The sequence below is a fragment of the Talpa europaea genome (assembly GCF_964194135.1).
Source record: "Talpa europaea genome assembly, chromosome: 9".
Lineage (NCBI taxonomy): Eukaryota > Metazoa > Chordata > Mammalia > Eulipotyphla > Talpidae > Talpa > Talpa europaea.
Window position 1 is genome coordinate 41,712,885 of NC_140076.1, and position 261,543 is coordinate 41,974,427.

The following is a 261,543-nucleotide window of genomic DNA, read 5'->3' on the forward strand; positions in this document are numbered from 1 at the left end:
GGGGGCCTCCCCGGTGGAGCAGCGGTTGAGCGCTGGGTTGCGAAGCTGCCCGCAGCCTCTGCAGCACCGGTTCGATGCCTGGCTGCTCCCCGGCCACCGGAGGAGGGTCCCACATGGCGCGCAGACCTCTCCTGCTGCCCACTGCTCCCCTCAGCAGCGTACTTCGGTCCTTCTGCCTGCTCTGCTCCTGGCTCTGGCTCTGGTGAATTCTCTCACCCTCCTGCGCTTCTGACTGTACCCAAGTGCTTGTATGTATAAATAAATAAATAAATCTTTAAAAAAAAAAAAAAGATAGAGTAGGATTTTACCCAGAATCACCACACCCCAAACTCTAGTTTGGCTTTTGTTTCGTAGATACTTTATCGCCTTTGTCATGACTTATTCTAGGGGAAACTACCTGGACCTGTGGGTGTATGTTCAACGTTTTAGCAGAGAAAAAATTCTCTTGCTTCTGTCTGTTATATGTGGACCAAACATACCTATGATTCATATATTAAATATGCATTTATTTAATCTACTCTTGTGGTAAACAGAGACATAAAACTTCTCATACCTCCAGGCAGTCTTGACTTAGGCATTGAACTTTGTTTAGGAGCTTTGTTCCCTTTTTATTTGAACAATCTTTGGGTATGTAATTATGAGGTTGCCGACTGGTCTGCATAGTTAAAAAAAAAGTTTTCAGATTAGTGAACTTGTGCATTTGATGAAAAGCATTTTTTAATGTATATTAAAGAGGTCCTGGTGGAAGCAGCATGGGTTATTTGAATTCACTGTTTTCAAATAAATTTTTTACTTTTTCTCCCTCAGACATATTAGATCAGATAAACTGGAACACATAGCATATTGATGTTTGTAATAAAATGTCCTGCTCTAGGATGATTGTTCTGTATTATCAGAGTATTATTTTAATATTACTTCTTATATCATGGAAATATTGAAAAGTGGTTTCCCAGCAATGAGGCTTCCTGTGCAGTTGAGTTCTGCTTTAATAGTTATGGTTGGTGATGTGGGGGGAGGAGTATATGTGAATTTTTTTCCCTTTGTTCTTCTGTATTTCCCAAATTACCTGTGATTTTAGAGAAAGCGTCACTTTCATCAGATTTAAAAAAAACGCTTTAGGGCCTCCCCTGGTGGCGCAGGCAGTTGAGTGCTGCTCTGTGAAGCTGTCCGCAGCTTCTGCAGCATGGGTTCGATCCCAGCTGGCTGGCGAGGGTCCCACATGGTGTGGCAGACCTCTCCTGTCTCCCCCGCTGCTCCCCTCAGCAGTGTATTTCGGTCTGTCTGCCTGTTCTTCTCCCTACTCTCTCTCTCTCTGGTGAATCCTCTCAGCCCCTGCACCTCTGGCCTACACCCCAGTTCTTGCATGCACAAATAAATAAAACTAAAAATCTTTAGGGTCTCTTCTGGTGGTGCAGGGGTTGAGCGCTGGGCTGCGAGGCTGCCCGCAGCCTCTGCAGTGCCGGTTTGTTCCCTGGCCACCGGCGAGAGTCCCACAAAAATAAATAAATAAATAAATAAATAAAATAAATAAAATAAAAATCTTTTAAAAAAGTGCTTGTAGCTTACTTTAAAAAAATTTACTTTAAAGTAAAACTATTAATAGTGGCATGTGTTCTTATGAAAGTGAGCATAGATTTTGTAGTGTAAAAAGGGTCTAGCATTCCTTCTGAATTACCTGAAATAGTTAAGAAATAAGTGCTTACCTAAAATTCCCTCTTATTATATAACTGAGTAATTGGATGATAATTTTAATCAAGAGAGAAGTTATCAGACTGCTTTTGGTTTGTGTTTTTTCCACAAACTGGTTCTCTGCTATTCCAAAATGTTAGGTAATGTGTCACTCTTTACCTTGCATCTTAGAGAAAATCCTCCAGTGGAAGAATACAAAGGCTAAAGATGTGTTTACTTACTTCTCTCTTTCAGTGTAATTATGGTTTTTCTTAGCAGTTTATTTCTTTTAAGTGTAAGTAATGTTCTCTGGTGTTGTTTACATGAGAGAACCATAAGTTTTCAGTAGGAATTGAAAGGAAGTTGTTATTTCTAAATGCTGAAAAGACTTTTATTTTTGATTGCTTGGTGGCAGTAAGAGATTGAAGGAGTCAGAAACATCTTTTTGTTTATTTAATTTTGTAAGTCTAGATTTGAATTAATTTGGTAATTGATAGAGAAAAGTAGACTTCAAGCCATTAGTATTTTTTTAAAAAAGATTTATTTATTTATGTATACAAGAGCTGGGGCACAGGCCAGAGGTGTCGGGGGTGAGAGGATTCACCAGAGACAGAGTGGGGAAGAGAACAGGCAAATCTACTGAAATACACTGCTGAGGGGAGCAAGGGGCAAGGCAGGAGAGGTCTGCTGTGCCATGTGGGTTGCTCCCTGGCCAGCTGGGGCTCGAACTCATGCTGCAGAGGCTGCGGATTGCTTCAAAGTGCATTGCTTTGCCCCTTGCGCCACCAGGGAGGCCCTAGCCATTAGTATTTGTTGGTATTTGTTTGTTGAATACACAGCACTAAAAGTTCTATTAAAAAAACAATGTATGGCCTTTTGTGCCTAACTTCACTTACTTTGCGTAATGCTTTCAAGGTTCATCTATCTATATTGACTGTTATCTCCTTAACTGAAAGCATTTCTGATTTTCGATAGCAATCACCCAGTGAAACAGCTTTCAGAAATCTACTCTTTTTTTCCCTTTTTCTTCTTTTTTTATTTTATACATTTTTTACATCATTTTTCATTTTTGTACAATGTATGTGTTTTCATATTGGTTATAGGACCCATACAATTCCCACCCCCCCTTGTTTTGATCCTACTCCCTCCTCCCGCCCTTGTAAAGTATCTCTGGTTTATAGTTGCTTGTTGATTTTGATTTTTACTTTATTATAATCAGTTTTTTTCCTGGTCCCTTATTTAGGTTTTCTAAATTCCTGCTATGAGTGAGACCATCCTCTTACTTACAATCTTCAGTTAAAGGTTTCCTTAAAACATTTTTTCATTGAGATTTTTCCAAGACTATTAGCTGAGAATATAGTTAAAGATAAAAGGGCAAGATAACAATGCTCCCTTTTTAAAAATTGAGATACATTTTTTAAAAAGATTTATTTATTTGTTTGTTTGTTTGTTTATACAAGAACCAGGGTATAGGCCAGATGTGCGGGAGGGTGAGAGGATCCATCAGAGACAGAGCAGGGAATAGACTAGGCAGACTGAGGAAATACACTGCTGAGGGGAGCAGCAGGCAAGGCAGGAGAGGTCTGCTCGCCATGTGGGACCTTCGCTGGCCAGCTGGGATCGAACCCATGCTGCAGAGGCTGCAGACAGCTTCACAGCATGGCACTTAACCATCTGCGCCACCAGGGGAGACCCTAAATTGAGATACAATTAAAATGTATAATTCAGTGGTTCCTAGTACATTTACAAGGTTTGCAACCATCACTACAATCCAATTTAGAATATTCTCACCACCCTAAAAAGAAAGCCATACACATTAGCAATCATACCTCCTTTCATATAAATGAAATCAATGTGTATGTAGCCTTTTGTGCTTAACCACTCACTTTGTGTAATGCTTTCAAGCTCCATCTATACTGACTGTTATCTTCTTTGTCCTCCTAGCAATACTCAGCAAAACAGTAAACCAATTTTAGCACAGAGGAAATAAAAACATATATTAACTTACTGAAGAAGAAGTCAGAGTTGGCATCAGTGAGGCATAAGGGGAGCTCATCAGTTATGAGGGTGCAGAGGAGGTACAGTGGGGTCATGAGGAGACAGAGTATCAAAGCACAAATAATGCTAGTTGCTAGCCTATTTGGTAGTAGAAGGATGAGGAAGATCTCCCCTGAGTGTTTTAAAGATTTATTTATCTATGCATACAAGAACTGGGGTACAGGCCAGAGGTATGGGGAGGTGGTGGTGAAAGGATTCACCAGAGACAGAGTGGGAAACAGAACATGCAGACTGACTGAGGGGAACAGCAGGCAAGTCAGGAGAGGTCTGCTGTGCCATGTGGGTAGCTCGCTGGCCGCCCGGGATCAAACTCGGACTGCAGAGGCTGTGGATTGCTTCGTAGTGCTGTGCTTAACTTCTTGTATCACGAGGGAGGCCCTACTTTTATTATTTTTTTAAGATTTTATTTATTTTTGCATAGAAGAACTGGGGTGCAGACCAGAGATGGGGGGTGGGGAGGGGAGGGGTGTGTGTGTGAGAGGATTCACAGAGACAGAATGGGGAGCAGAACAGGCAGATCTACTGAAATACACTGCTAAGGGGAGCAAGGGCAACAGGAGAGGGTGGAATGGGGTGGGGGAACTGGGGTAGCACCGAGACTTAACCCCTAGGTCACCAGGGAAGCTCAGTACTAAGATTTTTAGGGAAATTCAGGAAACTGGTAGACCAGAACATTAGATGCCCCCTATTTGTAAATAATAAAATCACCCAAAGTAATAACAAGAAAAATGTTAGAATCAGTAAGCAGATGTTAGAATTGATGAAACTGATAAATGACTGGAAGAAGCAGAGACAGGAAGTGGGATAGTTTAACCCATAAGAGTTCTGGATTTTTAGGAGGAAGGCGAAAGAATGGTTTAGAATTGACAAAGAACTCACAAGAACTCACTTCTGTGATCAGGGGTTTTTGGATATATGATTATTCAAGTTAAGATTTAAACATGTTCTGTCTGGGTCTCCCCAGTGGCACAGCAGGTTGAGTGCAGCGCTGTGAAGCTGCCCACAGCCTCTGCAGTGCGGGTTTGATTCCCAGCCGGCCAGGGAGATACCCACATGGTGTGGCAGACCTCTCCTGCCTTGCCCGCTGCTCCCCTCAGCAGTGTGTTTCAGTCCGACTGCCTGTTCTGCTCCCCACTATGTCTCTGGTGAATTCTCTCACCCTCCCGTGCCTCTTGTATGCATAAATAAATAAATCTTAAAAAAAAAACAACACATGTTTTGTCTGTTTTCAAATAATTTCTACCATACCACTTTAGTTTGGGACTAGAATTACAGTTCTTGGACCTTGATATCAATATCCTCTTATCCCCTTCAAAACTATGTTCACTAATAGTTGCCTGCATCTATTTTAAGTCTTACTCCTATTAAAATAAAAAAAAAATGGGAAATTACAAACATGTGCAGAGGTTAATTGGTAAAAAGAGTCAAAGTTACAAACTTTCATTTATAAAAGAAACAAACTGGCAATGTAATGTACAACATTGTGGCTAGAGACAGTAATACTGATTTGTGTATTTGAAAATTGCTAAGAGAGTATAGATTATCAAAGTGCTTATCAAAAGAAAAAAATTGTAACCATGTATGATGATAGATGTTACCTGGACTTTCACAATATATACAACTATCAAATCACTTATATGCATAATACTAATATATGTCAGTTATATCTCAAATAACACACACGCAAACAAATCACCCTTACCAGGAGACACAGTCCCCCAGTCAGTCAAATTTAAAATGGAACCTTCAAGAATTTTTTTTAAAAAAGAAAGGAGGGGGCCTCCCCAGTGGCACTTCAGTTGAGCGCTGGGTTGCGAAGCTGCCCGGGGCCTCTGCGGCGCCGGTTCGATCCCCAGCTGCTCCCCGGCCACCGGAGGAGGGTCCCACATGGCACGCAGACCTCTCCTGCCGCCCGCTGCTCCCCTCAGCAGTGTACCTCGCTCCTTCTGCCTGCTCTGCTCCCCGCTCTACCGCTGGTGCATTCTCTCACCCTCCCGCGCTCTGACTGTACCCAGTGCTTGTATAAATAAATAAATAATTCTTTAAAAAAAAAAAAAAGAAAGGCGGGCCTCCTCCCTGGTGGCAGAAGGGGTTAAGACACAACCTATGAAGCTATCCACAGCCATTGCAGTATGAGTTTGATCCCTGACCAGGGAGCAACCCACATGGTGCAGCAGACCTCTCCTATCTCGCCTGCTGCTCCCCTCAGCAGTATATTTCCGTCGATCTGCCTGTTCTGCTCCCCACTCTGTCTCTGGTGAATCCTCTCACCCACCACACCTCTGACCTATACCCCAGTTCTTGCATGCATAAATAAATAAATCTTTAAAAAACAAAAAGAAATAAAAAAAAAGAAAGGAAACAAAAAAGCATTATTTTCACTATCATCCCCTTAGAAAAAAATTCCAGTCCCTACTATTTCTATGGTTAAGCAGAACTCACTGTCAAGAAAACATTTTCCTAAAATATGGTACAAAATCATTGCGTTGCTGTTTGAATCAAAATGGTGTTTCATGAAATAAATATTTCCTTTTTTGGTAATGCTGTCTCATCATACAAATCAAGAAAGTTTTGCAAGCAGACATACCAACACAAAGAAAAAGTGACTACTCATGTAGCAAGCTGTTGTGTGCATGGACAACACTTTATTTCCTTGAGAACAAATTGGTAGAAGCGTGATAGTCACATGGTCTTTGAAATCCTAGCAGTGTTGATTTAATATTCTTTTAGGTAATCAAAAATAATATTCTCCTGTCCCTTTTTTTTGGGGTGGGATTAAGCATTCAATACTAGCCTAATGTGAATGTAAAAATACTGTGTGAAAAGAAAATGTGTGGAATTAGAGACACTGTTATTACAATCGCCCACGTAGATATTACTCAGTTTCTAAGTTCAAGTTCACTTTTCTACATCACCAGTGTCCTGAATTATTTTGAAACAAATCTCTAATTGCATATCATTTTACCAGTATTTTAAAACTTGCCTCTAAAAGATGAAGGACTTTAAACATTTGTTCCTGAAATTACAGTAATTTCTCAGTATCATCAAATGTTTAATCAGTGCTGAAACTTTCCTGACTGGACCTCCCTGGTGGCCAAGGGGCTCCCCCTCTATGGCCTGAGTTCTATCCCAGCCAGGGAGCTAACCCACATGTAGTTTAGCAGACCTCTCCTGTCTCACCCGTTGTTGCTCCCCTTATTAGTATATTTCAGTAGATCTGCCAGTTCTGCTCCCCACTCTGTCTCTGGTGAATCCTCTCACTGTCCCTGAACCTCTAGCATACACGCCAGTTCTTCTATTGAGGACATGCCATCTTTGATTCTCAGGGCAGCGGTAATGTGTTCAGCTTTAGAGAGAAGCACTTTTTACACAATATTGATGGAACTGCATAGCAGACCAGGCAGGTCTACACCAGAAGATCCCTGTAAAGCAGTTTAGAGAGAGAGAAGTGGACAAAACACTAGAATTAAATTTGCCTTTGTTACCACTAAGAATATAATGGAAGAATGAGTATCAGTGAGACAGAAATGAACTCTAAATTGCCTAGAAAATAACCGTAACATAAGTAGACATTTCCTTTCTATTGCTGTTAAACTTAACCTCTGCCACAACCTGCCCTGCTTTTCTCTCCCCTCTTCCCAGACTGAGTCAGTCCTATCCCATCTCTAGTTTGGCTCCCTGCCTTACTGGAACTCTGTTAGCCCATTTTGTTTCATCTTTTGTGACAGTGCTGACACATAAGTGCTAATTCATGGGGTGTCAAAATGATTTCTAAGTGAGAAACAAGTATGAACGTTGCAAATATGTTTCCCCATCCCCTAATTTTCATGGGAATCTGTCAATTAGAACTCTATGAAAATTGTGATAAGGGAAATGGAATATAAACTCTTAAAATACAAAAAGGATTTTACAAATAATAGCTTATGTTCCTGTCTTAATTATAATATATATTATATAAGTTCTATGGACACTGTCCTCTTAAGGTTATATTTTTGTTAAGATTTTATAATCTTTTTATTGAAGCTTAATGCACGTGCAGAAAAATAGGATTTGGGGTTTGTTTTTTAAAGATTTATCTATGCATACTAGAACTGGGGTACAGGAAGTATAGGGGGTAAGAGGATTGCCCAGAGACAGATTGGGGAGTAAAACAGGCAGACTGACTGTTCTGCTATATTTCAGAGATAGAGCAGCGGGCAAGACAGGAGAGGTCTGCTATGCCATATGGGTAGCTCCCTGTCTGGGGATTGAACTTGTGCTGCAGAGGCTTTGGATAGCTTAATAGTGCTGTGCTTAAGCCCTTGCGCGACCAGGGAGGCCCGGATTTGAGTTTTTACGGTTATTTTAAGTAGTGTCATATATCCATAACTGCCATGATAATTTCTCTTGTGACCCAACTAAATATGTCTTTTAAATTCTGAATTTATGCAATAGAACATTCCCTACTCTATAGTTGCATTAAGTTGAGTTGTTCTATGCAATATTAGACTTGGTTCTGAGAAACACTTAAAACAATGCACAGTATTTTATCTTGGGTAACGTGTTTTACAAGCCCTCAACTCGTTGACAAGTTGAATTAGGGATGAATTGAGACCTTCAAGGTTATATTTTTCTATTCATTTTTTCATATGTATGTAAGTGATGGTATTCTTAGCAGCTATGTAAACTACAAAGAATAAGATGATTGTGTAACCTAGAGTTTGGAATGGAAACAATTTCTGAGATAGAGATCAAATTGTGTTTATAGAGACTATTATTGGCAGCTTTACTATCAGTCATTTCCTGTGGGAATATTTCACTGGGACATAATTTTATGCCTTGACTATTCACTAAATGGCCTTGTTCCAAGGGAAAAATATTATAGAACTATAAATACTAATGTATGTAAATTATAGTGTAGCACTTCATAGCATTTTCTGAGATTAAAATTAAGATTATTTAACAAACTCTGTTTTTTATTCATTACTGAAAGGATGTTAAACAACACAATATCATGGTCTAGTGGAGAGCTAGGTAATAGAGTGAAAATTAAAGTCATTTGTTTCCTCTAAATTAAAACTGATGTTAATTAAAAAATACTTATTCATCACAAAAAGTATACAAAATGCTATACTTATAAATACTCTGTGGAGTATAAAAGTCAATTATAAATTATCTCTGCCCTTAAGGAATTCATGAATTTTCTTGTAAGGGAGATAGGGCATGCTTTGTATAAAACAAAAAACAATAAATATACTATGAGAGGGTATGAATAAAATACTAATAGGGTTTGAAAGAATGGGAGATCATGTCCATCTGGGAGACCAGCCATGGGTTCAGAGAAAAGGGAGTTGAGTGGTGTCTTAAAGGATGGGTAAACTTTCTACAGAAAGAGATGCAGGTAAAATTATTAGAGGGGGCAGAGACTAGGTACTAACAAAGATAATAAAGATCAAAGCGCCTTTAGAGATCTGAACCTTTGAATGGTGGACAAAAAAGAACTTACTTTAAGAAATATAGTTAGAAATAGGGCAAGTCAGGGCTAACTTGTATCAGTGTTCAGTTTTGCAAGCATTCATTTATTCAAGAAATAGTTCTTGAGCATTTAATAGTGCAGGTACTGTGTGAGGAATTAAATTGCTGCTCAAAGCTCCTTTCTAATATCTAAACATTAAAAAAAATGTAACTGAAACCAATCACTGGATAGCTCGTTTGATCTCTAGCAACAGGAAATACTTTCCTCCTATATAAAACACGGGATTTAATATTTTTAAGAGCGTTGTTTCAAACAATATGGTTCCTCAATTTCAGTGCAATTGTTTCTGAACTCATGTTTTAACTAAAACGAAGTCCGGCGCAGTGATGTTGGGGAGATGGAGACACTGTGATATTTGCAGCTCCATTTTACAAGTTTTGGTGATGTCAGAATTTCGTGTAGGCACGAATTAAACGGGGGAGGGGGGGAGTTAAAAAAAAAAAAAAAAAAGACAAGAGACCCAGGGATGACTTTTTGGACGAAAGGCTCCTTACTGATAAGGCCTCGCTGAAAATTTCCTTTGCAGAGGTAATCCCCCCGTGCAAAGAGAGCGCCTCAGAACGTTTCCAGCACACATTGCACTAAGTGAGATACACCTGTACTAACACTTTGTCCGTCAAAACAATCTTTGTTTTCTCTCAAGCCAGGACTTGCAGCCTTAGACACGCCTCCTGCAATGGTGGCCAGGGGGAAGGTGGTGGGGTGGCAGCCAGGGGGGCAAATTCCCTTTCTCCGTCTCCCTAACGCAAACTTTGCAGGCGCCTGTCCCGAGCCCACACGTTCTTTTCCTCGTTTGGATTCTCACTGCACCCCGACGGGGGGCGCACGCACCCTCGCCCACCTCCCTCGCTGCGCCCCCGCCTCGCCCGCGCCGCGCACCGCGCGCCCACGGAAGGACCCGAGCTCCGCGGCTCGCACCCCGCTCGCCCCGTCGCGGCCCGGGGCTCCGGGGCATGCGCTCTGCGGCGGCGCCGCCCTCCCCCACCCTTCCGCGGCTGAGTTATGCCAAGTATGTGAGGAGCCCGCGAGGGCCAGCGCCGGTCATGGGGAGCCGCCTCCGCGAGCGCGGCTTTCTCCGGAACGGGGCTCGGACCTCTCCGCGCGCCCGGGGCGAGCCTGGCTGCTGAGGCGCAGGGCATGGCGGACCCTCTGCGGAGGACCCTGTCCAGGCTCCGGGGCAGGCGGGGTCCCCGCGCCACCGGGGCGCTCGGGCTCCGGGCGGCCGCGGCAGCCACGGTGGCGGCCTCCTCGGCTGCTGAGGGCGACGCCGGGGGTGCTCCGGGCGCCCCCCTACGCGAGCACGCGGGCGGAGCCGGGCTGAGCCTGCAGCCGCCCCCGCCGGCGCGGGTCCCGGGAGAGCGTCCGGAGCCGGCTGGGGCGCTGGGGCCCGGGCAGCGCGGCGGGAAGGAGGCCGCCCCCCTCGGCCGCGGGCTCACGCGCGCCCCTCCGCGCGCCCCGCCGGGCCCCGAGGCCGGCGAGCGGGAGGACGACGACGCCGACTACTACGAGAACCTGCCCGGCGGCGACCCGCGCGCGCCCCAGCCCGAGGGGGCGGAGGCGGAGCGGTGGCCCCCGCCTCCCCCGGCGGCGGGCTCCTCCCCGGGGGCGGAGGGCGGCCGCCTGGAGACGGGCAGGCTGCAGACCCAGTTGCGAGAGGCCTATTATCTGCTGATCCAGGCCATGCACGACCTGCCCCCTGACTCGGGCGCGCGGCGGGGCGGCCGGGGCTGGGCGGACAGCGGCTGCCCTGCTGGAGCCCGGGCTCCGCGCCAGCAGCCTTCCCCCCGCGGCGCCCCGGACCGCCGAGCCTGCCCCCTCGCCTGGGAGCGGGGAGGCGGCCGCCGTCCTTGGCAGCAGGTGTCCCCGCCCAGGTCGCCTCCGAGGGAGTCGAGGGGAGGCCGCCGGCGGACTCCTCGGATGCGGCTGCCCTACAGCCGAAGCCTCGACAGCCTCCGAGCGGGTGCCCAGCAGCCTCCCCTGCAGCGGTGGGTGAGCGACAGCTGGATCAGGGGCGGCCGGCGTGGGGACCCTGAAGAGCCCCCGCCACGTGGAGGCAGGATGGACGGCTGGAGCGCAGGCAGAGCCGGGGCCACGGCGCCCTCTGGCCTCTTGACCCCCAGCTCCAAGGACGCGGGCTGCTCCTCCCGAAGCTCCTTCGGGGGGCCTGCGGGGTCCCCTGTGATCCGCAGCTGCAAAGGAGACGGCCAGGAGGGGCTCCCCTTCCTCAGGCCTCCCGCGGTGACAGTCAAGAAGCTGCAGAAGTGGATGTACAAAGGACGCCTGCTGTCCCTGGGAATGAAGGGTCGCGCCCGGGAGACACCCCCCAAAGTCACGGGAGAGCGGGCAACCTCCCCCAGTCTGGCCGCTTGGAAAATGCGTGAAAACCGAGTGCTCTCGGTTGCTCCAGATCAAAGAATTACGCTGACAGGTAGGCTGCTCTGCAATCGGAATGCTAACATTTGGAGCTTTGGTGTTGATCAGCTAGGCTTCTGTCTTAAGAGCGAAGAATAAGATAGGTTTTTGCAGACAGCCACGAGCTGGTGCCAAAGTAAGTGTCATATAAGTGGCAGCTTAATGCGATTTCGAGGTTCTCAGGCATACAACACGTGTGTGTGTGTGTGTGTGTGTGTGTGTGTGTGTGTGTGTACACACAGGCTTGAGGAACTTGGGGCTTGGGGCTTTGTTTTTTCTTCTTTAAGAACCCGTGCGCCTGCTCCTAAGCGCCACTTTGAGTAAAGGTTAAGTTCACCACACGCTTTTAGTAGGTTTAGAGATGGGCGGTGCTGCCTTGATTTTTTATTCTTTGTAGCTCTAGGCAAATCCGTGGAGACTTTTGTGGAGTTTGTGAGTTTGAGTTTGATCCAAGGTAGACTTTACGGGCTTCATAAACAGTCATCTTGCTCATTACAACTTTTTCCCCCTTCTCTTTCCCAGGCACGCGCTTGCACACACACACACACACACACACACAGGCACATACACACAACCAAAAACCAAAACCAAACCATAACCAAAACTTCCTTAAGTAAAATTTCTCTTTACTCAGGTAGGACATCCCATACTTCTCTCCGGTTTTCCTTCTCTCTCCCTCGCACAAAAAAACCTCTGCAAAGTAAGGTTTTTATTGTGGAAAATCAAGGACACTTGTGTGTTATAATCAAAAGGAAAACGTCAAAAATCAGAAGCAAAATAAGAGTGCAGACATTTAAAAGTCATTTGTAAACTTAAGTATATTTGTCCTGAAAATAGGAGTTTGCTCCTTATTTTTCATGTGCATGATTTTTAATTTTTAAGGAAGCCTTAGGTCACGACCAGTTCTAGAAATCTCTTAATTACGTTGTAAATAGCAAAACTTCTTTTCTGAAAGAAGTTTACTTTCAAATTGAGCCAAAACCAACTTGATCTTTTGAATTACACTCTTTAATATAAAGACTTTCAGTGAACATATAAAGACTGAATGCTTAAATGTAAGGTAGTCACAGTACTTGGCAGTTTCTCTGGTTAGAATTACAGGTCCTACAGGACTGGGTTTATATATATTAGCTTTGTTTAACCAATAAAATACAATACAGTAGGGAGAAACAAAGTTCACAAAACTAATCACAAGGTGGGGACAAAACAAATGTTTCATTTACAGTGTATACAAACTTGAGAAGTTTAAAAAAAAAATCTATAAATTGCTAATCCACACCTGCCGAATTTTCCCCTCAATTTTATTCCATTTTCTTTAAGAAAAGGATAGTGGAATGTACATTTGTTGTCAAGGGAGCTGTATTCTATGCTTAATTCCTATTAAAATGTGTTTCCAGGAGTAGAGTATCATAATCAGTCATGTGTCCTACTTTATTGCCATTATACCTTTACTTCCTCTGATCTTGACTTAAATTACCTCTGTAAAGATAGTTAAATTTCACCCATAACAAAAATGTGTATAAAACTTTCGTCAAATATTTTTTTGCCCTTTTGTTGCAAAGGTTAAACATTTACCATTTGATGGCTTTTAATATCCTCAGTTGTAGTGTAAACATTAAAGGATTTTTTAAGTACAATAAATGTTGAAACAATGAATTCTTTGATTTTTTTCCATTAAGAAGTGAATCAAATAAAACTAACTTTAAGGGAAATTAAAATGAAATACTAGAAATACTATTTGATAGGACTTTCAATATTTTATAAGAAATCTAAAAGCTTGGCTAATCTCTGGTTAAACAACTTTTTCAGATGTTATTTCCTTTCAGTTTGTTTTTTAGGAAAGATATAATTTGTGTAATGCTTATGTATCTAGTATAGATTTGGAAAGTTTTTTTTAAACTATTTTTCATGAAGGTGAGTTGAACTTATTAAAACCATTCTGGCTTTATACTTTATACATTATGTGGTTGTCATGTAATCTTTATCACTACTCTCTGACTCCCCAGTGGAAGAATGACAACTGTCATTTAACAACATCAACAACAACCAAAAAGACAGAGGGGTAAGTAGTGACTAGTTGTTAGTCAAACTAGTATATGGTTTGTATATACTCCTATATGGATTCTAACTATTAAGTGAACTCAAACACAGGTTTCTATGACTCCAAAACTCCTATTTATATAGGTTAAAGAGATTCAAAGTTCTTTAGAGGTTTGATCCAATTAGTTGTATTAAGTTGCTTGGATTGAGGAAAATGACTGGAATTTCAACAAGGTATAGAAAGGAAAATTATTCAAAGTTGCAAAGAAGATGGGAGAATCCTAGCATAGGTTTTAGATGGGAGAATACTAGCATAGTACATTTTTTAAATCATTGTGATATCCATTTTAAACTTTTGCCTTAAAATATTTAGTTCAAATTGCTGTTTCTTGGATTCTAATAAATAATATTTTGTAAAACACATGAAGCAGTGCATTCTTGATTATATTGAAAGATGTTTAGTAGCCTAAAATGCTTATATTACATTTTTCTATACAATATCATTTATGAGAACATCATTTATATTTAGGATTTATTACAGAACAACTAATAATGAGCTAGGGATATCTAATCCGCATAGGTATTTTGGAAAATTCTGAGGACATGTGGCCAATGGAAGCCAAAATAATTACCTGTTTTTTTTTTTTTAATATTTATTTATTTATTTTTTAAGATTTATTTATTTATGCATACAAGAACTGGGGTACAGGTCAAAGGTAGGGGGTGAAAGGATTCACCAGAGACAGAGTGGGGAGCAGAAATACACTGCTGAGGGGAGCAATGGGCAAGACAGAGGAAGTCTGCTTTTCCATGTGGGTTAGCTCCCTGGCTGGGGATGAAGTCCCTGCAGATAGCTTGATAGTGCTGAGACTTAATCCCTTGCGCCACAAGGGAGACCCCCTGATTTCTTGTTTTGATTTCTGAGTCCTACTAAGAACCACTAAAATTTTTGATAATATAATAATGTCAGTGATTCGATGCAGTTGGGTATGTATGTTCATAGGTTGGCTAATTTGTTCCTAATTGAGATGACTATTTAAGAAATCTAAAGTCATTACACGTAGTAAATATTGTCAAGTTTCTGCAAGCCTTAAGATTAGGAAAGAATTTTCATATTTGCCAACTGTACTTCTTAATAAGTTTTCATAAATGTTTTAATTAGCATGTAGTACTCAAATTCAAAAGCACTAAGTTGAACTATTTTTGGTCTGTTACTGCTTTAAAAATAATTAGCTTAGTTGTCTTCTACTTTTTTCTGCCACATGATCTGTGAAAGAAAAAATTTAAAGTATGTACCTTAGTAAAATTTTGCCTAAAGTCTTTTGATAATTTTAAAAAAAGTATTAACTGTATTTTCTTGTACATTATATCTTAAAGTGATGCTGACTCTAATAATGCAGATTCCCTTCTATTGTTTTCTCAGTATTTTGTAGCTCTAACTTCTTACCTTTATGAGATATAAAAGTTCTTCTCTTTATGAGATATAATTTTATGAGAAAAATTTTGAGAAAAAAATTCAATATTCTTCTGAATTTTTCCAACAAATTTCTTTGTGCATTAACTGTAGTAATGGTAGGCATATAAGTTTGGACTGTCTTCTAACTTTAAATCTCTCTCTGAAAATTCTGCATACTGATCCTAGAAGTGAATTTTTTTTTTAGTTCTGTGAATTCTGCTTTTGCTTGCCTTTGGAGTTGTTGGTGGCAGGAAAACACTGAGAATTACAAATTCATCAGAAAGTGGTATGCTGATTTGAAAGCCCTACATTTCTAAGTGGAGTTTATTTCTTGAGAATCAGTAAGGCTGTTTTTTAGATTTTTGTCATTCAAAAAGTATGGTTCACAATTATAGAGCCATGGTTTTCAAACTTATTGTTCATAGGAGCGCCCTGAGAATCTTGTTAAAATGTAGACTAGTAAGTTTGAGAGCTGAAATTCTGCATTTTAACAAACTCCCAGTGTAGGTGCTGCTCTTTGGTACATACTTTGTGTAGTAAGTGTCTAGACTTCTTAGTGCTCCCCGTCTTCTATTTTCAGACATTTGTTAATGTTTTTTCAAAACATTCTACTACTCTGATTCTTGATACTTAAACTCATTACTGTTAGAGTAAAGCAACGGAGGTCTTTCTGCATCAGTTTTTAAAGTATGAATTTAGACTTACTACTTCATTGTGACAACTTTAAGTACTTCCCTCCATACTGATCTTATCATCTCTCAATAAAAATGAGATTTTTGGGATCCGCAAGAGAGGAGGCCATATAGTATAGCTGTTAACAGAATACAGAGTCTGAGTTTCTGATTAGACTCTACCACTTACCAGACTTGTAACCCTGGATAAGTAACTCAAGCCCTCATAGCCTCAGTCTCAGGATGCTGTGAGGATGAAAAAGGATAATCCACTTGGTACCATGCCTGGCACTTAGCTTTTAACCAAGAGAAAGGCAAGCAGGCATTGTGAGAATTGCCTTACCCTCATCATTAGGGTTCTAGAGGGAAAGTGAAATGTTGGGAGTACTGACTTGGGGAGCTTTGAGAATTGAGCTAGAGGTTTACCCTTTAGTGACACTTACCCTGCTCATTTTTCTTTTATGTTTTTTCCCCTCTTGCTCTTTCTGTTTTCTTTTATGGAACTGAAAAAGTTTCAGTGCATTCTCTACTTTCTGTATAGCTCTCTTTCTTTCTTTCTTTCTTTTTTCTTTCTTTCTTTCTTTCTTTCTTTCTTTCTTTCTTTCTTTCTTTCTTTCTTTCTTTCTTTCTTTCTTTCTTTCTTTCTTTCTTTCTTTCTTTCTCTCTTTCTCTCTTTCTCTCTTTCTCTCTCTTTCTCTTTCTCTCTTTCTTTCTCTCTTTCTTTCTCTCTCTCTTTCTCTCTCTCTCTCTCTCTCTTTCTCTCTTCTCTCTTTCTCTCTTTCTCTTTCTCTCTCTCTTTCTTTCTTTCTTTCTTTCTCTTTCTTTCTCTCTTTCTCTCTCTCTCTCTCTCTCTCTCTCTCTTTCTCTCTCTCTCTCTCTCTCTCTCTCTCTCTCTCTCTCTCTCTCTCTCTCTCTTTCTTTCTTTCAGCACTGGGTACAGTCAGAAGCGCAGGAGGGTGAGGGAATTCACCAGAGCCAGAGTGGGGAACAGAACAGGCAGATGTACCAAATAAACTGCTGAAGGGAGCAGCGGGCGGGCAGGAGAGGTCTGTTGTGCCATGTGGGACTCACCGTGGAGGCCAGGGATCAAACCAGCACTGCAGAGGCTGCGGGCAGCTTCGCAGCCCGGTGCTCAACTGCTGCGCCACCAGGGGAGGCCCTGCATAGCTTTTTCTTGAAGAGTTTTTATTGCTGGACATCAGTGAAGAAAAATAAAAGAGAAAAAAAATACTTGTTTTCATTGTACCCACTCTCCCCGTTTAGGCTTACTGGGGAAGTCAATCTGTCTTCCTGTCTACCTACCTACCTACCTACCTACCTATATACCTAAGGCTTAAGTTTATTCTAGCATTCATCTGGGCTGCCAGGTTTGACTCTGTAAGGAGGGCTCCTTGTATATACCTAAACTTAATATATTGTTCATAAGAATACTTTGCTTTAGGCCATGGTCTCAATGTGGGGCGGGAGCTGCCTCTGACCTAGGCTGTGTTGGGGAACCATGGTCCATTTCTTCCATTGTGTCTTTATTTATCTGAGAATAGTTTTATTTGTTTATACTTTTATTTAAAGAGAGTGAGCAAAAAAAGAGTTTATTTCTGTAAAAATTCTAAAGTTATGGAAAGATGTATGTACACTTTCAGTAAAGGTTGAAGTACTAATTTCTCAGAAAGTTTGTTGATGATTTTGAGCTGGGGTGCTAAATGTTCAGTAAATAGTAAGTTATCTAGATTTATTATGAAACAGTAGTTGAGAACACAAGATTGGCTTGATTATTTCACCACTATATAGAATATTTTTCTGAGTGGAAACATTTTTAATGCCACTTCTGTATACTTTTACATATTTTCAAAGTAAAATAACTTAATTAGATTCTGTTAATTGTATCATGTGATGTATACTTGCAAGAGAATAAAGAGTTTTTTGTCTTGCAACTTTGCACACTTGCTTTTATACATTTTTATTTGTGTCTTCTTTCAGTACATATGTACATTCTGAAAATAACGGTAATTTTAAATTTCTGCCAGTAGGGTTTGATGTTAATTTTAGCATAAAAAGGGTAGGAAAGGAAAATTGCAAATAGTTTTCCATTTCTGTGAAATTTACATTTCATCTAATTAACTGAGATAAAAATTAAATTCTTTAAATGATTTATAAAGAATTGCTCAAGTAAGATATACTGCCCCCAAATAAAGTGTTGCTTATGTTTATCTTTAATAACTGAATATATTTGGCCTTTATTGGAAATTACAATAATGTACCTATTTATCTCTAACTTTATTTTTTTAAAAGATTTATTTTATTTATGCATACAAGAACTGGGGTACAGGCCAGAGGTGTTAGGGGTGAGAGGATTCACCAGAGACAGAGTGGGCAGCAGAACAGGCAGACTGACTGAAATACACTGCTAAGGAGAGCAGTGGGCGAGACAGGAGAGGTCTACTGTGCCATATGGGTCACCTCCTTGGCCGGGGATCTAACTCGTGCTGCAGTGGCTGCGGAGAGCTTCATAGGTTGTGTCTTAACCCCTTGTGCCACCAGGGAGGCCCCTCTCTCTCTAACTTTAAACGTTAGTCTCCTGTACTTTGAAATATCCTGAGAGAGCAACCAGACTATTTGGTTTCAAGTGTTTGTAGTTCCATGAAAATTGTAGCATTGTATTTCACAGTGTAATTAGTCTTTCTATAATTACATATTCATTAAGTGCTTATATCAAGAAAAATATCCAATTCGCTTAAATATAGTGTGCTAGTAGCTTTATTTTACACATTGTAGTTCCTTGGAATGTAGTGCAAGTAGAAGCATGTTTATTGTGTATGTCAAAAACTTCGATAGGGCTCAATGTGTCAATATAAAATTTTGAGACATGTGAGAAAAAGATGTGGCTTGTAGTCATTGTGAGTTGTATTATCTTATACTTTTGCTTCAAAGTTATAATTGTGTCAAAACTACACATAAAATCCTGTTAATGTCTAAAATGCTATTAAATAATAGGACATTTGGGCTTAAATGTGAAATAGATTTTTACTTCAATATACCTGGCAAGTGGATATAATCGATTAAAACCCAAAAGCCCTAGTGATTCCTGATATGTTTTGATTTTCAGTTCTTAATTTTTTTAAAGGTTTATTTATTTATGCATACAAGAGCTGGGGTATAGGTCAGAAGTGTATGGGGCGGGGGTGAGAGGATTCACCAGAGACAGAATGGGGAGTAGAACAGGAAGATCTACTGAAATACACTGCCGAGGGAAACAAGTGGTGAGACAGAAGAGGTCTGCTGCACTATGTGGATTAGCTCCCTGGCTGGGGATTGAACTCATGCTGCAGTGTCTGATGATAGCTTGGTAGTGCTGAGACTTAACCCCTGTGCCACCACCAGGGAGACCCAAGTAATGCCGCTTTTATTTGCCATCCAGATTTATTATGAAATAGTAGTTGAGAACATAAGATCAGCTTGAGTACTTCACCACTATGTGGGCAAGTTATTTTCTGAGTAGTACTATGTAGTTTTCAAAGTGTTTAGAACTTTATCTAACTTAATCCTTACCAGCAATCACCCTATTATAAGGTTAACTAGGTTGATATTGCTAAATTCAGAGAGGATTATTTGTGTATTACTTTCAGTGGGTAGTATGGTGTGGGGGAGGTAGGTAAGAACATGGATTTTAAGGTTAGTCAGGCTTAAACTTAAAGCCTAGGGCTAACATCTTGACCATATTCTTCATATTTTTGAGGCTCATATAACTAATCTTACTTAACCTCTCTCAGGATTATTGTGGAGGTTAAGTGAGGTTAAGGGTTTCTTAACTGCTTTATCTCTCATTCCTGGCACATAACAGGCACTCACTAACTATTTGTTGAGAAAATAAATGTCTGGCATAGTGGCTGTTTGTTCATTGGAGCGTCCTTCCCTTCTGAGTCTTGGTTGAGGTTGTTTTTTTATATTAATTTTTTTATTAATCTGCTTAGTTAAATTATGTTTAGGATTTTAAAAAACACAAATTTATGTTTTTTAAGAGATTTTTTTTCAGTAGAAGGGAGGTTGCTGAAAGCCTTGATAATTCATGAACCTAATTTGTTATTTGTCATTAATCTCCTGATAGTTTAATGTGTTTTATCACCTTATTAGACTATTATATACATATATAGAGAGAGTAGCACAAGACCACAGTTCCATAATTTATAAACCTGGAATGATGTTAAATTTTTTGAAATGTTGTTTTGTTTTAATTATCTCTGTGTAATAAATTAATATTAGTGTATATATTTAGCTTATTGACTGTCATGGAAACCTGCTTTATGCAACTCTTCAGAAGCCAAAACATTTTTCCTCTTAATATGTAATAAATGATAAATACATGTATATGTGTGTGTATATATATATATATAGTATATCTAGAATGCCATATATTTATTTAGAATCCTATCACATTATATAAACACATGCTCATATTATTTGATGTCTTCCATTGCACTATGAATTTCTTCAGGGCAGTGGCTATTTTATTCACTCATTTATTCTTACTGCTTAATATTTGCCTGAACAGGCAAATAATACTTATATTGTACTTACTGTGAGACATGAGGTCCAATTCTAATCTGGGGCCTTACAGGATTTTTATTTTTATTTGTACCCTAGATATTTATAACTTAACTATATAAGATGTTACTGCACTACATGGTGAAGAAATAAAGGTTGAAATTTTAGTAATTATTAATACATTTAATAATAGGTAAGGTATACTTATTTTGAAAGTTCTATTCAGAGTTAATTTTTATGTGAAAATATAGGAATATTGGGCCTTCCTGGTAGTACAGGGGTTAAATATCAGTGCTGTCAAGCTATCACCAGCCACAGTGGCATGAGTTCATGAGTTTGAGCCCTGACCAGGGAACTAACCCACAAGGCACAGCAGACCTCTCCTGTCTCACCAGCTTCTCCCCTCAGCAGTGTTTTTCAATAGATCTGCCTGTTCTGCTCCCTACTCTGTCTCTGGTGAATCCTGTCACCCCCTTCATGTCTGGCCTACAACCCAGTTCTTGTATGCATAAATAAATAAAATGAATCTTGGGCCTCCCCGGTGGCACAGAGGTTGAGCACTGGGTTGCGAAGCTGCCTGCAGCCTCTGCAGTGCTGGTTCGATCCCCGGCTGCTCCAGGCCACCGGAGGAGGGGCCCACATGGCGCGCAGACCTCTCCTGCCGCCTGCTGCTCCCCTCAGCAGTGTACTTCGGTCCTTCTGCCTGCTCTGCTCCCCGCTCTGGCTCTGGTGATTCTCTCACCCTCCCGTGCTTCTGACTGTACCCAGTGCATGTATAAACAAAACAAACAAACAAACAAACAAACAAATAAAAACATGCCTCTATAAAAAAAATAAATCTTTAAAAAAAATAAATCAATAAAATGAATCTTATAAAAAAGAAGATATAGGAATATTACTTGTGTTTTCTAAAAACTGGTTCTTGTAGTAGCAAGTTGAAATTATTCAAATGTTAGTCATACAATATGTAACATTCTATAGTAGTTTTTTATAGAATATATTTTGCCCTTTGTTAGCCCTATCATGTTTATAAAGGCAAAATCCTGGAGTTTGTTTATCCTTTCTCTTAGGATCCTTATGGCATATATACTAGCAATCTGACTTCTAAATAATCGAAATTATTTTTAGTTAGGAATCCAAATATTTTCTGGTTCAATTTTAGTCTCTAGATGTGATTAATATTTTGTTCTTTTTATCTTTTAAAAATAGTATTTTAATAACTACTCTCAAGTGACATGTCTTTTCTGGTCTACTAGACATTATATTCTGCCTTCCTTTTTTTCTTTGAAACAGATTTATTTGAAAATGTATATGGGTCTTCAATGCAGAGAAGAGAACTTGAAGACCTGAAGGATAATATTGGATTCAGAAGTCATAAGCCACTTAATAACATCACTGTGTCAAAGAAGCGCAATTGGCTATATCAGAGTACTCTGAGATCTTTTAATTTGGAAGAAGAAAATAAGAAATGCCAAGAGCTAAGTCATTTATCCATCCCACGTGTCTCTCTTCCTAAACATCAGTTATCACAACCATTCCTCAAATCATCTGAAGAATATTGTACATATGTTGTATGTAATGCTCCAAATAATTCATTATCAAGAAATTGTCCTGTAGACTTTAATGAGGAAAATGATGCAGATGATGAAGGAGAAATATGGTACAACCCCATTCCTGAGGACGATGATTTTGGTTTATCAAATGCCTTGAGTTTTGGTGAAGCCAACTCTAGTGTTCTGAAGTTTCCTGCTGTCAGCTTGAGAGTATTGTCCGGTGGTGACCTAGTGAAAGGAGAGCATCATACTGAAGACTTGGTTTGTTTTTCTGAGCACACAGGTGATGTTCAGAACATACAGTCAAATGAAATGAGTCCTGTAGACTCCATCCATTCCACAGAGTTTATACAACAGTACAAGCAGAGGATTGGGCCTAAGACACAAGAAGGCACTGTGGAGAACAGTCCCATGTTAAAATCTCCTTTTGCAGGTAAAAATGGTCATATGTCATGTTAGATTTTTTTATTCTTTGGCAGTAGGTAAAACTAGATGTAGATGTCTATTGCAGCTATGTACTTTTCCCTACAAAGTGAATGTGTTTTCACAAAAATAAAACTAAAAAAGGTTTTAAACATTTTTATATATATACTAGTTTAATTACTCTTATCACAGACTTGGTTTTATATCTGGTGTGCCTTTTTTTAGTATTTTGATCCTTTGAGACAGTGATTTTTCTCTTAGTTGAACCATATGAAATTGCTGATATTCAATAATTTTTGATCTGCAAAAAACACTTTATACAGTTCAGCCTGATGGCTTATATTTTTCCTTAATCACCTCAGATTTTCTGATGAGATGCCTTTCAGATTTAGTCCCATACACACTACCTAGGAAACAGAACATAAGGCATGATGATTCGTTGCAAATATAAATGTTCAATAGAAAACAGTTCTATTTTATATTAAGTCGTTTTAATTTATAAAGCTTTAAATGATACAAAGCATTGAAAGATACAGAGTTTAACAAATGTTGTCACTACCTTTCCATTTCGCTTGAGTTGTTGTTACTTATTTGAATGGGGACAGCCCACTTCCAAACATCAACATCTGTATCTGTATCTGTATTTGAGGACTCTCCTGAAGTCTTAGCCGTTGTCCCTGCAGGATACTCTGGGTTTGCTCCTCAACCAGTCACTGGCAGGAGTTGATACAGGACTGTCCCATGGGTGAAATAATTCTCCGTTATTTCCTAGGATTTTCTCAGAGACAGAGTGGGGAGCATAACAGGCAGACTGACAGAAATACACTGCTGAGGGGAGCAGTGGGCGAGTCAGGAGAGGTCTGCTGCACCATGTGGGCAGCTCCCTGGCCGGGGTTGGAACTCATGCTGCAGTGGCTGTGGATAGCTTCATAGGTTGCGTTTTAACCCCTTATGCCACCAGAGAGGCCCAGTGTTACATTTTTAAAAGAAAAAAGCCAATTACAAAAGAGTGTGCATTATATGATGTTACTTTTGAAAGAAACACTTAAACACTATACTGGAAATGTTGAATTTTTTCTTCCCTGGGTTTTAGGATTGAAAGTCTTTAAAATTTGTATGTGTGTTTTTCTAATTGTAGACTGATTTTTTCAGAGTGTGTGTTTCCTTTGTAATCTGATGGGAGAGAAACAAATACTACATAAATTAGTAGTTTGGAATGCAGGTTGTGGTCAGGGTGGAGTGATAGGGAAGGCTTGTAGGAATGTGGCAGATAGTGGTGGGTGTGGAATGGGGTTGAAAAGACAAGAGGAAGAAGATAAGAGCAAAGTTAGAAAGCCAGTATCTATAAAGTGATAGACACTTTGATTTAAATTGTTGTCTTCAAACTTTAGTATTATGTTTGTGACAAATTGTGAACCTGGAAAGACTGACACTTTTTTAAACTCCAAAACTTAAAAGTATAGGACTGCCATTTATTGCCTCCTTTTTGAATGTCATTTTTCTCTTAAATATAGTGTTAAGATATAATAAGCACAATCCTAAATTGACTAAAGGAATTATCTAGACAGTTTATGTTTTTTTTTATATATATTTATCTATATATACATGTTAGTTTGATCAGGCAGGTTACTTAAAGTGATATGATTTCTTCAGTAATATTGGCAGAAAGTTGTATAGAAGTACACACAGAGAATGGTTGAATTTTATTTTATTTTTTTAAAGATTTATTTATTTATGCATACAAGAGCTGGGGTATAGGCCGGCAATGCAGGGGGTGAGAAGATTCACCAGAGACAGAGCAGGGAATAGAACAGGCAGATCGATGGAAATACACTGCTGAGAGGAGCAGCGGGAGAGTCAGGAGAGGTCTGCTGCACCATGTGGGTTGCTCCCTGGCCAGCTGGGGGATGGAACTTGTGCTGCAGAGGCTTCATTTGCCTCATAGTGCGGTGCTTAACCTCTTGCGCTACCAGGTTTGCCCCGAGAATGGTTGAATTTTAAAATAATTTTTGATCAAAAAATAGAAAAGCTTAAATTTAATATGAATGACAATTTTTAAATCATTCTAACATACTTAGTGATTTGTTTTTGGCTTATTAACTCCAAGTGTATATCTTTTGCGTAGTTGTAATCATAGTGAGCAATTTTTGTTTTTTTTGTTTTCTCTTGGTATCTTCATCTTCTATTGCTTCATGTAAGTTAATGTTATTATTTCCCAATCTTTATAGTCTTTAATTGGGGTGCCCTAATCTATTTAACTCGTACCTAGAGTTGGGTGTTAATAGACTGTTTCCACTACATTGTAGTGATCTTCATCAGAATCTGTTTTGCTTCATTAGGATCAATTATTAATATCATTACTGCCTCTTTATGGCTGGGAACTATTATAGGTAATTCCTATGTTGTATTTCCTAAAAGGTTTACCAATTTATAGGCAACTAACAACTGGCTGTTTGGTTAATTAATTTATTCAGTAAACACTGATATTCTGCTCTGTGCCAGTTGCTGTTCAATGTGCAGAAAGCCGATAGTTTGATTCTGGCTAATTTTCCTTGATTCTAGCCTAGTTCATATGTTTATGTTTGAAGATTTTTATTTTGTGCTTTCCCCATATAGCTAGTGTATCATTTAATATAAATTAATTTAAATTTATATTAATATAAATTGATTAATATAAATTGTGGCTTAGTATTACGTGATTATTGAATTGGGTAATATTTTAGCTCTTGGAGCTTATAAAAACAAAGCATTTTTGTTTTAAGAAATTCAGTCTTGTTTGCAAAAGTTGCTAGCATTCACAGTATCTAATTTTATAATTAGCTAAGGATTTTAGTAGGAAATATTTATTTCATAATGTATTAAAAAAAGTAAGAATGTTAGATTAACTCTTTAATAATCTAGTAAATCTAGAGCAACTTAATATAGATTTTTTAGACCATGACAAAATAGATTGTAGGCTAAAACATTCTAGTTACTATAGAATGGTTTAGACCAGTAAGTTAGTAGACTTGCACTACAATTTGTAGTACAAGGGAATGCTTTGTCTACTGTATCAAACTCTCTATTTCTTATTAGTAGCTTACCAGAAAAACCCACAGGCATACTTAAAATAGTCTGTTTTCAAGAAAGAAACTACTTCTTTGTCTTCAAGACACATAAAGAGGTTGGAGGGAGAACATTATGTTAATACTTTAAAGAGATGTTATTTAATCTATTGATATTTGAAATAATATTCTCATTTTAATTGTGAAATGTAGTATTATATAGAGTAGTCTCTGAATTAGGGTCATTAGGGATCTTTATAAGGAATAGTTAAAATTTAAAAACTCACTTAAATTTTAAATAATTGCGGTAATACTAGGTTGGTTTTCATTAATTGTAGTAGCATTTGTTTATGACATTATAGAGGTTTTATTTTATTTATTTTTTTAAAGGTTTTTTTTTTTTTTTTTTTTTTTTTTTTTAATTTATACAAGTGCTGGGTACAGTCAGAGGCGTGGGAGGGTGAGAGAATTCACCAGAGCCAGAGGGGAGAGCAGAGCAGGCAGACTGACGAAGTACACTGCTGAAGGGACCAGCGGGCGGCAGGAGAGGTCTGGGCTCCAAGTGGGACCCTCCTCCGTTGGCCCGGGAGCAGCCAGGGATCGAACCAGCGCTACAGAGGCTGTAGGCAGCTTCACAACCCAGCACTCAACTGCTGCGCCACCAGGGAGACCCACATTATAGAGGATTTAGGTGCACAGACTTGCGTATCAACATCTGTGTGTGTATACTACATACACACATATGCTTATCACCAAAGTATAGTTTCCTTTCATAATAATAAAACTGACCCTTTACCCAGTTTGTCCACCACTCTTTCCTAGGTTGTTTCTTCACAGGAACAATTTAAATTTATATAACGTTAGATTTTAGAAGATATTTGCATTTTGCTTTGTTAGTTTGAAACTTACTAGATACAGGTTTAAATTTCATTTTATGTTTTCTAAAATTAATTAAAATTAATTTATTTTATATATTTTTAAAAACTGGAGTAGGGAAAGCTTAAGATTAAATAGAATACTTAAACTTCTAATAACATGAGAAAAGGTCTTTAAAAAGCAATTTAATGTATATATGGGTAGAAAACTTTTTAAAGGGTTGAAGGACTGACTGAAAGCCTAGTATATAGGATCATAGGTTCTAAGCCCATGCTGAGGTTGAATCCTGCTTCTAACACCTACCAGCTATGTGATCTTAGACAAACTAGACATGTCTGTGCATGAAATTTCTTATCTGGAGAATGAGTGCTAATAGCATATTAATTTATAGGGTTATTATAAGAATTAAATGAGGGTCTGTGCATAATACACATTGAATTAATTTTTCATACTTTGTCAAGCTCAATAAAGTTGGCTGTTGTTATTTTTAATAATTAAATGTTAATTAAATAATAATAAAATACTTTTAAAATCATTTTCACCACAGTTTTTACAATAGTTAATTCCTTGGTAGTATGATTTAAGTTCTTATTTACTTTATTCATAGTTTTGTATTTAAAAATTTTTTTGTTATAAGCCTGAATAAAAATGACATTTAGGAAAAAACCATATTTGTATATTGAGAAAAATTTGAAAAGATTTTAATATACTCCTTATGAAAACTGAAAATTGTAAAAAAATTTCTGTACTGTTTAATATATTGAAATTTCAAGAGAAGAAGAAAGAAAATGTCTTACAATTTTGAAAATTATTTTTTTAGATTTATGATATTCAACAGTCAATTATTCAATTGACTAGATTTCATTCTGTATATCTTTGGTGATATAGTCTAACAGGATTTGAGAATAAGGAAAGACTTTTATCTGTCAAGATTATAAACTTTTTTTAATTCTTGTTTAAGGTTTTTTTAAACCAGCATTGCTGTTATAAAATTTAGTTTTAGGAGAACTATAAATATAGAGGAACATTCTTATGGGATTTCATCTAAACCTATTAAAATAGGAAAGATGTTAAATATTGTATAATATATTAAACATTGAATAGGAAGCCTTCCTAGTTTCTTCTGATATCCACTGTTTATACTTATAAAATAACACTCACTGAAGTATACTATAGTAAGAAAGATATAACATGAAACCTGTATTATCTTTCCTCCAAACTTTCAGAATTGAAAAATAATTGGAAGGGAGATGCTTCTTTTCATTGTAAATTGATTCTGCTTGAATGTGGTAATGATTGGCCTAAACTTATAAATACATCTCTCCATTGAGATGACAAGAGAGGAATTCTGTCCATGTGAGAGCCTAATTAGTTTATGGTTTGTAAAGTAGGAATACATGGAGATATCAAAACATATCACCTAATGTCTTTTTTTTTTTAAAGGTCCTGGGATCCTAGCTGCTACAAATAAAAATGAATTGGGACTTATAGAACCATCTTCTCCAAGCCCTAGCCCTGTGAAAAAAGGCAGTTCAATTAACTGGTCTTTCCCGGATAAAATAAAATCTCCACGAACTGTGAGGAAACTTTCCATGAAAATGAAAAGGTTGCCAGAACTTAGCCGAAAACTGAGTGTTAAAGGAACTATGAATTATGTAAATAGTCCAGATAATACTCCTTCCTTATCTAAATGTAACTGTCAAGAAATTCATCATACAGTTATTCTACCTTCTGGGAACACAACCACGGCTGCTAAGAGGAATGTTATAAGTCGGTACCATCTTGATACCAGTGTATCTTCTCAGCACAGCTTCCAGAAGAAAACTTCTGTGGGTTCTAAATATTCCTGCAAAGGTGGTTACCTCAGTGATGGAGATTCACCTGAACTTATAGCTAAATCTAGCAAACATGGACCTGAAAACAAATTTGGAAAAGGAAAAGAAATAATTCCAAATAGTTGTAGCAAGAATGAAATAGACATTGATGCTTTTAGACATTATAGTTTTTCTGATCAGCCTAAGTGTTCACAGTACATATCTGGGCTTATGAGTGTGCATTTCTATGGTGCTGAAGACTTAAAACCACCCCGAATAGATTCAAAAGATGTATTTTGTGCAATTCAAGTAGACTCAGTAAACAAAGCAAGAACAGCTTTGCTCACATGCCGGACAACATTTTTAGACATGGATCACACTTTCAACATAGAAATTGAAAATGCACAGCATTTAAAATTAGTAGTATTCAGCTGGGAACCCACTCCAAGGAAAAATCGAGTGTGTTGTCATGGAACTGTTGTTCTGCCCACCTTATTCAGAGTGACAAAGACACATCAGCTGGCTGTCAAACTTGAACCTCGAGGTCTTATTTATGTGAAAGTCACTCTTCTGGAACAGTGGGAGAATTCTCTTCATGGACTAGATATAAATCGAGAACCTGTAATATTTGGTGTTGATATTAGAAAAGTTGTAGAGAAAGAAAATATAGGATTGATGGTGCCACTCCTAATACAGAAATGTATTATGGAAATTGAAAAGAGAGGCTGTCAGGTATTATTTCACTGTGTTTCTCTACTACCTCTATCACTCTATCTTAATTGGCCTAAATTTATAATAAGTCTTAGGGGAAGGAATTCAAAGAAAGGTAAAAAAAAATCTAAAATCTAATTTCTTATTCCTATTCTTTATTTTTATTGCATTACTCTTTAGGGTTTGACTCGTACCTTATCCTGTGTTGTCAGCAATTAAAAGCATGCTGGATGGATACTCAGTTTATGTTGTGATGCAGAGCTTTCGCGGCCTTCTACTTAAATATCAAGATTGCTTTACGGTGACATTCCTGGGAAAAGCCAGAGCTGATAACATAGGCAGAGAATCATTCATTTAAGGAATATTTCAGCCTTTTTTGACATTCCTATGGTAGAAAAGTTCCAACAGTAGACCTTACAATATTACTTTACTCCTATCCTGCCTCCCACTCTTTGGAAAGCTTGCTTTTACCCATTTCTTAACTTTGAGATAGCATGGAGGGTGAGAGAGGTTCTAATGAGAACCCATATTCTCTTTTCCTTTTAAATATTAAAGAAGGTAAAAGCAGCCCATTAAAACAAACAAAAACTAGATGTTCTTTGTAACAAGAGAGGTAAATGTTATGCAGTTATTAAGTCTTAATCTTTCTTTATTTTCATTAATACATGTATACACTGACAGTGAGAAACAGTATATCTCTAAGGATATTATTCTGATGTGCAAGTAATTGTTGATAGTCATTTTTGCAACACAAATTAAATCTAAAAATCATTATTATGTCCTGAGGTATTTTTGCTTTAGTGTTAGTTATTAGAATTAATTAAAACCATCAAGGATGGATGAATATCACAAAATCTGAAATGTGATTTATGTGTAGAAATGAATTTGAAATAACTTGAATTTAACATAGAAACTGTTGTAACAGCATTAGTTAGTTGAGTTTTGTAAGAAATTTGGATTCTGGTTTCGTCTCTATTATTAACTATGTGATGTTGGGCAACTCAGTCTTTATGGATCTGGTTTGCTTATAACTATTGAAAAAGATGCAGCAGCTTCCTGAAGCTGAAAGTTTGGACATCTGGGCTTTTGAAACCATTTCCGAGATATATATTTCTATTAAGCCTAGTTTATATTGTGTCTGTGATAATGAGGCCTTTATTTTCCAGTTCAACTTTTAGTACAATTAATTTTTTAAGGGTCTGTTTTTTTCCTCCATATTTTTTTCAGGCAGTGTGTAGAGAGATCAGCGATTAGCTAGTCTTTGAAGCTAATTATTAAACAGAAATTTTTATAATTGAACATTAAAATAATTAGCTCAAATAACACTGTTTATATAGTCTGTTTGCTGAAATATTTTAGAAAGAACAGGTTATAAGGCTGTTGTGACTTATTTTGAATGCCAAGAAAACATTTTTAGGCTTGTCTTTCTTTTTTTTTTTTTACAAAATTTATTTTTTTATTATTATTTTTGATATTAATTTTTAAAATTTTTTACATCATTGTTCATTTTTAAACAATATTTGCTTCCTCCCACCCCCTAGGCTTTTATTTCTATACTTGAAGTTTAGAAAGGTTTATTTAAATAAAGAATTATTGCCTGTTAACTAAAAAGTAAATTTTACAGTTGTACATTTGGAACTATACTTTCAAGATCTTTTTTGTTTTGTCTCTTTTGCTTCCCCTGCACCTCCCCTCTGAACCACATTCACACAGAAAGAGACTTCTCCCTGCCTGCATTTTACAGACTAGCATGCTACTTAAATTTTGTTTACCTTGTTAGTAATTATTTTTGTTTTTTCATCATGGAAATTAAGTTTTGATAGTGACACAAAATTAGTTTGTGGAATGGGCCTTTGCATTTTCCAAATGCTTTGAAGGCAACTGCTGCTTCCAGTAGGGAAAATTACCTTAGAAATTGTTCTCCTGGCCCTTCCAGTACAATTCTATCTTTGATCGAGGCATCAGGCATGTCCAGTAAGGGTTTAGTTAAGAAGTCTGCCTCTAACATTAGAATTATATCCTCAAATATATTTTCCTTGAAATATCAATATCTGTTTTGATCTTCCTTCCTTTGTTTACCTTTTAGAGAAATATATTTCTAATTTCAGCTTCGGGGAATAATAACATGTTCATTAATTTATTACTATTGAGATAGTACTTTCTTTAAATTGTTTTAGGTTCCTCGCCTTCTTGAGTTCAAGGGGATATGTCCTTATTATGGGATTTTGTGACACTTAAGTGTGCTTATACCAGAGGGGCTCTATTTGTTGGTTTCTTCTAATATGGTGGCATTTTCTTTGATCTGTTTAATATTTTAGTTTCATTTTCTGGATCATATTTAGTTTTGCCATGTCTTTCTTGAGATGATATAACCAGTATAGCACATGCTATTCTTTTTTTTTTTTTTTTTTTTTTATAGAGGCATGTTTTTATTTATTTATTTATTTATTTGCTAGCTTGTTTTGTTTATACATGCACTGGGTACAGTCAGAAGTGCGGGAGGGTGAGAGAATTCACCAGAGCCAGAGCGGGGAGCAGAACAGGCAGAAGGACCGAAGCACACTGCTGAGGGGAGCAGCGGGTGGCAGAAGTCTGCGCACCATGTGGGACCCTCCTCCGGTGGCCGGGGAGCAGCCGGGGATTGAACCGGCGCCGCCGAGGCCGCGGGCAGCTTCGCAACCCAGCGCTCAACCGCTGCGCCACCGGGGAGGCCCATCACATGCTGTTCTTAATGTGAATGTGCCATAAATGTGGATAAGAGTAGGAAAATTTGAATTTTCTTCTCATTATATGCCTTGGTTTCCCATATTATGTTCATCTTTTGAATATAGTAGTGCCTTGCAGTATCTTCTCTTCGAAATAGTTGTAGGTTGTTTACTGTCTAAGAGACAGTAAAAATAATTGATGACTTATCATCTCAACTACTGCAGATAACATTTCCCTGTATTTGTTATTGACATTTTTCCATATTGAGATGTACCTTCTATATTCTTTTGTTATTGCTCAGGTGAGTTTACTGTCATAAGTAAACCTGAAAGCTTCATGTGTGTACTCCTTCTTCTGAATCATTTATAGCGTTTTAAAGTGGTCCTAGTTCAAATCCTTTGAGAGCTTCCTTGTTTTTACCTTATTTTTATATTAAAATAATTTCTTTATCCATAATTTTCCTTCATCCAAGGCAATTCAGCTCCCTAAATGGGTCTTTGATGTAAAAGAATAGGTAACAACCATTTATTTTCCTTAATTTTCTTTCAAAAAACTGATTGATTAATACATATCTTTTCTCTTTACAGATACCATGTGACTTATACATACTATACTATTATATATTCTCTTTATCAGATTATCATAATGTGGTTCTAATTTTATTTCCAGGTAGTAGGTCTGTACCGATTATGTGGTTCAGCAGCAGTCAAAAAAGAACTTCGAGAGGCTTTTGAGAGGGATAGCAAAGCTGTTGGTCTATGTGAAAACCAGTATCCAGATATAAATGTAATAACAGGTAATGCATGGATTTTATTTTATCTACTCATTTTGTAAAGACTACATCTGCAGAAAAGAGAGTTGAAATACTATTTGTATCCTAAACTTAATTTGGTCTTATTCAGAAGTTTTATTTCCCTTCTTTTACAAATACTACTGTGTTGTTTTTTGTAGGGAGGTACCAAGATATGGTCCCTGCTCCCAAATATTCAACACATTTTGGAGGGAAGTAAGACCTGCATTAAGTTGGTCATAGTAGTTAGCAGAAGAAAAAGAGTACATTTTCTTCATAGAGGCATAAGTAAAATGTCATCAGAGTTCAGCTTGAATTGAGTTTATGTAATGTTTAGGGCATTTACTGTCTGGTTAGAGAATTTAGATTTATTTACCAGGTAGAGGGGATCCTGCCTGCTAAACAGAGGCATAAAATCTTTAGAGATGGTCTCCAGCAATATTAATTAACAACTATATGTGATATATTGAAATTGAAAGGCACCAGAGGAAGGAAACCCAGTTAGGAAGCTTTGGCAATAGTCCCAGCCAAGAGACAATAAGAACTGAGGGAAGCATTTACCAGCAGAACTAAGAAGGAACAGATTTGAAAGGATATGAAGAAAAAAAGACCCAGACAAACAAAAAATTTCACTCTTAGTTTGTTTGGATTCCATTAGCAAAAATAAGAAGCTGAGCGAAGAGCTTTTCCTTTCGTCAAGAAATACAGAGGAAGATTATGAATTGGGTTTGTAGTCAAACTTGTATATTGAATTTGAAGTTCTAGGAGATACAAGTAGTTATATCAAAGTTGAAAATGATCATCTATAGCTAAGTAGAGGATGCAGCAGAATTTGAGCTGTCTTTAAGTTACCCAAGTGGAGGATGTAATCCAATATATAGCATTGAAATACACTTCTAATAGCCCTGAGAGATGTGCATGGAAAATGGCAACTTGGGGGTTATTGGCATGTAATTGTAATTAATGTCATGCAATTATTCATATAGTTTGAAAAGATAAGAACTTTGGGGGATCTCCAAACCTTGGAGGTAGCCAAAGAAAGAAGAAACACAGCTAAAGAGGTTGAGAGGGAAAGAGTCAGAAAGTTTGGAAAACAAGACACTAGAGTTTAAAGACAGTGTGATGCAGTATAGTCTGTGAGGAGATCATATGAGATGAGAACAGAAACAGAGCTTTCAATTTGGCCATTACTAGATTGTTCATAACTTACGGATTTTTACAGGGTTTTTATTCCATGTATGTTTTAATGGTTTTACTTTTTATTTACCAAAGTTGTTTAGCGTATGCTAAAGTAGGGAGAATACTATGACAAAACCCCTTTATTACTGGTTTTTGGGATAAGGATGGATAATTACATAGTGGAAATACCTCTTCTCTCTATCATTCTACAAAATCTTTTTATTATTTTATCTCTGAACTCTTTGTCTGTTTATAGAAAAGAAATTATAGCATTTACGTCATTGAACACAATATGAATTGAGCATACTTCAGTGCTTGTATTTGTTAATAGTAATTCTCCCTTATTTGCCCTCAAATTATAGTAAAATAAATAATCTTGAACTTGGATTAATTTAAAAATCCATTTATGTTAATGGTTGTTTAGTAAAGGATAATAGTACTTAAAATATATGTTTCATGAAATTATAAAGTTATCTTTTCTGGAAATCTTTTGGATTTTAATTTAATATAATTGCATTATAGGGCAAGTCTCTACCCTGCTACTTCCAGGGCATATTGAGTTTATTTGAACTAACAAGTCTTGCCTTGTCAAGGAGCAAATAATGAAATCTTTTTTTTTAATTATGCCTTGGAGGGTTGATAGTGTCTTTATTTGGCAGCTACAGAAATTGCATTTCCACTTTCTAATTGTAACTCAATTGTCCACTGAATGTTGCTATTTATTGCAGGTAGATTTACTGCAAAACTAATTCTTGTCATCTGAAATTGTTCTGCTTCTGAGAATTCGAATTCATTTCATTCTAAAGCTATAGTCTCCTTCAAATTTTTTTCATTCAGCTGTTTTTCACTTCACAAGTTATCTTTTAATTCATTTTTTCCCTGATCCGCTTCCTTCTGTAATAATTTCCTTCTCTAGTCATATATGATTTCACTGTTCATCATTTTAGCCATTTCCATTCAAATGTTCTGAATTTCCTTGCCCCATTGTCCTTCTATTCAACCTGTATAGCAAACATATACTATAGAATGCCATGATTATATTTAAGTTTAGACTGAGTTTTCAAACTAAGGGCTTAGTTTAGAGCATTTTTTAAATGAATATTGTCTATAATTACATTTTTGATGTCAGACATACTTCAGTATTTCTTTTTTTTTTATACATATAATAAATTTTATTGTTATATTCCCCATACAATTGCAGCCCCCCCATTCTGACCCCAATCCCTCCCCTCCCGCCCCCGCCCCCCTAAAAGTGTCTCTGGTTCATAGTTTTTTGTTGATTTTGATTTTCACTTTCTTATAGTTATTCATTTTCCTGGTCCCTTATTTAAGTTTTCTAGATTCCTGCTATGAGTGAGACCATCCGGTATTTTTCTTTTTCTTTTTGGCTTATTTCACTGAGCATGATCCCTTCCAGTGCCATCCATGTTGCTGCAAATTGCATGTGTTTATCTTTTTTGAATGCTGAGTAATATTCCACGGTGTATATGTACCACATCTTCTTGATCCAGTCATCTATTTTTGGGCATTTGGGCTGTTTCCAAAGCTTAGCTATTGTAAACAGTGCTGCTATAAACATAGGGGTGCAGGTGTTCTTTGGAATTGATGTTTCTGTGTCCTTTGGGTAAATACCTAGGAGTGGAATTGCTGGATCATATGGAAGCTCTATGTTTAGTAGGTCCAGAAATCTCCACACAGCTTTCCACAGTGGTTGGACCAGTTTGCACTCCCACCAACAGTGCAGAAGAGTTCCTTTTTCTCCACACCCTCGCCAGCATTTGTTGTTGCTAGTTTTTTTAATATGTGCCATTCTCACTGGTGTAAGATGGTATCTCATGGTAGTTTTGATTTGCATTTCCCTGATGGCAAGTGATGTTGAACATTTTTTCATATGCCTGTTGGCCATTTGCATTTCCTCTTCAGAGAAGTTTCTTTTTAGCTCTTCTGCCCATTTTTTGACTGGATTATTTTCTTTGTTGTTGTTGAATCTCATCAGCTCTTTGCAGATTTTTGTGATCAGTCCTTTATCATGAGTGTTGTGTGCAAAAATGTTCTCCCAGTTGGTGGGGTTTCTCTTTGTTTTTGTTATTGTCTCTTTTGCTGTGCAGAAGCTCTTTAATTTGATGTAGTCCCAGCTGTTTATCTTTGCCTTCACTATCACTGCTTTGGGTGATGTGTTTGTAAAGATGTCTTTGATGTGCAAATCACGTAGTGTTTCGCCTATATTTCCTTCTATATATTTTATGGTTTCAGGTCTTATGTCTAGTTCTTTAATCCATTTTGAGTTGATTTTTGTGTATGGTGTGAGGTAGTGGTCAAGCTTCATTCTTTTGCATGTAGCGACCCAGTTTTCCCAGCACCATTTATTGAACAAACTTTCTTTGCTCCAATGCATAGTCTTTGCTCCTTTGTCAAAGATTAGTTGACCATAAATCTGTGGGTTTATTTCTGGATTTTCTATTCGATTCCATTGGTCTGTATGTCTGTTCTTGTTCCAATACCATGCAGTTTTGATGATTATGGCTTTGTAGTATAGTTTGAAGTCTGGGAGTGTGATGCCTCCATTCCCTTCTTTTTTTTTCAGGAGAGCTTTGGCTATTCGGGGTTTTTTGTGATTCCATATGAATTTCATCAATAATTGTTCTATTTCTTTGAAGAATGACATTGAAATTTTGATTGGAATAGCATTGAATCTGTATATTGCTTTTGGAAGGATGGCCATTTTAATAATGTTTATTCTTCCAATCCACGAGCACGGGATGTCTCTCCATTTCTTTGTGTCTTCTTCTATTTCTTTTAACAGTGTTTTATAGTTTTCTTTGCATAGGTCCTTTACCTCTTTTGTTAGATTTATTCCCAAATATTTGATTTTTTTTGTTTCAATAACAAAAGGGATGGTTTTTTTGATTTCTTCTTCTTCAGATTTATTGTTTGTGTATAGGAAGGCTACTGACTTTTGCGTGTTGATTTTGTATCCTGCCACTTTACTGAACTGATTGATGAGTTGAATTAGCTTTTCTGTGGAGTTTTTGGGGTTCTCTATGTATAATATCATATCGTCTGCAAATAGTGATAGTTTGACTTCTTCTTTTCCTATTTGGATTCCTTGGATGTCTTTCTCTTGTCTTATTGCCCTGGCTAGGACTTCCAGTATTATATTGAAAAGCAGTGGTGAGAGTGGACATCCTTGTCTTGTTCCAGATCTTAATGGAATTGCTTTCAGCTTTTCACCATTGAGAATGATACTGGCTGTTGGCTTGTCATAGATGGCCTTTATGATGTTGAGGTATGTTCCTTGTATCCCAAGAATTTCAAGGGCTTTTATCATGAATGGGTGTTGCACTTTGTCGAAAGCTTTCTCAGCATCTATTGATATTATCATATGGTTTTTATATTTCTTTTTGTTGATGTGTTGGATAACGTTGATTGATTTTCGGATGTTAAACCATCCTTGTGCCCCTGGAATGAATCCTACTTGGTCGTGGTGGATTATCTTATGGAAACATTGTTGGATTCTGATGGCTAAAATTTTATTGAGGATTTTTGCATCAGTGTTCATTAGGGAGATTGGCCTGTAGTTTTCCTTTTTTGTGTTGTCCTTGTTCGGTTTTGGTATTAGTGTAATGTTGGCTTCATAGAACGTGTTTGGTATTGTCCCTTCCTTCTCAATTTTTTGGAAGAGTTTGTGAAGGATAGGCACTAATTCGTCTCTGAATGTTTGGTAGAATTCATTTGTAAATCCATCAGGTCCTGGGCTTTTGTTTTTGGGGAGGTTTTTGATTACCATTTCAATTTCGCTAATTGTAATTGGTCTGTTTAGGTGTTCTATTTCTTCTTTATCTAGCTTTGGGTGATTGTAGCGTTGTAGGAATTTGTCCATCTCCTCTAGATTGTTAAACTTGTTTCCATATAACTGTTCATAGTAGTTACTGATTATTCTTTTGATTTCTGCTGTGTCCGTTGTGATTTCTCCTCTTTCATTGATGATCCTGTTTATTTGTGCTTTCTCCCTTTTTTCCTTTGTGAGCCTGGCTAGGGGTTTGTCTATTTTATTGATTTTTTCAAAGAACCAGCTCTTGGTTTCATTGATCTTTTGGATTGTTTTTTTAGTTTCAATTTCATTTATTTCTGCTTTGGTTTTTATTATTTCTTTTCTTCTACTGGTTTTGGGGTTTTTTTGTTGTTCTTTTTCTAGATCTTTGAGCTTCGAGATTAGGTTGTTTCTTTGAGTTCTTTCTTGTTTCTTGATGTGAGCTTCTATTGCTATATATTTTCCTCTTATTACTGCTTTTGCTGCATCCCATACATTTAGGATATTGGTGTCCTCCTTGTCGTTCAGTTCAAAAAATTTTTTAATTTCTTCTTTGATCTCCTCATTAGTCCAGTGGTCTTCCAGTAGTGTGGTTTTTAATCTCCATGAGGTAGGAAAGTTCCTTGCCTTCTTTTTATGGTTTATTTCTAGTTTGATGCCTTCATGGTCAGAAAAGATGGTTGATATGATTTCAATCTTGGTGTATCTGTTGATGTTTGTCTTGTGCCCCAGTATGTGATCGATCCTGGAGAATGATCCGTGTGCACTTGAGAAAAATGTGTACTCCGATTTTTTGGGGTTTAGTGTTCTATAGATGTCTGTTAAGCCCAATTGCTCTAGGTCCTTATTTAGAGCTTTGGTTTCTTTACTTATTTTTTGTCTTGTTGATCTATCCATTGTTGATAGTGGTGTGTTGAAGTCTCCCACTACGTACGTGTTTTCTCTGATGTCTGTTTTCAGAGAGGACAATAGTTGTCTGATATATTTTGGTGCTCCTTCGTTTGGTGAGTATATGTTAATGAGTGTTATTTCTTCTTGAAGTATTGTCCCCTTGATCATAATGTAGTGACCATTGGGGTCTCTTTTTATCTTTTTGAGTTTGAAATCTGTTTTATCTGATATAAGTATAGCTGTTCCTGCTTTCTTTTTTGGTCCATTTGCTTGTAGGATTGTTTTCCATCCTTTAACTTTGAGCCTATTTTTATCTTTTGTAGCTAAATGTGTTTCCTGGAGACAGCAAAAGGTTGGGTTTTGTTTCTTAATCCAGGCTGCAACTCTGTGTCTTTTTATTGAAGAGTTTAGTCCATTTACATTTAGAGTTAATATTGATATGTTAACATCTGTATTTGCCATTGAGTTTGTCTTTCCTTTGATTTTATTTATTTATTCTTTTAATAAATAAATTTTTTTTTTGGCCTTCTTTCATTGTTATTCGTCCCTCTGAGGTTCTGGCTTTAGGACTCCTTGTAGTATTTTTTGGAGTGGGGGTTTAGTTGCAATGAAATTCCGTAGTTTCTGTTTGTCTGGGAAGGTCCATATTCTTTCTTCAAAGAGGAAGGAGAGCTTTGGGGGATAGAGTATTCTTGGTTGGCATCTGTTTTCTTGGAGTCTGTTGACTATGTCCCTCCACTCTCTCCTTGCCCGTAGTGTTTCTTCGGAGAAGTCTGATGTCAGCCTGATTGGCTTTCCTTTGAATGTTATCTGTTTCTTCCCTCTTGCCAGCTTCATTACTTTTTCCTTGTCCTGGATTCTTGGGAGCTTTACTATTATGTGTCTTGCTGTATTTTTTCTTTCGTCGTGGAAGTTTGGTGTTCTTCTTGCTTCTTGTATATCAATTTTCAGCTCCTTCTTCACATTTGGGAAGTTCTCTTCAATTATCTCTTTGAATATTTTCTCTGTTCCTACTTCTCTCTCCTCTCCTTCTGGTATTCCTATAACTCTTATATTTCCTTTCCTCATGGAGTCAGATAGTTCCCGAAGTCTTTCTTCATTCTTTTTCCTTCGTACTTCTCTTTCCTTTTCTGTTTTGGTTCTTTTTATTTCTGTGTCTTCAAGAGCACTTATTCGTTCTTCCATTTCATCAATTCTGCTTTCATTGCTTTTCCCAGAATTCTTTAGTTCTTCCACTAATTCTTTGATCTCCTGCATTTCTTTTACTTCCCTCTTTAGGGACTCAATTTCATTCTTCTGATCGTTGATTATTTTTCCCTTATCATTGTTTTCCTTTATGACTTCTGTCAGTTTTTTAATCACGGCAATTTTAAATTCTCTTTCTGGAAGGCTCAGAAGTTCTTCCAAGTTACTGTCGTTGCAATCTGGGGGCTGGTTTTCTTTTTGTGGTGTGCTTTTTCTCTGGAGAGTTGCTAGGTTGCGTGTGGTTCTTCTCCTCCCTACTGTCTGTTTTCTAATTTGCCGTATGCGTTGGGACACTGTGTAGTTGGGACTGGCCGGCATCTTGGGTGAGCTTCTCTGCTCCCCTCTGGTTCCTCCAGGAGTCATCTGTCAGTTTCAAGCAGTCTTTATTGGAGAAAGGTCCCTGTCCTAAAATGTCGATGTGGGGACACACTCCCCTGTGCGCCTGGTCTGCCCCGGCGGTGGGTTCCTGCTCCCCCTCTGGGCTTGGACTGCAGGCCAGAGGGGGTCTGGTGTGGGCGAACTTCCCCCGCTCACCTCTGGCTCCTGAGGAAGCCTTCTGTAGGTAGTCTTTACTGAAGAAATGTCCCTGTTCCAAGATGGTGATGTGGGACACACTCCCTGCGCGTCCGGTGTCAGGCACACTCTTCTGCTTGCCTGGTCTGCCCTGGCTGTGGGTGCTCGCTCTCCCTGTGGGCTCAGACTACTTGTTCGGAAGGGGCCGGGTGTGGGCTAACTCCCCAGCTGGCCTCTAGCTCCTTCAGGAGCCTCTGCTGGCTTCAAGTCGCTAGGTGGCGCCAGAGATCTCTCCTAGAGCCCTTGGGGAGCTGATTTTCCACCCCGTGGGACAGGGAGCAGAGCGGGGATGGTAGGGTACACCTCAACGTCTTTGGGGTGCTGTGTCTGCCTTGTGCCCCACCCCCACGCCCCTAATTTCGTGCCCCGGGTCTCAGTTCCAAAGCCCTCAGTTCCAGGACGCGGGCTGTAGCCCAGATCAGTGGCGCGGGAATGGCGCCTTTTGCACCGCTCCCGTGCCTGGGCGCCTGGTTCCTGCTTACTCAGGGAGGGACCTTCACCTCAGTGAGGACCTCCGCGGGTCTCCCCGCAAACCTAGGTCGTCTCCCAAGCCTAGGTCGCAGGCGCGGGGACTTGGGCAGCCACAATCCTGGTCTGCACTTGCTTTTCAAGCGCGCCGAGCGCGCCACTTTCCGCGCAAGCTTACCGGCAGCCCGGGCTGTGTGCGCGTCTCCCGGGGTCTTTGTTCTTCTCTAATGGCGCCCGGAGCCGTTCGCTCACCGCCGAGGCGAATCCTGCAGGGTTCGCCTCAGCTCCCGTTCATGGGGTGTGGTGGCTGCAATAGTTCCTTTCCACTCACAGTCCCGCTTGCTGCGTCTGTTTTTCTTGTTGGCCGTTTTGGTTTGTTGTTTCCCTCCTCTCTGCTGGTCGGAGAGTGCCGCCTCTGTGGGCGGGGGAGGGGAGCAGGGTTCTGCGCTTCCCTCCCTTCTAGTCCTCTTTTATGGCCACTTTCTTCTTCGGGTAGTTTGCTGGAGTCACCCGTTTATCTTCCGTGTCCCAGTTCTCACTGGGACCTGCCGCTTTTCCTCCCTATTAACTTTTTTTAATGGGAGATCTTACTCGCAGCTTCTCCTCGCCGCCATGTTGCTCCGCCCCCCTCTCACTTCAGTATTTCTTTATGATCACATCCCATTCTGCCTCTACTGTCTTACCTAACTTTCTTATATGTAACAATCATTAATTATTCTTTTCTTTTTCCTCTGCCATAGTAATATCTCAGTTAATAACCACTGTGTTGTGTTTGGAATTAACGTCCTCATACCTACTATACATGTTTTCTGTTCTTACCTTTGGTTTTAGGAATTGTTTTATTCTTCCATAATGTAGCATTAGAGATTTTTCCAACAATCCGGTATATATATGTTTAAGGCACATCTCTATTAAGGAGGAAATATATTTCTACAATTCATTTGTTTGCAAGGGTTTTAGATTATTGATATTCTTTCATTATCAATTAAAAGTCTAGAAATGTAATACATAGTAGGAAAAATTTACAATTAATATTAGTGTGCCCTGCCTTCTTAACTGTTGTTTTATTTTTATTTATTTATCTATTTATTTATTTAAAAAAAGATATTTATTTATTTATACAAGCACTGGGTACAGTCAGAAGCACAAGAGGGTGACAGAATTCACCAGAGCCAGAGTGGAGAGCAGAACAGGCAGACTGAGGAAACACACTGCTGAAGGGAGTAGCGGGCATGGCAAGAGAGGTCTACGCTCCATGTGGGACCCTTGCTGATGGCCGGAGATCGAACCAGCCTTGCACAGGCTGCTGGCAGCTTCGCAGCACAGTGCTCAACTGCTGCGCCACTGGGGAGGCCCTGTTTATTTATTTTTAAAGTGAGGTAACATTGGTTTACAACCAATGTTGTAAACCTGTGATTCAGTCAGGATCACACTTAGGAGAGTTTTTTTTTTTTTAAATTGAGTTAACATTAGTTTAAAACATTGTAGGTTTCAAGTGCAATTTCTCACCTTAGAGTTTTTCATAGGAGAGCAGACTTCATAGAGTATATGTATCAACAATTGCTTACTTCTGAGTAACAAATCTAATATAAAGTATGATTATTGGAAATATGTTTGTATTCTCAAATTGCTTGGATAAAAAAAGGCCAATTACCACAAAAATTTTAAGAAAACAAAATTCTAGTGTTATGCTTTCTTTTTACATAGTGTTTTCAGAATATTTAATGTTCTGTGTGTTAGTGTTAGTGTTTTCAGAATATTTAATGAAAATAATACTTAATGAAAAATTCACCACACCAATTGCCAACTCTCTCTGGTTTGTTTTCTGAAGGTGTTCTTAAGGATTATTTAAGAGAACTTCCTTCTCCTCTGATAACAAAGCAACTTTATGAGGCTGTATTAGATGCAATGGCAAAAAGTCCTTTGAAAATGTCATCAAATGGATGTGAGAATGACCCCAGTGACTCTAAGTACACAGTTGACCTGCTGGATTGTCTGCCTGATATTGAGAAGGTAAATGTAATTGTAATATGTTTTTCTTGGAAGTTCAGCTAATGATTTATATACTTAGCTCTAGGGTTACAAGTAATTTTCAGGCATTTGTCATTTGTGGCCCTTACAAGTTTAAGCTCTGCCTTTACTAAAATCTCCTTAGACAGAATAATCTAGAAAATGCTTCTTAATAGTGCATAAGTCTAGAAAAAAAATTTATTTTTTAGTCTAGGCATGAATGCTCCCTCTAAGTTTTGAAATTGTTATTTTTTTTCCTAATTTCTTTTTTTTAATTTTTTTTTTAAGATTTATGTATTTATGCATACAAGAGCTGGGGTACAGGCCAGAGATGTGGGGGTGGCGAGAGGATCCATCAGAGACAGAGTGGGGGAACAGAACAGGCAGATTGACCGAAATACACTGCCAAGGGGAGCAGCGGGCGAGACAGGAGAGGTCTGCCTTGCCATGTGGGTTTCTCCCTGGCCTGCTGGGGATTGTGCTGCAGAGGCTTCGGATTGCTTCATAGTGTGGTGCTTAACCCTTTGTGCCACCAGGGAGGCCCTAAAATTGTTATTACATAAAATAGTAAATGTTTATTTTAGAAAAATTGGGAAGATTTAGAAAAGAAAAATGGAAAATAAGTTATCAATATTCCCAAAGGCAAATGTGGTTAACATTTGATTTGTTTCCTTTTAGTATTTTAAAAATAGGGCAACTATTTTGGGGTACATGGCTTAGCTTTAAGACTTAAAACCAACCAATACCATCCCTATCTTCTCCTTCTTCCCACTTGCCCCCTTCCCTGAACCAGTATCTTCAGGTGTCCTGTAGAAGAGATGTAAGGATGACTGCAGAATCAGTCTTAGCCCAAGGTTAGTTGTTTCTAGGACAAAAGGGAAAGAGATGTGACTGGGCTTATCCAGATGCTGCTCACTTAACTATATTCCTCATCAGTGGGGTAAAAAATGCAAGAGGGGTGTTAAGCCCAATGATTTTATTCACTAGTTTACTGTGCTCCTCTGAATATCCTCTGCTCTGTACAATTAGATTAGAAATTACACTTTTGGGTGGGGGCAGGGGAACAGCTATAAAGAGATAGGAAGAAGTAAAAAGGTGGAGTAAAGAGATAAAAACATTCCTTCTTCAATGCAAGGTAAATTTATGTGTCATTTTACTTACAAGTGAAGAAATGGTTATCAGGGAATTTAATCTCATGCCCAAGGTTGTATAATTTGTGTGATCATTGTGGTCTGTGATATGAATTTAGGGTTTCTGGTCTTAAAACTCTCCAGTAACTTCATTTCTAAAAAGGCTACATAATATTCCATGAGCGAATTTGACACAAACACTATTCTTTTTTGTATAATATTTAGATTTTGAACTTATTTGTATATATTTGTACACAGAAATTTAATTTTAGTTAGAATTATTTAGTATAGAATCTCATAGTGGAAAGACTGACTTAAATGATATGAACATTATGAAGTTCTTAATACATGTTTTCTTACTACTTTCCAGAAGGGACATAAAATTACAATTTTTGGCTCTTCTTATTTAGTAGACAAAAAGACTTCTTTTTATGTTAAGCTGCATTTTTGATTTGCTGTTGAGACTGAATCTAATGCATTTAACCAGTTTGTGTGTGCGCGTGTGTGGGTGTCAGTTGTTCACAGTATACATGCTGATGATAACTTTATGAGGTCAATGTGTGTATATGTGAAATGTTTAGTGAATGGAAAAGAGGAATACATATTTATTATTTACATTGTTTTATGATTCACATGTTTAACTGATTTTGATTTTGAAATATCAGTTATAATCCCTAACTTTCCTTCTTTCTTCATTCCTTCCTCACAGCCAAACACTGAAAGAATGTTTTTTCCGACTTTCATCACTTCTTCATGACTCATTTACTACTCAACACATTGTAATCTGGCTTCTTACCCTGCTCTCTGGACTTGTTCTTGCTAAAGCTACTAATCACCTTATAATCACCAAATCCAGGTTTCACTTTTAGCTTCAGAAATAATATATCACTTTGATTTTTTTCTTTTTGAATAATTTTTTAAGTTAGTTTTTAATCAACAATCATTTCTTCAATTATGAAGATATATTCATTTTATTTGCTAATGACCAATTATAGGTTATTGCTTCAAATACTATTCTTTTTCAAAATTACTAAAACCTAAATAATCATTCTACTTCTTAAAGCAAGCTCCTTTTCATGAATTAAAAATATTTTTGAAATAAATTTTCTTTCATTTCCAGCTATACTTTTTTCCTTGTTTCCAGTTTGTCTACTTATAATATTTATGAGTTAAGAAGCTCATTGACCTTTTTTCTTTTTTTATATGTAATTTTCTTTTATTTTTTCTTTATATTTTTAAAGATTTGTATATTTATGCATACAAGAACTGGGGTGTAAGCCAGAGGTACAGGGGGTGAGAGGATTCACCAGAGTGAGTGGGGAGCAGAACACGCAGATCTAATGAAGTACACTGCTGAGGGGAGCAGTAGGCGAGACAGGAGAGGTCGCCCATGGGGGTGGCTCCCTGGCCAGCCAGAATTGAACTCACGCTGCAGTGGCTGATGGTAGCTTGACAGTGCTGTGTCTTTAACCCCTGTGCCACCGGGGAGGTCTCTGACCATTTTTTCTAGTCTGGATCATGATAGGAGCTGGCCATGCTCTGCAATTGTTAGCTCCCTAGATTTAAATATGGTAGTCCCCTACTTTTTTTACTGTTGATTTAACTGTATTTAAAAATGAACACACTTACCCTTTGCCCTTTCCATTAAGCCTTTGCTGTCATTTTAGTGGAGAGGAAAATACTGATGATACATTTTCCTAGGGACTCCAGCTGAAATTTGGAATACACTTAAGAGAATATTTTATAAAGAGTATATCCAGTATTCCCAGTGGATGTCTGAAACCATAGTACAATATGCTATGTTATTTTCCTGTACATATATAAATTAGGCACAGTAAGAGATTAACAACAGTCACTAATAATAAAATAGAACAATTATAAGAATAATATCTTATTGTGCCTAATTTTTTCAGACTGCAATGAACTGAAATCATGGAAATCAAAACTGAGAATAAGGGGGAACTGCTGTATTTTAACCATTTAATAAATCAAATTTTGATGTTAAAACTTAAGGTGTCTATGTAATGTTCCTATAAGAAAATACGTTTTAAGTTCTAAACATCCAAATTACAAGCAAATCCTTGAAACAGCCTTTCAAAAATTGACAGATGCCTATCTATATTTTTTACTATAAATTATGTCCTTGAATTCACCCCTGAATGACTGTTAAGTGAAATTTAATTTAATTTAATTTAGGCAACCCTAAAGATGTTATTGAATCATTTGAAATTGGTGGCTTCTTATCATGAAGTGAATAAGATGACCTGCCAGAATTTGGCCGTGTGCTTTGGACCAGTATTATTAAGTCAGAGGCAAGAGACTTCCACCCACAACAACAGAGTCTTTACTGATTCAGAAGAACTTGCAACTGCTTTGGATTTTAAAAAACACATTGAAGTTCTTCATTACTTACTTCAACTCTGGCCAGGTAAATGATTCTACGGAAATACTGTTTTCTTTCTGTGATAGTGTATTTGAGTTAGTTAATCATTAAATATGCCCATATGTAATTGAAGAAAATCCTTTTAAGATTTTGCTTTTTCAAATAGCTATGTTGATATTTACCCTTTATATTTCTCCATTTAAATTTCTGTTGTTAATAATATCTTAGACATAGATCTATGTATACATTTTGGATTTAGTCAGATCTGAATGTAAGGACTTGTTTTGTCATTTATTAGCAGTTTGGGCCTCATTGTCTTGTCAGTTGGATTTAATAATATATTTATATAGTTTTTAGGAGGATTAAATAAAAATATATATTCAAGTGCTGAGCAAAGTTTTTTGGCACAAAGTAGATACATAGGACAGATTAATTTCTCTTCTCATTTTTAGTTCAAATGGTTGACAGAAGTCATTTTTTCCTTAAATAGTTCTTCCTGTCATCTTTGCTCTATCATAGTCATTCTTAAAATTATATAGAGTTGAATTGGCAATTGTCTTTTATCTTTCTTATTCATGATTATATTCAGTTATCTTCCTAACATTACCTATCATATAGTTTCAGAACTAAAAGAAGTATGTACTTACTTAGGTCTCGTATGAAGACCCTGTATTTAAGTTCCAAAATTTTGTTGGGCTGTAGCAAGTCCTATGCCCCTCCCCCTCCTAAGTACCAGATGGGAAGGTGCTGAGATGCTTAGTGTGCTACACAGTGGTAAAAGTACTGGGCCTTGTTGTCAGGCTTGGTTTCAAATCTGGACTATGGTACTTGCCAGTAGTGTAGGCTCAGGCAAATACTCAAACTTCTTTAGGCCTGTATTTGCTTTTCTTTAAAGTGTATCTACTTGTTCAGGGTTGTTATGAAGAATGAGATAAAGCATCTAAGGCAATAAACAGTGTTTAGCATAACATTAGCCCCCAGTAAGTGTTCATTGTTATTCTTAAAGCTTTCAACTTTCAAATTTATAAATTTCAAATTTTTCTTTTACATTCCCACCAATGGTACATAAGAGTTCCTTTTCCCCTACATTTTCACCAACACTTGTTGTTTCTCATCTTTTACATACAGGCTTAAAATAATTTCTGATTTATATTTTAACTGAATTAACTATGTATCATTAGTTACTTTAAAATCCTGAATCTTTGGAGAAGTAGTATGATTTCTACTTTGTGCCCACCATAAGGAATCTCTCTTACAGGTTAAAATTTTGAATGTTTCCTAGCTTTTTCTAGAATGGCTTTAATTTTAAGCAGTAGGAATTGGAAGAAGAGCCCTCTTATTCTACTCACAAGTAGAAACTTGCTTGCCTGGAGGTGCATTAAGTTTACTATTAGTACCCGAGTTCTTCATCATTAATTCTATATTAGTTAACGCCTGCCTAAAATATCACATTGTCATTTTAAGTTTAGAATAAAAAACTTGCTTTACATACTCTGTTATAGAAAAAGTAGACTCAAATTTCATATGCTTTTTCCTTCAGTAACAACTAAACAACTATCAAAAATTTGTGTTGTTGGATTTTAAAATAACAGTCCCTTTTTCTATATCTTATGATTTTTTTCAGTTATAGTTTTTCAGACAAAGGACAGAACAGAAAAATTATAGTTTTGTATTCTAAGTCACTTACTTTTGGATTCAAGAGAAGGCAGAAATCAGGTAGATGGAGTGTAGTTACTGACTGAGAACTTTGAAGGTGACATAGTGAATGTGCCATAAAATATTTATGGGCATTTAGGGGAAGATTCTGGCTTTACTTGCTGTGCATATCTTACCTATTTTTCTTGGATTTTCTTCCACTCTAGAAGTAAAAAGAGTTGGTTTTCCCTCCCCTCCTGCCCTGTTTTCTTTTTACTTTCTTAACCTGTTGTTTTGTGGTGTTTTTTGTTTTTTCATATGGGACAAGAATGTAGTTTGTCTTCCAAGTAATTAGTTAGAGTCCTAACATATTGGCACTGTTGCCAGTAGTTTTGTTTTTTTTTCCTGATTGTTTTCTCCCAAGCTCTAAATTTCTTTCAAAGGAGTTTCAGGACCAGACTGGCAGCAGGTAGTAGAACAAAATGCAAACACACTTCCATTTAACCAAAACAGTTTTCATTTTTTTAATGTATGGTTCACAAAATTACTGCTTTTAAAATAGGTATTTTTTTTTAAGATCTAATTACTGATAGACACCTTTTCACTTTACAGATAAGAACATAGTTTTATAGAGAGTGTAACTCATAGACCAGCTGTTTATTGTATCACTTTTTTTTTTAAAGATTTATTTATTTATGCATACAAGAGCTGGGGTATAGGCCAGAAGTGCAGGGGGTGAGAGGATTCACCAGAGACAGAGTGGGGAGCAGAACAGGCAGGCAGACTGAAATACACTGCTGAGGGGAGCAGCGGGCAAGACAGGAGAGGTCTGCAGCTCCATGTGGGTTGCTCCCTGGCCAGGGATTGAACTTGTGCTGCAGAGGCTGCCAACAGCTTCATAGATTGCGTCCTAACCCCTTGTGCCACCAGGGAGGCCCTGTTATATCACATTTTCTATGCTAAGTGGATGGATTTGGGGCAGGGTTTGTTTTTGGGTTTTTTTTTTTGAAAATGCTAAGATTTTCCATAGTCCTTTTTGTTTTATTTTTCTCATAAGTTTAAGCTGCATGATATCAGGGACTATATTTTGCTCACCTTTATATTCCCAGGTCCCAGCAGAACAGAACGCCAATTAGACATTCAATATCATCTGTTAAGCATGATAGTTACATTATAGATAAAAGATGGGTAATGTGGTAAAAACAAGATAAAATTAAGGTTCTTAATATTTACTACATTTGGAAATTTTTTTTTGGCAACTTCATAGACTGCATTTTTAATTTTATTCTGTTGAAGATAGGTCGTCAACAGTGTTGAGAAACCCAGAAATTTTGGGATTAAAATTAGCCATTTTCTCTGCATATGTAATAGGAAATTGATTTTGCAAAAACTGAATTTTTAGTCTAAATTGATACAAGGTATCAATTTAGTTGGTTTCTTAAGTATTTAATTGGTTTCTTAAATATTTTCAAAGAAAATATCCAAAAATAATGTTGGGTAATGGTTCAACAGTTTAAACAACTGGCAGTAAAACTGAATCTGGATTTTGCTGATGAATGTCAGAAAATGCAGGTGAATGTCAGAAAATTTTGAGTTCAAAAATGTTTGACTTTGGTTGGCTCACAAACCAGATGACCTCAAGATTAATTGAGTACTGTGATAGGGAAATCAATAGGCATGGCATTTTATCACAAAGGTCAGCAATATTACAGAAAATGAAGGGAGGGAAACAAGGAGACTTAATGAAGATAAGCAGCTAAAGGAGGAAAAGGAATGTGAATAATTAAACAATGGAAAAATTCAGATATCCATTCTACAATTACATCAGTAAATAAGTTGGAACAATCTATATTGATACTGATATTAAAGATCATTCTGGAGTTTATATCATGCCTTTTCCTAAATTTTAGATCAAGAGCTTTTAACTATACTTAATGATATATAATAGCCATCACAGAATTGCAGATAAATAGACATGCTGAAAATTTACCTATTTACAATTATCAAGTATTTTAATAAGATCTAAGTGAAAAAAATATTACATGATCTCTGAAAAATGTTATCACTATAAGTGGGAGAACTGAACCATATGAATATTTTTTATTATTTTTCATTTATCTTATTTTGTACAAGGAAAAAAGCATTCATTGTAAAGTTAGTGTACTGAAGTATAAAGTTAGTATACTAAAGGTTCCCTGTAATCTAGTGAAGGGAAGTATAGAGAGGCACTTATTCACAGAGAATAACAAGTACAAAATCAAAAGTTTTTAATACTTGTACCTCAACATTTAAATTAAGTTATTTTATATGTGGAAGCTGCTTAGACAAATGTTTTGTTCAGTGTATACAAAAGAGTAAGCAGTAAAGCCTTATTTTCTTACATAGTAATATGTCTTTATGGTAAACAGTAGTGCTACTACAATAAATTCTTAGAAGAAAGCAGACTTAATATGAGGAATGTAATTTGCAACTGTTAGATTCTTAACCAGAATGGGAAAATAAAATATCTGTACTGTTTTCAGGCAATAAATGAAGACTATTAGTAACTAATGCTGTATAATCAAACTCAGGTAACAAGTGGGCAAGTCTAGTATTAATGCATTTCATCAAAGTGAAATTTGGGCTGCTTAGTAAATTATGACACTGCTGCTAATAACCACCAAGGTCAGAACTTTTAGAGTGGTCACTTGAGATGCCTTTACCTCATTTTAGATGTTTGCAGACAAAGGAACTTTGTCTTTTTTTTTTCTTTCTTTGTTTCTATACCAACATGCCTTGCCTGCTTTTGCTGTAGCTTTTAATTTAGAAGAAGCTATCAGCTTAGCTAATGTTTGAATTATAGTTAGATGATAATAATTAACTTGCACAGAAAATTAACCAACGTTCAAAATTGACTTGTTTTTGGTGATGCTATGATATAGCATGAATTAGCACCACTGAACATGTTGGCTTCTGTCCCTAATCTTAAATTTATATCTGGTGATAGAAAAAATAATTATGGAATGCTCTTTTTGATAGTGTGCATGTTTTTGTTTTAATGCATGTTTGTAGTTGATTATTAAAGAGCTTATCTTTAACTCTATTTTTTTAAGGCCAGTATTACTGTCACTAAACCAAGTGTGTTGTTTGTTTTTAGTGCAATGTGTTACTATCAAAGAATCAACAGACAATTTATTCCCAGAACAGAAGTCTTCTCTAAATTATTTGAGACAAAAGAAGGATCGACCCTACTTGTTAAATTTGAGTGGTACTGATTCATCAAGTGTTCTTAGACCAAAGCAAACCAGATTAGACAGTCCACTGAGCAATCGTTATGCTGGAGACTGGAGCAGCTGTGGAGAAAACTACTTTTTAAATACTACAAAGGAAAATTTAAATGATGTGGATTATGATGATGTCCCTTCAGAAGATAGAGAAAATTGTAGCAAAATGTATGGACCAGATATAATGATTGAACAGCCAATTCCCATGTCTAAAGAGTGCACATTTCAGACATATTTGACAATGCAGACAATTGAGTCTACAGTGGATCGAAAAGTTAATCTCAGAGATCTTCAAGAGAGTATCGATACTTTGATTGGAAATCTGGAACGTGAGCTCAACAAAAACAAGCTTAATATGAGTGTTTGAGATTAACAATTTTTATTTGCTTTTTCACAGTGACTTAAAATTTCAAATCTATTTCCTCACTTTCTTATACCTCTCACAGTGTGTTTTTGTTTTTTTACTATTGAAATACTCAGCTAATTTCTAATAAGCTCATGTGATTCAATTAAAACACTAGCCACTAATATTTTTACTTATTTCATAAGGAAATTTTTCTGGGGGTAAAGATAACTTGGACTTCTTGTGAATATTTTAATAAATTGTGCCAATTCTGTGGAGAAAATTTTTAAATGCACTTCTAAGGTTCAGTAAGTTATTAGGCCCTCAAGGTTTTTGTGCTTTACGGGAACTGCTCTTCTGCAGCTGAACCACCGTGCCTTTTAGAGGATTGGTACAGTGGCCCAGGCCCTTCTGCCGCAGTTTGTGCCTATGTCTACTGCATCATCACTTAGCCACATTTCATTTGCAATGCAAATGCTGCTATGAGAGAACTTTTTATAAATAAAAGTAAAGTTATACAAATATTAATGTATTCTGTATTAACATTCAGTAATTATTTAAGCTTAAAATTAAATATTTTTATAATCCTGAAAATATGTATATATTTATAAGTACATAGATGTATAGATTTTAGAGTGGAGGAGAGGTTGACTGCAGAATCACATGTATCTTTAAAGAATATGTGTCATGAGGCCAAAAATTATAAGCTTAAAAATGTCTTTTCAGGGAAAGAACATTTAAGTTAAAGGAGGAGTTACATAGAAACACTTGAACAAAAACTCTCTATAAGCTTTGAACAGGAATAATAGACATTTTTCAGGTTCACAGAAAATCACAATATCCCCAGTGAAAAGTCATCTTCTAAATTGAAACCCTCTCACTTCTTAAGGGATTAAATGCCCAGATTTTTGCACTGGTGATTTCGATTAAAAAAAATTTCATGTTTTCTATGCATTTTTATATTCTGCTTTTTAAAACAAAGTAATTATACTTTAAAACATATTTATTTGTAGTAGTGCATTTATAACATTGACTTTATAATTGCCCTCATTTGTTTCTTAAGAAATATTGCCAGCATACTGACATGGTATTGCTTTTTAAAAATTAAATTATTTCGGCTAAGTTTATCTACAAGGGAGTCATTATAGCAATGAACAGCAGTGTTTTAAAATGTAAATTTAGAAGCCTTTTTTAAATGAAATTGGAATGTATTTTTTTAAGTTTTATACCTACAGAATTATAATTTTAAAATTATGAATAATATTTGAATTGCCAACTTAAAGATGTAGCAGCTATTAAAAAACTGACTTCTTGATGTTTTTTAAATGTCAAGGTATTTAACTATTTCTATGCAATATGTATTAGTAATGGAACACATTGTTATTTAATTTGAAAATCCAGTTGTTAAAAAGGTGATGTCTTTTATGTGAAATTTTCATTTTTTAAAGTTTTGAATAACAATTCAAAAGCATATATAATAGGTACAACTATTGGCGAAACAGTCAAAAGAAAGGTAAATGTGTTGTAGGAGACTGTCTCAGTTGTCTTCCTTTCTTGGCTATGTCATGTATATTGTATGAATTGAGTAAGTTGTTCCAGAAATGTAAAAGTTTCATTAAAATGTGATAACCTTGGTGTCATGCTACTTATTATCATAATATTGTCAAGATCATTTATTTTGATGCCATTCTTCTTAAACAGAGATCTTTATATGTTATCTATAAACATGTTTAATAACATGTTTTGTTCCAAATTGAATTTTTTAGAATCTGAAATACTTTAAGAGCTAACTTAGCTTGTTTTATCTGAATGGGAATTGTTTTAAAATTAATCTCTGCCTACTTACATAGGAAATATTAAATAGTCTTTGTCTTATGAATTACTGAGTCATAATATAAATCTCTTTTGTTGACTGCTGTATTCAGTAGTGCTCATTTAGGGTGCTGAAATGTTTTATGTTAAAAATAAGTCAGAATTTCACAGGTGTTTACATATCAAAGTACATAAGATTTGTGTTTGCCCTTGCTATACCTTGCCTCATTTTTTAAAAAAAAAGATTTATTTTTTTATTTTTTAAAGATTTTATTTATTTTTATACAAGAACCGGGGTACAGGCCAGATGCACAGGAGGGTGAGAGGATTCACCAGAGACAGAGCGGGAAACAGAACAGACAGACTGAAGAAATACATTGCTGAGGGGAGCAGCGGGAGAGACAGGAGAGGTCTGCTTCGCCATGTGGGATTCTCGCCAGCTGGCTGGGATCGAACCTGCGCTGCAGAGGCTGCAGACAGCTTCACAGTGCACTTCTCAACCACCTGCGCCCCAGGGAGGCCCTAAAAAAGATTTATTTATTTATGCATACAAGAGCTGGAATGTAGGCCAGAGGTACAGGGGGGTAAGAGGATTCACCAGAGACAGTGGGGAGAAGAGGTGGATTGACTGAAATACACTGCTAAGGGGAGAAGCAAGTGAGACAGGAGAGGTCTGCTGCACCATGTGGGTTAGCTCCCTAGCTGGGGATTGAACTCGTGGTGTAGTGGCTGGTGATAGCTTTTGATAGCATTGAAACTTAAACCCTGTGCCACCAAGGAGGCCCAAATACATCATTTATTTCTTCATAGAAATTGTAAACAAATGTTGATCTTAATGTTGATCTGATTCAAGTATGCACTTTTTGCTAGAAATGGGAAAACCTATTTTTTATTTTATTAAAATAGAATACTTTCAGGGTCTTCCTCGTGGTGCAGGAGTTATGCCTTAGAACTATCAAGCTATGGCCAGCCACTGCAGCATGATTAGATCCAGGGCCAGGGTGCTAACCCACATGGTGCAGCAGACCTCTCCTATCTGCCTGCTGCTCCCCTCAGCAGTGTGTTTCAGTCAGTTTGCCTGTTCTGCTCTTCACTCTGTCTCTGGTGAAACCTCTTACCCCCTGCACCTCTGGCCTACACCCTAGTTCATCTATGCATAAAAAAATAAATCTTAAAAGGAACCAGAAAATACTTTCATAAAGTTGAATGAATTCCTTCGTCAAATGGAATTCTTCCTTATTAGAAAGAATAGCAAAGATCACTTTAGGCCTCAGGCACTGCAATTAATGTTTTTATTTTTCTCAATGACAAGTGTTTGTTTTAAGCCTGTGAGAAAAATACCTGAGTTGGGTTAACTTGATCCTATTTGTTTGATAAGGCTGTCAGCATGATTTTAGGTCATTTGAGTTAAACTTTCTTTTTTGTTGTTTAATGGAGATATTTATTTAGTGCAAACCTGGTGTTAACCTCAATATGCTACTTTGACTGGAAACTCTACTCTTTAGAATAAACTCTTCCAAGTAGAGTTTAAAATTTCAACTTTAGAAAAGGACAATGGATATTAAATTAAGAAAAGGGAAAATCCCTCACATTCAAGATGTTTTGTGAGAATTTGGAGACACCAAGCCCAAAGTTCACATATTTTCACAGCTTCAGATATTGAACAGTGACCCGTTGACCTTCGTTCAAGACAAGATGCAGGTAGCCAGCCTGTTTGTGTCTGTTCTTGCCCAACTTTCCCCCCGTAGCCATTATAAAACCCAAGTTTTAACTTAAGAGCAAGTCTGAATCATTAGGTAAGTGAAAATAGCTTGTCGAAACTGGCAGATAAGAAATGTCAGCGCCATCTGAAATAAAGTACTGGCTGTATAAGGTTATGAATCTGTTTGATCTGTAGTCCATGTCAAAACTCACCTGTAAATCCAACTAGCTATAAATAAAAGACATTTATTATGGATACTTTCAAATATAAAATTGAAAATTATGCAGTGAACACCCATGTAGCTACAAGTGAGATTCTAAAGCATCTTATTATATTTGCTTGATTGTATATCTATCCACCGGAGTCTGTCTCAGTTTTTGGTACATTTTAAGGTAAGTGGCAGACATCAGTATACTTCACAATAAATGTCATATTTGAAGTCCAAAAAATTGGAAATGAACTTTGTGTGAATATAATTAGCCTTTAAAAGAGTCACATAATATCTGAATTCCCTGCAAATCCTAGGTTTCATCATGGTTAGATAGATCCAGCATTGCTATTACTAGCCTCTAAAATGCAATGTGTAATTTGAGTGTCTTGGTTTCCTTTCCATGTTATTTTTAGATATCCTAGATTTCCATCATTCGCAGATAACTTTCATACTTTCTATCACATTCATGTTATATTATTTTCTCCAAACATATGGTTGAAATACATTTTATTTATTTATTTAAAAAGATTTATTTATTTATTTATTTATACAAGCACTGGGTACAGTCAGAAGCACGGGAGGGTGAGAGAATTCACCAGAGCCAGAGTGGGGAGCAGAGCAGGCAGAAGGACCGTGATACGCTGGAGAGGTCTGCACACCATGTGGGACCCTCCTCTGGAGGCTGGGGAGCAGCCAGGGATCGAACTGGCACTGCAGAGGCTGCGGGCAGCTTCGCAACCCAGCGCTCAACCGCTGCGCCACCGGGGAGGCCCTGAAATACATTTTAGAGTAAAACTTCCTATCACTACTTTAAGTGGAAACCTAGTATCACCTGTCAAAGATAATTATTTTTTTTAAAGATTTATTTTTTTTAAGTATACAAGAACTGGGATGTAAGCTAGAGGTGTGGGGGGGGGGGGTGAGAGGATTCACCAGACAAGAGTGGGGAGCAGAACAGGCCGATCACTGAAATACACTGCTGAGGGGAGCAGCAGGCGAGACAGGAGAGGTTTGCTGAGCCTTGTGGGTCACCTCCCTGGCCAGGTATTGAACTCATGCCGCAGTGGCTGGGGATAGCTTGATAGCACTGAGATTTAACTCCTGTACCTCCAGGGAGGCCCCTAATTATTTTTTTTTAATACACTAAATTTATAATGTATTCCTTGGGATGCATACTGCACTTTGGGAAATACTGAGTTATAGTCCCTGCTTTTCCCCCTTTTCCTATCATAATTATTGGAATACAATAGAAATCAAAACTGCATTAGAAGGTAGACAGATACAAAACACGGTATTCTTTGTAAGAGACCAAATCACCACATCCAGACTTAGCCAGTTCTCACTTGGAGCTGGCAAAGGAGTGAGATGAGGGGTTTCCTTCAGCAGGGCAAGGATGGGTCTGTACACAGCCTGGTCAGATTGTGTCCCAGTGGGGCCTGTGTGACCTGTGTCATCAGCCCCAGCAGCCTTGCGCTGGTAGAAACAGTGTCAAAGCCCAGTGCTTGCAGCTTGAACTCCTAGGGTGTTCTCACAGCTGTAGCCCTGACCATATTTCCTTCTTTATTTTGTTTTCCCTTATACTTTGAACCCTCTGCCAGCATATCCTCCTTCCAACTATCTCTCTGTTCACATAGGTATGGCTCTAGACCAGCAACACACCTATCTTTGGCTTCTGAAATTAGAACCAAGACACAGGAGCAAGGCACATCGAGATCAAAATAACCAGATTTACTGCTGACAAAGGTAAGCTGGAGAATGCAGCTTGGGTGTACAGCCAAGTGGGCTTCTTCCTGCACACCTGATCTGGTCTGTTCCACTCTGTCACTGGCATAGGTGTTTAAAAACAAGCCTCTCCTGGCAGGAGTAAATCCTGTCAGAGCTATAAAAAAGACATGTGTGCATTACCAACCGGCTGGCTTGGTGCGTGAGAGAACACAGAAGGCACCCAGCCAAAAGCCCTCAAGTCCCGCTCAACTCATCACTGAGTGAGTCACAATTGTGACTTGCAGAGCAGTAACCAAGGGAGTCAGAGAAGCTGGAAGTGACCCTCCCATACTCTTTCCTCTGGGAGATGAGGTTCCTCCCTTGTATGGCAATATGAGAACAGGATGTTAACCCCTAACAATTACCTTCTATTGCTTCCTCCTATAGTGACCAGATGTCACAGGATGAACTTTGGGGTCCTTCATCAAATGGAACAAGAAATGAAAATGCTGAACTAGTGTTGGCAGCCAGAAACAACTTGTAAAGATTTCCCAGGTTAATTGCTAGACAATTGCTGCCATTGAGCACCCTGGCTAATCTTTAAAGTGGCCCAAATTGGATATAGTCTCACTTCTGAGAAATCTTTTCCTCTTCAAGCCCCTGTGGCTGTGTGCCAGCTCAGGCACCCTGCGTCTCAGACATCCCAGTCGGTCTCGCCTTTCCCCCTGTGCCCAGTAGGATTCACCTTTACCCCCAGGAGAAATTTTCCTTCCTTTTTTTCTATAGTCTCACCTGGAAGTAGACAGTCAAAATATGGTCTGATTAAAATCTAGGTTTGATGGTAATGTTTATTTGTACTTTACTTTTAAATGAAAGTGTATTAAGTCTCTTTAAAGAATATGCATGAGAAAATGTCAGAGAAACTCTTCTTTCTCAGTTCTGTTAGCTGTGGACTCCCTCTATACTGCTACTGCAGTCCCATGTCATGGTCACTTCCAAAAGATTGCCAGATTTTGCATTAGCTATTTCTACTTTGTTTCTCTACTTCCATCCTTAGTCACCACCACAGAGTAGCACTTAGCTATTTCCTTCATGCATTTATACAAGTCAGAGTCACAAAGGTTACAAAAGTTGGGCTTCTAGCAAATCACTTAGTGGAAATTTTATGAAAGTCAGAACTGCATATGTAAATGTAGGCAAACATAATACATGAAAGGCCTCAACTAGCCAAAACAACTTTGGAAAAAAACAATGTTTGAGTACCAATACAATTTGATTTTAAGATGACTTGTAAAGTGATAGTAGTCAAAACAGTATGTCATTGCTATATGTCATCAGGATAGACAAATAAATACATGAAATACAATAGAGAGTTCAGTAATAGACCAACTGATTTTTGACAATGACAATTCAGTGAAGAAAGGATAGTCTTTTCAACAATGGTACTGAAACAATTGGATATTTACATGCAAAAAAAGGTATTTTGATCCGTATCTCATACTGTACATAAAAGCCAACTGAAAATGAATCGTAGATCTAAATATAAAGCCTAAAATTACATAACTTTTAGAAAAAAACCTTGGGTTATCAAAGATTTATCAGGTCATCAAAAAGATAATCCATTAAAAAAAAAACCCTGTATAACTGATGATCATCAAAAATTTAAAATGTCTGCTTTCTTTTTTTAAAAAAATATTATTTATGCATACAAGAACTGGGGTGTAAACCAGAGGTACAGGGGGTGAGAGAATTCACCAAGGAGAGTGGGGAGCAGAACAGGCAGATCTACTGCATACATTGCTAAGAGGGGCAGTGGGTGAGACAGGAGAGGTCTGTTGCGCCATGTGGGTTGCTCCCTGGCTGGCTGGAATCTGATTTGTGCTGTAGTGGCTGGTGATAGCTTGATAGCTCTGTCTTTAACCCCTGTGCCACCAGGGAGTCCCTGGTCTGCTCTTTGAAGTCACAGTTAAGAGAAAGAGAAACCAGACCACAGACTGGGAATAAATGTTTGCAGGTATCTGATAAAGAACTTGAATCCAGAATATATGAAGAAATCTCAAATATATGGCACACTTTTTATTGTTTCTTTAGAGACAGATCCTTTTATGTGTCATTTTATATTTTATCCTTTTGTTTCACATAGAGAAATTAGTGAATTTACAGATAAAATCTTTGTTGACATTTCCCTCCTCCCTTGGAATCTTTTTATGAGCTCCTGGTGGACTGACTAATGGCCCCAGAGATGTCTATGTCCTAATGCTTAGAACTTATGAATGTTACTATATATGGCAAAAAGAATTTTATAGATATGATTAAGGATTTGAGATGGGGTAATTTTCCTAAATTATCTAGATATGCCCTAAATATGACAAGTGTCCTTATAAAAAGGAGCAGAGGACCTCTCTAGTGGGGCAAGGGGTCAGGACTCAACCTATGAAACTATCTGCAGCATGAGTTCAATCTCCGGCCAGGGAGCAACCCACATGGTGCTACAGACCTCTCCTGACTCTCCCACTGCTCTCCTCAGCAGTGTATTTCAGTCAATCTGCCCATTCTGTTCTCCACTCTATCTCTGGTGAATCCTCTCACCCCCCACACCTTTGGCCTGTACCCCAGTTCTTGTATGCATAAGAAATAAATCTTTAAATAAATAAATAAAAAGGAGGCAGGGGGAGATTTGACTACAAAAGAGGAAAAAGTGGTGTGAAGATGCAAACAGAGATGGAAGTGACACAGCAATGAACCAAGGACTAGCGCAGCCATCAGAAGCTGAAAGAGGCTGGGAATGGATTCTGCAAAGGCGTCTTCAGCAGCCAGCCCCGCCCTGCCAATGCTTTGATTTTAGTTCCATTAAGACTCAGTGAAGACTTCTGACCTCCAGAATGGTTAGAAAACGAATTTCCATTGTTTTAAGCTACTGAGTTCATGGTAATTTGTTAAGAAATTAATACAGCCCCTTACTTCACAATCCTCTTTAATTTTTTTTTTTTATAGAGGCATGTTATTTATTTATTTATTTGTTTGTTTTGTTTACACATGCACTGGGTACAGTCAGAAGCGCGGGAGGGTGAGAGAATTCACCAGAGCCAGAGTGGGGAGCAGAGCAGGCAGAAGGACCGAGGTACACTGCTGAGGGGAGCAGCGGGCGGCAGGAGAGGTCTGCGCACCATGCGGGACCCTCCTCCGGTGGCCGGGGAGCAGCAGGGGATCGAACCAGCGCCGCAGAGGCCGCAGGCAGCCTCGCAACCCAGAGCTCAACCGCTGCGCCACCGGGGAGGCCCCCTCTTTAATTAATTTTTGCAGGTTATTTGTTATTGTTCTTTTTTAACTTTTTCTTTCAGTGAGTCCTTTTTAGACATTGGCGCAAAGCTATATATTTAAAATGTGATTAAAAAATGAGTTTATAATGGTCCTTCATGGTACAGGTAGGCGCTCCCTTACTCCTAAACTCTCTTCCCTACTTCTGCTCTAGCTGTAAACAACTAGGGCCTTGCATGGATATGGTCCGGCATCTTCAAAGTGTAGTTACCCTCCCAGCCCCCACTCCAGCTTTCCTTCCAACTCGGTGGTTCTTGGAGAAAATGCGTGTCAATTTTGGACACACACACATCCCTCAGCTCCACCCCCCAGGACATTTAACAATGTGTGGACACATTTTTGTTGTCACAGTTGAGGAAGTGCTACTTGTATCTAGTGAGCAGAGGCCAGGAATACTGCTAAATGTCTTACAATGCAGAGGATGTCCCTCATAACAAAGAATTATTTGACCCCAAATGATTATAGTGTCAAGGTTGAGAAATTCTGTTTTACTCTTTCATTCCCAGCTCAACTTCATCTGCCTAACTCTTCAGGCTTCTGTTCAGAAGGTGCTTCTTCAGAAGCAGGTAGGTGAGATAGCCTTTCTGCCATTGCTTGTTCTCCTGTGATTCACCTTTTAGGCAATTGATTCTTATCCCTGGCAGTGTCTCTGTCCTTTTACAGTCACCATGGGCAGTTTTTACATGCAGGCAACACTGAGAACCCCTGCTTAAATGTGGGTTCTTTAGGGGTGGGTAGCATAGATAAAGCCAGCTATGTGTTTCCCAGCTTAGAACACTGTTTTACAATTGCTTGCAAATATTCATTCCTTTCCAAGCTATATATGCTTGGGCAAGAGTTTTGATTATACAAAGTAAAATACTCAAAGGCTTCAAATATATTTCTATAATATCATTTATTCTTTTCCTTGCATGGTATTTTTTAAAACTGTTTTTTTTCTTTTTATAAAAATCGTTTGCTTTTAAAAATTCAAATAACAAAACCCTTCAAATGAAATGGAAAAGTGCAAAAACAAAAACAAAAATCATCAGAAATTGAATATCTAAAATTTGGTTGATGTTGATAATTATGTTGGTGAATATCTTTTCAGATATCTCACAGTTAAAATGAAATATATATAGAGTACATATGACATGACAATGGGATCATATATTTTCTGTTATTTACTTTTTTTTAAGATTTATTTATTTATGCATACAAGAACTGGGGTGTAGGCCAGAGGTGCAGGGGGTAAAAGCATTCACCAGAGACAGCGTGGGGAACAGAACAGGCAGGTTGACTGAAATACACTGCTGAGGGGAGCAGCAGATGAGACAGGAGAGGTTTGCTATGCCATGTGGGTAGCTCCCTGGCTGGGAATAGAACTCAGGCCATAGGGGTGATAGCACTGAGACGTAACTCCTACGCCACCAGGGAGATCCTTTATTTTCATCCTTTAGAATTATCCCTGGAAAACACAACCTACATTATTTATATTTATTGAATATATTTTCACGTCATATTTGCAAACAACAATGCATCTGGAAGCAGTGACACTTCATTTTTGTTTTAACCATTGTTTCCCCAGTACTCGGCCAAGGTTGGTTTCTTTAGTGTTTAGCATTCTACTCTGAGGGTGTGCAGTTGTTTTCCATGAGCCTCTGACCCTCAAACAGCTCATCAGACATGGAAGGAGTGAATTCATCACACAGCATTTAATTTGCTGAGATATTTGACTTCCAGGTGGGGGCCTTGCCTGGTTACCTAGTAGCTAATCTGGCAATGGCAACCTAGCAACAGATGGAAAGCTGCTGCGCCAGCGGTACCAGGGTACAGGGCACATGGAGATGTGAATTATTTACAGTGGTGGATTAGTGTGGAAGCTGTAGAAGTGTCCCCGGGGCCACTGTGTACTGCAGTCAATTGCCTTTACCTCTGAAGCAAACACATAGATATGTTTATCTAAGGAGCAGAAAATAGACTTGTTTAATTTTACAGTTTTTGGTAAAGAATCAATTTGTAAAGCTGAATGACAATTAAACTTAATCTAAATAAATAAAGTATTTAATTTCTGAGTAGCTGTAAGCATTTTAAGTTCTGCAAAAAGAAAAAAGGCTACTGTTCCCATTTTAAGTACTATATTCAACATGTTTGGTCTCATATTAAAATGATCAAAGGCTAATATTAAATTAGACATGTAGAATCACTGCTTAAGTCATATTTGAGCATGAGAGAATTCCCATTATCATTACTAATAACAGAAATATTAACATAGGAGATTAATAGTGGATTAAGAAGAAACATGATGGTTTTCTGGGGGTGGGGGTGGGGCCGTGTGTACCTGAAACTATGCAAGAAATAGAGGTAACATATACTAAGCGCCCACTATGTGCAGGAACTTTACATGCACGGTCTGTATGAGGTAGGGATAATTCTCATTTTACAGGTAATGTAAGTAGGACTTAGAGGACAGCACAGCTTGTGTAGGTGACGAAACTGAAGGTCAGAATCAGGTCTGCTAGAATCTCAAGCCCCTGTTCTTTCACTGCACTGTATGCCAGTCCAAAAGACATAAGGGCGGAAAAATAAGACTGGATTGTCCCACAGTACAATTGGGAAGGAATGGGGAATAGGGGATAAAGCTGTAGCTGTGGCGATTGGAATGCTACACACCAGTTAAATTCATTTTCATCACACCTTCTATTCCCACACCAGGCAACTCTTAAGGTAGTGGGCTTATTTTTTTTTTTTTTTTTAAGATTTATTTATTTATTTATACAAGCACTGGGTACAGTCAGAAGCCTAGGAGGGTGAGAGAGAATTCACCAGAGCCAGAGCGGGGAGCAGAACAGACAGACCGACGAAACACACTGCTAAGGGGAGCAGTGGGAGGCAGGAGAGGTCTGCGCACCATGTGGGACCCTTGCCGGTGGCCGGGGATCAAACCGGCACTGCAGAGGCTGCTGGCAGCTTCGCAGCCCAGCGCTCAACCACTGCACTACCGGGGAGGCCCTGGGCTTATTTTTTTTTTAAAGATTTACTTATTTTTATACAAGAGCTGGCCAGAGGTACAGAGGGTGAAAGGATTCACCAGAGACAGAGCGGAGAGCAGAGTAAGGCAGATGACCAAAATACACTGCTGAGGGGAGCAGCGGGCGCGACAGGAGAGGTCTACCACGACATATGGGTATCTCCCTGTCCGGCCGGGAATCGAACCAGCACTGCAGAGGCTTCACAGCTTCACAGCGCTGCGCTCAACCTACTGTGCCACCAGGGAGGCCCAGTGGGCTTATTTTTATGTGTCTCCTCCTATATCCTAGGTGCTACAGGACACACCAGGAGGTGCTTTGCAGAAGGATGAGTGCCTGATAAGCAGATGGGGCAAGAGCCCTTGAAACTTGTGCTATGACTATGACCCCATTGGTGGTCTATGCTGGAGTAAAGATAAGACCTGGAAAAACTGAGGTTAGTAACACAAAATGAAACTGCTGTACTAAGCTGATAGGAACTGATAACAGAAGTAAGATGAACCCTATGTTTACTTTCTATAGCAAGACTGTTATAATCATGTTGTATTTGTAAATCAAGTAAAGCACCATGGAAGCTTACTAAACTGCTTACACTGTGCCAGACACCATACTGAGCTCTTTCTTCACAGCCATGAGGCAGACATTATTCAATTGCCATTATCCTTTATTCTATGGTGATTAAACCCTGCTTTTGTTTGTGACCACAATGGGCCCGCCCCAGGTAAGGGCTTATGTCACGCAGGCATGATACTTCTGTTCTCTGTAGTTTATTTCTTTTGCCCTAAGGGGCCACACAGCCCACTTATGTCCAGAACTAAGCAGAAGTCTGCTGGGTGGAGTTGGGAGACTGGGAGACTGATTGTGCATCTCCTGAAGGTCAACAGGCAGAATCCCTTGCCCTTTTCAGGTCTTTGTACAAATGTCACTTTCCCTGTAAGAGTACACTAAATACCCTACTTAAAAATGTAGAGACAGAGGAGCCTTCCTAGTGGCCTAGGGGTTAAGTCTCAGCACTACCACAGCTACCACCTCCCCTGCCTTAGAAGATCCCCAGCCTGGAGCTTAACCCACAACGGGGCACAGCAGACCTTTCCCGTCTTTCCCACTGCTCCCCTCAGCAGTGTATTTCACTGGATCCGCCTCTTCTGCTCCCCACTCTGAGTCTGGTGAATCCTCTCACTCCCCCACCCCCATCTCTTACCAGTTCTTGTATGCATAAATAAGTAAAAATAAGTCTTTTAAAAATTTCAAAAATGGTTAATTGCAAGATGCACCCTGGGGCATTCCAATAATGATAACTAACATGTGCTGGCTACCTTCACTTTATGCAGTGCTCATTTACCCCTTATAAAAGTGTTTCAGGGCAAATCCTCTCAATCTGACTTGATGGAAGGGGAATCTGTCCCACAGCTACAAGTCATCTGTCCATAGGAACACAGATGAATCAGTGTTCGCATGGATCTGACTTTTGATGTAAATAAGACTTCAAGTTTTATTTCTTCTAGCAACTGAATATATAATTACCTTGGCATCATCCTTTGTTTTCCCTTCTCCATACAATCATACTTTCATTTCTATTTTCACATTGAACTGCAGAACAAGATAGTCTAATCTTTTACCTTGGACCATTACTACCGGCTCCTAATAGGATTTCCTGCCAGAGACTCTCCCTGCTCTAATCCATTCCTTATCTTCCTAAAAAAAAATGATTATGTCACCTTCCTGCTTAGCCCTTCCATTAGGACCCTATAATCTGCAAATTATAATCCAGCTTCTTTAGCTTGTATTATAAGAGTCTTCACAACCTGGATCCTAGCTGCTTTTCTACTCTCATCTGCTCCTCTCCCTGCAACCCCACTTTCCACACCACCCAATCCCCTGTGACATCGAACCTCTTCTTGAGCTACACCTCTCTCACAGTTCAGTTTCACATGCTGTTTCCCTTTTGTGCCCACACTTGTTAACCCCCCAGTAAAATATTGACTAGAAGATGTGACGGTAAATACCAAGTCTTTTTTACATCTTGGAGGCAAAATTTTCAACTTTTCACCATTAAGTATGAGATTTGTTGTAGGATTATTTTTAAATTACCTGCATTTATCTAAAAACAGAAGTAAGTTCCCTTCTTTTTACACAAAAGAAATTTTATTTCACAATTTTTTTTTACAAAGAAGAATTTATGTTTGTTTTATCATGAATGGGTATCAAATCTTGTCAAATGTTTTTCTGCATTTATTTGATATCAAATTCTCTTTTAATCAATCATTGATTTCTACTGTTTACCTTATATTCCCTGGACATGCCCAACATAATCTTCAATTGGAATAATTCTTTGAAACATTTATTTCTGGATTCATTATCCTAGTATTTTTTTTATATCATTATTGAGGAAACACTAATTTATAGCACTGTATATGATTCAGTGGTACAGGGTCATACCCTTCAGGTCTGTGTTACCACAAACACCCACTACCAAGGAACCTATAGTCCTCCACCGTAGTCCATTGGACCCACTCCCCTTTTGCCTCCCCCCCCCCATTCTGGAATTGTTGCTACTTTTTTATTTAGTATGTTTTATTTAGTATGTATTGCCCTGCAATCTGTCCAGTGACCATTGGGGAGCTCTCTTTGGAAAGGAGATCAAAAGCAACCTGATAATTAGCAACAAAGTTTGATCTTCTGTCTGGGCTCAGGGGCTCTGAATGGATGTTGAGGGCAGATGGAGAGAAAGTCTAAGGTTCTGCATTACTATAGGAAAGTGAAATTTTTATTATCAATAACTTTCATATTCAGCATAACATTTAGTACAAAAATCAAAATGGGTCTTTACAATTCCAAAGGTTTTAATAGCAGTGCAATAAAAAGCTATGTTGGGCCTCCCTGGTGGCACAGCGGTTGAGCTCTGGGTTGCGAAGCAGCCGGCAGCCTCTGCAGCGCCAGTTCGATCCCCAGCTGCCCAACATGGCACGCAGAATTCTCCTGCCACCCGCTGCTCCCCTCAGCAGTGTACCTCGTCAGTCTGCCTGTTCTGCTCTCCGCTCTGGCTCTGGTGAATTCCCTCACCCTCCCACACTTCTGACTGTACCCAGTGTATAAATAAATAAATAAATAAATCTTTAATAAATAAATAAATAAAAAGCTATGTTGATAAATAACACTATTTATTGTTTAGTTTGTGAATTCAACTTACATAATAATGACTAACTACAATGAAAAAGAAAAGAAAGTCCTATATAGCCCTGAAAACATTCCTACAGAATACTTCTCTAGATCATGTCCATATATGGCCTCACCTCTTACAACTTGAGCAGGTCAAGATTGATAAGGGTACTCCTCTCCAGGTCCAAATAACTCTCGTAGTCTAATTTCAATTCAGCCTCCATATGTTCTTTTGACTTCTGATATATTTTCTAGGAGGGAAAAAAGAAACAATCCCTCTAAAACACTGACAGCTGAAAATACTGAAGGGAGAGAAGGCTCTGTTTTTGAACTGGCTGCAGCTTTCTGGAGGGGGTTTGTGGGAGAGTGGGAAGGGATCTTTTGTGCCCTGTCAGGGAGCAGAGCTGCCAGCGCTGAAGGAGGGACAGACAGAGCCTACAAGGGTGAGCAGAGCCAAGCACCCCCTGCAGGTGGAACAAATGGAATTTGTTGGTGGGTTGGATGTGGGCTCAGAGGGGATTCCAGGCTGGCTTGCAAGCTCTGCGGCTGACTGCGGGAGGAGCATGTTGAGGGCAAAATAGCAACAGGGACCAATTATTCAGCTAATTTACCGAGTGCCACTTGCTGAATAATCTGTTCTGTTCTTTGATCTGTTCATGTTTGTATTAGCACTACTCTGACTTAATTACCGTGGAGTTTTAGTTCATTGTGATCTTTGCTGGGGAGTCATGATTCTTAAAAATTTTCCTTCTCAAATAGGTCTTCTTTCAGATGAACTTTAGAGTAATTTCACCTTGGTGTGTGTGTCGTCCTTGGGGTGCCTTTGCTTCTCCTCCTCTGTCCCCTCTTCCCATCCTATTGCTTTCCGGTGCCTTCTAATTTGTTTCAAACTCCTCTCTTCATAGAGCCATCGAGAAGACCAGTACTCTCAGTTTATTCTAGTTTCTTCAAGAGAATAATTTTTTGAAATATTTTCCTTCTTTGGGCATGGTGTTCACAATGCCTGGCATTCCCCTCCCCGTTGTCTGCTATATTCCTTCCGTGTTTGTTTTGCCCTCTGCTAATGTTCGCTTTCTCAGATTCCTGTTGTCTAATAAATATGCCTATTTCATAGCACTGTGAGGATTAAATTTATAATTAAACATGTCAAGTCCTTAGAATAGTGCCTGGCACCAGTGAGCTCTTAATATGTGTTAGCTACAACAATGCATTTACAAAAGAGCAGGACTGTGAGTAGAAAAATGTTCCTCTCTGTCCACTATCCTTTGTAACATTTGTGACAGAGTCCTTACCATTTTCTGTCACTTTTGTATATAAGAAATATTTGACGATCCAGGCCAGCTGAGAGTCAAAGTGGAGACTGTCTCTGGAGACCCCACTACAGTGTCCCCCATGTACACCTCTGCAGGAGCCACCTCCTGCTTAGAAAGTCCTGTCAGGCTTCTGACTTGAGCCTGGCTACTTTGCAAGGGTCCATCTGGCCTGAGGACAACTTATCCTCCTCACTCTGTTATCAGTAGAAGTGCATTGCCCACCCGCCTTCTCTCCGCCCTCCTGTCAGAACAGCTGAAACCAATCTCTTGCTTGAAGACATTATAGGGATCAGGCCCTCATCCCTGGGGCCCTAAACTCCCTTCTGACATTCTGCTCTGCTCCCTTGGTGACTCCTAGCCCTGGCCACTGCTGCCACGTGTCAGACACCCATTGTCCATCCAGGCCAGCTACTTATTTCTAGTGTCGTCTCTTTAAGGGTCTCCTCATAGAGTCTGGCACTTCAGAAATAAGGTATTAGGGAATATATGCTCTTTGACGCTCCCCCTCTAAATCCCCCCTTCCAGTCTTTTCCCCATAACTTGTGCCTCCCCCCTCCCTCGTGATGAAGCCTGGAAGGTGGGCTAGATGTTGCAGAATTCTTTTGAACTCCTCCCTCTTCTAAGTCCCACACAGATGGCCTAGCTCATGGGTCACATGGAAACGGCTACTTTCCAGCTGTGGTTCCTCAGCTAAAATTCCAATTAGGAAAATTCCCATTTCTCATGCTGTTAGAGATGTAATCGCTATTATTTTTCAAGAAGTGAGCTGCATCTGGACTCAGTGCTTATAAAGAGATGGGTGTATGATTTTCCTCACATTTGTGTGCACATAAAGACTTGCCTTGCTGGACAGATATGTGACCTCCCCTACTCTCTGTCCTAATACTAATAGTGCATATATACTAGCACTTCCTATGTGCCAGTTATTGGCTAAGTGTTCAAAATATTTTACTCATTTAATCCCTACTGTAATCCTCTGAGGTTGCTGTAGTTAATTCCCATTTTCCCTTATTACCAGAGGTTGCTTATAAGGAGATATTTCTGACTAACATCAGTTGTTTGTCTTTAGTGACCCTTTTCATGTTCTAAATGGAACAGAGGAGCCCTTTTAATTCATTAATGTATCCACAACTATCCAGAGAAAAATGTGAGAAGAAGCAGTTCTACTTAAAAGAGGATACCATATCAAATGGAAATGAAGTTATGAGGAGTTGGAAAAGTTTTGGAAATTTAAAGCATGATAACAAATTCAAGATATAAAAACTGTAACCTCTTCTTATCCACATGGGGTATGGTCAGGGCCCCCAGTGGGTGCCTGACACCACAGATATTCCCAAACTCTAGATATACATGTTTTTCCTATACATACATACCCATGCTAAAGTCCAAGTTATAAATTAGGCCCAGTAAAAGATAAACAAAAAATAACTAATTATAAAACAGAACAATTACAATCTATTGTCATAAAAGTATATGAATGAGTTTGTTCTCTCTTTTCCCCTGATAGTATCTCTCTTTTTTTTTTTAATATTTATTTATTTATGCATGTAAGAACTGGGGTACAGGCCAGAGGTATGGGGGGTGAAAGGATTCACCAGAGACAGAGTGGGGAACAGGACAGACTTGACTGAAACACACTGCTGAGGGGAGCAGCGGGCGAGTCAGGAGAGGTCTGCTGCACCATGTGGGTTGCTCCCTGGCTGGCCGGGGATTGAACTCATGCTGCAGTGGCTACGGATAGCTTCATAGGTTGTGTCTTAACCCCCAGGGAGGCCCGATAATATCTCTTGTATGTAATATTTTTGGATTGTGGTTGACCGCTGGTAACTGAATCCATGGAATGGAAACTGGATAAGGAGGGACTAATGTCATATAATATTCAGGTGTTTGAAAGTATTTCACATGCAAATTATTTCTGGATTATCTACAATTCTACCTGCTTTGATGAGATGTGGATAATTAGGGGCTGTTACTATGTTACTTAAACACTCATAGTGATCATGGATAATAGCTTGTGTGGGGAAGGGTGAATGATAATCTCCCACAGCAGAATTTCTTTTTTTTTTTTAAAGATTTATTTATTTATGCATATAAGAACTGGAATACAGGCCATAGGTGTGGGGGATGAGAGGATTCACCAGAGACAGAGTGGGGAACAGAACATGCAGACTGATTGAAATAACTGCTGAGGGGAGCAGCAGGGGAGTCAGGAGAGGTCTGCTTCGCCATGTAGGTTGCTCCCTGGCCGGGGATAGAACTCATGCTGCAGTGGCTGCAGATAGCTTTATAGGTTGAGTGTTAACCCCTTGCATCAGCAGGGAGGCCCTCCCACAGCAGAATTTCAAACAATGTCTGTGAGTTCACAAAAGAAGAGATTGAGACCTTTTTTTTTTTTTTGGTATCATGGGAAAGCAATTAAAAGTTAATTAATTGGTATCTTTTAAACCTTGTCATCACTCACTGACCAGTGCTTTGGTCATCTGGTTTTATTATACTAATTAGTATCTATCAATAAGTGATAATATTAATGTGCTTGCCAAAGCAGTGCATCAAAATCTCCCACATTCTTGTGTTTTTGATTGAAGCCTAGATTCTCACATACATAATTATGCTGGAGGAGGCTATGGGCTAAAAGGAAACTATAGTTGGTATCAATGAAGAAATTGTTGGTGACAAAAGGAAGGGAATGAGTAAGAGAAAAGAAGAAATATGTACTGAGATGATCTCAGGCGAGAAAGAAAGAAGAGCTGAAGTCACAGAATATTTAAAGGTCCCAGGGTTCCAGCAGGCAAAGAAAGATCAACAGAGAGACAGAATTCATATCTGAGAAAGAGGAAGCCAGGTGCTTTCAGACCTTTAGATTCCCTTTAGATGCAATTCACGGTAGATGTGGGCTGTACCAAAGTATCCTCTAGCTCAACAGTATATTGAATATATCTAGTATGCATATTATAGGATTCATGTCTCTTTGTCTATATACTAGCACCTGTTTAATGACAATCTATTTGCCAGGTTACTTAATTGAAAGCCTTACTGCAATCCTGAAAGGTAATTATTAATATTTGCACTTTAAATACCAGAGAGCAGAAGCTTGGCAACAAGGAGAGCCTTGCTCAAGATCTCGTAACTTGTCAGTGGTAGAGTTGGGATTGGAGCCCATCTGTCTTGATTCCATAGTCCATTCCTCTTGTATTATCCATTTTAATGAATTTATTCACCAGATGTTAAATGTTTATCCCAATGAAAACATTTAAAATTTGAATCATTGACTCTATAAACGGTGTATAACAAGGACATCAGAAAAAACAATCCTTTGATTCTCACGAGACCAAGAGAAAAATGTGAAAAGATGTACTTTTCCTACTAAAGCTATGGGGCAGGTCAAATAAAAATTTCCAATGGGGTTAAAGGAAAGAAATTTTCATTTCCAAAATTTAACTTACAACTTTTTTCTTCTCCATTTCCAGCTCCATTTCTTTCTTTTCTTGCTCACGAATTAGTTTGCGCTGTTCCACATATTCCAGGTGCTTGACTTCTCTTTCAAAGTAGTGGTTTATACTTGATGCCTGTTAGAAACAAAGACCCGGGAGGGAGAAGCCGACATGAAAGCCTCTGTGTTTTCTACAAGGTTCTGGAAGAATTCCTGCAGCTTGTAGGAGTACCTACTTTTGGATACTGCTCCCACAGGCACTAACTCAGACGCTAGTTTGCTAAGGTTTAGAGCACTACAAATAGAGGATTTCAGGAAGAAAGCAGCAAAAAATTTCAATTTTCTAGAAGAAATATTCAAGGATTGCTGTCCCCTCCCCTGCTTACCCCCCCTTTCATTCTATTTCTAAGTTTTACATCATCAACCAAACATGGCAAACCCACATGAGGATGTCAGCTTAGACTCTCAAGGGACTAGAAGTAGAGCTGACTTCCTGGTGTCCTGGAGGGCTTAGCTTGTAGACACAAGCAGCAAAGTCAGCAGAAACCTTGGTAAGGTGACCAGGGCAGAGCAAGCTTTCAGTCCTCTGGTTACTACGCTGATGTTCTTGGGACTTGCAGCAGATTGCAATCTTTATATTTAATTTTGGTTATGTGTATTCCTACTCATTGATTTTCCTTTTATAACCTCATGGCAAGAATTGTTTGAAACTCTTGTTGGTGGCTAGGGAGAGGCAGGATATTGCCACTGCAGACTGCTGCTTATAGTATACCAAGATGGGGCAGTGTGGGGTACAGGTGAACAGTGGAAGGATGCATGAAAATGTCAGAAGAACCCTTGGGGAAGGGTATCATAGACTAGGGTCCCATGCTTCAGTGGCAAGCTGAAAACAACATCCTTTGGTTTTGAACTCCCAGATCAATTCTTCTCTGAATCTGCACTTCAATCACTTGGCCACCCTCTTGTCATATTTGAATTTTCCTAGATTTGAACTATTTAACTCATACAATAGAAATATATATCCCCATTTTTGTGACCATATGATTCTTTTGTTCTCTCATAAAGTCAAAATGTTGTCATTTCTGAACATGCTTTTAAAACATGCCTCAGCAATATCGGGTCACATAAATCCTTAAAGCCACAAGTTACTAACCTCATTGGTGGAAGGGTGACTTAACGTCCAAGGAATTTCTAATATATGCAGGGTTCCGTAATAGTCAGCGATGGCTATAAATTGCTGCTTAGCTGAAAGATTAAAAACATGAGGGGGAAAACAACTCAGCAATTAGAAACTCATCCTAGAAGTTAAATATGAAATACGTGGTTTTGGTCTCCTGAGGGACTTGGCTGTGGTTACAAATGACCTTGGCATCTTCACAGACATTCATGACTGGGAATCATGTTAACATGTCCAAATCATTTTTTTCCAGTTGATAATATGAAAGCTGAGACCCTGAGCCTTTGTCAGCCACCCTGGCCGGCACAGGAGAAACCTACATGGTGAGGCAGACCTCTCCTGTCTCACCCCTGCTCCCCTCAGCAATGTATTTCAGTCAGTCTGCCTGTTCTGTTCCCCATATTGTCTCTGGTGGATCCTCTCACCCCCTGCATCTCTGTCCCGTACCCCAGCACTTGCATGTGTACATAAATAAATCTTAAAAAAAAAGGAAATAAATTACTTTTCTATAGATACACCCTCCTATTTCTGCTTGTTCTATTTTATTTTTTCCTTGGCAGTGTATTTCAGTAAATCTGCCTGTTCTGCTCCCCACTCTACCCAGTGAATCCTCTCCCCCTGCACTTCTGGCCTACACCCCAGTTCTTCTATGCTAAATAAATAAATATTCTTTAAAAAACACACACAAACAAAAACTAAAGTTGAAATAGCTATATGACCCAGAGTCATTTGCTCTCTTGGAGAAAATTTGCCTGAGAGTGTCCCGGGGAGAGCCTACGAGTGATAAAATAACAAAAATATGTGCTACAATGAAAAATTAAAATACAAAACTTATTCTCTTTGGAAAACAAGCAGCAAAAGATAGGAAAAATGACAACTATTCTGGAGAAGATGAAGATGGTTTTTGTTGTGTGGTTCAAAACCAGCCTCTGCTTGGCATACCAAACGTGTTTCAGAAATAATTTGTTGATGAAGAAAATAGTTAGAGCAGCTCTGGTCATATCCAAGACTTGCATGCAAGAGAGAGTGAAAGGATGGGGAAAAAAGGGGCAGTTTTCCAGATGAAAGTCAAAATGCTCCTGTGTTGCACAAAAGAGGTGAAATGACTTAGCTGGTTTGATCAGAACTGACATACCAGAAAACGTCCAGGGTTTGATGCTGGTGATCATAGTTATACAGATGTTTTGTGTCAGAGTTGGCTCATGGGTTTTCTCCAGAAGGTCCCAGATATCAATGTATCCATCTTCTCGGCCTATATAGAAGACTCCAGGCCTAGTTAGGGACCAGTGTCCTGATGTGTATCTTTTAGGTGCACAGGATGACTGAAGTAGGGGTCCACTCTTTAAGCAAAAATTTTGGAAGACAAATCACAAGCTTTTGTTATCACCTGAGGGATATTTATATCTTTAAGTACAAGTCAAAAATGGCTATGCTCGCAGAACAGCAAACTTATATCTACATGGTCATCTTTCTTTTTTTTTTGGTCGCATTTTTATATAATGCCAACTCTTTTTTATATGTTCTTATAATATCTCTCCCCCTCCCTTATATTACTGGCTTGATACAAAAGATCCATCCTTCCAACTGAGTTGTTGTTCTGATAATCTAACTGCTGCTAAAATTTATTGCTATTTCTATGGAGATTTATTGCTATTTCTATGGATATTGGAGGCTATTAGATAAAGTTACAAGGAAATTTTGCTTGTACCTATATTTTGCTGGCAGGTATAAAGTTTCCCATGTAAACAGCTTGATGGCCAGAAAATGCAAATGGGAAGTCAATTCCGTCTGTGAGCTGCAGCCAATGGCTTATAAATGTTACTTGGAAAAGACTGTAGAATAGCAAAGCATCAAAATATCATCTCTTCTTTTCTCTGCCATGGGGTAATTCACTCTTTGGGAGATTTTCATAGAGAGAGAAGATCAGAATGTTTCTCCCCACTGTCATGTTCCTTCAGGCAACCAGGTATGGGCATTTACTGGCTTGTAAGCCTGAACTAAACCCCAGTGCTCTCTCCTACCCTCCAATACAAGCCCAAGAACCTTTCCTGCAGGGAACAAAGAATGTTACAGACTCACTCTCTAGAGGTGACATTCCAAACCAGTTCCTTGGCACTTTGCCTAGCTCTTTCAGATACTAGTAACCATGTTCCTGGTCCTGCATAGTCTTTAGACAATCTTGCCTAAATTTACTTTATTTTTTTAAACATAAAGGTAATATTTGCTCATTGTAAAAAAAAAATCAGACATGCATAAGTATACTGGGATAAAGTAGAAGCCACTGTGTGGATACTTAAGTAGTTTCCAATTTTCTTAATGACAAATGTGTATGTATATTAATATACATACTATTTTTTGAGTATTTGTGCAAGTTACAGTCCCAGAAATTCAACTTTTACATTAAAAAAATTCATAATTTACTCAAAGAATATATTTATATTCCAGCAGTGAAATACATTCAGATTTTTATAATCCTAAATTACTCATCAAAGAACATATACATTTGATGGGTCAGTCCCATCAAAGGCACTGACCAACCTACACCCTTACTTCATTGAATTTGATCAATGGCCCTAGTGTTTGGAAGCTTAGCTCTATATGCCTGGCTCTTGGTACTTCCTAATCCTGACTCCCCAGGTTCCTGACACTGTCTTACTTTGGCCCACACATGTCTCTGGACTGCCTGGTAATGGCAGGTAATGCCTGGGAATGCCTTAGCTTTCTTATTCTCAATTTCTGCACCTGCTGACACAATACTGGTACAGAAACAAAAATGAATGACCCAGTGTTTCTCCTTGGACTTCAGGTAGTCATGAGCACCCCACCTTGTGAGTGTTAGGGAAAGGATAGAGGATAGACTGGGACTTTCAGTGGTGAACTTAATGTAGTATGTACACATGTAGCTTTTTTTTTTTTTTTTTGGTGGGACCCTCACCGGCGACCGGGGAATGAACCTCGCAGCCCAGTGCTCAACCGCTGCACCACCAGGGGAGGCCCCACATGTAGCTTTTAAATGAAGCACACCAGAACCATATATAATGATGTAATGCAATGTTACTTCAATTCAAAAATCCAACCAAACAATACAAGAAGTGAACTTTTACTAATAAGTACTTTCATAAGTACATGATAAAAAAAGACTCAGGTTTCCAAGAAAAGGGACTTATAAATGTTGTTTACTTCCCTCAGGACAGCAGAGCAAATTGTGTGTTTTCAAAAAGCTTACAGTGGTTCTGTGGACAGGCCATCTGTTCCAAATTTTCTGGAAAGTGTTCCAAAAGCACTGTTATGTCAGCACAGTCTGTTGTTCCTATTGTCTTTCTCAGGCTCACACACAAAGGACCACACACCCATTCCTCTGTTTTGTAGGCAACTAACCATGACACCTTCTTTCCAGATGGCCACGTTCCATCCCCCAATGGTAAGAATAATGTCTTTGTAGAAAGGTGATCTTTGAACGGTGTGGACGGCTCCATCATGGACGGTGTAGAGACTCACTGGCTTCTTTGCTGTTGGAGTAGAAAAGATCATTTTATCTTTAATAATACTGTTTACCTTTCCACCAGAAGTATGGACAGACCTGCAGGGGACAGACAGGTCCAGGAAAAGTAGATCTGGGGCTCCAGTAATGAGGTCCAAATTAGAGAGAGAACCAGAGGTGGGTTGATTGAATCGGTCAGTAGACAGCTGCTTATCTTTTTATGGAAAGTCCAGAGATTTTCCCACCAAGGTCACTTTTCAGGCTCAGAGAAACACATTAATTCACTCAGTCAACAAATATTTGCAGATTACCTGTACATGCCAGGTACAGTAGATGGCTGGGTAAACAATGGTTAACACATAAATAAAATCCTGCCCTTGTGGCACTTACAGTCTGGTGGGAATGACAAATACTCATAATAAACAAAACCCAAAATAATGAAAAATGTGAAAGTGTTATGAAGAAAAAAAATTTATAAGGAAGAACGGCAAAGGACATTCATAATTTGGACTGTGTGGTCAGAGGAGGCTTCTCTGAGGATGAGTCATTTGTGCCAGAGTGACAGTTCAAAAGGGGAAGGTTTGGATGTGAGGGAGATTTCAGACAGAGGGAGCAACATGCAGCAAAGTCCTGAGGAGAGAAGGGTTTTGCAGCTTTATAAATTTGCGGAAGTCAAGAGGGCTAGAGTTAGGTAACTCTCGTGTGAGAAACATGAAATAAACGGAAACAAAGAGGGCCCTGATCATGCAGGGCCTTGGAAGAAAGGATTTTAGATTATATTCTAGATGTAAAGTATTTTGATGAGTTCCTCAGTCCTAAAATACTATCTGATTGACATTTCTAAGATTTCCCTGCTGCTGTGGGCAGGATGAATTAGAGACAGGCAAAGGCAAAGCCGAGGGAGCACAGGAGGCTGTGGCGCTTGTCTGGCTGAGAGAGAGCAGTGGTTTGGCTGGAGGTACAGTGAAGAGGGGTAATCAGCAATTTTGTTTTTTTTTTTATATAAGCACTGGGTACAGTCAGAAGCACAGGAGGGTGAGAGAATTCACCAGAGCCAGAGCGGGGAACAGAACAGGCAGACTGACGAAATACACTGCTGAGGGGAGCAGCGGGCGCGGCAGGAGAGGTCTCCACGCCATGTGGGACCCTCGCCGGTGGCCGGTGGCCGGGGATCAAACCAGCGCTGCAAAGGCTGCAGGCATCTTCGCAGCCCAGCGCTCAACTGCTGCGCCACCAAGGGAAGCCCAGGAAATCTTATCGAGCTAGAATCCGAGTCTTTTGGAGATGACTTGCACAGGAGTGAGAGCGATGAAGTACTGAAAATGATGGCCAGGTTTCTTAAGAGCCACTGGCTCCATGGAGTTTCCACTTGTTGCAACTCTAGAGAAGCAGGTTTGTATGCTAAATCAAGAGTTCCCTTTTAGTCTCTGCCTGAGGATCCTCCCACTTCCCTGGTCTGATTCCCCCACCCTTGCTTGGGTTTCCTTTCCCCCAGGCCTGGCTGGGGGAGCTGACTAGTCTACACTCCCTGCTGCCCACACTCACATAACCTTTCCTCCCTTTTGTTCTGTGAAAGATCTTCGTGCCACTCAGCAATGAAGGGAGCTGTCTTTAAGTTAGTAAATGGTGTGCCAGAGCCCTCAGGGCAGATTATTATAAGAAAATTATAATAAACAAACAAAAAGTAGTTTCCAGAGTCATTATCTAATGTAGGATTCAGTATAATGACATGGTTAAGAGCACATACTCTGAAAAACCAAGCTCATAGATACAGATTAGTGATTTCCAGAGGCAGGGATTTGTGGGGGTAAGAGGAGGAAGGGATGGGCAAAATGGATAAAGGGGATCAAAAGGTATAAGCTTCCGGTTCCAAAATATGGGAATGTAATGTATAGCGCAGTGGCTGTAGTTAATAACACTGTGTTGCCTGTTTAAAAGTTGTTAAGAGTAGGGCCTCCCCGGTTGTGCAGCGGTTGACTGCTGGGTTGCGAAGCTGCCTGCAGCCTCTGCAGCGCCGGTTCTATCCCCGGCCACCGGTGAGGGTCCCACATGGCGCGCAGACCTCTCCTGGCCCCCACTGCTCTCCTCAGCGGTGCACTTCGTCAGTCTGCCTGTTCTGTTCTCCGCTCTGGCTCTGGTGAGTTCTCTCACCCTCCTGCGCTTCTGACTGTACCCCAGTGCTTGTATAAATAAATAAATAAACCTTTAAAAAAAGTAATTTATAAAAAAAAAACTTGTTAAGAGAAAATCTAATCATGAGTAAAAAATTGTAACGATGAATGGTGATGGATGCTAACAAGACTTATTTTGGTGATAAAGTAGCAAGATATACACACATATTAAATCACATTGTACACCTGAAACTAATGTTACTTGTCGGTACTTGAAAAACATTTTAGAAGTTACACGAGGCAAAACACTAAAAAACACTATAGATTAATCAAAATGAAATTCTAAAAAATATTCAGGTAGTCCACAGAAAGTCAGGGAAAAGACAAGGGAGAAACCAGCAAACAAACAAAAAAATATAGAACAAAGATAAAAAGACAGACTTAGCACTGTCAAAAAAAAAAGAGCACAGACTTTGGAAACAGACTGCCTGGGTTCAAGACCTGGCAATGCCACTTCTTGTAGCTACACTACAGGGTTGCAGTGAGATCACAAAATGAATGAGTTAGTCACCTGCTGCTCCCCTCAGCAATGTATTTCAGTCTGCCTGTTCTGTTCGCCACTCTGTCTCTGGTGAATCCTCTCACCCCCCACACCTCTGGCCTGTACCCCAGTTCTTGTATACATCAATAAATCTTTTTTTAAAAAGATTTATCCATTTATTCATACAAGAACTAGGGTACAGGTCAGATTCACGCGACAGGAGAGGTCTGCCACGCCATGTGGGACCCTTGCCGGCTGACTGGGATCGAACTGGCGCTGCATAGGCCGTGGACAGCTTCACAGCGTGGCGCTCAACCAACTGCGCCACCAGGGGAGGCCCCATAAATAAAAGATATGAATGAGTTAGTTAAAGGTAAGTGCTTAGAAAAGTGGCACATAACACACTCTGATTTCTGAGTCGAGTACATGAAACCAACATGTCACCTGTTGTCGGTTGCCTCTCTTGGCTTGTCACTTAGACCTCTGGGAATTTTGCTTGACTTGACCTTTTGTATCATAACACACATCCGTCAGGGTAATCTGTTTTTCAGAGGTTTCTTCTAAGAAGAGTAAATTCTCCTTGTGTAATGGCACATTTGAGGTAAGAACATGGGGTTCTCAGCAGATCAAGAGGGGCTGGGTTCAGAGAGTGTCTCATCTTCACTTGGGAATCCTGCAGGCTGTTTGTGAAAGACATTAGGCTGGTAGCTCCTAGGGAAAACCCTGCCAGTTCACAGACTCACTAAGCTAGCAGTGTACGCTTCAGAGTCTACACGTCAACATTCCCTGAACTTCAATCACCATCCAATGGGAATAGCAGTGCCATTGGGCTTTTTGCTTTACAAAATATTCGACTGATGATCTTGAAGTATTTTAAAGTATTAAAGTGGTGTGGTTTTAAATTATCTTGGAAGTAGGTGGTTGTAGTGTTAAGGCCAGACAGTTGACTTTTCCTTTTTGTAATGCAAGTGCTTGACTTAAGCTTTGATTGCCAAATCATCCACTTCAAAGAGGGCTATCTTGAATAAACACACTGCCAGTCACTAGATAAAGAGCCAGGTTCTCTCCCCTACTGAGACTCCTTTGTCTCAAAGATCTTAGTTGATATTGATAACTGACTGTTTGGAGCACTTGGTTTTATTTTTTTCCTCCCATGCTTTACATTCCTGCTCTTAGGTTTTAATTTCACCAATCAAGAGTGAATCATAGGCTCCCAACCTTGACCCCCAAAAAAGCAGAACCCTAGGCTAGAGTGTTTGAGTGTGTGCTCCTTGTGCCCTTTTCTCCACAACCTCACTGTGTGGCCCCAGGTGTGCAGGGAAATTTCCACATCCTGTGAATAATAAAACCTCCCCCACCCATCACTAGTTTCCTGATGGTAACTGCTAAAAGGTATCTTGTAATCATAAGATCCACAAGGGCTGGTCCAACCAGAACACTGGTTATTGATAGGCTGAGGTTTGCACACCATTGTGATTAAAGCTCTTCTCCATTTGTTGAGTATATCAAATGCCAAGATATTAAAAGCAACTCTTCTACTTCTTGACCAGCTACATCCCATTGGTCACAAAGTTCTGGCCTGCTGACTCCTAAGTCTCTCTCCCTCATATTCCCTCAATTCTTTATCCGTTATTATGTCTACACTTCAGTCCTCACTGTCTCTTATCTGGGCTAGATCAACCAATCATTATGCTTCCATTATAAGTCCCACCAATAAATTAACCTACCCCTACCCTTCTGCCAGAGAGATTTTCTCTTATAACTGTGGCTTTAGGATCAAGTTCAAAGATCTTAGTAGGACTTACAAAGCTCTTTGCCATCTGGACCCAGATGTCCTTCTTGGCACCACCTCTGTTGTCGCTGGCCTCTGTGTTGCTGTGATGTGGCCATGAGCCCTCCCTGTCTCCTAATTGTCTACTGCTCTTTTGAGTTTCCATGTTTTTGTAATTGTTATTTTTTCTACATGGATGTCTTTTTCCATTTGGAAAACTGCAATCCACTCTTAAGATTCAACTCAATTCTCTCCTTCTCCAATAGGTCCTTTTCTTAATAGCCTAAGAGTCCCTTTCCAGTTTGCCATCTCTTTTCGTTTGCTTTCAACTATAATTCTAATACAATTTAATGTCACCATTTTACCATTTGTTCAAGTGTTTAGCTTTTCTAATAGATCATAGAATTCTTTTGGGGAAGGATAATATCTTGGTCATCTTATATCCCCATTGCCCAGCACATAGTAGTCCTTAACTGTGATTATGAATGAAGAACAAATATCAGTGAAGTACAAATGTAAGGCTCTTGATTATTACATTTATTGTCACTGTTTGTTTTATAAATGGAATAAAATCCATTTAAATATATAAATAACTACACCAGTTTGTCATGGGTCCTCTCAGAAGCAATTTAGAAACCTGGCTCCAAGAGTCCCAGACTCTTGATTCAGATTTCTATGCAAACCTGAGTGTGACCCTCATATCTTGGCTCAGCTGCCAAGAGGATGGGCCCTGGACCAGTCCCAGCCCCAAAGAAGGGTGCTACTGTCTCTTCCCCCAAACAGTTCCGAGGTCTTCATAAATTAGTTTATAATTTGACATGGACTTATTTAGCATTGTTATTTTTAAATTAAATTACTCATTTTCTCAGCCCTTTAAGCATCAATACATCAAGTATTCCTCATTTTTTTTCAGTTAAGGTCTAAGAAAATCTGTCCTATGTATTTCTATTCCTATCTATCCATCCATCCATCCATCCACCCATCCTATTTTTCCCCAGCACCATCCCGTATATACTCTTGATCCTTCTCCCTCTTTTTCCATCTTAACCTCAGAAACCTCAGTGTGGTTATCAATGTCTGCTGGTTTATAACTATTTTGCTTTATCAGTTCATCCATTTGCTTCCTTATATTACTCATGTGTGAAGTCATCCAATATTTGTCTTTATCTTTCTGACTCACTTTTATTATAAATGAAAGGGAATAGCATTCCATTGTGTGGATGTATCATGCCGTCTTTATCCAATTTTCTATCAGTGAACACTGATGTTGATTTCATATCTTAGCTGTTTCATATCTTAGCTGTAAAAATGCTGCAATAAACATCATGGAACCTATAATTTTATGTGTTTATGCTTTCACATTCTTTGGATAGTGTGTCTCAAATATTTTGATGGGAAAACAAATTAGTGGGTAAACCTTACTGCAACCCACATGCAGATTCAGTAGACCTGGGAAAGGACCCAAGATTCTCTGCTTCTAACAAGCTCCAGGTGACAGCGGTGCTACTGTCTGAAGTCCTCACTTGAAATAACAAGTGCAGAGTCAGAGCCTCAGGTGTCTTCCCACCTGTTAGCAAAGCCAGGGCTACTAAACACTTCATAGAAAAGGAACAACTTATTCAGAATGAGGCAATCATCAGCACTTACCCACGAGTCGGCCAGTTTCAGGGTCTCTTTCCATTTTCCAATCTGTGTATATTACTTCACCTTCCTAAAAATAGAGGATCTTGATGAGTACAATAAGAGACAAAAGACCTCATATTCATGTGCTAAGACTGTAACGCAAACACAAAACAACAGGTTAATTTAATCAAACAATGATTTGGTACTTGGGGGGAGGGTGTCAAAATGATTACTTGATTTATAGTGAGTAAGAAATGAATTTGTTGAGTTTTTATTAATGCAAAGAACAAAAGCAATCCACCACACAAGTCCCAACTGCTGGATTCCCAAAGTCTTTGTTAACAGAACATTGTCCTGATGGACTGAAAGCTCCAGGAGGAAGGTATCTGGCTTGACTTACTCAGTGATTATTCTCAGTATGTTATGAAGTTAGTGCTTAATAAATATTTGTGGAATAATATAGTAATATTATAATATAGTACAGGATAGATAAGGATACCCAAAATACCATACATGGTATATCTAGTTCCACTACAGCCATTTTAAGGAGAGGGAAGGCAGAGGGACCTGGGGTGGAGAGAGGCAGAAACAGCCACACAAAGGGGAGACATAAACAAAGTCAACAACAGGCAGAGGAGGAAGAAGCTTGGAGAAAATATTTAATCCTCTGCCATCTTAATGATGCTTACAATGACTTCCCTTTATGCCAATTTTTTTTTTTTTTGCACTGGGTAGTAAGAAGAAAACAGTTATTAAGGGTATATAAAGAGCTAAGAGGTCTCGGAGCAGTGGATGGATTGGTTTGTACAGGCAAGAGAAGGGAGATGGGAATACAACTGATATGTGCAAAATGAAGGATAAAGTCTTTGGGGCATGGTTCACTCATTCACTCTTCTGTGCCTTTATGCATCCATGTTCTGTTCATTAACAAACAAGAACTGTGTTTGGTGTTGGAAATTCAGATCAGAGGCAAAGCCTTCCCTCCACTTTTGGTGCAGTCTAAGGGAAAAAACAGTCTGGTGTCTGTCTAGTTTTCAAGTCTGGTCTATAGCCTGTGACACAGTGCCCCTAATGTTGCCATTTGTGGAGCACCCAGGATTTGCCAGAGCTCCTAGGAGCTAATTGTATGTTAGCCCAGACCTCACCAACTTCCTGTATACGAGGTATTTTAGGTGTTGCCTCTCACAGCTGGTACATGGCACACTGATATCAAACCAAATCAAAGCGGAATCAGGTGAACTAGGCTAATAGCTGTGTGTAGAGTGCCCCGTATATCATCAGCCATCTAGCTGGAAGCCTTTACATTCTTCTCCATCCTGTTACCTCATTCTGAGGATGACAGTTCCTGAGACCTCTTTGTTAACATTCTTAGTCTCTTCATCTCTGGGTTGGCCACCTAAATCACCTTCAGGATGGGCCTTTCTGCTTCCAGGTCTTCACTCCCTCACACTTCAGCCCTGAGCCAGCCAGCCTGGGTCCCAGAGGGACTGTTCTTAATCTCTCTAAGCAAAGCAGAACCATCAATCGTAATCCCAGTGATAGAAGATGGTTGCAATGGAATGTCAGCCCCACAAGGGCAGGGAATTTCATGTCTTAATCACTGCTATATTTCCTGTGGCAAAACAGTGCCTGGCATCTATTAAATGCTCAATTAAATATTTGGTGACTGGTGGAGGACTTCCAACCAGACAAGGGCTTGGAAGGCAGGAAGGAGTTAGTGTAAATGAGGAAGGGAGACTGGTGCAGATGGGGCTGGAAGGAGCCAAAGTAGGCAGGTGCTGACTGGCTATGGAAAAGGAGATGGATTTTATGCATGTCATTGTGACTTTCAAGGAGAGGATGTCAAACTTTCATTTGTTTCAAGATCTGATGGCTATTTACCTTTCTAAAGTTTTGATTCACTGCCTTACTTTAAAAACTTTGGTGTGTACAGAGGCAAACACGATTCCATTTCTGTAAGGTACCGAGAATAGTCAGATTCATGGACACAGAAAGTACAATGGTGGTTGTCATGGGATGGAGCAAAGGAGAACAGGGAGTTACTGTTTTAATGGGAACAGAATTTGAACTTGGGATGTTAAAAAAAAGTTCTGGAGAGGGATGGTGGTGATGGTTGCTCAGTCATGTGAATGCACCTAATACCACTAGGCTGTACATTTAAAATGGCTAAGATACTAAGTTGTTTATAATTTGTCACAATTAAAAAAAATTAGGGCCTCCATGGTGGCCTAGGGGTAAGTCAGCACTGTCACCTCTGTGGCCTGAGTTCGATCCTAGCCAGGGAGTTGACCCACATGGCACAGCAGACCTCTCCTGTCTCACCCACTGCTGCCCTCAGCAGTGTATTTCAGGAGTTCTGCCTGTTCTGCTCCCCACTCTGTCTCTGGTGAATCCTCTCACCCCCCACACCTCTGGCCTATACCCCAGTTCTTCTGTGCAAAAAAAAAAAAATCATAAAAAATTATAAAATATTTAAACTTTGGTGTGAAGCCTTAGCTATAAATACATATCTATTTAGTAGTGTCCCCTGGTTTACCAAATGAGATTCAAATTCCCAAATGAGGGATAAAACCCCTTGGGTTGGGCCCCAACCTTGCTTTCTCGCCATAGCTTTCCCTCTGACATCAAAATATTTTGTATCTCCTGAGGAGCCTGGACTTCTATAACTCCAAAATATTGTTCACAATGTTACTTCCTTTGGGTTTATACTCTCACCCTGACCTTTCAGGTACTTTCTTGACTCTGATCCAGTCAGCTCACAGGTCACAGGTCACACCTAAAGTGTGAATGCAAATTGCACTCATTGAGACAGAGTTATAGCATTTTCTCCATGGATGTGTGGCTGGGGAGAGAGACACTTTATTTCAGGGAAATAGAGTCATGAATGAAAAGAACTTTTCTGCCTCCATATAATTGCAGCTAAAGTTCTAAGCCTTGTTTGTTCATTGATAAGATAGGAATAATATTATGAACTATCTAAGATCATTAGGAGTAAATGAGATATAATATAGAAAACATGTGGATTAGACTCTGATATATAGACAATGTTCAATAATGTGAGTTTCCTCTGGTCAATATTGTAGGTGTTAAAAAATGGCAGCTAATGTCATTAAAATATACCCAATTGTTATTTTTTAATTGAATAAGTTTTCTTACTGTTTTTCCTACTAGACTGTGCTATCTAACAAAACAATAAAATTTCTTAGTCAATCTCTAACACTTAGCTTGTTTTCTTCCATATGGTATAGGTGTTTGAAAAAAGTATACAGATTGATCAGTAAGTTATTAGCAAATAGGGCCATAACTGATTTATAGTCCATATTTGTTAAGGAACACTTAAATTATGAATCTGTATGGTATTAATGTTAAAATTTTAAATGCAACTAAGTAAATTAAAATATGAAAATGGTATTCCTATTGTAAGACCTCATGATGCAAATATGGACAATAGAAGTTGCAATCATACATCTTAATATAATTTAAACTATTGATTTTTAAAAGCATGTTATTATAACTCACCTCTGTTCCCACAAAGAACTTTGTGGAGAAGTCCTCTAATGGCTTCAGAAAATTGTTCAGCCCTGCTTCCAGATTAAGGTACGGGTTCATTTCTCCTGTCTTTGCTGCTTTAGTCTGAGTTAGTATCTTGTCTTTCAAGAGTATGGATAGAAGCCCATAGTTACAATTAAAGATCTTTTAAAAGATACTTAGTTTACACATACCTGCCCCATACCCTCTGCAATGTGGTGGTGGACATATATCTAAGCATTTTAGACTTTAATTTAGTGGTAGAACACTATTTTTTTCAAATCAAAGCTTTTAAGGAACCCCCAGCATATAAAATTGATCAAAACCCTACTGCTCTGATTCAAGTGTTTCATGGGTGAGAAGGGGAGAGTCCTCAGCCTGCTTCTTAGGGATCTAAAGTTTCCATGGTACATTGTGGTAACTGGTTGTTCTTCTCACTTCTTGTATGTCTATATTTGTCTCCTTTTTCATACTTGGGAAGTTTTCTTCAATTATCTCCTTGAATAATTTCTCAGATCCTTTGTCTCTCTCCAGTCAACTGATAAGGGACCGATCACAAAGATATACAAAGAACTCACAGAACTCAACAAAAACAAAATAAACAATCAGGTCAAGAAATGGGCAGAAGAACTTAAAAGGCATTTCTCCAAAGAGGAAACCCAAAGGCCAACAGGCATATGAAAAAATGTTCAATGTTCAACATCCCTTATTATCAGGGAAATGCAAATCAAAACCACATTGAGATACCCCCTTACACCAGTAAGAATGGTACATGTCAAAAAAAACCAAGCTACAACAAATGTTGGCGAGGATGTGGTGAAAAAGGAACCCTCCTACATTGCTGGTGGGAGTGCAAACTTGTCCGACCACTATGGGAAGTTGTCTGGAGGTTCTTCAGTCTACTAAAAATGGAGCTACCATATGACCTGGCAATTCTACTCCTAGGGATCTACCCAAAGGACACAAAAACATTCATTCAAAAGAACACCTGTACCCCTATGTTTATTGCAGCCCTATTTACAACAGGTAAAACCTGGAAACAACCCAAATGCCCAAAAATAGATGACTGGATCAGAAAGATGTGCCATATATACACAATGGAATATTATTCAGCAATCAAAAAGATAAACTCATGACATTCACAGCAATGTGGATGGAACTAGAAGGAATTATGCTCAGTGAAATAAGCCAGAAGGAAAAAGAAAAATATCAGATAGTTTCACTTATAGCAGGAATATAGGGGAACCAAATAAGACATCAGTGTAAAAAAATTACAACAGTACAAAACACAACAAAGGAAAATCAGACAATTATAAACCAGAGACATACTACAAGGGAGGAGGAGGGAGAGGGATCAGAGGGAAGGAGGGAGGAGCACAGGGGACTAAGGTGATGGTGCACGGGTGCCTTGGTGGAGAAAATCTATGGGGACTACACCGGAGGGAGTGGGGGGAAGCAGATATTGTTTAAAAATGAACAATGAAGTAAAAAATAAAAAAATAATTAATATAAAATTTAAAAATTTAAAAAATAAAATAAAGTTTCCATAGTACAGAACTTGAAAATTACTTTTATATCATGTATATCATTTCATATTTATTTACAGTAAAAAGCAGACAGAAAATATCTTCTCTGGGCTCTACCTCTCTGGATATCCTCAATAAGATTTTGTAGTGAGAAACTCATATCATCTTTATTCAACTGGCATCACGTGGAAAATTTTCAAACAATTCAAGATCAGTCTTTAATTTCTAAAAAAACCCTGTGTAAAATGTTTCCTTCTTTGACAGAAGCACAGTGTATGGGAGAGAATTTAAGTTTTTCTGATTGGCTCAAGTTTATTACCAACATCAATGATTGTGTTAAAACTAAATTTTGCATGAGAGTAAGAGCACAGCTAATCTGGGGCTGAAATTCAAAGATCACCTCTCACTTCTTTTTAAAAGTGCCATCTTATTTTAAAACAAAAGTCTTTTTATTTATGATTTAAAATGAATAAGTGTTCTTTATTGAGGTCTTGGGAAAAAGAGAAAATCATAATGAAAAAGAAAAAAAAATCATCCATTAGCATGTCTCCCGGAGATAATCACAGTTAAGATATTTCCCTTTAGTATATTTTTCTCTAGTTACTTTCCAATGAATACAAACAGACATACTTTTTTTAAATGGAGTATTTTAATAGTGTGTCCTGATATCATATCCTCTTGAAAGATATTTCTCAGGCATTTTGCCAAGTCACTCACTATTTTTTTGAAGTTTTTTTTTTTTTAGAGGAAAGATGGTGAGGAAATACATGTTCACAAAATCCTCCTCACCACAACCTTCTGGTTATATGACCCATGGGAAAATAAGTAAACATAAAAGCCAACCAACAAATATATATATATATGTGTGTGTGTGTGTGTGTGTGTGTGTGTGTGTTGTGTATATATATATATACACATATATATATATATATATATATATACACAACACACACACACACACACCCCTATATATATGGAAACCAATAAAGTAGAAGAAAAATTCAGCTATACTAAATTAGATATTGCATTTCAAAAACCATTGGCATAATTCTGGACCAAAGTAAAAAACAATTATCATGATTTAGAATGTACAGTCAACCAACACTTCCTTAGTCTGGGATCTACATATTTTGATTGTTTTCTTTCCCTACTAGGTAGGGCATGAAAAACAAGTATCAAAATAAGTCAAACTGGCAGCAGGCTTTTAAATAGCTTTATTAGGAAAAATACAGCAAGACACATAATAGTAAAGCTCCCAAGAATCCAGGACAAGGAAAAAATAATGAAGCTGGCAAGAGGGAAGAAACAGATAACATTCAAAGGAAAGCCAATCAGGCTGACATCAGACTTCTCCGAAGAAACACTACGGGCAAGGAGAGAGTGGAGGGACATAGTCAACAGACTCCAAGAAAACAGATGCCAACCAAGAATACTCTATCCCGCAAAGCTCTCCTTCCTCTTTGAAGAAAGAATATGGACCTTCCCAGACAAACAGAAACTCTGGAATTTCATTACAACTAAACCCCCACTCCAAAAAATACTACAAGGAGTCCTAAAGCCAGAACCTCAGAGGGATGAATAACAATGAAAGAAGGCCAAAAAAAAAAAAAAGTTATTAAAAGAATAAATAAATAAAATCAAAGGAAAGACAATCACAATGGCAAATACAGATGCTAACATATCAATATTAACTCTAAATGTAAATGGACTAAACTCTTCAATAAAAAGACATAGAGTTGCAGCCTGGATTAAGAAACAAAACCCAACCTTTTGCTGTCTCCAGGAAACACATTTAGCTACAAAAGATAAAAATAGGCTCAAAGTTAAAGGATGGAAAACAATCCTACAAGCAAATGGACCAAAAAAGAAAGCAGGAACAGCTATACTTATATCAGATAAAACAGATTTCAAACTCAAAAAGATAAAAAGAGACCCCAATGGTCACTACATTATGATCAAGGGGACAATACTTCAAGAAGAAATAACACTCATTAACATATACTCACCAAACGAAGGAGCACCAAAATATATCAGACAACTGTTGTCCTCTCTGAAAACAGACATCAGAGAAAACACATACGTAGTGGGAGACTTCAACACACCACTATCAACAATGGATAGATCAACAAGACAAAAAATAAGTAAAGAAACCAAAGCTCTAAATAAGGACCTAGAGCAATTGGGCTTAACAGACATCTATAGAACACTAAACCCCCCAAAAAACGGAGTACACATTTTTCTCAAGCGCACATGGATCATTCTCCAGGATCGATCACATACTGGGGCACAAGACAAACATCAACAGATACACCAAGATTAAAATCATATCAACCATCTTTTCTGACCATGAAGGCATCAAACTAGAAATAAACCATAAAAAGAAGGCAAGGAACTTTCCTACCTCGTGGAGATTAAAAACCACACTACTGGAAGACCACTGGACTAATGAGGAAATCAAAGAAGAAATTAAAAAATTTTTTGAATTGAACGACAAGGAGGACACCAATATCCTAAATGTATGGGATGCAGCAAAAGCAGTAATAAGAGGAAAATATATAGCAATAGAAGCTCACATCAAGAAACAAGAAAGAACTCAAAGAAACAACCTAATCTCGAAGCTCAAAGATCTAGAAAAAGAACAACAAAAAAACCCCAAAACCAGTAGAAGAAAAGAAATAATAAAAACCAAAGCAGAAATAAATGAAATTGAAACTAAAAAAACAATCCAAAAGATCAATGAAACCAAGAGCTGGTTCTTTGAAAAAATCAATAAAATAGACAAACCCCTAGCCAGGCTCACAAAGGAAAAAAGGGAGAAAGCACAAATAAACAGGATCATCAATGAAAGAGGAGAAATCACAACGGACACAGCAGAAATCAAAAGAATAATCAGTAACTACTATGAACAGTTATATGGAAACAAGTTTAACAATCTAGAGGAGATGGACAAATTCCTACAACTCTACAATCACCCAAAGCTAGATAAAGAAGAAATAGAACACCTAAACAGACCAATTACAATTAGCGAAATTGAAATGGTAATCAAAAACCTCCCCAAAAACAAAAGCCCAGGACCTGATGGATTTACAAATGAATTCTACCAAACATTCAGAGATGAATTAGTGCCTATCCTTCACAAACTCTTCCAAAAAATTGAGAAGGAAGGCACAATACCAAACACGTTCTATGAAGCCAACATTACACTAATACCAAAACCGAACAAGGACAACACAAAAAAGGAAAACTACAGGCCAATCTCCCTAATGAACACTGATGCAAAAATCCTCAATAAAATTTTAGCTATCAGAATCCAACAATGTATCCATAAGATAATTCACCACGACCAAGTAGGATTCATTCCAGGGACACAAGGATGGTTCAACATCCAAAAATCAATCAACGTTATCCAACACATCAACAAAAAGAAATATAAAAACCATATGATAATATCAATAGATGCTGAGAAAGCTTTCGACAAAGTGCAACACCCATTCATGATAAAAGCCCTTGAAATTCTTGGGATACAAGGAACATACCTCAACATCATAAAGGCCATCTATGACAAGCCAACAGCTAGTATCATTCTCAATGGTGAAAAGCTGAAAGCAATTCCATTAAGATCTGGAACAAGACAAGGATGTCCACTCTCACCACTGCTTTTCAATATAATACTGGAAGTCCTAGCCAGGGCAATAAGACAAGAGAAAGACATCCAAGGAATCCAAATAGGAAAAGAAGAAGTCAAACTATCACTATTTGCAGACGATATGATATTATACATAGAGAACCCCAAAAACTCCACAGAAAAACTAATTCAACTCATCAATCAGTTCAGTAAAGTGGCAGGATACAAAATCAACACGCAGAAGTCAGTAGCCTTCCTATACACAAACAATAAATCTGAAGAAGAAGAAATCAAAAAAACCATCCCTTTTGTTATTGAAACAAAAAAAAATCAAATATTTGGGAATAAATCTAACAAAAGAGGTAAAGGACCTATACAAAGAAAACTATAAAACACTGTTAAAAGAAATAGAAGAAGACACAAAGAAATGGAAAAACATCCCCTGCTCATGGATTGGAAGAATAAACATTATTAAAATGGCCATCCTTCCAAAAGCAATATACAGATTCAATGCTATTCCAATCAAAATTTCAATGTCATTCTTCAAAGAAATAGAACAATTATTGATGAAATTCATATGGAATCACAAAAAACCCCGAATAGCCAAAGCTCTCCTGAAAAAAAAAAGAAGGGAATGGAGGCATCACACTCCCAGACTTCAAACTATACTACAAAGCCATAATCATCAAAACTGCATGGTATTGGAACAAGAACAGACACACAGACCAATGGAATCGAATAGAAAATCCAGAAATAAACCCACAGGTTTATGGTCAACTAATCTTTGACAAAGGAGCAAAGACTATGCATTGGAGCAAAGAAAGTTTGTTCAATAAATGGTGCTGGGAAAATTGGGTCTCTACATGCAAAAGAATGAAGCTTGACCACTACCTCACACCATACACAAAAATCAACTCAAAATGGATTAAAGAACTAGACATAAGACCTGAAACCATAAAATATATAGAAGGAAATATAGGCGAAACACTACGTGATTTGCACATCAAAGACATCTTTACAGACACATTACCCAAAGCAGTGATAGTGAAGGCAAAGATAAACAGCTGGGACTACATCAAATTAAAGAGCTTCTGCACAGCAAAAGAGACAATAACAAAAACAAAGAGAAACCCCACCAACTGGGAGAACATTTTTGCACACAACACTAATGATAAAGGACTGATCACAAAAATCTGCAAAGAGCTGATGAGACTCAACAACAACAAAGAAAATAATCCAGTCAAAAATGGGCAGAAGAGCTAAAAAGAAACTTCTCTGAAGAGGAAATGCAAATGGCCAACAGGCATATGAAAAAATGTTCAACATCACTTGTCATCAGGGAAATGCAAATCAAAACTACCATGAGATACCATCTTACCTACCAGTGAGAATGGCACATATTAAAAAAACTAGCAACAACAAATGTTGGCGAGGGTGTGGAGAAAAAGGAACTCTCCTGCACTGTTGGTGGGAGTGCAAACTGGTCCAACCACTATGGAGAGCTGTGTGGAGATTTCTGGACCTACTAAACATAGAGCTTCCATATGATCCAGCAATTCCACTCCTAGGTATTTACCCAAAGGACACAGAAACATCAATTCCAAAGAACACCTGCACCCCTATGTTTATAGCAGCACTGTTTACAATAGCTAAGCTTTGGAAACAACCCAAATGCCCAAAAATAGATGACTGGATCAAGAAGATGTGGTACATATACACCATGGAATATTACTCAGCATTCAAAAAAGATAAACACATGCAATTTGCAGCAACATGGATGGCACTGGAAGGGATCATGCTCAGTGAAATAAGCCAAAAAGAAAAAGAAAAATACCGGATGGTCTCACTCATAGCAGGAATCTAGAAAACTTAAATAAGGGACCAGGAAAATGAATAACTATAAGAAAGTAAAAATCAAAATCAACAAAAAACTATGAACCAGAGACACTTTTAGGGGGGCGGGGGCGGGAGGGGAGGGATTGGGGTCAGAATGGGGGTCTGCAATTGTATGGGGAATATAACAATAAAATTTATTATCTAAAAAAAATAGCTTTATTACAAACTGTTTATCAACATTTCAAGAAATAACCAGCTACATTCAATCATCCTGTCCTTATTATGTTATTCATAATACAGTTAACAAGAACACAAAGACATTTTGCAATCATTTAGTATATGAAATTAAAATTACTAAAATATTTATCTTAAATTCTTATTTCAGTGGTCATTTTCCACTTTTTTAATAATATACATGAGTATATTGGAGTGGGACATGTCTATAATGTGTAAGTAAATGCACATTCAATGGGAAAATGTATTAAAAAATGTTTCCTGAGAGGGTACACGATGGAAAAGGTTGGAGTCCTCTGGAATGTGAAGGAAGAGACAATGTGAGATGCCTAATAAAGATTGACTTAATTATCCTGCGTGAGAGACTGTATTTGAGGCCTGAGGAGAGAGTCAGGGATGACTCAGGTTAGGTCTGTTTTATTCACAGGACATGGGTGGAGTAGGTTGGGTTCCATCCAACCCAAGAGACATTAAGAAGCAATGAGAGATGGAGGAGTCTCAGCGGAGATAAGAGAGTAGATTGTGTTATGAAAGGGAGCATATGTGATGTATATGATGTACATGACTAGGAAAACACACTGTTGAAGTCTGAGGCACATTCATGCTGAGAGGGCAGCAAGGTGAAATGGAGCCAGGAAAGAAAACAGGAGAAAAACTGAAGAAGCAGAAAATCACAAAAGCCAAGGAAGGTGGGAGATTCAAGAAAAGAGGCCTGGTCAACAGCGTTTAAAGTGGTAGAGTGAAGGAAGATGTGGCCAGAGAAAATACTACCAGCAACTGTTTTTATTCAGACATAACTGGAATAACTTTGAATGTTTACTACTTTCAACATCATCCTCACAGGTCATGGGTTTTTCCACTACCAGGAGTAACAATAATAGCAGCTACATTTATTGAATGTCTTACAACATGTCAGGCATTAAAAAAGGCAGCCTACACGAACATTTCATTCAGTCCCCACAATAACTCCTAAGATAGCTAAGCACTAATCCTTTTCTGAGGATGAGTAAACTGAAGTTCAGAGAGTCTAACTTGCCCAAGCTCACATACATGGTGGCTAACATTTATTGTGAGTTGATGATGCGTTATTCTTAGAGTTTTGCATGCATTAACTCATTTTATCTTCACAGGACTCCATGAGATAGCTACCTTTATTATTTATTTCCCTTATTTCTCTCTCTTTTCAAAGGGTTAAAAAGAAGTAAGGCATAGAAACAAAGTTATCCAACCTGGTCATATCAATTTTGACATCAGGATTTGAACCCAGATCACCAATTCCAGAATCCACACCTTTGACCGCTATGCCACATTGGTTAGAAGACTACAGAACAGGCTCTGAAGGTAATTCCAAAAACATTTAGAGCAAAGACTTCTTCATTCGAATAAATATAGAAATTCTTAAATTGACCACTTTAGAAGGGCACCTTTACGGATCTAACATGGCAGGCAAAGGGTGCCTCACTTATGGCCACTAGATGGCAGCAGAGCACCAGACACTGAAGCGGAGATTGGCTCTCAAGAGCATGTGCTGTAGAATAGGGTGAACTTGTGATTCACAGTCAAAGGAAGACCAGTATTGGTCAACAGAAAAAAATGTGGTCAAGAAGTGTGAAAGTGTATTCTAGGGCCTCCGTGGTGGTGCAAGGGGTTAAGTTCAGTGCTATGAAGCTATCCACAGCTTCTGCAGCACAAGTTTGATACATTGCCAGGGAGCTAACCCATATATGATGAAGCAGACCTCTCCTCTCTTCCCCGCTGCTCCCCTCAGCAGTGTATTTCAACAGATCCACCTGTTCTGCTCCCCACTCTGTCTCTGGTGAAGCCTCTTACCACCACACCTCTGACCTGTACCCCAGTTCTTGTGTGCATAAATGAATAAATCTTTAAAAAAAAAAAGAGTGTACTCCAGTTAAAAGGTCCAAGTCTGACCAGAGTAAGTGACTAGCCAGCAGTGTCTCTGAAGAAGATCCAAAATTGAGCTTTTCTAGACCCAAAAATAGCCCACTGACTCCTACCAAATAAAACATAAAGCCTAAAATAGGATTAACATATAGTGAAAGCAGGAATGATATGATAAACATATAGTGTGTATAAAGGAGGAAACTTTAAATACCTTTGTTAATAATCAGAAGTCATTACCTTGTGTTTTATACAAGTGATGGTCTTCTCCCAGGCTTATCTTGGTTGGGCAGTGATCTAAACTTGTGTCACCTTTAGACAGTTTTATCTTTTGGGAGAATATATAAGAAAGGTTATTTCCATATATCCTTAATTTATCAATGGATGATTTATTCTTGCTTTTTTCCTTCTGCTTCTGCCCCCAGATTGCCATGTCCCACTTCCTCCTCCTTCCTTAGATTTCTAGTTTCTTTTCCCCATGGAAAGCATAAACCACAGTTTCTAAAACTGTGCTGCTGAAGGGAGCTTGTCTGAGCACTTGTTTTCAAATCCCAAAATCTCACGTGCTGTTTAATTTTGAAAATGTTTTGTGTTCTATTCCATAATACACCCTTGCTAGTTTTCATATAAAGTAATGGTTCTTTCCCCTACTCCTTAAATATTTCAGCTAAATGGAGCTCCAGAACATTATGCAGGAATCTTGCATCTCCCTGGCACATACTTGGCCCCTTGGGGACCCAGGTGCCCCTAAATTCCAGAAGTAGTCATGGGTCTTCCCCAGAAGGGGAGATGGTCACAACTGACATTTTCCCCTCAAAGTTTCTGCCCCATTTTCTCCATCAGGATATTCATCCACTCTAGTTTCAGTTAATCTCAAGTGAGTTTTTGTTTGTTTTTTAACCTACTTGCCTCTCAGTAAATCTTACCCCAGAAGATTTCTAATTCTCTCATTCTAATTTATAATTTCTAGTTCCAGTTACCTCAGGAATATTATCACTTCCCTGTGCTCTCTCTTCCATTAGAAGCAAATACACAATAGGATAACTTTAGTTATAATTATCAATCAAAGTAAAGTATTAAGTTTGGAATTAGACAGTCTGAAGAAAAAGTAATCAACATCACAAGTTCACTCAAATTTTCACGCCCATCCCATTCATAGCCATATCTTTCTTAAAGTTGCTTTTCTTCGAGCTTCGCCATTCATCAATAAGTAGAAATAATCTCTCATTTAATTACTTTTCAGTTTTGTTTGTTCATAGATGTTATGTTGCTCTTTCCTACTATTGCTATGCAAAATATGCAAAATTTTGATTACAATAGAAGACCTAAAATTAGGTAACCCCCCCAACTTGAGATCCTATAATTTATAAGCAACTGATGTACAATTGAGTATTCATAATACAAATTATTTGTGTGTTTTGACTTGCTCCTACAGGAGCAAATATTAATTCCAAGGTCACAGTAATTGTAATTTCTGGTTTGATATAGGCCGGCAAGCATCATAATAACTCTCAAAGCACTTATAGGTTGAATGAATACATGAATTGTGAATTTCCGTGTTCATCTGAATTAAAAAACTTTTAAAGTATGTATTAGTACCTATGTTTATGTATATAAGTTATACAGTGTATGTAAGCAAACAGGATGGATTAAAAAAACTCCCTGTTATTTACCTTACTGAGAGGTTTCCAGGAGAGATCTAGATGTAAAAATGTAGAGGGTACATCAAAAGGAATTTCAATAACCTCTTCTTTCTTTTTCTCTGTTGTTTGGGGGGTTGAAACTTTTTGTGTTCTGATATCCCAAAAACATATTGTGCTTTAAAAAAAAGTTCAACATTTTTGAAAATTAAGAACCAGTATATAAATTATTGCAGTAATGTTAATCATGCATTCATCTTAAAATGAATAAATGATGAAAGGTAATAAAAATATTAAATGGTTTTGTGTCATCAAAGTGCAAATCTCGAAGTAAATCACAGATCACATATGACATTTTAAATTGTTTTAAATATATTTTGTAGCTGGTTTAAAACTGTTTTTCAAAATTACATAGCTCTTCTTGAATTTTATTTATAGCTTTAAATTACATCATATGTGAAGCAGTTTTGTTAAAGACAACTTCAGTTAACCTTTCCCTATAAATCACATACATTCTTTACTAATGGATCTTCATTTATTCTCATTCTATAAGATCATATTATGGCTGGAGTATAGAGGTTAGATTTGCTGAGTTTTCTCTATAATTTAATTTTTCTAAATGAATAAACTTTTTTTGGGAACTTATCAACATTGGATGGAAATATATCCAGAATATTCCAAAATATTTCCAAACTCAATGGCCATCATTATAAACAACAATCAAGGGACTGTGTCTTCAATATGGAACATGTGATTTTTTTTGTTTTTTTTAATAAATTTTATTTTTATATTCCCCATACAATTGCAACCCCCTTATTTTGACCCCAATCCCTCCCCTCCCCGCCCCTCACCCCCCACCCCCCATAGAGTGTCTCTGGTTCATAGTTTTTTGTTGATTTTGATTTTCACTTTCTTATAGTTATTCATTTTCCTGGTCCCTTATTTAAGTTTTCTAGATTCCTGCTATGAGTGAGACCATCCGGTATTTTTCTTTTTCTTTCTGGCTTATTTTGCTGAGCATGATCCCTTCCAACGCCATCCATGTTGCTGCAAATTGCATGTGTTTATCTTTTTTGAATGCTGAGTAATATTCCATGGTGTATATGTACCACATCTTCTTGATCCAGTCATCTATTTTGGGGCATTTGGGTTGTTTCCAAAGCTTAGCTATTGTAAACAGTGCTGCTATAAACATAGGGGTGCAGGTGCTCTTTGGAATTGATGTTTCTGTGTCCTTTGGGTAAATACCTAGCAGTGGAATTGCTGGATCATATGGAAGCTCTATGTTTAGTAGGTCCAGAAATCTCCACACAGCTCTCCATAGTGGTTGGACCAGTTTGCACTCCCACCAACAGTGCAGGAGAGTTCCTTTTTCTCCACAACCTCGCCAACATTTGTTGTTGCTAGTTTTTTTAATATGTGCCATTCTCACTGGTGTAAGATGGTATCTCATGGTAGTTTTGATTTGCATTTCCCTGATGACAAGTGATGTTGAACATTTTTTCATATGCCTGTTGGCCATTTGCATTTCCTCTTCAGAGAAGTTTCTTTTTAGCTCTTCTGCCCATTTTTTGACTGGATTATTTTGTTTGTGTTGAATCTCATCAGCTCTTTGCAGATTTTTGTGATCAGTCCTTTATCATGAGTGTTATGTGCAAAAATGTTCTCCCAGTTGGTGGGGTTTCTCTTTGTTTTTGTTACTGTCTCTTTTGCTGTGCAGAAGCTCTTTAATTTGATGTAGTCCCAGCTGTTTATCTTTGCCTTCACTATCACTGCTTTGGGTGATGTGTCTGTAAAGATGTCTTTGATGTGCAAATCACGTAGTGTTTCGCCTATATTTCCTTCTATATATTTTATGGTTTCAGGTCTTATGTCTAGTTCTTTAATCCATTTTGAGTTGATTTTTGTGTATGGTGTGAGGTAGTGGTCAAGCTTCATTCTTTTGCATGTAGCAACCCAGTTTTCCTAGCACCATTTCCATTTATTGAACAAACTTTCTTTGCTCCAATGCATAGTCTTTGCTCCTTTGTCAAAGATTAGTTGACCATAAATCTGTGGGTTTATTTCTGGATTTTCTATTAGATTCCATTGGTCTGTGTGTCTGTTCTTGTTCCAATACCATGCTGTTTTGATTATTATGGCTTTGTAGTATTGTTTGAAGTCTGGGAGTGTGATGCCTCCATTCTCTTCTTTTTTTTTTTTTTTCAGGAGAGCTTTGGCTATTCAGGGATTTTGGTGATTCCATATGAATTTCATCAATAATTGTTCTATTTCTTTGAAGAATGACATTGAAATTTTTATTGGAATAGCATTGAATCTGTATATTGTTTTTGGTAGGATGGACATTTTAATAATGTTTATTCTTCCAATCCATGAGCAGGGGATGTCTTTCCATTTCTTTGTGTCTTCTTCTATTTTTTTTAACAGTGTTTTATAGTTTTCTTTGTATATGTCCTTTACCTCTTTTGTTAGATTTATTCCCAAGTATTTGATTTTTTTTTGTTTCGATAATAAAAGGGATTTTTTTATTTCTTCTTCTTCAGATTTATTGTTTGTGTATAGGAAGGCTACTGACTTTTGCGTGTTGATTTTGTATCATGCCACTTTACTGAACTGATTGATGAGTTGAATTAGTTTTTCTGTGGAGTTTTTGGGGTTCTCTATATATATTATCATATCATCTGCTAATAGCGATAGTTTGACTTCTTCTTTTCCTATTTGGATTCCTTGTCTTTTTCTTGTCTTATTGCTCTGGGTAGGACTTCCAGTATTATATTGAAAAGCAGTGGTGAGAGTGGACATCCTTGTCTTGTTCTAGATCTTAATGGAAATGCTTTCAACTTTTCACCATTGAGAATGATACTAGCTGTTGGCCTGTCATATATGGTTTAATGATGTTGAGGTAGGAACATGTGATGTTTTGAGTGTCAAATTCATGGGGCTCTTTCTGAGACCTGAGTCAGCAATCCCTTTGATTCAGCAATGCCATTACTTACTAGTTATAGAATATGGTATAGAATATTGTTTTATTTATATATGTCCATGCATATATAACAAACACATATATAGTGAGTTATAGATCGATAACATGTTTTCCTTCAGAGCCTCTATTTCCTCTCTCTGTATTTTTCAAGGTTGTTGCCAACATCAAAGTAGTCAACTTATTAAAGCACCTAGTAGAATACAGGCATAAGCTCCCAATGATTTTTTTTTTTCTAATAGATTTATGTTGTTTCCTTAATCTAACCATGGTCAATTTCTATTGCTTGCAACCACAGAATTTTACCCAATACATGTCCACAGGATTAACCATGTCTTCCTGTTTCTATTGGGTCAAAGCTGTTTAGATGGTAATATTTTGGCAGTACTGGGATGCTAGATATATACTATTACTCTTCAAATCGCTTACTTCATTATGATTTATTTGTTGTATAAATAGGGAGATACAAATTTACTTAAATGAACATTATTCAACATAGTTACCAAATTGTTTATCAAAACTTTTTTATAAATATGCAATAAAAATGTAAAACTTCCATTTTAAAAAAGCTTTCCCAATTATGTCATAAGCCTGTAGTTGAGATAAAATTGAATGTTAATTAATATATACTGCAAATTTACAAAAATGAGAATATGAATAAGCAGAATAACTATGGACAATGTTACATAACATTATCAAGTATGAAATCTAGTTCATTCTTTTTACAATATTTATAGCTATAAAATATTTTTTTAAAAACCAACAAAATGTATAAATCCTATCCTTGAGTTATTTTTTTTTTTAAATTTTATTGTTATATTCCCCATACAATTGCAGCCCCCCCATTCTGACCCCAATCCCTCCCCTCCCGCCCCCGCCCCCCTAAAAGTGTCTCTGGTTCATAGTTTTTTGTTGATTTTGATTTTCTCTTTCTTATAGTTATTCATTTTCCTGGTCCCTTATTTAAGTTTTCTAGATTCCTGCTATGAGTGAGACCATCCGGTATTTTTCTTTTTCTTTTTGGCTTATTTCGCTGAGCATGATCCCTTCCAGCGCCATCCATGTTGCTGCAAATTGCATGTGTTTATCTTTTTTGAATGCTGAGTAATATTCCATGGTGTATATGTACCACATCTTCTTGATCCAGTCATCTATTTTTGGGCATTTGGGTTGTTTCCAAAGCTTAGCTATTGTAAACAGTGCTGCTATAAACATAGGGGTGCAGGTGTTCTTTGGAATTGATGTTTCTGTGTCCTTTGGGTAAATACCTAGCAGTGGAATTGCTGGATCATATGGAAGCTCTATGTTTAGTAGGTCCAGAAATCTCCACACAGCTTTCCACAGTGGTTGGACCAGTTTGCACTCCCACCAGCAATGCAGGAGAGTTCCTTTTTCTCCACACCCTCGCCAGCATTTGTTGTTGCTAGTTTTTTTAATATGTGCCATTCTCACTGGTGTAAGATGGTATCTCATGGTAGTTTTGATTTGCATTTCCCTGATGGCAAGTGATGTTGAACATTTTTTCATATGCCTGTTGGCCATTTGCATTTCCTCTTCAGAGAAGTTTCTTTTTAGCTCTTCTGCCCATTTTTTGACTGGATTATTTTCTTTGTTGTTGTTGAGTCTCATCAGCTCTTTGCAGATTTTTGTGATCAGTCCTTTATCATGAGTGTTGGGTGCAAAAATGTTCTCCCAGTTGGTGGGGTTTCTCTTTGTTTTTGTTATTGTCTCTTTTGCTGTGCAGAAGCTCTTTAATTTGATGTAGTCCCAGCTGTTTATCTTTGCCTTCACTATCACTGCTTTGGGTGATGTGTTTGTAAAGATGTCTTTGATGTGCAAATCACGTAGTGTTTCGCCTATATTTCCTTCTATATATTTTATGGTTTCAGGTCTTATGTCTAGTTCTTTAATCCATTTTGAGTTGATTTTTGTGTATGGTGTGAGGTAGTGGTCAAGCTTCATTCTTTTGCATGTAGCGACCCAGTTTTCTCAGCACCATTTATTGAACAAACTTTCTTTGCTCCAATGCATAGTCTTTGCTCCTTTGTCAAAGATTAGTTGACCATAAATCTGTGGGTTTATTTCTGGATTTTCTATTCGATTCCATTGGTCTGTATGTCTGTTCTTGTTCCAATACCATGCAGTTTTGATGATTATGGCTTTGTAGTATACTTTGAAGTCTTGGAGTGTAATGCCTCCATTCCCTTCTTTTTTTTTCAGGAGAGCTTTGGCTATTCGGGGTTTTTTGTGATTCCATATGAATTTCATCAATAATTGTTCTATTTCTTTGAAGAATGACATTGAAATTTTGATTGGAATAGCATTGAATCTGTATATTGCTTTTGGAAGGATGGCCATTTTAATAATGTTTATTCTTCCAATCCACGAGCAGGGGATGTCTCTCCATTTCTTTGTGTCTTCTTCTATTTCTTTTAACAGTGTTTTATAGTTTTCTTTGTATAGGTCCTTTACCTCTTTTGTTAGATTTATTCCCAAATATTTGATTTTTTTTGTTTCAATAACAAAAGGGATGGTTTTTTTGATTTCTTCTTCTTCAGATTTATTGTTTGTGTATAGGAAGGCTACTGACTTCTGCGTGTTGATTTTGTATCCTGCCACTTTACTGAACTGATTGATGAGTTGAATTAGCTTTTCTGTGGAGTTTTTGGGGTTCTCTATGTATAATATCATATCGTCTGCAAATAGTGATAGTTTGACTTCTTCTTTTCCTATTTGGATTCCTTGGATGTCTTTCTCTTGTCTTATTGCCCTGGCTAGGACTTCCAGTATTATATTGAAAAGCAGTGGTGAGAGTGGACATCCTTGTCTTGTTCCAGATCTTAATGGAATTGCTTTCAGCTTTTCACCATTGAGAATGATACTGGCTGTTGGCTTGTCATAGATGGCCTTTATGATGTTGAGGTATGTTCCTTGTATCCCAAGAATTTCAAGGGCTTTTATCATGAATGGGTGTTGCACTTTGTCGAAAGCTTTCTCAGCATCTATTGATATTATCATATGGTTTTTATATTTCTTTTTGTTGATGTGTTGGATAACGTTGATTGATTTTCGGATGTTAAACCATCCTTGTGCCCCTGGAATGAATCCTACTTGGTCGTGGTGAATTATCTTATGGATACATTGTTGGATTCTGATGGCTAAAATTTTATTGAGGATTTTTGCATCAGTGTTCATTAGGGAGATTGGCCTGTAGTTTTCCTTTTTTGTGTTGTCCTTGTTCGGTTTTGGTATTAATGTAATGTTGGCTTCATAGAACGTGTTTGGTATTGTCCCTTCCTTCTCAATTTTGTGGAAGAGTTTGTGAAGGATCCTATCCTTGAGTTAAATGAGGATTATTTTCATGATTTAATTATATTCTTCACAAGAATTTTAGAACACTGTTTGTGAGGGTAAATTCATTTGTGAGAGTAGCCCTTAGCTGACCAACAGCTTTGATTTTTGGCAGATTTTGGGAGCCAACAGCTGATCGACCTTGTGCGGCTCTGTAAGCTCGTGTTTCTCCTTTTCTGTGTAGAAGATCTCACTTTTCTGGCGCCAGGGCTTACTCAGCTGCTGCTTCTTGAAATAAGGTCAGTAAAGTTCTTTTGGGATTTTCACATCACTGATAATCAGTTTTGGTGGAGGTGGCGATGACCTATTTATGGTGTGTCCTAAGCTGGGGAACTCGATTGAGGGACAGAGGTCCAATCACAAGTAGCAAAACACTGCTCAGTTGCTTCCAGAAAACCACCCTCTTGCCTCTCTGGTGCCCTGAAGGATGATCAGATTGGTCCCAGGAGTGATGCAGGCTTGCAGTTTTCCCGAGTGCTGACTGGAGGGTTTTTGCCGAGACTCAATAGCTTTTCAAGTACATTTTCAGGCAGACAGATTCTAGTCATTTCCCCAAATGGTTTTATGACAGTAGCAAGAATCTTCTCCATCTTTTTCTTTACAAACCTGGATTTAGCCGCTCAATACTTCTCTTACAGAACCTTTCCGGAACACACAGCAGATTGGGAGAATCTGCCAATTCATCTGAGTAGGGCAGGGTTTCCACTGCAGTGGGGCTTCCCCATTCTTGGGGGGATTGGCCTTGGCCTTCTGAACCTCGCCACCAGCATCAGCCTGCTTGGCTGCAGTGTCCTCTCTTTAGTAGCCACCTTCTTAGCTTTTTCACCCATCATCTTGCAAGATGGGAAAGATTATATTAATTTTATACTACAATAAAGTTGGTGTAAGGTCAGGAAGGGACACGGTGCAGGTTTTCTAGGATCTAGCAGACCGGGTAAAGGAGGAGTCAGAGTCCTTAGTGGCTTTTTGCAGGTCTTTTTATTGGGATTTACCCGATACACAGCAGGCAGGGGTGCTGGGGGGCCGGGAGGATGGCAGGCCTCCCAGCCCCTAGCAAGTCTTCACTCTATCTGGGCTCTCCGGCCTTCTCTCAGCTTCTGCTTCTCTTGCTTCTCTCTCAGCTTCTCTTTCCGCTTCTGCTGGTGGCCCCGTGATGCCGCCCTTAAAAGCCCAGTCTTAGCCCAGGTGAATCCCATCTACCTATGCCCACACCCTATTCCAGGTGCCCGCCATCAGGCATGCATTCAGGACCGCAAGGATCCATCATCTATCCTGATGGCGGGAGAGCAGAAAAGCCTGACATTTTTCCTTACCCTACAGTTGGGTTTTTTGTTGGTTTTTTTTTTTTTTTTTTGGTGGGAGCAGTCACAAGTTTAGAGAGAGAAGTATACAACTCCCACAGGGGAGAGGGTCACCTGCGAGGTACCCCTAGTTACTACAATAAAGATTATTTAAGGAACAGAAGAAACATCTAAGAAAATATACACAGTGTGTGAAAACATAGTAGATATTGTTTAAAATAAGACATACCAATCAGCTGAACACGTGACAAGTTGGCAGGCTATCCCACTTCGATTTTCAAAGACAGAACCCAATCTGTTTATCTATTTTTCAAACACAAGAAGTTAGTTGTGTCCCTAGAGCAGTAATGACCTCTTAATTTTTTTTACATTTTTAATATTTTCCTTGCTTTAGATTTTATTAAAAGAGCATAACATTATCAAAGAAATTTGATAGTTTTAAAATGAGATCGAAGACATCTATTCTTTTCCAGTCTTTTTTTTTTTTCATAGTTGTTTATTGATTTTGATTTTCACTTTCTTATAGATATTCATTTTCCTGGTCCTTTATTTAAGTTTTCTAGATTCCTGCTATGAGTGAGACCATCCGGTATTTTTCTTTTTCTTTCTGGCTTATTTCGCGGAGCATGATCCCTTCCAGCGCCATCCATGTTGCTGCAAATTGCATGTGTTTATCTTTTTTGAATGCTGAGTAATATTCCATGGTGTATATTTATTTATTTATACATACAAGCACTGGGTACAGTCAGAAGCATGGGAGGGTGAGAGAATTCACAGAATTCACCATAGCAGGGAGCAGAGCAGGCAGAAGGACCGAAGTACACTGCTGAGGGGAGCAGCAGGCGGCAGGAGAGGTCTGCACGCCATGTGGGACCCACCTCCGGTGGCCAGGGAGTAGCCAGGGATTGAACCGGCACTAAAGAGACTGCTGGCAGCTTTGCAACCCAGCGCTCAACCGCTGCGCCACTGGAGAGGCCCCTTTTCCAGTCTTTTTTTTTTTACAGAAACACTTTAATATAGTTTTAATTAGTATGCATATATACTTCTATCCAGAGCTTTTTTAGTTGATTTGAACATTTACCTATATACTCATAAATCATTCCAATAATTTTAGAGCATACTTATGACATTAAACGTATTAATATATTGTATTTTCATTATCTGTTATTATTAGGAATGTAGATTCTGTTTTTCACTGTTGATTGTAAGCCTGAATAAAGGAGATTTTATGAGGTGGTTAAGCAGTTAGCATCATTAAAAAAGAGATTGTTAATTAAATTAGATCCCAACAGCGTGCGGTAAATGCTGTGGAGCCTGAATTCCTTCAGTAATTAGACCCAACTCTGGTAGCCCCGGAGGATTCGAGGGAGGGTTAATGACTCCTTAGGGTTCTCTAAGGTCCAAAATGCAAGGTTTCTTGGGAAATGAGGTGAAAGACTTTGTGGCAAGTTGTGAAGGTGCCACTCTGGGATCAATGGGGACCTGTCTTTCCCCAATTCCCTACCCTCGTGGAACTCAAGAGCAAAATAGTAAAACACAAGAGTGATAGTGGGAGCGGCAGGAGAGACCCTGCAGGCAGCAGAGGAGCTGGGACCCTGCAAATCTAGGCCAGGGCTGCAGCCTGAACCAGCTCATGTTCAGGCAAAGGCTGCAGCTTCTCCTGGGGTCTGATCAGCGCCCCCCCACCCCGAACTTACTTTGCCCCTTCCTCTAATGAGGCTTCCCACTGAATGAGGTGAGACCCCAGAGATGTGCTTGCTCTGGGGTTTTATGTTTTAATGATTTTTAAGAACTTAATAATAATACAGTATTTTGGGAAATGGAAGGCTTTGTTTAAACATTTTTTGTTTTAAAGATTTATTTATGGATACAAAACTGGGGTGCAAGCCAGAGGTACAAGGGGTGTGTGTGTGTGTGTGTGTGTGTGTGTGTGTATGTGTGTGTGTGTGTGTGTGTGTGTGTGAGAGAGAAAGAGAGAGAGAGAGAGAGAGAGAGAGAGAGAGAAAGAGAGAGAGAGGATTCACCAGAAAGAGACGAACAGGAGATATTGGGAGCAGTGGTTCCATCAGTAGAAGTCTGCTATGCCATGGGTGTTGCTCCCTGGCCGGCTGGGGATCGAACTCGGGGATCGAACTTGTGCTGCAGTGGCTGGCGACAGCTTGACAGAGCTGTCTTTAACCCCTGCAACACCAGGGAGGCCCCGGGAAATGAAAAGCTTTAAAATGCAATAAATTATTCTACCTTAGAAATCTTTTCCAATCATATTTCATGGATACACTTTGACATGATTTATTAAGGTGTACATGTAATTTAATCTTAGGACACAAATTGGGTTGTTTCTTAGTATGACACCCCAAAATTTGAATTACTGGCCAAGAGCTTGAACATTTGGATGATTTAAGAATCATATTGACTAATTACCTCACAAAGGATTTTTGTTGGAATAGCAATGTATACTGATTTCATCATTTCACCCTTTTTAACACAAGGTATGATTTGAAATTTTCATTTAAAAATTAAGTAGGACCCAAATAATACACTACTGTTGTATTATTATTTCTTTGATGTTGAAAAGGGCAAATGATTTTCATGTTTATCTACTAGTTATTTTTCAGTATAATTGTCTTTTGCTTATTTAACGAAAAATTTGTATTTACTACATTTGAGGCAATGTTTTCTTTCATTTTGTTATTTGCTCTTTGCTTTTCATTTAGAAATTAACATATATTTTTTTTCAACATTAATTAGCTTAGAAAATGATCCCCATTCCAGAAATATGACATTATATTCCAATTTGTTGTGCTTTTCCTGTGATTGGTTATCTTTATTTAAATTTATAATCATCTGCATAAATTTGTGTATATACTGTGTGTTGAAACGAGTTCCTTCTCCTGTGTTGTAACTTCATTACCATATGTTAAATATTTATAGAAAACAAACTGCATCTGGGCTATAGATTTTGGTCTGTAATAATGTTTGAAAATATTATTGCTTTGCATAATCCATTTGAATACTTAGTAGGTTTAGTTAACTTTCATAACTCTAATATTCTGACAACTTTTTATTTTAATAGCTTCATATTCTTTGATAATCTCACCTGTTAATTCTGCAATTGAGCCTTTTAATGCCTAATTAAAGTAAGCCTTTAATGCCCTGAATGAAACATTTGGAGATTTACCAGTCCCAAATTTCAAATACCAGACTCTGTCAGTCAAGTACAGAGCTATAAAATCGAACTCCACTATTCACTCATGGTACCTGTTTTCGCCTACCAGGCTCAGACACCCTCAGTTCAAGACTACCTCAACAAATTGCAGATTACTGTCTGTCACAGAGCTTCAGAGTTGCAAGTATGCTCCAAATAGCTGAAATCATAGATTTAAACCCAGAAAGCTTACAGGTGTATAATATTTGCACTCCATTTTTACTTATCAAGCCTTCTTCTTTTCCACTATTGTATTATATCAATAAACCACTGAAGCTGAAATCTTGGCCTTATTCTCTTCCCTAGATCAGACTTGGTCCGATAATAGTGACACAAGGGTTTGATGCCTCATTCCTGGTTACTTTACAATTTAAATGTAAATAAACTGTTGCCTCGAAACATTCTCTTTGAATGAAACATTCTGAAAAGTTCAGCAGGAGAACAATCTGAAGCCACTAAAACTCACCTCAAATGTTTCAGGCAGCCAGTGTATATCTGTAATTGCTTTCTTATGTCCGTTTTCTATTGAGGAGACTGCGCAGTGTCTGATGTACTCTACTTCTTTATTACTGTCTGGTTCAAGGAGAAACATAGGCTGGAAAAATGTTTAAAGAACGTTACCTGCTAATTTCAGAATGTTGATAAATGAACTCATGCTTTCCGCATTCCAATTTAAATTAATAAGAAACATCAGTTCAAAGGAAAAAACATAGTATTTCAACATATTATATATTTAGGTAATAAGATTATCCACTTTCCCCTTCAGTGTATCCTAAGTTTTTTTCTCTAAGCTTAATAAGAATATTTGACCCACTTCCCTAACTAATCAGTGAGATCCCATTTTTGAAGGATTATTTCTCTGTAAGCACAGAAGGTCACAGCTTTTATTTCTTGTTAAGAGACCTGTGGATGTTATGGTCAAAGAACTGGGGGTGAAAGAGATGTACAATATGGTGTGTAAGGACCGAGTTGGGAGCTAAATCCCCTAAGCAGACTCCATGGCTTCATAAAATCAGCATATTTTTATCTGAAAGGATTGTGGACCTTGCATTTCATCCACAAGACAAGCACTGCTTGCTTGAGCTGAAGGCATAGGCCCCAACTCACAGGTCACTTTAGGCAACTCACGCGGTCCTTTTATTTTACTTGACAACAGTATCAATAAAAAAGAACTCGTTTCTGGAAAGGACAGTGCCACTTGTTTTGTGGTGTTTTTAATCAAGGGCCTGCAGAGATGTGATTCGGAACACCCCAAAAGCAGCTGGGTGGGCTAGGGAAATAAGACTTTTCTTCCCCTATCGAGTCTCTAGCTTGGTAAACCTGTCATGCACTTTTGAATAAAATCCTCAATGGATTTTATCTTGTAAATGAAACTTGTAAGTGAAAAGTTCCACAATGCTAACCTTGAGGGTGGCCTTTTTACTTCTACCACTGCCGGTCTTACTGTTATCTATGCGCTCGGCATGTGCGGTTATATCCCATAAAACGATCTAAAACAGAAATAAATGCCATTAAGGTGTATTTTCAGGAAAGAGCTATTTGGATCTTTATTTTATTTTTTTCAAGAGAAAAGGTCAACTTTCAATAACATAAGTATGAAGTCTACAGCCAGCAGGATCTTAAAGATTTTTTTTAAACCTCTTAGTATGTACCCTGATATAGCAGTCACATCCAAGCATAATAAAATTTGGCCTACATCTTAAATAAATCAGCAACTGTTAAACCTAAGATAAAAAAGAATGATTTCTTTTCTATAAAATTGTTTTCAGTGCTTTGATTTTTGTGCTTGCGTTCGCCAATGCAGTGATTTTTTTTTTTAAAAATCTAAGATAAACATGTAAATTCTTCTGCTTTGGGTAATAGTTCTTCCTCTGTTTTTGGGAATGTGCATGATTATGGAAACAGCTGCCTCAGACCCATAACTTAACTTGAGCCCTGACATCATGTCTGATATATCTTAATACCCCAATTCCTAGCATGGTGACTGGTACAATTTGCATGCCTTCCTTCTGCTGAGTTCAAGCCTTAAGTTAAAAGAAAATTCCTGCTAATCAAATGTGTTACAGAATGTTGTCTAAATTAATAAAATCCATAGTACCTGTCCATTTATGCAGCCTCCAGCAATGATATTAGGGTTGCTTGGACAGAATTGGAAGCAGAAGATGTCATCTGGGCTTTCCAGCATTAACTTTAAAAAGACCCACAAATACAAGAGAGAGTGAGAAAACTTAAGATCATGGCTAGAAAGCAGTATGGAAACAGTCCAAACTCTTAATTTTATTACTACCTAATCTTATATGTACACAGAGTGCATTCCTGGATTCTACCTCTGGACTGAAAACTGCTTTTGCTGAATTTAATTGTGAACCTCGGCCATGCATATGAAAGCAGGTATGTTCTCAGGGGACCCATGTCTCCCCTCCCTACACTCCATGGGTCATTGCTAGGGCATGTTATAATTTTTTTTTTTATGAGCAAAGAATCTATGAGTTTAATGTTTCTGAAAGTGTGGAACGCAATCTGTGAGGACAAGATGTTTGTCCATTTTATTCCCTGCTGTATACCTAGCCTGGCAACTAGAATTAAAATTCATTAATGAGGGAAAATGAAGGTCTTACCAGTGACAATTGGAAGCAAATGTGAGTGCTTGGAAGAAGCCCTGCAAGGAATGTGCCAACGTGAGTGTGAAGGAACAGGTATGTTAACCCAGGTTAGCACCTGAGCTGCTGTTACTCTCAGACAAAAACACTTGCAGGGTTATTGTTTGTTAAACATAATGGACAAAAACCTAATGACCAAGATGTAGGCCCAGAGGCTGTTGTGTTGGACTGACAACACTGAGCCAAAGGGTTCACACTGATTTTGGAGTAAATGACCTTGGTGATTTAGTACTCTGGATTCTAGAGACATCTCACCTTTTGAAAATAAAATCTTTTAATAATTTCCTATAGTTTTGACTAGACCAAAGACACATACATTTGCATTATTTCTTTAAAAACTAATTTGCTGGGCCTCCCCGGTGGCGCAGCGGTTGAGCGCTGGGTTGCGAAGCTGCCCGCAGCCTCTGCAGCGCCGGTTCGATCTCCGGCTGCTGCCTGGCCACCGGAGGAGTGTCCCACATGGTGCGCAGACCTCTCCTGCCGCCCGCTGCTCCCCTCAGCAGTGTACTTCGGTCCTTCTGCCTGCTCTGTTCCCTGCTCTGGCTCTGGTGAATTCTCTCACTCTCCCGCACTTCTGACTGTACCCAGTGCTTGTATAAATAAATAAATAAATCTTAAAAAAATAAAATAAAAAATTAAAAAAAAAAAAAAAACTAATTTGCTAAGGGCCTCCCTGGAGGCACAGGGGTTAAATTCTCAGCACTATCAGTCTATTGCCAGCCACTGCGGCCTGAGTTTGATCTCCAACCAGGGAGCTGACCCACATGTGTCAGCGGATCTCTCCTGTCTTGTCTGCTGCTCCCCTCAGTGTATTTTAGTAGATCCACCTGCTCTGCTCCGCACTCTGTCTCTGGTGTATCTTCTCACCGCCTCCCACACCTCTGGCCTACACTCCAGTTCTTGTATGCATAAATAAATAAAAATAAATCTTAAAAAATAATAATTTGCTAATGCTTTCAAAGTTATTCTTAGATGGAGAGTTTCTTTCCTCTTCCTCTGCTGGGAAGTTCAGCCACACTTCCATGGTGTGGAGCAGAAGTTGTTCTACAAACTAGAAAATGTTAGAGAACTCCAGTAAGAGAATGTCACCACATTTATGGTAAGTAGGTAACAAGAAAAAGCAAGATATGTCATTTTGATCTCTGGATCTATAATAATGAAAGTACTTAGAATTAAACTGCCTTAATTCAGATGAATTAGGGAAGAAGGTTGATGGGGAGACTAGGGCTTACTAAGGGAAGCCTTACTTACTTTATGGAATCAAAATATTAGTATATTTGGAAAAAAATTTAATTTAAGGCAATCTGGCACTTCTCATGAGCAGAATTCTTCTTGAGCAGATAATGGAAGTAAAGCTTTGTGGAGCAAACTCAGCCTTCAGAAGTGACGACTAGCTGTCCCCACCATGGCCTGCGCATACTCTAGGGTCATACTGGCCCCACCCCACTCCATCGTCATGCATTTTTCCCCTCCCCCTCCCTTTCCTTTTCCCGCCCCCTCTTCCTCCTCCCCCTCTTCTTTGTGTAGAAGAACTGGGGTGTAGGCCAGAGCTGCAAGGGGATGAGAGGATTCACCAGAGACAGAGTGGGGAGCAGAACAGGCAGATCTACTGAAATACACTGCTGAGGGGAGCAGCGGCCGAGTCAGGAGAGGTCTGCTGTGCCTTATGTGGGTTAGCTCTGTGGCCAGGATAGAACTCAGGCCATAGAGGTGACAGTGCTGAGACTTAACCCCTAGGCCACCAGAGAGTCCCTCATTGCTTTCTTGAGGATCATCTCTACTTTTGAGCATCACCTACTAGTGATCCTTGGAATTGAGGAAATTCCTGGGAAGCTAAGATTTATTTGCATTTCAACAGTTATTATTTAAATAAAGTTCACAAAAAGCCTCTATTTTAAAATTGGTTAAACACTCTTCTTGTAATCTTTTTTTTTGAAAAAAAGATGCTGATTTGTTCAATAAATTATGTATAAACTTTAGTTTTGCTCAAATTGAATGATGGCAAATTTTGAATTGAAGCAAGCCTAACTTTCTAAACACTAAGGGTTTATAAAACACTAAGGGATTATAAAATACTTGACAATTAAATCTGGTATATTTGAACACACATGTGAAAGTAGTATTTCAAATTTTAGACTAGGTGAGCAACTCTCCCTAAGTACCTGAGGATGTATGGGATCAGAGAAACTCCAGAAAAGGATCAGTGATGGCTGCAGCAATAGTTTACCAGAAAAGTGAACTCTCTCTTCAAAGGCGAGCCGCACAGCCACAGACACAGCTATTAACCCTGATTGGAACATAAGTGCTTGTTAAAATCTGCAGCAATTGTACATGGAGATGTGTTCTAGGTTTTACTCTTCTACATTGTCACTACTCTATTTTGATGAATTTGAGCAAAAACATTCTCTGGAAGACCAAGCGTTCTCTTCGGACTCTTGTTTAATATGTAGACAGTAACCACAAGAGACTTATTTAGCATTTTAAATGTGGTTGGTCCAAACTGAGATGCTCTCTTACTATAAGATAAGCAATAAACCTCAAATATTTAATGATTTAAAAATATTTTGCTTTTTCTGTGAGTAAAGGGCAAATTTGGCAAGGGGAGGAAGTAAAAGCAAGGGTGAGGATCTCACTCTTTCCATGGTTTGCGGACCTATCTCCCTTGACTCCTGAGAGCTTTAGAGGGGGGTAAGTCTCTTATCTTCTCCAGTAATCAAAGAGGGGGGATGTCAGAGACAAGGAAGTCAGTCCTGGGAGTCCAACAGGCCCCGCTCAAATCTAGATTCCATCTTGCATCAGCTGGTGACCTCAGCCTGCCACTTCCCTAAGTTGAGTTTTGGTCCTTGTAACATGGACTTGAATGTGGACATCACAGTCCGTGTTCCACGGAGTTGGTGGGAGGTCCCAAGACTGAGAGAAGGTGCAGAATACACTGGGCAAGGGCCTGGCACTCAGCAAGTGGAAGTTGTATTAATGAAATTGAGCTGGTTTGGAATCTGACATATGAAAGCAACAGACCATTTCAAAGCTACCACGAAAGGGAAGCCCAGTCATTTCTGTCCCCATAGCTAGCCGGGGCTCACCATAAATAACTGGGTGCCAGGAGACGCAGGTGATCATTTTCTCCGTCAGGTTATGAAGGTCGGTAAAGGACTGGTATTCTTTCAGGTGGGTGTCGGTCTTGTCCCCAAAGGTGCCTTCTTCTTCTGCCAGGTTTTTCCAGTCGTCAATAAATGTGTTCATGATTTCATTTTGCTGCAGAGCTATTTCAACACTATTTTTTTGAAAAACACTGGTTTTTAGTATTCAAGGATTATGTCTTTCAGCAGCTCCTCCCATTTAACGTATACCAAAAGAAAAAAAAAATTCCCAATTAATTTGCTAACTAATGATTAACCTATGTGAAATAAATGATTTAACAGAAAAAAATATTCACAGTGTTGTGCTACTCAGAGCTTTGAAGAACTTGCTGTCTTGAGGCCAGGATGCTGTTAGCAGACAACCTCTGGCACCTACCCCATCTACCTGGGTTTCCAAGATAGGGCAGAGTCTCCCCAGGCTAGTGACTGAGCACTGATGCTGAGGGGACACCAGGGCTTGGCCTGTCCTGCATCATTCAGGACTCTTCCAAAGGGCATCTCTGCTCTGGAGCTCCCTGTGAGTTGGCTGAGATTTTGAAGCTCTTTTTTTTTTTTTAAATTTATTTTTGCATTGAAGAACTGGGATGTAGGCCAAAGCTGCGAGGGGGTGAGAGGATTCACCAGAGACAGAGTGGGGAGCAGAACAGGCAGATCTACTGAAATACACTGCTGAGGGCAGCAGTAGTCAAGACAGGTGAGGTCGGCTGCGCCATATATGAGTTAGCTCTCTGGTCAGGGATCGAACTCAGGCCATTGTGGTGATAGTGCTGAGATTTAACCCCTATGCCACCAGGAAGGCCCTGAAGCTCTTTCTGTCTGATTCTGCTCCCCTTCCTTTTTTTCAGTGTGATCCTCCATAAACCTCTGCTTTGAACTTGAGCTTACTTGCTCCATGAAAACCCCAAACTGACAGAAAAGGCAATTTTCTTAGTCATATGCAGTACCAAATTATCACCTATATTAATTATTATACCAATATATATGTAGGATTATAAATATAACAAATATATATATTTCAAAACACCAAATAAGAGATTCTCAAGGGAAGATTTGGAGTATAGAGATTTTAAGTTTAGAAGTGTGTGTGTGTGTGTGTGTATGTGTGTGTGTGTGTTGGTATTAGTTGACACAATGGCCGAAGATATGGATGTGTTTAACTCTATTTGGAAACCTTCTGCAATGCATGAGACAGTCCCTAAAATGAGGAATTAGCTAAAAGTGCTAATATTGATTTTTTAAGAAATAAGACTCTGAGTGCTAGGCTAATCCCTTAACAATTTAGAGCAGATCTAACAGACTCTATCTTAAAAGTCATTGTAACATTTATTGTCCCTTTACATGCTCAGGTGTGAAATCTCGACTCACACTCAAGGCCTTTGAGAGCTGTCCCCAGGAAGTTCATATGCTCATTAAAGTATGGATAATCCTGTACAGGTCATGTTTATATCCTGGAACTTCAAGATTTAAATCTAGTTTTACACAGAAGCACTGACTAGCATTTTCAAAATCTTCTTTCTGTTTCAGTGAGAATGCGAAAGGAATTTCCAAGAGAGGTTGCTTTGGCTTCTAGATTCTTGCCCCTCTGCCTCAGTGGGAAAGTAATTCACATGGGAAAATGAAGACAGTACCTTTTCTCTGGTTTCCTGTTTCTTAGTTTCATGGCACTCTACCACGAGTTTCCTGTGAGTGATGACTTGGAGGCTGGAAAAACTGCTGTCTGAGTTAAAGCCCATGAGTCTCATATTTATGTTTTATTTTTAAATTTAATATAAAATTTTTACCTTGTGGTCACATTATTAAGAAAATCAATCAAAGACTTTGATTGTCCAAGTGTCTCTCTTTCCTCTTCTGAAAATTCTCTTGCATAATATTGGGTAGCTGCATTTTTGGGGTATGTCCTAATATATTAGAAGAAAATTTAACCAAAAATGAGTTCAAAGACAAGCAAAATCAGGAAATGACAGGTCAGAGGTTTGTCTCTGTGACAGTATTAGGATATTATTCTGCCTTTTGATTTCTATCCCCCATTACTATCCTCCAGGTATGATTAAATAAAAATTCTATGCACCTGGTGGTTTCATCAAAGAAGCAACATCAGGAAGAATCCCTCTTAGTTTTTAAATGTGGCTTTGTTATTTCTCAGAAAATCTATTCACTATTACTTCAGATTTAATTTATGTTTCAAACTTTGAGCTTTCAAACTTTGAGTTTTCATTTGTTTCCTCTTAAAGTGCTTCTAAGAATTCCTGGTATGTGGTAAGAACTCTGTAAACATTTGCTTTCACTGCCATTACTCTTTGAACCTCATTTTTAATTTTTATTTTTTTACTTCATCCATCATAATCATATATCCCATCTTCCCCATCTGAGACTAGCTACCTTCCTAATTTCCTCATCTCGGTAAGGAGTACCAATATTGTTCTAGTCACCTAGATTTGAACCATTTGAGTTCCTTTTGATTCAGATCTTTATTTCATCTTGTGGGTCAAGACCTGCCTCATTTCTCATTTATTCACTTCATATATAAAGAAACAGCTGCCAGTTATTTTCAGTCAGTATACACTGAGAGCCTACGAAATCTAAATTCCCAGACTCAGGGGCCCTATAATTGGAAGTTCATTGTACTTTCCTAATCTACCTCCTCTGTCTGCCCTGGTTGATTCATCTGTCACTTGTTTGTATCCTGACAGTAACGAAAAGTCTCTGGCTTGCTTGGCTTAGATATTTGTCTCAAAATCTCAGGTTTCTTTGGTAATGACACATAACTTCTCTCCTTCCTGTCTTGTCCTTTCTTCTTGGTATTTCTGGATCTCTGCTATCCTAACTCTCTACCAAGACTTGAGCATCAGTTGTCTTTCTCTTCACCACCTTTCGTTCAGGCCTGTCTGTTCATCTGCCTCCCTGGTGTCTCACCCATTTCTTATCCTGGTCCCTGGTAGGACCACCTACTTTTCTGTCTGCCTCTGCTATTCCCTCCATTCTCCCCAGACTGGTCTCCTCGTGGTCCCAGGCAAATGCTCTCCTTCTCACCCCCTGGAGTTGTTGAGATAGTTTTTAAATTTGGGGCTATTTTTCCTTTCTCTGTATCTCCAAATCATATTCAACATCATGGTCTACCATCTATAAATCTAGAAGTGTTTCAAAATAAGAAGGAATCTTTTAATCTGAAAAAATGCCTGGCTTAGCTAAATATATCTTCACATTTATACAGTATGCAAGCCTAACTCAAGGGCCCAGAGCATTCCCTCCACAATCCATTTCATATCAGTTCATTCACTGGATAAATTTTAAAGAATTGCTATATGAAATATTATGGTTTATAACCGCAAAAGCCTCTGGATCTAAGACACACAGGTAAGCAGATGAGTACAATATGGCTCATCAGGCCCATCATAAAGACACCTCTAAGCTCTGGTGGGGTCTTAGAACTGGGAGTGATCAACTCAACCTGGTGCTTCGAGGAGATCACAGATGTGGGGGTACAACAGTGAAGGGCATTTTATGCAAGAAACAATGTGGGCAAAGGCAGGAATATGCAGAAAAGCAGGTATTCTGGGAACTGGAAGTGGGGCAGAGGATTAGAGCACAGAGGGCTTGTTTGGGGATAGGGTCACACAGGGAGGAGGGAGAAACTTATATGCCATCCTAAGGGCTCTGGGTGTGTCAGGGAGCCAAAGAAGAGATTTGGGCAGTAATGTAACACAATCTGATTTGATGTGTGAGAACAATCACTTGGTGGTCGAATAGACCAATTAGGAGGCACTGATAATACCCAGGAAAGAATAACCAGGGCCTCTCTGTGAAAGCACCAATGTAATTATTAATAGCATCACTCGTTTTCCCACTTCATAGTCTTTAGAGTCTTACACAACTGTATCTATTTTTCTATTAATATTTTAAAATGCATTATGGAGCATAATTAGTCTCTGGTGATCTATGACATCATTGTCAACCATTTCTATTTATTATGAAGATCTCTCAAAATAATAATGGACACTGCTAGATTTTATTGTAATTGGCTTTGAAAGTACATAAATCCATGCTTACCATCTTGTCTGAGTACTTGTGTCATTGACATTGGGGACTACTTGCATGCCAACATCTTTCTCAAGTTGCTTAATAGTAAAATTTTTGTCTGGATAGGATGTGCATTCAATATAGACATCTTTTACACTGGAAGCATTCAGATCACTGAACTTAATCTTTCTACCAAATTCCTCTCGCTTTCGAGAAATCATGTATGTAATCTGCAACACATGCAAGCAGTAGAGTTAACACAATCAAGTCGCTAGTGAAAAACAGCCATGTGGTAGGCAAGGATGGCGCTCTGATCCCCTTGGGTTCCTTTCCATATTCTCTGTCAAGCCCTCCGATCATGTGCCACCACCAGCTGACGTTCCACGGAGGACACTTTCTCCCTGGGTACAAAAAACTGGAAATGACTGGCAGCTTCTATGTTAACCGGCAATGGTCCAGTAGGAAATATATGTAAGTCCATCTCCTTTGCTACTGTTTGGGAACCACTCTGGGTGCAATTTACCCTCCAGAGTTCCCCTAGGGGTTTCAGGCTGAAATCATCCATCCCTCTGCCAGACTTTTGCTTGAGATCACACCCATGCAGGACTTACACTACGCCCCTTCCTGCTTTTCCCAGTCTCTTATGGGACAGTTTCATAATAAACTATTCTCACACAAAACTTCGTCTCGGGAGCTATGCTGAGAACATCACCACTGTGTATGTTTCCTAGGGTTGCTGTAACCAAGTACCCCAGATGAAGTGGCTTAAAATAGGAATTGATTTGCTTGCATTTGTGGAGGCAGAAGTCTGAGACCAGGATGTTGGAGAGTTGGTTCCTTCTGAGGGCTCTGAGGGAGAAACTGTTGCCTCTCTCCTGCTTCTGGGAAGAGTCAGGATTCCTTAGTGTTCCCTACTGTTGATACAGCACTGCAACTACTGCCTCCTCCTTCAGATGGTGTCCCCCTGGGTCTTTGTGTCAGGTGTCTTATAAGGACCCCAGTATATGGGGTTTGGGTCCTCTCCTAGCCCCAGTTTCAATAGGACCTCACTTGAACTAATTACATTCTGTAATGACCCTATTTAGGGTTTTGACATATCTTTTTTGGGGGGTACACAATTCAACCTATTACACCTGAGACGATGCTATAAAAAGAAAAGCCTTATCCCCATAGCATATAGCGCACCTTACAGACCCCTCAGGTCTAAGTGTTATTTAGCTATAGTGAGGTAATAAACAGAAATCAGATTCAAGCCTCTGACCTGCTTTGTAGGTTCTTTCACCGATTCTTCCTCAATTTCTTTTTCACTGCCCAAAGAAACCCATGGTTTAGAGACAGGTGGCTTATAAATATACATGTCCTCAGGAAGATGCTCTTTAAATTCTTTAAGTTCATCCTGTTCTTCTGGCACTTCTGGTGGCTAGAGTAGAATAAATAGCATTCTAAAATATATGACCAAATTTAGGTTACAGCCCCCTGTGTCTATTTTACAATAGATTTTACCTTTATATGCATTCATTAAACATTTTGTTATTTTTTTTCCTTTTCCATCATGAGGGAGAAACTAAGCTAAAAATAGCAAAAGGGGAACCAGAGGTATGGAATGAGGAGCTGCTGAGTTCTAGATCTGCTGTTTCCACTCTCACTGGGTCAATGAAGGGAAAATAAGAAGGGTATTTTGCTACCCTGGGAGGGTTGATTTAATTCACCCCACATTCACTGCTCCCCTGTTCTGGGTGCCAGAACTGGAAGTCAATCCCCTGGAGACAGGGCTGAGCAGGAATAATCATAACCGTGCTTGGGTCTCCCCTGGGGGTGCTGCTTCCTTTTGATAATCAACAAATTGCAAAGGCTTGGGTGTGCTTACATTTAAATAGTTTTCCTTGCCCTCTTCAGTTCCAATAAGATAAAAGTTAAGTCCATATTTGAAGTCTATGTCATAAACAATCAGAAGCTCATCACCAGGATAGTCCTACACGAATAGAATCAAAAGAGAAAGTCAGTGTTCAATAGTCATTGAGTTTATTCAGCCATTGACACAAAAGTGTGATTCCTATAATCAATCAATCATACAAGACAAGCATAGTGCTAATCTATGGCTAGTAATCCCAGATGGCCAAATTATTTTATTAACTTAAAAAACTTGTAAAACACATGGTTCCAGGGAAATTTGCCATGCAATTTTATTTGTAACAGGAAAACAGCATTCCTTATATTTGGTGTTGTGTTCAGTAGTATGTTTGGATCCAAAGCAGGTCCAAAATTATGAATTAAACTGCTGCACCTCCCCCTGCAGTGACCTTTAGGGCTAACCGTCCCTAGGTCCGGCTGGGCAACCAGCGCGCAGGGGGAGAACAGCAAAACCCTACCTGCTGCACCTCTCCCCGCAGTGATCTTTAGGAATGGCTTTCGCCACGGTCCCTAGATCCGGCTGGTGCCCAGCGCGGGGAGAGAACAGCCTGAAGCAGAGGAAGTGCAGCGGAAGTTCCCTGAAAAGGCAGAAGCTTATCAATAGATAACGACCACCAAGAACCACTACAAGAATGCTAAAAAATCTTATCCCAAAACTTTAATCCCTTATCTGTCTTTCTAAACTTCCTCCTTTCTTCTACAATGGTCATTGTTTGTTATGTAGATCACCTCCCTGATGGTGATAGACTGAGCCCATGAGCAAGCTAATTTCTTTGATATTCATTCCTGTGCTTTTGGAAAACATATATATACTGGTCACAAACTCAAAGAAAATTACACTCAGATTTTCACTCTTGAAGTGTGTCTGTTTGTCATTTCTTTCGCCGACTCCCTGACCACCCTGCACGCTTCTCTCAACCCTGAGGTGGCCTCATCGTCTACTGTGTTGGTCTGCGGCAGGTGGCGCCCGCACGTGGGGCCCCGACATTTCATTTCATTTCATTGTGTCTTCCACCCAAAGAAGAGGTGAGTAACGAAGAGATCGTGTTGGGTAAGCTATCTCCCTTCTTGTGTGTGAGTGTGAATGTGATTCCCTTAAAATACCCTCTTTTAAACAGTCAGGGATAGGATCCTCACTGGAGCGTCCGGAGCTCGCTGATAAAGGATGATCAGTTTGAAATAGTGAGAAGTTTTTCTAAGAGTGAATGCTCGTGGTGCTGTGTGTGTGTGAGTGTATGAATACGGCTCCACGGCCTCGTGGCTACGGAGTCTGAGTGGGCTGCACCCGCGATTCCCGTGGAGGAACGTCATATGGCATAACGGTCATCTGCTCTTCGGAGTAGCCTGGTCCGGGACTTATACGGACAGACCTTAGCTAAGATGCCTCCACAAGTTCCCGCGAGGGACACGGGCCGGACAGCACAGTTGAAAGAAATCTTTGCTTAAGTGAACAAAAGCACCACGAGACCAAAAACAAAAATCTTTTTCTATCTATATTAAAAAATATGATTGAAACACGAGGTATTAAAGTAAATAAGAAAGCTCTACTGCAACTTTATAAATTTATATTACGGGTATGCCCGTGGTTTCCAGAAGAAGGTAGTTTGTCACTGGAAACTTGGAAGAAAGTAGGAAAAGAAGTGAAAGAGTCTTATGCCCTTCATGGACCATCTCAGGTTTCGAGACAGGCTCTGTCCTTGTGGGTACAAATTAGAGATTTGTTGGTTGATGCCACTGAGGCAGAATTGTGGTAAGGCCAACAGAATGAAGTTCAGGATAATCCTAAAAACAATACTGATCCAAAAACGTCATTATTCGCTCAAGCCTCTGCTCCCGTATTAAAAGAATCCCTTTCCCAGTCAGAGGATGAGTTTATGATCATGAATATACTGAAATGCTAGATAAATTAACTTTCAAAAATGATAAACCCTCCCGCCCACCCGCTAACCTTTTTCCAGTTGTTACCAAACCTAAAATTGCATTACATAATAATCCTAAGCATATCAAAGCCCATCAAGGGCCCCTAGGTGGCATTTTAGGATCAGCAAGAAAGGCCAGTAAGGAGATTTTTCATTTACTTTTCCCGTTGCCGGACCTCCGCCTTTGTCTTGCGCTGATTAAGGCCCTGCATGGGAGGCCATCCCCATAAAACTCTTAAAAAATTACAGTTAGCTGTTCAGACAACAGGCATAACTCCCCTTATATTTATCAAATTATTGACATGTTATCAGCCACCTGGATGACCCCTTATGACTGGCATTATCTTGCCAAGGCTGTTATTCCTTCAGCAATGTATGTATGTATTATCACATGGAATATGAGGACCAAGTACATGCCTTCCTTAAGAATCATGATGAGGTTAGGGATGAGAAAATTTCCCTTTCTATGTTCATGGGAACAGACAAATATGCTTGAAAGGTCCATGCAGCAGGCCGGAATGCAGGAGCCAACCAGGAAGCCCACCTGGGGGGCAGGAATGCGGATACCTGCCTGGAGGACTCAGACAATGAGCCTCCCCCCTCCCACTACGAGTCTCATCTCAGACAAAGAACCTCTACCTGCCCTACAAACTTTTCCCGCCGTACGATCCCAACTACCCACCTGACCTCTCCTCACCCTATAAAACCCTGCTTCCCCCCTAACAACAGGGCGCGGCTTCACTGACCCCCACCTTGGGTCTGTGAGGTCCGCCCGGGGCGCAATAAACTCCCCCCCCCCCTTGAGAAATGTAGCCTGGCTCTCCTTGTCTTTACCGCGCCGGACCTTTCAATGCTGAGGTACGCAGACAAGCTGCCCTTCCAAAAGAAGCCCTATTGAAATTAATAAACTAGCAGTTGCCTCATGGAAAAATCTTCCTTCACCTGAGTACAAACCCACTAATCTCACTGATATACACCAACGCCAGGATGAAATGTACCAGGATTTTGTGGCTAGATTAGAAACTGCTCTGGATAAGTTTCTTCCATCCTCCCGGAGCACGAGATTTATTGTTTAAACAACTTGCATGTAAAATACTAATTCCCTCTGTAAAGAACTTATTAGACCTATAAGAAAAACTGGTATGCTTCCACATTACATTAAAGTTTGCTTAAATGCTCCCCCTGCGGCACTAGATCAAGGGTCTGTAAAAAATAAATAAATAAATAAATAAACAAATAAATAAATAAATTAAAAACTCAAAAACTTATGGCTGTCTGTATCCCTAAATAACATCAAAGAGGGACTCAGCTGACAGCCCCATGTTAATAAAACAATTGCCTAAACAGATAGGTCGTTTTTGCCTGGCTGGAGGCAAAATGAAATATGCAAAAGGTAAAATAAAAAATAGCCTGCAGTATTACAGAAAGTGATCAGGATTCTTGGGATAGTAAAATTGTTTTTCAAAAGCCAAAAGTTGATTCTAGAGCCAATGCTGACCTCTTTGCAGAGGCATCGGTTCCCAATTAGGAGACCATTCCAAAATCCAGCCCAAATTTCCAGCTCGGACTTGGCTAAAATTGTTGAGATAAAAATAGATAATGTGCCATAATCTTAAATAAAACAAAACAAAACAAAAATGCTCCAATCTTTTCCTGTTAATTATTTTGGGAGGAGGCTAGGTTCCCCCCCATGAAGTTTTGCCATTTGCTTCTTTAAAAATAAATAAATAAATAAGGCATTTATGAATAATAGTATTCAAAGTTCATTCACAATTGTTAAAGTAATAAAAAAAATGGTTAAATATGAATGTATGAGACTATATGACTATAATCTAAATAAAAGGTTTTTATTAAAATAGTATAAACCCACTGCAGTGGGCTGGTGGGGGCTGCCCTTGATCTCAACAAGCAGCTGCCTGGACTTTTTCTCCAGTGTTGGGATCACTGACAGGTCTCTACTACCTTCCTGCTGTGGAGGACTGAGCTTTTCTATTATCCACCTTAAATGACTTGGTTCATTCTACCATCCACCTTAAAAAGTTCCATTTCCCTGTGTTTCTCTGATTTTAAAGTTTAAATTGTCTTAGGAAGAAACTGCTGAGTTACTTTTGATGTGCTAACAAGCTATACAAAATGCTTATTGGTCTGCGGCATTAAACAATATAGGAAAATAAGGGCAGATTGTTATTTTAGTCAAAATTGGGCAAGGATGAGCTTTTCTGGCTGTGAATTAGATCCATCATTGACAGGACTGCTTTTTGCAGAGAATGGTCAGGCAGGATCCCCAAGAAGGCATGGACAAGCTGGTACAGGCCCTAGCAAGGGGGAATGCCAGATTGAACTCAGCAATCTCTCCCTCTCCGGCTTTGTTACTCTGTATCTGGAATTTTTTTGGGTAGGACTGAAGCATAAGAGGTGTGTTGTACTACCTGGACGATTTTTTTGACTGGGTAGAAATCAGACACTGCAGCTCTGTTTCGAAAGTCCTCAAGAATAGCTTCTTTTCTGATGAGTTTATAAGGTTTTTCCTCTGTGACATCTTGATCTATTCGGCATTTAAATAGTTCCTGGGTCATGGTAGTTAACACTAAAGGATAAATTTCCGGATGACCTGGGGAAGCCGAAGTGGATTTGGACATTAAATGAAACCACTTACATTATTAGCAATAGGAAATGTGCAATTGTTTGCTTTAATAATTTAAATATTTTTAAGTTCGCTGTCGATCATTGTCTCAGTTAAAATTTTGAAAAACTTAAAAGTCTAAGTTCTTATTTTTAAAGTAAGAATATCCATCATTAAAACAATCAGAAAAAAAAGAAAAAATAGTAGTTATCCATACTACTACCTCTCCAGAGAGCTGCTCTATTAATAGTTTTGCTCTGTTTCCTCCCTGCCACTCTGTATACAGGCTCTTATGTGAATTTCTAAATCCTGCTTTCATACTTACCATTATGTCACAGCTATTTTACTATGACATTCAATAATTTTCTTTTAACACATTTAAAAATGCTCTTGCCTTTTGTATGAAATAAACACAAGAACATTTAGCACATCTTAATGTAACTCAGAAGCATAATTTCAATGGTTCTGTTGTTGGTAAGCATTACATTTTTTCTCATTTGTTTCCAATGATTAGAAATGATTCTACTAATAAATATCTACTTCGTAAATATTTATCGTATTTCACATTATTTTCTTCATGACCTTTTTTTTTTTTTTTTTTTGTGGGACCCTCGCCGGCGGCTGGGGAATGAACCGGGGCTGCAGAGGCTGCTGAAGAGGCTGAGGGCACTCTCACAGCCCAGCGCTCAACCACTGTGCCACCAGGGGAGGCCCCACATTATTTTCTTAAGATAGCTTTTAAAAATGAAATTTTTGGTCTAAAGGTATGATCACCATTTAGGCTCTGTCAAAACTTTATTGCTTTCATTACCCGCTCACTTCTCCCTTACTAGGAGATCTGGTTTCCTATTTCAGAGAAAATCCTGTGCTTGTACAGCACAGAATCCTGTTGAGTCCTTCAGACCTGCCCACCAGCTGATCAGCCCTGGCATGGCTTTTCTGCCCTTCCCTCCACTGTGGAGGCCTGCCTGCCTCTCTCCACCCTAGTCAGCCATTGAGGACCCATCAACTTTCCCCTTCTCCTCACCTTTCCCTCACTCAGTGCTATTTTTCTTCACCATGCTGATTTTCTCCATGGTCTCCCATGATCCTATATGGGAACCTTGATCCTATATGGTTATCTGTTCCCTGGGGCTCCTTTTCACAGTCAAGCTTGTTACTCAACTCTCCACATTTTTAAAGCTACTAACTTCCCAATTAGGTTGTATTAGCAAACCCTTGGAAGTAGGGAAGGAAGTGGGGGTAGGGGATCACTTTTCCCTCTACTGGTTCCCCTGTCCCTGGATTGCCCTCAGAAGAAGAGGGAGGCAAGGTCAAGAGGCTTCTGTTGCTGTTTTTCATGTCCCTTACCCCCCACTTCAGGCCAAACATGGATACAGTCTGTAGCAGCAGCAAACCCTGGGACAGGAACATAAATGACAGGATATCGTTATGCCTCCAACCAGCCCTGTCTTAGCTTTCATCTCATTTTTTAAATCTTGTCAACATCGGCTCCCACACCTCCAATCTCACTACTATGATTACCCCGCAGAGCTCCCTTCCCCAAATCCAAGCTCCCAGGGTCACAGAGCCTACCCCCACCTTCTCTATCCCTACACTCCTAGATGCCCTGACACCCTCCCTCCTGATGTTCAACAGGTGTACCAGAAAAGGGGGTGGAAAGATGTGGTCTCTGAAGTTGGAATTTCGAGTTTATTTTCCCATAAAAACATTTAACTTTGACCCTAGTGGGATGATAATACAGGTAATTTTGAGGATTTTATTGAATATACACATATATGTAAAAATATATTCCAAATTGCAATCAGTTGGCATAATAAATATTTGGAATACAAGTCATTCATAGGACAAACTGCTCGTTTATATTTCTCTAAAAATACCAACCCCAACACCTAGTACATAGGAGAGGCTTAAAAAATAAATGTTGATTTGATTCACATACAAGTAATCCTCCAAAACACACTGTTCAGGGGAATTTGTATAGTGTGAAATGCAGAGTAAATGTTCTGCTGTTTTGCCTTTGAACACCACTAGGTGGAGCTGTCAGACTCATGCTGAGCTAGGGCTGAAGAGGCCGAGCAGTTCTTTAGAACAGAGCTATTTGCAGAGCCTGGAAAGCCGGAAAGCGGGCTGTCATGTGAGAAACTGGAAAGACAGTGCGCAAGGTGGTATTTGTGGCACCTGCCCCACAAAACACACTTCAAATTCTATTAGCTTTATTTTTCACAGATATGTTCATTCCACACCAACTGGAGTTTCTCAAGAAAACTTTATACAGGATCAAAATTCCTTTATTTAGAAGTTAGTAAAAGTAATTTGTCAATCTGAGGCATACAGCAGGGCGGGGGGGGGGGTCAGAACAAGGGAGGGAATAGCACAAAGGTCTATGGTGATGGATGGTGGGTGCTATGGTGGTGGAAGAACACCTTAGGGGAGACATCAAATACTGTACAAAAATGAACAGAGAGGGCCTCCCCGGTGGCGCAGCGGTTGAGCGCTGGGTTGCGAAACTGCGCGCCGCCTCTGCGGCGCCGGTTCAATCCCCGGCTGCTCCCCGGCCACCGGAGGAGGGTCCCACATGGCGCGCAGACCTCTCCTGCCGCCCGCTGCTCCCCTCAGCAGTGTACTTCGGTCCTTCTGCCTGCTCTGCTCCCCGCTCTGGCTCTGGTGAATTCTCTCACCCTCCCGCGCTTCTGACTGTACCCAGTGCATGTATAAACAAAACAAACCAGCAAACAAATAAAAAATAAAGCATGCCTCTATTAAAAAAAAAAAATGAACAGAGATATCAAGCTATTGCCAGCTACTGCAGCACAAGTTCAATCCCTGGTCAGGGAGCAACCCACATGGCGCAGCAGACCTCTCCTGTCTCACTTCCTATCTCACCAGTGTATTTCAGTAGATCTGCCTGTTCTGCTTCCTACTCTGTCTCTGAATCCTCTCACCTCACCCCCTCCCCGCACCTCTGGCTTACATCCCAGTTTTTGTATGCATAAATAAATAAATCTTTAAAAAAAAATTAAAAACACAAGTAAGACTTTTTCTAACTGCAATGAACAATCAGTAATAACTGCGGATAACCTATAGCTAATAGACCACACAATCCTTCCTACTCTAGTGCCTTCATTCCTACCCCAACAAAGTCAACACAGCAAGGCCTAGTGCTCCTGGCACCCCAAAGGATGTCTGGCTACTAGTTAGGCTTTGAGACTAACTGAGCCTCACTGAAGTCAGCACCCTGGGTCAACAATGAGGATGTAGTAATCAGCAACAAGACAGCTATGGACTCAGCTGAGTCCCCAGCAGAATGGAATGCTGGTTGCTCCAGGAGGATGAGAAAATGTTGGGCCAGAGGAGGAAGCCTACGGGGCATCCTGAAGCTTCTGGAAGTTAGGTCTATTGGCTATCAGTTACCCACAGTTATTACTGATTGCTCATTGCAGCTAGAAAAAGGCCTACTTGTTGTTTTTTAAAAAAAAAAAAATTATTAAATTTATTTGTTTATTTTCTTACCCCTCTATTCATTTTTGTACAGTATTTGATTTCTCCCCTCAGGTGTAGTCCCCTGTAGTTCTCCCACAGCCATAGAACCCACCATCCATCACCACAGTGCTTTGTGCTCTGCTACTAGGGCAAGACCTGTTGATCAGGTACTGGATTGGGGCGGTGAATGAATAATAATGCAAGTAAGTGACAGCCATGTCAGTTATAGTAATTTTTATAGAGCACTTACTGTGTGCTAGGCACTGCTCTAAGCACCTTATGTGTGTTACTAATTCATTTAGTTTTCACAACGACATTCTGAGGTGGTTACTAGAATTGTCACCATTATTTTAGCTAAGGAAACTGAGGTGTATAGTTTATGTAATGTGTTGGAGGTCAATTGCTGAGAGTTGTAGATGGGAGAGCTGGGATTCAAACCAGGGTCCCTTACTATGCAATAGTTTCTAATGTGTGAACATAGCAGAGAAGGTTCTGCTTGTTTTCAATGCATAGTTTTTGTGTGGTACATTCATTAATTCAACATATATTTGTCAGGCAGGCTCCTCTGCTCCTGTGCTACTTCTGTTAAGGGACCCTCCTCTCACTTTCTCCCCACCTCTGCCCCTCTGCTACCCTGACCAAATCAGCCTCATATCTCTTCCCTGGGTTGTTACTACAGCTTCTGACGAGAAACAGGAACAGTTTAGCCATTTGAGTAGCTAAAAAAAGAGTTTGGAGGAAAGTGAAGGTGCTCAGACACACACACCTCCTCCAGCCACAATCACCCAGGATTGCAGTGTGACCAATCACCACTAGCAGACCTCTCCACCAATCAGAACTGTTTTAATCATGGCAAACCTGACTTGCATAGAGCAGACAAGCGTGTGCATTAATCCATCCTTTTGGTTTATACAAGTGCTTCCCATCTCATCCAACTGGGGCTCATAACTCAAGGGCTGCATGTGTTCTCTAAGATGCAGTCCTAATAACACACACACACACACACACTCTTATATTTTGCTTCAAACAGATCTCCTTTCTGGGACAACACTTACTAAGCAGTGTCTGCTTCTCTGGGTGACCCTATAAAACATAAGTCAGTTAGCAGCACTGCTCCACTTCAACACTGCCCATGGCTCCTATCCCACATGATTAAAAATCAAAGTCTTTACAGGGGCCTTATGGTTTTTAAATCTTTTCCTCCACCCTCACTGTTTCTAAACATGAAGTGCATCTTCTAAGACAACTCTAACAAGAAAGTTTCAACATCAAAAACAAAAACAAAGAGTTCTGTTGGTATATGATTATTTAACTTCTAAAAATGGTAACAAAAATAGTTTGCTTTTTAAAGCTCTAATTTATTTGGTTAAGAATCAGCCTCCTTCCTTGAAATAGTGGTATCTTTTCATGATATACATATAAGTTTTGCCCATGGGCAAGAGTCTGAAAAAAATTGTTCCAAAAAAGTAAATAACTTGCAGACTTATAAGACTTTATAGTTATGAAAGGCCTCTCACTAATCATACAGAGTTGGATTTTTAAGAACTCCTTGATCTAAGTCAATTTTCTCAGTTTAAGATTCTTCCATTCTTCTTAGTCTTCCCTAAATTTATTTTATATTCTAACTGACATGATGTAATTTTACCCCATGTACATTTTGACCAATAGCATCAAGTTGTAGTATTCTTGCTGGCTTTTGCACATAAAATATTATATAGCTGAGGACATAAATTCTAAATTGTATTTCTACTTACCCATGTTTGCCATATTTAGAGCTTCTTGTTCTTCATTAACTGGAATATAATAAAATGTCAAATTTATGTTTGGAATCAAGTATAGATCTTATTATTGCAAGCTTTTATTAAGCCTTAAAACACAAAACTCATGTACAAATATATGATGAAGATTTAAGCCATTTCATGAATAATTCAGTAGACTCTAAAAAATTGCCTGTCTCACAGAATTATCTCTTAATGATATATTTGCAGGGTCGTTCATTATATGGCATTTAATTGATATTATAATGAAATGAAACAAAAATAAAAATAAATCCCCACATTTGGAATTCTACATATTTGACTTACTGACAGCAAAAATAGTTGTTTATTTGATACTTAAACCCACAATCATTTTGGCTACTAATATATTTATATTATTTCATATTACATATATATACATATATACAAATACTAACTTGATAAAAAAAAATCCCATTAATGAATAAACAATCTTACCAGGCAATGTATATTTCTCTTTTTTGCGCTTTGACTTTTTTGCCACACGTGGGCGCTTGGTTTTTGGAGATTTTGGAGCCATGGCTCTGACTTAGGGTTCACAAAAAGATAATGTCGTTAGTAAATTATGGTTTACAGTTTCATATAATAAACATCATTTTGTACACACGAGGGTACACTTTGCTCAGTTTCTCCTTGGGCTACGTCAACATATATCTTTAAAGAACAGGTGTCCTGTGACTAAGACCTATTGCAACCAGAATCTTACTGGTGAGATCTTAACCATTTCTGTGGGGCCATTCAGTAGAGACACAAGGAGAGGACACTTGAAGTTTTCTGCCACAGGCCTTGCCATGGAAGCAGGAGAGAGGACACTGGTGCTACCCCCACCCTTCCTGTAATGAGACTTTCAATAATCCATGAGAGATGATGGTAGTTTAGATCAGGGAGGTGAGATCAGGTGGGATGGAAAAAGTAATTGGATTCTGGAATATTTTGTAAGCAGAGCCAATAGGATTTACTGATTAGTTGGATGTAGGATCTGAGAGAAAGGAAGGCATCAAAGGAAGACTTCAATGAGTTTGGTGTAAGAGACTGAGCACAAGCATAGGGTTTCTGTTTATTGGGCTGCAGAGCCCGTGGAAGACCATATTGGAAAGGAAAGAGCAGGAATTCAATTTTGGACCTGAGCAATTTGACTTTGGGAGGAGGGAGTTGATGTTTTCTTGCTTATTATTGTTTCCTCTGTAAAAGGCACAGTGCACACACTTAAAAAATATTGAATTAACGATTTCTCGCCCCCCTCCTTTTTCCCGTTAACTTTCTTAGCTTATGGATTTCCAGTTTGTACAAAAGACTTTGGCCTAAGGACCTGTGGAATAACTTTTATGCATGCTGCAACAGTTTTCTTTTGTTGCTGTAACATATTACTACAAACTTAGTATCTTTAAGCATTACCAATGTATTACTTTGTAGCTCTGTAGTCAAAAGTCTGACAGGGATCTGACTAGGCTAATATCAAGGTGTCAATAAGACTGTGTCCCATCCTTTCTAGAAGTTCTAAGGAGAATCTATTTCCTTGCCTTTTCCAGTTTCTAGAGGCCACCAGTATTTCTTGATTGGTGGACTCTTCCTTCCTCTTCAATACCTGCAATAGCAGGTTAAGTTTTTCTCACAAAATATATTCTCCACCTTTCTTCTTCCTCCTTCTTTTATAGTGTTTACATGGACCCACCCATATAATGCAAAATATTCTCTCTATTTTAAGATCAGCTGATTAGCAACTTTAATTCCATCTGTATCCTTAATTTCTCTTTGCCAGGTATGTTCTCAGTTTCCAAGAATTAGGAGGTGCTGCTTTTGCATTAATCATGAACAGATAAGTCAAAATTTTACTCATGTAAGCAGATACTGTATTATCACTTCTTCCTTTGAAATGTCTCCTGACTTCCAAACTCTTCTCTCCCATAACATCTTCTGGTTCACACTTTCAACATGTTCCCCTATATCAGGAGGTCCTAACAATTTTGTGAATTCCTTTGGCATCCTGGAAAGCCCATGTTATCAAACTAAAACATGGGATTAAACTGTATGGTGACTGATGAAAACAAAACTTCTAGTGTCATCTCAGTTGCAAACATAACATAGTATATATGAATGCTTATTAATTAAGGCCATACACCAGAAACTTATATTTTTGATAACTATATTTTAATATTCTGTATCCCTTAGAATCCCATGATTTAAAAAATTTATTGAAATATTACATTGGTTTATAACATTATATAAAAATATTTTAAAAATTATGATCAATTCAAATCAAATTATAAGATAGGAATATCAAATAATAACATCTAGCAGTGGTTCTAGTTATTACCTTAATTTTGAAGAAGTGAGTAGCATAAAAATATAAATTATATCCTGTTATATGAAAAAAATTATAATTTCTTTTGTGCCAAGGTCACAGTTCCTACTAACACTACTGTTTGGTTATGAAGAGTGAACAGAGCATACATTTCAATCAATGGTTTGTAAAAATAAACAAGTAGATTTTTTTTCTATCCATGGATTCCATACCCCCACTCTCCAACTAGATCATGGACATTTAACTGACATTTCTGTCTCCATTCCAACCAGAGCTGTTACTCATGGGGCAGGTCGTCAGAGCTTCTCTTTCTAAACTGCAGATATTAGCAAGTCACTTCCCTGTATATTGAGGAACATAATGGGGGGGGGGTCTCTATTATCTAGAGTGGCATTCTCCATAGTGTAGAAAAGCAGTTCATTTGCTATCCAATTTTCCTGGACCCACTGTGATTCTGAAAGTCTGGGCAAGTCGGGGCTCTGTGTTTTTTTAAATTACCATGAGGCAGCCTTGGTGGTCTATAGACTGGACTTTGCAAAACTGGATAGAGCCATACTTGTAAGCACCACCTTCTTACACCTTTCACAGTCTTCCTGGCCACACCTACCCTTTCTGTTCTACTGGCATTTCATGGGCTTCTTATTAATTCTCCAAACAGTGAGTACCTTCTTATTTCCCTCTCAGGGCAATCTCCTCCCTCCACATCCCTCTTGCTCAATATCATTGTCTCTGCTTGCATTAATCTTACTTGTTCTTCAAGGCTTAACTCCAATACAACCCTCTCTCCAAAGACTCCCAACTTACTCACTTAGGTGAACACAATCTTCTACCTAACACTTTTTTTCTTTGTTTTTTTTTAAGGTTTATTTATTTATGAATAATTAACTAGGGTGTAGGCCAGAGGTGTGGGGAGTGAGAGGATTCACCAGAGACAGAGTGGGGAACAGAACAGGCAGACTGACTGAAATACAGTGCTGAAGGGGGCAGCAGGAGAGACAGGAGAGGTCTGCGGCGCCATGTGGGTAACTCCCTGGCTGGCTGGGGATCGAACTCGTGCTGCAGAGGCTGAAGATACCTTCACAGTACTGTGCTTAACCCCTTGCACTACCAGGGAGGCCCTACCCAACACTTTCTAATTACACTTTAGTGTGTTTAATTATGCCTGACCTCTACGATGGCAAAGGGTCTCAAATTCAGTACTGCCTGAAGATTGTTATGAATTCACTCACTATTCAGCATACACTGTGGAAAGGAAACAGAAATTATTGAGTAGCAATTAAGTTCTGGAGATCACTACAGGAATAAGGCAAGGGTCTTACTTTCAGAGAGTTAATGTTCCCCCATCACCTTCACTGTTTATTCATTACAGTCCTTTCTGAAGGTGCTGAAGACATCTCAGCCCACTTTACTTCAGCCCACATTAATCTTCTTTGAATAACCAGGATCATGCTGTTTTTATATTCGTTCATCCATCCATTCAGTATATGCTGAGCTCCTACTATGTGCAGGCAACGTGACAGACACAAAGGCTATGCCACCTCTGAATAAGATGTGGTGCCTTCCCTCAAAGTTCTTAGAGTGCCGTTAACTGCTCTCTCGTTGCTATTTTTGCCTTCCTGGTGAGGCTGGAAGTTATTTGAAAGCAGGAGGGAAAGGTTTGTACGTTTTTGTAATCTTCATTGAATGCAGCACATCGCTGACACAATGAGAGCTTGGGACCTCTTGAAAGAGCAAAATAAGAACTTAATTGTTTTTCCAACCCTCCTTTCCCGTTCAGAGATTCCCTTACCTGTTACTGCTAACCCAAAGGGAGTAGAAGCCTCTTTACAATACCCTGGAGGAAAGCTCCTTCACAAGCTGGAGTTGGGAGTTAGATTCTCTTGAAAAACAAGTCCCAAGAGCTCAAACAACAGCAACCCAGCAGGCGGTTGCTAAGACGCATCCGTTGCTTACACTGAGAAAAGAGGCGTCAGCTCTGCTGAGATTGACAAGGGCCATCACCATACAGTGTCAGCTCCCTAACAGCCCCTTTCAGTGCCGGCTTATGATTGGTTGACATGACGTTGACGTCATGCAACAGGAACAGGAGTGAGGTCCTCAGTCTTCAGCTAGGAAGGGACAACTTAAGCAGTTACGTGTGTTGCAGGCAGTGGTCCACACTGACTCCAGCTCTGACTCGGTCCAAACCCCACACCTAGTGTAACGGTACTCAAAGACAATTCGTCTAGAGTGTGGTCGTTTGCAACAAAGGGTGAAGTGAAGATTGAGGACTTGAACCCCTTGGGGCAGCTACCCTCCTTACCGGAGTTGCAGCTGGGGCCCTGCCAGGAGTTACCCTAGATTCATCTGTGAAAGAGAGAAACTCGGGTTCAACCGGATGTCCTAGAACTTCTAATGTGTTCATTTTCCAAACCGAAAGTATGAATCTCTGCGGACAAAGATGAAATCTCAGAGTAATTCCAAGGCTTATTTTATCTGTGATTATGAATCCTGTGGGACTCATATGGTGAATTTAATTTCTATGAGCACTGTTTTCCTTCTTTACTTTAAAAATAATTGTAACATCTCAATTTGTAAGCCCGCAGCATTTAATAAAGCAGTGCAATTGACTGCTGTAATTGTCTAAATTAATTTTTACACCCTATTTAATATTTAATTGAGATGAGACTTGTAGATTCATAACATGTTAGAGACTTAATGATCCTATATGAGATGATGTGGAGGAAGGTCAAATAGATTCTTTCCAATTTCTGAATAATTTGTGTCTGCAAAATGCAAGTAAATTTTACTAAATAAATCATTTTTTAAAAACTAGGAGGAGCATTTATCATTCGGACAACCTTATCTCAGGTTCTTTTGCTGACACTGACACTGAGAGAATTGTTTTCCTGGGGCTCAGTCCTTCAGACTTCTTTTCTCAGTTTTTCTCCTGGTGGCATTATATTGATTCCTTTATTCTCCATGAATCCCTCCAAAACCAGCAGTGAACTTCCATTTCTATACTCTCAGTCTTATAGTTCTCTTAAGCTCTACACCTAAATTTCCATTACCTCCTGGAAATTTCCAAATACATTTCTAGTTTAGTGTTTAATAGTTGCCGGATGAAAATAATAATGAATAAGTAAATGAATTAATGGCTGAACCATAGTCATCACAACTTAGCAGAGCTTTCAAATCAGCTCATTGTCTTTACAGACTTTTTTCCTCCTTTATTTTCTACCATAGTTAAAAAATCACTGTCTATCAGTTTGCAAAGCTAGAAATCTGTCATCCCTGACTCCACAGCCAACATAGCACTAAAACCTGTTATTTTCTTTTCCTAAAGATCTCTCCAATAATCTATCTCTTTTTTTTAATAGAGGCATGTTTATTTATTGATTTATTTATTTAATTTGTTTGTTTTGTTTATACATGCACTGGGTACAGTCAGAAGCGCAGGAGGGTGAGAGAACTCACCAGAGCCAGAGCAGGGAGCAGGGAGCAGAGCAGGCAGAAGGACCGAAGCACACTGCTGAGGGGAGCAGTGGGCGGCAGGAGAGGTCCGCACGCCATGTGGGAGCAGAGCAGGCAGAAGGACCGAAGCATACTGCTGAGGAGCCGGGGAGCAGCCGGGGATCGAACCCATGCTGCAGAGGCCGTGGGCAACTTCGCAACCCAGCGCTCAACCGCTGCGCCACCGGGGAGGCCCAATAATCTATCTCTTTTGAGCCATCTTCATGCCTCTGCCTTATTCAGGTGGGCACCATCTCTAACCTAGAGGGTAGTAAGTCTTTTGACTTGATCTGTTGTCTCTTCTCTAATTTGTCAAGTTGCAACAGCATTCTAAAAAAGAGATTGAATCCTGCTATCACCCTGCTTAGATATTCACAGTCTAGCATATGAAACCTTGTATAAGCAGGATTCTGGAAGATAATAGGTTGTATTCCTAACCTCCTGCCTCTCTGCCTGGCTAAACTTACCTTCTACTCTAGTGGTTCTCAACTGAAGCCGGTAAGAGCAGGGGAGCCTGAAACTTAGGGGGTTATGGATTAGTAATAGATTGACCACTGTGGTTATTATTTGAAATAGAATTCTGCAAGTGAGATTTGTTTCATAGAAAGAACTCATGAGATTTTTGCATTCTGTTCCACAATGTATTCATGCTATTTTCATTTTTAAAAGTGAAATCTTTCTATGAGCATATATAGCAATTATATCTCAATGAAACTGGAAAACTTGTTTTATACCACTATTAGCTAGATTTGACATGCACTTGAATAAACTCAAGGAAGCCCCAGGAAGTTGTGCCTTGCTTATTCTGTGGTTTTCCACAATCCCTGGCACACTGCTGCACAGACTCAGGAAGGACAACCAGAGAGTTCTCTGGTTATGCAGAAATCTTGACTGTTGTCCCAGAATGCCATGCACTTTCACAACTTCACCTCTCTTCACCCTTCTGCCTCTTCTACCTCTGCCTCAAATTGCAAAGCCTTTCTTGGTCTTCATTATTTGGTAAACTCCTATTTATTTTTCATTAACCACCTCATATATCACCTTCTCTCAAAAGTCATCCAGGCACCCAACAAAATATCATTCTTTTCTGATTTTCTATATCAAGCATCACATTATATTGCAGTGGTTTATTTATTATTTTTTTTTAAGATTTATTTATTTATGCATACAAGAACTGGGGTGTAGGCCAGAGATGCGGGGGAGGAGGGGTGAGAGGATTCACCAGAGACAGAGTGGGGACCAGAACAGACAGATCTACTGAAATACACTGCTTAGGGGAGCAGCGGGTGAGACAGGAAAGGTCTGCTGTGCCATGTGGACTAGCTCCCTAGCTGGTGAGGGATATAAATCATGCTGCAGTGGCTGGCAATAGCCTGATAGCACTTGTCTTTAACCCCTGTGCCACCAGGGAGGCCCTGCAATGGCTTATTTATACAATGTCTCTCCTACTGAAATTTAAGTGGGAATGGTGTCTCATTCCTTTATATCACCATTGGTTTACACAGTATTTTACATGGATATTTAATAAAATATATTTTGATTATTTAATTGACAGGCTATTCGTGAAAGCTAATCTTTTGATAGAGGACTTTCTCTAACAAAAGCTTCTTTGTATTCTTCCAAAGAATTTCCTTTTCTTGCAAAAAAATTCATAATACTTTGCAGCTGCATTTAAAGAAGTAAAGATTAGAAACTTGTGATTTCAGTGAGACACCAAGTCTCTCTGCCATCCATTCTTTAGAGATTCCCCCAAGGGCATGTCCATTTGGAGGGATGAGTCACATGTCACAACAAGAAAGTTAGAATTTGTAGCTGAAAATACTTCTCTGATTATTTAAAGACATTTTGAGAAGTAAGTTTCAAATTGGATATACAGAAGGGTAATCTAATGATTTATATATGAGGTGGTTTTTAGTGCATGATTCTCCCACCCCCCCTTTTTTTTTAAACATTTATTTATTTATTTATTTATTTATTTATTTATTTATTTATTTATTTATACAAGCACTGGGTACAGTCAGAAGCGCGGGAGGGTGAGAGAATTCACCAGAGTCAGAGCAGGGAGCAGAGCAGGCAGAAGGACCGAAGTATACTGCTGAGGGGAGCAGCAGGCGGCAGGAGAGGTCTGCGAGCCATGTGGGACCCTCCTCCAGTGGCCAGGGAGCAGCCGGGATGGAACCAGCGCTGCAGAGGCTGCGGGGCAGCTTCACAACCCAGCGCTCAACCGCTGCGCCAACGGGGAGGCCCACTCTCCCACCCCTTTTTGAGAATTAAAAAAAAAAAGACCTTCAGAAACCAGCAGATGGAGACCCTGAATAGGAGTCTTTATTCCTTTTGTTTGTATGCATCAGAATGCCTGGGAGGGAGGAGGTGGGTGGAAAGGAAGTGTCCTTGTTTGAGTTCTAAACTGCTGGAATTCTGACATGTTTTCAAAGTGCTTGGGGAAAATATCACAAGCTATACTGCAGGAGGAACTAAGGAGTACCCCAAAAGAGTCAGAAATGAGAAAACGAAAAGTCTGACCTGGGAATAAAGCTTTACCTTTTGAAGGAGCAGGCCAATTGTGACAAGTCTAGAAAATATGGGCTAAAACTTCAACAAGAAATTGGAATATGTGTGACACCAAAGTAAGGAGAAAAGCTTTTTTATAACTTCTGTACAGAATGGCTTGGGTCACATGGGGTCTAAAAAGGACAGAGCCACCCCGCTTCTCTTCCCCTCTATGTGGTCCCTACAGGTGGTCTGCAGGCAATGAGCAGTAGCTGTCTCTAGAGAGCCAGTGCAGGAGCTGAGCAAGAAATGCTACGGGTAATTTACATGCATTCTATTAATTAAAGGTCATCATTCCTTTTATTAGACTGATTATACACAGGTAGGAATAGGTGCAGAGGAGAGGGAGAGGTTAAGTAATTCCCAGAAGGCAACCAGCAAGTGGTACAGGAGGGAATGAGGACTCCCTTAGAACTCCAAAGCCTGGTTTTTCCATTCACCAGTTTACTTGATTCAGTTCCAGCTGGGGTTAAGTGAGGGTCACCATTTATGTTGCAAACCTTTTCAAAATTCAAATTATTCCTGAATAATCATGCATTTCAAATATTCACTGTCCATGATGACTTCATTTTTATCTTAAGGAGATAGTGTTATATGGATATATACAGTTGTTAGAAATTTACTTATATTTTCCAAATTGCATTTGAGAATTAAATGTGCCAAGCCAGCTTTTGAGTATCTACCTTTTGGGATTCAATTCTTATACCCCAGTGCAAGAAAAGCTATTTCTATTTATTATTATCCATGCAACTGACTTTGGACTTAAACAAGGTTTCCTATTATATCTGACATTTTCTAGGTATAATTTGCCATACTACCTGTTATGAAAATTTAGTGACCTTTACAAACTTAACTGTGGCCCAAAAAAAAAAAAAAAAAACAAAAAAAAAACCTACCAAAACAATCGAAAGTGGTTGTAATTAAAACCAAGTTTCCTGACCCATGCCTGATAAGGAATACCTTAGGGTTTCATTTTAAAAAATTTTGAAGAAGGAGGTTACGGCTGGAAGTCTACTCTTTAAAACAATTCAATGATATTTGTTAAAGATGATAATACAGAACTTACTTATAGGGAATTTTACATTGGGAGAGCTATGAGGCTTAACTTCAAATACACCACCCTCTGGGAATTTAAAACCCTGGGCTGTGGGTAAAAAGTTACTAAGAGAAAACAACAGGGGTAGGTGGCCAGGCTAAACCCACCTAACAGGATTCTAGCCGAAAACAGGCCAGGGCAATATAACCTGGGGGATGGTAGGGGAGAAGAAACCTAATCAAGTATTGAGGATGGTCAGATTTTGGGACTAGGGTTAGGTTCTGGTTAAACTGATTTAGGGTTATGACTAAAACAGGATTTTATAAGGAAGTGCACGGAGGTAGGAGCCCGACCAAAGTTTGACCAAGCAAAGAATCTTTGTCACTATCTCAAGTATTTCACATTTCTTGTAAGAGTTTTCCAGCGCTCTTTGGGTCCCAGCACCCAGTCTAGAGGAGTCTGGTCAACAGTCCACTAATTTCAGAGCAATTCTTGGAAAACGGAAAGCGTAGATGGGTAACAAGACTTAGACTGCTGGTGGGGACTGTGCAAGCACACGCACCCCAGCACTTTCCATCCAAACTCTCCTTCACCCTCCACAACGCATGAATCAAACCCACCAGGAGGCGGGGCCATGGCGCATTTAAATCCCCGAGGCCAAGCATTTGCCCCTCAAGGCACAAACCCGGGAGCAGGCTTGTGCTTCAGTTTATGGAAACTGGAAACAGGAGCGATGCGAAGGAGTGGGGGAAGCTGCTGAGAGGACAGGAACAGCGATGGGCTCATTCAGACGACCTCCTTCGCCCCACCTGTTCCCCTGAAAGGTGGCCCAGAATGAGTGTGTAAGGTGATGCTGCCCTGGGGAGGAGGGTCACGAGTTAAAGCACCGGAAGGAGCGAGGATGCCCTGGGCGGCGACTCGCGACCTCGGGAGCTGGTTGGACTGCCCTGAACTGAACTTCAGAGACTCCCAGAGCTACAAGCAGACATGCAGCGTCCACCTGCGGCCGAGAAGACTTGAGGCCTCCTGGGTCCATTGCTCTCAGGGGTCACCCCAGTTTTCCCTCGCCCGCACCCCTCGGCGCGCACCACGTCGCAGGTGAGCAGAGCTCGGCGCCGCTGGGAGGTGTCAGGTGTCGTGGGAACCGTGCCCGCGGCGCTCGGGGAGGGACAGCGATGTCACCAGCCATCGGAGACCCGCAGCGGGAGGGTCGACGCCATGGAAGGGACGCAGGTGGGCGCAGGGTGCGAGCTGCGGAGGTTTGGCACAGCGCCCGCTGGGCCGCCCACTCAAGGTCAGTGGTGGCGCACGCCGTCCCGGGCCTTCGGCAGGCAGGAGCGAGTTGTGGGTGGGGAGATCGGCGCGCCCCGCACTTGGGGTGAGTCCCGACCGTAGCTTCAGAGTCTGGGAGGCTCTGCCGCGTGTCCCCAGCCCAGGCGGTCGCCTCCCGCTTAGCCTCCAGTAGGGAGCCGAGGGCCAGTGGCCACCTGCTGTCCAGTGTCTGGTCGGGGAAGACCTAGGGAGGGTGCCCGTCTCGGAGCCGTCCGGGGCTCGAAGATGGTCTTGAAGTTGCACGGCTTGTCCTTTATTAGTGGTGTAGGGGGCTGATGGAAATAAGAGCTGAAGCTGGGGTCTCAGGAGCTCACCAGGCTCTGGCCTGGAAGGAAGACGTGCTACTGCGGGATGCACTTCAGGACAATCGGGGTGCCCCTCCACACTCTGCCCCGAAGAAATACCAGCCTGGTAAAGTCGGTTTGAGAGCTTGCCAGCCAAAAAACCCAAACAGACCAAAAACAAACAAACAAACAAACAAACAAACAAAAACCAAACCCAAAGGAAAATAGAAAAAAAGAATATGAGACCCAAGGTGTGTGTCTCGTGGAGGTTTCCTGAAGAATGGAGGTAATGTTACTCTGAAGTCAGCTATGAGGCTTTTACATTTATAGACCCCCAGCCCCAGTCTTTCTCTGATTTTCTGCAGCTCGATCCAATTAAACTAACCATCGTCATGAACAAGCAACCTCTGTGTTGGTTTGTAGATGCTAAGAATGAGACTTAACACCTCAGATTCTTCCCTGTGTCTCCACGGACCCCACATCCTGCATAGTGCTTCCTCCTGGGTGGGTGTGAGGGACTGTTTGCCAACTGTCCTTCCGTGGCTAGGGGTCTGGACAGGTGTTTTGTTTTGTTTTTTCTTAATGAGTTTTTATTGATCCTATCTTTCAATAATTTTAAATATACTAGGTTACATAAAATATTTTGTTAACATTAATTTCATCATTTGTCTAATATGGCTACTAGTTACTTAAGTGGCTTGTTAGCATAGTTCTAGAATGTTCCTCCATTATTAGAACAAACCCCAAATTTCCTCTTCCTGAACTGTACACTTTCTTTCAATTTTATGTGAGGAATAATTATGTACTTTGGTGAAACAAAATTTGCAGTTTTTAATGTGCACACCTGGAAGGGCTTTTGTGACATGATATTCTAACATTTGTAGCAAGTTCTGCATGAAAGTCTTGCTTTTGGGACTATTTGGTGCTTTGTGCTAAATATATTCATGGTGGTGGCTCATTTTCTCTTTATTCCTGTGGGTTACTGTTACACAGTGTGTGACTAGCGTGTTTAAAGTTTAATTTTCCCTGTATCGAATAGGAAGAATTTAATTACCTCTTATCTGTAATTCACCAACATACTTCATTATTAACACCGTCAATATGTTTGTGTTGATTTGTTAGTTTTGATTAACATAACACCACCTTTGTTTTAAATTCCAGAGGTAAAACATATTTAAAATATCACACCTTTTTGAAGAAATATGTTCTTGAGTGAAAATCCTAGGGATTAATAATTTCTCTCCCTTATGTCTTTACCTAAGGAGTAAAGACATAACACATTTTAACAGCATTTTAACACACATAAGCCATACTTTTGTGAGTCCAATCACAATTTCATTTTGAGGGCATTGCATATATGTTTTCTGATCAGCCATATTCTTATTAATATTTCTGTTAATCAAGAGTTTTAAAAAATTTCCCCTGGACAGTTTTCAAAGCCAGTATCTGCTGCTTAGAGTTGCTGAGCTTGCTAAGAACGCTAAAATCAGAACAAAATGTTGGATTCTAGACTTGGAAAGCAATGTGCTACCTCAACCATGACTTGTCAGATATTATATGACTGTGGTTTGAGTCCTTCCCTCCCCACTTTAATCTCTTAGTAGGAGTTATAAAAATAACAGAATCAGAATTTTTTATTCTGTGTAGATGGACTCTACTCTCTCCAATAGCTTATGGTATTTTATTTTGAATAGGTCTCCATGATATCAATATTAGTTTGAGGGAAAACCAAGATAGGTCCCAGATTCTGAATTAACTTCTTTGTCACTTTGCAAAAGCTGGCTAATAAGACAGTGAAAATGTCCCCTTGTTTTCAAAGGAACAAAGGAAATAATAGGTAGGAAATACTTTGAAATATAAAATGTGCTACATAAAAGCACTTTCAGTAAAAAGCAAATATGGAAGAAGTGGCTGATTGGGATTTGGACTAAACTGAGCTCTGCATGCCCCTTTGTACAACAGTAGGTTTTCCTGGGCTCTCATTGCTTCCTAAGAAACTTGTTGGCTATTTAAGAAGCTGATCTGTCTGCTGGGGTGGTAAGGTAAGTGGGGCTACTTGTTTAGTGTTGGACCCTATGAATGGCTTTATTTGCATTTCAATTTAATGGTCACTAGAATCCTATGAGGGTGGGTATTGTTATTCCCATTTTGCATAATAGAGAATTGAGGCTCAGAGAGACTGGCTGAGTGACTTGCCTAAGGTCTCAGAGGTGTCATATATTATTAAATACTATTATTGTCTACATTTATGTAATACTATCCATATAGTGTAGGGGCAGGAAGGACCACTGAGCAGGTTTTCTATGATCCAGCAGACCGGGAAAAGGAGGAGTCAGAGTCCTCAGTGGTTTTTTGCAGGTCTTTTATTGGGGTTCACCAGGCATGGCAGGCAGGGGTGCTGGGGGGCCGGGAGGCTGGTAGTCCTCCCAGCCCCTAGCAACGCCTCACTATCTGGGCTTTCCGGCCTTCTCTCGGCTTCTGCTTCTCTTGCTTCTCTCTCGGCTTCTATTTCGGCTTCTCCTAGGCTTCCGCTACCGGCATCCCTGTGACGCCGCCCTTAAAAGTCCAGTCTCTCAGCCCAGGTGTACCCACTTCAGGTACCTGCTATCAGGCATGCATTCAGGACCGCAGGGTTCCCTCATCTATCCTAATGGCAGGAGGGCCGAAAAGCCTGATACCTTTTACCCACCCTACAACTAGGTGTGTACATGTAATCTTAGTAATTACTAATAGGAGCAGCCCTGGTATGTGGTAACTTTCAATTGAGTGAAAATTCACTTAGTAACTGAAACAAATAGAAAAACTTCTGAAGTACAGTTTAGAACAAGGGTGCTTATTTGAAATTAGATTTGTTCTATCTCTTAACTTCTTGCAATAGCAAATATAGATTTGTGCCTTTACCTGCAGAATGGAAACAGTTTTTTTCTTTCCTGTAGAGATGGCAAATCCTGAGGTAGTAATAACTAGCTGTAGTCCTCGCGAAGATGAAAATCACTGCACTTTTAATCAGCACACATCCCCTTCTGAGGAGCTTCTATTAGAAGACCAAATGAGGCGGAAACTCAAATTTTTTTTCATGAATCCTTGTGAGAAGTTCTGGGCTCGAGGTAGAAAACCATGGAAACTTGCCATACAGATTCTAAAAATTGCAATGGTGACTATCCAGGTAAGCATCTCAGATCATAAGTTTGGCAAAAGTCTCTTTTAAGAGGACTTATGGACAATGGTTTTAACTTTTAACCACATGTATGATGGAGAACAGTAAATAAGGAGTTCTTAAACTCTTCCCTCTACAATATTTGTGAAAGAAGACCGGGGTTTTATATTTTACATTTTTCCTTTTTGTCTTTCACTAAGTTATCATTTTAGTCACATAATCCTAATTAGTTTCCAGGAAAAGAAAATTTTAATGTTTGACTTCCAATCAAGAGATTTAGCTAAAGGTTTCTAAATTGGCTATGGAAATTAGATGTTGCACAACCAGAGGATTCTTCTCCTTCCTAGTTGGTTTCCTGGGAATTTTCTCTCTGTAAACTTCAAAGGTTTCTGTTAAGGCAAGTACTTGGATTCTCACAGCCCAGTGATCATGGGAACCTTGCAGCAGAAGAATGTGGAGCTATCGAAAAAGGAATGACTCATTTTAAGAGACTTTGATTTTGCTGTCCTTGACTTAATTTTTTTTTTTTTTTTTTGGAAACCACATTGTGTGCTCCTTTATAAATACAAGTTGTGATTTGCTCTATGAAGATGTGTTTTTCTGCTGGTGAAAGTAATTATCTCTGTTAAAAGTAAAAGGGCAAAAATAAAAGTGGAATTTAATGGGAAAAAATAGATGTGATATGTTTGTTATTATCACTTTCTCTTAATTTGGGGAAAATGACATAAGTAAATATACATTGGTATCTAAGTAGAAATGTTTTTTAAAATTCTGAAATCACTAATGATTATTGCAAACAAATGCTTAAATTGTTAGAAGCTAAGGTGATTTCTTTAATTATATGAAGTTGGGAGAATTCTTGGCTAACTTTCTGATACAGGAGTTTTGTAAAGGAAACTCATATTTGAGTGACTATTCACCTATGTTGTTTTTTGTAAGTGAGGGGGAGGTACTCATATATTTGTATCAGTTGAATATGATAGGTATTCAAGTGATAGCTAGCACTTGAATATTTGTTATGTTTTGAGCTGAACATTTTATAGGCATCATCATGTTCGACTTTAAAAACAAACCTGCTGTTTAAGGTATCTCCACTTCACAGATGAGAACATTGAGACTTAGTAAAATAACTGGTCATAGTCAGGAAACAGGAAGAGTAGGACTGCAATTCAAGCTCAGATTTCATTCCCTTTTAAGATTTATGTTCTTACACTTTTTAGGGAGCTCATCCAACCTGTTTCCTAGGGTGGTCAGAGAAAAATTGACCAATGCTCTTAAGGTAGTAAGCCTGACAATAGTAAGCATGTAAAAAGCATATGGGTAAGGTTTTTTTTGTTTTTTTTTTTTTTTAAGGAATTGAGGGCTTCTAAATTGCAATGTTTCCTATACCTGAGCAATCAAGCAAGTATTGCATAAAGACAACTTTATGATTGAGTAAATAAGGATGACTTAGTGATGGAGTTCCTCTTCTTGGGAAAAAGAAGTTAGTCTGTCTGTGAAGTTGGAGATTTTGTGTCTGCATCAGCAAAAGAAAGATGTCTATAGTGATAGGAACCCTAATAAAAGCTTCTCTTCTCCCACTACTGACTCAGGCTCTGAAGTATAGCAATTCCCTCTCTGCCACTGTACTCCTGTCTGCCACCAGGTCCTTGAGGCAAGGGAACATTGTCTTCTCGTATCCTCAGTACCTAGTTCAATGCTGGCATGTGGGAGGTACTCATTTATTTGAATCAAGAACATCTTTGGAAATTCTCTGGAGTTTTTTGATTACCAATTTCAATAGATGTGAAATACCTGGAACACCAAGCTATCCTCTAATTGAGATATAAGTAGGACACTTAGCTTAAAGAGACAATTCAGAAGTGGGGGTAGAGTTAGGTGGAGAGTGGTGACGTGTGTAGTGCAGGGTATAACTCACAATGGGAGGTCAGCATGGGGCAGATCCATCTGTTCTCTATTTCCCAGTCACACCCTGGATCACGTTTTGTAGCATGGCAGGATGGATAGCGCTTGGATTTAGTCTGTTAGATGAGTTCAGATGAGTTCAGAGTTTTCACTGTGTACATGGAAGTGATGTGGCTTGAAGAAATTAACTTCTCTGAACCTTTCTGTACTCATTTCATTACTTTTTCATCTGCTGACTTGCTGACTTTTTCTTTTTTTTTTTCTTCTTTCAAGTTGGTCTTTTTTGGGCTAAGTAACCAGATGGTGGTAGCTTTCAAGGAAGAGAATACTATAGCATTCAAACACCTGTTCCTAAAAGGATATATGGACCGAACGGATGATACATATGCAGTGTATACACAAAGTGATGTGTATGATCAGATCATCTTTGCAGTGAACCAGGTAAATCAAATATGTACATTCTTTATTTGGAAGAAAGCACAGGAGTGGAAAATCGTAGTGCTGTGCTTGATAGAAACCAACATTCAAGTGTAGAAGGACAAATATTGATGTAATGACATGTATAAATGTATAAAATTTTTTTTATTTTTAAAAAAGATTTACTTATTTATGTATACAAGAACTGGGATATAGGCCAGAGGTGTGGGGGGTGAGAGGATTCACCACAGACAGAGTGGGGAACAGAACAGGCAGATTGACTGAAATACACTGCTGAGGGGAGCAGCGGGTGAGACAGGAGAGGTCTGCTGTGCCATGTGGGTAGCTCCCTGGCCGGGGATCAAACTCGTGCTTCAGTGGCTGCAGCTAGCTTCATAGGTTGCGTCTTAACCCCTTGTGCCACCAGGAAGGCCCTGAAATCACTTTAAAATTGTTATTTCAAAATATTGCCAATAAAGCTAGGAGTCAAGAAAGGTTTTTGTTTTGTAACAGAGAGACAGAAACTTCAAAGACTTAACTAAGAGAACTGGAGTTAGGATTTGGCATGGGAACCTTAAAGATTTAAAATAATTAGCCCATGACCCTGGTTGTGAGTAGTCATTAAGTCTTCAGGGTTTAATAAATATTTTGGAGTTTCCTTAACAAATAATGAGATTATTAATTTTGCAGACTCATATGATGATTTTGTAGAAAGTAGCAACCAAGACCTTAAAGTTCATTTTAAAAATAAGTAAGGCCTTTATTTGATCTGTGACAATGACTGTATTGTAATACTCACCAACTGCCCCAAAAATAGTAAGCCTGTTTTTTGACTAGTAAAATTCCTTTTCTGAGTTTCTAATCAATTTGTTTTTGCTATCAACAGTTCCTTTTGAAGAGCCTAAATATCTTATTTCAGAGGTGTCATTGAAAGTGTTCTTGAAGTCAGTTACTTCTAGACTGAATTTGTTTGCAGACTGCATTTCAGAATTATAAGTCTTCCTCAAATTATTAGCATTCTGCAATCATGCCTCTTCATTATTTAGAGATAATCTATGTACTGTAAGATGGTAAACTGCTAGGATAAAATCTGAAATTATGATACTAAGGCTTTCTGTTAGCATGTAAACAATGCTTTTGTTAAACATTTGGTTAGTTTCAATTTACATGATTGTGAACCTTTATTCACTCTTCTGTTTCTTCTTGGTTTAGTGTTGGTAAACTACAGTGTTCTAGAAATTTGTCCATTTTTTCAAGGTTATTGAATTTATTGGACTATGCCAAAATTGGTATCAGGTAAAACCACAGGGAACTACAACTAATACCAGGCAGGGGATCAAAACTGATAACTGGGCAAAACTGAAATGAATGTAACCATCTTATGAGTTCTATAAGGAAACTAGATGTGGTTAGAGGCCAGGTTGGAAGCAGGAAGACCATTTCAGAGGCTTAATTTATCCAGGTGAGAGATGCAGGTGCTGTGGACTAGGGCAGTAGCAGTGAAGACGATGAGATGTAGTCAGACTGGTAATAATTTGAAAGTAATGTGTGATTTCCTGATGGATTGGAAGTGAAGTATGAAAGAGGGGGAGGGAGTAAATGGTCATTCCTAAGTTTTGACCTGAACAGCTGATTGGCTTACAGAGTTGTTTATTGAGAAGGGAATTATTGTGAATGAAGTGGTTTCTATGTACAATTATGTTTAATGTTTTTCTTATATACCATGGTGTCATATAGAGAGATTGCTATCCAAGTTTGGAATTCAGTGCTGAGGTCAAGAAATGTAAAATTGGGACCTCCCAGGTGGTGCAAGGGGTTAAGACACAGCACAATGAAGCAATCTGCAGCCACTGCAGCATGAGTTAGATCCCGGGCCAGAGAGGTGACCCACATGGTACAGCAGATCTCTCCTGTCTCACCTGCTGCTCCCCTCAGCAGTGTAATTTAGCACATCTGCCTGTTCTGCTCCCCACTCTGTCTCTGGTGAATCCTCTCACCCCCACATCTCTGACCTGTACCCCAGTTCTTGTATGCATAAATAAGTAAATCTTTAAAAAATATTTTAAAAAAAAGAAATGTAAGTTTGGAAGTTGTCAGCATGTAGATGGTGTTTAAACATGGGCCTGAAATCAAGAGATCATTTATGGAGAGAGTATAAATAAAGAGATCCTAGACTGAATCCTAGGGCATGTGGAGATGTAGAAGTTGATGAAAAGAGGATTCAGCAAAGGGGCCTGAGAAGGAGCAGTCTGTATCTCAGAAGTCAATTATCCCATGAAGGGGAAAGCTCTCAATTGGTTCAAACACCATGGAGAAATTAAGTTAGGTGAGGAGTGAGAACTAAGCAATAGATCTGGATCAGTATGCTCACTTGCCAGTGAACTCAACAAAGCTGAGCTCAACATTGATCCCACAGACCGAGATTCTAAATGATTTCTTTCGTTTATCATAGTGTGTTTCACATGTAGCTTTTTCTTTTTAAGATTTATTTATTTATGCATACAAGAGCTGGGATACAGGCCAGAGATGCAGGGATGGGGGCGAGGGCAGAGGTAGGGGCAGGGGAGAGGATTCACCAGAAACAGAGCAGGGAACAGAACAGGCAGACAACCGAAATACACTGCTGAGGGGAGCAGCAGGTGAGTCAGGAGAGGTCTGCTGCACCATGTGGGTTGCTCCCTGGCCTGCCAGGGATCAAACTTGTGCTGCAGAGGCTGCGGATTGCTTCATAGTGCAGTGCTTAACCCCTTGCGCCACCAGGGAGGCCCTCACATGTAGCTTTTAATAGAATTTTTCTTTAAAGATTTATTTTTTATTTATTTATACAAGCACTGGGTACAGTCAGAAGCACGGGAGGGTGAGAGAATTCATCAGAGCCAGAGCGGGGAGCAGAGCAGGCAGACTGACAAAGTACACTGCTGAGGGGAGCAGCGGGCGGCAGGAGAGGTCTGGCGCCATGTGGGACCCTCGCCGGTGGCCGGGGATCGAACCAGTGCTGCAGAGACTGTGGGCAGCTTTGTAACCCAGCGCTCAACCGCTGCTCCACCAGGGAGGCCCAATAGAATTATTTATGAACCCGTCCCACTAAGTTATTTATTCCAAGAGACAGATATCACATCCTTATCTTTGTATCACCAAGGATACCGAACCACATTGTTCACAGTCAACTCTGTGTTTTCTATCTGCACATACCCATTGCTTTCAAGTTGACAGTTATTTCAAGATACCACAAGATTCATTTGTAAAAGTAACATTTTATTTTATTTTACTTAGAGGATTCAGTAGGAAAAGGGAATGCTGCTATAATAATAGTGACTAAACTGTATTCTTACAAAGGTAAAGATAAAACATAATTTTTTAGAAAAAGCTTCTTGGCTAGCCTGAAACAATTCTATTCCACTTCCTTTGTTATAGTAGTAAAGTAGAACTATGACTTTACAGGAAATAGTTCAAACGTAAGAAAGGGGCCTCCCTGGTGGCCTAGGTGTCAAGTCTTCACTCTGTCACTTCTACTGCCTAATAAGTTCCATCCCCAGCCAGGGAGCTAACCCACAAATGGCACATCAGACATCTGTCCAGGCTGCTGCTCCCGTTAGCAGTGTATTTCAGTAGATCTGTTTGTTCTGCTCCCCACTCTGTCTCTGCTAAGTCCTCTTATCCACTGTATCTCTGGCCTACACCCCAGTTCTCCTATGCAAAAAAAAAAAAAAATAATAATAAAATTTACACTGAATGTAAAAATCAGTTCCTGAACATAGTTCTTTAAAGGAGGAAAGACTGTCAAGGATTGTATGGTTTAGGTCTTTTATTTTTCAGATAGGGAATAAGAGAGAAGCTCTGAAAGTCTGTAACTTGCCCAAGGTACTAAAATAAAGCTAAAGCTAAGAACTTTTATTCACTCATGCTCTGAGCACCCTCCCCACGCCCCCTCCTGGTGTTTCACTTAGTCTGTATGTCAACATGAATGTCTTCACACAGAGGAGAGAGAACTTACTAGTTTCTAAGGTAGGGAAGGAGGGGAATCATGGCTTCATTTCTGCCTTGAGTGGTGCACACATTTTCTGTTTTTCTTTTTGGTTGAAGTACCTGCAGCTACGCAACATCTCAGTTGGGAATCATGCTTATGAGAACAAGGGTGTGGAGCAATCTGCTATGGCAATCTGTCAGCACTTCTACAAGCAAGGAAACATCTGTCCTGGGAATGACACTTTTGATATTGATCCAGACATTGAAACCGGTGATGTTCTTCTAGAGCTAGACCGTCCATTTTTAACTCCTTGATTTATATTTAAAATTAGTCATTTCAGCTCTGAAGACATTGATTAGGTTCAGTCTATTAGGTTACAGTAAGAACCATATAGGAGTTATTATGTGTCAGGTACTGTTCTAAGCCCTCTACTACAACTTGTGCATGTGCATGTGCACACACACAAACACACACACAAACACACACACACTACAGAGTTTGTTATTATTCTTTTTTTATAGAAGACTAATGTATGGCTCAGAGAGGTAAGTGATCTTTTCATTTTAGAACTGGTAAGAGACAGTGTTTAAATTTGACCCAGTGCATCTGTGCTCTTAACCACTATATTCCACTGTGTCTCGTGCTGGATAAGCCAATTAAATATTCAGACACTATCTTTACAAAGCATTATGCTTGCAAACCCTTGATGTATATAACACCCACTCTGTAGCACTTAACTATTCAGTATCTTTGGGGGAGAATGAGAACCAGAAACTGGAATAACACAGTTAATTCTTTCTAACAAAGTTCTATTTGCAGTCTGTACCTAAAAGTTTTCATTGAATTAAAAAAAATAAGTATTCAAATATTTTTAGCAACAGTCACTGTGCCTTTTTTCTTTCTTTCTATTTTTTTAGAAGGACAGTAGAGTTCTGATTAGTGAATACCTTCTATTATGCTTTCCTTTTAAAGTGCCTATTAAGGAAAAATTGTCAGCACATTAAAAAAAAAACAGTCTCTAAACTTAGAAAACCTTGACTTAGGCACTACAAATGCTTCAAACCTATACCCAAGGTACAAAAAAGGGTGGAGGGACTCAACATTTAGACTTAAAAAGACAAGAAGAAAGAGAACATTTTATGGAACGCTAATGAAAAGTGTTCAGACCTTTGTCTACCTTCTACCTACTTCAGAAATGTCAGAGAAATTTATGTCTTAAAAACAACTGTCGTCATTCACAAGTAATACTGATTAACTTTTAAAATCTTAACTCAGAAAAATACTAGAATGGGAATAGCTAGTCTTAAATATATTATCCTTTCTAGGTATAGTTTTATCTTAGGTGCTATCATATATTTTGTTCCTTTCTATGGCAGAATGTTTCTTTATAGAGCCAGACGAACCTTTCCACATAGGAACACTAGAAGAAAATAAACTCAACTTAACACTGGATTTTCACAGGTAAGGGAAGCAGATAGGAGTAGCTTGTTTGAGTGTATCTGTTTCACTGCACTGAAGCCTCCTTTGTTTTTCAGACTCCTAACGGTGGAGCTACAGTTTAAACTGAAGGCCATTAACCTTCAGACTATTCGTCATCATGAACTTCCTGACTGTTATGACTTTACCCTGACTGTAAGTGGGGACTGGACTGAATTTGGTTCTGATCTGGGGAGATAATTTTTTTTTTTATCTAGTTATAGGTTTCATCTACTTGTATTAAGGTGTGATCAAATATGCAAGTTGTTTCCACTTGAATGTGCTTAGGGGAAGCCTTAGGACAGTTGGCTCTGTTTTGGTGTAGAAAACTTTGGACTCTTTGACTGTTTTCTGCACCTCAGCGTAAGTTCTGTGAGACTCGGGACCTTGCTTTGTTCACTATTATGTCTCATGTACCAAGAACAATACCTGGTGGCACAGAGTTGATGTTCAAATACAAAAGGAACAGGAGTTTGTAGGTGCTGTACAGCTGGTTCTTACTTAGCAGTGCATGGAGAGCTGTTTAAGGTCACTGCCAAGGGCTCTTGTTACTGAGTTTCCTTACTGTGGATGTTTGCTGACTTTGGTTATTGCTCACAGTGCCTTTTGTTTTGCTGCCTCTGAGTCTCTGGGTATTTTCTCAGCTCACCCTGTCACTACTATGTTGTCTGTATTCCAGTTGCAAATGGTGCTTTAATGCTCTATAAAGAGCACAAGATGCCTCTCAGTAGAATTTGCTACTGCATGAAGTTCAGGGTCAGTGACCCAATGTTGTGTGGGCATGTATGCCAGACAGCGTTGGTACAGCTCACCTTCATATGATCTGGATTTTACTACTTCAGCAGTAATTTGTAGCAAAAGCTATTTCCATGATATTCAGTTAATTAACTGTGAGAAATCAAGCTTTCAGAGATTGTGGTTTTAAAAAATTCAGAATATAGTGTATATAATAATTATTCATATGATTTAACAAGAAAAAGCACTAAAACTATGACTGCTTTGATTAGACTACATATTTTGATACCAATATTAACCAGCAAGTTATGAATGTGCAATATTACTTTTTTTTAATTGAGCTATTTTCCAGGCTCATCCATCTTTTCTTCTTTCTTCCTTCTACCTCCCTACCCCACAAATTGAGAAATAGTACTTTTCAAAATTTGTATGTACCTTCAAGGCTTAACTTAACTGACACCTCCTTTATGGACCCTTTTGTGATTCTTCAGTTAGAAAGTACATTGTGCACTCTGAACTCCTAGGTTTTGTTTTTGTTTATGATTTTATACTTGTATGGACTTACCAACTTCTCCATTGTTTTAAAAGTTTCTTGGTGTTTATCATCAGCTCTACTAGATTAAAAGCCCCTTGAAGGCAGGCACCATTTTATTAAACTTTTTAAAAAAAATATTTTATTTATTTATATTTATTTTACATCTTTTTTTTTTTACAATGTTTGCTTTCTTTTCTCAGGTGTAGTCCCCATAGAATTCCCACCACCAATTCACCCATGCACCATCACCATAGTCCCTTATACTCTTCCGACCCTCATTTTGATCCCTCTCCCTCTTCCTCCCCTGTAGAATGTCTCTGATTTATAGTTCTGTTAATTTTTGTTTTGTTCTGTTGTGTTTTTTATTGTTATAATTTTTTCCCCATGATCCCTTAGTTGGTTCCCCTCTCTCTCTCCTGTAAGTGAAATCATTCAATATTTTTCTTTTTCCTTCTGACTTATTTCACTGAGCATAATCCCTTCTAGCTCCATCCATGTTGCTGCAAATGGTATTAGATAATCTTTTTTGATTGCTGAATAGTATTCCACTGTGTATATATACCACATCTTCTTCATCTAGTCATCTATTTTTGGGCATTTGGGTTGTTTCCAAGTCTTACCTATTATAAATAGTGCTGCAATAAATACAGGGGTGCAGGTATTCTTTTGAATTAATGTTTTTGAGTCCTTTGGGTAGATCCCTAAGAGTGGAATTGCTGGGTCATATGGTAGCACTTTAGTAACCTTTTCATCCCTCAAAGAACATAGTAGGTGACTCAAATATCCATTGAATGAATAAATGGAACACTTGTGAAATTCAGATCTATTTCAATGATTCCATAGTGTCAAAGCAAGATGGCCTGTTGACACATGCAGATGTCACATTTTTGTCATTAATGTAGAATCATATCAAGTTATTCCTGCACAATGCAGGAAAAACTGTCAGTTGGGCAGTGCATTTCATGGAATTATAAAATTATATCCTGTGAGGTAATTTACAAATAAAAAACATCAGGGCAACTTCACTGTTATAAGTAACATGATCCAGGGCAGCATACATGCAGGACTTTAGAGTCTGACAAGCCTAGATTTTTTTAATCTATTTTTTTCATATTGTTTTTATTGAGGTAATATTGGGTAACAACATTTTATATGATTTAAGTGGTATAGGTTCGCAATCTTCACTGCCTTTACCACCAAGGAACTCAGTATCTTCTACTGTAATACATAGGGCCTCTCTATCAGGGTGTTCCCCCTTCCCTGTCTGGTAGCCACCAACTTATAATAAGATTTCTAGGATTTATTTTGGTTTAGTTTTTCTGTTCCATGTTTTATTTCTCTGTATTCTACTTGTGAGTGAAATCATCTGGAATTTGTCTTTGCAAATGTCAAGATTTCCTCTCTTTTTTATAGCCAAGTAGTATTCCATTATGCGTGTGTGTGCATGTGTGCATGCTTTCACGTGCAACATCATCTCAATCCATTCATTTTCCATTGTACATTTAAGGTGTTTCCATAAACTAGAGAAGTCTACATTTTCATTCCAACTCACCAATTAGACTTTCATAGCACATACTTTCATCTTTTTTCTTCTGTGGTTCTTTTTGGATAGTTACTATCCATTGTCTTCAATTTTTGTTCTCCCCTATCTAATATGCTGTTAGTTCCATCCATTCTTTTTTCTCCTTTGAAGAATTAAGATTCTTTTAACTTGCTGAGATGTGATTGGCATTAAGCCAAAGTTTATTTACTAAACAGATATTTAATGAGCAGTTACCATTATAAGATCCTGAGGATTTTTGTGTGGGTAAACATACTTTCTCCTTGGCATGGATTTCTGACTCATTGAAATAATACTGAGCATCTTCCTTGTGTGAGGACATGGGCTGGGTCCTCCACAGCTGTGGAGATGGGCAGACACTGATAATGCCTGTGATTGCTTGTTAAGGAAAGAAGCTTGTAGTCTAATGTGAGTTATTAGACTCATTAAATTTATTTGAAATCTTATATATGAAGTGATATCTGATTTTCCCCATGAAGAGACTTCATTAAAACTCACATGACAGATTTTTAAAGAACTTTTTTTCATTAGGATTTAGGAGAGAAGGCTCTAAAAATAAACAAAAACAATGTTAATTCCTTTCCCTTCCTCTCCAAGTCCCTATATGGGGAAGTAGAGGGAATGGGGAAAACAGAAAGACTATGAAAGGCATGACTTTGTTCTACTCGGTGTCTGGTGTCCTGAAAGAGTTATCCTGAGAGCAAGAGAAAGCTGTTGATTCCCAGTGACCACTTTATAATACATCCTATTCTAGAGTGACAGAGGTCTGGGCTAGAATGAAGTCAGAAAAGCTTCACCTGAAATGTCTCAAGACTAAAATAATGAAACTCTGTGTTAGTAAGGATTACGGTAGCACCAAAAATCTGTCCCCAAGGTCCTTCTAGCAGGTAGGGAAAGTCCCTGTTGTATCAGTTCTTGTTCATATCAAAAGGGCAACTTAGTGTTACTTAGAATTGGGGGTGGGGGGATTTTTGTTTTTAAAGTTGTCCAGAGTCTATATACTCTCCTAGAAACTGGATTTTAGAGACTAGAAGTTCTTTATATAACATCTAGTTTAACAATTTCAGTTCACGGAGAAATAAGGGAACTTCCCAAGATTGAAAAGAGCAACAGGTTAGGGATGAAAATCTGGGCCTCCTGTCATTTTGAAAGAATTGTTTCCTAATTAATACACAAGTGGATCTTGGTTTCAAAAACTATGGGTATGTTTTTGACCTTTTCCCTCTTCTTCACAGATAACATTTGACAACAAAGCCCATAGTGGAAGAATTAAGATAAGCTTAGATAATGACATTTCCATCAGAGAATGTAAAGACTGGCATGTATCTGGATCAAGTAAGTGATGAGTTTAATGAGTTTTCAGAATGGTTATTAAATTACTCAGGAATTCATGGAGAATCAAAGGAAAGAATTGGACCATTTGGCTTATTCCATACCAAAAAAACAAAATCAAAAAAATTCCCAACCCCCCCCCAGCAAAAAACCCCACATATATGACTAAACCAATATTTATTGATGAATACATAAGTATTCATCTACATTATCCACATTTTAATATTTTAAACGTCCTTCAATAGGCAGCCTTTCCCTGCTCCCACCCACTCCACTCCACATAACACCTCCCCCTTTTTTTTTAACAAATAAAGAAACTAAGGCTCTGAGATGAATCTTAGTGTCTGTGATCATACAGTCAGGGAGAAATCAGGTAGGATCTGATTCTGAAGTATCCTGTCAATTGTCCTTGTCTTCTGTCCAGGTTAAAATGTAGGCTAAGTGAGGAAAGTCTCTATTCCTAGAAATATGGATGCAAAATCAGATACAAAATGAGAATATTGCTGAGAATTTTTGAACTGAAATAGAGAAAATTGGAAAGAATTTATGTATCTCATTTTCTAGTCCCTTGTAAGTAACATAATTATATGTTGTGCTTGACTTACTCAGTAGATCAAGAGTTTTCAGATTCTGATGAGTACAACAATCATCCCATTTTTCTGCTAAAATGCAGTTTCTTCAGCTCTACAAAAGACAGTCAGTCAGAGGTCTGGGGTGGGGCTGAGGAATGTGCAAATAAGCCTTATTCACCCCATACATGGATAATAATTGCCTAGGGATTTTTTGTGATTAAGTTATAGTTCAGAAGTAGTAATGAGGAATAAGAGTAAATAAAATGAAATTTGGTCATTGTAACATTTTTTTTCACTAGTGACTTCCTCTTAAATCACAAACTTTTATTTCAATCACAAAATCACTTATTTAAAACACACACCTGTTTTATCCTGTGTTACTACATCTCCATTAACTTTAGAATAGGGAAAATGAGAGCTAGTAGAAGTTTCTGGCACACAGGCTTTCTCTCAAATGTTTGCTTCTTGGTTTTTCAGTTTTTCTAAAGTATATTTAGACATCGGCATAACAATTGGATACCTGGCAAACATTAATGGAATGCTTCATTACAGAACTAGTCTTAATGCTTTATCTTTTTGTCAGCATAGAGCAGTCTAATTATTAAATAGAGAGCAGCTTTGTTGCAGAACAGCTGGCCCTGAGCTGTCTGCCACCCCCTCACCTGGCTCCATGCATGCTGGCCCGACTCTCATTGCAGTTCTCCAAGCATCTTTGCCTGGTCGGCTCAGTCTCTTCACTCAGGTCTCAGCCAAAATCCACTGCCTCCTTGGTGAAGCCTTCCTTTATGATGCAGTACGAATGAGCTCTCTTCTCCCATTCACCAACCTCCTTCTTCGAAAGCTATGATTCATTGCTCCTGAAGAGTTTTTGAATATGCAGTTTCTAATTCAGGGTATAGAACAGGACAGGAGAATGTACATTTCTTTTTTTTTTTCAGTTTATTTATTTATGCATAAGAACTGGGGTACGGGCCAGAGGCATGGAGGGGTGCCAGGATTCACCAGAGAGAGAGTGGGGAACAGAACAGCCAGATCTACTGAAATACACTGCTGAGGGGAGCAGCGGGTGAGGCAGGAGAGGTCTGCTGCGCCATGTGGGTAGCTTCCGAGAGATGCTGGGGATCATTAATATAGAGAGCAGGGTGCTGGGGACAGACCACACAAGTTTGAATCCTGTCTTTGTTGTTCCTTACTGTGTAACCTGGACAAGTTCTGCAGCCTCTCAGGGCTTCAACTTTTTCACCTGCTCAATGAGGGTAGTCATGCCCATCTCCTGGATAACTGTGAGGATCAAAGGAGGCAGTACCTATAAAGTGCTTAGAACTTTGATTGGCAAGAAATGCATTCAACACACTGGCGATTGTCACTCCTTTACTTCCCATCACTTACTCCTGTCTGAAATGTTTTGTTCATTCACTTGTTTCTTTCTTTGCTTGTTTTGCTGTAGTTGAAGTTCTATGATAATGGGGGCTTATTTGCCTTGTTCTCCACTGTGTCCTCAGAATCTAGAAAAACACCAGCTGCAGAGTGGACACTCAAATATTGGGTTGTCAGAAAAGTCATGATGCATTTTTGCATACAAAACAGAAAAAAATGTGTTATGACTTTTCTGACAACCCATAATTATACTTAGTATATTTTAAGAAGATATTTAGGGAGAGGCTGACTGTATTAAGAACAGAAGACCACAAGCTATCTGAAGTTTTTGATTGATAGTTTTCAGAAAAAAAGAACTTTTAACTTTGTTTGAAAACCAATAAGAAGAATTTATCAGGACTTTTTCCTGTGTCCTCTTTGTGGGAAGAGTTTGAATTATCCAAAATTCTTCTAAAAAGAGCATGAAGTATCCATATATAATTAAAAATACTTCTGAAGGGCAGATTGAACCAATGGAAAGATACCAGGTTTTGAACAAGAGGCTCAACTGCTTGAATGTCAATTTTCCCTAAATTAATAAATTTAACATGATCCCCCTCTCTCCCAATTATCAGTAAGATTTTTACTGGAACTTGTCAATCTGATCTTAAGGAATATATTAAAAAGTAAATAAGCAGGAACACCTAGCAAAATTTTCAAAAAAGAGTAATAATAGGTCTTTGGCATAGGCATTAAAACACAAAAACATCAAAAAGGTAAGCTATGGAACTTGAATACATACAGTAATTTGATACATGATAAAGATGCATTTCAAGTCACTGGGAATGATAATTTGCCCTTTCGATCAGCAAAAGCTCAAGATTACTCATGTCCAGTGGTAGAGAGGATGTGGAGCTATGTAAACACGCAAAATCTTTTTGGAGAACAATTACTAGAATTGCTGTTTGGAGACATATGATCTGTGTTAACCCAACAATCCCACCTGTAGATACTGGCTCATGAATCATTTGCACTTGTGGACACAGACGATTTGTAGAACTGTTTTTAGTGGAGAAAATAGATTATAGTCCAAGTGTCCATATAAATATTGTACATTTATAATGCAACGTGACAATTAAAAAAGGCTAAAAACGAAAAGAAAATTAGAAGTAGAAGTTTCCATTTAATGTCCTCCTACATTGAGCATGTAATCCTCTTTCCTTCCAGTTCAGAAGAATACTCATTACATGATGATCTTCGATGCCTTTGTTATTCTGACATGCGTGGCTTCATTAATCCTCTGCCTTCGATCTGTGATTAGAGGGCTTCAGCTTCAACAGGTAGGAATTGTTGCTTTCTAGAAATGCGATGGATATTTTGATTTAACAGGGAAATTCACTCTGCTTTCCTTTTCTCCCTGAAGGAATTTGTCAGTTTCTTCCTCCTCCACTATAAGAAGGAAGTTTCTGTTTCTGATCGAATGCAATTTGTCAATGGATGGTACATTATGATTATTATTAGTGATATATTGACAATTATTGGATCAATTCTGAAAATGGAAATTCAAGCAAAGGTAATTTTTTTTCTAGTTTTGCTATCATTAATATCAGATAAATGGTACTAGAATGTGAGAATCAGTAGAGTAAGTCATTTTTTATTCAAACATTGTATCTCCCTTCTGTACCAGTCAGGGTGGGTTTCCAGCTTGGCCATTCACTCGATTTCACAGTCATTCAGGGACCCATATTGTTTCTCTGCCAGTCATTAGGGCCTTGTCTGGACTGCATGATGTTGCTGGGTCACTGCATAGATTGCAGCCCATGGGAAGGGAAAACCATCCTATGGTGTAAGTTCTCCCACAGTTGTATAACTTTTGCCTGGAGGTGACTGATATCCTTTCGGTCCACATCCCACTAGAGACAATTTAGTCACATATAGCTTCCAGGGACCCTGGCAATACAGGCCAGACCTGTGCCTGGGAAGGAAAAAAATGGGGTTAGGTTGACATTAAGCAGCTGCTACCATACCTGAGCTGTAGCGTATGTCATTGAAATAGAGGGTTAACTTTAGGGAAAAGAAGAGAAGGGGTGATTTGATTTATAGAACATCTTTATTTTTTACCACCCTCAACTATTTCAATGAGCCCTTAGTGGTGTCCAACAACCTCTCCACTTTTTTCTAGACCATTCACTCCCCCTGTCTTATAAATGTCATGTGTACTGTCTGTCCTGAAACCTCTGACACTGCTGTCCCATCCTCACTTACAGCTGATGATCTTACTTCTGTTTCATAAAACAATTGAAAAAATTGAACAGCCACAAACTCCCACTTCTTTTATCTACCTGCCAGCACCAGTGTCCACACATTGTTTTTCTTTTGCGGCTTTTTTCTGTGTATTATTCAGGCTTCTGGGTTAACTTTGCCACAAGCCCACCAGACACCATCCCGCCTTGCATAGCTCCAACTATTCTTCTCTTTGTCCTGCATTATCAGAGTTCCTGCTATTATCCTCTCATATCATATCCATTATCCATAGTTTTTTTCCTCCTCTCTAAAAAGACCAACTCTCAACCTGTTTCTTCCTTCGGCCACATTCCCATTTCTCTCCCCTTATAGAAAAAGGTCTCAAAAGAGTAGTTAATCTTGTTTCTGATTCTGCTCCTCCCATTCTCCTGTTTACTAAGGCTTCCCTCCACAGAAAGTATTCTTTCCAGTCACCTCCTTGTTGCTAACCCCAATAATCAATCATTTATCTATTGACTGTTCTTTTTTTTTTTTTTTTTTTTAAAGATCTATTTACTTATTTATACAAGCACTGGGTACAGTCAGAAGCATGGGAGAGAGAACTCACCAGAGCCAGAGTGGGGAACAGAACAGGCAGACTGATGAAATACACTGCTAAGGGAAGCAGAGGGCGAGACAGGAGAGGTCTGCCGCGCCATGTGGACCCTCGCTGGTGGCCGGGGATCGAACCAGTGCTGCAGAGGCTGTAGGCAGCTTCGCAGCCCAGCGCTCAACTGCTGCGCCACCAGGGGAGGCCCTATCTATTGACTGTTCTTAACACTGTAAGGGCAGAATCTGTCAGGGAAGCAGGCATCACTCAGAGAGGAGGGAAGTTCTTTATTTACATGGGTGGGCCTTACACCTGAAGGCCCAGGGAGATCTCTCTCCAAAGTCTGAGCCCCAAGCAACCAAGTTACAGAGTACATATTAATTAAAGCAAGGGGGCAGTCATCTGGGAATGCATGAATCAGGGTGTGTGTTCCCTAAAACTTTCAGTTGACAGGCTATGTTCCAACTGTAGCTAATCAACAGGTCAGCCTGACATTTTCCACTTCAACACCTCTAGCAGTCCCTCTTTGTTGATGCAACTTTTCACTGGGCTATCACTTACCTAGTTTCTTCTAAGTCACTGGTTGGTCTTCTGACTTTCCTTTACTGCTTCCCATTCCTCTCGCAGATCTATTAAAGTGACAGGGCTTCAAGCTGAAGTGCTCCGCCAACTCTTTTCTGCTACTGTCTTGGTGATCTTATCCTATCCCATGGTATTGAGTAGTATCTTTTTGTCCAGGATTTCTGAATTTGTATCTTCAGCTTGGAATTTTTCCCTGAACTCCACCCTCACAGCCCAAACCTGCTTCTCTGTGGCTTTTTTAACTTTATTTAATTAATCACATACCTATTAAGACAAAACCATAAATACATCCTTGATTTCTATCTTTCACTAATCCTCTCTCACCCACATCTAATTCAAGAGGAAATCCTATTGGTCTACCTTTGAAAATCACCTCCTCACTTCACCACTACCAGCTTCACCACTATTCTGCATAAAAGGCAAAGTTATGTAATTACCCTGCACTACCTGCCCCTTACCTCTATGGCCTTCCTTGCCCCATCACTCACTCCAGCCAGACTCACTATCTTGCCAGATGTCTTCCTCTTGGAGACCTAGCTCTTGCTGGTTCCTGTACCTAGAAATGTCTTCCTCCAAATTTTTGCTTGGCACGCCTCCTTGTTTCCTTCAGGTCTTTCCTCAAATGCCTCCTTCCCTAATTATTTAAAATGCAACACCACACCCATTCCTTAATCCCTTCCCTTGACTTTTCTCTTCAGCATTTACCATCAGCTAATGCACCCAAAGGTTCCCCCCATCAAGATTTATTTATTTGTTTGTTTGTTTGTTTGTTTATTTGTACAAGCACTGGGTACAGTCACAAGCGCGGGAGGGTGAGAGAATTCACCAGAGCCAGAGCAGGGAGCAGAGCAGGCAGATGGACCGAAGTACACTGCTGAGGGGAGGAGCAGCGGGCGGCAGGAGAGGTCTGCGAGCCATGTGGGATCCTCCTCCGGTGGCCGGGGAGCAGCCGGGGATCGAACCGGCACTGCAGAGGCTGTGGGCAGCTTCGCAACCCATTATTTCTTCCCCAATTGGGTTTCTGCAATATAATCTGATTTTTTTTCCCCTACTCTGTTTTAGAGTCTAACAAGTTATGATGTCTGTAGCATACTTCTTGGCACTTCTACCATGCTGGTGTGGCTTGGAGTCATCCGATACCTTGGTTTCTTTCAGAAGTACAATGTAAGGAATTCCATGGCTGTCCATGCTGTTGATATGTCTCTCTTGTAAAGTTACTGCACTGCTTTGGCTGAAGGACAAGGGATTCTAATGACCTCTCTTGCTTCCCCAGCTCCTTATTCTGACCCTTCAGGCAGCATTGCCCAATGTCATGAGATTCTGCTGCTGTGCAGCTATGATTTATTTAGGCTATTGCTTCTGTGGATGGATTGTGCTGGGGCCTTACCATGATAAGGTACAGAAAAGCAAATTTTTTTCTGTTGCTATTAAATTCTTAAAACAGTGCCAATGACTTGTTATCCTTTAAAATGAGCTCCTTTTTTTTGTGAACCAGCCTTAAGATGTTGATGGTAGTATATCATTACCATGTTTATGAACTGATAAGTTGTGACCAACTTATTAAGTCACAACTTAAGTTGTGACTTAAGAGGATGATTAATTCAACTCTTTTTGTGGAGTATGTCGGCTAAGTCCTTTTTATCACCCCTGAAGTTAAGTTTAATCTGTTTGATTCATCACTATGTATTAGAGTAATCTATTTAGGTAAGCCTTCTTGAAATGTGACCGCATTTCTAAAGTCGTACAGGGAGAAATTTGTAGGAATATTTGCAGTTTTTGTTACCAGAATTATAGCCTTTACTATAATACCATTTTCTTTAATGGGGTGAATTTTGAAATTAGAAGCATGAGTGTGCATGGTTGGGACCTTGATTTCTCTGCAAAAGCATATCAAGAATTGTTAGGGGGAAGTGATGTCCTGAGTTAATCCCATATAGGCTTTGTGGACTCCACCCCCACTCCAGACTAAAGCCATCAAGACTCTGGGAAAGACAAATCCCATCACCACCAAGGGAGGGTGGCTGGGACCTGAGGGTGGAGTTGGGCAGCCAGGTTGGATATAAAAAAACCAAACACGTGGGCCTTGGGCTCTCTGGCTCGCGATCGCTCGCCTCCCAGCTTCACCGCTCCTGGCTGGCGGCCAGCTCTCAGAGCGCCATTTTGGGATTCCTGATCGGCGGATCGGGTAGGACTCATTTAAAACTTTGTCTCCCACTTTTCTCCCAGAGCTGTACATTTCCTCATTTCCCCTTCCCTTGTAAATAAACCTTTTATTAACCTTTCGCGTGTGCCTGCAGTAGAGCATTGATAAGTCCTTTTAAGCGCGCGGGTGAGGACCCACAGTCAGGCACCCCGTTTTGTATCGGGGTTGCTCTACAACAGTTTGGCGCCCAGCGTGGTTTCCAAGTTACACCCGCGGTTGACCAGCCCAAAGTAACATTCCTTGCGTTGGTCACCCTAAGCGCACTAGTTCTGCAGGACTAGCAGCATAATATTTGTCTCTAGTCCTGGTTGCTCTACAACAGAATCACTTTAGACCAAGGTAAAGGGAAGGGTAAAGCTTGACGTGGAAGAACACTGAGGGGGCAGATCAGCCTGTGCTGCCTTTGGTTCAGCCTGCTTCTAGTAAGAGGAGTATGCCGAAAGGCCTGCTTGTCCCAGGAAGCATAGTAGGCTTACACATGTTATGTGTCTCACAAAGCAACTGCTTATAGTTGCCTCAGGTTATTTGTTTGAAAGGGTATTTTGGCATATCTGGACCCATTATTATTTTTTAAAGACATTTATTTATGCATAGAAAAACTGGGGTGTAGGCCAGAGGGATGGGCGGGGGTGGGGGGTGAGAGGATTCACCAGAGACAGCGTGGGGAGAACAGCAGATTTTACTGAAACACTGCCAAGGGGAGCAACAGGCAAGACAGGAGAGGTCTGCTGCACTATATGTGGGCTAGCTCCCTGGCTGGGGATCAAACTCAGACCACAGTGATGATAGCGTGATAGTGCTAAGACTTAACCCCTAGACCACCAGGGAGGCCCCTGGCCCCACTATTTTTAATGGGGTGTTATGAATGAATTTTCCATTGGGAAGGAATGTGGAATAAAGTAACCTCTTTCTCTTTTTCTTTTTCCAGTTTCGTTCTCTGAACATGGTCTCTGAGTGCCTTTTCTCTCTGATAAACGGAGATGATATGTTTGCCACATTTGCAAAAATGCAGCAAAAAAGTTACCTGGTTTGGCTGTTTAGCAGAATTTACCTCTACTCATTCATCAGCCTCTTTATATATATGATTTTAAGTCTTTTTATTGCACTGATCACAGATACATATGAAACGATTAAGGTAGGTTCATCAAGAGCCACACATAAGCAGCAGCATTTTTCTAGATCTTGTAGAGTGACAACAAAATGTTGTGCCTTGGGGGCAAGGGAATTGATGGAAATTTTTATTTCTTCAGGGTAAAGAAGAACTTCAATTTTAGATACTAAGAAACAGAAATGAAGGAGAAATAGAATTTCTAGAATGTTAAAAGTTTTGTCTATCAGTAGTTGTGCTTTTTCAAACAAGCTTACTAATCTATTATTAGAATTATAAAAATATAGGGTGAGTGAAGCAGGTGGTATTTCAGAAAGCCAAAATTTTGTGGGGAACTTTTAAAATTCAAGTTTTTTTAAAAAAAGATTTATTTATGCATACAAGAACTGGGGTGCAGGTCAGATGTGGGGGGGTGGTGAGAAGATTCACCAGAGACAGAGTGGGGAACATAACAGGCACATCTACTGAAATACACTGCTGAGGGCAGCAGCAGGCATGACAGATGAGGTCTGCTGTGCCATGTGGGTAGCTCACTGACGGGATCAAACTCATGCTGCAGTAGCTGCAGATAGCTTCATAGTGCTGTGTCTTAACCCCTAGCGCTACCAGGGAGGCCCTGATTGCAGATCTTTTCTAGCCAGATTACATGCCAGAGATCTTAGACCCCAAAGTGATAAGAGACCATTAAACAAAAACTGTCTGTCCAGATGACTCCAAAAGAGTGTGAAGACTAGGGGGCGCCCTTGTGGCATTCAGATCTTTGTCCAGATAACAAACCAACTCAGGGCTATGCTGAGGTCTTCAGAGAAAGGTGAGGAACCCCCAACCCTCGGCTTCCAGCACCACCACTGTTAATCTACATCATCTAAGCTTCTTATTTCCTGAACCATGTTTCACCCAAGGTGCCTGCTTACCCTGACCTTGAAAGTCATGGGGCTTCAGGACAGAGTGGTGACAATTTCTCAGACTTGGGACAGGGCTGACTGGATTCTCCCTGGAAGGGGGACTCAGACTCAGATTCAGCAGACCCATTTTGAGTTAAATTAGACCCACAAGAGAGCCCAGGAGGGCTCCTTAGCCAAACCTAGAAGTGACTCCAGAGGCCCGATCTCCCTGAAAATTCTTGGAAGTGGCTAAACTATTCCTCTAGACAGATCTCCTCTCCCTGTCATATGATCCATTTTGAATTTAAAATAAAACCATTTTCGGGCCTCCCCTGGTGGCGCAGGCATTTGAATGCAGCACTGTGAAGCTGTCCGCAGCCACTGCAGCATGGGTTTGATTCCGGCTGGCCAGGGAGCAACCCACATGGCGCAGCAGACCTCTCCTGCCTTGCCCGCTGCTCCCCTCAGCAGTGTATTTTGCCAGTCTGCCTGTTCTTTCCCCCGTTCTGTCTCTAGTGAATCCTCTCACCCTCTCCCACATCTGGCCTGTACTCTGGTTCTTGTATGCGTGAATAAATCTTCAAAAAAAAAAAAAAACAATTTTTTTCAAGAACTTTTGTTAATGAGAGTTATTTTGTTCTTCTTCTGTATAGCATTACCAACAAAATGGTTTCCCAGAGACTGAACTACGTATGTTTATATCAGAATGCAAAGATCTACCCAATTCTGGAAAATACAGATTAGAAGATGACCCTTCAGTATCCATATTCTGTTGTTGTAAAAAGTAACTGTCAGGATTATCTGTACCCTAGAGGACAATATTACATGTTCCTGAGTTGGAAGACAATATAGATATTTTAAGATTGGGTGTACTATGTTTGAAGGCTGTTATTGATATTTTGAACAAATTGATGGCTGTAATTGATTAAGATCTATGTTTATATATGTACTTTTTTTATATTTAAAGGGCAGGTTTATTAGGGAAGGGATAATACAGTTAAAGACACTTGCATAGACACAAGCAGGCAGGAAGAGCTGCCCCAGAAGAGAGAGGTTTGCTAAGAGAGGGCTGCATGGTTGTAGGCGGGAGGCCTTTAACAGGTTATGGGCAGGGAGGAAGGCTGCTGCCTGCCATACAGAGGGAGAGAGTTGGTGAAAAGAGGCACCTGCATACTGACAGGTGGGCAGTGGGAGTGCTGCCTGCTTATATTTTTAAAAATGATGTTTAATATCTACAGTTTTATGTTTTTTTTTTAAACTAACATTGATGAGGTAAGCTACTGAATTCTTGTTCTTTCTTGGTCATTTTGCAATAGCTTTAGAATGTGTTCTCTCTGCCGCTCTTTATTCCAGGTCTTACACTCTTGCTTCCAGCTATTCCGACTGTGCAGATTGTGTCATCGTATAAAACCATGGTCTGACAGTGATTTCAGGCCACTCACTAGCCCTGGCCTGGATAGCTCTCAGGGGTCTATCCCTAAGAGACAGATGGTTGTTGTATATCCAGTAGTCGCTGCATTTAAAAATTTTCTCTGAAAGGGCAGAACAAGAAAGAAACAACCATTATCAACTAGTAGTTTGATATTTGGTTCTGGAGGACAACTGTTAGCTGATGCTGCTTTTAGCTCTGATAGGAATCTGTTTTTGTTTTTAGTATTCATTTACAGGTTTTCTTTCTTCCAGTGTTAAAGTACAAAGTTGAAAAATTATCCTATACATGTCTGAAAATCAAAGCACAGATCAAATATGTATTCCATCCCACAATGATTATTTTATTAGCACTTGTGTGGCCTTGTGAAAGCCATGTGATGGACTATGCCTTTCATTTAATCTCACAGAAAGAAGAGTGATGTTTTGGGGTCAGTGGCTGTGGTTTCACAGAAGAGTCTACTAATATTAAACCATTTTGGAAAACAATTATGTTAACATTTTTTAAATGGTTGGGAAATGTATACATTAAAAAAGATTCCAGAGATAATTTTTACTTCTGCAATTCACTGGAAGTTGCATAGATTTTTACAATGTGAATATTTGTTATGTATATTATTCTGTGACTTCATCTCTATTCAAATACAAAGGAATTCAATGATGTGTAATAAAGCTTTCCTCAAAGCAAACTTTTTTAAAAAGGAAATTGATTTATTTGCTTTTTTTTTTCAAGATTTTATTGTTATTTATCCATACAAAAGCTGGGGTGCAGGCCAGAGGTGGGGATGGTGAGATGATTCACCAGAGACAGAGTGGGAAGCAGAACAGGCTGATCTACTGAAATACACTGCTGAGGGGAGCAGTGGGTGAGTCTGCTGCACCATGTGGGTTAACTCCCTGGCTGGGGATCGAACTTGTGCTGTAGTGGCTGCACATAGCTTCATAGTGAGACTTAACCCCTTGTGCCACCAGGGATGCCCTGCATTTTATTTTGTTATAAGGACTAAGTCAATATTGCCTTGATTCACTGAAATCTTATTAATTATAATAATGATCATAATAACTCTGGGTATTGAGATATGATGTCTGCCAACACATGTAATCTATTTTGTAGTACCTGTGACCTTTTGAAAATAAAAAATCTAAACCTGTAGGTGAGGATGTTTTGCTATTTATATTTGCAGCACAATCATATTTAGAATTTAGTAAATGTGAGTTTTGAAGCCATGTTTATTATCTGACAAATACTTTTACTTTACTCCTTGTGAGATTTTTGGACTAACATTAAGACTTCAGTGGAAACATGAAACCACTGGCTCAGTGTTGGACTTGGGATTTGGTTTTGTCCACAGGTCATAATATCTCTGCTGTGTAATTACAGCCAGTGGCTTGGCTCCTTCACATGCTGTCCTACTTCTGCAAGTGTTCTTACTGTGACAGGAGTCCCTGATAAATCCTAAGGCCTAGTTTTTAGTAATGAGGCCCATAAGAGAATACCTCTACTATTTCCTGAAAGAAACAGTAGTTGCTTTTTTTTAACTGTCCCCAAACTTGTACAATGGCTTGACCTGGATAGACAAATGAATTATAGACCAGTTATTCCAGTATTATAGACCAGTTATTCTAATATTCATCTTAGGTATATACATGTATATTACAGAATGTCAAGGTAAGTTTTTTTTAATATTTTATTTTATATAATTCTTACATCATTTTTCATTTTTGCACAATGTATGCATTTTCATTTTGGTCATATTCCCCACACAATTGCACCCCCCTTATTTTGACCCTACTCCCTCTTTCCCTCCCCCCCATAGTGTGTCTCTGGTTTATAGTTGCTTGTTGCTTTTGATTTTTTCTTTATTATAGTTAGTCTTTTTCCTGGTCCCTTATTTAGGTTTTCTAAATTCCTGCTATTAGTGAGACCATCTGGTATTTTTCTTTTTCTTTCTGGCTTATTTTGCTGAGCACGATCCCTTCTAGCTCCATCCATGTTGCTGCAAATTGCATGAGTTTATCTTTTTTGATTGCTGAGTAATATTCCATTTTGTATATGAACCACATCTTCTTGATCCAGTCATCTATTTTTTGGGCATTTGGGTTGTTTCCAAAGCTTAGCTATTGTAAATAATGCTGGTATAAATATAGGGGTACAGGTGCCCTTTTGAATTGATGTTTCTGTGTCCTTTGGGTAAATACCTAGCAGTGGAATTGCTGGATCATATGGAAGCTCTATGTTTAGTAGTTCAAGAAATCTTCACACAGCTCTCCATAGTGGTTGGACCAGTTTGCACTCTCACCAGCAGTACAGGAGAGTTCCTTTTTCTCCACAACCTCGCCAACATTTGTTGTTGCTAGTTTTTTTAATATGTGCCAGTCTTACTGGTGTAAGGTCATTCTCACTGGTGCAAGGTAGTTTTAAGAACAGTGAAAGGAAGACATTTTTTTCTCCCAGGCTACTAGAATGGGGAATCAAAGACAAGATCAGGGCTGGCCTTATGTTGGTGAGACCCATTTATCGAGGTTAAATTCTCTGCCCCCTGGTCCCAGCATAATGATTCTCAAGTCTGTGGGCACAAGAATCATTGGGGGAGTTTGTTAAAATTTTAAATGCCCAAGTCCTGCCAGGAGAAATTCCTATCTGTCAAGTCCTAGGTGAATCTAGACATCGATCTTATACCCCACAAAAAATAACTCAAATGGATAATAGTGAATATGTAAAATGCAAAATTGTAAGACTCTCAGAAGATGACTTAGGAGGAATCTATATCACCTTTTTAGATACAATGCTAAAGACATAGAGCAAAAAAAAAATGTTTAAGTTAGACTTTATTAAAATAAGAATTTCTGTCTGCAAAAGTCAACATCAAGGGAATGAGGAGACTTGCCACAGACTAGGAGAAAGTGTTTGAAAGGGATATAGCTGAGAATGGACTGTACTACAAGATATACAAAGAACTTTTTATAGTCAATAATATTAAAACCAAATCCAATTTAAAAAACGTACCAAACAGGGCCTCCCTGGTTATGTAGAGTTTAAATCTATCATTGCGACTGCCTGAGTTCAAACCCCTGCCAGGGAGCTGACCCACATGGTGCAGCAGACCTCTCCTGTCTCTCCCACTGCTCCCCTCAGCAGTGTATTTCAGTAGACCCACCTGTTCTGCTTCTCACTCTGTCTCTGGTGAATCTTCTCACCGCCCCCCACCACTAGTTCTACGCAAAATAAATAAAATCTTTTTAAAAATGTGCCAAACAGCTTAACAGACACCTCATCAAAGAAATTATACAGATAGCAAATAAGCATAGGAAAGGGTGCTCAACATCACATGTCATTAGGGAACTGAGATTAAAACAATGAGATACCAGTACACACTTAGCAGTACACATTAAACAATAACATCACCAAATGATGCTGAGGATGTGGAGAAATACAAACTCTTATTTGTTTCTGGTAGGAACACAAAATGGTATAAGCACTTTGGAAGTGTTTAGTAGTGTCTTAGAAAACTATACTCTTTCTATACAACCCAGCAGTTGTGCTCCTTGGTATTTATCCAAAGGAGTTGAAAACTTAGGACCACACCAAAACCTGTATATGGATATGTACAGCAGGTTTATTTATAATTATCCAAAACTTGGAGGCAACCAAGATGTGCTTTAGTAAGTGAATTGATTAATAAACTGTGGTACATTCAGATAAAAATATTTCTGTTAAAGTCATTGAATGAAAATTGCTAAGTGAAAGAAACCAGTTTGAAAGGCTGTATAATTATTACTATAGGGCATTCTGGAAAAGACAAAGCTATGGGAATAGTGGTTGTCAGGGTTTGAGGGTAGGCAAAGAATGAACAGGCAGAGTCCAGAGGATGATTAGGGCAGTGTCTTAATCCTTTTGGGCTGTTGTAATAAAATAGCATAGACTGGGTGACTTAAAAACAACAGGATTTATTTCTCACATTTCTAGAGGCTGTGAAGTCCAAAATCAAGTCTCTGGCAGAGCTGGTATCTGGTGAGAACCTGCTTTCAGGTTTATAAGCAGCTGTCTTTTGCCATGTCTTCACATGGTGGAAGGGAGCCAGGGATTTTTCTGGGATTTCTTTTATATGGGCACTAATACCATTCATGAGAGTTCAACCCTAATGATCTAATCACCTCCTAAAGCTACTTCTAAATATTATTAATTAGGTATTAGGATTTAACATATGAATTTGGGCAAAACAATTCCATACAATGAAACTGTTCTATATGACACTATAATGGAGGACATATGCCATTATATATTTGTCTACACCCATAGACCATATACCATTATATATTATTGACACCACAAGAGTGAACCCTCATGTAGACTATGAACTTTGGGTGATGCTCACTGATTGGAACAAATGTACTACTCTGTGTGGGATGTACAGCATGTGAGAGCTGGGGCCAGGCAGGGAGTGTATGAGAACTTTTTGTACTTTCTGCTCAAGTTGGCCGTGAACCTAAAACTTCTCGAGGAAATAAAGTTTATTTTTTTAATTAAAATAATAATATTTCATGACATGAATCATAATCACTCTCTTTTGCCTACTTCTTTTCTATGTTGGCCTTCACAAGTCAGCAGCAGAAATTTGGGGTAGTTGCAACTGACACAGTATAGGCCCCATCCCAAACCTAAAATATTTATTATCTGATCCTTTATAGAAATGCTTGCCAACCCCTGATTCACAAGAGAGTTTGCTTAAAACTGACTTAATTCACATAGGAGACTGAGCTGCCTTCTGACATAAATTTGATACAATGGACTTTGATGTGAAGGATAATACTAAAATATAGAAAGTGCAAAAAGAATATTTGGCACCCAGGGAGAAAGACTTCCTAAGATCACAAAAGTGGGTCTCCCCGGTGGTGCAGCGGTTGAGCGCTGGGTTGCGAAGCTGCCCGCAGCCTCTGCAGTGCTGGTTGGTTCCCCGGCGCCGGTTTGATCCCCAGCCGCCGGCGAGGGTCCCACATGGCACGCAGTGGCTGCTCCCCTCAGCAGTGTATTTGTCAATCTGCCTGTTCTGCTCTCCGCTCTGACTCTGGTGAATCCTCTCACCCTCCCGCACTTCTGACTGTGCCCAGTGCTTGTATAAACAAACAAACAAACAAACAAACAAATACATATTAAAAAAAATCACAAAAGCACAGCTGTCAGTGTTAATATCCCTAATTTTCATTTCTTGAGCAAGAGATGCACCAGTGATGGCCCTTGGGAATTTGACTGCATGGCAGATTCTTCTGAATTTCTTCTGACTGTCCCTTTTAGTGTTTTGTTTTGTTTTTTTTTAATTTTTTTTCTCCTGTAGAGAGCAGTCCAGTTTATTTGTTGAGGATTCCTTTTGGAAAGGAATGCTGGAAAAAAATAACATAGACAAAATTATGAGTTAGGTGAAGAATGATGAAGATATTTATAATATCTAAGCTGGCAAGGGATTGATAACTTGATTTTACCACTTACGTATGAACAAAAGTTGGAAAGGAAGTGAGCAGTAAATAAATATTGTAAAAGGCACCGTTCTTTCTCCTATTTTATTCTGTTCTTCCACCACATAAATTTCATAGGGAATTCCAGTCTGCCTATGCCAGGAAATATTTGCATTGTCATTCTTTGCCTGTCTACATTTCCTATACTACCTTTTAAAAAAAGCTTTCTCTTTCAACTTTGTAAATCAGTGAAACTGTTAGGGGGAAAGGATGTCCTGAGCTAATTCCATGCAGGCTTTGTGGACCCCACCCCCACTCCAGACTAAAGCCATCAAGACATTGGGAAAGACAAATCCCATCACCACCAAAGGGAAGGTTGCTGGGACCTGAGGGTGGAGTTAAGCAGCCAGGTTTGGTATAAAAACCAAACATGTGGGCCTTGGGGTCTCTCTCTCGCCTCCTGGCTTCACGGCTGGTGGCTCGCGGCCAGCTCTCAGAGTGCCATTTGGGATTCCAGATCGGCAGATCGGGTAGGACGCATTTAAGACTTTATCTCCTACTTTTCTCCCTGAGTTGTACATTTCCTCATTTGCCCTTCCCTTGTAAATAAACCTTTTATTAACCTTTTGTGTGTGCCTGCAGCAGAGTATTAATAAGTCCCTTTTAGCGCGCAGGTGAGGACCCACAGTCAGGCAACCCGTTTTGTATTGGGGCTGCCCTGCAACAAAACTTTCATATGAAAGCAACCTGCTACAGAAATTCAAGACCTCTGGTTTGTAAATTTAAAATGCCATATCAGGTCTCCCCGGTGGCGGAGCGGTGTGAAGATGTCCGCAGCCTCTGCAGTGCTGGTTCGATTCTCGGCCGGCCAGGGAGAATCCCACATGGCGTGACAGACCTCTCCTGCCTTGCCCACTGCTCCCCTCAGCAGTGTCTTTGGCCTATCTGCCTGTTCTGCTCCCCACTCTGTCTCTGGTGAATTCTCTCACCAACCCCCCTCCCTGCGCCTCTGACTGTACCCCAGTTCTTGTATAAATAAATAAATCTTAAAAAATATTTAAAATGCCATATCATAGTAAACTATTGAGCAAAAGGTTCTTGTACTATTTGGTTACTGATCCTCACAATTTGAGTCAGAGTATATAACATTTGGTACTATGATATACAGAAAGAATATGCATGATTAAAAAAACAAAGTACAAAACACTGACTTTTGTAAGCACACCAGTGTCACACCCTCCTATAGGGTCTGTCACCACACAAAGGGGATCTTTCCAATCTGTCTGGACCTGTAGGGCACCCCTGATGAAACAACCTCTGAAATAAGGCAGTTATTGCCAGTTGGAAGTGACGTTCAAAAGAGGGTGAATTATGCATGCTCTTATATAGTAAATAATTCTGCCCAACTGCTTTTATCCAGAGATGCATGGTTAAATAATCACCTCCAGAATATTCTTTGCCCTAACTAAACCCACAGATCTTTTAAACACTTGTTGATTCAAACAGCTTGAAACTTGAGACTTTCTCTGCTGCTATTGCTATCAGGTAAAGAGTAGCAGGACTGTAACTTTCTGGCAAAGAGGCTGTCAGCTGGGTTTAAATGTCAAGTCAACATTATCCTTGACTGAACATGACCTTTGGGAATGTGCAAGTGACCCTCATGACTACATTTCATGATCAGCAAGTGATGATGGTCCTGCCACATTTCCCCCAGGCATCTTCTTTTCGTGTACTGAGAGAGAAGAGCAAAGGTGAGTGGGTTTAGGAGCCTGGCTACTCAAGCTGTGAGGTCTGCTACATGTCCCTGCCCTGTTCCAGGGCCACACTGACATCCACTCCTGAGCAGGAAGTCTGCGCCTGCTTTTTTTTTTTTTTTTAAAGATTTATTTATTTATGCATACAACAGCTGGATTACAGGCCAGAGGTGGTGATGGGGTGTGTGTGTGGGGGGGAGGATTCACCAGAGACAGAGTGGGGAACAGAATAGGCAGACTGATGAAATACACAGCTGAGGGGAGCAGTGGGCGAGTCAGGAGGTCTGTTGAGTCATGTGGGTCAGGTCACTGGCCGGGGACTGAACTAGTGCTGCAGTGGCTGCGCATAGTTTCACAGTGCTGCTACTTAAACCCTTGCACCACCGCTCCTGCTTTTTGATGCGAGTGAAAATGCCACTCGTTTTCCCTTGCAGCATGCGTCTATAGCATAAAGTCTCTGAGAACTAAACCTTGCCATCGAGTTTTATGATCATGCACCTTACAATAAATACTTGCTAAAAGAATGAACTTGTCAGCTTAATATGACAAGAAAAGCAGCCCCCTCCCCCCTGCTGACCACCCCACCCCACCCGCCGCTGCCGGGGGCCCACAGCACCCAGCACTCGGATTGGCACGCAATGTGCATTTCCTGAAAGCCTCAAAACAGAAATTACAAAAGAAATGGACAAACGAATGATGTAGGAAACAACGAAAGAAATGGAGAAACTAAGGGAGCCTTGGAGGCGGGGAGTGCCTCGCCCTGCCGCCTGGGGGCAACGTGGAGGACACTCGGGCTGCACCAAACTGACCCGCCCAGTTCCTTTTAGAAGGTGCTTCTCGGCAGTCTCCTCTACCCGCAGACACCCTGAAAGGAGGTAGAGCTGCCGGCCGTGTCGCGGGGCACCAGGGACGCGAGCGCGGAAGCCCCAGGTGGGTGAAGTCACCGCGGCCCAGGCAGGTGCCGCCGTCCGACTCGGCCTCCTCCTCCTGCCCCTCGGGAGCCGCACCATGCCTGGCAGCGCGGAGGCGCTGGACATGCCGGTGTGGAGCGGAGTCTACTGCTTGTCCCAGGACCTCAGCTGCAGGTCAGTACCCCCAGAGGCGCTCGGCTCCGCCTTCAGGGTGCCCTTATATCCTACGATCCCTCCAAGGGGACCCTGGACCCGCTCTCCGGGGCCTCTCCGCGGTTCTTCACAGGCGCTTATCTCCACCCCACCTCCCCGGGCCCCGGATAAGCTCCGCTTCGCCGACTCCAGCCTCCCGGGCGGCGGGAGCCTGCTGGGTAACTGGTCGTAAAAGTTCCTCGGGGCCTCCCTAGCGGCGAAGGGGTTAAGTCTCAGCACTATGAAGCTATCGGCTGCCACTGCAGCACGAGTTCGGTTCCGGCCAGGGCGCAGCAGACCTCTCCTGTCTTCCCTGCTGCTCCCCTCAGCGCTGTATTTCAGTGAATCTGCCTGTTCTGCTCCCCACTCTGTCTCTGATAAATTCTCTCACCGCCTCCCCCCCACCTCTGGCCTACACCCCAGCTCTTATATGCATAAATAAATAAATATTTAAAAAAAAAGTTCCTCGGGGTATCAAGCTCCCCCCCCCGCGCGGTGGCAGCTCAGGGCGGCCCGGGAACATCTGGCCACGCGCAGCTCGCGCGGGGCGCACAGGTCAGTCGGCAGCCATCGCTGGGGGCGCGCAGTGTCCGGCTCACCCCGCTACCCGCCGCGCCTACGCTCGGACGCGGATGGGCGCGCACCGGGCGGACGATGGAAGGGTAAGAGAACGGGGCTAAGAGGGGGCTCCGCCCACAAGAGCTGCCATCCAGGGGAGGCGAGCCTGCCAGCCCGAGGTACTTGGGCTCTGAACGTGTTTCCCGGCTTCGTATCCTGCGAGTCGTGGAAAGTTTGGAAGGCGGAGGCATGGCCCGGCAGCCTTATCGTTTTTCCCACACCCGGGCGGCAGAGAGAGGATCAGGTGTTTTCAGGTTAACCGTCAGGTGAGGCCCCTGCGCTGTAGCTTTCAGGACATCTCAGGAGAAGTCCTCATCAAGTGAATGGCTTTACCGTTCTTTACCGTTCTAAGCTCGAACTTTCTTGACGCTTTGGAAAGGCTTGTAGTCACTGCTTGCTTGGTTAAGTGAGGCTGGGCTTTGCCTTCCGGAACAAACAGGCCTTTTCCTCAGGTGGGAGGGTTGTAGTGCGGTTAACCCCAATTCGTCTGCCTTTATGAAGAAAGGTACAGTTCAGCCAGATGGCGCTGCCAAGGGGCCCCACCTCCGCGGTCAGAGGTGCAATCAGCCAGCCCCTGCAGCGCATCTGAGGCCCGGTGGGGAGTACAAACAGACCTTGGCTCCCTTGCCCTGCTCACCAAACAAATATAGTGGTGGGCTGACTGCAGAACTTTCTTAAAATAGTATAAAGACTCTCCTGGCCTTCCCTTTCTGGCGTTCTCAATATTTTAAATGGACTGAATTCCAGCAAGGAGCCAGAATTCAAGAGAAGAGTTTGCTTTATTCTTGGTGGCTGTCTAGAAAATGAAATAATTTCAATCAAGTGTGACATTTGAATTCACGATTTGAATCAGAAGACAACTTTGGTGCAACTGTTCTGGACAATTGGGTTCCTGTGAATGTCACACCAAATGACTTGGCGTCACATAATATAAACCATTTCTCTTAATACTTTTAAGGGGACAGATGGGCAGAAAGTATCCATTTGGTCCATCAGCCTTCACCCTAAAGGTAGGAAGCAAATGGACTCTTTACTGTCTTCTGCTTGGAGAGATAAACTGGCTTGTACCCATGGTGGGTGTGGTATATAATCTTCCAGGGTTTTTTTTGCCTTGACTCAGCTATTTTTCTTAGCAAATTTCCTTCAGAACTTAAATGTTGTTGTGTTGTGTTGTTTGTTTGTTTTCATTTTGTTTTGATTTAAATCATATCCAGTGAGTATCTTCAGAAACTCCCATTCTTACAGGTGGTGGTGTGTTCTGCTTGGCTTTATAGATGACATACACTTACTTGGGTTTGCACATAATTTGCTTTCCAAAAGATTCAGATTTGAAATAGCTATATTTGAATAGCTGAAATGGTTGGACAGTACCCATGGGGAACACACATTGTGTGTCCTCACAGACTGAGAATGGAAAAAGGGATCAGTACAAGAGAGGTGGGAGTGGTTGTCTAATGGATATCAGGGTATGAATTCTGATATTTTCTGTTGAAGGAACTAACTGTGGGTTCTCCCCAGAGGTGGGATGTGAGCTTCACACTTTCAGGAAATGCTCACCACCTCCCTGAAGCGCTAACCAAACATGAGTTTAGCGGAATCTGGTAACTTCTTCGCTTGAGTCAGGAGTCTCTTGAAGTGTTAGTTGCTCCATCCGCTTCATACTTTAAAACTAGTAAAACTCCCATTATTGTGAACTTTCTACCAGCACACCCTCCTCCTTAAGCAAACCTTCCATAAATCATTTCTGGGACCTGGACTCAAACACAGGTACATTTTCCATACCTCCAGAGCCCATCATAGTAGCATCAATTTTATTTAATCCCCTACACTTCAAATTGTTGAATTCTAATGAAGTGTTTGGGAAGGCCAGATTCTTTTCTCCAAAGGAGAAGCATATCAAAAGTGTTGTTTTTAACAACAACAAAAAATTCATCCATATATTTTAATGATGTGTATCAGAAGAGTAGGGAAACAAATTTTGAATAGAATGGCAGAGAATACAGAACTGAAAGTCAAGGATGATTGTAACAACAATCTCGCCTCTCAGTGAAGTGAAACCCAGAATAAGATAATTTTTAAAACTTAAAAAACCAGGTGCCTTCAGCTTTCAGAGTAAAAATAGTAGCCAAAGAAAACTCCTTTGACTATGAAAGATAAAAAGGTACTCTTCCCTGAGGATGGGCTGTTCTCTTTAGGTGAGACCTGGGGTCCAAGTTCCACGGGTCACTTCTGAACCATGAATCACCCTCCAGCGAGTGCTGACATCACACATTATGGGCTTCATAGAGAAAAGATATTACACTTCTAGATCTAATTTTCTTTATCAAACAGCTGTGTTCTTTTCAGTATCAATTTTTTTAAAGCCATGCTTTGCTTTAGAAGCTTGCTGTTTGCCTTGGCAATCATCTGGGGATTTTTCTTACCCCTCTCCTCAGCTAGAAGAGTTTTTTACTCTGTTCTGAACTTGGGTCTCTGCCTCCACTTTCTTTTCCCTGTGTGATAAAACTGATTTGTGTGTATGTTGCATGTATTTCTTTCCTTTCAGTTGTGGGGACTCCTCCTTTGAAGGTTGTATCTTGTTATCAGCCCGAGTTAATACTCAGCTAACAGGGGAACAAAAAATCTGCCACCCCCAAATAAGTATTTGGCACAAGGTTGATTTCATGGAAATCAATCTGAATTGAAGACTGGGTAGAGGTTACTTTTGAAAGAGATAGTTGCATGTAAACTTTTGTAAAGGTGTATACCTGGAAAACCTAATCTCTATCATAGGAGAAGGCAGAACTTAAATTTACATCTTTGTTTACTGTGCCTTCCCCAGTAGCCTCCCTAAGCGACCTTCTCTTTCCCATCTCCCCAAAGTCCTTCTTCATTGAGTTATTTAAGATGGCCTTTGAAGTCACGTGGGTAAGCTAGTCATGCTGCATCTCTCTCATGTAGACAGGAGGTATACATTCTTTTTGCCTTTTTCCTTATCAGTCTGTTTGCTTATTTATAAGCCTGGGAGAATCCAGAGGGGCACAAGATGATCTCCTTTGCATCCTGCCAACATCTGGTGTCTTCAGCCAAAAACATTTGTCAGGCAATAATTGGTGACTAGTGAGGCTAGAGAATCTGGCAACTTGTCTTTGTCATAATTCCAGAAGACTCAGTGTCAGTGTCAGTGGGGGATTTAAAAAAAAAAAAAAATCACCTCATCTATATAGTAACCAGAGGAAATCCCTAGAGGTAGAGTAACAAGGGATTTCCCAACTGACACTTCGGTGGGCTAGTCCAGAATTAAAATCTATTCATTCAGTGCTTTGAGGGAAAAAAAATGGTTAGTTGTAACTCTGTAGCACCTATTAACTTTATATTTACTTACATATAGTCAGAGAGTCACCATCATTACCCTGTTGAATACTTTCTGCAAATGTTAGAGGAAGCAAAATGTAAAGAAATGCCATAATGCCTATCATCTTCTTCAACTTTAACTGCATTTGGAGTCCTGTATTGTGAGAAATGGAGCTCTCCTTTGTCTCTGATCTAGAGAGCTGATTCTTCAGAATGTGTTTTCCAGTGTGTTTGTTGGGGTGGGGGCAGGAGGGAAAGGTTTAGCTTGTACAAAACAAGCTCTTTTAAAATGTGCAGGCCTAGTTCTGCTTTTCTGATGGCCTGAGGCACCTAAGTGGTCATCAGAATGATTTTATAGGAACTCAGTGTCATTTTTAGGGAAATTCATGAAAGTTGCAACTTGGTCATCTTTTATGGGTAACTCCAGGAGAAAGTGAAAATATGCCTGTGGTCTTTCTACTCCATGTGCTTTAAGATCAGGATGACTATGTCATTTATATTCTGAGGACTGTGATGAGAAGGTAACCAAGGTTTCCTTCTTTGACTTTTTTTTTCTTTACTTCCTTTAATTAGAAGCCAACTACCCCAGAGTCTCAGCTAATTGGGCTTTTTCCCTCCTTCTCATATGATTTTTGCATATCATGAGACAATCAGTTCATTGTAGGAAATGGTATATTTTTAAAACTGTAGGTATTTTGGGGATTGATATAAAATCTTCCAGTTGCCAGATTGTCCTATAACATTTAGCCTGGGGCCAATGTGGTGCCATAGAAACCCTAAATTTTAGTCTGTACTTCCGCCCACTCTCCACCCCCTGACACACCACAGAGAAACTAAAGGCAGGAAAGTACTTGATTACTGGTATGTGTTATTAAGTTCTTCATTTTTGAAAAAGCTTATTTTAAGCTCATAATGGTAACTGAATAATTCATATGTTAATCACCAAAAATCAGGAAAATGTGGAAAACTCAAAGAAGAAATAAAAAGATGACCTTTAATGCTACTTCACAGAGATTACCAAGATTAATTTATTACATTTTATGTGCTTCTGGATTCTTTAAAATGTCTACATACAGATAGTAATGTTGACATTTTGTTTCATTTTAATTTTTTTTAAAGATTTGTTTAATTACTTACTTACTTACTTAATTTATTTATTTATTTATTTATACAAGCACTGGGTACAGTCAGAAGTGCGAGAGGGTGAGGGAATTCACCAGAGAATAAGTCATAGACCTCTTTAAGTCAATACAAAGTTACCAAAGGATTGCAACTAACATTTTATATGCTATTTTTTCCTAATCGAGATAATTTAGAAGTACAAGATTACATCCTTTAGGTGTATGTTACCACCATACCTACCAGCAAGGAACCCATAGTTCTCCATCATTGTTCATGTGCCCACTCTCCACTTTAGTGTCCCTCCTCCCTCCCCCTCTGGTGACCTCAATTCTATGGTCAAATTTCTAAAGTTTCTTATTGGTTCGATTTAATCTGGTCTTTTTTTTTTGTTTGTTTCTCTGTATTCCACATTTAAGCAACACCATCCAGGATTTGTCTTTCTCTTAATAATTTATTGTGCTTATTGTTCAAGTGACAAGAGTCTATTTTTTTTTATAACTGAGTAGTATTCCATTGTGTATATATACTGCATCTTCCTAATCCACTCATATGTCTTTGGGCACTTAGGTTGTATCCAAAGCTTGCTTATTGTAAATAGCACTCCCATAAACATAGGCTTGCACCTGTCCCTTCATATTCGTGTTTCTGTATTCTTCAGGTAGATAACTAGGTGTGGAATTGCTGGATCATATGGTAGATCTGTGTTTCTAATATTTTAAGAAATCTCTGTACTGTTTTCCATAGGGGCTGGACCAGTCTACATTCCCAGCAACAGTGTAAGAGGGTTCTTTTTTCTCTACATCCTTGCCAACACTAATTGTTTCTGGACTTTTTGATATGGGCCATTCTGACAGGTGTGAGGTGGTATCTCATTGTGGTTTTGATTTGCATTTCTCTGATGATAAGTGATAATAATCTTTTTTTTCATGTCCCTGTTGGCCTCCTGTAGTTCTTTTTTGGACAAGTGTTTTTTAGCTCTTCTGCCCCCCCCCTTTTTTTTTTGATTCAGTTATTTGGTTCTTTTGTTGAATTATATGAGTTCTTTGTAGATCTTGGATATCCTTCCCTTGTCAGATGTCTGGTGTGAAGATATTTTCTCCCATTCAGTAGGGTGTCTTTTTGTTTCAGTGAGTTTCTTTTGCTATAAGAAGCTTTTCAGTTTGATGTAGTCTCAAATGTTTATGTATATATATATATATTTTTTTTTTCCTTGCTGCTAGGAACAAATCTGCAAAGACTTTTTTTTTTTTTTAAGATTTATTTTATTTATGCATACAAGAGCTGGGGTACAGGCCGGAGGTGTGGGGGGTGAGAGGAATCACCAGAAACAGAGTGTGGAACAGAAGAGGCAGATTGACCAAAGTACACTGCTGAGAGGAGCAGCGGGTGAGTCAGGAAAGGTCTGCTGTGCCATGTGGGTTGCTCCTTCGCCGGCTGGGGAATTGAACTATGCTGCAGTGGCTGTGGACAGTTTCACAGTGCTGTGACTTAACACCTTGTGCCACCAGGGAGGCCCTGCAAAGACATTTTTGAAGCTTATGTTGTGGGGTGTTTTGTCTATGTTTTCTTCAACATATTTTACAGTTGCAGGTTTTACATACAAGTTTTTATCCATTTAATGTTGACTTTTTTGTATGGTGTGAGCTAATGATCTAGTTTCATTCTTTTGTATGCAATTGTCCAATTTTCCCAGCACCATTAATTGAAGAGGCTTTCCTTTTTCTGGTGCATATTCTTAGCTTCTTTGTCATAGATTAACTGCTCATATATGTGTAGGTTTATTTCTGGGTTCTTGAGTCTATTCCATTAGTCTATTTTTGTTCCAGTGCCATGCTGTTTTAATGATTATGGCTTTATAATATAGTTTGAAGTCTGAAAGGTTGATACCACCATTAACCCTCTTTTTTTGGTCAGGGTAGTTTTGGCTATTAGGGGTCTTTTATTCATATCAGCTTTTTTTTTTTTTTTTTGTATTGCTATCATTCTAACATCAGGTGGTCACAATTGATCAATACTATCTTACATTTCACCTGTGGCTTCTGTGTGATTTATCATTTTCCTTTCTATCCTGCACGGTGCTAGAAGCATTGTAATTGCTATGTAATTACTTAAGTGAAAAGCTTCTGGAAGGATACAGTAGTGTAAATAATTTAATACAATAAGTAACCCTAATGTTCATCATCTATTACTTTTGACTACTTTCTTTTTGCCAAAGATTTATCTTTTTGATAAGTTTTCTAAGAGTGATATTGACATCAATTATTTTTTGAACACTCAGTGGCCATATAGTCAAGGACCAGCAGGAAGAACTATTTGAAGCCTATTGGAGCAATTGGACTTTTATGCACTCTCTTCTCTCTGTTAATTCTCTTCTCTCCATTCTACTGGACTGAGATCCTGGAAGGCAAGAAAATGTCTTTGGCAAAGCTTGGCTCACAAGGTGCTCACTCAGTATTTGACCTAGTGCCTAATGTTTCTTAACTCTGTTTCTGAGAAAATAAATTCTTCTTCCTTCAATACAGTGTTTTCACACCAGAGGCCAGAGATCTGTGCAGGGGAGGAATTTCCATGACATTATTCTCAGGGTTCTATCACATTTCTTATGCCCTTTTCAATTTATTGAGTGGAAAGATATTGTGAATCATCAGGATGGAATGTGTTAGCCACATTGACCCACTAAGTGAAGGGGTCAAATCTAAATTGCTCAGATTTGCCCACCTAAGTTCTATTCCTGTTCTCAGAGGTCTGTAGGTTCATGTTGGAAGATGCTAAGTCACAGTTAAGATGTTTTCTTTTTGGAAATGTCTCCCCCAGTGCTCCTCCTCAGGTGCCTCCATAGCATTTACCACTCTTTATGTGATGATGTGTTATGGGATATCCCCTCTGGCTCTCTGAACCCCTCTTCCTGGAGGTAGTCCTCTACTTCCATAATACTTTTTACACTCACAGTATAGCATGCACCAAGCTACTAAATAAGTCAGTTATTACTGGACAACATTTGAAGTTCAGACACTCTATTCTCTTGTCTCCCCTCACCCAGCACAATTGCTCAGCACAGTAAGTTCAATTCAGTAAGTTGGTCAGATTGAAAAAAGAGGTAACTATGGCAAGGGCAAGGTAAACCTATTTTTAAAGTCTTCTAAACTTTTTTTTGAAATAAGACTCATGGTGGCCATTGAGTTTTCATTTCCAAAAGAGTTTTTTCCCCCAATGTTTTCATATAGATATTTTTACCTGTATTTGTCTTTAAATATGCTAAATGTGGTTGTTCTCTGTGTCTGATTTGACAGACTTGGCCCTCTGCTGTTTCTAACTTGAATGTTTCATGTCACTTGGTTTCTCTGTGGGCTTGGTTATGTTTTACTGCCAATCAGTGTGGTTCACAGGGTTATTTGTTAGTGTCCAAGTGCTAGGATGCACCTCTGAGAGAGCGTGTGTGTTTGCTGGGTGACAAGGTGAAATTCCATTCCAGAGCCCTGAGATAAGCAGAGTCTCAGTTTAACATTCCTGGGTTCACCCAGATGGGAAGCCCAGATGACTGACTTGTGACCATCCATTCTCAGGATGGGTCTGTTTTTCAATTTCCTTTTTCTTTTCTTTGACTTGGAACCACTCTGGCCTTTTTTGTAGTCCTCTGGGTTTCAGGGCAGGAAGTTTTGAGATAGTAGCTCTTTGAGGCTCCCTCCTACACACGAACACCATCTGCTCTCAGTCTGCTCTTGGGTTTTAGGCATAAGGTCTTCGTACCCTTGTTCCCCTTTTCTGGGGCCACAGACTGAAGCATAATGACCATGAAAGTGAAGGGCTCCTACTTCTCCAGGTTCCCCCAGACTGGCCTGGGAGTTTCTTGCCCTCTTATAACTTTTCAGTCTTTAGGTAATTCAGAAGGTCTTTGGTACTTTTAGATACTTAGTACTTAACTCTTTAGTATTTTATAGGTACTTTCTTCACCTCCCTCAGAAAAGAAGCATGTGTTGGGCCTCCCTGGTGGCACAAGGGGTTGGGCACCACACTATGAAGCAATATGCAGCACGAGTTTAATTCCCGGCCAGCCAGGGAGAAACCCACATGGCGCAACAGGCCTCTCCTGACTTGGCCACTGCTCCCCTCAGCAGTGTATTTCAGTCAGTCTGCCTGTTCTGTTCCCCACTCTGTCTCTGGTGAATCCTCTCACCCTCCTGTACATCTGGCCTGTACCCCGGTTCTTGTATAAATAAATAAATCTTTAAAATAAACAAATAAATTAACACCAAGACACATCTGGTTACATGAAACAGAAATCTAATTCAAAATGGCTCAAGGCCCTAAGGATATTTATTGGTTCTGAAATTCTTGGGATAGATGACTTCCCGCAGCTGGACCCAGGGACTCGACATTATTGTTGGGCTTAGTATCTATTTTTTATCTGCTCTTCTGTGCTAGTTCTCCTCTCTGTGGTACCACCCTTTGATGTTGAGATGGCTTCTGTGAAGCCCAGACTCACAGATTATGCTTTTAATCGTGATCACTAAACTTTGTTGATTATGTATCTGAGGGTAAAAGTGAAGTCTATGTCCCTAATATATGTGTATTTATTGATAAATTGTTATTATATATACCATTGTTATTTTATGTTATATAAAATATTTAATAGAATTCACCTTTTAGTTTTTAACTATAAAGAATAAAATAGGAGTACTCATCTTTCTTATATTCCAGTGAATTGCTTTACATACCCTATTTGGGGGACTACTTAGTGGGAAGACCACATCTTTCTCTCCCATCAGTTACAATCACTGTCCTGTGAACACATCTCATGGGTTAGTCTTGGTCTAACTCGAGTCACATACCTATTCCTCAGTCCAGTTCCCTTGAATTAGTAAAAGCAAAGTTTTATTAATATAAAGTGATACAAGTGTCTGACTAAGTGTGGAGAGATCCTATTTGAACTTTATAAAAGGCATTTGTGTTTTGTAATCGTATAATCACTCATTTATTTTGCCACCCAAATGGGACATAATTCTTCTTTCAGTACAGAGTTAGAGAACAAAGACTCTTTATTTCTGTAATAATAATTGCATTCCACCAATCTATACTAAATTTCTGTGATTTCACACCAGGAATAACATGAAAGTATCCTGTCTAGTTTTTGTTAATATTCCAGTGACAGGTGAATGCAGTAGATTAGGATGCAGGAATTGGTGACTCTTGCGAATAATACCCAATTGCGACAATTTTTGAGTAAGACCATTTTGAACAGAATGGGTAGCTGTGTGGAAAGGCAAGTGATAGAGGGTCCTGAATAATTTTCAGATTTCTGAAGAGAAAAGGAGTTTACTGGTTAGACAGAAAATTTTGTTGTGAGAACAGGTAAAGAATGTGAACAGAAAATACTCTTTAGGCACTTTCTGAGGGACAGGTTGTTTTGTGTATTTAACAACTGATCTTCTGTGGCAGAAATACAAAGGCTCACATGGATTCTGAGGTGAAAGAAGAATGTCTAAGGCAAGACCTGCGGTTTTACTTCATGAGCCCTTGTGAAAAATACCGAGCCAGACACCAGATTCCATGGAAACTGGGTTTGCAGATTTTGAAGATTGTCATGGTCACCACACAGGTAACTCACATTACCAGTTGGCTTGGTTTGTGCCTCACCCCAGGATGAAACTGTTTTGTCACACATTCTGTCCAGTCCTTCTGACACGTGACTTTTGTTTTGAAAAGTCCATACATAAGTTCATAAAGCTGTAAGTTATATTGGCTCTGTTGGCATATGGTAGGTTGAAGTTCAGTTTAAATGACCTTGTTTTCATCAGAGATTATGAAATCATCTCTCCCAGGTTGGGTAAATAGAGATTAGTCATAGATCTGCATTTGGGGGGAGTGGGTTCTTATATCTGAATGAGCACATAGATTGGCAACTGCTCAATTCCAAGTGATTTGTATTCTTGGAACCTCTCATCTTTAAGAATAAGATACACCTGATTTAAATACACTTTGAAAGCTGTGTTTTTGACTATTTTGGGGATGCTGTTTCCCTTTCATCAGAAGCTAAGGGCTCTGAGTAAATGCTGACTTTTCCAGGCACAATCAGGAGTCTACAAGATGACACTGGAATCTTTTGTTTAAGTTCCTGTTGTGGAACACAATGTCACCCGCGTCACAACAGCCATCAGAGTTGTCTGCTTTTTGGGCCTGTGGGACTGAGCTAGTTTCCAGAGGTTCCGCTCTACATAACTACCTTTGAAATATGTGCCCTTTTAATAACAGGACTGATGGGGAGTATCTGGTATATACACCCCATAAGGTATATAATAGTATATTAGTAGTGGCAAGTAATCATTTTGTTACCAGTGTCAAAATGTTTGTAAAGTATCCTGCCTGGAACCTCTCATCTTTATTCAGCTATACCTTATTTAAATACATAATTAGATATCGCTCTAAAAATGCTTCCATATGATTTTAGAAAAGAGAGGAGTTTCCTGCCAGAACTAAACTTGCACCTTTAGTCTGTGCTCATAAAGAAGTCTTTTCATTGATGACATTCTGTGCCAGTTCATGAAGTTTTAGGGTAAGCAAGTTACTTCTAAAGAAACAATAAAGTTGAGATGCAGATCTAGTAAGCTGGTTTTTTAAAAAATTTATTTTAATTCTTGTTGTGAAGTCTTAATTTTGGCAACCTGTAAAGTCAGGTGCATTTTTAGTATTGCTTGGAAGAAGAAGTAATGCCTTCCTTTGTCATTTGGTTAATTTAAATTCTTTCCAGATTTCTTTGCTTGGCCAAGCCAACTTGTGTTTCAACTTTTTAAATCTGTTTTATTATCGCTAATTGGTTTTATTATTATTTACCTTATGTTACATTATTTTATTGTGATAATGTTGGTTTACAACTTTATACATATTTTAGGGACACAAATTCACACCTCTCAAGTATATGCTATCACACCAGCAAAGCACCAGTAATCCTCCACCTTAGTCCATGCTTACTTGTTAATTGTTTTTTAAATATTTATTTATATGTGCATACAAGAACTGGGGTGCAGACCAGAGGTGTGGGTTGGGGGTGTGAGAGAATTCACCAGAGAGAGTGGGGAGCAGAACAGGCAGATCTACTGAAATACACTACTGAGGACTGAGGGCAGCAGCAGTCGAGACAGGAGAGGTCTGTGCCATGTGGGTTGCTCCCCGGCCTATGGGGAATCGAACTCACACTATAGTGGCTGGGGATAGCTTGATAGCACTGTCTTTAACCCCTGTGCCACCAGGGAGGTCCTACTTGTTAATGTTAAAATTTTCATTTACCTAGGCATAAAACATGATTCCCATCATCTTTGACTTGTCTTCTTTGCCCTGATATCCACCAAATCCTATGAACTCTTTGTTCAAGACTGTGTCTGTTTACCATACTCATTATCTTATTTCAAGCGCAGACTCTTATCTCATTAGTTAATTAAAAGGATGTGCAAGGCATCTCAGATGCTGTCATCCTTTTGGGAATATAGCTGTGGTGACATTACTGTTACTGACAGCTAACACCTAACATAGCACATGGCAGGTTCAAGGCATAACACGTTTTTAATATTTACTCATTTCAGCTTCACTGCCATCCTCATCACCTTTTTGTGGATGAGGAAACTGGGCCAAAGAGAGTTCAGTAATTTGCCTCTGGTCTTTTAATTGGTTAAGTGGCAGAGCTGGAATTTGAATCCTACTGTCGGGCTCTGAGGTCTGTACTCTTGTTTTCATATTGTTTCTGCTCCACATATTGGTTCTGTCCTTCCAATGTGCAGTCTGGAAATACAGATAAGTTAACCAGGCTGCTTTTGATCTTTATCTTATGCCTTACCTCTCTGTTCATATACATATCAGTCCTTTCAGTGCCAATATCTGATTAATTCTTCTTAGACTGCTTTTATTATATGGCTTTTCTGCTCAGAAAATTCTGTAAAACCCTACATCCTTCAGAAGAAAATTTTGACTCTATAGCCTGGCAGATTCCCATAGTCTCCTTTTGGTGTGTCTTTCCAGTGGCTTTTTATCTACCAGCTCCCATCCAATCCCTCACCAGCTGCTGTGATCAGATGGGGTGAGGCACTTAATCTACTACATCCTACTCAGACACCTGCCAGATGGACTCACCCAGTTCTCATTGTCCTGTTTGTTTCTCCAAGTCCAAAGTGATTCTTTTTCGGCTCTATCTCACAGGTGCCCTTTGAAGTCCACCTTACCCAGCTGCCTTGCCTGGCCACTCAACACATATATCACACATTTTATTGTTTTTAAAAAAAGATTTATTTTTATTTATTTATGCATATAAGAACTGGGGTGCAGGCCAGAGGTGTGGGGGGGGGGTGAGAGGATTCACCAGAGACAGTAAGGAGCAAAGCAGGCAGATCTACTGAAACACACTGCTGAGGGGAGCAGCGGGTGACACAGGAGAGGTCCTCTGCACCATGTGGGTTAGCTGCCTGGCGGGGGACTGAACTCATGCTGCAGTGGGCTGGTGATAGCTTGATAGCACTGAGACTAACCCCTGAACCACCAGGGAGGCCCACAAATTTTATTTTTAATAGAATACACTTGGGGATTGATCAGTTTACTCTTTGTGTGGGTGTACTAAAATTAGGAGAAATTAAACTTTTGTTCCCCTGTATGGTCATTCTGATAAGTTTTACTTCCTTGGGTGATAATCTGTCTGGGGCAGAATTCTCAAATACCTTTCCTTGCTTAAAATCCCACTTTTCCCTCCTCTTCTGTTTCTGTCTCTTTAGCATTCCACCCTCAGTTTAATGCGATGGGTGGTATTTTATCAGGGTTGTTGAGAAGGAAACTGTTTTTTAGATATTCTACTCTGCATTCTGCAGTAATTTATGATCTTGAAAGAACTGTCTCTATTCTCTTGCCAGTTCTATCCTTTCCCTCCCATATTCTTTGTGCATTAGAGTGATATCTTGTTTTTACTTGGCACAGAATATTTCCTCCTATGTTGATTTTATAATCACATTTTAAATTCACAATCTTTGCTAGGCTGCGCTTACTGTTTAATTAATTTTCTGTTGTATATTCTCAGCAAATCTTAAGACTGGTTAGTTGGTCTAGAATGTATTTTTCTGACAATTCCTTTTAAAAATAAAACCACTTGGCCAATCCCATCATCGCCTTACTCTTGCTCAGTAGGATTTTAATTCCACCATGGCACGAAGGGAGGGCTTCATGATTTCTCTCCAGGGTTTTCTTTTCCCTATTAAGAGGTGCTTTGAAGATCTCAACATTTAGCTGATGCTGGGCCATACATATGCATCTTGATTGGTTCTTTAAACAGTTCAATGTAGGAAATTTCTTGTTCTTGATGTCAGATGCAGGTGGTTCCAAGAAAAGATTACAGCTCCTTGTGCTCTCATTTCTTTTTTCTTTTTTTTAAAGATTTATTTATTTATGCATGCAAAAGCTGGGGTGCAGGCCAGAGGTGTGGGATGTGAGAGAATTCACCAGAGATAGAGTGGGGAGCAGAATAGGCAGATCTACTGAAATACACTGCTGAGGGCAGCAGCAGTTGAGACAGGAGAGGTCTGCTGTGCCATGTGGGTCAGCACCCTGGCCAGGGATCGACCTCATGCTGCAGTAGCTGCGGATTTCTTCATAGTGCTGATGCTTAACCCCTTGTGCCACCAGGGCAGCCCCCTTGTGATCTCATTTCAAAGTTGGTTTATGAGCTTTGAATTTAAATAAGGTGGTAGCTTAAAATATCTGCCAATTGTATGACACATTCTTGTTCAAGTTATCCATTGCCCATTCAGATTTTCTGTGTCTCTTTAATTTAACAAGGAGCATAGGAAGAATATAATATAATAGGTCTTATATCCTCATGTCAGAATTAAGTTCACATTTAAGTTTGAAAGATAATATAGCCAAGTGGTCAAACCTGGTTGAGATCCTTGTGATGCTTTTTAACTATTCCAACTTGGAACAGCTTTTTATTTGACTTCAGGTTGCACAAGTATAAAGTGGGATTATATTCATCAGCTGATTCAGTAGTTCACCCTGACATTGTGATTGGCATGAGGCTAGTTCCTTAGTATGTAGTAATGGGGAAAAATGAAGAAAAAAAAAAAAGCCCTGTCTTTGTGGAGTCCAATATAGTACTTCCCTCATAGGGTGTTGGGGGAGTAAATGAAAAATAGAAATGATAAATTTTAGACAGAGTAGCTGGCACTCAGTAGATAAGGTTTAGTATTCAACATAACACTGTGTTGATCTTGCCCTATACCACAATGGGGCACAGAGAAAGCACTCAGTGAATTTTTTTTTTTTACACATAAAAGAACTTTATTTTTTTTTAAATATAATAAATTTTATTTTTATATTCCCCATACAATTGCAACCCCCCCCATTTTGACCCCAATTCCTCCCCTCCAGCCCCCCACCCCCCAAAAAGTATCTCTGGTTCATAGTTTTTTGTTGATTTTGATTTTCACTTTCTTATAGTTATTCATTTTCCTGGTCCCTTATTTAAGTTTTCTAGATTCCTGCTATGAGTGAGACCATCCGGTATTTTTCTTTTTCTTTTTGGCTTATTTCACTGAGCATGATCCCTTCCAGCGCCATCCATGTTGCTGCAAATTGCATGTGTTTATCTTTTTTGAATGCTGAGTAATATTCCATGGTATATATGTACCACATCTTCTTGATCCAGTCATCTATTTTTGGGCATTTGGGTTGTTTCCAAAGCTTAGCTATTGTAAACAGTGCTGCTATAAACATAGGGGTGCAGGTGTTCTTTGGAATTGATGTTTCTGTGTCCTTTGGGTAAATACCTAGGAGTGGGATTGCTGGATCATATGGAAGCTCTATGTTTAGTAGGTCCAGAAATCTCCACACAGCTTTCCACAGTGGTTGGACCAGTTTGCACTCCCACCAACAGTGCAGAAGAGTTCCTTTTTCTCCACACCCTCGCCAACATTTGTTGTTGCTAGTTTTTTTAATATGTGCCATTCTCACTGGTGTAAGATGGTATCTCATGGTAGTTTTGATTTGCATTTCCCTGATGACAAGTGATGTTGAACATTTTTTCATATGCCTGTTGGCCATTTGCATTTCCTCTTCAGAGAAGTTTCTTTTTAGCTCTTCTGCCCATTTTTTGACTGGATTATTTTCTTTGTTGTTGTTGAGTCTCATCAGCTCTTTGCAGATTTTTGTGATCAGTCCTTTATCATTAGTGTTGTGTGCAAAAATGTTCTCCCAGTCGGCGGGGTTTCTCTTTGTTTTTGTTATTGTCTCTTTTGCTGTGCAGAAGCTCTTTAATTTGATGTAGTCCCAGCTGTTTATCTTTGCCTTCACTATCACTGCTTTGGGTGATGTGTCTGTAAAGATGTCTTTGATGTGAATATCATGTAGTGTTTCACCTATATTTCCTTCTATGTATTTTATTGTTTCAGGTCTTATGTCTAGTTCTTTAATCCATTTTGAGTTGATTTTTTTTTAAAGATTTATTTATTTATTTATACCAGCACTGGGTACAGTCACAAGCGCGGGAGGGTGAGAGAATCCACCAGAGCCAGAGCGGGGAGCAGAGCAGGCAGAAGGACCGAAGTATACTGCTGAGGGGAGCAGCGGGCAGCAGGAAAGGTCTGTGCGCCATGTGGGACCCTCCTCTGGTGGCCGGGGAGCAGCCGGGGATTGAACCGGCGCCGCAGAGGCTGCGGTCAGCTTCGCAACCCAGCGCTCAACCGCTGTGCCACCGGGGAGGCTCTTTTTTGAGTTGATTTTTGTGTATGGTGTGAGGTAGTGGTCAGCACTCAGTGAATTTTGAGTGAAGAACTTAATTCATGTGTGTGTACCAGTTTTTTCATTTGTGTGCCAGTATTTAATAAAACCTTGACATAATCATGCATGTGTTGCTTTCCTGGCTTACTTTTTCAGCTTTTAAGAAGCATCCTCGCCTTTTCAACCACCTCTCATGGGCACCATTCACAGATATCACATGTTGGGAAGAAACTTTAGCCTCAGTTGCTTGATTTTCAGCACAGGTTAAATGATGTGGGACTTCAGTTATTTTCCCTGGAATAGCTGGGTTTAGCAATTGCTCAATTCTTTGACTTATTATTTGAGGAACATGACATGGTGAAACTCAAATGCTAAAGAGTGACATTGATGCATGTTCTCAAACAATAACAACTTTGGAAAGTTAAACCTTTTCTGTAAGAAGAATCTGAAAGGCAAATTTCTCAGCAGAAGGAAATTGTGTAGTATAATAAAAAAAAATAACTTGGGAGTTAAACTTGACTTTCATCCTAATTAAGTGGCTTAAGGCAGTTTGATGAAGTTAAATCTCAGTAAAAACATATGCAAAGTGAGATAACTAGCAATATTTTCATCAGGTGATTATGTTAATAAATGAGATAATGCATAGAAAGCAGTTTGTGAAGTGTCTATAGTATAATTGCTAAAAATTGAAGTGCTTGCTTTTAATTATTTAGCCTTTTTAAAAAATGAAATAAGATTTAAAGTCTAAAAAAAGAGTCCATATTTTAAAAAGTATGTCAGTTCACCTATACAAATTAATATTTGTTTCATCTGAAAATTTCAACAGTTAATGTCTTGTTTAGTGTCACACAGCAAATCATGTGGAACCATGGAATGACTGCAAATAACAAATATGTCAGTCGTCTAGTAGAACTTGCTAATTTTACACATGATAAAACAGACTCAAATTATTTTGGTAACAGTGGCGCGAGGATATGGGGCAAATTTTCTGTATTCATATGGTTTTATAAAGCAAATGAGATAAAGTGGGCAGGTGAAGCTTGTATGGGACTTACAGAAGTTTAACTTGTCCTTCACCACAGCACTGCTCTGTGTGTGTGTGTGCGTGCATGTGTGTGTGTGTGTGTGTGTGTGTGTGTGTGTGTGAGAGAGAGAGAGAGAGAGAGAGAGAGAAGGGGGAAAACTGTGTGTTGTAATTTCCTGGGTTTTTGTTTTGGTGAACATTTAGTGCCTGCTAATTTCCCCACTTATTGGGTTCCAAGAAGCAGCAAAAAGAATACTTGCACTTCTGGTTACTACAGAAAGCCCTTGGGTGCCTAAACTTTCACTGGGGTACAATGTAAGGGAGAATAAGTAGGAAAAAGTAGATGCTTGGTAACAAATGGGTTTGACCCCCTGTTATTCTTTCAGTACTTGGATGCTGTAGATCTGTAGTGATACGGATGAGGGGAAGGATGCAGGTTTAAATCTTATGTAAGAGTTTTTTCCAGAACTATCATTGATTTCCTTCGGCAACTATTAATCCTAACTGCAGAAAGCATTGCATAGGTCACTTTTCAAAAACATTCTTCAAAGCCACTTGGCAAAACATAGTTGTGATTTTTTAAAATTACCTATTATCTCAATGTGTTAAGTCACTAAAATATGAATATTGCTTTACTAAGTACACCAATTTTTAAAATAATTAATTTGAAATCCAAGTAGAAGAAAAATGCATTTGCACTTAACTGATTTGGATTCTTCTTCCCCCATCCCCTTCAAACGTCATTAAAGGACAGAAGAGCTATTTGGCACTGTGTGGTAATTTCTTCTGACTTTATGATATTTTGAATTACTGATGTAGCTTAATGAGATTAATCTTTATGACTTGTATTTTTGTCATTGTGGCTATTAGTAAAAACTAAAGATGTGAGATTTTTACTTCTGATGTTTATAGCTGAGGGTTGATAATAATGAAGTATTTGCCTCCCATAGTAGATGGTGAAATTTATGTTCCTATTTGGTTTTCTTTTCTAGCTTGTTCGTTTTGGTTTAAGTAACCAGCTGGTGGTTGCTTTCAAAGAAGAAAACACAGTTGCTTTTAAGCACTTGTTTTTGAGAGGATATTCTGGCATAGATGAAGATGACTATAGCTGTAGCATATATACTCAGAAGGACGCCTATGAGAGCATCTTTTTTGCTATTAATCAGGCAAGTGATATTTTTTATGAATGACTACATATACTTTATACCTTTATTGGCACTTGACCTCATTGTCTGAGCAAAAAATATATATACATACTGAAATATTGTAAGGTAAGTTTTGCATCATTTCACTAAAATGTTTGATTATTATTTCTGTGACTATAGATTTTTGCCATGCAATAGATTTTGTCTGTTTTTCAAGATTTATATATATATATATATTATATATCTATTATTTTTGCATAGAAGAACTGGGGTGTCAGCCAGAGGTGGGGGGGGGGCGGTGAGAAGATTCACCAGAGACAGAATGGGGAGTAGAACAGGTGGACCTACTGAAATACACTGCTGAGGGAAGCAGTGGGTGAGACAGGAGAGGTGTGCTGCGCCATGTGGGTCACTTCCCTGGCTGGGTTTGAACTCAGGCAGTAGCAGTAATAGTGCTGAGATTTAAGCCCTAGGCCACCAGGGAGACCCCAAGATTTATATTTTTAACTTATTCTTTCATACCCGCTACTGTTGGGAGATTACTTTACTCCCAGGTCACATAGCCAAGAACAGATTTATGATCTAAGAAGATTTGATAAATGAGTTGTCACATGTTAAGTTCTAGGTTCTTAATTTTGAGGTTTTAGCATTAACATGTCTAGCAAAATCTTACACATATGGAGGCTATTACAATATAGTTATGTTTAGGAAGATATGGATGAGCCTCATCCATAGGCCTGACGAGAGCATTTATGGGAGAGAAATTGCTGTTCTTTCTCATTAATTCATTCATCCATTCAGTAAACATTTGGGTGCTCCTATTACCACACACTGAACTAGACATTGAGGCTACAATGTGAATAAACAGACAAAAACCCTGCCCTTATATAACTTAATTCTGGAGGAGAAATCCAAATAAGTGAGAACTATAAATGAAATGTATAGTTTCAATACTGGCTCCCTGAAAACACCTCCAAAAAATCCCACATCCATGAGCAAAGCTGAGCTTATTGCCTACAGCTGAAAGCGAGATGCTGTCTTGGCAATTCTTGGTAGAATCTGGGTAAAGACAGCAAAGTCCAGGACAGATTTTGAAGTCTGATTTAAGGTGCATCTTGCCATGTGAGGAGAACTTGAGTACAGTTGGATAAAGGATAGCAGTTTAATGAATAGTAGCTTAGTCGTTTAATGAGGTTAATCTTTGGGACTTGTATCTTTACATTTGTGCCGTTAGTAAAAACTAAAGGTGAGGGTTTTGTGAGCGGTAGTTTCAGAGTCTGAGTTTTTGGACTGAATCATCAATTTAATTATCTGTTTAAGTGATTTTTTGTGTGTGTTTCTGAAAGAAATGGTACAGTTATTTTGCAACTTTAATGTTCCCGGGGGAAAAAGTTTCCTGGCATAATGAAGTCCTTTTAATGAAGCCCTGTTAGTGCAGATAGGTAAACAGTAGCCTTGTGTTAATGGTAAGGTCATAAAATCTGCAAGTTAATGTAAGCTACTGTGAGTTGAGTCAGCTAAATAAATCTGTTAATGTAAGCTGTGGGGTGTGGATGGCTTGGGCCTTCAGCTGTATATCAGAAAATAGTAACTGCTATGCAATAAAGCAGGGGAGTTGATGAGAAGTGCCTGGTGGTGCCTGGGTCCTGGTGGTGGATGTTTGCAACTTCCACTGGGAGGTACGGGAAGGCCTCTTGATGTGGTCATGTTTGTGTCAGGACCTGAAACTGGGAACCTGGCAGAGAGATAACCAGGGGTTCCCGGCAGAGGGAACAGCAAAGGCCACAGGCAGGGGTGTGCCTGGCAAGCTCTAGGAACTGCCTGGGCAGGGTGGGTGCATGCAGATCCAGAGGGCAGTAGTAGACACTGAGGTCTGAGAGATAGGCAGGATCTCAGCTCTAGCTCTGAGTGAGGTGGGAGTGTCTGACAGCAAGTTTATTTTACTTTAGCGTTTTAGAGACAGGGAGCCTTTGCCCAACCTGAGAAAATTGCTCCATGGCATTCCAGCTGGGGGATAATTCATAAACAATGAAAGTAGCTAAATGTATATTCCTTATGCTATTACTCCTGATAAATCTCTAAAAAGCTCACGAGTGTTTTTGTTTTAATTACTTTTAATAGTATCATCGTCTCAAGAACATATCTCTGGGGAACCTTGATTATGGAGAAAATGAAGACAATAGAATTGGTTTAAAAGTCTGTAAGCAGCATTACAAGAAAGGGACCATGTTTCCTTCGAATGAGACACTGAATATTGACAGCGACTTTGAAGTAGGTAATGCAGTGATTATTTTATTATATTCCTCTGTCATCTTCTGTGGAGAAGAACAAAAATGTCCTCATTTGGGGCAACCAAATGCAGCAACTAGCTTTTGGGACGGCTGACCTCTGTGAGGCCATCACTTCTGCCTTTGCCTATAGAGGACCTTGACTCAGGAAACTGGGTCTTCGTGATAGGCCCTGGGAGTTCTTGAGTCAGAGAGCAATGTTGGTTTTGAGATAAACAGGTGTTTTCTCTTAATGTAGGTCTTTTCTTCTGTAAGAGCATAATTAGGCTTTTTGAAATGATGAGTCTGTATTTATACAAATATGTATGTAAAAATACTTTGTTCTTTTGCTTTTGTTGCAGGGCAGAGTCAGGGGCACCCCATAACCCCCAAAACTGCCTGCTCTAAATAGGTTCTGCCATCTGCCGTATAAGACAAAACATACTCTAGTGCTTAAGGTCTTTAATGGAAAGGAACTTTAATACAGCTAGTGTGTAATAAAGACAAGAAAAAGGAAAAAGGTTTTAAATCAAGCACCCAAAGCTACCTTCCCCTCCTGGGTAAATGCCCAGCCAAACAGGTTTTGGTAGGGGGAAAGGATGTCCTAAGCAAACTCCATACAGGCTTTGTGGACTCCACCCCCATGACACTGGGAACTACAAATCCCATGATCACCAAAGGGAGTATTGCGAGGACCTGAGGGCAGGGTTAAGCAACTAGGCTTTTGGTTTGGGTATTTAACTGGCCATGTGGCCAGGGGGTCGCCCTCTTGGCCACGATCCTTGTTAGGTTTTTCACCAGCTCAGTGGGTCATTGGGATTCCAGGTCAGCGGAAACAGGTAGGACACATTTATGAACTTATCTCCCTCCTTTTTTCCCTGAGTTATTCATTTCCCCATTTTCCCTTCCCTTGTAAACAAACCTTTCATCAACCTTTTGTGTATGTCTGCAGTTTAGCATAGTAAGTCCCCTTTAAGGGCACATAGTCAGTCCCCGAGCAGGACTGCTAAGGCCCAAAAGTTTGGCACAGGTTTAAAGCACCTTCTGGTGGGGACCCATAGGAAAGGGGCAGAAGGGGAAAGGCAAGTCTGAAAGGAAAAGAGCAAAATGAAAATTAAGATAAAAGCTGCCATTGTTAACATCCCCACAGGTCTCTCATCCACATCTGTTTCAAGTGTCTCCTTCCACATCCCCCATGTTTCTTGTACAAGTCCAAGACCGAGAAGCAAGCACAACTTCTTCACACACAATTTCTTCACATGTCTCTCTGCTCCATGTGCTTCCTCCACGTGCTTCCTCCATGTGCTTCCTCTAGGTGCTCTTGCTCTTCATCCTGCTTTCCTTTCTTCCCCAGTCTCCTCTCCAGCTTCTCAGCTCCACCCTCCTTGGGTGGGGCAGGGAACCTGGAACCTCCCCTTTCCCTGGGGACCACCCAGTTACACCTTTATTACTTGTAAAATATATTAAAGCTCTTCAAAGGTGAATTGCCTTGAGCAACTCATTTTCTTCTCCAGATTGCTTAGCCAAGAATTAGCTTCTAATCAAGTATGTAAATGCTCTAGGGTTTTGTCACACATTCAAACACACTTTATCTTGCCCCAGGCACTCCCTGTTTTCTGAGCTGGGTTGCAAGGATGAATCAGTCTTGGCTCTTTAAGTAGCTTAGCTAACAGTTCAGCAGGAGAGGTCCTAGTGGCACTTTCAATTTAGAATTTTTTTGAAGATTTATTTTTATTTATTTATGCATACAAGAACTGGGATATAGGCCAAAGGTGGGGGGGGGGTGAGAGGATCCACCAGAGACAGAGTGGGGAGTAGAACAGATGGATCTACTGAAATACACTGCTAAGGGGAGCAGCAGGCGAGCTAGGTCTGCTGCACCATGTGGGTTAGCTCCCTGGCTGGCAGTGGCTGGCAATACCTTGATAGCGCTGAGACTTAACCCCTGAACCACTGGGGAGGCCCCAGAATTTTTTTTTTAAATGAAAGTATGGAGGTCTTTTGACCATTTTCATCTCATGTGATTTTAAGATGCCTTGGTAATACAACCGAAGAAATCCCTATATGCCAGAGGCTCTAATTCTGAGTTAATGTGTCTTGTGCTCTTGACTGGAGAAGCAGCTCTTAAACCAGCTCCCTTGGACCCGAGGCTCCTTGCAGACATCATCTGGGTGTCAGGCACTCGGTTTTATAGTCCTGTTACAGGGCAGGGAGAGGGGCACCCCAGAGCCCCCAAAACTGCCCGCTCTAAATAGGTTCTGCTATCCGCTACATCAAGACAAAACATATAAGACCTTTAATGGAAAGGAACTTCAATACAATTAGTAAACAATACAGGAAAGACAAAGAATATAGTTTCTAAATCAAGGACCCAAAGTTACCCATCCCCTCATGGGTAAAAGTCCAGCCAAATGGGATTGCCCCAGTGCAAGACCCGAAAGCCTGCCACAAGTCTAAAGTACCTTTCAGCGAGGACCCACAGATAAGAAACAACCAGACAAGTCTTGGAGGAAAAGAACAAAATCAAAATCAAGATAAAAGCTGCCATTGTCACCTCCCCACGAGTCTCTCACCCACATCTGTGTCACCCAGTCCAAAACCAAAAGGCAAGCGCAGTTTCTTCACGTGTCTCTTGGCTCCATGTGCCTCCTCCAGGTCTCCTTCTGGCTCCATCCTGCTTCCTTCCTTCCTCCGTCCCTTCTGCAGCTTCTTCTCCTCCCTGCTCAGCTCCATCCTCTCTTGGGTGGGACAGGGAACCTGGAACTTCCCCTTTTCTTGGGCACCACGTTACAGTCTTTACAGTCGTTACAGTCCTGGTCTTGAAATGTCACCTGTCTTATTGTCTTGGAGGCTTCTGTTATCCTGAGGTCTATTTGATAGTCGGCTTTCAGTGGCTCGCTCTGTTTCATTAAGAATCCTGGTGTCTCCCTCCTTGGGCTGTGCTGTCACTGGGGGTGTTCCTGAGTGGTGAAAAATGGTGACAGGTGGAGCCAAATTAAAACGTGTCCATTGACTCTTTTCTTGAAGCCATTTGTCCTCTTACAAATTGTTGTGGAGAAGAATCAGGGTGTAGACTGAGATGTGGAGGTGAAAGAATTCACCAGAGATAAAGTGAAGAATAGAAAAGGTAGATTTATTGAAATACACTACTAAGAGAAGCAGCCTTGAGAGTGGCGGAGGAAGAGGACTTGGGGCTCATTTTTATAACCTGATTTGGTGGTTTTTCATGACTGGGGGAATCTGTCTCTGCCAGTTGTTTTCTGCTGGGACATCAGGTTTCACTGGGCCGTCTGTACAGGAGGTGTCCTGCTGGGTTCTGTTTGCCCGGAATTCTCATGTGGATCCCTGGCCAAGTTCCCATGGCAACTCTGTCAGTTCCCCTTCCTTATCTATTTTGTGCCTCCCAGCATTGTTCAGCTGAGCAAAGCACAGACTAAGTTTTAACTTTATTTAAATGATACCGCCACAAAAATGTGTGACTCAATTGAGTGCATCATACAAATAGTTTTCAGTGATTTATATGCTGTTTTCCTTAATTGATCTTTTCTAGAAAATAGATTAAAGAAATGTGACCAAAGTTTCAGTATCAGTGGCTGAGTAGGCAGGTGGTGCTAGAGAACAGGATTTATAGTATCTTTGACACTGGTGCTCTTGTTCATTTCCTTTTTATCAAAATATGGAATATTTTTAACCAAATGGAGAGTTGATTATTAGTATGACTTTATTTTGAGAGAAGCTGTGTTGGGTCACACAGCATTGCTCTTACACTTGCTCTGTAACTGAGATGCATTTGAGTGATGAGGCTGCTCCTCTAATATTAGTTTGTTCTGTTTGAGGCTTGGTGTTTTTGCTAGGACATTTGTCATCTTTAAAAAAAAAAAATCTCAATTCTTATGTTTTGCTGCCACCAAGTGCCTGGTGGCTGCAGTAGCCTAATGTATGTTTCTAGTAGTATAAATAAGGTCAGCCAGACTTCAGGGTTCTGAATGCATATTTAGATAATGTGTCACTCTATTATCATAAGCAATGGAATACAAAATTTGAATAAGCAAAAAACTTTCATAAGGCATATTTTGCATATAGTTTTTTAAAGTTTATTTTCTTACATCTTTGTTAATTGTTGTACAGTATTTGATTTCTCCCCTCAGGTGGAGTCCCTAGAACTTTCCCACCACCATAGCACCCGTGATCCACTACTACAATCCCTTTGTGCTATTCCCTCCCCTGTTTTGAACCCTCTCCCTCCCCCTCCCCTGAAGTATGCCTCATTTCTATGGTCAACTTGCAAGTTTTGTCTTTTTTCCTGTCCCTTTCTTTGGTTTCTCTATATTCCACATATAAGTGAAACCATCCTATATTTCTCTTTGTCCTTTTGGCTCACTTTTCTTAGAACATTCCTTCCATCGCCATCCATGATGCCACAAATGGCATGAGTTTATCTTTTTGTTGCTGAGTAGTATTCCATTGTGTGTGTGAATGTGTGTGAATATATATATCACATCTTCCTGAACTGTTCATGTGTTTTGGGGCATTTATGTTGTTTCTATTTCATGGCTCCTGTTAATATGGCAATAAACATAGGAGTGTAGGTTTCCTTTCAAATTAGTGTTTTTGTGTCCTTTGGGTGGATTCCTAGGAGTGGAATCACTAGGTCATATGGTAGCTCCATTTTTAGCGTCTTGAGGAACATCCACACAGCTTTCCATGGTGGCTGGACCAGTTTACATTCCCACCAACAGTGTATGAGGGTTCTTTTTAACCACAATCTTAAATTTTATATACAGTTTAAATTAACTAACAAAATATAGTCATATTTCACTGACTCTAAGATGCCATCATTTCAAAAAGATATCTATTTTAGAAGCATTTTTTAAAAAGATTTATTTATTTATGAATATAAGAACTGGGGTACAGGCTAGAGGTGTGGGATGTGAGAGGATTCACCAGAGATAGAGTAGGGAGCAGAACAGGCAGATCTACTGAAATACACTGCTGAGGGCAGCAGTAGTCGAGACAGGTGAGGTCTGCTGTGCCATGTGGGTCAGCTCCCTGGCCAGGGATTGACCTCATGCTGCAGTAGCTGCGGATTGCTTCATAGTGCTGTGTCTTAACCCCTTGCAGCACCAGGGAGGCCCCTTTAGAAACATTTAAAAGTGAAAAAATAGACATCTTGGAATAAAGGACACAGGAAAAAAGTCAAAGGCCAGTATCTGGCACATAGATTTTGAACGTGTTACTTCTCCCTTTACTCAGATCAGTTTAACATTTTTCCTCTTCATCCTAGAATAAGAAGAGAGGTGGGAAGACTTTAAATACCATACATGGGGCCTTATTTAATCATTGGGGAAACTTGTGCTCAAAGTGTTTGATGAAGCCAAGGTCAAGTGATGATTTAGTGACAGGAGGTCTTACTTACTCCAAGTCCTTCTCTCTTGTCCCCGTTGACCTGCCCTAACATCCTTGCTATTTGTTGACCAAGCCAAGCGCTTTCTTGGCTGGGAGGCTTCTGTTTGCTTGTTCTACTTGGAGCCCCTCTCCCTGTCTGTGCACAAGTGGTTCTCTGCTTCCTCGGGTGTCAGTTCAAATATCCCCAGCTCCTCAGTCCTTCCTCAACCACTGCTCTCAAGGTAGGGCCATCCCACCCACTATCTCTAGCACCTTGCTCTGTCTCTTGAGTACTTTGCAAGGTGAAATAATCTTGTATATATTTTACACTATTGTTTTGTTCCCCCACCCCCACCCCAAATGTGAGCCCATACAGAGTTGGTCTGTTTTGTTCATTGTTTTACCTTCAATGGCTGGTGCATAAAAGCTTTCAGCAAATATATACTGAATAGATGAAGGAGGTGGGTAAAAAAACCCAGGCTTTTTGATATTCTTCTGAAATAGATGCTCAGAGGTCAGCCTTGTCAGTGTAATGGGAAGGTCTCAGACTCTGGAACTGAACATATGTGGGTTTAAATTCCAGCTAGCTCTGTTACCTTAAGGAAATTTCTTGGCTTTTCTGTGCCTTGGTATTTGCATCTATAAAATGACAGCAATGGTGCTTATGTCATGAGTTGGCTTTGGAGGAGAAACAAGATGACACATTAGGTGAGAGAACACATAGAACCCCCTAGCACAGGGCCTGACACAGGGTAAATGTTCCATGTTTTGCATTTTTTTAAAAAAATTTTTTTAAAGATTTATTTATTTATACAAGCACTAGGGTACAGGCCAGAGGTGCAGGAGAGTGAGAAAATTCACCAGAGAAAGAGCAGGGAGCAGAACAGGCAGAAGGACCAAAGTACACTGCTGAGGGGAGCAGCGGGCGAGACAGGAGAGGTCTGCCTCACCATGTGGGTATCTCTCTGGTCGGCCAGAAATCAAACTGGCACTGCAGAGGCTGCGGACAGCTTCACAGCACTGCGCTCAACCCACTGTGCCACCAGGAGGCCCTGTTTTTGCATTTTCTTTAATCAGTATTTTCCTTTTGCATGCAAGTTTCTTTTCATTAACTGCCCTCACAAAGTCTAGTCAGGAAAACCATCATTGGATTATTTCTTTTTTTTTTTTTTAAGATTTGTTTATTTATGCATGCAATAACTGGGGTGTAGTCCAAAGGTGCCGGGGGTGAGAGGATTCACCAGAGACAGAGTGGGGAGCAGAACAGGCAGGTCTACTGAAATATACTGCTGAAAGGAACAGTAGGCTAGACAGGAGAGGTCTGCTGCGCCATGTGGGTAGCTCCCTGGCCAGGGATCAAACTCATGCTGCTGTGTCTTTAACCCCTGCCCCACCATAGATTATTTCTTGATACTCATAATCCATTTGCCTGACACAGAGAAGCATCGCCTCTAACACCTGCCTTTCTGAAATATTTTGCCTGTTGCATTAGCCAGTCAGCAATGCATCCTCATTTTTGGCTCAGGATGCCTAGTTTTCACAAAACATAAGTGTGACCTACATATTTTGAGAACTAGCTATTTGCTAGGCAGTGGATGTTGAACAAACACAACACAGTTGTCCTCGAGCTCTCAAAGCTCTGATCTTCTAGTTGAGGGGACAGATAGGTAAGTAAGATACTGCAATTGTGGGAAAAGTTTTGCAAAGAATTAGCCATGATTCTGCCAGGATTCCCACGCACCTACTGACCACCTGGTGCTGCAGTCAGCCTGGCTCCTCCTTGTCACAGACAACACGAAGGGGCAGCAGCCAGCCAAGTGAGAGTTAGCTTGGCCTCAAACCACTTAGTCCCTAGTGCTCTGCGGCCTCAAAAGGGGGTCACTGTCTCTGGGTCCCCTTGGGTTTTTGCTCATGTGTCAGGCTACATACACAGTAAGGGGATTAACTTTTATGGGAAGCTCTTGGACTCATTTATAGTTTAGATGTTTTGATTTATTTTTACTGGAATGCTTTCCTTTCTCTTTCTCTTCTATTTTGAAAAAGTGTCAGATTTAACAGAAAAGTTGCAAAATAGCCCAGATTTCCTTCACTCCCTTGATTGAGATATCCCAGATACTAACATTTTACCATATTTACTTTATCATACTGCCTAAAAATAAATGTTTCTCCTGCAATGTATGAGACTAAGTCCAGACACACTGTCTCTTTACCTCTAAATACTTCACTGTGTGTTCCCCCCAAATGAGAACTTTCTCCTATAGAACCAATGGACAATGCTCAGAAGTATAAATTAATATTGATACAATACTAAAACCTACAAATTCTTTCTATATCTCATCAATTGTCCTATTGTTCTTTCCTCCAGGGTCACATATTGCTTTAGTTGCCATGTCTTGCTAGTTTCCTTTAATCTGAAACAAAATTAAGTTACTTGGCTTTTTTTTTTAAATTTTATTTTTATATTCCCCATATAATTGCAACCCCCTTATTTTGACCCTAATCCCTCCTTTCCCCGCCCCCCACCCCCAAAGTGTGTCTCTCGTTCATAGTTGTTTGTTGATTTTGATTTTTTCTTTCTTATAGTTATTCTTTTTCCTGGTCCCTTATTTAGGTTTTCTAGATTCCTGCTATGAGTGAGACCATCTGGTATTTTTCTTTTTCTTTCTGGCTTATTTCACTGAGCATGATCCCTTCCAGCTCCATCCATGTTGCTGCAAATTGCATGTGTTTATCTTTTTTGATTGCTGAGTAATATTCCATTGTGTATATGTATCACATCTTCTTGATCCAGTCATCTATTTTTGGGCATTTGGGTTGTTTCCATAGCTTAACTATTGTAAATAGTGCTGCTATAAACATAGGCTTGCAGGTGCCCTTTGGAATTAATGTTTTTGTGTCATTTGGGTAAATACCTAGGAGTGGAATTGCTGGATCATATGGAAGGAAGCTCCATCTTTAGCATGTTGAGGAATCTCCACACAGCTTTCCATAGTGGTTGAACCAGTTTGCACTCCCACCAACAGTGCAGGAGAGTTACTTTTTCTCCACATCCTCACCAGCATTTGTTGTTGCCAGTTTTTTTAATATGTGCCATTCTCACTGGTGTGAGATGGTATCTCATTGTAGTTTTGATTTGCAAGTTACTTGGCTTTTTGAAAAATGATTTGACTTATTTAGTATATGTGCTGCCGAAGCGAGCACAATGATTTGACTTATTTAAAGAATAGAATGTCCCTCGCTTTGGCTTTTTTTTTTTTTTTTTTTACTATTTTATGGCTAGATTGATCATATCCCTTTTTTGCAAGAACACCACACAAGGGACATTATTTCAGGAACTACATACTGCTGGTCTATCTCAATTGCTGCTGAGGTTAACTTTGATCACTTGGTTAGAGTGGTAGCTGCCAAGGACCCCTCTATAAAGGGACTGGTCATCCTGTTGTAATTAGTAAGCCTAATTAGTAAGCATACTTTGGAATGCTGTTGTACCTTTTTTTTTTTAAAGATTCATTTATTTATGCATACAAGAACTGGGGTGTAAGCCAGAAGTGCAGAAGGGAAGAGGTGAGAGGATTCACAGGCGGAATAGAACAGGCAGATTTACTGAAATACATCGCAGAGGGGAGCAGCCAGCAAGACAGGAGAGGTCTGCTGTGCCATACTGGTCAGCTCCCTGTCCTGCTGGTGATGAACTCATGCTGCAGTGGCTGCCAATAGCTTGATAGTGCTGCCTTTAACCCCTGCGCCACCAGGGAGGCCCATGTTGTAGTATCTTGCTTCTCAGCACTCTCTGGTCCTCTACTTTAGCACTGAACTCTGGCTTGAAACGACATGGCGTGTCTCTCATTCCCTAGATTGTGTCTACCTGACCCTTCAGAACCTGTCCCAGGACCCCCAGGACTGGAAGAACTCACCATTCTTCAGGCTGGAATTTTGTCGGTAAATAAGCTTTAAGTCTCATTCCCTGGGAAACAAGGATGGGGACAGCAAAGGAGAGATGAAAAACGATGACAACTTACACTTCATGGTGTGTTTTTCATTCAGGCTCTTACAAGTTGAAATCTCCTTTCATCTCAAAGGCATTGACCTACAGACAATTCATTCCCGAGAGCTACCAGACTGTTATGACTTTCAGAACACGGCAAGTATCTGCGTTCTCAGCCACATTTAATTCTTTTTCTCTACTCCTTCTAAAGAGGGCAAGTGTAAAACATACCAGCCTAGAGATGTGTTGGAAACAGTTGTGTTTTAAACCAATTTTATGACATTTTATAGTTCTGTTGATCCAGAGACCATTCTAAAAAGTAAAGCGATCTTTGCCAGCTTTTCAAAACTAGATTTCTGGGTGGAAAAGAGTCTTCAAGATGAACTTTGACCTTCAAGTCTCCTAATACATTTCTTTTTCTAAGTTTATGATGAGGGTTTTAAATGTCTGCAACGCTCTCACCATTTTTAAAGGAAGGTCTTTGCAAATATTGTAGCAAATGTTTTCCAGCCTGCAGGCAGAAACTGACCCTTGCTCTGAAGACAATTCTGTAAGGAGAAGTTGCTGCTGCTTTTATTTTGGGAGGAACCGTAAGTGGCATATGAGACTGTTCCGGTTTATGGGGGGAGTCACCTGACTTTTCACTTTCAAGGCACATCCTGCTTGCTTTCTTTAATGTCTACTGAGGAGCAAAACTAAATGCTGAGCAGAGAGTTGTATGTAACTATCTCATAGCAATTCAGAAGAGTGCTTTCAACAAAGTGACATACTCAGGGAATGCCTAGGACAGTTAGCCAGTACCCACTCATAAACATCTAGTATGGTAAGTCCATATACACTCCATAGTGCAACGTGAATCAATGCACACTCAGTGGGTCCCTGGGGCAGTGTGTTGATGGACACTTAGTAAGTCCCTATGATCTTCAGGTGTTTGGGCATGCTCGAGAAACTGACCCTCAGGAAGCTTACAGCCTAGTAGGAGAGGTAGACAGAACAAGACAATGAAGAAATGAAAGTAATTATAAATTATGACATGTGGTGAGGAAGAATGCTCTGGCAGGGAAGAGCATGATTAACTTCCTTGTGGTGTCCTGCACAGTATGAAGCATTAAAAAAAAAAAAAATCACAGGCTAAGAACTTAGAGAGGTGAAACTACATGTTCTGTGATTAAATCCATAAGTACCGGAGCATCTTGGAACACCAACCGAATTCTGTGTAGTCCAAGAACATCACTGTGATTAAAACAAAGATTCAACAATTAAGCCAGGTCATATTTTTGTATCTGTGATCTATCTTTCAACCTCCACTAACTTTGGCACTTCCAATCTTGTTTTTCCCCAGGAAAGTCCCTGAAATACTTCTCCCAATACTATGCATATGTCAGCATGTACTTACATAATTGAAACATAATGTGAAAGATTGAAGGCATTCAAAAATCTTAAATTCAGCTTGGCAAACTTGGAGCAATCTTTGTCATTTCTGAAATCACTTGAAACAAATAGGAAAATAATTTCCAGTCTACCAAATTCTGGAATTTCATACCCAAAGGAATAAATGAAAGGAAATGCTTTTTAATTCCATCTGGTAGATTAAGTGAGGTCATTGTGTTGTTTTGTCAAAGATTGGTAAATCTTGTTCCTGGAACTGTTTAGTTGTTTTGCTTTAGGATTTCCCTGAACCAGAATATGGATTTATAGAACTTCATGTATTCACCCCTCAGGGCATAATGATTTTCACACACACAAAAAAAAAGTTGGGAAGAAATCATGCGATGAGGCATTTTCATCAGTATGATTCTCTGTGGATCAGCAGGCCAATTGAATATCATTGAGATTTTACATAGAATCAATCTAACAGGTCATACTTTCTGCTGAGTATAACTTCTCCATACATTTGTGTCTCCAGATTATCTTTGACAATAAAGCACACAGTGGCAAAATCAAAATCTATTTTGACAGTGAAGCTAAGATCAAAGAATGTAAAGACTTGAACATATCTGGATCTAGTAAGTATATCATATGTGGGTCCATTTTGGATTATGGATGATTTTTAACACTTTATTTTTGGGTTTGAGGCATTTATACGGTTTATTCAAATAGTTATAGGAAGAAACATCTTCAGAAAACCACATTCTGAGCATTTGATTCTATAAAGTATTTCCCAAAGCTTTGCATTTTTGTTCAATTGAGCATATTGTGATTATACCCCTCTTAGGAGAGGTGGTAGGACCCAGGGGTTTAGGAGCAGAGTCTGGGGCTAGACAGCCTGTGTTTGGATCTTGATTCTGTTCTGTATGACTACTTACCCTCTCTGTATTTCAGTATCCTTCTTTGCAAAATGAGGATGATGATAATACTTACCCTCTAGGATGTTGAGTATTAAATGGGTTCAGATGTAAAGCAAAGTATTGAGAACTAGAGTTGGCCCACAGTAATTGCTGGGCACTACTGAAAGGGGAAAATACCTTAGTGAAGGAGACAGACATGTGACGTCTCTATGTCTATGTATATGAAGTCACCGTGCTCATGGATGGGCATAAGTGGAGATTCCAAAGGCCTGAGCATAAAGAGCACAATGGGTAGTTTTGAATGGGGCAGAGTGAAAAATTAAACCTAGCAGTGATTCTTGGATGAGGTATGCTTTGGGTAGGAGCCTGTGACAATGGAGAGGCATCAATATCTTCATCAATATCAATATCAATAGTCTCAGCGCTATCACCTCTGAGTTCGATCCCCAGCCAGGGAAGTGACCCACATGGCGCAACAGACCTCTCCGGTCTCAACTGCTGCTCCTCTCAGCAATATATTTTAGTAGATCCACCTGTTCTGCTCCCCACTCTGTCTCTGGTGAATCCTCTCACCCCCTACACCCCCACACTCCCACCCCACACCTCTGGCCTATATCCCAGTTCCTCTACAAATAATAATAATAATAATAATAATACCATTTAAAATGAGTTACACAAAATCTATTCTCATTGAATGGTTGGCTGGTATTAATGATGTATGATCAGTATTTTTTTAAATTTGTATGTTTTGTCTCATTGAATTTGCTTTTGACCGATGATCAACATAAAATAAAACGTAAAATACCTGTGGTTCTGAACTTTTAGATTTATTTTAAACTGGATTTGATTGTTGGCCTCATGCTTTTCAGTTAATGTCTGATGACTTTGAAGTTTTGACTTTAGCAGCCATTAACTAACTCAAGCCATTAATCAGAATGCAGTTTTAGTTTTGTTAAAAGTGGTTACTATTTGTCAGCAGATACTCTCCCACAGAAAGGCCCAGAGCAGATGCATATTTTCCAAACCCCAAGTGTAGATTGTAGGTGTTTTATGTGGGGGAAAAAAAGCTAAGCTTTGTCACATGAAATGTGGTTTGGAATAGTCATGACTGAATGAGTAATTCATCCCCTCATTGTGCGCCTTACAACGCTGGGGGTGTGGGTGACTGTACAGACGCGAGAGCGAAGCTCTAGCTCCCTCCTGTGGCCCGTGAAGAGAAACACAAACCTCACAGAAAGGCAGGAAAAAAAGATGTGAAACATCCTTCTCCCAGAGTTGCTTCCTAAGAAACCAGCTTCTGTCACTGGGAGAATACAAATTTAAAACAAGATGATGTGACATGAAAGGCTTCAGAACCTGAAGTTTGGAACCGAGCTTAGGAAATCGATTTTTACCCCCTGTACCCAAAGTTCCCTGGTGAATTGATCACCCTGGTTTGGGGGGATGAGGGGAGAGGGGTTGTGGGACAAAAGCAAGGGCTGCATCTGATGGGATTCTTGTGTGATTTCCAAAGATCTCTACAGTTCATTCATATCCATGCACTCTCCCTGAGGTAGGTCTCTCCTCCGCCCACTCTCCTTCCCCCTCACCTCCTTTCTCTTACCAGTGTTATCCCTAGGTGAAAATACCAGGGAAAGTCTGTTTTCACATATCAACCTAACCTTGCTCTTTATGACTGGTGACAGCCATCCCCACATGTGCCACTCACCTGCACTTTACCTTTATTCTATGAAGACAGTACTTTGGGTTTGAGGAGCCGAGGGAGATATTGGTGGGCTGAACTCCCCACTGGTGGATGACATAAATGGGTGTCAGGGGGTCAGGAGGTTTGCTAAGTGTGGGAAGTCTGGTTAGAACCACACAGGTAGGTGTGGGGGTGGGGCGGGGGGTCTTCCCTGACAGGTTCTCAGGGGCATCTCTCTGGAGGAGTGTTTTATAAATCAAGGGTCTAAAAATGATCCTGTAGGAATAGTTTCAATAGAGTTAAGAAAGCAGTTGCTTTCATAAAACTGTATCACAAAAAAGTATCATAAAACACTTTTTGTAGCATACCAAACTGATCCCAATAAATCAAAAACAGATTATGATACTGGTTTATGTGCTGGGAGGGACAGTTCATTTTTCTAGATCTGGGAGTCAGTTTTTCCATCTGTAAATTGGAGCCAACACAAGCAATCTCAGTGACTTTGTTCTAGTGATTGGACAGAAAAGAAGACACTAAATACTATTCTTGCAATTTATAAGATTTTCAGCCCCATCTTGCCAAGAACTGCCCCTGTTTCCTCTGCCTCATCCCATGGGTCCATTAAAAAAATGATCTTGGGTCCTGGTAGGGTGAAATTGCTTTCTTACCTATCCATGAGATGGTATTGAGGTAACTTGAGCTTCCAAGTAGAAAATGGCTAAAAGTAAATGTCGGTGGCCAGCTGGGCACTAGGTAAGGTTCTAACAAGTACTTGTTAGAAAGTACCTCATTTCCCCACAGTCCAGGCCCAGTGGCTATCCCATTTTGTAGTCGAGGTATCTGATGCTTAACAAGGCTAAGTAATCTGCTCAGACAATTGACTTGCCAGCGGACTATGTCATCACCCCCTGGGTGAGCTGCTTTGCCCTCAGACACTGTGCCATTGTCAGTCATGACCTGTGGACACTCGGTCTTTCTCCTAAATGCCTTCTCTGCAGAGGTGTCACTGTGTGGCATCCCGACTTTAAACCTACCCCCAGGGTGTCTTCTCCTCAGGCCTTTCTCTATCTTATTCCTGGGCTCATCTCTTCTAATTCTCGAACATTGCCACCCACCCCCCTCAACCCTTGCTAGTCGTGTTTCTTTCTGTGGTCTCTCCAAGTGGCTGTGTCCCATGGCTCTAAGCTGCCACCAAGTCATGCTCTCTTGCCATGAATGGTAGAATGAGCTCAGTTTACCCAAGGCAGACTACCAGGAGTTCTTGGTTGGCCCTCGGTCCATTTGGAGAACAGGATGACTCTTCATTTCTGGAGACTCAAACTGCCTTGGCAAGTTCTAATTTAGATTATTCAATGATCTTCTCATTCTGCTGGGGTCTCTGGATTTATCTGTAAGCCCCTAATGTCCCTGCTTCCCAGAGCCAAATGGTGCAATCATATCTGTAATAGGTGTTTGCTGTTGTTATATGTTGCTGGTTATTCTCCCCATGAAGAAGCTGAGGGGACTTCCCCAAGGCTCTGAGTATAGACATCAGTCTCCAGAGACCATGGCCTTTCCAGTTTTACACTCCCTCTGTCTGCCCTCCTGTGCCAACTTTGAAGTCATGATTTCAAACTTCAAGCAAAAGAGAGTTCAAGGAGCTATGGGTGTATATACTTGTGGAGAGTATTTTGAAAGAATATAGAAGGGGGATAATAGAGAGGGGAATTTAGGGAAACTGTTCTGAAGAGGAAGATAATTAATCTGAAAGCCAAGACTGAAAAAGAATAATGTAAATATGTGTGTTGAGGGGCCTCTGTTCCAGGAAAGGGGTCAGTTTTTGAAAAGTCCATGGGGGTGGGGCAGAGGTTGAGGGGGGGAGGGATTGGTAGGAACAGCAGGGAGAGAGGGCAGAGAGAAGGTGGGCAGAGAGGCTGAGTGGCAGGTGGTGAGGTTGCTCTGTGGGCAGGGGCTAGAGGTGGGGAGAGACATGGTTGGCACTTAGGACACTACAGAGAAGTCAGAGAGATGCAAAGCTTACAGTTTCATCTTCCTCTAATATATTCCCTGTATTCCAAATTCTATTTCTGTTTATTACACTTCTCCTTCCATTTCAAGAAGTTATTTTTTTTCCACATGTGAAAAAGCTTATTGTGTCAGCATCTTTCCTGGAAAAAGGCACAATAAGGTTGAGAAACAGGAATGCATGTTCTTAGTGGTGGTGTTTTAAACCATTCCCTCATTAAGAAGAACTTGACGTTTGTGGAAGAACTTGATGTTTGTGCGTTAATGTGACAGAACCAAGTATGTCAGCAGTTTTGCATCTCTTGAATGGAGCCCAACTAGGCCACCTTTTGGTGAAGTCTAGTCTATAGTAAATAACTACAAAATACACTTGAATACATTTGTTTGTAGTTTGTGCGTCTAAATATAAACCTCTTAACTTCAGGGAATGAATGCTTTGCCTTATTTGTGTCCACAAATAATATTTATGTCTGACTTTGTGGACAAATGTGGTGTGATTTGTTCCTGATGCTATTAATCATTTGAACTTCTTTTGAGACTGCTATCTTGTTTGGAAATGATTCCCAAGGAGGAGGTGTTTCATGTCCGAATTCTGTTGTTGTTCCTCAGTTCAGAAAAATACTCAATACGTCCTCATATTTGATGCCTTTGTCATCGTGATTTGCTTGGCGTCTCTTATTCTGTGTACCAGATCCATCGTTCTTGCTCTCCGTTTACGAAAGGTAAGTGTGTGTTCAAATTTTCTCCCTTCTCCTGGCTTCTGCTCTCAGTTCGCCCCAACATCAGACCCTATGTTGGGTCCCCCTGCACTTTCTGGAGAACTTGATTAAATTAGATCCTTGAGTGGCTGTCCCCCAGAGGCATTAATCACCCCGAGGGGCAGGAAGTGAGGAAAGGTTCCCAGCACATCAGGTGGGATCACGTAATTATCCTGCTTAAATCGGAGGTGATAAACACAGGTGCACAGTGGTGAACTCTTGAGATTTTGAACATTTCTAGAATAAATGAGACCCTCTTAAATTCAAGAGTGATCTTAAGAACCAAGTAATAGCATGTATGGCTTCATCTTTTGTCTCATTTTGACAGAGAGGTACGGTTAAAGGGTTATCATGAAGCATAAATACTTTATTCTATTTTTTAAATAGTTTAACAATTCTCTCCTGAGTTTCATTTTACCTTTTTACCTTCAGGGCTCTTGTCAATATATACTCCAGCTCCCCACAAATCTTACTCTGTTCGTGGCATATGTGTAAATTCATATCAGGGTCAGGAGAAATAGAAAGTCAGCAAGATACCATTTGTGGAGCAAAGAAATGGTCTACATTTATTCTTTTTTTTTTTTTTTAAAAAGACAAATGTCCTTTTAAAAAAAAAAATATTTATTTATTTATACAAGCACTGGGTACAGTCAGAAGTGTGGGAGGGTGAGAGAATTCACCAGAGCCAGAGCAAAGAACAGAACAGGCAGACTGATGAAATACACTGCTGAGGGGAGCAGCGGGCGGCAGGAGAGGTCTGCGCGCCATGTGGGACCCTCCTCTGGTGGCCGGGGAGCAGCCGGGAATCGAACCAGCGCTGCAGAGGCTGCGGGCAGCTTCACAGCCCAGCGCTCAACCGCTGCGCCACCAGGGGAGGCCCTACATTTATTCTATTTTATTCATTCTTGACCTTTGTCAACTCATTTGTAAGCATCCAGTTCTCTTACCTCTTCCCAAAGTCCCTTGATATTCTGAATCCAAGGCCGGGGTCCTGGTTCTGTCAAAGTGAAAGGTAACATTGCGAATGCAAGATCTGGGACTGACTGCCTGGACCAAAACCCTGGCCCAGCCCCTGTGTGCCTGTTTCCTCCTCTAGAAGACACACTTGTGCCTGGGACGGAGGGTTGTGGCCAGACTGAGTTGGTCATAGGTGAAGTACTTGGCATATCCTCTGTGTCAGCTGTTAGAACCGGTGACTCTGAGACCCTAAGTATTTAATGATCCAGTTAACTTAGCAGGCACTAGAATGCTTACTGAAAGCTGGGGCAGATCACAGGGTGAGCGTGTGCTGCGCTCTCTACTCCTGAAATGGATCTATCGAATAGGAGCAGGTAACACCATATCAGTTCATATCATAGAGCACTGCTTTGCATTGTCTCCTCCCAGAGGGCAGTGTGGTTTGTAAGAAAGGCTTTTTAAAAAAAGATTTTATTTTTATTTATTTATGCATACAAGAACTGGGGTGCAGGCCAGAGGTGCTGGGGGTGAGAGGATTCACCAGAGACAGAGTGGGGAGCAGAACAGGCTGGCAGACTGAAATATACTGCTGAGGGCAACAGCAGGCAAGACAGGAGAGGTCTGCTGTGCCATGTAGGTAGCTCCCTGGCTGTTGATCAAACTCAGGCTGCAGTAGCTAGTGGTAGCTTGATAATGCTGAGACTTTAACCCACTGCTTTTTAAAATGTTTACCACCACAGAGATTTCTAAACTTCTTCCTGGAGAAGTACAAGCGCCGAGTGTGCATCGCCGACCAAAGTGAGTTCATCAGTGGATGGTACATCCTGGTGATTATGAGTGACCTCATGACGATAATTGGATTAATATTAAAAATGGAGATTAAAGCAAAGGTGAGGGGTACACCTTTTAAAGTCTTCTGACCATTCTACTCTTCTGGATGACCACAGACACTTAAAAAAGCAAAATCCTTATGGAGACTAGTTTGATGCTTGTTTTTCTCACACCCATAAAAACAAAGCTTCCTCTGACCTGACTTTATATGAAGGGACAATAAGGAAGCTGGTGTGTGGACGATGATATTCCTATGAATATTTCCCAGGAAATTTGACAGCTGAAATCTTCAGACTTCAGATTAGGATCTGAAGCTTGAAAAGATTGGTTGTTTGGGTGAGCTTCATATTGTTTTTTTTTTTAATAAATTTTATTTTTATATTCCCCATACAATTGCAACCCCCTTATTTTGACCCCAATCCCTCCTTTCCCTGCCCCCCACCCCCAAAGTGTGTCTCTCGTTCATAGTTGTTTGTTGATTTTGATTTTTTCTTTCTTATAGTTATTCTTTTTCCTGGTCCCTTATTTAGGTTTTCTAGATTCCTGCTATGAGTGAGACCATCTGGTATTTTTCTTTTTCTTTCTGGCTTATTTCACTGAGCATGATCCCTTCCAGTGCCATCCATGTTGCTGCAAATTGCATGTGTTTATCTTTTTTGAATGCTGAGTAATATTCCATGGTGTATATGAAAAAATGCTCAACATCACTTGTAATCAGGGAAATGCAAATTAAACCTACCATGAGATACCATCTCACAACAGTGAGAATGGCACATATTAAAAAAACTAGCAACAACAAATGTTGGCGAGGATGTGGAGAAAAAGGAACTCTCCTGCACTGTTGGTGGGAGTGCAAACTGGTCCAACCACTATGGAGAGCTGTGTGGAGATTTCTGGACCTACTAAACATAGAGCTTCCATATGATCCAGCAATTCCACTCCTAGGTATTTACCCAAAGGACACAGAAACATCAATTCCAAAGAGCACCTGCACCCCTATGTTTATAGCAGCACTATTTACAATAGCTAAGCTTTGGAAACAACCCAAATGCCCAAAAATAGATGACTGGATCAAGAAGAGCTTCATATTGTTGTTGTTGCTGTTGTTTTAAGTTTCAAAAGGAACAGCTGGCCATGACCCAGTCACTTCAAGGGTGATCACCCATCACCAATGGGTGCTCTGGTAGATGGGCAAGGGAAGGAATATTTGAGTGCCTACCAGGCACTCAAACTTACCTGAAACTTAATGGTACTTAGTTGATTTAATGTCATGACTCAGTGGACTCATCCATCACCCATCCTTTACCCCCTCCACGCTGTGCCGTCAGTGAGCGAGTATTAGCGGCTTTACCTCCTGCACTCCAAATTACCTCCCCCTTCTCCATCCTACCTACTTCTGGCTTTCTGCAGGATGGTTTCCTCTGTGGTCTGGCCTGCTGCTGCAGCTTCCTCACCAGTTATCCTACCTCATACTTGTCCACATAGACTCGGAATAGTCTTTCTGGAAAATATCTATCTTGCATTACAATCTACCTCCTGGGCAGTCTTTCTGGAAGTATCTATCTTGTGTTACAGTTTGCCTGCTGGCCTTGGATGTAGTGGCCCCCCTTCTGTATGGCTCCAAGGTCCTCATCTAGCATCTGGCTCCCCTTTCTACCCTAACTCTCAGTGACCCATCAACTGTGTCTCTTGGATATCTTGAGGCACTTGGCCTTATTCCTCTGCTCAGCCTTTGTTTATTTACCTGCAATGCTACCTCCCAGTTTGTCTTCCAGGCCAGCTCTGTCTTGGGCATGCCCACATGAAGCCCCCAGTGACAGGCTGGCATTGTGCCTCTCATCACAGTTAGCATATTATCTTAGAGTTGATGTGTTTGTCTCCTCAGAGCTAGAATTCCTTAAGAGCAGAAACTGTTAGAAAATCATTTTGAACTTTCTTTCAGAAGTGGCTGAATGGTCTGGTTTGATATTTAATAAATACCATTAGTTTATATTCTTTAATCACTTGGTTAGTGGTAAATGCAATTTTCTGTTTTAAGATATTACTTGAAAAAAAATGCTCATACTGATGGATATGAGAAGTACATTTGTGCTACTAGTATTTTCTTCTATGTTTAAACTCTTAGTATCACCTATAGAGAGTCAGGGGTTCCTTCTTTTCCAGTCAGTTTAAAATGCCATTTTACATTGAGTGGAATAGAGTATTTTGCTCATTTGTCTTTTTGCTCCTTCCTTAGAATCTCACATATTACGACCTGTGCAGCATTTTGCTCGGAACATCTACACTCTTTGTCTGGATTGGAGTCATCAGATATCTGGGTTACTTCCAGGCATATAATGTAAGAATGTCGCCTTGTGTAGTGCCACCACCATTACAGTTTATTTCTTCTTTAGGGTCTAATAGCTACTTTTTCATTTCCCCCATTCTGTTGATTTTCTTTTTTTTTTTACAGGTGCTCATTTTAACGATGGAAGCCTCACTGCCCAAAGTCCTTCGCTTCTGCGCTTGTGCTGGGATGATTTATCTGGGTTACACATTCTGCGGCTGGATTGTTTTAGGACCATATCATGCCAAGGTGCATAGTGCTCAATCTTCCTTCTTCAGATTAGGCATATCTGACTCTTGAAATGGGGTTTCCCAGCTCTGACCTTCATCCCCCTTTTCTCTAGCACATAGCACTCATCTTTCGATAGCATTTTCCCCCTTTTCAGGATATTGGGATGCTTTCAGGATATTGAAACAAGAACTGCAAGAGACTAACAGGCACATTTCCTAGTCATGTTGGCTTAAGGGGTCACGTATTTATCCGGCTACTCACCGAATGAGAAATGTTCAGACGTGAGATCACAAAAGTTAAAATGAAAATTAAGTGAGGAAATGTATTACAAAATATTTTTAATTTTAAGTACTAGGGTTTTCATCCAAGTTAATTGAGGAGAATGAAAGTGGACAAAGATTACCCAGAATGACCATATTTGGTTTATGATTAAAATGATGGTACCCCTTGTCTTAACAGGCAACTTGGATCACAAGCATCATCTTTGTGCCTTATTAAAGATCAGTATCTGCATGTAAACTACTACTGTGCTTCAACTGACATTATCATCTCAGGGATATCAGAGTTATGCATAGATGTTCTTGCTTTAAAATGATGGATATGATTAGTAGATCAAAAAAAAAAAAAAAAACCTATGACAAACCTTGCTTCCAAACTAGTAAAGGTAAAGGAGTTATTGTATCTTACAGTTTTTCTTCCATGGGCCTCTGGCAATTGGAACATCAGAAGCAACAACAAAATAATGGCAGTTAATACTTTATGCTTATGTGTCATGCTTAGCGTTTCTGTCTTCTGTCTTGGTTAATCTAGACAGCAATCCCTGTTATCTTGGCTTAGGTGTTCTGCAAGAAGAAAGAGTAAAAATGCAAAGTGTTGCTTTGAAGTTTATATAACAGCTCAGTCTTAAGTTTTGATCTTAATCATTGTGTTAAATGAAATGTGTGATCAAATCTACTTTGCAAACTCTTCACAAAAAGTGAACAATCCTCAGACCTCAAACTTTCTGTTTTGTTCTACCAAAATAAGCCCTAGGCTTTTTCCTCTTTAAGTATTATATTTAACATGTTCAAGTAAGGGATTATTTCTAGTTGCGAAGCAGTATAATGAACAAAGTGACAATCTCTCTGGAATCTCGATAATCTTTTTGCTCTTCCAATTCCATGCAACTGTTTTAAAGGTGACTCATCAGTAAAAACTGTTCTTTGATATGATCTCTTTATCTGGGAACTTACTGTCTGAGTGCCCAGGAAAATTTACATTTTTCTTTCCCTCTGGTCTCATGCTCTGAATGCATCTCTGCATTGTTGTCACTAGAGGGTAGTGTTGTTCTGTGTGGGAGAAATATTGAGCTTAAGGATTTTACCTTTAATTCTCTGGCCCCTGGGCCTCAGAAAGAGTGCTTCTGTCTCCTTTCTCTCTCTCCCCTCCCCCATAATTATTCTGGAAGGTGTTCAGATAATGTTGCTTACATTTTACTAAAATAGTTCCCATTCTTGAGGGCTATATGCTACTTATGGTGTCTGAGTTCTTTACCTCCCTGGCTGTTAACCATTCAGAGCTCTATGAGGAAAAATTATTATCCTTTTACAGAAAATAGGGATCTTAATATAATAGATAATTTTCCTGATGTTACACCGCTAGTAAATTGTAGAGATAGGATCACCTGATCCCAATATACATGCTTTGACCAATACATTCTGGTGCTTTTCTTGGTATTCTCTAAAACAAATGACTGCAAATGAGCATTTAGTCTGATTCAAGAATAGAGAGGAGAGCCAGCCTGTCAAGGTTACCTTGTAGAAACATGTTATTTCCTTCGTGAGTCTGACTCCATTTTTATGTGTTCAATTCAGTCCTTTCAAAGGATCCGGGTAAGATAAAGATGCTCTGAAGCAGCACTGGCCGTTGAAAATATGAGTGCTACCACAGAGAGCCACCTGGGTACTTTAAAGTAGATACACTAAGAAAATTCTTCTCAGAGACAGATGAAATCGATTTTAATAATATATTTTATTTAATCTAATACATACAAAATATTACTTCAGCAGCTATTCAGTACAAAACATGTGAGATACTTTACATTTCTTTTCTTTTTCTTTTTTTTTTTTTGAGGAGGGGATAGCAAGGCTATGAAATCTGATGTGTTGTACCCTGAAAGTACATCACAGTTTGAACTGGCCACGAGTCAGGTGCTCAGTAGCCACAGGTTGTCATGGCTTCCAAGTCAGACCTCACCCCTAGACTTGTGTCTCTTACTGAATGTCAGCCTCCTGCTCCCTCTAACTCACCACCCCCAAGGGAGGAGAGGAGGCATCAGGGCTGTCTCCAGGGTGGCCTGCAGGTCTGTCCCATCTCTGGCCAGGCTGATGTATTGGGGAAGTGCCTCCTTGACTTCAGGCAGTCAATGGCTAGAAGCTTTCAGCCTGTTTCTGGATTTTTGGTTTTTTTTCCTCTATGCTTTTTCTTCTTTGAATCTGAAGTTAGGCATTTTTACTGCCCCCCTTCCCCATTTATCCAACCTGTGAAATTTGGGGTTCTGCCACTTTCTGTTGAACCAGACGACCTTCAGTATTACCTGCAGCCTTGAAAAGCTGGGCATCACAGCCAGCATTTCTTTGGATTTTTACAATGAAAGCAACCTTAGGTGTAGAAGCAAACTCTTTCTTCAAACAAACAGAAAATTCTAAAGAAGACATATGAGGAAAACTAGACTTTATTTTACTGGCAGCAGGAGTTTTACATTTTAGCTTCCTGTTAGATGTCAGATTTCAATGGTTCAACTGAGAGTAAAATACAGAAAACATTGGGCCCAGCACTAATGGACTTTGGCATGATATCCTTTCAAAGTGTCTGGGCACAGAGGGCTAGAGACTGCTGATATTTAATAATTCAAGAGAGATTTGGAAGGAAAAAGAGAGAGAGAGAGAGAGAGAGAGAGGTTTGGAAGAGCAGTGCTCCCATCTGACTCCTACATTTCCTGAGGACTTTTTACTGTGAGAAATAAATCAGTCTTGCATTGTCCCCTTTTTCCAAATGAGAAGACCAATGTGTTGAATAATTGTTAGACTCTGCTGATGCCATGAGAACAATTTCCGTGAGCCTGTAATCCCACTTCATGTGAGATTAAACCCCCTAGTTTTAGTTAAGCATCTTCTTATTCAAAAGAACTATTAAAACATTTTACCTGAATGTTGTATGAGTTCTGAACACCAGGTCTTGAGGCAAATTTTTATGCCATTCTTTGATATATCCATTGCAGATTTTTTTCATTTAGATGAAAGTTCTTTTGCTCTCAATTTTGAAATTATCATTAGTAAAACAAATGCTTGGGTTCTTGCTATGGTCCCCCAAAACCTACTGGGACTCTTCATGGAAAAAGCATTTAATATTTGTTTAACAGCCACTGTGCACCAGACATTGTCAGGTTCTTCTAGACAGAGTTCTTAGAGGGCAAGGACTGTGACTTATTTCTCTCAGCATCCCCTGTGCCCATCTTTGTGCATAGAACATGGTTGGGGCTTAACATGTTTGTTGAATGAATAAGAAATAGAGAGTCAGCAGTGTGTGCTTTCTAGGGGCTGATGGTCCCGTAAGATCAAAAGTGGTTTCCTGGAAATGCAGTCTTTCTAGACTGGAAGTGCATTAGGGCCATATTTCTCCTTACTTAAATATTTTTTAACTTCATTCCCTACTATGAAATTCAGCCACTGAAACTAACTCTGGTTCACAGCCACATCCTGTGGTAAGAATGACAAGGTGTGTTCCAATCACTTAATGGGTGTCTATTTTATCTTTTTGGTGGTTGAAAATAAATCTCAGGTGAACAGACGAAGGCCAAGTATGATGGTGAATGACATTAATATTAAGACAGGTGTTGTATTTAGACTGATACCAAATAATGGCATAGGAACCTAAGGAATAAGTTTGGCGTGTCTGACGAATTGGCCATTTGCAGTTCTGGAACCCGAAGCACAGGCTGGTAGGAGTTATTGAAACTAAAGAACTGACTAGATTCCAAAAGAAACTCGAAGAAAAATGAATTATTAATGGTGCTGTCTGAGTTGTAATTGATATCCATAGAAACTGGCTTTTAACTTTATTGTCCTCAGGCTAGTGAAGGGGTTGGAAAATATTTGCTCTGGGAACTACCTGTCTTACTGTTAAATAATCTGCATGTTAAGTGATGTGCTTAACTGGATGTCCCCTCTGATCTCTGTGGAGAGTGACTTCCAACAAGTTGTTACTGATGCAGTGAAGTTGTGGGCATGGTGCTTCTTTGGGGTACATTTGTGCCTCTCCCTTGGTTACAGACTTTACCCAGCGCTTCCAGTCATGGAGCAGGGAGGGTAGGATGTATGCTATCTTGTTGGGGTGTGGACATGGCTGTCAGGGCCATCTGTCTTGAAGTAGACTTTAAAATAGCCCTCAGGACTCCCTGGTGGCCTAGGGGTTGTCTCAGCTCTATCACCCCTATGACCTGAGTTTAGTCCCTGGCCAGGGAGATACCCACATATGGCACAGCAGACCTCTCTTGTCTTGCCCACTGCTTCCCTCAGCAGTGTATTTCAGTAGATCTGCCTGTTCTGCTCCCCACTCTGTCTCTGGTGAATCACCACACACCCCCGCCGCCCCTCTGGCCTACACTCTAGCTCTTGTATGCATAAATAAATAAAATAAATCTTAAAAAAAAATTACCCAGACCATGGTTGGAAAACATTTATTTAGCAAAATGTCCTGGAGCCTGCCACTGTGTCCCATGCACTTCCATCTTTGCTGGGTGTGAAATACAGCTGCAACCATTTTTTTCAGAAAGTGGTTTAGCAGATGATAGCCTCTGAAATCTTACTTGCTCAGACTCAGTAACAGGAGGATGCATTGTTTAAAAGGGTTCATCACATTGTTCTTTATGATAGCAAATGCTGTCATCCCTGTGGGGATGTTCACCAACAGGATCACAGTTAGATTCAACATTTCCAGGGAAGGGGCTATTAATAACAAATGCTCGGTCAGTGTGAGTAATGTAAGACTAAGCTTATGTTAAATAGAAAAACATATCAGGGCCTCCCCCGTGGCGCAGTGGGTTGAGCGCCACACTGTGAAGCTGTCCTCAGCCTCTGCAGCATGGGTTCGATTCCCAGCTGGCCAGGAAGATACCCACATGGCACGGCAGACCTCTCCTGCCTCGCCCGCTGCTCCCCTCAGCAGTGTCTTCAGTCTGTCTGCCTATTCTGCTCCCCGCTCTGTCTATGGTGAATTCTCTGACCCTCCTGCGCCTCTGACTGTACCCCAGTTCTTCTATAAACAAATCTTTAAAAAAAAAAAAAAGAAAACATCAGGATCCAAAATTGTTGGATAATGTAACCAGCAGCATGTGAAAATGGCATATGGAGAAATGGAAGGAAATGTCGAGATTGTCTTCATGAATGTGGAGGGGAGGTTTGAGTGATGTTTTCCCACTTCTTGTGCTCCTTTAGCTGTCTCAAAATGAATGTTACTCCTAACAACTTCAACTAACTAGATACTTCACTACATTTTTGGGTAAGGCATCTCAAAAACTGACTTGGGTTCCCGTTACAGTTTGAAAATCTGGACACAGTTGCTGAGTGTCTGTTTTCTTTGGTCAACGGTGATGACATGTTTGCGACCTTTGCTCATATCCAGCAGAAGAGCATTTTGGTGTGGCTGTTCAGTCGCCTGTATCTGTATTCCTTCATCAGTCTTTTTATCTATATGATCCTCAGCCTTTTCATTGCACTTATTACAGATTCCTACGACACCATTAAGGTAAGTAATGATCAATATTTCCTACCTCTCCAAAACTACCACAAGTTCTAGATAGATTGGGACATAGGAAAATACTACATTTTTTTTACATGCTTCAATAGTAAAGTTTTACTACTTAGATTTTGAGATTTTGTGGAAAAGAAAGTTTTTACGTGTTGGAGGTTAATTTTAAATACGCATTTAGGATGTTGTCACAGTCAACCAGATGAGGGTGGGTTGTTTGGAGGTGTGGTGGAAAGGAAATGCTAAGGATGAGCTGAGTTTGGTAAATGAAGTATTTGGGCTGTTGGCTCAGTATTGTAGGTGTGCCTACCTGTGTGGCTGCCTGTGTGCCTACCTGTGTACCTACCTGGGACTTAGGCCTTGAGTAGTAAGTTTCAGTGATAAGGGTGAGTACCCCTTATCAGTGTCCAGACACTGGTACACCTACATATGGGGTGATACAGACACATGTATGCTGCAGGTCTCCTTAAATTATGAAAACTAAGGTTTTTGTGGCTGCTTAGTTCCTCCTCCACACCCCGCCCGCCCCACCACTTCCCAAACCACCCCATGGGTTTTGTTTCCTTTCAGACAGGTCCACTGAACTGCTTTGTAGTTTAAAGGAAGCTCATGGGGGCCTCCCTGGTGGCCTAGGGGTTGTCTCAGCACTACCACTGCAACTGCCCATCACAACGGCGGCAGCCTGAGTTTGATCCCCAGCCAGGGACTAACCCACATGGCACAGCAGACCTCTCCTGTCTTGCCTGCTGCTCCCCACTCTGTTTCTGGTGAATCCTCTCACCTACCTGCACTTCTGGTCTACACCCCAGTTCTTCTATACAAAAATAAATAAATAAAATCTTTTTTTTTTTTTTTTATAAGATAGCTTTAAAAAAAAAAAAAGGAAGCTCATGGGCCTTGGGTGGTGGTATCCCCACAGCAGATGGTTGTGCTTGGAAAATCCCTTTTCAAGGCCAGCATCTGAGCTACCAAGGATGCTATTTGTGTGCAGTGGTATGTTGTCCTGCTCAGACCAACCCAGAAGCCAGTCTGTTGGAAATACTTCTGAGCGCCTTGTGTGTGTGTGTGGTGGTAGTGGGGAGAGGCAGGTACAGGTATTTATGTGGGAACTGGTGGTCAGCTGTAGCAGCAGGACTGGGTCTGGAGAGAGAAGAGCCACATGCTCTTACCCTGTGGGTTCCTATCTTTCACAAAAATGTGTCCCTGTGAGTGGGTCAAGTCTCAGTGACATGGTGGATGACCTCATGAAGCATGAAGAAGTATGGGGGGGGTGTCTCAGTGTCTTTGTGTCTTCTTAGAAGAACCTACTATCTTCTGCTCCATTAAGTGACCAAGTTCTATGACAGCAGAGGAAATAGAGATTTCTTCCCAGCTACAGTGCTGAGACCAACAGCCAAGGATTTTGCATTGGCAGTATGCGGAAGGAAAGGGCTTATCTAGTCTTGTAATCAGCAATGAAACTCAGACTTATGACTCTTTCCTTCATTCCCCTTCTTAACACACTCTTCCTCCGGCCCACTTTGGCTTGTTTTCTAAAGCTTTCCTTTGGATTGTTCACTGTTCCCATGATTGCTCTGGGACTGACATATTGATTCATCATTGTTAATATCAGTTCTTGGATCTGACTTAGCAGTGTGGGAGAGTTTTATTTTAGCAAAGGTGGTATTGGTTTGTTCACAAAGGAGCAATTTCTCATGTTCCACAAATAAGGTAACAACACTGTGTACTTTTTAAAGAAATACCAGCAGAATGGGTTTCCTGAAACAGATCTTCAGAAATTCTTGAAGGAAGAGAGTAGCAAAGAGGAGTATCAGAAAGAGACCTCAGCCTTCCTGTCCTGCATGTGCTGTCGAAGGTCAGTATTGTGTTTAACCAGGTCTCCATGCTCTGAGGTGAGCTGCTGTGCTGCCTTTACAAAGAGTCTTTCCTAGTGAACCTCTGAAACCAGCTGTTGGAAAGAATCCATCTTTCATTTCTTTCCTCCCACTGAAATTGGCTTTAGAAATGGATTGTTTCTGAAAAACAGGATAGAGAAATATAGGACATGGTAGAAATCTCTTGGGAATATTATGAGACTATTATGAGAGACCATGAATTATTCCCTAAAGTTAAGAGGGTGAACTTGTAAGTGGTCAAAAAAGAGGTCAAAGCTCTTGTTTTTAGAGGTGAAGCTCTGGCCATGTCAAAGGAGTTTTTCCTTCTCACAATTTCCAGTACAAATGACCTTTCTTGAATGGAGCAGAAACCTGCTTATAATGAGGCTGTATGTGTCCTTGATTGGAAATGTCCACCAGCAGCAGCAGCTCTTCATGGACTGACTATACTCTGCTTGCTGTTCCTCGGGACACATAGGAAAATGGCATAGACTTCAGTGGCGAAGCAACCATGTGTGGTTCGGGCTTCAAAATGGGGGTCAAATGAATAAAGTTTTTTTTTTAATTGTACCCATGTTTGTTTTCATCTTAAGTCAGGGGTGGGGGTTGTTAACTAAAAGTATCCCCTACCCATGTTTTTTGAAAAGGATTTTCTAAACCAAATTCCTAAAGGAAGATGGGAGAACATAATTGCTACTTAAAACCACAGGATGTAATTTCTGTTAATCAATTCATACTGTATCCTGGGATTTGAAATGATATGATTGAGCATTTTCAAATAATGTCTGGTAAATATGAAATGAGGTCTTCAGAGAAGAGTTAAGTTCTTAAAATCACATTTCATCCTCTCAGAGCATTAAATTGTTGCCATGGAAGATGGGGTAAAGGGAAATTAATTTTCTAAATAGGCAGCTGCCTCCTAAGAGGCACCTTGCATGAGGAAACTATTTCAAAGTTGCTTTTCTAATATGCAGTTAACTGTAAAGAAAACATAATCATCAGAGAATGTAATTGTGAATTCTGGAAAGTAGCTGACAGGTTTGTGGTGTTTGATATTTTGAGTGTATCATTTGCATCACAAAAATCCCTCGGGGGTTGTTAAATATTTTTTTGTGTGTAGTCATATGGAACAAGTGCAAGGTTTAAGGGGTGGACTAGTTGATAAGATTGGGTCTGAGTTGTGAGTAGCAGGCAGTTGATCCTCAGACTTGCTAATGGTGTGGAGAAGATGCCTGGTGCAAGGAGTGTCTGCCCATCAGGAGGGATGAGAGAATTAAATAGAACAAGAATGTCCTCTAAGGAAACCCAACTGAAGAATTGGGAAGCTGAAGGTTTTAGAAAATGAAGATAGCAAAAACAATTAAAACAGAAGTGGCTGTTACCAAAGATGAGCGTGGGTGAGATTAGCTAGAGCAGTGTGATCTGAATATCCAATCAAAGCCTGGAAGCCAGAGGGGATGGATGGGCCTTGCAGAAAATGAGTGAAGATCAGAGGGCCTGATGAAGGAAATGAACTGTACTATGACCTTGAGAACAAGTGATGACTTTGACCCCTGCCAAAAATTCACTGGACATATTTAAAGATTAGGGACCTACAAGTGGAATAAACTTGAAGGGTGCTATGAGTAGAGAATACATCTTAGAGAAAGACGTCACTGAGGGCACCTAGAACAAATCCTGGTTTCTAGGCCCTCTTCAGTGCCCACACCAGACAGCCCCACTGAGCACAGCTCTATACTCTCAGCATGGACTAACTGGTCAGTTGTTTTCAAACAAGCAGGCAGCAACCACCCTAGACGGATTCTCCTTCTAGTTGTTCTTCAAGAGTTTGCAGCCTGATCATAGCACATGGTTCTCCTATAAGACCCTGCCAGTTGCTCTCCTAGACCTCTTGGTTACTCCATGTCATCAGGGTGGAGCAAGTGATCTCTGAAACCTCTCCTAGTTCTATTGCAATGAGGTTCCTTGGAAAGATACACTTGGTTGAACAGATGCCAGGTTCACCTCTCTCCTCTACTGCAGCCAAGGAGGAAACTTTGCTCTTTCAGACATTGGGAAGTCTTTGCCAAAAAAGAGATATGGGGGGACCCAGGAGGTGGACAGCTCCTCAAAGTTGCCAAATACTGGTACTCAAACCAAAAATAATGTAAATTGTCCTTATCAATTTTTCTTTCACTTATAAGTTGCTCTCAGCATATCAGTAATCTATCCATGCCTAGAATATCGAGAATCCCTCTACTTCATCTCACAGATTTTTAAATCATTGTTCTCTTTTCTCTTTCTTCTTCCCCACTCTGTTACAGGAAAGGAAGTGATGACCACTCAATGCTTATTAACGAAAATCCTTCTGCAAAAGGCAATTAAATTTCAAACCTTCTTATCCAGCAGCAATGCAGAGGACCCCTTCCAAATAGCTTGGACCAGCACTTGAAAAAATACTGACTTATTTAATTTTGGATTGGGAAAGAGGGCTGTCAGTTGGCTGACCACAACTGGACTTCCATAATTCCCTTCAATAAACATGGATGATGAATCATGGACAATAGTCAATTACAGATCATTAGTGCAATACAACAGTGATCGTGATATTCTGTATGAGTCCTTAAATTTATGACATGAAAATGTTGGAATGAAAAAAAAATCACATTTTTGAGTGTGCAAAACAATGGTATTTAAAACCATGCCTTTAAAGATGTGTTCATCTTCAAATCAGAGTTTGTTTTAAAAGCGATTCTTGCATTAGAAGACATTTGTTAAATCATAGTTTGCACAGAAATGAAGTTGATGGCAATACCAAATTAGAGACTCCAAGCTGGAGAACTATTAAGTAATTTGAAGATCAACAAGAAGACCTCTTGCAGTGGACATTTCCTGGCCTGTTTTCCTGAGGTTCTCTTCTTTGGTATGATATGAAGCGACTCTTGTACGGTCAGCACGATAAACTGAAAACAGTCGTTGGACACTTTGTCACCTGTGCTGTTGTTGATTGTACACACATACCATATGGAAGGACACTGCTATAGTAGTCATTCATTTTAATTGAATTCCACTATGGTGGGGATTTACTCTGGCCATGCAAGGAAATAGGGTATTTTTTTTCCAAATAAATTTATTTTATCATAACATATGGAGCTACTATTTTTTAGTGTAAAATATCTTCACATCTACCTAGAAATATTCAGATCACAATTCTATTAACTATTTGGTCTCTCAAATGGATTTTCCACTTTCTTAAAAGTCACAAAGGAGATAGCTGGGATATATAGGTGTTAGGCAATAAATATTTGTGATAATGACTTGCAAGATTGTGATCACTTCATGCATAGATTTATTTCATACTTGAGCTATCTTAGGGGTCAACTACTGTAAAGTTATCGATGGAGTAGAATTTGAATTGAGCAGCACCCTCATCAAAGGCTCTCCCGTGTGTGCCTCCCTTTTTCCCTCCCTCTCACCAAGTTCCTGCTAGATTTTCCTTTTTTAAAAAAATTTATTTATTTATACAAGAACTGGGGTACAGGCCAGATGTGCAGGAGGGTGAGAGGATTCACTAGAGACAGAGCGGGGAACAGAACAGGCAGATGGACCAAAAACACTGCTGAGAGGAGCAGCGGGCGAGACACCAGAGGTCGGCCACGCCATGTGGGTATCTCCCTGGCTTGTTGGGAATTGCACCCATGCTGCAGAGGCTGTGGACAGCTTAACAGCGCTTCCCTAGATTTTCCTTCTTGTGCCCACCCCCCTTCTTGTCCCCACACTTCATGTGCCTGCACCAAATCCAGGCCTGGAAAATCATCCAGTTAATACCATTACAGTTTGTAAATGAGTGACTTGTGTCTACACACAGAATACTTCGCTAAAATTATCATTTTCATTAACTTCATTTCTTAATTTAATTGGTGCTACAACAGCCATGTGCATAACTCCAGAATCAGGTATGCAATTAGGGCTCTTATTCACTTCTGCCTAGTCCCCCAGTGCTTAAGTTTGTCTCTGAATAGAATTGCTATTAAAGCATTTTGCATGCCCTGCAGCTGTGACTACCACTGGAAAAGAAGATTAATGATGGTCTTCCACACTCATTTTTTTTTTTTTTTTATTGGTTTTCACGTTCATTTTATTTCTTTTTCCTCTAGCCGACAAAACACTGTCAGGAAGAAAGATTCTGTTCCAAGGTTACCCACATACATACCCTGTATCTGTGGAAACATTGTTTTATCACATTTTAATAATTTCAAACCATTATCATTTTACCAACTGCATGATCTGTTTAGATTTTATTGAACATTGTTGTTCTTATAACTGTTAATAGACTTGCCTGGGACACACTGTTTTCTCTCCTATCCTTGGTCTCTACTCGGGAAGTTCAGACTCATCCATTCTGTCTATTGGTTTCATGCTGGAATGTCCAACTCATCTAGAATATGCCTCCTTGAGTTACAGCGACACCCTCAAAGCCAGATGCAAAACCCTTAAGCTGGTTGGCTTGGGACAGTAGAAAAGAGCATGCGTTTGGGAGACATCTCCACAGAATTGAGTAAAAATCCCAGCTTACCTGCAGCTCTATGGTACAGAGTTTTTGGTACAGTTACTGTGTACTTGCAAGTGATGATACTAAACCTCAAAAAACTGGGATTTAAGTTATATAACTCATGCAGATTCTGGCATTGATTGAAACCTGAGCTGTTCTTTCATTTTGGTTTTCTGTGAAGTTTGTAAATAGGTTCCATGGGGCCAGGAATTGAAAAGGTGAAGACCTTTAGTCTGCAGTCTGTCTGCACTAAGAGGGCAGACAGACTGTGTCTCCTTGGACAGCTCGCACTGGGCCTTGAGTTTCTTATCTGTAAAATGGGTATTGAGAGGATTAAATATTGGAAAGTGTGCACCAGGAAAGTCATGAGTGTTCCCTGATATTAGGTGATCAAAAAGCTTTTATTTTATGGCCTCCAAGTGTGGAGACCTCGCAATGGGCCAGCCAGGGAGATCTTTATTTTGTAGTGAGTTTTCCCAAGCACTTGGTGGATTCTTTTCCTGTTTGGACTTTCAGTATGCAAACGTCACACATGCAACCCTGTCCTTGAGGCAATGATCAATTCAGGCAGGGCTGATATCAAAAGTTTACCTTTAACTGAGGTCGACTGGCCTGGGTAGCAGCCTAAATGCCCTGCCATTTGGAGAAGTCGTCAGTCCTGATGGGAGGATAATGGTCCCCAAGATGCACAAACTGTCACAGTCCCCAGTCCTTCACTCTGGGCCCTCTCTCCCTATTAGGAACCCACTGCCTCCACCAAATGTGTCAGAATGTGCAAAGTAAGTGTCAGCTTGCTTCTTGCCATTGCTAATCCAAAGTGGCAAATGCAGAAGGGTGAAAGAAGCTATTTAGGAAAAACTCTTCAGGAGAGTCCAGTCACTACCTCCAACACCTGCTGAGGCCATTATGGCAACAGTGCCGGGCGGGTGAACTGCCCAGTGGAGGCCTGGGCTCAAATGAAGCAGTACAGACTTCTCACCTAGAGGCACATACCAGTCACCTTCTAGTGCCTGAGGGCTTCCCTGTAAAGTTAAACTGTCCTGGGGGCACCGGTCAATGTTTCCAAGTTGCACATGCTTTTTGGCTGTTGGTCTCCTCACCTTTCCTCTCATGTCTTGCTCCCCAGCAATGAAGAGCTCATTTTCTTACTTTCCATTTAATGTTTGCTCCAGAGATACTGTTTAAAGTGGTTCATCCTTTAAACTCAAGTATGTTTGTCCCCTTGGCATGTGACCTCCAGCCTTACTCCATGAAGCTCTTGGCTCCTGCTACACATGCTAGACTTTCAAGCACTGCTCTCAGCAGCCATCAGCTTTCGTAGGAAGGGCCTACCTTTGAATGGGAACCTGTAGACTTGTTGGACATGCTTTGTAGTGGAATAATAACATATTAGAATGAAAAAGACTTCAAGGTGAACCAGAACCTGGAGAAAAGACATTTATGATGGTAGGGAAAACTTTAACTCTTGGCAGTTCTACCGTAGGCTCTTTGACAGCAAATGCTGCTGCAAATTCGTGAGTCAAAATGATGGTCAATGTTTCTCTAGGCATCTGTCTCTGCCAGAGGGCCAGAGTGAATGAAAAGCTAAATGAGTTACATAGGAACATTTCTACACCAACTTACATAACAAGGACAGTAAAATTCTGACTTCTTAAAGACCCTTGGGAGCTATTGGCAGTGGTGAATGGGAGAGACAATTTATTAGCATGATGTATGTTTCTTAGTTTCTAATGATACATAAATTATCCCATGAGCCATGATACATATGGCTTAAAGAGAATTTTAAATGAAAGCAATTTTTTTTCCAGCAACACTAATTGCCTAGCAGCAGTAAATTACTCACCCCCTGCTGCCTGTGGGCCATGGTCATTACTCTCTCCTTGAAGTTGAGTGGATGTCCCCCAAGAGGAATGTTTTCTCTGACAAAGTGAATTTACATCCACCCTTGTGAGCATGCCATGCTAGGTCTACAGAGGAGCATGTATTAATAACACCTTTTGGACCCAGCACAGAGCATTTGTGCCATCTTGCTACCAATGATAATAGAACATCCAGTTGGGTCTTAGTAATAGGTTGCTTTGGGGGAAAAATCTGGAAGCTGCTATCAATAGTTAATCTTCCCCAGCAGGGGAGTTTGAGGGGTAGCCTTCACTGTAAGCATGGAAGTTTCCTAGGTGACAAGTTAAGCAAGATAAGCACCACTGATTTTGGGACAACACTAGATACCGACATGATGTAAGGAAGGAAAATGAAGATGCTCATTAACATCATTAACTCAATGAACATTTGTTGATTTCCAATACTGTGCTAGGTACAAAGGGTGCATGACATGCTTCCTGCCCTCAAGAAGTGCCCAGTGGGGGAGACAACTATGGAAGAAACAAGGATAATGCAAGATGCCTAAGCTCCTATCTGAAAGCAGAGTGGTGGTAGCTCCTGCCTCCCTGAACACTAAATTAAGGCCTCCTGAGGAGAATTAGACAATGTGACAACTGAGAATTGAACTATACATTGTGTTTGACCATGTGGTCAGGTGCCGGGTAGGAGAAGGACTTTCTGGATAAAGAAAAGAGTGTGGTATCTGAGAGAGAAGCCAATCAGTTAGGAAAATGACACTCTCAGGTGGTCAGAATATAGGTGATCTATTTTATCACAGGGGGATGATAGATGATAAGACTAGAGGAGTGACAAGGCATGGCCCAGGGACAGTTACCAGTGGGGGTTGGGGGAGAGCAAAGGGAATTCACACGTAGGAGCTACAGGGCCAGACAAGGACTGGGGTAAATTGGCATGAGTGGGGACTGCAACCTTCCAGATTTAAGACAGAGAAAGAGAGAGGGGAGAGTGAAGTAGTTGCCACTGCCTGTAATTTAAAAGAATAGCAAATACATGACAAATTTTCTTGAAACCTGTGTCCCTAAGGAATATATACCAGATTTCATATGTGTATTTTACCAATATATGTTTTCTCTTTCTCAAAAGATTTTTATGCTAAATATCCTGTCATTTTCATAGGACTTATGCTTTTGGATTATGCATTTTGAGATGAGGATCTCCTTTTGTAACTTCTATTACTGAAAAATATATGACTATTTTAATACACACACACACACACACACATATATCTTTAAATGGCACAGCAAAAGGGAATGCAATTTCACAAGTGCACGGCCCCAAGAGGAAGCACATTGTGATAAATTCCTTCATTAGAAAGGTTATCTTGGGGCCTCCCTGGTAGTGTAGGTGTTAAGTCTCAGTACTATCACAGCTGTGGTCTGAGTTCGATCCCCAGCCAGGAAGCTAACCTACACATGGCACAGCAGACCTCTCCTGTCTCACCCGCTGCTCCCCTCAGCAGTGTATTTCAGTCAACCTACCTGTTCTGTTCCCCACTCTGTCTCTAGTGAATCCTCTCACCCTCCCTCTGCACCTCTGGCCTATACCCCAGTTCTTCTATGCATAAATAAATAAATATTTAAAAAAAAAGAAAAGAAAGGTTATCTTTTTTCTCACTGATATCACAGGCTAAATTATATATCATGTCATCAAATACAGTTGAGGCAATAGAATAAGTGTAGGGGCATCACAATGAATCCCACTCAATAAAGTAATTCACACAGACCAACACTTGTCTATAAATTAAGTTCATTGAGTGCCTATTAAATACAGTTTTAACTTTCAGAGTTTGACAGCTCAGAGTTTCTGAGTTATTTCATGCACATAGCTGAACTCAATGACAAGGTAATGCCTAACAAATCCTAGGGGCAATTTTTTAAAAGTAGTTTTAAACTTCCTCTTGCATGCCGAAGGTATTAAACTTCCTCTTGCATGCTGAAGTCATAGTACATAGAGGGCAAAGTTGGCGCTTTTATATTTGAGTTTATTCTTCAGTTAACTTGAAAACACTACTATGGTTGAATATTAAAACAAAAACAATTGCAAGTCGTGAGCATATTGATTATAGTCCTTCACCCATTCACTACTGTGTACTCATTCACACTGTGTAATGAGGTAAGAATTTTTTTTTTTTCCCAGTGCACTTTTAAAATTTTGTTTACATTCTTAATTCTCTGGGAATTTTCATTTTTCGGTAGAAAATGACTTTTCTTTTATGGCTTATTTGCAGCTTTAGACTCAAAGCTCTTCTCGACTTCTTGGATCGGATTACTATTCATCTGTGTATAAAATGCAGCTGTGAGTGGTACTCACTGGCCCATGAAGAGGTCTGTCACTGAACACTGTGGTGTTCAGTGTCACGATGATGGTCATCGTTCTCATAAGCTTCTCTATTAAAATGGCATCGCCTTTGCTGGTTTGGATCAAAATCCACCAGTTCTACCTGGTCCATTTCATTAGTCACTTTTATTTCCTTCCTCTCAGGTAGGAGTTTTTCCAGCAAAGAGAGTTCATCAAGAGACAGAAAGCTAATCTCGGGAAAGTTTACCTTAAATTCAGTGATTAGGCAACCTTTTTCATTTGGTCCATGATAAATTGGCATGCCTTCATTTAGCACATACTTGATACCTCCATGCCTGCCAGTCTGACCTGGATGAGAGTTGAATACTATAGTTTGGATGTCAAGAGTAGAAATTGGCTTTGAAGCCACGTGATGCTTCAACCAGTTGTTTGTCCTTACCGAAGGTCTTCTCCTTGCCTAGTAAAAACAGTGTGGTCTGTCTGATCTAAAACAATTGTAATCTCTACTGGCTCCATCCCTGGTTCTTGGCCTCCTTCACTGTGGAATGTTATTTTCTGGCCATCTTTCATGCCTTTGTCAATATGAACTTCGAGAATCTTCTCTCAAACTATCTTCCTTTCCATTGCAGCTTTTACAACTATCTTTAGGACTGATCTGTTCCCCATAGCCCTGGCATTCCATGCACACAGATTGAATTTGCTGAACCATTTCAGGCCCTGTCTGATGAATTCTTATTTGCATCCCAGTACCTTGGCAATTGGGACAGCACTCTGCTGTTCCTTTCTTACCACCTAGGTCTTCACATTTGTCACAAATTATATTTTTTTCAGAGCTAGCTTTCGTGTACCATTTTATAAGTCTTCTAAGTTACTGAAAGTTGACACACAGCATTTCTACCTCTTCTGTCTCTTTACAACCTTCCCCCTCCTCCAAAAACATATCAAAGATGTCCATGGGGAAGCCAAAGCTGCCACCTGTTCCACTTTCTTTAATGGCTTGTTCTCTGCTTTTGTCATATAAATACTTTTTAAAACTATTTTAATTTGTTAAATTCTTTCAAGTATTTTATTTTATTAATGAAGAACCATTTTTTTTTTTTTACATTTTTGTTAATACTTTGACAATGTAGGATTTCTCCCCTCAGGTGTGGCCATCAGAGCTCTTCTATCGCCAAAGCACTCAAGGGGTATATTTTAGTATGTGGCGTAGGAAAGTGGGTCCAAATATATTTTTCCTCCAGAAGGATGACCACCTGTAATATTGCTGCAGGAGGCCTTGTAGCCCCAGCCAGATAAACTACTGGCAAGCAGCGAAGTTAAAGGGCCTCACACCATGGGGCCGAAGATTCCTTGTGCCTCACACCGTGGGGCTGAAGATCTAACATCCCTTCACTTTTTGTTCTTGGTCATAAAAGGAGAAAAATTTCCCAAAAGGTACATCAGGCACTACATTATATACATCAATATACAGTAAATAAACAGCACGGAAAATTATCTCTTAAAAACTAATTATTAAACAATTTGGCCCACTTGACAATGGGAGATGGTTTGTTAAACATGCCTGACAAGCATTACAATACAACTATTATTGTAAGTTCTTTTTTGCCTTCCCTTGAAGTTTCTTGGGAAAGTTTTTAAATGAAGCTATTTGAGTTAAGAAGTTTCTAGGTAGAGGAAGTTCTGATAGCTGAGTAGGCAGCCGGCCCCTGAGAATAAAAAAAAGTTCTTTCTTTGCTTAGGCTTTAGCTAATGGGAATGTTCCGGTGGCTATCAATTGTGTTGGGCTATTGTTTAGCTGAAACAATGAATTTTAGTGTAAGACTTAGTTTTTTATTAACCTTGAAGGTTGCCTTCTTGCTGAGAGCACGGAAAAGGAGATGCACTAATTGTTTCTGTTTTATTTCTATAAACTTGATAATGTAATCTCAATGCTTGCAAAAAATGTATAAATAAAGAACCTGCTGAGCCTTTCGGCAGAAGATACTAACACCTCACAAAGTGTCCTTGTCTCCTCATTCCCTTCCCCTCAGTCCCTAAGTTTCAGATCATTCGTATTCACTGACTCCGTCTCATCCTTTCAGGAACCCTGACAGGACATTTTGCCGGAGGCTGGTCCCCGGCATAATATTACCTCTTGATCCTTGACATACAAATTTGAAATTCCTTTGTTTTGCATTGGAGAGTACTTCATAAGTTTGAGAAACCCGTTTAAACCTCTTTCTATTTGGATTCTTATCAAGGTGGTACTTCAAGGCCAGCTTCCTATAAGCCTTTTTCAGTCCTTCCTGGGTGCCATTGAGTGTGACCCCAAAACATCATGGTAAGTGGTTTCTTTTATCACTTTCTACAGTCAGCTCCACCAGCTTGTCCATCCCACAACCCATAGTTTGTGTCATTAGCCAAAAAGTACATATATATTTAAAGATTTATCTATTTATGCATACAAGAGCTGGGGTGTAGGCCAGAGGTGCGGGGGCAGGGAGGTGAGAATTCACCAGAGACAGAGTGGGAAGCAGAACAGGCAGATTGACTGAACTACACTGCTGAGGGGAGCAGCGGGCAAGTAAGCAGAGGTCTGCTGGGCCTTGTGGGTAGCTCCCTGGCCGGAGATAGAACTCTTGCTACGGTGGCTGCTGATAGCTTCATAATGCTGAGACTGAACCCCTTGGGCCGCCAGGGAGGCCCACCAAATAATATATTTTTAAAGTTGTATTTGGTTAAAAGCTTACTCTGTAAATATTACTAATATTCATCCCTACAGATTTAAATGGTATGTTTCAGGAGTTCCATTTTACAAAAGAGAAAACTGAGCACAGAGTAGGTAGTACAGCTTGACTTTGAATACAAAATTTCTGCCCCCCAGGCCTTCTCCAGTCTTCCCTTTGTGCTGCCTGTCTTCAAAGTAAATGATTATTGAATAGAATTGAATGGCAGAAAAAAAAAATGTTTAGCTTAATGAGAAATGTGACTTTTTCTAAACAATACCTTGTCAGGCAACATTCCTTAAACTCATACAATGCTGGAGCTAATGGAAAACCATCTGCATCTTTGTGGATAGTTGAAAACACCACAGAAGTTCCTTGTTCTATCACTAAATTGCCAAGTGCTTTAGACAAGTTGTTAAGTTGTTCTAAGCCTTATCTGTAATATGGGGAGAATAAAACTGGAAGTACAGGGAGTATAGGTATTTATTCTGGTGGGGAGTTGTTGCAGTTTTGGTGGTGGCATGGTGTGGTAATATATACTTGAAGAGGTAAACTGAAACCTTCAAAACATATACAGTTTTGTAAATCAGCATTGTCTCAATAAAAAACATTTAATTGAAAAAAGTATTTTGTGGGCCTCCCTGGTGACACAAGGGGTTGGGATGCAACCTATGAATCTCTCCGCAGCAGTTGCAGCACGAGTTTGATCCCCTGCAAGGGAGGTGACCCACATGGTGCAGCAGACCTCTCCTGACTCGCCTGCCACTCCCCTCAGCAGTGTATTTCAGTCAATCCTCCTGTTCTGTCCCCTACTCTGTCTCTGGTGAATCCTCTCACCCCACCCCCGCATCTCTGGCCTGTATCCCAGTTCTTGTATGCATAAATAAATTATAAAAATTAAAAAAAAGTATTTTGCCTAAGGCCACACACTAGTAACCAGCAGAATTGAGATTCAGACCCAGGAGCCCATCTTTAGAACTAGGTGACTCACAAGGTTGCTGCAAGGTCAAATATATTTTGGATATAAGCAAGATTTGAAAAGGTCAGGGTGGACACACTGGATGAATAGAGATAAACCTTAGAGTTATAAGCCTGTTTTTTGTGTATGTAAGAATTGTGAAAATCAGAGCTTGCTAGAAAACATCTCAATTATCTGAATGTGTGCTTCTTAAAGTAGTATCTAGTTTTAAATTTCTATACCTTAAAATATATTCTGGCAAAAAAGATCATCCCTTCCCTTCCACTCCTTTATGTAAACAGTGCACAAGTTCACAGTTAGAATCTTAACCAACTTGCTCCTTAAAAAAGGAAGGTGAAAATGAAAAGATGACATAATTGCATCACTGGTGTGGAGTTACTGGTATGTGTAATAACAAATCACCAAATAGTCCATAAAACCTTGACTCAGCACCTCTTTCATCTCACTGGCTGGAAGCCAAGAGAATTGGTGTTAATAATGTGTTTTAATGTCATTCATGTACTTTTCATGCCTCGGTGAAGTATTTGATCATTGACAAGTCAACAGCTGTACATGCATCTCAATTAGCACACCTTTCAGAAAATGCCCTTCATATTCTCTCTCTTTAATTTATATAGTTTGTTTTTCTGAACCATTTGAGAGGAGGTTGCATATATTATGCTCCCTTATGACTTAAGACCTCTGTGTGTACCTCCTAAGATCATTGAATAGAATCATAGAATCATAGTATTATGATCAAATTCAGGAAATTTAGCATTGATATAATGCTTTTATCAAATCTGCATTCTGTAATCCAATTTTATCAATTGTCCCAATAGTGCTCTTTGTAGCAGACTTCCCCTCCAGTAAAGGACCCACTCCAGAGCCACTGTGAAATTTAATTGTCATCCTTCCTACGTTTCCTTTCACTGCAACACTTCCTCAGATGACCCTGAGATTTTTGAAGAACACTGGTCATTATTTTACAAAGGGGCCCTTAGTTTAGATTAGTTCTCTTGACTAGATTCAAGCTATACATTTGGGCAGGAATATTACAGCAGCATTGTGGGCTCCCGCTCTGGGTATAACATCCACAGGCACAAAATTCTCATGGGTGATATTTAGTTTGGTCACCCTGTCAGTATGTTGTCTGGTTTGTCCACATCCCGCTGGAAGGAGCAGAATGGGTGCCTGCCCTTACTGCTGATCTGCTGCCCATCTTCAAGGAGACCATGTTTTCCACTGAGTGCTCCCAGCCAGCGAGCCACCCCAACAGTGATCCTCAGGCAGCCCTGCTCCTGCCAGACAGGTTGCGCCTTGGCTGGGCTCCTCACCAGCCTGGCTGAACGCCCCTTAGAACTTTGCTGCATCTGAGACTCTCTGACCCAACGCTACATCTTTTACTTTCTCCTTCAGTGGCCCAAAGCCCCATCACAGTTGGACAGCCCCCATTTTTTCACACAGAGGCAGTCTCCTCCAAATCTTCCTGCATGTCCAACTTTATCTTGGCATCTGCCTTCAGAGGGTCTGAACGAACACAAAGTTAACTGAAAGAGGCGGCTGAAAAAACGGGTAGTAAGTGGGAGATTTGGGATGGGTTACTGATCGCTGGAGGGCAAAGCGGATGCCATTGCGAGTGGCAGATGGCACAGAGAGTCCTTCACATAACGTGGTGGCTCCGTTGCCTAACTTTCCACTGGTTGTGACTGGGGAGTATCCTGATGGTGGGGATGCAGCTATGATGACTCAGAATGATGCAGGCTTTTAAAAGATATGAGGAAAGGCTTGCTTACAAAGAAAATTGAGTTGACTCATTACTCATAAAAGCACTTCTAAGGTGATTGACACTTTGCTGAGGGATGAGAAAGTGAGGCTCGAGAACAAGCAGTTAAAGGTGAAGGGTAAGCATTAGAGGTCTCATGGCAGCTTATACAGACCAAGCAGTTAGAGGGGAGACCCTGTTTAGCAGGGAAGACCCTATTAGGAAAGACCCTAATAGACCCCTATTTTATACCTGAACAAATGGAGATCAGAAAAATGAAGCAATTTGCCTTTATTCACACAGGTTCTTCATAGATCTGCATACCTCCAGAGCCCTTATGATTTCTGCAGATATACTCTTTGGATCCCTGATTTCAACAAAAGAGAAGGCCATGTGTGGCCCTGGGGGAACATTACTTTACCACATCCACACTATTACATCTTATCTCCTCTCCACTACCAGTTTGACTGCATTCTTTTCTTTTCAGACCTGCCAGATTCATGCTCTGTATTCAAGGTTATCTAATAAAATTCAGGGTTATCTAATAAGAATTCAGGGTTATCTAATAAAAATAATGATCAAAATCTAGTAAGGCATGGCAGGACATTCTAGCACGCTCACGAGAGCTACAAAACCTATTATTAAAGAAAACATTTCTTTACACTAACCATGGAATGGAGTTTTCCTTATCTTTGGAAGAAACTCCAGTTATGTGTCCATCTAGTGAGAGGAAGGTGAATAATGAGATCTGTTTTTACTGAACTGTACTTTGCTTATATTTGTGTAACTATGTAAATGGCAATCATCTTACTTTTAAAGATTAAATGAAGCACAATAACAGATCATTGAGATTTTACAGACAAGTTCAAGAAATAGTAGGTAAAACTTTTTAGTACTAACAATCCATCCCAGGACCATAGATTCATAATAATATCTTACATTTACACAGCACTAAAAGGTTGGCAAAGGGCTAACCTTATAATTTCATTTTATCCTCATAATAACCCTGCACTAGTTAGAGCAAATCTTATAATCCTTATTTTATGTGGGAATTATATTCTTTCACAAACAGAAAAACTAAAGAAAGTTCATTGAAATGTTCATGCATTATAAGAAATGTATCTGAAACCTGGCATAAGAGGAACTCAGTTTCTGAAACTACCTACTGTTCTGCCTGGAAATTTTCATTTCTTTTACAATATTTAATATTTAATATAATTGCTAATATATTAGACTCAGTGTTCCCAACCTGCAGGGAAGCCTCACTTAAATCCATAATTCCTTTCCTGCTCTTTGCAATCAGGATTTAATAAATCAAATTATATGAGCACTCAACTTGAATCCTTTTCCTTTGACGTTGCTGAAAATTTTAAATGTCTTTAAACCTTTTAAAATGCCATGGAGTTAATTAATAAGGAGAGAGAAAAGAAACAAACTTAGTAATTGTAGATCTGATTCATTTAGGAGGTGAAGGAGGAAGGTGTAATTTTTTTTTTCCCCAGTAAGAAAGATTGCAATGGAAGTTGTTATAGAAGTTTTAAATGCAAAACTTCACTTTCTAGCAAAAAAGTTTCTTGGAGAATTATTTCCTTTTGTATGTGATGATCTTTTTTATCCCAAATAACATTTTGCCCTCAGGTCTCTTTTGTCTGATTTTACTACAATTACGCAGGCTTTCTTTGGTTCAGTATTATTATTTTTTTATCATTATGACAAATGCATTGCATTCAAATAGCTTATGACTGGATTTGTTAGGTAAATTGAAGTCTCTCTATTTACACTGAATAGTTTATTTTGTTCACATTGTTGTGATAATGGGTATAATGGGACTTATTTCTAGAATCCATTTTTGTATTTTCTATAAATCATGCTATTTTTTTTCTTTCTTCCTTATCCCTTTTTGCTTCTTAGTGGGTTAATAGTCTTTCTTTATTCCCCTCTACTTCTTTTCTTTAATATTTACTCTTACTTTTTACCTTATTTAGAAAAAATCTAATACTAGTAGCATATAATCAATAATATAATAAACTTAGATCTCTGGCCTCAGATTGCCCTCATTCTCCATTTACTGTCTTACGTATTTTGCTTGTCTAGTACTTTAGTTCCTTTTTCCATCTCCCTTCCTTCATTTACTATTCTTTTTACTTATTGTCTGGTACAGGCAATGTTTTTTCAGATTTACTCATGTTTTTAGCACTTAGTAAAATGTTTTTTTGTAGACCACTTCTTCTTTCTGAGTTCAATTTCCTTCTTTCTTTAGTCATTCTTTTACTGAGCCTCAGTCTTCTTGTGAAAAACAACTTTGTTTTAGCACTGGTTTTCTATAATTCTTTAGTTGCAAAATATCTTTCCATTGCCCACTATTTTCTTTTGACACTTGGTTAATGGTAAGTTATTTTCTATTGGTCTCTGTTGTTGTTGAGACCTGTTGTCAGTCTAGTAAGCTGTCTTTCTCATTGGTTGCTTTTAAGATTTAGTTTTTAATAGTCCATTGTGTAGGTGTGTGTGTTTAAAGTTTAATTGTTTGCAGTAGTTCTGTTCCCTGCATTATAAAATTCATGTCTTTTATTCTGAAACATACCAAGTTATTCATTCTTTTAAAAAATATATATAACTTCCTTTAGCTCATTCTCATCTTGCTTTCTGAAACTTACTAGAAAAATGTGGACCTTCTCATTCTCTATCCTCTCTCTTAAGTTCTCTTTCACATATAAATCCTCCTTTCTCTTTCTGCTAGTCTAATGAATTTCTTTAGACATATCTAGCAGTTCATGAATTCTCTCTTCAGTTATTTTGACATTTTTGTTTGTGGTTCATTGAGGTTTTCATTTTAAAGTTTCAATTTTTCATTTCCTGAAGTTCTTTTTGTTCTTTTCTTTTAAAAGCAACTTGCTATATATTTTTTTCTTTCTTTTTCTCTCCCCCCACCTCCCTGTCCCCACCATGATCTGGACTTAGTAAGATGTGAACAGTATATCAATTTAATCTTACCCCAACTTCTCATTTATTTATTTATTTGAAGATTTATTTATTTATTTTGTACAAGCACTGGGTACAGTCAGAAGTGCGGGAGGGTGAGAGAATTCACCAGAGCCAGAGGGAGGAGCACAACAGGCAGACTGACAAGTACACTGCTGAGGGGACCAGCAGACGGCAGGAGAGGTCTGTGCGCCATGTGGGACCCTCGCTGGCAGCCGGGGATCGAACCAGCGCTGTAGAGGCTGTGGGCAGCTTCAAAACCCAGCACTCAACTGATGCGCCACCGGGGAGGCCCCCCAACTTCTCATTTAAACCTGATATATGATCTGGTTTTTTTCCTTCCCTTTGGGTAAAATCTTAGGCAAGCCCCATAGATGTTCTGGTTACTAAAAGTAATGAGGCATCTTGGGATTACTTTTAGAACAAGAATAGCCTTACTGCAGTAATTATAATGTCCTACCTGGCATAATAATTAAATTTCTGAATTACATTCAAAATTAAAATTTCTCTCCTTCCAAGGCTTGATTTTTTCCACTGGGGAAGCCTGAAATGGGATTGGTTTTCTTTTTCCTTTTTATGCCTTAGTTTCCAGACTTCAGGATCTAGTGCAAGAGCTAGCGGAATGGAAGAAAAGTCACACTTTTCCACGGCTGGTGTTTTCTTGATCTGACTTTGGGACTTTCAGAGTAGCAAATATTCAGTACCATCTCTTTCTTTCACAGTAATATTTTTTTTCTGGGTTTCTCAGACATTATACCACCACCACCACCTCCATCACCACCTTGAGGATACTCCCCTGTGAGTGGGTAGAGACTTGTTTGTAGCCAATTGCTACTTCTCTGGTCTTGGCCTAGACCCGCTTGTTTGACCTCTTCCTCTCTCACCCTTTTGGAGGCTGTAGAGGACAGATTGCCTGTACTGGAAGAAACTGCTTCACAATCACTTATCATATGTGGCACAAGTTAGTATGTCATCTTAGAATACAAGGTCCTTGTATTTGTTTTATTCTAGACCTTTTTGGGACTTTAGTTGAATCTGAGATGCAGAGAAAAACCATTAAAACAACTTAGTAGAGTCATTTCATTTTTTAGTAAATTAATAATTATAATATGGAAACTTTAAAATATACTCCAGTGTACGGGAAAAAACCATAATGAACGTAGGCATTCAGTGTGAGTATCAATGGCTTTTGAAAAATTTGGATACAGATTATTTCCATCACCTCAGGAAGCTCCTTCCATGCCTCCTTTGATGAAAACCTGTCCCTCTCATTTTTATCACTGTACTTGATTTCTTTGTTCTAGAACTTAATATAAATAGAATCCTATGTTATGTCTGACTTCTTTCATTACTTTTTGTTTTATTGCTGATTTGTATTCCATTATGTAGACATACACCATTTGTCCATTCATCTATTAGTGGATGTTTATGTTGTTACCAAGTTTTAACTATTACAAATATAATTGCTCTGAATACTGTTGAACAAACCTTTTTCTGAACACATGCTCTCATTTCTCTTGAGCAAATAACTACAAGTGGAGTTGCTGAGTCATAGGGCAGGTGTATGTTTAAACATATAAGAAATTGCCTAATAGGTTTTCAACATAGTTGTGCCATTTTATACTCTTTGCAATGTTGGAGACTCCCAGCTGCTCAGCTTTTTGCCAACATTTGGTATTCTTAGTCTTTTTAAATTTTAGTCACTACAGTATGTGTAAGGAGGTATCTCATGGAAGTTTTAATTTGTGTTTTCCTGATGAATTTTGATCATCTTCTCATATACTTCTTAGCCATCTATTTATATACTTTTGTGAAGTATCTGTTCAAATATTTTGTCCACATTAAAATTGGGTTGTCTTTTTATTATTAATTTGTAGGAGATCTCTGTATATTGCTGTCACAAGTCATTTGTCAAACAAGGGAACATATATTTTTTTCCCAGTCTATGGATAGCACTTTCACTATCTGAGCAATGTCTTTTGAAGGGGCAGAGTTTATAATTTTAAAGTCTAATTTATTAATTTTTCCTGTTAGAGTATTTTTTTTTGTTTCTTTTCTAATGAAACTTGTATAACCCCCTATATTTTTTCTAGAATTGTTATAATTTTAGCGTAACATATCGGTCTATGATTAATTTCAAAATAATTTTTGGTATAAAGTTGAGGTGAAGACTGATAGTGATGTCCCTCTTTCATTCTTGATATTGGCAGTTTGTTTTTTTCTTTCTTACTTTGACCAATCTACTCAGCACATTTCAATTATTATATTTTTCCAGTGGATTAACTTATATTTTCTCTACTGTTTGTTTTCTATTTTACTGACTTCCATTCTGTGTGGCTTATCTTTTCTACCAAATTTAGGTTATTTTGCTCTTTTTTCTAGTTTCTTAAAGTAGAAGTTTAGATCATTGCTTTTTAAATTTGATATCCAACAAAAGCATTTTAAGGGCCTCCCCGGTGGCGCAGCGGTTGAGCGCTGGGTTGCGAAGCTGCCCGCGGCCTCTGTGGCACCGGTTCAATCCCTGGCTGCTCCCTGGTCACGGAGGAGGGTCCCACATGGCGCGCGGACCTCTCCTGCCGCTCGCTGCTCCCCTCAGCAGTGTACTTCGGTCCTTCTGCCTGCTCTGCTCCCCGCTCTGGCTCTGGTGAATTCTCTCACCCTCCCGTGCTTCTGACTGTACCCAGTGCACGTATAAACAAACAAACAAATAATTAAATAAATAAATAAAAACATGCCTCTATAAAAAAAATTTAAAAAAAAGCATTTTAAAGCTCTACACACCCCTCTAAATACTCCTTTGGCTGCACCCTAGTATGTTTAGATATATAGTGCTTTTTATTCCTTCAGTTCAAAATATTTTCTAAATTTTCTTGTGATTTCTTCTTTGACTCATAGGTTATCTGTGTGTATGTTACTTAATTTTCAAATATTTGGCAACTTTCTAGATATCTTTTGCTTTTCAATTCTAATTTATTACCTTTTTTCCCAGAGAATAATTTCAATCCTTTTAGATTTTTTGAAGCTTATTTTATAATTCAGAATATGGTCTTTTTAAAGACTGTTACATGTGTACTTGAAAACACGTATACACACATATATATTATCAATATTTATTTATTTATTTATTGAGTAGAAGAATTAGAGTGTAGGCCAGAGGTGCAGGGGATAAGAGGATTCATCAGAGACAGAGTGTGGAGCAGAACAGGCAGATTGCTGAAATATACTGCTAAATGGAACAGTGAGTGAGACAGGAGCCTTCTGCTGCACTACATGTGGGCCAGGGATCTAACTCAGGCTATAGCAGTGACAGTGCTGAGAATTAACCCCTAGGCCACCATGGGGGCCCTATATGTATTATAGTTGGTGGATACAATTTTCATAAATGCCAATTAAGTCTAACTGATTGTTAGTGTTATTCAAATTATCTATAACCTATTTATTTCCCTAGCTATACTATCAATTATTAAGAAACAAATATTAAAATCTTTTAACTGGCTGTCTAGTTCTCCCTTTATTTCTGTTAATTTTTTTCCTGTATTTGAGGTTCTGTTGTTTGAGGAGTTGACTCTTAACATGAAATAATCTTTTTTTTTTCCCTTAGTTATAAACTCATTTTAAAATCACAATGTAGTATATAATTCTTATTGCATTTGTAGATAAATACTTTTCTTTTTTTTTCTTTTTTAAAGATTATTTATTTATTTATTTATACAAGCACTGGGTACAGTCAGAAGCGCAGGAGGGTGAGAGAATTCACCAGAGCCAGAGCGGGGAGCAGAGCAGGCAGAAGGACTGAAGTACACTGCTGAGGGGAGCAGCGGGCGGCAGGAGAGGTCTGCGTGCCATGTGGGACCCTCCTCTGGTGGCCAGGGAGCAGCCGGGAATCGAACCGGCACCGCAGAGGCTGTGGGCAGCTTCGCAACCCAGCGCTCAACCGCTGCGCCACCGGGAAGGCCCAGATAAATACTTTTCATCCATTTAGAGTTGTAAAGAAGAAGTGAAACTGTTCATGGGCGTGTAATTAGCAAAATGGTCAAGTTTAGCATGCTCAAGTTTTTGAACTTAAATCTTAGAAATTATAGTTACTTTAATTAATACCATCTTCTATGAGAAAGCTCTATAGCTTGCCTATTTGGTAATCACAAACTTTATTTGTATGCTTATTCTGACACACATGGGTCATTTACTCTTCTTACTAATTCTCATATTTTCTTCCCCTCATTGTTACTTGCCTCTGCTATATATGTTCCCATGCTTAACAATAAAATCAAAGTAAATCCTACTCCCACGATTAAAAGGAAATAGATTTGAACCTCGTAGAAAATCTCCTATTACAACAAGAAAATCATGTTTTCTTATTTGTAAGTAAAATATTTGTGATTACCAAGCTAGATACAAAGTTGTGTGAGTTAGAACACTATAATTATTATAGTGTTCTTTTATAAAATTACAGAATCCTATTTCATTTTATAATATATATTTTGGTTTCAAAGTATGATGTGTTAAAAAGAAGACTGAAAACTTCTTAGCTCTTGATATTACATTCTAAATTAATCCTCTGTTTTAAATGGACAAAAGGTTAATAGTTCAGATTGTTTTATAGTGCACCCTTGCCTTAGTCTACTGTCTCATTATTCAAATTATACAAAACATTCAATATTAATCTAGCCAGAATCCATCAAATCCAACTGAAAAAAAAATCAATCCTTGAAATGAGAATGTTAGTGTAATATTTCAGTTTTCTTTTGCAAAACAAGGAAAAAAGTTTAGTGCATAGAATGCAGAAAATTCTAACAAGATTTATTTACAACTTCCTTTTCTTTCAGGTTTACCAGAATAAATATTTGTGCAGCTGAAAGTGTTGCTAATAGCATGTTCTTGGTGACTGCCTCAGGGAAGGCAAATATCCAGTCATAGCTGGAGCATCAGGTTTGGGGGCAGAAGTTCCCTTATTATGTAAGGGGCTAGCTAGCATTGTCACACATGGCTTCAGCTCTTCCTATGTGGACCAGCAACACCCCATAGTTGTCAAATATATGCTACCTTCATGATGCTTATGTATGTATGTATGTATGTATGTATGTATGTATGTAGAAGAACTGGGGTGTAGGCCAGAGGTGTGGGGGGTGGGCAGGGGAGGAGGGTGTGACAGGATTCACCAGAGACACAGTGGGAAGCAGAACAGGCAGATCTACTGAAATACACTGCTGAGGGGAGCAGCAGGCAAGGCAGGAGAGGTCTGCTGCACCATGTGGGAAGCTCCCTGGCCAGGGATCCAACTGGTGCTGCAGTGGCTTTGGATAGCTTCATAGTGCTGCCACTTAACCCCTTGTGACACTGTAGAGAGGCCCAGCTTATGTTTTTAAGTAACACAAAGTACGAACCATTCCTGGTTTTTACCTTCAGAGAGGTTCTATTGTTATTATAACTGAGTCTGGGGTGTGGTGAGGAGTCAGAAACCTCCTGCCTGGAGCTCTCAGTTCCAGTTCCCCCTTCCCTGTCAGGAGGCCTTATCCAGTCCTCAGCAAGGATGGTCTGGGTCTTCCCCAATACCTTTTATTTGATAATTATTGAAAGAATTTTCTGCACTTATGTAAGCATATAATCAGTTTATATTTATTCTTGTGTATCCATAAAACACAGACAAAAACCCTGGCTAAGATGTCCACACATAAACCTCCTTTTTCTTTAGTGTCACTTTTCAACTCTGTTGGTCCTTAGCCCATGTGCCATCAGAAGCATTGGGATGCAACATTTTAAACAAAATGCCACAATCTTTACTGCAGGATTTCCTCCAAGAGTTAATATCCATTCCCCAAAATGTGGTACACAGGTACTGTTAGGGGGAAGTGATGTCCTGAGTTAATCCCATACAGGCTTTGTGGACTCCACCCCCACTCCAGACTAAAACCATCAGGACATTGGGGAAGACAAATCCCATCACCACCAAGGGGAGGGTGGCTGGGACCTGAGGGTGGAGTTGGGCAGCCAGGTTGGATATAAAAAACCAAACACGTGGGCCTAGGGCTCTCTCTGGCTCGCGATCGCTCGCCTCCCGGCTTCACCGCTCCTGGCTGGCGGCCAGCTCTCAGAGCGCCATTTTGGGGTTCCTGATCAGCGGATCGGGTAGGACTCATTTAAAACTTTGTCTCCCGCTTTTCTCCCAGAGCTGTATATTTCCTCATTTCCCCTTCCCTTGTAAATAAACCTTTTATTAACCTTTCACGTGTGCCTGCAGTAGAGCATTGATAAGTCCTTTTAAGCGCGCGGGTGAGGACCCACAGTCAGGCACCCCGTTTTGTATCGGGGTTGCTCTACAACAGTTTGGCGCCCAACGTTGTAAGGTTGTAATTTTTTTTTTTCCAACAAAGCTAACTTGTATTTGCATTTTCTCTCCCCTTGATACCAACACAGCATAAAAATAGTGGTAGTAATCTTTTACTACTTATCTCAGAGTCTGTTTTTGTATAACTTCCATAGGGATTTTGTTTAAACTGAAAAAAATTGGACATAAGTTTCATTGTGTGGCTTTGTGTGGAGTTCTTCCAGAAACTTGAAACAGAGCTGAACCAAGAAGAGGAGAACCTGTTTGCCTTGTTTGTAGGGTTCCAGAGACCTCCAAAGAAGGTGAGGAAGCTTGCCTCCATTGGCAGGACTGGACAACCCGGCCAACGAAAATGCCCTGGTACCCTCGAGAAGAGGAAAGCCCAGGTGGAGTCTGATGAGACTAACTTTGTACCTGAAGCCTACATCGACTGGATGCCAATGGTTCGCTCTGATCCTATATGGAGTATTTCAACAAAGCCAGCTAAAATTGCTGCTTAGTTATTCTGCCCTGTGATTTTATGCAAAAATAGGCAAAATGGTTTAAAAGTAGACTTAATTGCAAACTTTTGCTATGCTGTTAAAGTTTGGGATCAAGGTTGAGAGAATTCATTTTTGCATAAGTTGAACCATTTTAACATTTTTTTCCTGTGATCTTGACATATCTGCTGTCTTGTTCTGGCTAATGCCTCCAGATGTTTTCTTTCGGCTGGGACTGATGAACTGTTTTTCCAGGAATGGAGGACTTTTGCTTTCCACAATGGACAATACCTGGAGGGATTCGTTTTCTTTCAGACTGGAACCCTGGAAAACTTTCATCTGAGACTGTATCCCAGCATCCATATGTTTGATCTTCATCACCATGGAAATGGTGGCAAAAAGTGAAAGGGGAGAATTGTTAGGGGGAAGTGATGTCCTGAGTTAATCCCATACAGGCTTTGTGGACTCCACCCCCACTCCAGACTAAAACCATCAGGACATTGGGGAAGACAAATCCCATCACCACCAAGGGGAGGGTGGCTGGGACCTGAGGGTGGAGTTGGGCAGCCAGGTTGGATATAAAAAACCAAACACGTGGGCCTAGGGCTCTCTCTGGCTCGCGATCGCTCGCCTCCCGGCTTCACCGCTCCTGGCTGGCGGCCAGCTCTCAGAGCGCCATTTTGGGGTTCCTGATCAGCGGATCGGGTAGGACTCATTTAAAACTTTGTCTCCCGCTTTTCTCCCAGAGCTGTATATTTCCTCATTTCCCCTTCCCTTGTAAATAAACCTTTTATTAACCTTTCACGTGTGCCTGCAGTAGAGCATTGATAAGTCCTTTTAAGCGCGCGGGTGAGGACCCACAGTCAGGCACCCCGTTTTGTATCGGGGTTGCTCTACAACAGTACAGGAAATGGCAATTAAGTCACAACTGCTGCCTTGCTGAGAGTGATCATAAAATACACCTCAATTTAGAGATATTAAAATGTGAAACAATGTAGAGAATGAATGAAATATGCTGTGTTAGAAATTATCCACCAAACCCAGCAGATGAGCGCTGGGCTGCGAAGCTGCCCGCAGCCTCTGCAGCGCCGGTTTGATCCCCCGGCCGCTGGCGAGGGTCCCACATGGCGCACAGACCTCTCCTGCCGCCCGCTGCTCCCCTCAGCAGTGTATTTCATCAGTCTGCCTGTTCTGGTCCCCACTCTGGCTCTGGTGAATTCTCTCACCCTCCCGCGCTTCTGACTGTACCCAGTGCTTGTATAAAAAATAAATAATTTTTTTTTAAAAAGAGAGATTATCCACCAAAAAAGTATTACCAATTTGTATTTCCACCAGCAGTACATGAAGTTATCCATTTCCCTTAAACCTTAGTATTGGCAATCTCTATAATCAAAAACTTTTACCAATTTGATAAGTAGTATCTTATTTTAATTTATATTTGTTTTATTACTAGACCAGTTGAAATTTATTTTCATATATTTTTGTTCATTTGTATTTCTTCTTATGCCAATTTTTTATATATTTGGATTATTATATATTTTGATATTAATCTTTTAACTCTTAATGTTACAGGCATTAAGAGTTCTTTATGTGTTTCTCAATAAGTAATGTAAGAAAGGAAGGGTGTTAATCTTTCATCTACCATATGTTGCAAATAGCTTTCTCCCCTAGTTTTTTGTTTTTTATTAAATTTATGAGATAATTTTATTATGTGGAGATGTATCTAATTTGCATGCAGTCAAGTTAATTAATGTTTTCCCCTGCAATAAGTTCCTCCATTATTTGCTCTTATGTTTAAGTGAGTTTTCTCCAAACTTGAAATCAAATAAATATTAATCTTTATTTTCTTCTAATTGTTTAATGGTTCTTTCTGCTTTTAAACAAATTAACTCTTCAATTGCATGTAAAAATTACTTTGATAAACATCTAATTTTATTTCTCTCCCAAAGTCAATGAATTGTACCAGTGCCACCAAAGGAATTTAAAATGCCAACTTCTTTAAATATAAGCATTTTTATATTTACTATGATCTATATATAGGATAATTATTCTAGTCTAATGTTAATGTCTACTTTTGTACCAATGCCATATTGTTTTAATTATTAAAGTCACCATATAATTTAACAACCAAAGTAGGATGTTTTGCAAGTGAATTACACCTGTATGACAGACACAAATCTTGGTCCTTGGCCATTCTAGCTACCTTATGGTTTTTTATTTGTGTGTATATATATATATATATATATATATATATATAGTTTTTAGTTATGTCTTTTTGATGTATTTTCATATCTGGTGGAACAAGATTCCCCTCAAAACTTCTATTTACAAAATTGGTCACTCTCTTCTCAAGTATAAAAATATGCAGACTTAAATAGTGATGGGATGGATATCTAAGATGTCATTTTGGAATGATTCACACTCTTGAACCATGGCTTGCTCAATTTCAATGAACTTAAGTTGATTTTGATGTTTAATTTTTTTGCATTTATGGACTATTTCTGTGACTTTCTAATGCTTTCCACTTGAAGTTACATGCAGTTGAGAACTAGTCCACAGAGTCATCAACTTATTCATGACATCTCTATTTTCCTTTTGTAACAGGGTGGTCCCCAGGAAAAGGGGAGGTTCCAGGTTTCCTGCCCCACCCAAAGGAGGGTGGAGCTGAGCAAGGAGGAGAAGCTGGAGAGGAGACTGGAGAAGAAAGAAAACAGGATAGAAAACGAGGAGACCTGGAGGAGGCACATGGAGCAGAGAGGCATATGAAGAACTGTACTTGGTCCTGGGCTGTTTGAAACAGATGTGGGTGAGAGACCCATGGGGAGGTCAACAATGGCAGCTTTTATCTTGATTTTGATTTTGCTTTTTTCCTCCCAGACTTGTCTGGCTGACCCTTTTCTATGGGCCCCAGCCTGAAAGTACTTTAGTCTTGTGGCAGACTTTTGGGCCTTGCTCTGGGCCAATCCCATTTGGGTGGACTTTTTTTTTTTTAATTTTTTTTTTTTTTTAATAGAGGCATGTTCCATTTATTTGTCTGCTTGTTTGTTTGTTTTGTTTATACATGCACTGGGTACAGTCAGAAGCGCGGGAGGGTGAGAGAATTCACCAGAGCCAGAGCGGGGAGCAGAGCAGGCAGAAGGACCGAAGTACACTGCTGAGGAGAGCAGCGAGCGGCAGGAGAGGTCTGCGCGCCATGTGGGACCCTCCTCCGGTGGCCGGGGAGCAGCCGGGGATCGAACCTGCGCCACAGAGGCTGCGGGCAGCCTCGCAACCCAGCGCTCAACCGCTGCGCCACCGGGGAGGCTTTCACCCACGAGGGTGACTTTGGATGCTTGATTTAGTTAGGAGAGTAACTTTGGGTGCTTGATTTAGAAACTACATTCTTTGTCTTTTCTGTATTGTTACTAATTGTATTAAATTTCCTTTCCATTAAAGGTCTTATATGTTTTATCTTGATGCAGCAGATGGCCGAACCTATTTAGAGAGGGCAGGTTTGGGGGCTCTAGGGTACCCCTCTCCCTGTCCTGTAACACCTTAGTTTCTATAGAGTTAACTCTTTGTTCAGTCTTTCCTCAGAACCTTCTGGCTGTTTTTTCAGATACCACTTCTATCTCTCACTTTTTTTTTTTTTTAATAGAGGCATGCTTTATTTATTTGTTTGCTGGTTTGTTTGTTTGTTTGTTTTTGTTTATACATGCACTGGGTACAGTCAGAAGCGCGGGAGGGTGAGAGAATTCACCAGAGCCAGAGCGGGAGCAGAGCAGGCAGAAGGACCGAAGTACACTGCTGAGGGGAGCAGCGGGCGGCAGGAGAGGTCCGCGCGCCATGTGGGACCCTCCGCCGGTGGCCGGGGAGCAACCGGGGATCGAACCGGCGCCGCAGAGGCCGCGGGCAGCTTCGCAACCCAGCACTCAACCGCTGCGCCACCGGGGAGGCCCTCTATCTCTCACTTTAAAGCTACCATTCCACTGCCTCACAACATTCATTTGCTGTAGGTATCCTCTTTGCTAAATGAGCAAAATGTAACAGAAATTTGGTTTAGATAGTTAAGAATAACCAATATATGAATTCCTGCCCATTATCACTAGAGGTTGGGGACCAAGAAACACAGACGGGTGGGCCTAGAAACTTGAATAGGCTTACCTTTGTGACAGAAATCCAGAGAGGGAGAGGTGTTGCCTGAGTCCTGCCTTGCTTCTCACTGTGGCAGAGGCCAGCCTGTTTTTAGTTTTATCTGTTTATTTATTTATTTTGCATTGTTTATTCCCTGCCAAGTAAATGCTGACTGACACAGTTTCTTCAAGGTCATAATTGTTCCTTTAGCAATCACAATTTCTTTCCATCTGGCACTGGTAGTGTCCTTTTTTCTCTCTTGCAGAAACAGTGTTACAGATCTTTGTGTCTCCGGGATCACAAAACACAACACTGTGTGTACAGGAAGCTGATCAGCAAATGTTTATTAAAAGTTTTGAATGACTTTCCAGCCAGTGACGTTTAAGGAGAGTATACTCTCAGGGTTCAGGTTTGTCACTTTTGATGATAATTTTAATTTGGTTTTACTAATAAAAAAAAAATAACATTTTGGTAGAGAAGTGAGACACATGGGCCCTGCAGGGAGATAAAGAAGGTTTTGTTTCTCTATATTCTACAGATAAATGAAACCATTTGTTGTTTCTTCTTCTCCTTTTCACTTCGCTTAGCATAATCCCCTCCATTTCCATCCAAGTTGTCACACATGGCAAGAGTTCATCTTTTTTTTTTCAATCTTTATAACTAAGTAGTATTCAACCAACAACAAACCTAGAAGTCTGACTGTAGAATTGAGGTTACCAGAGGGGGACGGTGGAGGGTGGACACTGGGTATGGAAGCCCAAAGGACCCTGGTGGAGGACTGTGGATGCCTTGTTGGTGGGTGTGGGGTGGTAATATGCATATGAAGATCTGGCATTCTATACCTCTCAATCATACACAGTGTCGTAAATCAATAAAAAATAAAAAAGGTTTTGGTAAATAATCCCTGAATTTCTTTCCAAAACTTAGTCTTGGACCATAATTTTCTTTTGCTTGTTCTTTGCCCCTTGTCCCTCTTCGCTCTTTTTAAAAAAAAAAAATTATTTATGCATACAAGAAGTGGGGTACAGGCCAGAGGTGTGGGGGGTGAGAGGACTCACCAGAGACAGAGTAGGGAACAGAACAGGCGGATTGCCTGAAATACACTGCTGAGGGGAGCAGCGGGCAACTCAGGAGAGATCTGCTGCACCATGCGGGGTAGCTCCCTGGCCGGGGATCTAACTCATGCTGCAAGTGGCTGCGGAACTTCATAGGTTGTGTCTTAGCCCCTGCGCCACCAGGGAGGCCTCTTCACTCTTCTTGCCCATTGGTCCATAGCTGGATGTTCTCCTGTTCCCTTGCTTCTGAACCTTTTCCCTAGAGCTCTTCTGTATCTTCCCATCACATCTCACTCACATTTGTTAAAAATCATCTGGCTAGAATTCCTTTTTCCTCTTGCAACACAACTCAACCATCTTCCCTTCTTCTTTCTCCTTCTTCTAGGACTCACATTAATGGCAGTCACATCTGGCTTAACAGAATCCCTGTTTTCCTCTGCAATGCTCAAGTTCAGGAAGTTTCCAAGTTACCACATAACTTTTCCAAAGCACTTTTGTTAGTAAGTTGTTTGGAGCTTGGGACAAATTTTCCATCAAAAGAAGACTCTAACTGATGTTTACAGTTTCTAATCCAGCCCACAATAACTTACTCACTCATTATACCACACATTTCTTGAGTCAAGCGTTCACCATGTTGCCCAACAGCATCGTACTGTTTGGCTTGAGCTGTTCATTCCCCAGACCTACTTCTGCATTACCATTTGCAAGGTTTTTGCTACAGCTTTACAGTTGTAGCCATTTCTACACAGCTTATTCATAAGATGTCACAGAAATTCTCTGAACACCCAGATAAAGCAATAATAATTTGCACATGTTGTCACATCCTTGTGAAGATCTGAGGCACAGCGAGCAAGATCCATTGCACAAGGAATCCATTGCACATTATTAAAACATTGTCTTTGGAGAGAGTAGAATTTCTTTGATGATGGGGATAGCTTATCTGACAGATTGTTCCTGGGATAACGCTCCTAGTTGCCACCTAGAGGGGCCCAATATCAACACTGAATGAGCAATGAATGAATGAACTAAGGAATAAATGGCAAAGGACTACAGTAAGACATCTTGGCACTTGCTTTTAATGTTTCCCAAGGTTTGCAGCATGAATAAGAAGGACATTACCTAATTGTGTGAACACACCAAGCATATTCAACTTTTAGTGTGACCCTAATCTCCTTTTTGGATAGATCAGAAAGAACAAAGCCTTAATGGTATTGCTTTACTTTGTACCTTGACCAAAGATGGGTCAGCAGAGGCTTTTTATTTCACATTTGAACAACAAAGTACCTAAGTCTATTTAACCCAGAAGAAGCCTCTTACAAGAAGTCTCCTCCCAGAATTTTAATTATTTTTAATTAATTATTTATTTATGCATACAAAAGCTAGGGTACAGGCCAGAGATGTGGGGGGAGGTGTGTGTGAGAGGATTCACCAGAGACAGAGTGGGGAACAAAACAGGCAGAATGACTGAAATACACTGCTGAGGGGAGCAGCAGGCGAGACAGGAGGGGTCTGCTGCATCATATGGGTTGCTCCCTGGCCCGCTGGGGATCAAACTCGTGCTGCAGAGGCTGAGAATTGCTTCATAGTGCGGTGCTTAACCCCTTGCGCCACCAGGGAGGCCCTTGATTATTATTTTTGTTTGTTTCCTCTTTTAATAAAAAGATGTCTAGGAAAAGACTCAGGCCAGGTGTACATGAATATCCTTGGCTTCTCACCCGCTCTGCATCCTCGGGTCGATTTGGTAGTGCGCCAGCCTCCTCAGGTGGTGGGTGAGCCACTTCAAACAACTCTCTTCCAGCAGAGTGAAGAGGTAGGGGATCGCGCTTTAATAGGGTGCTGGGCACTATGCTCTGTAAAGTCTGGGGGTGCTAGAAGTCACTTACTGGGCTCCCTCTCCAGGCGATCCGCTACCCTCACCGGCGATACTGCCTCTCCGGTGGGGGGCGCTCTCTCGTGGGAACTGACGGGCGGCCAGGGCTGGGCCAGGCAGGGCGGGACCAGCTCCTCCGCCCCCTGGGCACCCGCCCTCTCCAAACTTTCTTCAGGCTCTGGCGCTTCGCAGCAGCCGCTGGAGAGGAGGCGCACTGCAGCCCTCGCGTCTGCGCGTCCTCCGCTGCTCCTTGCGCCTGGCCGGAGCCAGACCCCCCGGTCGCCCCGTCGCGCTCGGCCCGAGGGCATGCGGCAGCCGCGCGGGCCCCCGGCTCCCGGGCTCGGCGGCGCGGGCAAGTGCGAGCGGTGAGTGGGACGCCCGGCGCGGGGACGGCTCTGGAGCCCAGCGCGCGTGGGGAGGCCGGGGCGCACGAGTCTCCGCCGGGTCCAGCCCGCGGCTTCCCGGGTTTTTCAGGCGTCCAGACCGGGATGCATACTCACTCGGGCAAGACTCACTGGGGCAGGTGTGTGGCACATCTTGCCCTTGCAGTTTTTTCCTAGGAGTAAAAACAATCGGGATGCAAAATCCACGTTGCGTCCGCCCTCGCTGTGGGCAGGTAGGCGGGGCGCAGGGGCGCAGAGGGCGCCGGCTCCGGCTGCGCTCTGCTTTTGTGCAGGTGCTGCTTTTCCAAACTCTTGAGAGTTTTTCAAACTGTAAGAGCTCACAGCCGTCGATGCTGAACTGGGGTTGTCTACTGGTTATAGCATTTTCGCTTCCAATTACGCCCGGTGCAATGGGGTGTCAGGGAACAGTTTGAACTATGCCAGGCTCTAATGATCCCGGAAATAGTTGTTATTAACTAACTAGTAACACTTTTGGGGGTTGTGCTTTGTGAGTAAGTGAAGGTCCCCGCGATCCTTCTACCCCTGGGTAGACAAAAGTTCTTTGTTCTATAGTAATGTTACTTTATTGCTTTCCCTAGGCAAGTTGCGACTACCAAAACTGCTTAGAAATTTCTCAAGCATGTAATTTGAGGAGTGACTAAATATTGGAAACAATTTAGTCTTCTTGAGGTAATCATTAAAACGGCCCTCAAAAGCGTTTGTAGGTCAATTTTTAACTGAGTAATTTCCATGAAGTGCCCTTCTCCCCTGCCCCCTAATTTATTATTATCATTGTCATTTTTTTCCCCCTCTTCTTTGCTTTATTGCCCAGAGTACGTTTTACCTGGCCTTAAAAATGTTGCTCTAGGGCAACATTAGTTTCTGACAGTTCCTATGTGTGTTTATAATTCGGAGAAGAACGTAAATGTTAATCACAAACAGAGCATTCCTTCTTTATAAGCAGGTTATCATTCCATGCAGGTCTCTGAATTTTATTAATGCACAATTGCCAAGGAGAGTTCTTGGGTTTTCTAGCAAACTGTCGATTAGATACTATTTTGTGTGATATAAGTCACAGAGACTTTTCTTTTGTTTTTTTTTTTTAATATTTATTTATTTATCATTTATACATGCACTGGGCACAGTCAGAAGTGCGGGAGGGTGAGAGAATTCACCAGAGCCAGAGCGGGGAGCAGAGCAGGCAGAAGGACCGAAGTACACTGCTGAGGGGAGCAGCGGGCGGCAGGAGAGGTCTGCGCACCATGTGGGACCCTCCTCAGGTGGCCGGGGAGCAGCTGGGAATCGAACCGGTGCCGCAGAGGCTGCGGGCAGCTTCGCAACCCAGCGCTCAACTGCTGCGCCACCGGGGAGGCCCTAGAGACTTTTCTTTTGTTGACCAGAAGTGACACAGTTTGAAACACAGAGGCTTGACCCTATTAAAACCATTCTTGTCAAAAGGTGAGCTGCTCTGAAAAAGACCAACAAGCAAAGCCTACAGTGGGGGTGATGTACTTGAGTCAGGCTCCTGGGGTGTCTCTTTTGCCTTGAGGTTGTGTGGACCTTGTAGCTAGGGATCCGGACACTTGACTGACTGGATGTCACTTATAGTAACTGTCGATATATAACTAGGGAAACAAATCATTTGGGCTTATTTTTCTTGTTTTCCTTTTCATCATTAGAATTCAGAATTTCACAACTTTGATTTATCAACAAATGACCCACCCTCTTTCCTCAATCTGGTAAATACATATATCAACTACCAGACTTTTTATATTAGACTGGATCTATTTTAGGTATCTGGCTATTTTACAAAATGTTTGATACAACAGGTCTGCATACATTTATTATGAATGAAAACTAAGATGAAAACATTAAAACATGTCATCATTTTTCATGTGTGTTCTTCAGCATGTTTTTAGAATGTACAACATGTTCATTTGTTTTTCCAAAACACACATGCACAGAGAAACAAATACACATACAACTTGGTAGCCAGGGAGCAATCAAGACACACAGTCTTGAAGTCCTTCACTTGCGCCTCAGGCTGACTGCTTCTCCCTGAAGTTTTCTAACTTCCTGTTCAGAAGCAGTAATCCGCCGGAGCTTCAGTGCAACCTCTTATTTCTTTGGGCTGGGGTAAGGGGAATCACTGTAACTCAAACGGGAATAACTATTACTCAAATTACCCATTAGCCATTCTCCTTGGTGTATACATTAATCCAAAATGCTTTCTGACTTGTGATTATACCCAACAGTGTGGTTAAGTCTGATTGCAAGCTTCTAAATGGCAGAGCCCGGGCCCAGAGCATCAATAATGTGGTGTAAGGAGAAGAGCAGGGCTTTGCTGTCACCAGCCTTTCTTCCAGACCAGACCTTGTGACTTGATACGTTACTTTACCTCTCTAAGCTTCATTTTCTCGTCTGTAAAAATGAAGATCATACCCACCTTCCAGGCTGAGAACAGAAAGCACTTAGTAGGGTCTCTGGTATTAGGAAGTACTCCTTAAAGGCTGGTTGCCCTTTTTTGGTTATCCTCCTAAATAAACATTAAAATGTTGACAGTTTTATAAACATGGATACAAATGCACATTGTTCCAGTGAGTGTGCAAAGACAGATTCCCAAACAGTAGGTGACAGAGATTTCTGCACCTTTTTAACTTGATTTCTGCTTTCCTGGCCTCGGTCCATTTGCTCTTTCCTCCTTCATTCCTCCTGCAGGTAGTGAGCTGACTCCTCTTTGGCCTTGCTTTTTCTTTGCCCCTCATCCTGGATTCTGTGTGTATGTGGTGGAATCCTTTGAAACAGTAATGCTGTGGATGGTAGGGGTGAAGGTAAGGGTTGGGGAACTGTCTGTTTTATTCTTTTGCAGTGCTGATTCAGACAGGCAACTAGAGTACAGGGGTTGGTCCTAATCCCAGGCCCCCTTTTGTGACTTCTTATGACCCTGACTAAATCATGGGTCACCCTTGAATCACTTTTCTCATTTTTACAACAAAGATACTAACTCCTTTTCTAGTTGCCTTTCTGGGTTCTTGAAAGAACTTTGTACACAGTGAAAATCATATAAACCTTGGAATTAGAGTAGCGGGGCCTCCAGATTTGGGACACTCTAGGCTGGTGATACGGGGGTGGTAGGATCTTCATGTGGCTTCTGGTGTGCAAGATGGACCTTACTGCAGTCCCTCCAACCCCCTGTCTCCTGCCTTCTTATATGCAACAGCAGACTTCACGAAGGAAGTGCTGCCAATGGTGGAGAAACTGTTCTGGAGGGAGTATGAGGGGAAGGTACATTTCAGGACTGAGATTACCTGTCACTGTGTGATTGAAGGTGCTGGGCAAAGTTCCAAAGAAGTTTTAATTCTCTCTAGAATTATCTGTATTGTGTGTTCATCTCAATTCTTAGTGGACAAAAACAAAATCCCAGCTAACCAGCTAACCAGCGAGTCAGAGGAGTATGGAGATGGCAGTTATTGGGGAACACTGTACTGTCTTCACTACCCTGGGCCTTCCTGCTAACTTGGGTCTCTAAGATTCACTCTGCAAAGCACCAGGCTGATGCAGAACATTAAGCTGGTTATTTCATTGGGTCTAAAAGATGTGTGTTGCTCTCTGTCTGACCTGGTGAGTCAGAAGAGTGAGAGGATGATTCTGACTTTCTGGATGTAACCATCTCCTTAGCACTCCCCAGGCTGATCTCCTTTCTATTCATCTTCCCTCATCATCTCTTACTTTTCTGTGTACCATCTGACCCCTGGCCTCCTGACCTGTCTGCCTGTAGTCTGAACTCTTCCCTTGCCTTTGACCTTGGCACTACCCCACTCCCATGGACCTTTGCCCCTGTCCTAAGATGTGAATTATTCATACACCTTAGGCTGGGCTAGAATGGGTGTCACACTGGAAAACAATCTGCCTGGTACAATCTGCCCCACCCTGACCTAAAGATGTTAGTCAGCCCCTCCAATTACTCATCAACCAGTCTTACATCTTCATTTTCTTGGAGACATTAGGATGGAGGTCTGCTAGCTCTCGCCTTGACTCAACCATATACAGATTCAGATATTATCAAGGGATGGCTTTGTAAGTGACAGGGCTTGATTGGAGGGCTTGTCAGCCCCTGCATCTGTGCCACCAGTTTTTCTGAAGGTCAAATCAACTTGCAATCTGAGTAAGAACAATGTGCTTGCTTTGTGAATGCAGCTTTAAGTCAAGCACCCCCCTATCCTATCCTTCTCTTTCAGCTAAACAGCCCCTAAGGCATCTATTCTATAAAATCCTGGAGCTGCCCCTAGACAGATTTGGATCTTCTAAGTCAGAGATAGGCTTTGGAGTTAGTCAGAGGCATTCACTCTCCAAGAAAAACTAGAAATCTAACGTAAAGGCTCAGAGCTACTGGGAATAACTAATAATTGAAAACAAAAGCAAGGCATGTCACAGTTTATCAAGAGAACATCAGTGAACCATTTGCATCCTGCCCTGGTTGGTTATTAAGTGAACAATATAGGGACTCTTTCCCTGGACTAACCTGTGAGGTGGATCTTGTGCAGAGAAAATAAGTATAATATTTTTCTGTGTCCTCCAGGAATTACTATTTGTCAGGGTTCTCCACAGCATCAAATCACTGGGTTAGGCAGAGCTAAAAATATAGTGATACACAGATTTAGATGCAGTTAGGGGATTTATTGTAGAAATTGACCTATGGGATCAAGCAGATTAATAGGTCCCATAATCTACTATCTGCAAACTGGAGAACTAGGAAAGCTGGTGGTAATTCAAGCTGAGTCTGAAGACCTGAGAACCAGGACCACTGATGTTTTGAGGGCAGGAGAGATGCCTGGCCCAGCTCAGGTAACAGCAAATTCATTTCTGCCCTTTTTGCTCAATTCAGGCCCTAGTGGGTTGGATGTTGCCTACCCACGTTGATGAGGGTAAACTGCTTTACTGAGTCTACTGATTCAAAGGCTAATCTTTTTTTTTTTAGGTTTATTTTATTTATTTATTTTTAAGATTTATTATTCATGCATACAAGAACTGGGGTATAGGCCAGATATGCAGGAGGGTGAGAGTATTCACCAGAAACAGAGTTGGAAACAGAACAGGCAGACTGATCGAAATACATTGCTGAGGGGCGCAGCAGGCGAGATAGGTGAGGTCTGTCATGCCATGTGGGGTATCTCCCTGGCCGGCCGGAATTGAACCCGTGCTGCAGAGGCTGCGGACTGCTTCACAGCGCTGCGCTCAATCCCCTGTGCCACCAGGGAGGCCCTCAAAGGCTAATCTTTTCCAAAAACATCCTCATGGGCACACCCAGAAACATTGTTTTACCAGCTGTCTGGGCATTCTTTAACCCTGCCAAGCTGATATGAAAAATTGATCACAGCACCATCAAATCAGGAAATGGACATTGGTACAACACTACCATCCAATCTACAGGGTCCCTTCATAATTCATCCATTGTCCCCCAAATGCTTTTTTTCTTGCCTGATCTAGGGTCCTTGGAGATGTATAAGCTGCAGAATACAGGTCTCAAATCCTATAGGGATACTCTCAATCTGGGTTGAGCAGGTGTTTTGTTACAGAACCAAATCCAGATCCTGTGTTCTGGGCTAGAATATTCTATCCTTATTGTACCACACCAGCACACTGTACACTGTGCAAACCTATCCACCACTGGAATAAAGGCCTTAATCTCCAGGTTATATTAATGCCTGGCAGATCTCCTCCCCATCCCTTAAATTCATCATTTTCCCCTTTTGAATTTATTGGTGCTTATGGGGAAATAATCTGCGGTTATGTTAATAGCTGTTCCTCATTAAACCTCTCCCTGTAACCTCACCATTCATGGATGACTTTTGCCTGAATCAGCACCTCTGTGCATGTTGCCAAATGGTGATTCTTGATTTCCATAACTTCTTCTACATTCATTAGCAGAATTCTGCTATAAGGTCTAAGGAAAAATGAATTTTCTCTCTCATGTATTTATTCACTTATATTAGGAGGTATACTTGGATTCCTTTGTATTTTATATATTGAATGTGTTACTTTCATTATTTACTGATGTGAAAATTGTCCTCAGTTTGGTCCGTGGGATAAGATATTCCGGGCTCATCTTGTATTTTCCCTGTCTTACTTAGCTCTCCCTTTTAGTCGGAAATGACATTTGCAAACCAATATATGGAAGGTTGATTCTTACCAGAGTTTTACGGCTCTATCTCCCTGAGGACAGAGCTTGGAATATATCTACACAAACATATACATTTAAACTTTTTCCTATATTCAACCACGTATCATAAAATCATGAGTTCATACTTATTCCTCAAATCCCAGTCTGACACCCAGACACCTTTCTGTTCTTCCCCATAATCTGTTTGTACATATATTCTCTGACAGTTAAAAACTTGACTCCCATTATCTTCAGTATTTTCACTTATTTGCTCAAAGTAGCCCATCTTCCAACCACAAGGCATTCTGCCTCTTCTGTGCCTACCTCCCATCCCAATGTTTCTTGTCCTTGGCTGCTAGGCCTGCTGGTCATGCCTCTCAGCAGCTTCTTTGTCAGTGTCCAGTCCCTCTAGCTCATGTTCTTTGTGACTGCCAAACTTGCCTCTGTTACTCTCCAGATTCCCTCTCATCCTGCTGTATTAGCCACATGCTGACCCTCAGTTCTGGGAGCAAAGAAAAGAGAAGGCAGAGGGAGATAGAAGAAGATGGGAATGGAAAGAAAGCAATGATAGAAATAGTATGTACATTTTTATTTTTTTAAAGATTTATTTTATTTATTTTATGTTTATTTATTTATTTATTTATTTGTGCGTACAAGAACTGGGGTACAGGCCAGAGGTTTGGGAGGTGAGAGGATTCACCAGATACAGAGCAGGGAACAGAACAGGCAGATAGACTGAAGTACACTGCTGAGGGGAGCATTGGGTGAGTCAGGAGAGGTCTGCTGCACCATGTGGCTATCTCCCTGGCTGGCTGGGGATCGAACTGGCCCTATAGAGGCTGCAGACAGCTTCACAGCGCTGTGCTCAACACGCTGCACCACCAGGGAAGCACCAAAGATTTATTTTATTTATTTATGCATACAAGAGCTGGGGTGTAGGCCAGAGGTGCAGGGTGTTGGGGGGGGTAGGGGGTTGCGAGGATTCACCAGAGACAGAGTAGGGAACAGAACAGGCAGACTGATTGAAATACACTGCTGAGGGGAGCAGCGGGCAAGACAGGAGAGGTC

The 261,543-nt window shown here is 40.0% G+C and overlaps 4 protein-coding genes and 1 pseudogene across 6 annotated transcripts; 3 read left to right on the plus strand and 2 right to left on the minus strand.

Annotated features, from left to right (window-relative positions):
- Positions 1 to 10,906: 10,906 nt before the first annotated feature.
- Positions 10,907 to 51,231, plus strand: SYDE2 (synapse defective Rho GTPase homolog 2; the record flags this gene model as incomplete). The annotated part of the gene is made up of 7 exons (XM_084243053.1): positions 10,907 to 11,669; positions 21,653 to 22,345; positions 27,699 to 28,801; positions 32,156 to 32,282; positions 42,275 to 42,456; positions 45,780 to 46,011; positions 50,738 to 51,231. The coding sequence occupies exons 1-7, from the start codon at positions 10,922 to 10,924 to the stop codon at positions 51,229 to 51,231; spliced, it is 3,579 nt and encodes a 1,192-aa protein (XP_084099179.1). The 5' UTR covers positions 10,907 to 10,921.
- A 15,027-nt stretch (positions 51,232 to 66,258) lies between these two features.
- DNAI3 (dynein axonemal intermediate chain 3) lies at positions 66,259 to 128,762 on the minus strand (the record flags this gene model as incomplete). Its single annotated transcript, XM_084242331.1, has 22 exons — positions 66,259 to 66,372; positions 70,878 to 71,000; positions 72,018 to 72,109; positions 73,177 to 73,381; positions 75,420 to 75,550; positions 81,593 to 81,656; positions 85,088 to 85,218; positions 94,457 to 94,544; positions 95,890 to 96,034; positions 103,718 to 103,791; positions 107,160 to 107,288; positions 108,097 to 108,183; positions 108,792 to 108,881; positions 111,516 to 111,640; positions 112,437 to 112,627; positions 114,275 to 114,391; positions 116,541 to 116,740; positions 117,772 to 117,930; positions 118,378 to 118,482; positions 122,770 to 122,951; positions 128,201 to 128,239; positions 128,681 to 128,762. 22 exons carry the CDS (start codon positions 128,760 to 128,762, stop codon positions 66,259 to 66,261), a joined length of 2,673 nt encoding a protein of 890 aa, XP_084098457.1.
- A 10,078-nt stretch (positions 128,763 to 138,840) lies between these two features.
- Positions 138,841 to 164,649, plus strand: MCOLN3 (mucolipin TRP cation channel 3; the record flags this gene model as incomplete). Of its 2 annotated transcripts, XM_084242626.1 has the most annotated exons (13): positions 138,841 to 138,916; positions 142,175 to 142,404; positions 144,574 to 144,741; positions 148,801 to 148,954; positions 150,061 to 150,145; positions 150,220 to 150,316; positions 154,227 to 154,326; positions 157,479 to 157,591; positions 157,675 to 157,824; positions 160,729 to 160,830; positions 160,940 to 161,062; positions 162,798 to 163,004; positions 164,515 to 164,649. In XM_084242626.1, the coding sequence occupies 13 exons, from the start codon at positions 138,841 to 138,843 to the stop codon at positions 164,647 to 164,649; spliced, it is 1,740 nt and encodes a 579-aa protein (XP_084098752.1). The 2 variants fall into 2 exon arrangements, with proteins under 2 accessions (XP_084098752.1, XP_084098753.1); XM_084242627.1 differs by lacking the exons at positions 138,841 to 138,916; positions 144,574 to 144,741 and having other exon boundaries at positions 142,177 to 142,404.
- A 9,658-nt stretch (positions 164,650 to 174,307) lies between these two features.
- Positions 174,308 to 225,322, plus strand: MCOLN2 (mucolipin TRP cation channel 2; the record flags this gene model as incomplete). Its single annotated transcript, XM_084242332.1, has 14 exons — positions 174,308 to 174,481; positions 184,107 to 184,266; positions 192,429 to 192,602; positions 194,703 to 194,856; positions 204,088 to 204,172; positions 204,278 to 204,374; positions 206,125 to 206,224; positions 210,804 to 210,916; positions 212,650 to 212,799; positions 214,977 to 215,078; positions 215,193 to 215,315; positions 220,875 to 221,081; positions 222,821 to 222,939; positions 225,262 to 225,322. Exons 1-14 carry the CDS (start codon positions 174,405 to 174,407, stop codon positions 225,320 to 225,322), a joined length of 1,722 nt encoding a protein of 573 aa, XP_084098458.1. The 5' UTR covers positions 174,308 to 174,404.
- A 6,395-nt stretch (positions 225,323 to 231,717) lies between these two features.
- LOC311176682 (dnaJ homolog subfamily A member 1-like) lies at positions 231,718 to 232,428 on the minus strand (annotated as a pseudogene). Its single transcript has one exon. The product of its transcript is annotated as a dnaJ homolog subfamily A member 1-like (transcript).
- Between the last annotated feature and the right edge of the window lie 29,115 nt (positions 232,429 to 261,543).